This window comes from Cinclus cinclus, chromosome 3 (genome assembly GCF_963662255.1).
Source record: "Cinclus cinclus chromosome 3, bCinCin1.1, whole genome shotgun sequence".
Classification (NCBI taxonomy): Eukaryota; Metazoa; Chordata; class Aves; order Passeriformes; family Cinclidae; genus Cinclus; species Cinclus cinclus.
This window is the reverse complement of record NC_085048.1, coordinates 105,855,182-106,143,539: the sequence shown is the minus strand read 5'-3', so window position 1 is coordinate 106,143,539 and position 288,358 is coordinate 105,855,182. Positions and strand designations below refer to the sequence as shown.

The window sequence follows — 288,358 nt, the reverse complement described above, 5'->3', positions numbered from 1 at the left end:
GCCGGGGCAGGTGCGCAGCTCCCACCCGCCGGCACAGCCCGTCCCCGCCGCTCCGGGCGGCAGGCGCGGGCGGGGCGGGGCCGCGGGCCCGGCGCGGGGGCGGTGCTGCGCCCGCCCCGGCTCGGCTCGGCTCGGCTCGGCTGGGCTGGGCTCGGGTCAGCTCGGCTCGGCTCGGCTCGGCGGGCTGGCGGGCGGTGGCACCTGCGGCCGTGCCGTGCGGAGCCGAGCGGAGCCGCGGCCCGGATGTAGCCGGAACATGGCGCTGGGGGCGGCGTGACGGTGGCGGCCGAGGTAGGGGCGGCGGGGCTGGGGGCGCGGGGATCCGCCCGGGGGGTGCGGGCGGCGGCTGCTCCTGCCCGGGCGGACGCCCGCGGCGCTAACCGGACCCCGGCCGGCCGGGTGTCTGTGCGTCCTGGCAGCGCTCGGTGCCCGCAGAGCAGACAAAGGCACGGCCCGGGCATCCCCATCCGCACCTGTGCGGAGCGGGCAGAGCCGCGGGCGCTGCCAGGGGAGGCTGGCGCGGGGCTGCCGGGGGCTCACGGGCTCCTCTCCTAAGGGTTGCCGTAGGTGATTCCACTTGTGATAGCTTTCTGGGGTTTCTTACAACAACGGCTTTTATTTTATTTTTTTTTTTTCATTTTTTAAGCCATTTTGCTTTATGTCATTCTTCCCGCACCCCTCCCCAGAAGTTACTCCCAACTTTTCATGAACGTGATGTGCTTTTGGGTTTCCCCCAGGGAGCAGGTGTCCAGAGAGCCCTACACCGCTCCTGGAAATGCTCCTACATGAGCTTCTATACCTCTTATACCTCTGCTCCCTCTTATATTTTTTTTTCTTCTTCCTCTTTTTTTTTTTTTTTCATATAAGGGGTTAAAAATGCCTGCAGTCGACTTCACTCTTCTTTCAGTGTTCATGAGCCTCGGATCATCGTAGCTAAAGAAAATGAGCTGCATAGTGACTGCCGTGCTTGAATAATGCTCCAGCCTCAGACCAAGAGGTGTTTTTTTCATGGTATCGATCAGACCTTGAGAATTTTTTACCAACCCGCCAGCAGCACGCAGGCTGCCTTTTTTCCTCTTTGTTACGTACCAGCCCTCTGTTAACATAAAGAAACAATGGAATTTTTTTCCCCCAGAATTTTCACTGTTAGATCGAATGGGCTGTCACTGCCAGTAAGGGTAAAATTTCCACCAACTTGAGAGGGGCCAGCAGTGACACTCCTCTGCTAGTAGCCTTTCCCTTTCATTTTAGAATTTTTTATATGCTTTAGCGTTTGCAGAATGAAGGAAATGAGTTGGTACCTGTGTTGAGATAGATCTCGGTGATCCGCCCAGCCCAGACAGCACTTAAGGAATCATTGCTCCACGTTTATTGCCCTTTATTGTACCGTAGAACTTCCAATAGCACTGCTCAGGGCTGCTGCAGGGAGCCTTGCTGCCCTGCCCGCTGTGACAGCCGCTGCTGATGGCTGTGAGCATCGCTGCTACTGCCGGGCACAGACCTCTTGTCATGTGGAGGTGCTGGGGGATGGCTCATCCGCTGAGGAGGACATTTCAGAGGCGGCAAGTGGATGATGTAGTGCCAGTGCTGGGGCTCCCTGGCCGTCTGCCTCCCCAGGAGTGACACTGAGAGGCTGTAGAAACTCCTCTGTTTCAGTTCGAGGTTCACAAAACAGCCCTTTGCATTGCTCACTTTTTCCTGCCCATAGGTTGTTGTTTCTGCTACGTGGGGGTTACAAATATGCTGATTGCCCCATGGTGAGCAGCTGCTGTCCTGGTTTGCAGGTGACAGTGAGGGACCTGGCTGTGTGGGGCAGGGCACTGGTTTCGGAGCCGCTGCTGTGCCAGGTAAAGCTTTGGGAGTTACTTGTTGTGGTTTGCTTTATTGCCTATTTCTGTGCCTTAGTCGCATTTGTTTGGCTGGAGGTCCTTTAAGGTTGATGAAAGGTCTTTGTTCGGTGTGGAATTGTGCATTTATTATCAAATGTGTTAACTGGAGATAGATTGAGTAAAAACACTGTTTTAATCAAGGGAAAGACTCACCCTCATGTTGAGAGTGCTGAAGCTAAACTTTTTTCCTTTCTCCTTCTTCAAACATCTTTCCACATGGTTTGGATCCTGGTGAGACCATGATTCCTATTTGAGATTAATTTTCATCACATGGTTTGAGCCTGGTCTGCCATGGTCCCACCTCCCCGTTGTGCAGGAGCTCTGGGCACTGTTACCTCTGTCATGTTTTAGCCTCACTCTGAGGAAGTAAGAGCTCACCAGTCACGGTGTGTGTGCGTGTCGTGTTGTCAGCTGGAGTGACTGCTGAACTGTGCTTAACTGGGCAGCTTAGGAGTCATTCCACACCAGGAAGCAATGCCACAGAGAGACCCTGGCAGGCCTGTTGTGGAGAGCCCTGTTAGGAGCCATCAGCAAATTCCTTTGGCAACCCCCTGTGAAGCCAGACCTAGTAAATCCCATTGCTTAGTTGATTCCCCTGTTACTTTGGCCACCTCTATTTGCTTCCTAGTGGCTTTTCTGATTTGGTTTGGTATTTTTTTTCCTGGACATCTTCTTCCATCATGAATAGTCACATTTAAGTCAGTGTTTGATTTTCAGTGTGTTCTTAGCATCTCAATGGCAGATTCTAAGATGGAAGTATGTAGCAAGCAAAGTTCCTGTGAAATGTTTTGCTTCCTGATGATTATTTGCCGATGTAACAGATTTTGGCAACTCTTACTTTGAAAACTAATATTTGGGAAGTACAATGAATGATATGTAAGAAATTTGCTCCCCAGTGTCAACTCCTGCTGTCAGTCAGCTGAGAACAAACTTCTCATGGTGGTTAATCACAAGTCTGACTTTTGCCTTACCTCATCAGTGTCACTTCTGAACCCAGATTTGCTACTGAAGTAGGGAAGACGAACTGTTCTCGTTGACATCAGCTGGGGCACGTTTGGGTTTAAAGCTGAGTTCAAGGATAGCTCCAGCTCCTGTGGCAGAACCTCAAGAGATGCTTCTGGCACAGATATATCAGGGTATAGGTGTCAGCTGCTTCAGGATGTATGGAAAAAAGAACTGGAAAGATGAAGCGGAAGAGTACCTGCATCTCTCCTTCTTCTCTCTGATCACCCTCATATTTGACACCTAAATCCTTTTCCTGCTTTGAAGCTGCTCCAATTAAGAATCTGAAGTATTTGGCATCTACTTGTTCAAATACATAAACTGGCTCTGGTTTTACCTGTTTACTTTGAAAAGCTACAAACACAAGTCCGCCATGTGGCATGTGCCGAAACTGCCAACAGGTGTGTGTGGGTACAACAGCTGAAGGGGTTTAGAATCATAAATCTCAAACAAAACCTCTCTTTTAAATATCTCCTTGGGCTGTCCTACTCTTAGCATTAGCATTGCTGCCTTATGATGCTGTTTGGCCATCCTGGAGGCGTTTTTGGGACTTCTGTAATTTGCTCCTTGTTGAAGTCAGAGTTTGTTGGATCTGCTGCGGGGTTTGGCCAGGTTTCCCCAGGTTTTGGTGAAAGCTGAGAAAAACCTCTGTTGTCAGGATGGAATGGTATGTGATTGCAGCCAGGTGAAACTGTAAAAAATGATGGAGATTTCAAGTGGTTGATACCCTCACACCTGCAGGGCCTGCACTTTCTTCCATCTTCCAGCTATACTCTTTATTTTTACCATTAATTCTAGTCTCTTAAACACAGGGTCTTGCTACTCTCAATTTGAAGCCAGAAATGATGTTTTAAACAACTATTTGCTTAAAAAATGGATGCCATGACCAATAGAGCCTTGGTTTTGATGGCATCTTTCCCTTGTAGCTTATCCAGCATTTGATACAGGTTTGTGCCTCACTCAGTTGGGGCTTCATAGGGTATCCTCCTTCTTTCTAGATAAAAAGCTTGATATATTTAAGACAATTTTCCCCCATTAAATTTAGCTGTGATTGGTGGTGAGGTGTGCCAGAACACTGCCTGATGCACAGCTGCATTTGCTTTATTATCAGGGAAAAAGCTGAGAAGTGGAATGATTCAAAATCATTAACAACTGTGCACAAAACCCCAGTTAGTTCTAAGCCCGTTCAAAAGGCAATTCCCCCCACGCTCATTTAAAGCAAATTTCAGAGCACTTTAGTGGTGTTTAATGTTCAGGTAACTCTGATTAAGCCTTTCTTCCATTAGGCCACAGAGATTCACTGGGGACTTGGCTGTTAGTGAGGGTGTTTCAGCCTGCATGCCACTGAGTCCAGGAGGACTCAATGTTGCGTTTGGAGGTCTGTCCCTGTGACAAAGTAAACAAAGTACTTTCTGTGCAATTAAATGTTATTTTTTTTTTTCTCTCTCCTCCTGGAGAGGAACAACTCAGAGAGGAGGACTGTGGCCAAGACTTCTGGTCTAAGACCAGCCACAGTATTTCGTTCTGTTCTGGTTCAGCTGTGCCTGTTAAAAGCCCTGGCACAAAATTCCAGCTTTAAACCAAGTCTTGTGCTTTAGAGGGTTCAAAGATTATCCCTTTATGAGTGCTGCCTGTGAGTACAGTGATGTGAGAAGTGTGTGTTCCTATTGCGTTACGTGGAGCCAGACACCGCATACCAAGTCAGGTATTTTGCATATTTTCCAACTTTTTTTATGTCTTCTGGCCCATATGAGAATGCTGCCACTTTTGGAAGTTGCAGATCTAGAAGTACCAAGGTACTGTTTCAGATACAGAGCTTGAATATCTTTTGAAATCAAACCAGAAAAGCAGAAGTACATGATTCAAGTTTAGCTCTTCAGGGCTGCCGTCTCACATTTGCTGCCTTCCTTATCTCCTAAGCAAAACTTTTATTTAAACATGAGCTGTAGATACCAGTTAATATTTACACTTCATGAACCACCAAAACTGGGGTCCTGGAAGGGTTGGAGGCTGGTAGCAAGCCTTGTTTTCACCCTGTGGAGCTCAGGGCACAGGGTGCACCATTCCTGTTTGTGCATATGCCATGTGCTGGCATGGGCATGGCCAGAGTGCACCAGAGAGGGGCGGTGTGACTTGCTTAGAGGCACAAAGTGATGGAGAGTGGAAGTGAAGTCCTGTCTCCCATCATTTTCCTTCTGGGCTCTCCTGGCTTTGCTCTGCCGTTAGAGGTTGCCGCCAGCAAACAGCTCTGCCTGCAGCAGGACACGCTGCCCTGGTGTCACAGGGCTGGGAGTTCTGATTTTGCTGAACAAAGATGCTCTTCCAAAAATAGGTTAAGCCAAAGAACTTAGATGCCAAAAATAGCACTAGAAATTTTTTCCTTTTTCTGACTGTCCTTTTTTTTGACTGTGTTTTAGATTTATTGTTCTCTGCTGGAGGCAGCTAAAGAAATAAGAGATACTGCAGCTGTAGGCAAGTAGTGGAAGTAGACATACACAGTCACCTCTGATGGAGGAAAACCACATGTGTCATCTGTCCCTGCAGAAGTACACAAAAATGCAAAATAACAATGTAAACAAAAATGTGCAGTGTCACTAAACTGCTGTCTTAGCAGAAATGTTGTTTTTTTAGAAGTTAAGGTGCCCCACAAAGGGAAGGGTGGAGAGAATCCTGGTGACAAAGGGGAGGACAAAAGAAATGCCAGCAAACAGAAACTGGAATGAATAAATGCCGCAGGAATGATCCTGGTGATAGCCCCTATAAACCTTTTATTACTACACGCTCTGCTGTGTGTGAATAATTCACTCGTCCCAAACTGGTGGCAGTAAAATCTGCCCAGCACTTTTTCATAGAGATTGGTCAGGTTAGAGCTGTTAAAATTTAAGGCTTTTTTTTCTGGGGATTCTCCATAGAAAGTTTTGTATTACTGAGTTAAACTCCAGCTTTCCCATTCCCCAAGCTAGATGCATGCTCAGAGGACTGACCTAATGACTTGCACTGCAGCTATTTAAGGTGCTGGGCTGAGCCTGGAGCAGGGAGTCAGGAGGTATGGTGGCTCTAATCCTGGCTGTGCTGCTCACTGAGCCACCTCCAAGAAGTTATTTAACCTCTGTGCCACTGCTTCCCTCTGGGTAACAGTAGGGATTATGATAATTGCTTTTGAAAACCACCTTAGGTGTTCAGTTTTAATTTTGTCCGAAGGTGCAGAACTCTCCAGTTCTGAGCTGGAGAGGCTTGATCCATCCTAGGAGGCTTTTTGTACTTTACAGGATTGTGAAAACATTTCTTAATGTCATATTTTTTGTTTGGGCCATGTAAACAAATAAAAGATTTTTGATGCATCTTTTGCACACTAGTCACAGAAGGGCTCTTAAGATATAACTGAAGGACACAGCAATGAGGTATAGTTCAAAAGAGTTGTTACCAGATACTTCGTGAAGTGCAAGTAAACTGTCAGAATGTTTAAATTGTTTGCTTTTTCAACCAAATCCTGCCAAGGCCACAGAAAGCTGGGTTTGCATGTATTAAACTTGTCTCTCACTTGTGTATAAAGACCCCAAAGGCAACAGATTTGTAGCATAGCTCACTTGGATTTGGAGGGTATTTGGTTTTGTGTTTTACAGCAAAGGGTGATTTTCTAGGCTGAAGAAGTGGGAAGGTTTCCCTGAGAGTGAGATGAGAACAAAGTAAATGTGCCCTGAGCTGTGCCTCTATCCCAGATTTTGAAGCATGCAGGTGGTAAATGAATTTGTCTCTTTTGCATGCACTGAACTCCTTGTTTCCAAAGAACAGAACTTGTTCCTATTTAAGCTTTGTGTCCCAGGGAAAAAAAAAGGGCAGAGAATTCCATGGCTGAGCTGCAGCTGAGGGTGGAATGTTAAAGAAGTTTGTGGAGCATGATGCTGATAGTGGGGTGGCTGGTTGGGAGGCACCATCCATGACATGGGGTATGCCATGGGGTTTGGGGCAGCACTATTACTGGGGATTGATTTTATAGTGTGATAGTGGAAAGTGCTCTAGTGCCAAGGCAGTGACTGTAATCTAAGCCATTGGCTGCTGAGGAAACCTAGGAAATAAAGAGTGCTCCTGTTTTTATGCAGGAGCTTGAAATGAAGCAGCCAAAAGCCAGGGACTGTGTTGCATCTTCCCAGCGTGAGGGATATACGCCCCATCAGCATGTTTTGAGAAAGGCCTGACTGCCAAAATAGTTTTGTCTTGCTACAGTATTTGCAGGTGGTGATTGTCTTTTAAGTTCTGCTCTCTGTTCTGACATTTTTAGGACAGTAAATGAAGGATGAGAAGTAGAAACGCGAACAAATCAGACAAATCCTATGTATGGATGTCTGTTATTACAGTCGTGTGGCTGGATGGAAAGAGTCCTGTCCTGCTGGAAGTCAGGGAGGAGTTGGCAGTGAAGGAAAGCGGTTATTGCTAGTAGCTCTCCTGCCAAAATGGAGTATTGGTGATAAGGCTCAGTTTAAAGCAGATGGTGTAATCCATACCCTAAAGACTGCCTGGGGAAACATGTGCAAAACCATGTGCCTGAATGCCATGGAGGATTTATTCCTAGGGGTGAGGCAGAAGAAGCCTTCACTTGGGTGGAGATGAGAGTTGAGTCTTGGTTCTGGAGAGCACGGAAAGTCCTTTACTGAGGCTTTTATGAAGGACTCAAGCATGTCTCTTATTTTCTGTTATTAGAGATACAGTGCAGAAACTACTGAAAATGCAACATCCATCCCACATCTGTGCTTTCTTTACCCAGTCTCTTTGAGGACCAGCTCTTAGCACTGTCAGTAGTCACAGGGAGACTACATAGGGCTTTTTCAACTACTTAAGAAGTACAAGGCGTGAGGTGAATAATTTAAACACTGGTTCAGAGCATTGCTAGCTGAAAAGTGACTTACAGTCTCTTAACAGGCTAAATGCATGGTTTTTCTTCTTTTTGGGGAGAGGAGTGTGGAATATGTTGCCCATCAGCAGGGCTGCTCCCTTCCAAGACAAATGTTTGCTATAATGAATCATAGAATAGAATCATAGAATGACCTGGATTGGAAGGGACCTTAAAGATCATCTTGTTCCAACTCCCCTGCTGTGGGCAGGGATACCTTCCACTATCCCAGGCTGTTCAGAGCCCCATCCAGCCTGGTCTTTAACACCTTTGGGGATGGGGCATCCATAACTTCTCTGGGTAGCCTGTGCCAGTGCCTCACCACCTTCACAGGGAAGAATTTCTTCCTAACAGTTAATCTAAACCTACTCAGTTTGAAGTCATTCCCCTTGTCCTCTCACTCCATGCCTTTGTAAATAGTCTGTCTTCATCTTTTTTATAGGCTCCCTTCCTAGAAAAGGAAGGCGACCCTGTTGCCTTCTCTTCTCATGAACTTAAGTTAAAGCCAGGGCTTCTTTATTCTTGGGCAATCCAGTCTGAATTTGGACCTCATTAGTGCAATGAATCCCTGGCATTATGTGTGTAATGGGAAAAATCCTGGAATCTCTGTAGCTCACACTTATTATAAACTTCTGTCTGAAGAAACATTTTGACTTTTTCCCCAGCATCTGGTAGGACTTGGTCTACAGTTTTTTTTTTGTTTTTTTTTTTTTTTTTTTTGCACAATAGTCTGATGCTGCTTCTTAAGAGAGATCTTCAGCTGAGGATTAAAGGGGTTTTGTGTGGTTTTGTTCCATAATATTTGCCATTTTTATTCCTTTCCTGTTTACTTTGCTCTGGTATTGATCTGACTGTCCTGATTAGCTAGAAATTAAACTGCAGCTATTTTTCCATGGAAAATTTCCTTAATAGGAAAATTGGTGATAATTGCTAACTAATGCTTTTTAAAGACTTTTTTTTTTTAATGAAAGACTGTCAAGCTGTCAGTCAAGACAGGTATTGGATAATGCTCCATTCCCCTGGCAAGTTCCCTTTATTATATGAGGCATCTGTTTCATTCTGTAAATTTGAGCTGCTCAAAATTTGCCCTTTAATGTTTACTTTTTCTGTCCTTTCTCAGTATTACTCAAGTAGTCCTCTTGTAACTGTACAGCATGGTCAAATAGATGTAATAATCTCTGAAGAAAATAATTTGGAGGTGTGATTAGCTTTGTAGTATCATGGTTTTCCTTAAACTTTTAATAGTCTCTCACCCTGTCATTCCATGGTGCACCAACCTGTCCTTGCTGAAACCAGTAACCAGCTCTAAAAAGTGCTGTGCCTGCCTTTGTGATGAGCCTATTAAAGCCAGACAAGTGTAAAACTCTTTGAGTTGCATGAACATTTGTGGTCCTTATAGGCTATTTCTCAAGACTTTTGCCTATAACAAGGGCATTTAATTTTCTCTTTATTTCTTTTAAAGTAGATTTGGAGAGAAAATTGGAGGTTTTCTTGCATTACTCAGGTTCCAAAGGCCTGGGGTTTTCAGAGAAACAGGAGATTTATAATCAGTGCAGATATTGGACCTGCTGAGAGTAGCATGTCTCCAAAGTATTGGCTGCTCTTTCATGGTTGTGGATTTAAAGCACTATGAAGCAAAATTTATCTCGCCTCCAGTCACCACTGGCATTGCATGTAAGGTGCCACAAATGTACAAAAGTGGTTCAAAGCAGACCAGTCTTAATTCCCAGACCATTGCCCCACCTCCAGCAGTATTTGCAAGTTGAAAACCATTGCCTTTCGTGTACCAGGAGGTTCTGGAGTCATCATCTGTAGCAGGTTTTGCTGCTCAGGCTGGGCAGGGGATGGAAAGCTGCTCCAGCAGTGTTCCCATGCTGCTGGGAGAGGACATACAAGTGCTAGCACTGTGAAAGGACCAAGTACAGTATTTATTTTGATGTAGATAACAGTAAAAATTGCCCTGATGTCACAGCAAAGCCTTGCAGTCATTATGGGAAATAATGAGAAAAATAAAATTATAGAAATAACCATCTCCGTTGGCCCACAGATAAATCAAAGCTTAGCCCTTGATCTCTCATCGCTCACTAGCCCAGAACATAAATCCAAGGATTTATCATCAAGCCTAATGGGTCATAAAATCTGGGCTATTTTGGAGGCAGTTGCAGAGATTTGCAGCCCAGGCAGAGAGCGGCCTCTAAGCCACTGGGCCTTGTGTAACTGGGTAAATAGCAAGCTTCAAATAATGCTATAAAGCTATCAAATGTAATAACTAATGCAGCCAGGCGAGCATGTGGGGAGGGCAGCATGGCTGGTGACAAATTTGGCCATCGTGACATAAAAGCCCTCCTGTAGAAAGACCTTTTAGTAACAAGTTGAAGTCCTTTTTGCTTTACTGGACGCCAGGTACATGCATCTGGTTTGGTTCACATGTAGCACTTTTTTATTTTCTGCACATCAGTTCTTCCCTCACTGTGGGCCCAAGGGAGCGAGCAGCAAAAAGCAGAAACCAAGGAGGCACCGACACCTCTCTTACTTTGTCATCGCTTAAATATTTATGACAGCACTTCACAGCATGCTAGTAAATGCATGATAGCATATTATGTAAGAGCAATAAAATTTTAGAAGAAGACTTCACTACTGTCCTTTGCTAGTAAATCTTTGCTACTGTCTGTTGTGAGGCTGTGTAAAGGCCATGCCTTTTTTCCCCCAGTTATTTTAAGTGAAATGGGTAATATTTTACGTGGAAATGGGAATTTAGCTTTTACTGGCATTTGTAATCACATGTGTTTTAAAACTGCTCTCCATCTCTTATTCTGGGAAGTCCTTGATTCAGGTCAGGTTCCTGTAGAAGTTGATAGCTCTGAATTGGCACGTGAGCAGCAGCTCTTTGGTGTATGATGGGGAGCAGATCCCTCGGTGAGGGAGCCTGGGAGGAGAGGATTTGAGCTGTGAGTCTTTTGGGTTAATTAAGAGTTCAAAGTAGCTTGTACTTCTCCTAAAGAGTTGTAGAGTATTGATTCCCATTAGTGCTGTAGTGCTCCAGGGAAGGGGATTCTTGGGAAATTATACACGAAGTCAGTTGTGCCTGGACTGACCCGAGTTGGATTGAAGTTTGGGACGGGTGGCATAGCTTCTGGGAGAATTTGCTGCAGAAGGCTGACAGTGAAAACAGAAAGCTAATGTAGATTTGACTTTGGGACAGCTGAAAGATTTGACTGTGGGACAAATGAGAGTGTAACCCATCAAAGGAGGAGCCTGTCTACCTTAGCATAAATAGTCAAATTGATTTAAACAGAGGTGTGTATATTTGTGCTTTAATGAATGCAGGAGAGATTCCCCCCATACCTTTCTCTCTCAAAGACAGACATTTGAAACCTGTGGTAAGTTGTGTTTCAGAATGGTAGAAAACAAGGGTTAAAGATGATTTGTGCTTGGCATGAGTGCTGTTATCTGTCACGATGGCTTTCCTAGCAGCAGTGTATGTGTTTGGGAAGACATTTTGGGGATCTGCCAGTAAAAGCCAGCCTTGGAAGCAAACTGTGTGTGAGTGGCTGAGAAAACAAGCTGCTAGCACGAAAGATGAGCCAGCATGTAGCAGGCTCTGGGGTGGGTGGGATGCAGGTCCAAGGGCAGGGACTGAGGGCCCTGCAGGAACTGGGTACATTCTCTGCACAGCCACGGAGAGATCAAATGTTCAGCAGGTACTGGATTTATCTGATGTATGCACATGAGCGTTTACAAAAAACAAGTGCTCAATGATCAAGATTGTTATCTTAGCTTTTACCAAAGATGTTGTAAGGATGCCAAGTGGGAAAGTGAAACCTGCCAAAATCACAAAGTAGCACTAGAAGTTGCTGACTTTTAATTTTGAGCCTTTGCATATGCAGGCAGCTCTAATTATGTGTGCTGTTTCATACACATGACTGAGCAGCAGTTGTTTCTGCATTTATTATGTCTAAACCCACCACAAGTACCTGCTGGTGCAAGCTGGGAGTGCCTTGGCTAAGCAAGGTAGGAGTCCCCAGAGCCATGGGCTGTTCTTACAGGAAGGGCTTCTGGATCTATCAGTTAAGTCTTTGTTAAGTTTTATGCGTCTGAAGGCCATGTTGGAAGATGTGATGATGTTTTAGTTCTTCTGGTGCAGTTTGAAAAGCAGAAGTTGTGGTAGAGCTTGGTGCTTTGCTGGAGACACCCAGTGCATTATCATGTAATTCAGTATTGACCCCAGTTCTTCAAACATTTTTTTTGAATTTCAGACCTCAGGAGACTGCTGGATTGTGCCATGGGGGCCTGCAAATTCCCTCATATATTTGAGAAGGGTGGTGGGATGGACACATCTTGGGTGGTTTTGAGTTTGATCCATGAGATGAGCATTGATTCAATGTCTGGCTGGGTCTCAATTCACTTCTATAATGTACCTGGCAGTTCCAAAATTTCCTGAACTTTGCTCTCTCCCTCTTATATTTCTCTCTTCTGATGTTTTTTGAATTTTTCAGCTTTATATAGGCTCCTTTTCCTCCCCCTCTCACCACTTGCTGCTGCTTCTCCTCCGCCCTAGTTACTAAAATCTCTCTCCCATGCATCGTTGTTGTCAGCAGAGCTCTTCATCTGCGGGCTGAAAGCAGAACAGAGCACACTGGAGGAAGAAGAAATGACCCTGAACCCTCCTAAAGTTTTCAAGTGGCTGGAAATTGTTTGCTGATCAAAGGTGGCACACAGAAGTCTCTTCTCTCTGCTTCCTCCATCCTTTTTGTGGCAGCTTTCTCCCTATTCCCAGCTGGCAGGGTTCACCCCTCGGGCACTGCAGGGCCTCTGCTAGAATGAGAGTGGTTTTGCATTTCTAGATAAAAAGCACTTCTGAGTACCATGGTGTGTAAATCCCAGCTGCAGAATTCCTACAGTCAGGGTGGTAGGTGCTTTCCAGAAGATGGGAGCCCCTTTGGCAGGGAGAGCAAGGAATTTTGGAAAGAGGAGTGAAATAGAGGAGAAATGCCCAATGACAATGCTCAGCTGAACTGGCTGGTGAGAAAAAGTCATTTTGATTGCTGCAGTCATCAAACCATGACTTTGAGAAGTGTTATGAGAGCAACACTTACATGTAGAAAGTTTGTAGGTGTATGAAAAACAGATCCTCTCCCTCCCCCTGGAGATTCTGAAGCTGTAGCTGGACAAAGCCCCAAGCAACCTGCCCTGGTCATGATGCAACCCACGAGCACAGAGGCCCCTCCAGCCAGGGTGAGTCTGACATTGGTCTGTGTTTGGAGAGAGGATCAAAACAAACAAAAATACTTGGGTCATTGCCAAGTGGAAGTATTAGGAGTGACATGGCGAACTTGTTTTAATGTAATCTGGACTTAATCACTGGTTTAGACTGTACTGGAGGCTTTCAGCTCTGGTAGGGGGTTGATTAGATAAATGTATTTATTTTCCTGCTATTTATTTTCCATGGATGAACATACCGGCGTAACTTAAAAGCATGTAGCAAGGAAGAAACAAAGAAAAAGGGGACAAATTAAGTGACCGCTGCGAGATTAATTATTCTGTTGCATTTCAACTCTTATTTTTAAACCTACAACTTTGAAAGGGAATGTTCAAAATTATCTTTGCAATGACCATCTTTCCATCTAATTTAAAGTCATTCAGCTTTGCAAGAAGCAATTATGCTCCACACTAACAAATGAAAAGACATGGCAGCATCAGAAAAACTGATTATTCAAGCAATCTTTTTTACATAAAATAGCCAGCTAATCTCCCAGCTTCAGTCCTTGAGTGCTATTGCAAATACCCTCCTGAAAGAGAACTTCATTCTTGACACATTGGCAGTCTGCCTCTCATGCCTCTTGATGGCTCCCTGTGCAGTCAGTCATGGTTTGGGGGTTAAGAAATCCTTTTCTCTTTTATTTTCGTATTTCTTTTTGCACTCAGTGCGATTTTTTTCCTTGTGACCAATGAAAGGAAAGTGCAGGGAATAAGGGTTGTGTCCTGCTTAGAAAAATAAGGAAATCTCCAGACTTGCTGCTCTTCTGCTGCTCTGGACATCAGCCTTGAGGCCTTCTCAGGTTGTGGGGGAATCTAAATGTTTTGTAAGTCACTAACTAGTGCAGTGTTGCACTTGAAGTGGTTATTGTTAACCTAACTCTACTTATTATAGAAAAAGAAAAGGAAAATAAAAAGTCTTGCTTGCAGAAGAACTCTTAATGATAAATTGTTGTCAAACATCTTAAATCCTAATACCTGTGCCTTTCTCTTCTCGTCCTTCCACTGCTCCCTGGGAAAAACCAGGGTGGAGCAGATGTCAGTCATCTACCCCTTCTCCAAGTCCTTGATGAAGAAGTAAAACCAGGCCCAGTATAGAACACTGGGGGACACCATTAGTGACAGGCCTCCAACCTAGACCCTGTGCCACTGATTACCATCCTCTGGGTTCTGCCATTCAGTTCTCAGTCCACCTCACTGTCCACTCAAAGCCACCTTTAGCCTTACTGACTCTTCTATAAATTAAAAAAAATCCTCTTCTACAATAAAGCATTTCTAATTCCTGATTGCTCTTAATATTAAAAGCATCTACAGAAAAAAAAAGTCAGTGAGAGATGAGTATCCTGTGGTACCTTTAAGAGGAGTATGATGCTGATGTGTGGCTTTTATTTTTCCTGTTGGTCGAAGCAGGAGGTGGAGGTTGGTGGTTTCTTCCACTCTGCTCTAGGATCCACTTGGGGTAATAAATGTATTTATGCTTTCCAGCATGCTTTTACATATTCTTTCTTAAAGTGAGTATCTGCACATTTGCAGCTGTCTTTGCAGTAAGTGGAGTGTCTCAAATACTTGCTCCTGATTCTGTTAGCCCTAAACTGGTTTTGTCAATGTCTGCTTTTCTATGGCTGTTGGTGAGACATTTTTACGAGTATCCAGGACATCCTGTGCCCTCCCTCCTATCTTCCCATACCTGCACCCCTCTCTGTGACATCTGCACCCTTGCTTGGGAGTGCCCTGCTCTGTCATTTCATGCACTGATGGCACTGTGATCATCCATATTTCATTCTCCTCAGAATACCTGCCTGTTATTACCCTCTGTACAAGCATTGCAAGTCATGTACAAGGATCAACAACCTCGTCAATAGAAAAATTGCTGCTACAGCTTAACAAAGCTGCAACAAAGCCTCAGGGAGGTGCAGCCAGAGCCTGACCCTCTGCAGAGCTGGTGCTTTAGCATGTCTGAATCATCTGGTTATTTGCTTGTTTTATTCCCCCCTTTCTATCTCATAACATTTCTTAATTTTATATTTTTAGCCTAATTGTTGCAGAACATAAGGTTGGTGTTTATAGGGAGCTGTTCATGAGACTTTCAAGACTTCTTTCTTGATCTCAGAGTTATTTAAGCATTGTTGTGTTTGTGAAGTGAACATTGCTGTCCCTGCCGTGGGAGTGGCTTTGTGTTTCCCAGCACTGAATTTAAATTAACATTTTAAAAGCAATTTTGTCTGAGCAGCAATCTCCAATGTTAGAAAGTTCAGCCACTACAGCCACAGGCATCAACATGACTGCCCAGTCACTGGGAGTCACTGGGGTTTTCTGTTGCTGCTGCCTGTGCAGGAAGAGCAGAGGAGCTGGCAGATGGATCGCAGCCGCTGCTCATCCTGCTGAGCTGACACGTCTCTGCCGTGCTGCCTGGAATCGGGAATGACATTGCAACTCACAGGGGTTATGCTGGTACCATTAGCTCGCTCACCTCTCCAGCTCTGAGCTGTCTTTGACAGCTAGCTCTGTCCCTGCTCTGTGTTTCTGTATGATCACAGTGTTGGTAATCTTTTCCTTAAAAAGTTGTGTGGTAGCACTTCATCTGTAGCCTGTTGTAGCAAGAAGCTGCTTTTCGGCATTCCCGATCATCACTGGGGTTTTGGGTGGTCTACCATTTATCCAAAAATATTTATCTACTCAACCTTTGTCTGCTGTGCTATTTTTATATATCCATCTTCAGTGGGATTTGCCAAGGACTGTCTCTTTTCATAAATCTTGCTAAATTCTTATCTTTGAAATTGCAGAATTTTACAGCTTCTACCCCCAGAAGTAAAGCTTCCCTGAAATATGCTTTCTGATTTTCCTTCTTTCCTGCTCCTAACACTTCCCTGTATTAATTTGCATTTTCCAAGACAGACACTTGACCCCATTTTCCTTAGGGAATGCTGCCCTTCCTTGGCAAGTCTTGATCTGCTCCAGGAGCCTTCTTGAGTCCCTTTTGCTGTGAGCCTCTTCACTCATCTGTGTTTTGAGCATTTCAGAGAATTTTACTGTGGTGGATGAGCAAGAAACACAGAAAACAGCCCAAACCATACATCAGTCCTAAACTCTGCCTGCAGGCTCCTCTCCCTCCTTATGCTGCTGTTGCCTGGGTGGACTGTAGCTACCAAGTCTGTCCGTGGCATTTCCAAAGTGTGATGTATCCCAAAAGATGCAGAAGACTGTCCCAGGTTAACATTGTGGTTTTCTGAGGTTCATCTATTCAGAATATGTTTAAGCAAATGGAGTATTCATTATTCTAGATAAAATTAAGGGGGAGGAGGGAGTGGTTTCACATTTTGAAAGCAAACATTTAAAACAGATGCAGCCTGCTGGGAAGGATCACATTGAATTGCATGACTTTTAAAGAGAAAAGAACATCCATTTTACTCAAGTCCTCAGTATAAAAGATTAGGAGTTAAGAGACATTTTTTCACCCACTTTGAAAGTAAATGTATTTTAAATTTAATTCTTTGGTGCAGCTGCTGCTTTCTCTCTCTGGAAACCCATCCTTGTGCTTTGAGTGATGTAAAGATGTGGGCTGGGTGCTAATCCAGTTTAAGATTCCAAACTTCCTTTCCACTCTTGGGAGATTTTCCCACCTTCACCTTCTAGATAAATGTAGAACTGTCTTTTATTTTAACACGGCACTGGTTTAGTGGAGATTTGTTGGAAATTCATCATCTCAATGCAAGAAGAAGTATGAATGTGAAGGTTTCATATTATTTTGGAGTGGGTAAATCAATGTAAGATGGCATTAAATCAGCCGGTTTCTTTTTCCTCCGGTATAAATATGTAGTGCAGCCTGCATTTTAAAAAAATAGGCCAGGACAGCCCAGGACCTGTGAAAGAGTTCCATGGTCTGATGGTGCTGTTGGAGGAGCCAGGAGCTGTGGCAGGATGCTCCTGTTACTGCTCATCACTGATGGGTATTGTTGGACTTACTGCTCCAGTTACCACTCACTTGGGGCTGCAGAATCATCCTGCAGGATGGCTTAGTCTGAAGATACTGGTAAGTTAGGATTGCCAAAATTCAGAGGAATCTGGTGTTTCCTAAGCTCTGTTACCATCCATGGGCTGCAGAAGGAATTGCTGAGGGCACACTACACCAAGTATCAGCACTGAGAGAGTTTGGCTGAAGCAGCAGCAGGATTTTTCTGTCTCATTACCCTTGTTGTCCTGATTCAGTCTGCCCCATTGACTTCCCTCTCCTTACTCGAGGTAGAGCCTCCTCCTTTCCTGTTCCTCTTCTCCTGAAGAAAGGGAGTGTATTTTGTGGATTGAGTGTGCTGCTCTAGAACTCATTAATGCTGTCATACCATTCTGAATACATCAGGGCCCATAATACTCAGTCTGAAGCCATTATTCTCTAGAACTGATCTTCCTATCTTCATTTATTATTGTTGCTATTATTATTAATTTTATACAGCCAGCACTGAGCACTTTTCCAATAGTAACTTGTATTTAGTGACTTATTAAGGTTTATCCAAGTCACAGATTCCCAGCAGATGTTCTGAGCTTGTTTCTTATTAAAAAAACATCATCTAAATTCATATCAGGAATTAACACAGTTCTACAAATGACATTCATCCCTCTACAGAAGGACCAGCATTAATCCTGTGTGCTGCAGCAATGGTATTTCAAGCCTTGTTTGAGGGCTTTAGTGGGCTTAAGTCAGCCTTAGGCAAAGCACAAGCGTCTGCAATAGTTAGGACTAACACTGCCTACTTTGGGCACAGAGTTTAAATGTGTCAGAGGGGCTGTACCAGGACACGGGTTCCCTTTATTGCCAGGGAGAAGACAAAGTGCTGCCCAAAACCTTCCTGCATCACTTGGTACTGGAGTCAGTGGCTACAAAATCTTCACACAGCCCTGTTCCTAAACCATTTTGCCCTACTGCTGGCATCCCCATCTTTGCTGGGAGAGGGGTAAGGTCCCTGTTTCAGAGCTCTAAGGGAACCAGTGGGGTGCTGGCAGAACCAGCAGGATCTTTCTTTAGGGGCACTTCCAGCTTCTGTTGAAATTCAGTTCAGGTTGATCTGGTTCTTGTAGGGCTCTCTGGAAATCCCCACTGTAATACATTAATATATTTGCCTCCTTACTTGTTGTCATCAGCAGTCCATGCTGTTTGAGTTCCCAGAGCTCCCACAAAACCCGTTGTTCTGGGCCAGTGGGTTTGGAAAGCTTCCCTCTCTCCCTCTTCTCCCTCTCTCCCCTGCCTCTATAGGGCAGAGTGTGCCCTTGGCACAGAAATTGTGAAGTGAGGCTCCGAGTGCAAGAGGAATGTGACACACTCACTTCTCCAACATCCTGCTGCTCAGAAAAACATAAACCCAAAGCAGGTGTGTCATTAAATCATTTTGAATCATTGCAAACATTGCAGGAGTTCAGTACAAGCATCCATAGGTCTAAGCCACCTCCACAAAGTGCTTTGCATCTGTCATAAAATTTGGATGAACTACACTGGGTAAACTGTTTTACTGTTACCTGATAGCCACCTACCTTTTAGAGGTGAGGCTTACTGAGGGAAGATAGAAATAGATTTCAGTGCATTGCAGGAGCTCAGAGTGACTCTGATGTGGCTTCTTGGTCCTATAAATTTGCTGCCCAATGTAGGAAAATACCTCCCTTTAATTCAGAGACCAGGCAAAGGAAGCTGTCTTGGATCTGAGATGAAAGTATATGATTATTTAATCACTGGTTAGTTGGTGATAATGAACAAGTATTTTGCAAAATGAGCTCTTAAAGGGAGCCTCTAAACATAGATCCTGGTGTTGGAGCACAAAGTGTGGCCCTGCCATTCTCAAGAAAGGCTCATTGGATCACTGTTCTTTTGCAGCAAGGCATTCGTGGCAAACCTGCTGCCCAAATTTCCAAGCAATAGGTGTGCCAAGGCCAGGGGGAAGACAGAGCTCCAAGGGTTTCTTAACTCAAAACTGTCATTTCTAGTGCTTTGCTGAGCTTTTCCAGCAGGGATACAGTCCCCTTTAATTGCTGGACTTCTGAGAACAGCTTGACAGAAGAACAGCCAAACAATCTTTTTTTCTTTTGTTAGCTATTTTTATTTTACCTGGATCATTACTTATCAAAGAGCACTGCTACCACTTGAAATAAACACGTTTAAACATTAATAAGTAGCTTAAGAGGATGCTCTTTTTGATGATGTTTGGGAAAACATCGTCTGAATTTTGAAGGAGAAAAAATTCAGCACAAGTGTTTTTTCCCTTGTGTTTTAATATTCCTCAGCAATTACTTTGCAAGTGGGAAGGAGAATGGAAATTGCTGTGATCAACTGCCCTTAACCACTGCCTTGACAAAAGCCTGACTGAGCCAGCAGTGTGAGTGAGGTTTGTGAGAGTACCTGAGTCTGCACACTCTTCTTTGTTATCTCTTATAATCTCAGCTGCATTGAAAGCCTCATATAAAATCAAAACATCACACATTTCCAAATATCTCAGAAAACTGGCTTTCAGAAGGAAGAATTATTCCATTTCCTTGTGGCTGAGCAAGCTGCGGTATGTAAGTGCTGTTCTGTGTCCATGTGAGATGCTGGGTTGGTCATTCTACCAACCAATTCCACCAATTTCTGATGATTCTGGAAGTCAAGCCAGAAGGGACTGTTGAGTCATCCTTGTCCTCACCCTGGTGTTCCAGAGCTGCTCTGTTTCCACCTGCTCCTCTCAGCACAGGGCATGCTGTGTCTGACTGCACTTCCCTCTGCAGGAAGAGATCCAGGCTTCACATGGCATCGCCAAGAATTTAAGCGTTTTCTGCTCTATTTCATAGCTTGTTTGAGAGTTTAATGATTCATGCTGTAAAAATACTTTCCTTGTTGGCTTTTTCCCTGTCTTCAGCTTCCAGCCAGTGATTTCTTTGTTACTGCAGAGATAACAAAGCCTTTTTCTGACACTGTGTTTTCCTTTGTGAAGGGGTTTTACACTATAATCAAGTTACCTCTCAGACAAGCTGAACAGATTGAGCTCCACATTTCTCATTAAACGACATTTTTCTCCCATCAGTAATTTCTACTGCATCCTTTTCAGTTTTTAACATAGTTATGCCAAGGTTGACTCTAAAGCTGTTCCAGGATCCATCCCATCAGCTGTGACATGTAGGGGTGAAGTTGCCTCCTGGCTTGCAGGTGCTACATTTCCAGTTTACATGGCCCAAGTGGAAAATCCCCCATCACACAGGGAGGTTTATCTCTGGTCTCCTGGATATTTTTACGGAGGCATTTTGTTGCTGCCTGCTGTGGCCAGCTCTGTAGGTACCTCCACAATCCTTGTGGTGCCAAATAGTTTTGTGTTTTCATTGCTTTTTTTTTTTTTTAATTAAAAGAGGAAAAAAATTGACAGTGCAGAGCTGTTCCTGGAGAAAGATGAGTTACAAATTTAATAAACACAGGTAATCCTGTTCTTTCTTATTTGTTGGTTTTCTGGTTTAGCAGCTAAGCTAAAGTTCAATTAAGTGTCTCTAGCCTTGCTGCAGGGAGAGCTGGGGAACCATTTGTTATTTTAAATCTCTTTCCTTTTCAATTGTCAAATTCAATTAAGGGAGAATTTATGCTTTCATAAGACAAGGGCAGCAGCTATAAAAAACTCAACAACCTGAGTTGTTCCAGGATCTGTAGAGAGATTTCTTGCTTTCAGCAGAGCCATCTTCAGTTTTGGCAGTTAACTTCAGAGTTGTGGCAAATAAGTATTTGCTTATCTTAACATTTGGGCCATTTAATGTGTGTATTTTCATGCTTTGTAGCCAAGCTGCAACCACAGAGGGCAGAGCTCAGCAACATCCACCCGTAACCACTGCTTTTAGCCTGTTTGCAGAAAGTTTTGTTTGCACCATCTGCACCTTGCCCCAGAACTGTTGAAATCAAAAGTGACTTTTTCAGGGAACCCAGACATGTATGTAGGGGTTTTCTGGTTGGTTTTGTTTTAATTTCACTGCATCCCAGAAATATCACTTACTTTCTTCAAAAATCTTATTTCTGGGTATTCTCTTGGTTTTGGGATGGGGAAGAAAAGAGCTTATTGTGCATCAGAGGATGTTATATGTAAAGACTGTGGGGTGCTTCAGTTCCATGGGTCGTATGAAAGCCTGAGGTTGGTGTTCTCAAGGGGTTTGTCAATCAGTGGTGCAAAACCAGGTTGTAGATGTTGTTTGAGTTCATCTGGATCCACCTCCTAACCAAGGGCTCGGGCATTTGTGTTGAGTTCCTACATGTCCAATGCCTGGATTCAGAGAAGGAGACTTCTGGTATAAAATACTGTTCTCAAGCTGTCAGAATATTCTGATTTCTTTACAGCCCTTTGCAATAAACTTTGAGGTTTTCAATAGTCTCAGAGCAGATGCTTTCTTTTGCTGTCTTGTCCCCTCTCCCTTTGCAGCTAATGGTAAAAAGTATTTTAAAATACTGTTTCACATAAATCTTGGAGGCTGAGTGACTTAGAAGCCAGCTGGGAGGCTGAATGTGTCATCTCTGGAGTAAAACATAGATTTAGGGAGTTTTCATTTTTTTTTTTCCCCAATGCTGCCATTTCTGGTGGGCCAGCAGATGGAACTGCCCACGAGGCTGTATTTATCCCTGCAAAGCCAGCTGCTGCAAAATGCTGGGGTGAGGGTTGCTTTGACTCCTGTGCTTTGGAGAAGCTTGTTGTTATAATGAGAATAATGTCCCTCTGTTTGGCTTAGCAACATTCTATAAATCAGTATTTGTTCTCAAGCTTCTGTATAAATCCCACATAGTTAATTTAGGCCAAAGCTGCAAGTCTGTATTTGTTATGTGAAAAACAAAAAAGGATCAGAGCAATTTGGGGGGACAACTTGATTTCTGAGATACCACCTAGTAAGATATCTGGTGGCATCCTTGAAATTAAAGAGGTTTTCCTGCTGGTGTGGATGTGAGGCCATACCCTGCATTCTCCATAAAAGCACAAATGTGGTGATTACAGTGAGTGGCAATTGGCCTTTAGGCATTTTTCACTGATCCTGAGAAGTCTTGGAAAGGCAACAGCCAAAAAACATAGGGCCAAGAGCACCACAAGCCGAAAAACAGCCAGAACAATGTGAAAGCTTTTTGATATTCAGGATAAAGAAATCCAAAATGGTATTACCTGTGGGTTGACTGTGCAGGTAGAAGACCAAAACTAGGATGGTAATAATAATAATAATAATAATAAAGTCTTTTTGGAAGCTCAGGAAGGCAGAAGCAGGAGGAGTGTTAAGAGCTGTGTGAAGCCCACGGTGTCTGTGTGGGAGCTGCCAGCGCCACAGTGGGCGCTGGGTGGTGGCTGCTGCACAGGGACTCCATAAATCCTGTGGAAATGAATATTTCATAGAGAAATAAAGTGAATATATGTGTGTGTGTGTGTGTAAATGCTGTTTTTACCTCCTTGCTGCCCTGTAAATGGCTGGTAGCTGTCAGCCCAGGAGGGCTGGAGTAATTATGGCTTCACTGACTTGGCTGATAAAAAAATCTGTTCCATTGGGATGATCGTATACTTTCCTTAATGGGAGGCACTCGAAGTGTTAGCCCCATTTTTAGTATGCACCTACAGGAAAAAGGGACTTGCTTGGAATCCAGCTTTCCCCAAAAATGGAAAATTCTGAAAATGCTGCTTAGCTGTCTCTTCCTTGGCAGCCTGTGGACACACAGCATTCCATAAGAGCAGTCACTTTTCTTGGCATCTACCAGACTTTTTACCAGATGAACATCTTTGGTTTGGTTTTACCTTTACTTGTTTTGATTCTTTTTCAGATGAACTCCCAGAGGAGAACTCCAAACTTTTTGCATTGTTTCTATCAGTATTTCACAAGAAAAAGTTTCTGTTTCCACAGCAGTGCAAGGGAGACAGGTAGAAACCCAGGTGGAGCTGAAGCACAACATTATTTGTAGATGAATAGACCCATCCTCATTCTCTACGTGAGGGCTGACATTGGGGCTGAGCTGAGGCTGGTAACATCTGAAGTCTTCAGAAAATGCTTGTATATCAACTTCCCTTGTGTTATCTTGTTTCCAAGGGGCAATGTAATTTGTTCACAAATAGACTCTCTTATTTAGACAAATGACACCTTTTTAACACCATTTGTGTTAACTGGTTTTGACTGCACTGTGTTAATTACAACAGGGATGGGGACATCGTGATTGTAGAGAAATGTTCTCTAATTTGGGGACAACAGACAACAGTCTGTGCCCAGCTTCCCATTTGTTTTCCCTGTGTTCAAACATGGTACTCAAACTATTAACGTAATTTTGGGGTGGCTGTAATTATGTGAAAAACTGGGTGGAAAGGAGTCATGGCACAATACAAAAATAGCACCAGGGAGTGCAAACTTGTTTCTATACACAAAATAAGAGCAGAAGGAGGAGGGAGATGAGATGCCAGTGATGCTGCATCCTGGAGCCAGCATGGATGTCGAGTACAGGTGGGGACTGGGTAATTCCATCACGTACTGCAGTGGTCTTCATCTTCCCAGTGGAAATTTGTGAATTTCCAAATTGTTTAGAAACAGTTTGTCTGTTTCAGTTATCCAGGGAAGCATTGAAGGCTTTGAGGAAGACCCACCCAAGGTTCACCAGTCACGGCCTTTGGGGCACATCTCCCAGGCCGAAGCTTTGCTCCTCAGCAGGATCCTCTGTTTACCTTCACGTAATTCCATGGCTCTCATATCCTTCCCTCTGTGCTGAGTGGAAGAGGAGAGGAGAGCCATCTCCCAGGCCCCTCCTGAAGCTGAGAACACCCAGCCCTGTTGGAGAGAAGGAGCCCTCCCAGTGCACCTGATCCCAAGCCTGGTGGAAAGGGCGTTGCTGCCTGTATGCACAGGGACCAGGGTAAACAATGTGCATCAGGACATTGGTTTCTCAGAGCCTGACTGTATTATTCTTTGTTTTAAAATCTCTCTGGTGCTGCTGAATCAATAGGTCTCCAATGCCGAAAGACTGTATAATGCTGGCAGGGTAACAAAGCATGTTCTTCAGTGCAGAAATCTGGAATTTTGGCATCGCCAACATATTGAGGGTGTTGGAGCCTTCTTGCAATCTGTAAGAACTTCTTGGCTACAGAATTGCCTTTTAAAGTTTTTAGATACTTTTTCCACCGTTTTCTGGCTTAAAAGAATCACAGAATCATCAAGGTTGGAAGAGACCTTGGAGATCACCCAGCTAGTTCAAACATCCACCTACCACCACCAGACATATCCAGACACTTCTTGAACACTTCCACAGACTCTACAACATCCCTGTGCAAATTCTTCCAATGCCCAACCACTGTTCTAGGGAAAGCATTTTTTCTGATGTCTAATCTAAATCTCCCCTGGCACAATTTAAGGCTACTTCTCATCTTTTCTCTTCAGACATGGCAGGAGAGACCAATCTCCACTTGACTACAACCTCTGTTCAGGCAGCTGTAGAGAGCAGTGAGGTTCCCCCACCAAACATCCTCTTCCCCAGACTAAATAACCCCAGTTACCTCGACCCTTCATCACAAGACATATTCTCTAGACCCTTCTCTAGGGTTTCCATTCTCTGCATTCACTCCAGCACCTCAGTGTCCCTTTTTGAACGAGGGACCCAAAACTGAACATAGCATTCAAAATGTGACCTCCCAGTACTGAGTACAGGGGGACAGTCACTTCCCAGTCCTGTTGGCCATGCTGTTTTTGAGAGAGGCCAAGATTTCTTTGGCCTTCTTAGCCACCTGGGCTCATATCCAGCTGCCTGTCAGGCAGCACCCCCAGGTCCCTCTGTGCTGAGCAGCTCTCAAGCCATTCATCCCCAGCCCATAGTGCCACATGGGGTTGTTGTGATCCAGGTGCAGAAAGTAGACTTGGACTTGTTGAACCCTACACAGTTGTCCTCAGCCTTTTGATCCAGCCTGTTTAAACCTGCTTGATTTAGAGTTGTGGAGATCCCCCTGCCCAGCCTGACACCTTTCCCCACATCTTCAGATGTTATATTTGTCCTCCCCTGCAAGCTGTCTGCAGGTAATGTAGTGCAAAGGGTTCATTCACTGCTGCTCAGACAGAAATAGTGATCCTCTTACTTGCCCTGCACCCATGGCTTGAAACCATCTTACTAGACTGTATCATGGCACTTTAGAAAGTCAAATCTCTTTTTAGCCCGACTTCCTAAGGAGGCTTAAGTGCTCATGCTCTGTTTATATCCTCATCCCTTCCTTGGAGAACTTTTGAACCCGTGGGCCCAGATCAGCCAAATTTATCAGCTGAAGGTGTTGATGGGAGTAGGGCTGTGAGTTCTTTTTTTTTTTGATCTAGATAAAGTGGTGACAGTGAAAGAAAGCACTTGTGTGTCAGTTCTCGGCTGATCAGACGTGAATTCCATGGGAGGGGCTTGCAGGCACCCAGCCCCATGGCAGCCGTGGGAATTGCTGCTTTTGCAGAGCCACAGCAGGAGCAGCTCCTGCTGCAGAGGTGCCTTGGCAGTGCTGGGGCTCACCGGGCTCCCCCGTTCCTGTTTCTGTGGGGCTCAGCCATGTGAGAGGTGCTTTGGCTGTAAATATCTGCCTGTGGTGGATGGGACGTCACCACAGCAAAGGGGCTTGGCTTTTCTGCTGTGTTGCAGAATTTGGCAGTATTAGGGAGGAACAGAGCAAGACCTGCATTTTTGCCTTCTAAGCATCTGCAGAGATCATGAGGGTCATGATAATCTGGCTCCATTTTTTTTTTTTTTTTTTTTTTTTTTTTTTTTTTTTTTTTTTTTTGTTCTATGTCTTCAACTGAGGGGGAATCTCTGATTTTGGGGTTTCACAGTGGTTTTATACACTTCTTACCTGGGTGAAAATGTTGAATGAAGCCAAGCCACATGGGTCAGGCTCAAGAAAACAGATTAAAGCTACATCTAGTCATGCATGGGTGTATGTACATACATGTGTGTGCAGTTGTGTGCATGTATAGGTATATTTCTGTATTTGTGGGCACATGGGATGATGCACTGCGTGCTTCTGATGGCAGAGTGAGATTCAGAATGTGTAATTTCAAGACTGAGAATGCAGCGATAAAAGAAACCCCCCCGTGGAGTCTCATCTTGGGGGGTAGATAAGTAAGTTTGGCAGCTAAACGAGATCTTGTCACCATCCGAACCTGCGAACTTCTTCGGGCTTTGCGCCTTTTTCCTCAAGGCACGTGGATGATTCCCCGCGGTCTCACCTGACCCGAGTTCAAAACAAACACACACCCCCGGCTCGTATCTCATCTACACGGAGCTCTCAGCAGCAGCCTCAATGAGCTCAGTCCTTCCCAGGGAACAGGAGATCATCGCGGGAGAAGACTCGGATTCCCCCGCTGTGCATCTGTCAGGCAGCGCCCGCCGCGCAGGGAGGGTGGGGATTAAATCTGCCCTGGCAAGGGGGAATAGGGAGCTGCATCCCGGTACAGAGAGGAGCGTCCCGGTATAGAGAGGAGCATCCCGGTACAGAGAGGAGCATCCCGGTACAGAGAGGAGCATCCTGCTGCAGCCGCTGCCGCTCGGGCTCGCTTCGGGGAGCGCGCAGTTGTTCAGAGAAGAAGGATGTGCTATAGGCTGCCGAGGGTGCTAAATCTATTCCTACTCCGAAACAGATTGCATTTGAGACTGGAAGGTGAAATTGGAAATGGTTCTTAATCTCACATAGGTTTTGTTTTTTTTTTCCTTTGGTCTTAAAATTTGGAGTTTATAGCCATGCCTTACAGTTTCAGGGGGAATAAGCTCTGCTGTTTCAAGTCAGTGTTTGACATGACAAAAGTTGTCTGATGTCAGTGTATAATCATAAAAGTACTGCAGGAAAGATGTTGAAAAGACAAATCAATGTTTAATAAACAGGACTTCACATTTTGTTTCTAACTTCTAGGACATAGCTCTGAGCCTACTGTAAACAGTACTTTCTGGCAATTTAAATCACTACTTTACTCAAGAAGAACTAAAATACCCTAAAAGAAATGACATGTAATAGCAAAAAGCAAAACTGTCAAGTGCCTCCATTCTTCCTCTCTGTTCTTTTTAGTCTCTTGTATCTTTTGGGATCTTTGAGCAAAGAGTTGAGGTTCCCTACGTGTGCTTCTCTGATACCTTCTACCAACCTCTTTTATGATGGCCTCTCACTGCAGTAGTCAGGGGTATGTTGCATGACTCCAGCGAAATCTTTATCAGCAGTTTTGCCTTTTGTTATGTGCACATCGTATTGCATCTTTGGCTTCCAAAGTGTTTTCTTCCTTGCTGCAGGAATCTTGATTTCAACCTTCACTCTTCAATCTTCGTGAAATTAATTAAAAATCAAAAATTTCCAAAGTTAGATGTTTTTCTACTTGGAAAGCCTTTGAGGCTTGAATTTTCACTGTCTTGCTTTTTGTGCTGTACTGGTAGCCTTTTGGTCAGAAGGGTGTGAGTCTTCAATACTCTATTTTCCTACTGGCATGTATGCCAATCTTCAGTACTTTAATAAGCATTTTATTCACTCTGGGACATGTTGCACTGGATTTCTCATTCTTCTCATGCCGTTTGCTATTTTTGGCCTATTAACTCTGATAGGTGATTAAATTTAATTATATGAAGTTGAATTTGATTATTTAATGTTAATTAAACCACTCTGTGTTTTCATTCTTCTTGAGAAAGAATTACAATATTCCCTTTCTGGTGTAACCTACATTAGGAGAATGACTAGACTTTTTAAAGCTGAATAAGAGGGGTAGAGCTTATTGGTTTCTTCAGGGGAATGTTGGTATGGCCTGATGTTCAAGTTTGAGGTGGTGGAGACACTGGGTGGTGCTTTGCCATAATAACAACTTCTAAGTAAAGCTGATTTATCTCTTTTTTTCTTTCTTTTCTTTTTTTTTCCCTTCCCCCCCCCCCCCCCCCGTTTTTAAGAATAGCCTTCAAGCTTCAGGATTTCAGGAGTCTCTTTATATCTTGTTCAAATTCTCCCAGCGTCAGATCTTGTCCACAACTGTGGTATAAATCACAAATGAGATAGCATAGCCTGTTTGAACCAGAATTTTAAAATTACAGTCCATCTTATTTTAACTAGGGGCTTCAGAGCAGACTGTTAATAAATATCAACTTGAACATATTTAATTGGATGTAAAATATAATGTTGACCTGGATTTATTTTGAAAGGATTGAACAGTTAAGGGACTTAGATGTTCATCTGGGGTTTTTTATTTGATTTATGTATCTTCCTCTGTGGCATATTGTAGACAGTTCTTATGAGATATTTCAAACTCTTTAATTTAATTACTTTAAGCAAATCCTCATACCACAGCTGTATATAGCACAAGCTTTCTCAGTTATGTTTCTGGTACCACTTCTTGAGTTTATTCTGCTAAATGTTTCTCAGGGGCTTTCTCTAATACTTGCATAAAATTCACTGCTTTTCAAACATTGCTGCCATAAATTCTCACCCTAATGTATCCAAAGCAAACAAATAGGAAGATTAAATCGAATATTTTGTAGCTGGACAGGTATTACAGAGGTTGTCCCCTGAGCTGGTTCACACTGATTATAAATCTGTTCTGACTCCCCGATTTGCCCTCGGTGTGAGATAGCAAACGGCTGCATCGTGTCCCAGGTGATCCCGCTGGATTGATGTTGGCACTGGGGTGTCTCCTGTGTTTTGTCTGACTGACACGTGCAGCACAGCTCTGCTGCTCCTAAAGCAGTGCATCACAGCTAGGAAAATGAGAAGGCAATGTAAAATACATGACTGGCTGGTTTGTCAGTCAAATGGTTTCTAGAGGCCATGAATTATGCACAGTCATTTTTAATATTAATTCTATTGGCGTTTTATAAAGTGGCTCTAGCAGTGGCATTTTGAAAAGGTTCAAAATAGTTAGAACCTGCGGCAAAGGGCAGTTCCAAAAAAATTGCTACTTTTCCAAGAAAACCAAGGGCAAAATAAGCAACTTCTTGCCTCAGGGAAGAAAAGCAGACCTTGGTCCTGCAAACTTTGCTACTTGCTTTGCTTTGAGCTCAGGAATGGCCTCGTTAACCCTTGTAAGATCAAAGAGCTGGAATAAAGTTATTCCTGTGAGTGTAGGATCAGGGCTTAAGCCCCCCTCAGCATCAGACATGATCTGTGCCTCCACCTCTGGGCTTGTGATTTCCTGTGGAAATGCTCACATGAGGAGGGAAGGTGTCTCAAAAGTCTGAAATCAAGCCCAGGCTCCTGGGCTGGTGTGGACAAATCACTTCACCCTGCAGCTCAAGGGGGCTTGTGCCACTCAGTGTCTTTCTTGCTCTGCCTTTTCCTTGTAGGCAGTGAGTGCTCTGGGATAGGACTGCATGGTATGTGCAGCATATGCAGCTCTTCTCCGGGAGCAGAACCTGCAGTCTTTGTAGTTACTGGGAGGAGTTTGACTCTTTGGCATCCATTAAATGAAATTCAGACAAAGCCCCTCAGAAGAGTTAAATCAGCATAATTCCTTAAGTGGAGCGGGGCCGGTGGTGTTAAGATGCCTGGTTTAGAAATGTATTTTTTAAAATCCTCTGTAATACTAGCACATAACCAAGTAAAAGGTATTCTGGGCCAGATTTTGCAGTTACTTGAGCTTCAGTGATGTGTAAAGCATTGTGTCGACTCAAGATCTTTTTCCTGTCTGCACAAGTGGTATTTTTACCACCTGTTCAGAGTTTTTCCCTGTGTGTGGAAATATCATTGCTCAATGAATTTATTGTTGCTGATGGGCCTGAATCATCTGCATAACTCTGCGAGGCAGGATGCCAAGGAGTAACCCATGGGGCCTCATCCTGTGGGATACAGAGGGCTCCTGATACCCAGCACAGGGTCGCATGGGGATGGGTCTTGAACCTCCTGTTGGCCAACACCTTAGGGTCCATTGGGAATCTCTTGCTGGAGATTCCTCCTCTTTCTGCTGGCTTTGGCAGCAGGGAGGCATTCATCACCATTCCTGAGTCTGGGATTCTGAGCAACAAACTTGGGCAGGATGGACAGAGAAGGAAAGAAAAGCCTCAATTGTGCTTGCCCAGGTCTGTGCACACATCTCAGTGTTTGGAGGAGGCACTGGGGGACACAGGAGTGTTTAGAGGTGGTGGTGAGGAGACTCCTGAAGATGCTCTGTTAAATCCCTGCCTTGAATAAGACTTTGCAAATATCTGGGCCTGCTTCTTCCACCCCAGCTGTTTTTCATGTTCTCCAAAACAGTATTTTTGACAAATATGCCATGTCCTTTTTGTTAAAAAGACATATTTCAGCTTTCATCTGACACATGGTTTGATGATTCTTCTTGCCTCTCTTCACATCTTTTCCATAACTGTTTTTAATTGTTCCTAGCAGAATGGGTGAATTCCCTTCTCAGCCCTTCCTTCATGAGCTCCCAGGGGCCTTTGTCACGAGTTTTTCTTCCTTTACCAGCTCTGTCCTTGCTTGCAGGGTATCCTCCTTACTGAGTATTGGCCACCATGGGAGTTGTTCCTGTATTGAGAGGGGTAATATTTAGCAGCAAATAAAATATTTGCTGGTGGAAAGCTACAGCATCTGCAATCCTTGGTCGTGTTTATGATAGCAATTCTAATATCTTTGCCATAATAACAGTAATTTAAACAGGTGTTGTTGTCTGGAGGGTGATTAGGGATTGTTGAATTTTGCATTTCCCCAATACTCATCACAAGCTGCCCCTGAGTCCCATTCTGCTGGTATTTATAGAGCTCTGGCTGAGCAGCTCCTTTGAAGTCAGGGGAGCAAAGGGATGTGGAGCCCAGCATGGCTCCCTAGCCTTGGGCCCTGATGCTGGAGGTGGTCACAGGGGTTTAGGGTTTTTTCCTTCTGCAGAGGTTCCTTCACAGCTGCTCTTCCTGACAGCCTGATTTATGCCCTTGGATTTATGGAGCTCAACAAATGATTATAGAAGAACTGTGTGTTTTATTACACAGGGACCAATTTTCCCAAGCCAGAGGGCAAATCCTCTCTTCTCTACCTGTGCTCTGGTTGTGCAGCTGCTCTTTGATTGTGCACATCCTCTTTGATAGTCTGAAAGCTTCAGATTAAGAGATTCAAGGGTCCAAAGGAGTCATTTATCTTCCTTTGGAGCCCAGGAGTGCAGTGGGTGTTGCTGTGGTTTGCCACAGGCTGTGACCTTGCTGGGGGATGCACCAGGGTATGGGGGGGAGCGGGGTCCTATCCAGCAGAGCACAAGGGGAAGCAAATTTTTCAAAATGGGAACTGGAGGAATTTTGTTTTAATTTGCATTTGCTGGGTGTTTGGTCTCAAAGATCATTACAGAATGGAAGCTGAGCACTTACCTCAGTCTCCATGAGCTACTTGAGTAATCCAGGACCCACATAAGCACTGCCAGAGGTAATGACATCTGTGAGTTAAAAGCTTTGCCGACTTCTCCTCTCTCCTAAGCATTCCCTAGAAAGTAGGCTTGCACTGATGTTGCTGAGTGTGAGATCCTACCCACAGGAACTTCACTGGTGCTGTCCAGCTAGCCAGAGGAGAGCTGACTGGGGTCTGGGATCCTGTCACTTGGCAATAAAGAAATACAGATTCCCAGGTTTGAACCAAGCCTATCAAGCCTGGACCATTGCCAGCACCACAAAGTTGCTGTTTCCATGGAGGCAGCTGTGAAAGTAGATTTTTTGCTTTTAAAGGAAAGCAGAGGATGGGACAAAGCACATGTACTCTAATGGGGTGAATGTTCTTTACCAGAAAGGGAACACCTGTAATGGCTCTTACATAAATGAGATGTTCCTGAGGCCATGGATGGAGATAGGGTGTTACTGATCTCCTGCTTCCATGAGAAAAGAGAGGGGGGTAAAGAGCTGAGCCCAAAGGAATTTTCTGTATTTGTGAAAGAAGCTGAAGGGTCTGTGTCTAATTAACTCAATTCTGAGTGGTCAGGGTGCTGGGAGAAATACAGAGAGCAGACCCGCAGCACCTGCCACAGTAATTGTGCTGCCTTCATTCACTTCACCTCATGGCTGATCAGATCCTCCTCCCTTTAAGAGCCCTTTAAGAGCTCTTGGGCTGCCTTTCCTCTTTGATACTGAATCAAGTCAAAGCTGTTCAACTGCTTCAACTCCTCCTCACCTAGCCTCTCCTCCCTTACTCAATTTTCTATTGCATCTGTCCCCTCTGGCTCACACTCTCCTCCACTAGGAGCCACTCATTGATTTTTCTGTGCTGCTCTTGTCTTCCCAGAGAAATCCAACATGATTCCTGTGTTTGGGCTTCCTGCCCTGCCCTCACCGCTCCTGCATTTCCCACTTCAGGCCCCTCTCCCTCCCACCCTGTTGGCCTGTTCTGGTTTCCCTGTAGGGATTGTCTATTCCTTGCATCCTTATAACAGGCACATGCACCAGGGCTTTTTCTTCAGTGCTGGGAGCACCCTTCCATGCAATGTCTTGGCAAGGAAATGGAAATTGATGCTTTTGCTGGTTGGGGGATGTCACAGCACGGTGGAGAAGAGCCTGGTGCTGGTAAAGCACTGGAAAAAAGCTCTACAGTGCTGGCTCTGGAAAGGGATAATTCTGCTTTTCCCGTTTTCTAATTCAGCAGGATGGGTAGTGGTTAACACACAGAAGGCCTTTCCACAAAGATGAGGCACACCACAGAGCGGATGGAGCACGGGGCGAGAAGGAAGGCGGCAGCGGGAAGCAGATGGGCAGCACAGTGTGGGGCTTGCCTGGCATTTCCTGCTTTGCTGTAGGAAGCTCAGAAAGGAGTACAGTAGGATCAAAGAAAGAGGGAAAAAGATTGAAACCCATCAAGATTCAGAAGAGCAGAAGAAACAAATATATTGACCTAAATGCCCAGTGGTGACTCAGAAGCTTTAGGGAAATATATGTAAATAGTGCCATTAACAGCTTGAGGGCTGGGGGGAAAAGGGGCTGGGGGCAGCTGCTGACTTCTGAAGGAAAACGCAAAATAATGGAAATTGTTCCTTTGAGGGCCCACTCTCTTCTGCCCTCTGTTCTTCCCCACAGAGACTCGTTCCAAATGAGACTTTTAAGTTAATATTTTAACTTCTACCAAAGCCAATTCAAGCACTGCTGCCTTCCTTGGAGGAGAGTGTTTCTTAAAGCTAATTCAGAGAATAATTCGGTCTGAATCATCTCCACGTGATGCATCCATATGATGCAGAATGATTGCAGTTTCTGCCTGTGTTTCTCCCAGCTGAAAGCAAGATGACCTGCAGGTTTTGTTTTGGTGCATCTATAGGAAAATTTTGCTTTGCTGGCCTACTGTAATTTTTTTCCTTATTCTAGATTTTTAAAAATAAACAGAAGGGATTAACTGGAGTGGAAGGCTTAATTGACCTCTTTCAAACAAATCTCCTTAGAGAAGCTTGAATTAAACCCCCACTTTCATTCCTGCAATTTAACTGACTGGTGATACCTCATCTGTAAAACAATGTACTCTGATTAAGCCTTAATGTCTTGGACTTTTGAAAGCTGATTTTATACAGATACAGAATATGTAACACTGGTCCTAAAACCTTAAATTAAGTTAATAATTTATTAATATTCTATTCTGGCTGTGTTTTTATGTTTGTATTTTCTCTTTACTCTGCCCTTGTAACCATAGTTTATATAAATCTCGTGCCTAATCCTTGGAATGCCCAAGTTTGCCTCTCTACTCCCTTGCTATGCATTTACTGATTTCAGTTCATGATTACATTAAGGAAAATCCTTTTTATCTGCTCCCATAAGGAGTTTTCTGTTGAGGACAGTTCTTAGGTCTTGTATTATTTTGCAGCAAACATTGCAGGTCAAAAAGGGAGAGTGGGATCGATTTGGTTTTGATAACCTGAGGTGATAGTGTCGGTAAGGATAGAGTTGGCAATGAAGATGGGTTTGAGATGATGTTTGGAAGGCTATTTTGCATAATTAGGAAAGGAAGGAGTGGTGTGGAAAGGACAGGCAGGAGCTGATGGATTAGTCCTTTGGGAGCCAGCCTTTGCTCAACACATGGAGCAGAAGCATGGCAAAACTCAGAGCCCAGGGAAAAAGGGTGATGTGGAAGATCTGCAGGGAGTCCTGGCTCTGCTTGGAAAGTGGAAATAGAGAAGGAAGCTACTACTGAGTTCCCTTCAAGCTTTTCAGATTGAAGTATGCCTTTAGCCAAGAGAAAAAAAAAAACCTTGCAGTTTCTCCTCCCAGTCCATAATTCCCTCGCTCTGATTATTACCAAGTGTGGAAGCATTTGCCTTTGCACATGTGATGGGTGCCAGCAGCACTGGAAAGCTGTCATTGGAGGGGGGGAAAAGAGAAAAAAGTCTTTTCTTATGTTTGCTGGAGCAGAGCTCAGTGGAGCATTTCAGATGCTCGTGTTCAGATCATTGCCCTTCTCCTTTGCTTTTTCCTCTGAATTAGAAAAGTACCTATTAATAAACTGGTAGGCGAGCAGTGATTTTGCATGTTAAACAGTGTGATTGCTTCATCCCAGTGGGATTGTGCTCTCTCAGAGTTGGACAGCTGAAAAATACATACATTGGTAATTAAATTAGACTTTATTTACAAATATTGTCTCAGAGGTTTTCCAAGTCGGAAACTTTGATTCCTTTTCCTTTTCTGATGAGCATAAGCCTTACTGGATTTAGACCAGATAATGTGAAACTCAGTCTTTTTCCAGCTTTACAAAATCATGGCTTAGAAAATATTGATGAAGGGGAACTTTGGTTTCCATTGGGAAATGGGAGATAGTGGCAGCAAAGGAAAGGGAGGGAAGCGACATCTCCTCTGGCCTCTGTTGCAAAGAAAGGGAGCAGGAATTGGATGTCCTTAAATAAAGTCAGCTGTGTCTCCCCTCCCCTGCTCTTGGATGTGCTGCCACCACAGGGGGTTATTTTTCCAATTCTTCCCATTTTCAGTAGAAGGAAACAGAAAAAAGTGGCAGTTTCTTGGGTCAGAGTTCTCCCCCTGAAGCCAACAACAGTTGCATCTGGACTCAGATGATGCTCCAGAAACCCCAAGACTGAGATGACACAGCTCTGCAGTGAGGAAAAGAGAGATGAGCTTAGAAGATTAATTTTGGGGAGGTACGAAATACACAGGTACCCAGGTGTGCTCTGGGTATGATTTGTGACCCAGGTGCTCAGGAGTGAGATTTGCCCTAACCAGGCTGAGAGTGACTTTTCGACAGACCTCCTAGAATTCTGGAATTTCTTGTGAGTTTTGAAACTCCTTGCTAGTAAGTCAAACCCTGTGAAAGAAGTGTCACACCACCCTAGTAAATATATGTGGGTTTTTTTCATTTCTCTGTAGATACCCAGCTGCACATTTGATACTCTAAAAAATTAATCCATATCCTGAATGAACTGATGATTCAAAATGGTACCATGGGTAGTTACAGGCTGCATGGTGGCTCTAGTGCAGATCCAGCTTTTCCAGCCTGAGCCCCTGCTAGTGAGAGAGGAGCTCACATGGACTTTGCATTGATTTATTCATATCACATCTCCTACGTGGGCGAGCTGAGCCTTCAGCTTTTGGCATCATGAGCATTGGTTACTTGCAAGGACACGCCACAAGTAAGAAACACGGGGGAACAAGATGATGTTATTTCCATTTAAAACATTCAGCCTCAGTGATACAAAGAGAAAGAATACTTATAATAACACAGCTAATTTCTGTCGGAGTACTAAAAGGGAGTTTTATTGGAAAAGGTATTATACAGCCCACTGTGCTTTGCATAATCATTTTAAAAGCAGTTCAGGACATCTTCCTGCCTTTATCTTGAAGAAGGTAGAAATAATTTAGAAAGCCAGGGTTGTCAGTATGGCTGAGCTCAAGTCTGGGCACAGTTGCACCAAGGTGGGTGCACAGGGTGCAGATGCAAGGAGTGCAAAGACTGAATTACAGGGGTAGATGTAAAAAGATGTTCTGGTCATCCACTTGTGGTGCCTCAAACAATTTGAGTCTCATGGCTTTCTTAAAGTCACCTTTCTGAAACCTTTCTAGCCTCGTGAAGCAAACAGTGAGTCATCTCAGATGCCCAGCTGGAGCACACACAATTTTCAGATAGGCTGAAACAGAAAATTCCAGGGTATTTATTGAATCTTATGTCCAAAACTTGGAAAAATTGAAATTTTGGGGGTTAACTATATCTTAAATAGCTTTTGAGTTATATGTGATTCCCTATTTAAGTACAAGAGGGAAACAGTGAGAATTAAATGAGAGATTTTCTAGGACAACATATTTCATTAGAATAGAAGCTATCTTTTTGTCTGGTAAGAAAATACTTCCTTTAGGATCCAGGCTCCTTCTGCACATTTAATTTCCCTCTCAGTCAGTGACTCTGCAGTCCCTTTTTTCCCAAAGTGCTGACTCTGGCCCTGCCACTTGACATAACCACACATGTTCCCTTAATGCATTTTTTTTGCAGTCACTTTCCTGGCTCATCTTTTGATTTCCCAGTTGCATCAGCAGCTTTGTTGGAATCACTCTGTAACGAAGTGGGGAATGAATGAATTAATGAATTTCCCTGGCTCTGGAAACAGCAGTGAATGCAGTCAGAGTCAGCATGCAGAGATGTCCTTTTCTGTTAATTATTATCTTCTAATTGATGGTGTATTTTTGATGCTGACCCTTTGAGAAGGGTCTGCAATCTCAGGTCTAAATATGTTAAATTTAAATCTAGATACATGTATTTAAATATAAACAGAAGGGTTAGAGTCTGATGGGTCACTGGCACCATTTTATCAGGCAGGATGGGAGCCTTGGGAATCCCTGAGCTGTTGGTTGCTGAGAGATGATGGCCAACTTCTTCACCTCTGCAGAGCCTCTGCATCTTGCCCACAGTGGGAAATAAGATTTATCAGAAAGTACTTGGAGAAAATCTTGCCTTCTCTCCCAGACTCCTTGTTATGATGGTGTTTTCCCAATGAGACAGGCTTGAGAGCTGCTGTAAAATCAGTCAGTGCAGACTGGGGAGGGATGATGCCATGTTGTTCCAGCAGAAGTGTTTCTTCTGGGTGAGAAGTGGCTTTTTAACGTAATTGTCTGGAAGTTTGGGAGCTGAATCAGCTCATACACACAGATACAGGGAAGCTTCTCATGGTGTTCCTGGAGCAAGATCCCTGGGAGTCATCTTAGCTGCTCACTTACCTGGCAAAGTATTTTCCTTGTGTTTTTTTTTTTTGTTTGTTTGTTTGTTTGTTTTGTTTTGTTTTTTGTTGTTGTTTTTTTTTTCTTTTCCCTGAGAGGCTGGAAGTGTCTTTTTGAACCATTTCAGATGAAACCTCTCATCCTGGAGAGGGTCTGGAGAGGCCCTTTCCCGAAACAGTGTATGGATGGGCCCAGAAAAATGCAGATTCATGTGTGTGCATCCTTCCTCAGATGGAAGGGATGGGAGCCACTTTCTGTAGCAGCACCATCTCTTGGAAGGTGGCAGTGGTGGCCATCTGAGATTCAGTAACCTCTCCAGTTGCTCCAAGCCTTCCTGCAGTCAAAAACCATTTCTGTTGTTGGTATTTAAAAGGTGGAAAGCAATAGGAACCTCACAGTAGCATTCATCTTGCTGAATTTGCACTGAGATAAAACTATGTGGGTTCTTTCATTCAGTTTACTGTAGTGTTTCTTTGCTTTTCTGTGTCTGGTCTGAAAACTTTCCTATAGGCTTCAGAGATAAGGCATAAAGAGCCTCTGTTACCTCCCAGTTAGAGAGAAGGTGAGACCCATCATTTCCAAACTCCTGTCTGGAGGTGGCAAAACACAAAGTCTGCATGGCTAGGTTGCTTAGCTCTGAAAAAAATCATCTGTTGGGGAATTCCTCAGATGCAATTATTGATCATTGGGGATTATCTAGAGGGAGGAGGACTGAGCGGACATCACTTTATAAACATTCCACGTTCTGTATAAAGAGCTTACGGTAAACTTTCTGAAGAAGGTAATAAACAGTAAGCTCTGGAAACCCTTCAAGGGATCAGTTCTCATTTTTAATGTGGAAACAGAGTACAGCCTGACAGCAACTCAATAGGTAATAGGATAAGAATTGACTTTCAGACTAGCTTACCAGCACAATGCAGAGTGAAAAAAAATGACAAGAAAATATGTAAGGAATAAAAATTTAAGGTCGACTCTACACATTTGATTAATTGTAAACTGTGGAAATATTTTCCCTTCAGTTACAGTGATGCAGAATAAAACCAGATAGAAAGGTAGGAAACCCGCAGTGATAACAACAGGCATGATTTTTATCTTGCAGGCACTTGCTGTAGGCACATTTATCTGTAGATCTGTTTGTTTGCATTTTAAAGGTATTTTTCTATACCAAATAAACTGATCTTGCACCATTTCTTCACGAACATAGGCTAGAGCCTGTGTTTCATCCTAAAGAAATTCTTAAGAGAGGCTTGCCATTAATAATGTATGAATAATGGAGCATCTGTTGCTGTTGATCACTCATTGGAAAGCAACCTTTTCTAACAAATGTTATGGTAATAGAGCAATTCCTCAGAGCCAGCACAGCATGTACTGTTTTAGAAGTAAAATAAGAAGTGCAGTGAATGTTTTTGTAGGAAAATGAAGTGTGTTGAATGTAAACATACCAGTGAGGAGTTGTGACAGGAGGTGACTCCAGAGCCCCTGTGTCATTACCTTGTTCGGTGGTATGTGGTGCTGTCACAGGCATGTGTCCCTCTCCTGTCCCATTTGTACGTGTGACTGTGACATCTCTGGGAGCTGTAAAATCATCTCTGCTGGGACAGGCACCCCCCTGGGGACCCTTCTTGATGCATTTTTGGTTCGTTCATGGATGCATCCAGCTCTGGATGCAACCAGCTCAAGGTCAATTGGTTTCCAGACCCAGAAAACATTTTGCCTCCTCTTTTTTTGAAGTAAAAGCTGTCTTCTAAAAATTATCAGAATACATCCACAGTAATTACAGGTACTTGTGAGAAACTGCAGTGCTGTGAGAAGTCTTTCCTGGGAACTGTGGAAAAGCCCTGCTGTAGCCTACCATGCTTTAGTCACTGCTGAAGTCACACTGAAAATGTTGCACTTCAAGTGCTGTGTTCAGTTAAGGAACCTCACTTCAAAAAAGGTCATTGTTGGGGAAGGATCTGGAAAACATGTCCTAGGAGGAGTGGCTGAGGGACCTGGCGTGTTTGGGAGGATGTTATTGCTCCTACAGCTACCCAGGAGGAGTTTGTAGTGAGGTGGGGTTGGTCTCTTCTGCCTTAGCTGAAAGGACATGAGGAAGTGGCCTTAAGTTTTACCTGGGGAGCTTCAGATTAGATACTTGAAAAGAAGTTTTCACTGAAAGAGTGGTCAGGCATTGGAATAAGTTGCCCAGGGAGGTGCCCAAATTGATTTGAAGGTCTCTTCCAGCTTTGATTCTGTGATTCTGTACATTTGTAATGCTGGCTTTGCAGCTATCATGAAGTGTTGGGGAGGAAACTCAGTTTCAGGAAGTTAAAACGAAAGCTTTACATGCAAACCCAAGACATTTTAATGTCTCTTTTGCTGTGCTATAAGTCAGTGCCAATCCATCTCTTTTGCTGAGGCTTTGCCAGCAGACTCCACTGTGGATGTGGCCCAAAATGCAAAGAAGGTACAATTTGGTGCCCAGTTGTAAGAACAGTCTTTCAGGTGTTTTTCAAGCACTTTGCTAAGTCTTTTGATAAATACAGAATTTCATGTCTTTGTAGTTCATATCCTACAGTTACCCCAACCTATAGGAATGTCCATATTTACTAATACTCAGAACTACAGTTTCACTGTCCTTGTTTGACAAACCTGCAGGTTTGTCTGATCTTTCAGCTCACTTAGTCTTCTCTACTGATATATCATCCCTTTAATTCTGAATAGTATTTCCTTTACTATTTTTTTCTAATTGGAAACATAGAAGTAGAGTGCATCCATCCTTTAATATAGAGCAGTATAGAACTGTCTGAAAATAGTGCTAGTATCAACTCAGAAAAAAACAATTTACAACTGAAGTTCCAGCAGTAACTTGAGACTCAGGGTGTCTCATTTAATGGGTGCCTTATTTAATCTCCTCTCCCTGTGGATGTCCAGCATTTCCTACAAAGTTAATACCATTAATTATCTCAAGCTGAGCACCCAGAGGACCATTTGCTTCTGTAAATCTGGAATCTTTTCACTTGCTAGGGATAGAAATTATTTCGATTACCTCCAGGGCTTTGGGAGGGTGAGGGGGGTTTCCTCTTTAATCTGCCCAGAGCTGTTGCAGACTAATTCCCTGCACGAATCTCTGTCTCCACATTGCTATTTATGTGTGCATGTGTATGAGATAATAGAGAGTGACTGACTACAATATATGCATTTAAGCTACTCAGCTGAAAATTACTGAGCATTAAAATCCACTGGGAATCACAAGACTTCTAAATTAGGAAAGCACATGTCAGTCAGTGTGTGGAAAGGAGTCCTCATACAAGAGTAGCTTTCAGTAAGAAAAATGAGTATTGTTCCCTGGAGTACATCAATCCTAGTTTGGCCACTCTGTACCAGCTTTTACGGTTTCTCTGGAAGCAAACACTGGTTTTTGCTATTATTTTTTTCCTGTCTTTTGTTCCGTTGTGCATTTCTATTAGATATGTCTTATGGACCAGCTATCAAGAGAGACACACTGCTGTGCTGTGCCAACTGAAGGCATTTTCAACCATAAACAAGGTATTGTGGGATTGAAAAGAATCGTGGACAATAACAAGTCCTGGACTCCATGTAATTGTTTACATGTATTTTTATTATATTGTGCAGTGACACAGAAACTCTCAGAAACTGGCTGATTTGACCTAAGGTTGAAATGAGCAAAATGCTGCGGGGTAAATGAGGGACTTTGGGAAAGAGTCATTTTTGTTGGTCTAGTCCATCAGCACCTATCTTTCCATGATTAAGACATGTATTTTAATAGCAGTTAAATGACTTAGAAGTCTGTCCCATCTCAAAAAAATAGCAGATACCTTGAAAATCCAAGTTGAATCGTATTGATCATCAAGCTTCTCATTCTAAAACTCACATGGGCAGGCACTGAAAATAATACTTCTGTACTTTCATTGAACTGAAATGCGGTCACAGGTGATTAATTTCTATCAGTACATTATTTGTGTGCAGAAGAGCTTAGCAGAATGGTAAAAGACTCACAATATGAGCTGACTTGGTTTATTCAGGATTTGTAGGTAATTTTTGTTGCTGCTAGAGGGTCAGTGTTTAAAATCATCATTAGTAGAGTATGTGAGAGCGTTTTCCAAGTGTCATTTTATTGTTCCCAGACTGAAATCCTCAAATAATAATTAGGAACAGAGGGATGAGCAGGGATCATGAGAAATGGGGTCCCTCATTAGACAGGTGAGTCAGCCTAGTATGTTGTCCATTCCCATGGCAAAACAAAAACCTTGTATCTAAGGAAGTAATGAGATCCCTCTAAGTAACAGCAGTAACTGAATAAATAAATACAAGACATGACCACAGAACTCACCTACCTCTGGTTTGAGGTGCTCCGTAGGCAGCTGTCCCCTGCTTCTTGGGTGTCTCCCGTTTATTTCCATCCTATCCATCCCAAATGATACTCTGGGAGTTAGGAGAGTATTTAGGAATATTGTATGTGGAAAGTCCAACAGCATTTCTCCTTTTGTCACAGTAGTGTGTCAGGCCTGACCTGAAACCAGTGTGGTTTTTAAGAGTCTTTCCGTGAACTTTATTGTCTTCTCATTCAGTTCACTTTGCTTTTCCGGGCATAGCTTTTGGTTTTATCACCTGAAAAATAGGGTAGTGCTCTCTGTATTTTCAGTTAAAAATAGAGATAAATTCTTCTTAAAAATGTAGGCCTGAAGTCAGGGACATGCTTCTTTTGTTTGCAAAAGAAGCTCATGCTCTGATTGCAGCCAGCAGCAGACAGTCCCTACCAAGAAGCTCAGAACCATCCTTAAACAGAAAGGAAACACACAAAACTATTGCTGTTACTGTTTCTTACTAAAGAAAAAAACAAACCAAACCATTTTCCTCATTTTTAATAGTTTTATTAAATATAGTAAGGATATTAAATATATCTGAGGTGTATATATACACAGATATGTGTTGGTCTCCTACCAGGAGCAGGAACTTGCACCGGTGTGAGCTGAAGGAGAACCAACATCATTTTTACCTCTCACTCACAGAGGATCTCTCAGCGATTTGTGCTGCCATCAGTCCATCCCAGACATTTGCTTTCTTCTGGAGATTGAGTTTCAGCCCAGCTCACATTTGTCTGGAGCCCTGGCTCTGCAGGCTGCCTTGGCACGTTAATTTAATTTGTGCTTCTCAATTCATACTCTCTCATTTACGATCAAATATCGGGAAAGGTTACAATTAATCAGAGCGGGGGAACAGAAGCCGCCAAAGCTAATGATTTATTGCTGCATTTAGGTTGCTCTGGAGGGGAATAATTGAGGTCCTTGTGTTACAGAAAACTATTATTAGTAAGTAAAAATTATCAAAAGAAAGCGACCTGTGCCTATCCCCCCATTTTAAAATCTGTATCTGTCAGTTTTCTTAAAAATGAAGCATTTTATTAACATGCCTGCCTGTAACTGGGTTTTTTGGCCGTGTGGCTGACTTGGGAGAAAATGTGCCTTTGCACAGGACCTTTTCACAGCCCTTGCTGCTGCCCCCCAGTTTGGGCTCACAGATGATACTTAGCATGCATGAAGGCAATTTTTACAGGCTAATAACAGACCCATCTGCAAGGGAAAAGGGCTCTGCTGATGCTTGCTCAGCTGAGGAACCACAGGGAATCCCTGCAGAAAATACAGGCTCACAGGCTTAATGCAGTGTGCACTTCCTAATTGAAAATGAACTAATTGCTGGTTGTTTAAAAGCAAACACGTTGCTGGGCTGAGGCAGACACTGAATGCAGAGCACCTCCTGAGGGAATATTTTCAACCCAGCCCATGCTCGAGCATCAGTGAGGTGTGTGCAGGAAATCCTTGCAGGCTTGCCAGGGTGGCTCAGGGTCATGGTGAAGGCACATGATTTCCTGGGGTTAGTGGGTCACTTTATCTGGCTGCTGAAATACCACAGTAAAGAAGTAGGGCTTACATAGCTTTAGTACAGAGTCATTAAAAGTTCCATTTTAAAGTAAAAATTCCCATCTCACTTCATTATTCTAGGTATTAACTTCGTAAGGTTATTCTGTGTTTTTATGTGTGGCAGAATTTCATGGGCCTTTGCTCAGGGTTGCTTGGGGACATCTGGGATGGCAAGGGATGTAGTCACTGCTTAAGGGATGCACTTGAAAACTTTGATACTTTTCAAGATTACAAGACAGGAAAGGTCATTCCAACTTTTGTAGTCTTTAAAAAGACAAGCTGTTTGGAGGGGGAGCAAAAATTGGCTCTGACTTTTTATTGGGAACAGAAAACAGGGCAGAGATAAACAGAGTTCTCTCTTATTTTTTAGGTGCACTGGATTACTCTTAGGATATGATAAAAAATATAGAACAGCATTAACCTTAGGATTGAAGTAATTATTTTTTTCAGTTTATTCCTACTGCCTTGAATCTAACTTGCTGTAAATGCAAAAATTTGTTCTTGGAGAACAGTAACATAAATCTGGACTTTCAGCTTTTCAGTTCAACAGTCTTGGAGTGTCCCCTGATCTCACATCCAGGAGAGGGACAACTCAGGTAAACCCCAGGAACAAGCCAAACTTCAGAGAGTGAACAAACCTGTGACCTGTGTGTGAGGGTCACAACCCTCTATAGGGTGTGAGCTGGCAGGGCTTTAACTTTTTTGTGGGAAAGCTATTGCTGGAAATCCTTTCCAGAGCATGGACCACGATGGAGGAGTCTGAATGGGCTCACCTGGCACCCAGAATAGTACTGCCACCCTCATGCTCCAGTGTGGGACTGTAGGATACTTATTGCTTTGAAAAAACCCTTCATCTGTGACTGGGAAGCAGCACAATGATAGTGCAGTAGCTGACAGAATGGATTTATTTGCTGGTCCACATCACACACCTTTCATGGGCATCATCTCAGGAAATTTCCTCTGTGGGGATCTGATCTGTCCATGAAGAACATTGTTGAAATTTGGACCAGCCTGAGAGCCCATGGCACTGTGGTGCTCAGTGAATTACTTCTGTGCATAGAAAAGAGTGCAGTGCAAAGGAGCCAAGTCTGGCATAGATCTAGCAGGCAGGGTGTGCTGATTAGCATGTAATTCGATTTGTTAGGCACTACAGTAAACAACACTGAGAGCAAAAGCAGTGATTGCTCCTGATAGCACCCTCTCAGCATTACCTGGTGCCTGCAGCAGCCAGGTGGAGCTGTTTTACAGTTCCTCAGCAGAGTTGACACTGCCCCTTTCCTGGGCAGAGGCAAAGAAGAAGACAAATACTGCAGTTCTAGAAGAGTTTGGGTAACTATCTTCAGAGCACAGCTCACACATTTCTCCCACTGTCTCTGTTCCATCCCCATTCCCCAGTGGCACATCTGGGACCATCACTGCTGTGGGTTACTCAGGAGAAGAGTTGGTGCAGTTGTCTGATTTTCACCCCAGAACTGCATTTTCCTCTACTAAGTGTCATGTCCATACTTTCTTCCATCGTGGTTTTGGTTAAGAAACTGTCATCTCTAACTCTTGTGCCACGGTTGGGCTGTGGGTTGAGGAGCCCTTGGTATGGCAGTCTGGAGCTGAACAGGCTCAACTCCTGGCTCTCCCATTTAAGAGCAGACTTGCTTTAGGTGTCGTGCTGTCCTGCTTACTGAAGTCATTGTTTGCTGTCACTAAAGGACTGCCTCCTCCAGACCTCACATTTACAAGCACAAATTTAATGTGCTGCATCATTTCAGCACAAGAGTGAGTAAAGTTTCTCCATAGAAGTGCCCCACTGAAGCACTGCAGTGACGAGTTTTCTGTTTCCCCCCCAAAGCCAAGCCCGCTGCCATCAATGGTAGCTGTTGTTAGTACAGGTTCCCCCAGTCCCCTTGTGTCAAGCGTCACCTTGTGCCATGTGCCATTGGAATCAACCAGACTATCCCTTGGCAAAGCATGTGCAAGGAGAGGACAGACATCCTGGTTGTGCTCATCCCACCAAAATAGCAACAAATTACAAGGACAATACCTCTCATTTCCTCTCCTTCTGTGGGGGTGAGGACAGGAGGAGCTGCACAGAGAGGTGGCATTTGCTGAGAGCCCTGGCACAATCAGGGCTACATTGGAAGCTGTCGGGAAGAATTAAGTTAAGGGTGAGTGCTCTGGCATGGAGGTCGCACAGAGGCAGCTCTGCAGAGCTGCCCTGCAGCCTCCCACCTCTGTGTGCCTCTGATAAAGGCTGCCCTGTTGTTTGTGGGATGTTTTCCAAAGTAATCCCATTAGGAAATTGGAGGTTCTTATTAACTGTGAGAAGGTTGCTGTTTTGTGTGGAATAGGTTGGTGCCTGAATGAATTTCATGCATTTTGTGCTCTTGATACAAATTTCATAAGTCTTCTGCTACACACACATTATCCAGCATCCTGGAAAGCTCCATTATTTCTCTTCAAAGCACTTGGGTTATTCCTAAAATGGCTTTAGATGTCTTGGAGAATATGTATTCACTTACTGGGGATGTTTTCTGTTTCCACTCCTCATTAAATAAGCCCTTTATGTTTTGCATCATATCAGTAGAGCTATGGGAAAAACAAAATCATCTCTCCTTTTTTGAGATATGAGGACCAAGTACATCAGTGAGGACTGAATCAGGACACTTACAAGCCCAGAGCACAAGGTTTCACAGACTTGGCTGCCCCAAACCCTCATCCTCAGACAGCTGAAGAAAACAGGCAGCATCATTTCCATTCTTTGAGAGAAATGAGGGGAAATGAAGCTTCCCTGGGACTTCTGTGTATGTTACAGCTCTTTGGAGGGATTGTGCTGAGGGGAGGTTGGCTTGGCTTTACAGTGAAATGGAGGTAACTTGCTGGCTGGTGTCTTGTTGAGTGAATGTGCTGTTCATTTTAAAAAGCAATGTGCATTATGCCAGCCTATGTGCTTTTAGTCATCCAATGTTGTTTGGAGCTCTGGAGGACTTCAAGCATCCAGCAGATGCATTGGGATGCAAGTCCTGCAGGAAACCCTGGCACTGATTAGAGGAAAAAATACATGTCTAGAACTGATGGTTTAAAATGTTACTCCAATAGTCTCATGGATTCCCATCCCTGAGGGAGAATGAAATCAATGCAGTGCCATTGATCTGCAGCCAGCTGTGATTTGGGGAGCCCTGCAGATGAGCCCTGGTTGGGAGCTACTGCCTGACCTGCTGGCTGCTTCTCTTTGAGCCTGGAAAATGGGTAGTCTGTGAACACAGACCAACCATGATGACTTTGAAAGTGTGTCTGGGAGTGCCACAAGGTACCCAAATGCACCAAAGGAAAATAAAACAATTATAATGCTGGAAAGGGAAAAAAGCCACATAACAAAATGACTGTAGGAGGTTTTGGGAGAGGAAGGTGAGGAAGATAACAAAGTTAACAGTGCTAAAGGGAGACTGTCAAAAGAGCAGGAGGTTTTCAGAAGTTAAGAGTAGGGTAGAAAACCAGAGAGAGGTGTGTGGAAGATGAGACCTCTGAAGAGAGGCCAACAGGAGCAAGTCTTCTGTGTCTAAAAGAAATGTGTACAAAGGAGACAATCACCTACAAATATATGGGAGGAGGACTTAGAAAGCAGCCAGCAATCCATTTTCAAATAATGAACTTCATCTTTAGATAAACCAGTAAAAGGCAATGTGGGTGGAATAAATACCTGATTTATCACCGCATCTTTTCTTAGCTGCAGCAGCCACACAACCGTATTTTCTTCTCTGAGCTTCTCCTCTCTACCTCCTGAATGAAAGTCAGGGAAGCACCTTTATAGCTGTGATAGAAGAGCAGCTGCCAGCCTCCTCACCCTGCTGCTGTTTCAGACAGGTGCTCAAGTGCTTAGCCAGCCCTGCTTGAAATGGCCCAGAGAGTAAGGTGGAGGACTACTCTGAGACAGCAGAAAGTAGGCAGAGAACTTTTCCAGGACAGGACAGTGTGTCACTGAAAAGCAACAGGACCTCTGTTTCCCTGGGACTAGCAATTTTTGCTTGCCTTGCACAGCAGGTTTCTGGAGTCCTCCAGAAAGTCAGTACTGAACTTGCTTCAGTAGAACTGTTAGGCTGCACTTCGTGTTAAGGTGGGACCCACCAACCCCAAGGGTTAATGCAGGTTGTGAGTGTATTGGCTATTTCCTATGCCAGTAGAATAAGTAAATGACTTTATCCCTCTCAGTTTGTAGCTCGTGCCTCCTTCCACCTTTCCAATGAAACTTGTCTTACTCCAGCTAATCTATTAGCCTGTATTCCCTTGTGTGCTCTAAAACCCTCCTGCTGCCTTCTCCATGTTCTGCAGGAAGGCCAAAACAAACAGGAGGAAAGCTAATCAAGTCCGTTTTATCAGGAAATAACAGTAAAATTGACTAAAACATTCACTTTCTGTAGGACAAGAGCTATAACAATTAGCTTTACCAGGCAGCCAGGCCTGGTAAACCAGGTCAACCCAATGATGGAGAAGCTGGAAAGGTCACATTTCTTCCAACAGCCTTCAGCTTCTTGCTTGTGTAGGATTGGAAGGACACCTCTCTCTTCTTCACACCACCTGCACAGGGACCAGAAGAGCTGATGCTCCTTCCTGGACCTTAAAAGGAATAGGGCTGTGATGTAATGAATCCCACCTAAGTTTGCTGGCCAGGAGCCAGGGACTTCTGCTTGTCTGGGTGTCAGCCCACATGCTTTGGGCATGTGGCTCTCATGGTAAATGATTTCTCCCCTGAAGAAGTCAGGCCATGATATTTGTAAAGCTGATACCTGATGCTTTTTTTAAGCAGGACCCTCCATAAATGCAGATGAAGGCCCTGGACCACTTTAGAATTAGATCTGAGCTCTCTGTTTTCATCACTAAAATGGCACAGGAATAATTCCCCTTTGAATGCTGCTGTGTGAGACCTTGATCTGACCATGGCAGAGCCAGTCTCTCATCTGGGATAAGTTGTCTTTGCTTCAGGATCTGGGGTAGAGATTTAGGATGCAAAGCTGTGCCTGTATTTGCTCCCCCTTGTATCAGGGCACAGCTCACCATTTATCCCAGGTGTTATTCTCGGAGCCAAGCCACCCACTGCTGCTGGTATTGCACTGAGATTAGAGCTTCCATGGGGTGCAACTTGTAGCATGAGCAGAGAGAGGAATACAGAGTAGGACCTGGGGCTTTCTTTCCTGGGAATTTCCTTGTTTCACAGGGTATTATGAACATATGTAGTAAGAGACTGGGTTGACCAAGGAGGCCAGATAAGTGCTTGCCTTGCATAGATCTCAGTGTGTGAAGTTCATTGAGGTACTTGGCTAATGACATCTACTACAATTCCTTGTGAAGTAGAGAGAATGAGTGAGGGTTACAACAGGGTGTAAACATGTGGCTTTTTTTCTTTTCTTTCCTTTTTCCCTCTGACTTCTCCAGATCTTTCCACCATGTTCGGGAAAAAGAAGAAAAGGCTGGAAATTTCCGGGCCCTCCAACTTCGAGCACCGGGTCCACACTGGCTTCGACCACAGGGAGCAGAAGTTCACAGGGCTGCCCCAGCAGTGGCACAGCTTGCTGGCAGACACAGCCAACCGGCCCAAGCCCATGGTGGATCCCTCATGCATCACTCCCATCCAGTTGGCTCCTATGAAGGTACCGTGCTGAGTCCCTTGGAGCCCCTCAACCTGTCTTTAACTGCATGTCCCCTTAACGAAGCAATGTCAGCAGCATGTGGGTATTACATATCAGTTGTCCTGGGAGGCAGGCACGGCTGGGAGGGAGCTGCAAATCCAAACATTTAACAGCAGAGCTCCAAGGAAAAAAGGAATTCTGTGTATACAACTTGTGGGAGTGTCTCAGAAGAGTGTGAGTCACGGGTCTGGCAGGGGCCGAGATTTCACGCTCCCGGGCTGCAGAAGAAAAAGCCACAAGTCCCAGTGGAGGCCCAAAACGCTGCTCCTCTGCATCATAAAGCTCCTTGATAATTAATTTAAGAACAGTGCTTTAGGCAAAGGCTGTTTGGAGCAAGGGAGAGAGGGAAAAGTACACCAAAGGAAAGAAATTAAATTGCTTGTTCAGCTGGGCAAGGAGCTCAGGGAGGGATCTCATTGCCACCCGCTGCTGCCTGCAGGGGTAGGACGTGGGATGAAGTTGAGCTCCTCAGTGGGTGGGAGGAGGAGAAACAGCCCCAGGTCATGGCTTGGGAGGCTCAGACTGGATACCTGGGAAGAAAACTTGGCTTAGAGGGTAAGAGCAGGATTGCACAGGGAGCCATCAGGATTCTAGGCTCAGAATTCGGGTAGACCAGTTGACTCTGATTCTGCAGTTTCTCTGGGATTGCACATCCTGACATCCAAGTGAATCACACCTGTGTGGTGGTGGTATCTTAGCCACACACCTCTCCCTGCCATGCAGCTGCAGAATAAATTTAGGATTCATTTTCATGTGGATTTTTCTGCAGCAAGGGAAAATCAGATAATCCCGAGAGCATGGACTCCATAGTTATATTTGCTAAGTGCTCTTTGCTAAATTTACATTTACTGCCTGCTCCAGAAGGGCACTCATCACTTGCTGATCAGATCTGCTAGGTGCTGCTACAGGACAATGGGGATAAAACCAAGGTCTTTTTTTTTTCTCCTCTAATAAAATATCTTGCTGATAATAGTGGCCCAGAATAATGAGGAAAAAGGTAGGTAATCTTTTTCCTGCTGGTGGAGAAGAGCAGCTTTGTTCCACAGCCCTTCTTAACACCAAAAATATCTCTGGATGTTTTGACATGAATACATGAAGATGTTTTAAAATGGGGGGGAAAAAATGGAGTTTAGTATCTTGCAGAAACACCCTCTCTTTTGTACAGTTCAGTTCTGGAGCTATAAATTCATAAGCTTAAAAAGTTTTAAATTGCATTACTTTTCTCAGCATTATAAAGATTATATTACTCTGGGTCTTGGCCTGAAAATGCACGTGTGCAGAGCTGGGTTCATGTCCCACTGAAATAATACACAGTGAAGGATCCAGCCCCAAATGAGAAATTGCTTCATTTTGAAGTAGAGAAAATCACTTTTGGTTATTTCCTAGAAACTGTAAATTCTTGCTTTTCTGTCTGTGTATCCGGAGTCTACATTTGTGCACATGCCAGGGATGTGGTTTTCAGCTAAACTGTCTTGTGCCAGGAAAGGGCTAGGGCCAGGAGCCAAAATATGGGTCCCAATCCAAGCTCATTTTTCCAATGTAGCCTTGTGCCATGGTGGTCCTTTATGCCACCTGCATCCCACAGCATCTTCCCAGAATGTGTGTCCCAGGGACAGGATGCCTGCAACCTGGTGTGCTCATGGGGCTGAGCACAAAGCATCTGCAGAGACTTCCTCAGGAAGGAGTTTCTGAGAAGGTGGAAAATGTGAATTTGGAAGGAAGTTACCCCAGTCTGCAGCTGATTGTATGCCCAAAGGTATAGGTAGGTGGGGAAATGGGGTTAAGACTGAAGAATTCACAAAACTGTGCCTTTACCATCCTTTTTCTTTCCCTCTCTGAGACTCAGCTGGAGCTAATTGAAATGGTCCTCCATAACAGTGCTAGAAAGTTTTCATAACAACTAAGAGAGTCATCTTAGAGAGTCAAGAATAGCAACTGAGTCAGCTCAGTTGACTATCAACTGAGAATTGGCTTTTAATTCCATTGCAAGATACCACTTTACTGTATATTTATTAAGAATTAACATGCTTTGTTTGGATACAGCTTAATTTACAGAGAGAAACCAAATTGCAGTCACTTTAAAATTAAGAATATTTAATGTTGCTAGACTAGTTCAGCATAAACATTTAATTTAGACAAATTTTTAATGTGTGCACTTGCACCAGTACCTTTAGTGTTTAAAGGGTATTTGACACTGAGAATTTCATAACTTTGCTGAGAACTGAAGATGTAAAATGCACTTGCAGTTCATGAAGATAGGAACCAAAGGTTCTGAGATCTCATTATTGTTTAGAACTTTTGTCTTTTCCACACAACAGCTGATAGTTCAATTAATGCATTGACATGCAGCAGAAGAAGATTCACAGTTGTGCCCCGAGTCACAGGATTAAGCCAGGCTGAGGCATTTGGCCAGAGTTAGTTCATGCTGTGGTTTCAGGTCATACAGCAGCTCTGTAACTCTGTTCTTATGTGCTTTTAAATTTCTATTTAATTCCTTCAGTATTGACTGTCTCTGTGGTGTGAGGCAGAAGCGTTCCTCCTAATTGGTGCTCCTTCGTGACTGAAGAGTAGCACAGATCAGAGACAGACTTTGACAGCACCATTTCTTGGTTTTGAGACAGAACTGGTGTTTTCTTGCTTGCTTCACCCAGAGCTGAGGCAGACGAAGGGAAAGACCTTTTTTGAGTTCTGTAGGTTTTGCAGCTTTCTCAGTTAGTGCTGTTTGCTTGTTTCTCAGCCTGCAAGGCAGATCTGATGGTGCGTAGTGTATCCCTTTGTGTAGAACCAATAAATGATAGATACTCTAGCTGCTCCCTCTCTATTCAAAGGCAGCAGCAGCAGAGATGATGACGAGGCAGCGCCCTGGGCTCTCAAATATCCTGGGGGATGTCATCCCCCTGCCTCTGTTCTGGCTGGGATGAAAGGCTCATCGTGCTTTGGCAGGGGGGTGGTGGCGGCTTGTCATGGAGATATCAGCCTTTGAATCCAAACCTGAGCTGACTGTACAAATTCATTCATTTCAAAAACAACAAGAGATAATAATGGGATTCCCCTTCTCAGTGTGGCTGACCCAGATTTCAGCAGAGGACTGTGTATTTCAGGTGCAAGCACAAGTATAGCACAGCAGAAAACTTCATGAAAAATAGAACAGTGGTGATCTTGATAGGTTTGAGGAGTAAGGAAAAGGACAGGGTGAAAAAAGGCTGATTTTTCACTGAAAACATCCCTGCATGAAAAATGTGAATAGTCTGTGTCTGCCTGAATTTAAAACAGGCTTCATAAAGTCTGACATCCTGACGTCAGGCCTCTTGGTTCACTTGCTTCAGTACTTTGTAGTTTTTCCATGGGTACCTGGTGCTACTGGTTTGCTGTTTGTTCTCAGCACACAGTATGCTTGGCTTGTCTTTGCCTTTATGCTACACAGAAGCTCCAATTTGTTACCACCCTTTGATTTTTTGAAAGCTTCAGAATCCATAGCTAAGCAAATGCATCTCCACTCCATTCAGTATACCAGGGAAACAGACACCAGAACCTTTATTCTGGGGATTTTTGCCAAAAGAGCTCATCATTGGCTTTGTAAAGATGCTCCATTAACATTCTTGAATCCCTGCTGCTGTCAGTGGGAGCAGGAAGGCACTGAAGACTTGTTAAAATCCCTTCCCATGTTTCCTAGTGCAGGGAGCAGCTGAGCATCCTCACTTTTGCATCTCACATCTCACTTACTGGAGGAAAAATGTCCTTTGTTCTTGAAGAAATACCATACGAGGGTTATTCTTTAGTTGTCTGTGCTGCTTCATGTGTCAAGCCTCCACTGTTATGTTTTTGTTGGTGCTTTGGGTAGTTTCATCCACCCACATCTTCAGTAAGATCAAGGTTCCCAGCCTGACAGTGACACAGTGCTGAGTTTGTCCTTGAGAAAGGAGGGAGGCAGCTATCAGTGTTTGGGTGACTAAATATGTAGAGACTTACAGAAAACCTACCTGCTGGGACCTCCACATGACCTCCTCTCTTCTTTTGCAGTAATCTAGCCGTTCTCATGGGGAGAAATTTTACTTTTTCTGTATTTTCTCCCCCATTTCCTTCTCACTGCCCCGTAGTGTCTGCCATGCTCTGAGGTGAGCATTAGCACAGAGGGCTGAGACAGCGGGGTCAGTGTTCAGCAAAGGCAGAGCGAGATCCTCAGCTTGACATCAATGCTTTAAGGTCAGGAAAATGGCAGGAGCCTCTTCAGTGCCCTGGGGGATGGGCTGCATTCAGGGTAGAGATAATGTTTTCCTTTCCATCCCTTCACCAAAGTGCTCGTGGATGCCCCTCTTCTGGGCTGAGGTGCACATTAATTAGAGATGCACATGGACTGTACCATTAACCCGTGGCAGTTCATTTACCTGGTGTCCTGCAGCACATGGGTTTTTACAGAGCAGAGAATTTCTGTAGGGGACATACCACAGGGTTGCCAGCTTCTCTCCCAGTCTTTCATCCTCATATCTCAGTGGTCTAATTTATATGTGTTGTCTTAAAATTTTAGCTTTTTTCACTTTTGCCTCAGTCCTTGACCCCAATCCTGGTGAGTCAGCTTCAATTTTTAAAACTTTTCAAAGTTTTTACTGATGCATTTCAGCCTCTCTCCTACAAAGAAAAAAAAAATCAGAAAATTAGTTACTGGTTGTGGCCCTGTCATTAGCTCAGACATGAAAATCAAAGCTTTTGTTTACTCTGCATGAAGACAGAAAAAAAAATAAACACAAGTATTTATCTTCCCCATCCTGTTTGGCCTCTTAAAAATTTCCCAACAATGACATTCAAGCCTCGTTTAAGGTGACTTTTTTTTTCTACATTTACATGTGTCCTTGCTTAGATGGAGGATACTGTGCACAGTGATGCTGAGTGGTCAAAGACCTCAAAGAGGAGATGAATGAGAGTTCTTGTCTGGGCTTGAACAGTCAGAAATATCCAGATTTCATTAGAAAACCCCCATCCCTCTCCTCCCCATGTGGAATTGCACAGGGGAAACGCCTGACCAGGAAAAGGAGGATTTAGAAATAAAGAGCTGTTCAGAGGCATGGGAGAAGATGGACAAAGCAGTGTTGTCCTGACCTCTCTTCCTCACCCTCCCAAATTTTTGCTTCTCAACTCCTGCTGACACAGGAAGGCTGGAAGGCTGCTGACATCTCGTGGGCCTTCCTTGTAACCACATAATGAAAAGTCACACTTGGTTCTCAATTCCACATTTTGCAATGGCATGTTGAGTCTGGTGCTTGCTCAGCTGGGAGAGGGTGGAGGGGCTGTCTCCAAAAAGGGCAGGAGCCAGCAGCCTGCAGCATAGCACATCCTGGATGGAAGAAAAGGTTTTGCCACCAGGTGTGGTTGAGCAGCAGGACAGCAGCCGGGGGGGACTGTAGGATCTCAGCCTTTGGAAAGGAGAGGGTAAAATTTGATGGACAATGCTCTTTAGCCTGATCAGATTTCAATGTTAGCCCTACTCTGGAGGCAGGAGTCCCTTCCAGCCAAAGCTCTTCTGTGATTATCTTCATCTGCAAGTACTTATTGTCAGATTTGCAATTGTTCTGTAAGACAGCCCCACTTCCAATTTGTTTTGGTCACTGAACAGGAATGCATTTGCTTCTACATGCTTCTGGAAGAAAATACTACCCCACATTTACATGGAAGCTTTTCTTTCAAAGGGCTCATGCTTCACCCTTCAGTGCCATTTGTTTTTCTGTGTCTGTAAATGACGATGCTACTGGAGCTCTGTTCCTCCATGTAGATCTAGTACAAACGTGCCATCTAGTGTCCATGTCTAACTTAGTGTGAGAAGAGCCAAGTTGACACTTTTGTGTAATCTTACAGGAATTTAATTGCTGTACAGATAGAAATGAGCCACAGTATGAATCAGTGCAAGAAGTACACAGCTCAGAAGTTTTTTAGAATTTTATCACTAGGTTAATACGTTTTCTTATGTTATACATTCTACGTTGTACAGAGGAAACTTTTGGGTTTATTTCTGATTGTGTGATTTCAGAAGATTATAGGTTTTATGTAAGTCCTTAAGAAGAACACTTGCTGCCTGTGAAGTTGATTTCAACAATAGAGTCAGTGTTTAAAATCATCTGGACAATGCCCTCAATAAAAGGCTTTAAATTGGTCAGGTGGTTGGACTGAGTGATTGTTGCAGCTCCCTTCCAGCTAAAACAGTCTATTTCATTCCCTTCCATTCCATTCTATTCCATTGAATTCTAAAGGAAACATCTCTCCTCGTGATGCTTTAGCTGATACATTCTCAGTTCTTCTCTATAATTCTCAGTTTCTGGCTTCTTCATTACACTTTTGAGTTTCTGCCTTTCTGAACAGCAGAGTTCCTGCTCATCAGCTCTTTCATTTTCACACAGTTGTCTTCCATGCTGTTGAAGCATTTCATCCAGCCTGATTTTGACATTGTTTTTCTAGAGCAACCTTTGGAGAATCAAAAACATCATTATCATTTCAGACTGAGTCAAAACACAGGATATTCCTCAGTTTTTCAGTTCAGCTAATGTGCCAGAAAATGAATTATTCACATGCCTTTTTTGACCAAGATGTTGGTCCTTCATGACAGCCCCCCAGATTCAGCCAGGTACATTTGGAGTCTGTCTGCAGCTGGACTATGGATACCAACACCAGGGTTTACAAGCAGGACCTGGCCATCCTGGAGAAGCAGTGAGGTTGCCAGTAAAAGCACCCTCTCCTAGAACACAGAGTAAATACTGTAAGTGACAAAAAAAGTTTTTCACATTCCATCTTACTACTGTCCTTTAAATGTACTCAAATGAAGCAGGAACAATGCCTGCAGGAATGTGGTTTTCAGAGGTGGTCACTGTAGCTTACAGTGGGTGCAGGACTCTACTTTGCTCCACTTTAGACCATGAAGACAAGTTCAGCACTGCACTAAAGCCTTTAGTCCATCATTCTGCACCTCTGCCTTGGAGGTGTGGCACGTGGTTGCCTGCTGATCATGTCCCTCATTTGAAAGGTCCCTGACATCCCCAAAAGAACTTGTGCTGCCAATACTCTCCTCCTGCAGGCACTGGAGGCAGGCTCACACCTACACCTGCACAGTCCCTTTGAGCTCACTGAGTGCTTCCCTGAGGGAGTGTTGGAGTTTGCTGTCTGCAGTGAGGGGATCTAAGGAAGTTCTTCAGGAATCATTTATCATCTTAGCAAGCTTTGCCCATACAACAGTTGGCACTGATTTGAACTGGTCCACTTACATGACAAAGGAGTTACTTTATGTGGGACTGGAGCAATCACAGACGATAATACTGATCAATATAGATTACAGACTTCTATGGGTAAAAGTTGTCTCCAAGATGATTTAGTAGAAGAATGTTCTTAAATGCATCGGCACTGAGATTTTATGCAATATTAGTGTTGGAGGAATCTTGCCAGGGTAAGCTTTAGTCCTGTTATTGAGGGCTTACGTGGGTGAGCAGAACTTTGCAGTACATTCAAGACTGAAAGTGAACTTGGAGTTCACAGTCTACAGCTGCTGAAGCACACCAGCCTCCTTTAGAGCTCAAAACCCATGTTAACCTGTAGGTCTACACATTAAAGGGCCAAACTCTCATGCCAGCATTTCAGAAATTGAATCTGGTCTCCTCTGGGAATACCAGACTATGAATACTCTCCAGGTAAGCACTTTATAACCTGAAACAAGCCAGGAATTAGATCCTCACCAAGGACACTCATAATCAGGTTCTTTTTCTAACATGGAAGTTGGTCCTTGAAGACAAATCTGTAGAACACTCTTCCAGTAACTCCTCTGGCTGGCTTGCCTGTCCTGCAAAATGAGCCACACTCCTGGCTTGCTGCCTGGAGGTGGATGGCTCCATCACTGCTCCATGTGGCTGTTCTTATTTGTAGCTCCTTCTGGTTTGTTCAGCCCAGGTTTTTACTCTAAAGCCTTCCCTGTACTGACCGTACTCTCCCAGGAGCAGAGCTTGGGCCTGGGAAGGGGCAGGCAGGTGGAGGTGATGCTTTGGGGTCCTCCTGCAGCCTGTTCCATGGCCATGGTCCCCCAGAGCAAAGCATGGGAAACAAATGGTGAGCTGGAAGCAGTAAATGTTTTCCCCACTGAACGTTTGGAAAGGCTGGATGTTTTACCAGGATCAGTCACGTAGTCCAGCGAGCTCCTGCTTGACTCAGCTGAGAAAGCTGAACTGGGGAACATATGCTGGGAGATGCCTTGTTTCCATGGATTGGCCGAGCCTCCAGTGGTGCTGCTGAAGTCCCTCAGATCAAAAGCTGAATTAGAAAATTCTCTGCTCGTTTGGTCGGTGGTCGGCCGTGGGGAACACTAGGTGGCAGCAGGGAATCTCTGGAAGTTCCTATCCATGTGTGTCAAAGGCGAGCCCTGACAGCTGAAGTAACAGGAATCTGCTTGGGAATCCTGATGGCTTTTGCTTAAGGAAGATGCTTTAGCCCATGTAGTAACAGCTCTGTGGAGGGGATTTCCACCTAAAATTGATCCTGCAGAATCTGCAGTCCACATCAGCACTAGGGCAATGCTTGTTCTTTCCTTCTCATTCATCCATGCAGTGACAGTAGTTGTTCAGTCACTGCACATTCTGCACATCTCAGTGACAGATTTGTCCCTGGGTCTGCCAATGAACTTGGTTTGAGACCTTGTAGAAGTCCAGAACATAAACCAGACAGGTTACAGTGCCACTAAACCATGTGCCGTACAATAGAAGTCTTTAATGTCCCTTCCAATCCAAACCATTCTGTATTCTATAACTGTAACCAAACAGACACATTTATTCAGTCACAGAGTTTAGTTCAATAGTCATAGGATCAGAGGGAAAAAACTGTTGCCAAGCAGCTCACTTACCTGTGGAGCCAAAGCTCCAGGTATAAATGTGTTTTTTTCTGTCTCCTGCTCTGACATGATTAGATCTGGGCATTGGTGACTCTCTAGGAATTTGAAAGTGCTTTGCTGAGCTTTCTTTCTTGTCTTCCCCTTCATGCAGGATCCAATTACACCAGACAAGCACTGTGTATTACCAGGGAGCAACACTGACTTACTGCAGACTTTTAAATGCCTTTTCTGTTGTCTGTGGAATGAACTGTGTGAGCCAGAAAAAAAGAACATTTCAGATACAGATCTTTGGAGAGAGAAAAGTGAATGAAAGAGGAGTATTTAGGGTGAGCATTTCTGCTTTTTAATTGCTGAGATCCAACAGGCATTAGTAGTTAGCTATCAGGATGACACAGTTAAAAGGATAGCATAAGATTGTGAATTTTACTGAATTTTACAGTTTTGTCGTCTGAGCAGAACAGTAATTGGTATCTGTGTCCTAGTTTGCAGTTAATGATTCTCACTGAGCATACTGCTAGTGAAGCCTTATTGCCAAGCCTTATGCTTCCATGTGAAGCAGCACTTTCCAGGAGCATGGGATATATAAGTGTAGAAATCTGGTTTAAACACAGCAGTTTTAATGAACCACCCTGGGAAAATGCTCTAGAGCAGGAGGTGAGGTCTGACTCCCATCCCACACCCTAGACTGGGGGGAACAGCCCCATTTCTCCCTTACCAGCAGGATCTGTATTGCCCCTCTCCCTGACTTCCCACGCTGTCTGGCAGGGTTGGAGGAGGGAGGGAGTCTCTCAGTTTCAGGCAGATTAATTTATTAAGCGTGTCAGGACCAATCTGCCGCTGAGGACAGAGTGCACTTGGTGGCAATGCAGCCCAGCAAATCGAATCAAATCAAGATTATCCTAGAAATATTTGAGCAGTTTCTTGTACATGAAAGATTGTCCTGTTGGGCTGGGCTTCACCTCTGCTGCAGAGCATCATCTGAAATCTCCTGCCTCACTTTGTTCCCATCAAGAAGCTGTTTGATTTGCACTTCTCTTTTACAACAGGGAATAATTAAAATGTCAGCCGAGGAAGCTCTTCATGTCTTTTGTCTCACCTGCATTGTAAATTTGACCTAAGCATTAGATTTCTGTGCAGGAGCACTTTTTGCTTCATGTCCATGTTTGAAGATGAAAACCAGTCAGTGGGAGTCAGTCCTGCTTCCTTAGGACATTCCTCTGGCTGCATTTCCCATTTGATAGTGTCCTGAAAAGGAAAAGTAAGGTATTTCCTTGGAAGAAAGAATGCTGCAATTTACAGTGCAGATGAAATTGTTTCATGTTTTTCCTTTCCCAATACAAATTCCTGGATTCCCTGAAATCACAGAGTGAGCTTTCAGGAGAGGATAAAGAAGTCCAAAGTAGTCAGAGACTACTAGCAGTCAGATTAAAAAGTGTCCCTTGCATACGTGTGGCCAGGAATGCACTATTTTAGTGTTTTAGGGAGAACCTTGAAATGTTCAGACTGTTTTAAGGCCATGGAACTGAGTCATTTTTTGGCACATGGCTGGCTGCTGGATGATTTCTCCTGCTGTACCTTGATAATGCCTTCCCTGCCAGCATGGGCAGTGCTCTGCACACATCACCCTGCCCTTCCTCAGGGTGTTAATCCCAAATTTGCAGGGCTGAGATTGCAAGGACTGTCCCAGCCCTGAGCAGGGCTCATGGGCAACGAGCCCCATCGATCTGCAGTGCTGGGGACTGAGGCACTCAGCACTCACCAACATCTTCTTTTGCTCTCTGCCTCTGCCTGATGATTTATGGAGTAGGAAAGCAATTAACAACCCTCTGCCGTGGCTTGCACAGCACCAGGAGCTCCTCAAGCTGGCCCCACACACTCGAGAACAGAAATGTTGACTTTGTCTTCAAGCACCTGCTGTGTGTAAAGCTTCCTTTGCCGTGGCGGATCTCAGCCAAAAGTAATACAGTTCAAATTGCTTCTTCTAAATTAACAGACTGTCAAAATCCTCGTTTTAATTAAAAGCGGGAGATGACCCCGACCACCGTGGAGTGACCCAAGAGCCTCTGCCCTCCTGAGCAAGTGCCCCACTGTCAGAGCTGTCAGATGAAGGCAATTACTTCCTGAGCGTAAAATTCTATCACACTGGAATTGACTTAAATATTTCAGAAAGCTCAGTCAAACTGCAGCCAGAAAAATCTTTCACTGAGAAAAAAAAAAGCACTGGGATCATTAATTGGGTTAATGCTCCATCAACCTTGCATTTGTTAATGGGCATGTTTAGGGCACGAGGGGAGCCTCATCCAGGGAAATTTCATCTGAGCTACAAAGACGGTTTGTGCTGCAGTGTGACTTTGTGAATTACAGGCTGTCCCTCTCCTCAGCTTTTTTAATTGGGGCTGCTGGTTGAGAGCAGACTGCATTCCCTTTGTGCAGTGCCCTGTACCACAGTGGTCATTATGGTAAATGTATGGGTGAGTGAGACTGAGAGGGTGGGGCACTGGATTTCACACAACCCACCCTACAGCAGGGCTCCTCTCCCCGTGAAAATCCCACCCCAGCCCTTTTGTGGTCCTTACAATGAAATCTGTGATCATGGCATTGTGGCTTCGTTATAGAAAGGGTTCTTTTAAATGCCTGTCAGCCCTGGGAAGATTCACACAGTGTTGTGCCCCACCAGTTCCCAGCACCAATCACATGCAGATGTAGAATAAATACTGACTCTGTGCTCTAGAAACAGTGGCAGTGGGTGTCTCAGTGTCAGCACCATGTGGGACACCCACAGCTCCTGTGGAGTGGAGCAGTGGGTTCTCAAAGTTGAAGTTTTTGGGGAGCTGGTGAGGAAGTGTTGTTTAATTCTTGCAATTCCTCTTGCCTTTGTTGAGAAAAGTGGGGTTTTGTTTTCCTCACACTACCCTCACATAAAATCCTGGAAAAATAACAGTCTAGACTGCAGATATTAGAAGTAAAGATGACTGGCTGATGCACATTAATGATGATCATAATGATTGTGATGTGACTGCAGAGAGCTCTGCATTCATTTGGGATAGCCCCAAGTACCTGTAGGCTCCTCTTGCTATCCTACCTCCCTGCAGTTTCTCTGGGGAGTGTTTGCACCAAGTTCCCCTGGGCAGCAGAGTCAGTTCATACCTGGTTTAAGATGCATTTTTGACATGCCTTTTCCTGTGAAAGTGGAATGATGCCAGAACTAAAAGAGGCATCAGGATTGCCACCAGCCCTTGCTTCATCTCCTGTCACCTACCTCATGGCTGAGGATGAGGAGCTGTAGTGCAGAAGGCAATGTTCCCACGTCTCCCTCCAAGGGCATCAGCAGTCCAGGCACAAGCCAGCTCCCAAACTCAAATCTCAGAGGTACCAATGAGACACTTCAGTGCTTTTTATTAACTGCCCTTGGTTCTGTTATTTTTGTTTGGACAAGACCCTATGTAAGTCACTCCTGGAGCTGTGACATGTCTGCTCCTCTCTTGGTGTTACAAAAGTAAAAGTGGAGTTGTGTTTCTAGGAGAGAGGGATTTCTGTCATCTTCCCCAAATGTCCCCAGCTTTGCTTTGTGTTTTTTAGCTGGCCCCAAAGTCAGCCTTTTTGGAAAACTCTGGGGTGTTGCTTCTATAGGATTTCTCCCATGACTGCCATGAGATCCTGTGTGATGTGGAAACTACATCAGCTGTTGCTGACCAAATCTATACCTCAGTAAATCTTACTGAATTTGCTTTGCAGCTTCCTTGGGGGGAGAGAAATCCAATTCCACTAACACAGAGGCACTTGCAGATGATGTGGCTTTGAAAGGGGGAGAACAAGGTACCTGGTCCTGCTGATTTATCAGGCTTCTCAGGTCATTGATCTTTCTCTCTCCCTGCCATAAAATATTGATTTGACAAAACAGGAAAATTTTACATTGATGAACAGATTTTTTTCCAGTATTTGGACAAAACATTGCAATCTTTGGTGTGGTTTGATACAGTTGATACAGTTTTTTAGTTTAGTGGATCCACTCTATGCACTGCTGTGCTGAAACACAAAATTTCTGTGACTAATGTTTTTGAGGAATTTCATTTTGGCGGACATTTTGATTTTCCTTTCTAGCTCTGGATAAAAGAAAATTTTGAAGGGTCCTAAGTCCTATGAAATAGAAATGGTTTGGTTTTAGATTTCTCCACTCCTCTTCTTGAGGTGCTGTTTAACCCATCAGTAATACAGACACTTTTTCTTTCAAATTAAAACTTTAAAGTCGCATTTCATTTATTTGTTGTGTGCCTAAGAGATCTCTGTATGCATAAAAATTTTTATGCATATAAACTTGCACAGATCAGATGTGGTTTAAGTAGGCCTAGAATAATTAATTTTAACTTTTAATATTCTCTAACAGAATTTCAAGGTTACATATAAGAAGCATTTTTGTGTATTAAAAAAAAGGAAGAATTACTAGAATGTAGGTATTTCAGTGGTGTTTTATAACTAAATTTTATGTTAAAGTGGCTATATTTTAAGATGTCTAAAGAATTACCAGTGAATGTTATTATAATGAAACGTTGCTCTTGTTGTTATGGAAACCAACTTTTAAAACTGCTGTGCAGAGTGAGAAATTACACGGTGCCATTTTGGTGAGCCCTTTTTTATAGTTTTCCATTCTTTTGCTTTTGAAGAATTTTAAACAGCTGGCACTAGTGTTGTTAAGCATATTAGACTGCTCTCAAGCTGTACCTTTGTTTTGATCCAGTGGTTTGGAGCTCTGGTGACGTGAGCATCCCAGACATGGCACATCCTGCAGCACCCATTCAGGTCTGGAGTCTTCTGCCCTTCCAAAGGCTGAGTTGGATGAGTTTTACTTGGGGGGTTTGCATTTCTCTTTAATTTCTCTTATGAAGGGGAAAGGTCCTGTCTAAGAGCTGTTCCAAACAGGGATTTATAGATCTCCTAGAAAGGGATTAGAGCAACTCATGAGATGGGATCACAGGCTTTGGCACTTCATGGCAAGGGGCAGGTGACTCTTTGGTGCAGTTTGTTCCAGGGAGCAGAAACCCAAGATCCTGGCCTAGCTGAGTCATCCAATACCACTGCAATCTGCAGAATGCCTTCCCCAAGGAGGGAACTGTGGGATACCAAAACGATTACTTTTTCCTAATATAGTTTTGATGGGCAGAGTGAGAATTTATAGCTTTGGGAAGGAATTCATAATAGAAATTATATAAACTCTGAGGCTTCCAGGTGTAAACCAAGCTCTAAATTACAGGCTTCAGGAAGGGATGTTCTGACATACTTTCCTGTCTGTTGTGTATTCCTTGTGACTAACTCTGAGTAATAGCCACTTTGTAGACAGGCTGTAGATCAAAACTGGAACAGCTCCTATAGGACAGTACCGGAGGGTACAGAGTGATAAATTACCTCGTATCCTAGCCAGCATCATTTCTCACAATGTATCTGATGAGTTCCTGTCAAAAAAGCTCCTTTCCAGGCTAATCTGTGTGCCACAAATGCCCCAAAGTTCCCACTTAGGGGAAAGAGAGGATGCAGATATAGAAAATTTATTTAATCCTTTCTCATGAAGCTTCCCCATTCAGGTGTAATTAAGGATTCACTGGAATATGGAAGGATTGGGAGGATAACTCTGACACTGTCATTTGGAAAAGGAACTCTGAGTTTTGAATTTGTCCTCAAGTCAGTACTCCATGGAAAAAAGCCTTAAGTGCCCAGTGGAACCACTAAGGTGAAAGCATCAGTCCCAGCTCCTGGCTGAGCTCCTCAGGTACTGGGCCTTCAGCTGCCATCCCTTTTCCTCCCTGGCAGCACATTTACTTCTCCAGTCAGCCGTTGGAGACATGGGCAGGTCTTCATCTCTCACCTCCCATCTTCTTCCCTGAGCCTGCTCCTGGTGTCAGCCCTCAGGATGGCACCTCAGCCTTAAAATTTAGCCTCGCACACAAGGGAAATGATCCACCTCATCTTGGCCCTGGGCTGCTGCAAAAAGCAGGGATTTGCTTCATGTTTTTGCCTCTTTCCAGGACTTTTAAGAGACTCCGTCTATTTTGGGGTCACAGAATCACAGAATGTGTCAGTTTGGAAGGGACCACAGTGGGTCACGTGGTTCCACCTCTCTGCTCCAGCAGGGTTATCCCAGAGCACATGGTGCAGGATTTCAACCGGACAGTTCTTGAGTATCTCCAGTGAGGGAGGGTCCACAACCTCTCTGGGTGGTGTGTTCCATTGTCTGGTCACCTGCACAGTGAAGTCTTCATCCTCTAAGTGCTTTTACTTCTAGTAAGAGTAGATCAGATGCAGATCCTCTGACGCCTTTGGCAGCAGCTCTAAAACTCTTGTTACAGGGAAAGCTGGAGTTTTCCTTCTGAAGTGATGACAAGGATCAGGTTTTCTCTCCAAGTGCGTTCATATTTGTTTACGCTGGGAATAAAATGTGATGTCGTGAACACAGCTTCAAATACATTGAATGTCTTGCAACACAAAGAAAATAAATTACCAATACATCCATCATGTAGAATTCGATTTTTCTGACCATCTGTGCTTTATGCACCTTTGCTTAAGATAAAAAACTGATTTTCAGCTGTGCATAGGCTGTGCTTTTGCAGATGAGGGGAGAATCTAGTTAGGGGCAAAATCAGAGTTTAGATTGGCTGTTTATAAGATGACCTTTCCTTAAAACTCCTTTTTTTTTTTCACCCTGCACATCACAGAGGTTTAAAATCCTCATTGACTCCTGAAAACACAGCTCCAAGAGGACAAAGGATGATATATTCTTAACGAGTGTGTAAAGTATAGTAGTTATAATGACAATAAATGCAAGGTCGAATTAGGGCAAAACAGTTAATTACCCACTTCATTATTGTCAAGGTTAATACTATTTGAGCTCAGAAGCTGTTTTTCATCTCCTCCTGGAAACAAGGCAAGACAGCCTCTCTCCCAGACAGATCCATTATAGCTTATCACCGCAGGACAGGCTGCTGCAGAAGCACCATGAAGGATGTCTACTGTCACCAGGCTCCGGAGCAGGCACCTATCCTGTCCAGAGAGCAGTGGAAATTAAATGGGAGCTGCAGCTCCGGCCTTAACTCACAGAGACTGCGCCCCATTGATTTCATGGACGAGGAGAACGGTAGCGGAAAATTCCCTGGCACTCCTTCATGCGCGGGAATATTGATCCCCCCTAAATTGCACAGTGCGCTGGAAAATGTCCTTTAATAAACATGGAGTATCGACCATCGCCGAGCCTGCCTTTCCCTGGGGAGCCCTGTGGGAGCTGAGCCTGTGGAAGGGCTCGATCCTGGTTTTCCATGCGTGACAAGGTGTCGTACAGGTTTCCATTACATGATCTCAGCAGACAGAACAAAGGCCTCAGAAATCTTAGCCCATCAAGCTTGGCAAAGAATACTTTGCTTTTATCTGCATTGGCTGCAGCAGCTCTGAAAATTCCTTATGTTTGAAAATGCAAAGACTAGTAAGTGGTTAAAAAAATTCAGAAAACAATCTCTGTAAATATGTCTAGAATATAGAGAGACAGAATCCTCTATTCCTCACATATTTTTTCAATTTATAAAACCTTTAAAATTAGAAAACCTAGTCTAGTTCCTATGACACCAATTACCATTATATCTCTTTCCATTATAGCCCTTCTCTGTTATATTTTCTTTCAAGGTTTTTGTTTTGCTTTTTAAGTTTGAGCTCAAATTTCCCATCATTTGTGATTCCTGCCATTGTGTGTACATCCCATGAGGTTTTTCCCTCTGCTCACTTATACAGTACCCAGAGTCCACAATCCCAAACCAAGACCCTCATCATCAGTCCAGGTTTTCCACTGAAGTCATTCCTTGGAATCTGGGTACTCCTTGTGGGCCTGGCACTAACATTAGGCTTTCAGGTTTGGGAATTTGGCAGCTCCCAATCTCAGACTTCTTTCTGCAAATCCTTTGTGCTTCCCGGGAAAGCTGTGAGTGCTGGTGAGCCCCCAGCACACACTTTCTCTCTAGTAAATCACTTCAGGACAAATTAACATGCTACAATATATGTTTTATTCTTTATAACATCTTACTTGATTTAATTTTCTAATTTTGATGCTCATTCTTACAAAGCAATTACTTTTATTACTCCTTTACACCAATACCTTCTTTGGAATATTAATTTGTTTTTTCAGCCTAGTAAATGGTTCTGCCCACCACGGAGTTGCACAATGTACTTCAGAATTGTGTATAAACAACCTAAGTTCTATTCAGATAGCAAAAGACTTGACAATATAGATTATTTCACAGGGTCTTGGTGAAACACTTCCTAAATTTTCTTCTCCATGAACGCTATATTTTTTTTTTATAAGCATGGTGCTAGATATTTCCTTGAAAAAGATCAAGCTGGTGTAGGCTGTCTGATTTAGCCTGGAGGCATCTAACCAAATCTGTCCTTCCATATAAAGGGAATGCAAAATTTTAAAACAAGCCAAAGGAAATTGAAATGTTGTTGTTGTTGTTGTTGTTAGCAATAAATAAGTATCATAATTTTTCATAGTTGTTACTCATAGTAACAAAGCACTGACAATTCAGTAGAAAATGTGCCTCTGGAAGGTAAGTTTTATCCTCCTTTGTGCTGGCCATTTTCATTTTCTCATGGAAAATAATCTGAAGCCAATAGGAATTGCAGCCATCACACTTGCAAATCACTGTTTGCCAGTGATTCACCTTAAAATACTGGATAAAAGAAAGGAGGTTTAGTTCTTAATCCCCTCAACTTCATCCGTCAGGATGAGACAGCACACTGAGGTCCCAGGGCTATCCAAGACAGCTTCATCAGACTGGGGCTTCGGTGGCAAATGCCTTTTTTTTTTACCCATAATTTCCTATAAGATCATATTACTATTAGTACTATTTTTAAATCCTCATAATCAAAAAGGTTACTCCCACGCATGCACCTGTCTGCAGAAAATCCCCACACTGCAGGGATTTGTCACCAGTGAATTCCGTAACATATAAACACTTAGCTGCATTCTTCTAAATCTTCCTTCTGAAAGGGTCTGAAAGTCCTGCTTCCAGACAGCATATGCCTGGAGGAGCAAGGGGACAGCTCCTCTTCCCTGTAATGGAAGAGACCACTCTGCTCCAGGGACTCCCTGTGGCTCCGAGGCTCTTCTGTGCAGACCCATCACAGCTGCTCCAGGAAACCTCTCCTTTGTGAATGCCAGTCCCATGGAGAGTGTTAAATTGGCATTTTCCTCCTCGGCAGGCGTTTGCACAGGAAAGCGGGGTGGCAGTTGGGTATTTCAATCTTGTTTTCAATTATAAGCATTTCATTGTTCAATGTTTCTGGTTTATTATGTGATAATTAAATATGAATGATCATGCAGTCATCCTGCCAAAGAGGCTGTAGCAGAATGAAACCAATTCCTCTCATCCTGCTGAATGGATTTGGAGGTGAAAGGAGTGATCTATTTGATGTCCCTTATTTTTGCTGTCCTATTGTTTCAGTACCACTGGCTTCAAAATAGCAAACTAGGCAAGTAATTACGAACATAAATCAGAGCAGGGAGCAGCATGAGGTCAGGACTGCTTTGCTTTTCACCTGCCTTTTCTCAGCTGCCTTTTGCTGGGAGACAGAGGAGTACATTCCTGTTAATGTTGTGATCTTACCAGTGATCAAATGGGTTTTTTTTGGTTTTTTTTGACAAAGTTTGAACCCCTGAGTGCTTTCAAGCAGGGCAGCCTCACTATGCTTGGAACAAAGGAATGAGTGCAGAGCAAGTGGCCAGGCTGGATTTGTTAATGCCACGGCTGGTATCCAGTATTCCATATTCAGCACCTGATGTGCCTGCTTGGTTCCTGATAGACCTGTGTGCAACACAGGCTGCAGCCCAGAGAGGGAAATCTCCTTGGGGTGACCACAAAGACTCTGTTGAAAAGCTCAGTGAGTTAAAGAAGATGCAGCCAGAGATATTTAGCCAAAGTAAATCAGCAAAGCAAATGTGTTTTCAGTAGAGCCTGGCTGATTTATGGCCCTGGCCACCAATCTGTACATCTTATTCTTGTCGGGTATTTGTGAACGTGAAGTGGTGCTCAATGGCGGTCCCCAGGTGAAAAATGGATGCAGCCACATGTTACAGCCTTCAGGTGGTACTGGCTAGAAAATAAAATCTTTCTTGAAGGAGAACTGTAACCAAGCACTGTTTGCCTCCCATCCTACCAGGAGCACCAGTATTGTGGACAGAAATGAGGAGGGACGGGTAGGGGGATCTATGGAGGACTTTGTAATAGTGGGACACAAACGAGGCCAGCAGTTGGCATCCCTGATGGGTGTACCAGAGCCATGGTTGTGCACCGTGGCTTGCTGGATGCTGTGTGTTACAAGGAGATGGAGTTAAGCATTTTTTCCGCTTTCCCAAGTGTCTTTTATGCTAAGTTAACTAAGACGCAATCCTCAGTGGGATTCTGCTACTCAGGAACATACCATTTTGTAATAAAAGAAAAAACGAAGAAAATTCAGTGTCTGCTTAACTATATGCTACTTTTCATTTCAGTAGTTTGTTAAAATAACATATAGAAGTGACTGCTGAATGATTTTCGTTTAGCTTATCCATGCCCTGTAAATCAGATTCAGCCCAACAGTGTGGCTTGATGTAGACAACTGAATAATAACAAATCAGAAATAAGTAGTGGGTTTAAATGTCTGTTGTTGGCTGCTGGACACCCACCTCTGAAACTGGGCATTTTGAGAGTGTCTTGGGGTTGCATGCCAAATCCCAGCTTGTGATCTACACTGAATTTAAACATTTCTTCATGTCCTAGTGTAAGTATTTATTGAGGGTTTGTTTTTTTTTTAGCAATGAGATATGTGACTGAAGAACATAAGGCATTGCTACAGGTATTCCGGGGTGAATCAGACTTTTTTCCTTTTTGGTGTTTTTTTTTTTTCCGTGAAGTATTAAGCAAAAATCAGTGTTTAATCAAAGCACTTTTTTTATTCCCAGACTATTGTTCGAGGAAACAAGCCTCGAAAGGATACTTCAATCAATGGCCTGCTGGAGGAGTTTGACAATATCTCAGTGACACGATCCAATTCCCTGCGGAAGGAAAGTCCTCCCACCCACCACCAAGGAAATGCAAACCGTGTGCCAAGGCACCAGGAGGAAAATGGCTACATCACGTATTCTCAGTACTCCAGTGAGTCAGACACTACCACAGACTATGTTGTGGAGAAGTACCGAGACAAGACTGTGTATGGGGAGGAGTTGGACAGGTACTACAAGGGCAGCTACGCTGCCAAGCAGAACGGGCACATGATGAAGGTGACATCCCGGGACATCTATTACTCAGAAGTGTCACCCCTGCAGTCAGACCTCTCCAGGTTCCTCCCAGATTACCATGCACACCTGGAGACCAAGCCCAAACCGCTGGAATACGGCGGCCTAAAGCTGGAGTATCAGCGGATCCCCAGCGGATCCTCCCTGGATTACAGAGATTCCTTTCCTTACGCCCCATCCCGAGTGTCGGTGCAGGGCGAGTGCCCCAAGGAGAGGCTGGAATACAGTGACAGTGACTGGGGACACGGCCTGAGCAAGGATGACTATGATAAGAGGCCAAAGTCATCCTACGTGGACCCTGCGAGCCCTCAGCCAGCCATGAGGCAGAGATCCAGGTCAGGCTCCGGTCTGCAGGAGCCAGCCATGCCCTACGGAGCAAGCGCCTTCAAAGCCCACCAGCAAGGACATTCCTACAGCTCCTACACCTACCCCCGCCTGTCCGAAACTGCAGCAGGAATTCCCAAGGTAACCTGACCTTCCTGGGGACCGTGCTGCCAGGGCAGGGATCGGCCTCTCTGCAAGGGGAGTGCAAAAAGTAAAAATTAAGGTCAAGGAGCCATGCTTGGGCACACGATGCTAAATGTGGCTGGTAACGTCTGGAGAGATGTGTGCCTGCTCCTTGGCAGGTGTGGAAGCCCACCCACTTTACTTGGGCATATGAACATGGATGTCAGGGACCAGTGAGTTTAAGATACTTAGTAAAAGGCAAGTTTGGAGATGCCCATCTTCTGGGGATTTTATTTGAAATTCCCAATAAGCACAAGTTCTTTGGCAGTTTTTTGTAGCTTCAGGGCTTCATGCACCTGAGCAGATCTTAGCAGAAGGTGAGGCACTGCTCTGGTTTGTGTATCAGATACTTCTGTGTTTGAGTTGTTACTGTGCAAGGCTGAAACCTCTGTGCTTCAGTATTTATACTGTATTTATATTACAAGGTTTATTAGCTCTTCACTGCTCATTGTAGGGGCTTACTCCTTTCTGCTTTGTTTTTAAGCACTGAAATGAAATCAGAGGAGCTTGAGCTCACCTAAGGCATTTTAGATGTAGTTTTAAAAAAGGGTTGATGCGCAAGCAAGCATTTCAGCCATGTTATCTAAAGGCAGCTCCTCTACACAAATCTGTCCCTGCTCTGCTACATGAGGTGTATTACCTACACAAGCTTTCCAATCCTGCTTGCAACAGTTTGCTGTGACCGCTTGTTCGGTTTAGAGTGCTTTCCTCACACCTCTAGTCACATAACCATGATGACCTTCTTAAGCATCTAATATTCTGCAAGAGATGCCTTTTCAAAGTAGTTTGCACTGAACATCACTGAGTTCCCCTAGCAACGGGCACCAAGCGTTTTTCCAAGCCTGAGGTTGCTGTGACTTTCCACCTGCTGAGGTAGGTGACTGCCAGTGGTGAGATGCTTTCTACTCTCTAATGATACCTGAACAGTGCATTTAGTTGTGTGCTCTGAGAATATGGCTGTGTCCTGCTGCAGTCTCAGGTGTCTGCAGATGCATGATATCCCTGTGTTGGAGGTGTGCCTGTGTCATGCTTCCTTAGGTTTTGGCTGCTTTGCCATTACCATGGTGCAATGCCCCATGGTAAAAGGGAGAGTGATGCATTTTTCCTCCCTTTTTGCACTGAAGCACAAAGCCAGGCTTTGGAGCTTGAGGATAAATCAGGCTCCAAAGTGAGGAGTAGAAAAGTTACCAGGGGGGGAGTAGAAAAGTTACCAGGTCTCTCTAAGCACCTTTCCAAATCTCAGGGTGTGGTAGGAGGAGCATGTGTGGTAGTTAACTTAGCACCAGTGTGTCATTCAGTGTGGATACGGGAAGTTTGGAGGAAAATCTGGGATGGGTTAGCTGCCATTTCCTGTAGTGAAATCAGTTATTTTGTCAGAGTTTAGAAAGGAGAAGGACAAGTCCAGTAATTTAGAGACTCTGTAGCACCTGCTTCAGCCAGTTTTACACCAATCAATAGGGCAGAAGACAGAGGTGTTTATAACAGGATTCCAGCACTTTGAAAAATATCCCATTAAAATGCAGTAACAACTTTTATTTAAAAAAAAAAATATTCCTCTATGCAAGATTGTGAGCAAGCCCCATTGTGAGCTGTTCCTCAGAGCAAAACACTCCTACAGCTTTGGAGTATTGAAACTTGATGATTCACTGTTAAATGCAGCAGTTCAATTCCCGAACCTGTCTGCAGCTCCTGGGAGTGAATAGGAGTTTCTTGTCTTGGATGATTGTTGAAGAATCTTCTTTTCAAGGAGGCATAAGTAAAATAATGGTTCATCAAATGGGCTTACTAAATGCAAGTCAGATCTCAAGTCAGTTATTTTACAAATGAGATTTGTTTTGAAGTAAAATTAAAGGGGTGAAAAAGTGAGTGAAAAAGTCTGCAGGCACAAATGTGTGGTATCAAAATGCATTTAACAAGGATGTTCATTTTGGCTTGTAAATTTGAAGAGCAGATTTACCTCAGTATTATTCGCAGGTAAGAGATGTCAGATAAATCAGATGTCTGCCCTGCTTTATCATCAGGGATTTCAGAGTTGTTATGTCAGAAGACTTTCCCTGCCCTGGGCTTGGCCACTGCTGTTCATTGGAACCATGGAGGTGTAGGAAGCCAGAGGCTCAGATCTGGCTCCCTCTCCTGCATCACCCACCACTCTCCTGTCCTGCAGACTAACTCTAGGAGACCTGCATGGAATTGCAGAGTCAGCTGTGTTACCCTCATCACACAGAGTTGGTGTCTCACCTCAATATTATCTCACAGTATTTGAATTCATTGTGCCGGGTTGGCTTATTTTTGGCCAGTATGTACTGAATAGTTTTTTTTTACTCTCCTCTTCATCACAGGCAGCCCTCTTAACTTCTGGCACCAAGCCCTATTATTTCAAAGCGCCTTTCCCTGTCATTTTCCAGAAGAAGCTCTTTGTGACCCTCTCCTGTCCCTCTTTTAAGGGCCCATGATCTCTGCTCCCTCTTTGCTACCTCGTGCTGCTGTAATATAGCAGAGGTGTCTCTCACCATTGTCCTCTATGTCCCTCTGTACCACGGAGACACTTCCAGCAATGCAGGCAAAAGCAGGGCCTTTACTGTCAGAAACTCCCTCATTTTTTCTCCCATCTTCCCATTCATGTGCCAGCAGCTCTACGTGAGTGCTGCCTGCCACCTCTGTGTGGTGGAACAGGGAGTTTTGGGGATTTCCACCAGCAAAGCACCAGAGAGTAACCTTTGCCTTTGCAAGTCACGGAGGGGTGAGTCCATCCCACTGGGACTTGGGGATGTGGGCTCTGGGCACAGGGCTGTGGCTGCGTCCATGCTGCAGTCCCACTGCAGAGTGCATGGGGACACCTGCTCAGCTCGTGGGGAGGGGACCCCTCAGGAACACACGGATGTTCCCTCTGCTTGCAGCACATAACAGGCATCACTGTCAGCAGAGTGGGAGCTGAAATGAGCTTAGGCACAGCATTACATCCCTGTTTTAATGGCAAAAAGACCCGAGTGCTGATGTGGCCATGTGCAGATGTGGGAGATGCCACTGTGCCATGATGGATATCGTGTCACAGCTTCAGCTGCTCCTTTGAGCTGTTTTTGAATGAGCGCAAGACTGTTTTCTTCTTTGCTTTGTAGTATTTAAAGAATTTCTTTTCAGTAGGTGAGTGCAATCAGTAGCAGAAATAGAATTATTAGTGGGATAAAGTGCGTTTGATTTTGCCATGATGTGGAGCACTGCGTTAGGACACATGCTCAGAGGAGAGCTTCAGCTGATTTACTCATTATAGCTCCTGACTTTTTGTAACATTTCTTGGGATTCAGGAAGTGGGTTTGCATTGTACAGCAATGCTAACCTCTAAAAGCTTCTGCAAACTCTCATCAAGCACACGCACTGAACCCCTGAATTTTCAATCTAAAATTTCACTGCAGAGTATTCCTTTGCCAGTGTGTTAAGCCTAGGGCATACTAAGAAATACTAGGCATGGGTGAAGCCTCAAATAATTAATTGGCATGGATTTATCCAGCTTGAATTTCTAGACCAGGTTTTCCCCATCTCAGTGGTTATAAAGAAAATGGTGTATTTACAGGCAAAACCATAAATTATTTGTCCCTACATACACAGATATATAGGACAGGGTTAGATTGAGTTCCCCTCCCTCCACCAAACCATCTGAGCACTTTTCCACCTTAATTAGTTTGGCAGGTGCAATGTCCTTCATGAAATTCATGATGTCTCTGACTCCCTTCTATTTGATGGCTGTTCCTGCCTGATGGAGAAAGGGAAATGATGGCTGTAATCATGTAGATTTTTGCCTAAGCAATCCCAGCATCCTGGGAGGTGGCTGTACAACCTTGTTTGTGCTCGCTGGATGCTCCCAGTGGCGGGTGGCTGTGAGCCTCCATGGAAACAGACTACAGCTTTTCTGAGGGAAACCTCTGAGCAGCCCCTCTGGAGAGGCATTCCCTCTTGCCTGACATAAAATTGCACTGGAGGCTTTTCTGCCTGCACTGAGGCGACTCCAGCTCCAAACTCCTCCTCTCCATGCAGGGCCCGCGGTGATAAATTGATGCTGCGGCAGATTTTTCTTTTCTTTTTTTTTTTTTTTTTTGCAGTCTTAGCATAAAATGGTCAAATGATGTTCCACTGCAGAATTCAATTTCACAGTTCAGTTGGGTCCTTGATTACACTGCCAAATTCAGATTAATGTGCATTTAACTAACATGGATCAGGGACTCCTGGCCAGCAGCCAGCAGTAATAGTAGAAACTGTGAGCTGTGTAGAGTTTGCTGCTCTGTCCATCCCTGTGCACTGCCAGTGAAATTGATTGATTAAATGAACTCATTGCCATAATTATTTGTAATTGTGCTACATGATGAGCCTGTGTCAAACCACCCCCCTGCCCTGAGATGCTCCACACATCATCAGGAGTCATATATAGTACATGTGAAGATGGTCTTTTCCAGAGGAAAATAACATAATTTTGGGGTGGGTCTTTTTGTTCTACATTTTCTGGGGGCTTTTAGTTTGGATAGAAGCAAGCAAACTATTATGTTTGTAAATGCGAAGTATTTGTTAGCCTTCAATGTAAGAAGCTTAGAGAAGCTTAGAAAATATAAAAAATAGAAAGGAACTTACAAATGAACAAGGCTTCCCATTGGGATAGTTTCCTTTGCGATTTTCTCTGATTTCAGATGAAAATTAACAGTTTTGTGACATTGCAGTTAAGTAGTGCGTCGCTTTGGAAAATTATTCAAGAAACGGTGAATTGAATTAGGCTCCTCATTGAACTCACGTTCACTCAAACAGTCTCAAGCAGTCACTCAAACAACAGCTGGTAGCATGGCAAGACAGGAGAAGACAGGGATTTTAGGGTACCACCACGTCCACAATGAGAAGTTGGGTTATCCCTAAACTGCTGGAGAAAAACATAAGAAAAGGCTAAGAGCTGAGAATCTTAATCCAGGTACTGGTAAAACACAAATTGGAATTTGCCAGAGGGTAAATTTTGGCTGGATATGAGAAAGATGGATTCTTGGAGGAAATGGCCCAGGGAGCCTGCAGGGCACTGCGGATGCAGAGCAAATACACTTTTTTTGAGCATGGGTCGCTTCCAAGCCAGGCCATTTTGTGATTACAACAGCAAAGACTGTTGAATGTACAAACGGGTACCTGCACAGAAGAATGGAGCTGAGATACACAGAAGACATCCTGGACCTGCCCGGCCTCATGTGCTGAGGGCACTGCAGCCCTCAGGGGTCTGAAAATCCCTGCCCAGACTGGGGCAGCAGTGCCATGCTGAGCAGAACGGGTACGGTGTGGGAGCATGGTGTGCCAGCTCTGCTGGGACCTCCAGGGCTGCTGGAAACCACTGAGTGGAGGGGCAGGGAGAAAGGTGCTGTTCCCTCAGCCTCACTTTCCACATTTGTGTTGCAGGTGGATTATGACCGAGCACAGCTGGTCGTCAGCCCACCGCTCTCTGGGTCGGACACCTACCCCCGGGGCCCAGTCAAGCTACCTCAGAGTCAGAGCAAAGTCAGCTACTCCAGCAGCAGCTACCAGTACCCTCTGGTCTACCACAAAGCACCCCACTATCACCAGCCGCCTCTCCAGCCCGGCTCTCCCTACATTTCCACCGCCTCCTACCCCAGCTCCCCAAGTATCACGTCAAGTGCTTATCCTCCCCCCAGCTGGGGCTCCTCCTCGGACCAGCAGCCCTCCAGGGTGTCCCACGAACAGTTCCGAGCTGCCCTGCAGCTCGTGGTCAGCCCCGGAGACCCCCGGGAGTACTTGGACAACTTCATTAAGATTGGGGAGGGCTCCACGGGCATCGTGTGCATCGCCACCGAGAAGCACACGGGGAAGCAGGTGGCTGTGAAGAAAATGGACCTCAGGAAACAGCAGAGAAGGGAGCTGCTCTTCAACGAGGTACGTGGCTTTGGGTGGTGCCTCAGTTTTTTTAGGCAGTAAGTTCAACAGCAAACATGGGCCAAATGCCACCATCAAGAGGCAAATGAATCTTTCTGAAAGAGGTGATGAGTCCCACACACATCTGTGCTTGTATAAATATTGTATAGCCATACCAGTTTCAAGTGAGCTGTTTCTTCTCCTGGCTTGAAACCTGTAATGCTGTCACAGGAAACAGCTAAGAAATGTATCAGCTGGTCCATGCGGTGTATCAGGTGCTCAGACATAGCCCAGCTGCCTTTTTCCCTCTGTCTCCTGACACAGTCTATTCTTCCAAGAGGGAGGATCCAAACTAACCAGACCACTCCAGACCGCGAGTGCTGTGTTTCTGGCAGACACATGCTTTTTGTTTCCTCCCTCCTTCCTCTCCTAACCATCAACACTCCCTTTGCTTTCTTGATGGTTACTAAGCTAAAAGCTGGCAGTCCCTTTTTTATGGAACTGTCTGTGTTAATTCCCACATCTCCTTTCCTGAGTGGTTGCAGCCAGTTCAAAGCCCACAGCTGCTTATGGGAGACTCTTTTCCCCATGTATATGATTTTAAATTTCAGAACACTGGTTTTCATTTGCCATTTTTTTCTCCCAGTTTGTTTGGGGCTTGAGAGTACCTTCTGCAACTTGAAGAGTTTCTCCTTTTTTTAACTTCTTACTCCCTCAAAGCATCTGGTGGGGTGTGTTCACTGCTCCCTTTTTAAGATCACTTGTAAACATCCTGAGCAATACCAAAAACACTATAGGATCCCAAGGAAATCTCCTGTGAGAATGAACCTTTTAATTCTAACTTGTGTTTCCTATACAGTGTAAGTGTGTCTTCCCTTGGCACATGAGAGATTGATTCCTTTAAACCTTTTAAAAACTTCACATTTTTTAATTACAATATTGAACAACAAACTTTACCTGGTTCTTCTTTATCCACTGCAAGACTGTCCTGGTTATTTGGGCTTGGCTTTGCCTCTGCTGGAGGCTGTGGTGGCTCTAACAGAGCATCTCTTGAACAGTAACATCTTGAAGCGGGCCCTACATGCTGAGCAGGACCAAGCTGCTTCCCTGACATGCTCCAGTCACTCGTGTCCTCTGAAAATCTCTTGTCATTAGTGATGAAATCCCTCTGTCTGTGATGAAGCCTTGCCTGGCTGTTCTCTCTCCTGGTTGCAATTCTAACACCCCTCAGTACCCTGTGGTCATGGACACTGTCTTGGCTGGGCTGCCCTTACTGTGGTGCCCAGCTTGTGGGGTTTGAGTCATCCCCTGTATCACAGGCAGTGAGAGACTGCAGAGACTGGTGTCTCCAGAGATTTTGGGGTGCATTTGTGCAGGGGAAGGGGCAGGTCTGGCCTTACCCTGACAAGGCAGTGCCCTGCTCCACGCGCCTCTAAGGGCCAGTATCCCAGCCTGGCATGGTATACCAGTCCCTGGCACACTGGGGACAAGGCTTCACACCTTCCCATGGAGCCCCAGTCCAGCCCAGAGTGGTCAAGTGACTGCAAGTCCCACCCAGGGGAAGGGCCCAGGAAGGCCAAGGGGTATTTAAGCCAAACATGAGGCAAGCTTGTTTTGACCCCACTTTTTCTTGGACTTTCTGATCTGTCCTGGAACCCAGTGGTTGGTGGCTGTATGTGTCCCTTTCTATGTATTTTCTATCTTTTTCTCTCTCTCCTTCTTCTAATTTCCTCTTCTCAGAAGTTTTGAGTAACTTAAAATTGAACTTAAAATTGAATTAAAAGCTTAGAGTTTGCCAAGTAGAATGGGCTTTGAGAAGTGTTTTACATGGATTCAGTGTTACACAAAACCTTTTACCAAAGTTCTCTGATTTTTAAGTTCCCGGTAAAGTTTTTTGTTGTTTGACCTCTTGAGAATTACCTGTTGGTATTTCTCCCATGTGTCTAAATCCAGAGTACACAAAAACCAGTAAGCCTTTTAAAAATCTCTTTGAGTGAGTTTTCTGGGGCCTTAACTCCACAATTCTGTTGAAAATCTGTGCAAAGTATCATTTACTGTGTGATAAAAATGACTCTGATGTGCTGAGCTATTTATCAGGTAAAAAAAAATCCTGTTGTACTGAAAGCAATTGGCAATAAAAAAACAATTAAATAAACAGTCCTGTTCCTGCTGACTGTAATAAAACAATTATCTACTGTTTATCACCTAGAGAGTCTTTCTTCCTCCTGATGCATTTGTGATGACTGATATTTTTATGTAAATATATTGATTTTGTTTATGCACTGGCATAAAGATTAGGGAGGATGTGATTCATCGCAGAACCTTCCCTCAGCACCAGTGAAAAAGAAGGTCAAAACAAGTATCAGATAAAGCTTGTGGCATTTCCAGCTCATCCCTTTGTGCCTCTGCAGGTTGTGATCATGAGGGATTACCACCACGAGAACGTGGTGGACATGTACAACAGTTACCTGGTCGGGGATGAGCTCTGGGTCGTGATGGAGTTCCTGGAGGGCGGCGCTCTGACAGACATCGTCACTCACACCAGGTGGGCTGGGGGGGTTTGTGTACAAAACACTGAGAGGAAAACAGAAAATGCACAAAATATACATGCAATATACATGGGGAATATATATCCGTGTATTTTATATCTACATATAATTAAACGTACATAGCATGCTGGCTTTAGCATCATCAATGAGCTGGAATTGCAGATGAACTCCTGTGAACGCCAGAATTTGCTAAATCAAAGGGAAAAAAATACTCGAGAGGGCCTGCTAGTAGATGGGGATTTGCTAACACTTTAGGAATTAGTTTAGCAGCAGCACAAATTTTATCCATTACTTCCTAAAATGGCAAAAAAGAAAAAAATTGTTATTTTCCCTGTTTGGTGATCTGTATTTCTGGGTCTACTGTCATAACCACATCTGTTCTAAGGGTAATTTCTCTTCACAAAGGTTATCTGCAAACCAAGCCTAAAACATAAGGGGAAAAGTATTTTTGTATCAGAATATTTGTGCTTATGATGGAGCACATTCCCATATTGCAGTTAATATCACACCTTTAAAGTAGGAAATTAGCCAGCACAAGAGCTGCAGTGTATGGAATTGCTCTGCCTCTTCTGAGGGGAGACATTAGATTTTACAGCCCTCTTTACATCTGCTCTTGGCTTATCTGCTTCTGATTAACTGGATAAATTGAGATAGGGAAGAGGGATTCTTTATTTAATTTCTTCCTCTTGAACAAAAGAAAATTAAAATTTCCACACCAAACCAGTGGGAAAGTATTTAGGGGAGCAAGAACAAAAGCAAGGAATTATACATTTAAAAAACTGTGTTCTCTTCTAGTTTAATGATGCTCTCAGATCCTACCAGGAGTTACAACATAGGTGTTTTATTTTTTAGTGTTATCTTAGCTTATGTGCTGAAATAAATCACAACATTGCAAGTATTTGCCAAACCATTAAAAGCTCTATCTTAGATGCTTCTGACAGAAGTTTAGCAGCAAACAGATGTTCCCAGGACACCACTTCTTAAGAACTGTCATCTATTTTTTAACTCAAAGTAATATTTTCTTAATCTTCTGGGTGTTGTTTTTAATTCTGTTTTTTTGTTGTTGGTGCTTTTTGTGGTTTTTTTTGTTTGTTTTTTGTTTTTGTTTGTTTGTTTTTACACTGCATGATCTTCCCTCAAAAATTTTGCTAAAATACTGCAAATGGCACTCAAATTAAAGCAGAAATCTCCACAGGTATTCTTCTGCTCCTGGAAAAGAGATGCTGGGGACATCAGTGGCACCAGGGTGCACAGCCCATCCCAGGCATTGCACTGTAGCTGAGAGAATGACCCCGGAGTGGGGTTTTTCAGCTGTGCACAGTAATGAGGACCCTTATTTATTTTTCTGCTGAAATACCCAGAATATTTTTACAGAAGGCATAAAAGTGTTCTCAAAGAACTACAACCCAGGGCCTGATGTTTTGCCTACACAATTAAGGGTGTTTTTTTCTCGTATTTATTCCACATGTATTTCCATCCCAGTAGTGATGCCTGCTTGGTAAGCAGTGAGCTTACTGTAAATAAGGCATTGCTGTGATTTCTCAGAGGGAAACAGGCTACAGCACATGGCACGCTCAGTTTTTGTAGTGCTGCAGGGAGACTAACCCAGACCTCTCTTCAGGGCTGATCCCCACACCTCATTCCCCTTTTTTTTTGTCAGAAATAGGACCAGAGATTGGCCTCCCAGAGCCAGTGTCTAACAGATCTCCTGTACAGTGGTGTGAGTGGGAACCTGTGCCTCTCCACATGCCTTTTCCCCATGTTCCTCAGCACTGAGCTGTTTTTCCCCTTGCTCTTGCAGGATGAACGAGGAGCAGATCGCCACAGTCTGTTTGTCTGTGCTGAGAGCTCTGTCCTACCTGCACAACCAGGGCGTCATCCACCGTGACATCAAGAGCGACTCCATCCTGCTCACCAGCGACGGCAGGGTGAGCCCCCAGGGCTGCCAGGACAATACCCCTGCACAAAGTGACACTGCCTGGAAAATCAACTCATCCAGGCAGGGGGAAGAATGGGGTGTGACCCACAAATAACTTGTTAGAGGGTGTGAATAACTTATGAGAGAGCTGAATCCAAAAAACACACAGGCCTGGCCTCACTGGTGATTGGCATCTGTGCTTCAGGCAGAGTCCCTGGGGAGGGATTGGAGCCTCAAAGGCTGTGGCTGAGGAAACTAAGCAAGTAAGGGTGATGATCAGGTGATGGGAGACCTCGCTTTGGGCTGCACCATTCCTGTCCTGATGCCTTTCAAAAAACACTTCCTTTTTACTATACTTAGTTATCATTTACTTAGAAGTTTCTGTACATGTGCTGTGCTTCCCCAAGCCGGCTGGGAGGCCAACATCAATCTATGCAAATAGGAAATAATCTGCATTACTGCTGAAACCCTGCCCAGATGGTAAGAGTAGCTTTCACACTTCCAAGATGCTTGATAAAACCCGTCCCACAGTTCCATTTATGTTACTTGCTCTGTCTTTGTGTTGTTAATGAGCAGGGGAGAAGGTGACAGAATGCTGCACGATTTACTCAGTAAACAAAACATAGTTTGCACACAAAAAAAGTAAATGTTGCTCCACTGGCCTTACAGGCCTGTCTAAGGCAAGACCTGGAGGGTTGGACTGAGCCCAAGAGCTTTGGTTTGGAACCAGATCCAGACCTTCCCCTTCAAAAAGTAAAGCTCTTGGCTTCCCAGGCCTGGTCTGACCCCATAGCCAAAGGCTCACCTGTCTAATCTGATGCCCACTTCACCAAGGGAGAGGGATTTTCTTACTGCAGTCCCAGGCTGCTCCTGCTAATCCTGTCAAGGAAAGAAAACCCCACGTGTGTAGGAGTTTTCCAGTTGTGATTTCAGTTCATGTTGCTGAAATAACATCTGATCTGCGCTCAGGGTCTGCATACAGTGCCTCATTATACTCATTACTCCAGTCCTTATTATCTGCATTGCAGATTTCTTCATGGCTGTGTTGTGCAATTATCTTTTTTTAGAAAATCGTCGTCTTTTATGTACTCGAATGAGCAATAGATATGCAAAACCCCTTGTGCTCCTACAAAAGAAGATTGGGCTCTGCTTCCAAAATATGCATTATTTCTTCCATTCTTCATCCTGTAAACTGAAAAACACATTTAGTGTGGAGAACTTGGCTATTATTAGCTTTGTTTTAGAAATACCAACAATCATTTCATAATTCTGTTAAAAATAATGCCCGTAACTTTAAAAAAAAAGTAATGTCTGTACTGAATCCAAAAGAAAACAGGTGACTGCTGACAATAAGTTGACACAATGCAGGGATTTATGCAGCTTCCCACTCCACTTGTCCTGGGGCTGTTTGGGCTCATTTTGTGTCTCCAGACATGGAACACTTGATGGGATACACAGCCTGTGGACCTTGCACATGGGTCACCATATAACTGTGCAGTGAAGGTCAGGAATATGTCCAGGAAAATCCCTTTGAGAGCTTCCAGACCTCCAAATAAGTACTTGGAGGGTTAAAAAAAAAAAAATCCAGCTGTAAGGAACAAGCTGTTTCTGGAAGGGGGTGATGCCACCAAGCCTCAGACCAGCTTATTGTAGTTGGAGGTTGGAGGAGTTTTCACCTTGGCATTGTACAGCGACAGGGAGGGGGAGGTGATAATTTTTCATAATTTTTGTTGTTAAAAAAAAACTGTCTTAAAAGTATGAGCCAGGCACATGATGCAGCAAGAGCTGCTCTCCGGAGTGCTTGTGTATCCCATTATTTCTATTTCAGGTCACTGTCACAGCTACTCAAGGACAGTACTAATTCCCGAGTTCCCATGCAAAGAAAACAGGTTAACTCTTTGGCAAGGAGTCTTGTGTCCTTCCCTGCCTTCTCCAGCTTAGCTCTCCTTCTGCGTAAAGATGGCAGCTTCTTCAGTGATAGTCCATGGTGTGAGGTCCTGGGCCTGACAAACCATTGGAAGGGGTTTTATTTTCTGTGGGTGTCAAAAAGGAATGGGGTGAATGTCACTTGTTTCCCACATTTTCTGGCACACTCAAGAGATTGTACAAACTGGTACAAACCACAGGAGGGGTGTGTGTCACTTGGAATATGTGTATTACTGGATATCACATGCATAACTACAAACACAGGGGTTCTGTTTGGAAAGTTTTGTTTTCCTTCTATTTTTGAGTGTTATAAGCCATTTATCACCTCCACATCCTTTGCTGGTGGAGAGGCAATGGGCTGTGACAGATGATATCAGGAATGAACACCATTGCCACTGTCCTACATCTCCCCTTCACTCAAATGAGCTGTGTGTTCCCCAGGCTGTGCTCCCATCTCCAGACACTCCTCCAGAGCTGGGTTGTGTCCTGTCCTGGGAAAATGCTGCAGTTCCATCCCTGTGCCTGCAGCTGCAGCTGCAGGTGTATCTTAGAGGAGTTTGTCCTGTTATTCAAAGAGGGGCTTTTACTTCTTCTTTTCACAGATTAAACTGTCCGACTTTGGGTTCTGTGCCCAAGTGTCAAAGGAGGTCCCCAGGAGGAAGTCCCTGGTTGGGACACCGTATTGGATGGCACCAGAGGTGATATCCCGCCTGCCTTACGGCACTGAGGTGAGCACAGCAGGCACTGCCAGAGGGACTATCCCAGGAGGAGTTATCCCAAGCACCCAAGTGAGTACAGCAGGCACTACTGGAGGGGATATCCCAAACCTGTGGAGCTCTGTCAGCGCTGTGGAGTTCAGAAGCATTTGCACAGCTATGCTAAATAGCAGAAATTACGTTTGCCCTGTAGTGCTGCATTGTTCCTGATTTTAAAAGTATTTCCCCGAAATGAAGTTATTAAATAACAACTCCATGTAGCAGTCTTAGAAGTGTAATGCTTTTATGTATTTTGGCTTGGGGTGCTGTGTTGAAGGAAACTGGCCTCATTTGCACATTGTGAAAGGCCCTTTGCTGCTCTTTAATATCAAGCCTGTGGGCTGGAGCTGCAGTCACAGGCGTGCATACCTACATATGCCAAACCAGCAGCTACCTCACATGATCCTCCTGCACATCCCAGTCCCATCAATATTTGCACAGGACCAATCTGCTTTCATCCAGCTAAAGCCTGCCACTGCCTTCTCTGGAGGAGTGCCAGTGGGATCACGGGTCCTGCAGGGTCCCAAACCCGGTGCCAGCTGGGTGGGTGGCATTGTCCAGGATTGGTCTTCACATGGAGACCAAATCACTGCAGTAATTGCTGTCATCAGTTCAGAGACAGGGGTAGGAAAAGCACTTCCGTGGGAGCTGTTTCAGGCGCTGCCAGATGTTGTGCGAAAGGCAATGCACACATTTTTACTGGAACGCTTCAGAGGAACCCAGCAAGGTGGGCAAGGAAAGCCCACCCGGCAACTCTGCGGTGCCATACCCCATCCGTTAGGCAGCTGTGAGTCACGGCACTCCTGCCCTGGCAGCCTGGGAAGAGCAATCCCCTGGGCCGCGTTCAGCTGTGACCGTGACTCACAGCTCCCCAGCAGGGACGCGGCTGCCTCTGCAGGACAGAGCTGCTGCTGGAGAGCGCAGTGAGGAGCAGCTGCAGAGCTCGACCCTGCCAGCAAACAGAGCCAGAGACACGGCTGTGTCTACACACAGGTATGCAGATACATACCGATAGAGAATATAGATATCTAGAAATGCAGATATACACAGGGAAGGGGAGATGAGCTGAGCAGGAGCTGCTTCATCCTCACGCTGCTCTGGCACAGCACAGTAAGAGCACCCTGCAGGCACTGCTCTCCACCCAGGATCTGTGCTGTTGTAGAAGACATTCCAGAGAAAATAGCATCAACTATTAATAGCCCATCAATAGCTTAGAGGGATTATAAAGTGACTGAACTTTGGGCTGCATTAAGTTTCCCCACCAGAAGGGAAAGGGGGGGAAAAAAAGGGATTAAAGCTAAAGGATAGCGTTGGCAAAAGAGCAAAAGCAGAACGAACTGGCCCTGGTTGTATTTGGGCTGGCAAATGATAGGAATTACAGTCAACAGAGGATTGGGATTCTGGAGCAGCTCTGCAGCAGGCCAGGACTAAGAAAAAAAAATTTTTTTTTGAGCTGGAGCTGAATCACTTTCCAAAGGTCTTAGATAATGTGCTACCTGTGCTGGCTGTAAACATGCCTGTGTGTAGTGAGTGCTTGCATTTGCCTTGGGGTCTTGAATAGAGTTTCCGTAGCATTTAAGCTTCAGGGAAATAGAGTAAGTGATTTTAGAGCAGCTGAAGTGTACCCTGCTCTCCAGCAGCTGCAGAGCCAGCCTAGGGTTGGCATTCAGTGGCTGCAAATCAGTGCAGCTGGAATGCAGGGCACCAGAACACAGCCTCTCCAAGGCATGGAGCTTCTAGTGGGCAGCACCTAAACCAGCTACAGACCTGGGTTTGTAAGCCCCCGGTAATCTGTTTTGTCAAGGCACTCACTGCTCAGAAGAAAAGCTATAGTTGCCTGGTTAAAAGAGAAAGATGGATGGTGCTGGCTCTCCAGGCTGCTGGCTTGGGCTGGCAGCAGGCAGCTGCATAAGCCAGCTCTGGGGTTTGTACAGTACCCAGTGCTGAGCCTGGTGCCCACCCTGCACTGCCAGCAGTGCTCAGGAGCCCTGTGTGTGTTCCAGGTGGACATCTGGTCCCTGGGCATCATGGTGATCGAGATGATCGATGGGGAACCCCCGTACTTCAACGAGCCGCCGCTGCAGGCCATGCGCCGCATCCGGGACAACCTCCCACCCCGCGTGAAGGATGTGCACAAGGTCAGCCTTCCCTTGGGGTCAGAGCTTTGCACAGCCCCAACTTCAGTAATGCTCTAGGCACACCCCTGCATGCCCAGCTATAACTTATATCTCTAAGGGGCCACCTTGAGCAGTGGGTCCTACACAGGACTCCTGTCGGGTAGAAGTGAGGCCAAAGTCCAGTCACAGCCTTGTCTGTGCCTGAGCCTGGCATTGCTTTTGCAGCCAGTGAAGGCAAAGGGAGCTGGGCACAGCCTCATGCTCCCTGTGCTTCCCACCCTGCCCGAGGACCAGAGCAGCTCAGCTCATCGGCCCTGCTGTGGGTGGGTTGGTACATCCGTGTGAGGTGCCAAAGCCTTTGGGCACCTCCCTGTTTGGGTGTTTCCATCAGACCTGAGCCCTCAGCCTGCCTTAATGCTGTTCTGCACCCCAGTGATACCCAGATACTTCAAGCATCAGTGGCACAGCAAAGACCCACAGCCCTTCAGCTCAGCACAGCTGTTGCAATAGGGAAGATCAGTGTCCCTTGTCTTCCCAAGGAAACAGCATGCACAGAGCCAGCATAGCTGGAAGTGGGTGTTTTTGTCCACCCCTAATGCCAGTGTGGTGTTCCAGGTCTCCTCGGTGCTCCGGGGCTTCCTGGACTCGATGCTGGTGCGGGAGCCCTCGCAGAGAGCCACAGCACAGGAACTGCTGAGACACCCCTTTCTCAAACTGGCTGGGCCTCCCTCCTGCATCGTGCCCCTCATGAGGCAGCACAGGCATCGCTGAAGCTTTTCGGGAAGAGGTCAGTGCAGAGCCTGGCTTACGGCATGTGGGATCCGCAGGCAGGGAAGAGGAGAGCCTTGTGAAGGAAAGCAGCCCTGTGGAAACACTGTGGTGTATAGACAACCCCAAAGGCCAGGCAGTGCTCTCTGTGCTCCCACTGTGCCAGGGAGCGATCCCAGCCACGCTTCGCCAGGTTTTGATGCTCCCAACACTGTTGTCTGCTGGGCCATCCGGACAGAAGGCACCAAATGCCAACAACTGAAAGGTAATTTAGCAGAGGAGAGCACAGCCAGAGCGAAACACCTGAACTTTACTGCAGGCTACAGCACTTCTGTTTTAGAAGAACACTTTTCTGACAAAGCAAAGCACTTTTTATCTCGGTCAGAGCAGCGCAATGTATTTTGCAACAAGTTTGTAATTTTCTGTACAGTACGTTTTGATAACTTGCAGTACTTTGTCATGTAACTGTTGTGTTAGTTGAAGTTATAAGTGTAACTTAGTGAGAATTCGAGAACATGAAGTTTCCTACTTTAACCCGTTTGAAAACAAGAGGGAAAAGAAAAAAAAGAAACCACAACCACCTTTAGGAAGTTGTAAGGTTTTGTAGATTTCCCATGGGATGAGGAGGGGGCTCGTCCTCCTCTCCTGGCAGCTGGAAGAGCTGAGGACAGCTGACGCTGGCAGGAGCACCTGGCTTGGGGCACTTGGTGACAGTGGCAGCTCCAGCTCTGCTGAGGGCCAGCCGTGGTCGGGGTGTCCCTTTTCCCCCTCCCAGCCTTGGCCCAAGGGGCCTCCCAGACTGGGCTCATCCCTCATTTTTTATGCCACCACAAGGCCAGTTCTGTCACACAGAAGCCTCCACGCTTTCTGTCACACTCTGGTAGTGGAGAGGGAGGGCAGAAGCTCCTCCTCCCACCCCAGAGGGATCCCCAGAAGTCAGGCAGAGCCGTGGGATGAGAGGGGATGAGATGGGATGCGCTGCCAGGCGTTTGCCGTAGAGGAGACGTCATGCTGCTGTCTAGACCTTTTTGAATGTTGATGCAACAGTTGACTACTGCGGTACAATTTTGTGTTATTTGTTGGATGACTTTGCATGTTAACTGTAGGCTTAAATAGATTTGCCTTTAAATTTTTAGAAGTGCTTCATAATTAATTTTATTTATTAACAATTAGTTGTTTTTAATTATGTATAATACAAAAGCCATGTTTTTCAAGTTTGTTTTTTTTTCTTACTGACCTCATTTTATGGTATCTTTAAGAACCACAAAGCCAACTTTGTGAAAACACAGTTTCTTTCTTATAATGGAATTTCATAGTTAATAAATTGTTATTTATTGTAGTAAATTATAACCAAACATCTAAACCTGGTAGGAGCTGTTGTTTAAAGATCTTCCTCTGGGAGAAAAAGAGTTGCCAATAGTAAAGAAGCTCCTTTAGTTCTGCCCTTAGAGAATATTTGGAGGGAGAGAAGCAATTTAAAAAAAGAAAAAAGGAGATAAGGATGATCTGGAACATGGAATAGATGTTCTTACATCAGTGTCTTATCCCCACTGCTCTCTCTCCCTACCCCTGTTTGCACATTTGAAGAAGACACTGAAGAAAATGTGTTTGGCTCCTGCCGCCCTCCAGCTCCTGGAGCCCACCCAGCTGGGAGCACCCCCAGCCTCCCAGGGCTCTCTTTTGTAGTCTTGACAACTCAGGAAACCAGGCTGCACCAGTCCAGGCAACGGCACAACTTAATACTCGCCACAAAATTACCTTTTTTAACCATCTTTGAATAAAAAAAAGGGGTGGGTGGGACTTTTTTCTTCAATATTCAGCACATTTTAGGCTGTACAAGTGAAGAATTTTCTGCAACTTTCTTATTATTAGATACTTTAAACAGTGTTCATCAAGTTTACTGAGAGTTTTGTCGATTTCAAAGGGGTTTTTTTGTGAACACCAGCTACTGGTGAGACAAATGCACATGCAAGTTAAATAAATTAATTAATAAACACTTCTAAGTTTCAGTGTGGGTTTTTCTTTCCCCATACCTTATTTCTACTTTATACATTTGACTCAGCTCCCCTGTACTAGACCAGATAACAAAAAAAAAAAAAAACAAAAAAAAGTGTTTTTATACATATATAAAGATAGACATGTGTACAATACACATACATTGCCCCTGCCTCAGTGCTCTGGGATCAGGCAGGGAGGGACATTCCCTGTGAGTGCCCCGACAGGATCAGGGCAGGACGGATTGAAAACCCTTCACAGAGGCCACCATAAAATCAGCCATTTCTCCATCTTAACTCCACACAGATGTTTGAGAGCATCTCCCTGGTACAGCAGGCAGGTCTTGCTCGGGTGGTGCAGCAGGAGAAGCCACACCCAGGCTGGTGGCCTAAAACCCACCAGCAGCTTTCCTTGGGCAAGGCACAGCCTGGGGCTAGTGTCCCCAGCCCTGCCTCTCCTGCACCAGGCTCAGCCATGCCCCACTTCCTACTGCCTTCAGCAGCTGCATGGGAAGCCTCTGAACTTCCCCCTCTTCCAAGGGAGGAAAAGCCAGCCAGGGGGGAATGTCCTCTGAGTGATGAGGATGGCTCCAGTTGGGTGCAACTTCTTCCATCTTTCCTGCAGCCCCCGTGCCAGAACAGCCTATCCAGGAGACAAATGGCTGTGGAGGGCCTCCTCTGGCACCTGCACCCCAGCTCTTGGCTTCCTTTTTGTACTTCATTATTCTTTGGGATGTCACAGTGGCAGATGTGCCCAGCTGATGGGAGCTGGCTGGAAGAACCTTTCTGGCCCCAGGGCAGACAAGGGTGAGGCAGGACAAAGCTCCTCTCTATTAATGATGAACCTTTAATCCTTTTATTCACCCTCCTGCTACCTCTGGCTTTTTCTAACCGCCTCTGAAAGAACCTTTTCTTTTTTAATTATCAGCTTATTGTAGGCCGTGGCACTTGATCAGTCAAAAGCTCACCCAGGACCCTTTCACTGGAGTTCTAAAGGAAAAGGGCCACAATTTAAAGCCACAGTCATCATTAGTGCCATAATTTTGCCTTTTGCATCCAGATGAGAAAACAGAAAGCTGAGCATAGCATAGGAATGAGACCAGGAATAAGGCAGGACTACAGGAAGGCTTAGGCTGCATCCACCTCCATCAAAAAACCCATAAATTTCAGGGGAGACTACAGCATTGAAGAACAGTTAAGTTTCTTCTCTTGCCTTTTTTCAACATTGAAATTACCGTTTTTCTTTGAGTTTTAAGGTGAAAGAAAACAATCGAGCCTCTGTTTGAATTAAGGCAGTTTAAGAAGAATGAAGTGTTTTCCATGCCCTAAACTAACACAAGGCCTGGACTAACTCCTGAGGTTACACCAGAGCCAAGGGGAGTCAAAGGATTCAGTGGGGACTGGACAGTACTGGAATAAAACACATCACTGCCCACACAACACAGGAAAAACACCCAAGAGATAGAAAAATATTAGGGACAACCAACAAATCACAGAACACTGAACCACCACGTCTTCACCAAGCCATTTGCAGCAAAACTACTGCTGCAATAAATCCTACACGTGACATCCACTCAGATGATGTATTTGTGTTCCAATTCCATTGGTATCATGGAGTGATACAAAGCATTACATCATTTCACACTAAGACAGCAAATCAAGCATTATATATGTACATGTTTTAATTAATTTTAAAAATCATCTACATTTAAGGATAGATTTCAAGGGTTCCCTTATATTTTTTTCTGTTACATTAGATTATACCTGAATAATCTGCATAGTAACTTTAACATTACTGTTTTCTTTTTTCTTTTTTTTTTTTTTGGGTGTGAAAATTACCAGTTGCAGGTAGCAATGTAACATCTCAACCACAATCACAATACGTGCAGGATGCTCAGCCAGAAGCATTTCTCAGTTGACTTGCAGTAGCACGGCACTTTATATCTTGTGTATCAATACTTTTTTTCTTTTTTTTTTTTTGAAGTTTAATTCAGATGTGGCTCAAGAAGCAAAAACAAACTTTCTTCACTCAGTCTCAAGTGTGAGGTCAGCTCCACAGCTGTGATCTGCTCCACTGGAGTTACTGTCCTTGAACTTTATTTTTCCCCCAAAGCACACCTGCATTTGCCTCCATGCTTTTCTTAACATGAGTGCAAACTTCAGAATGTGTTTTGAGTTCCTTCATTCAGAGGGCCTGAATGAACCCTGTGCAATGGCTCTGCCTCCCAGCCCTGCTTCCTGCGTGGACATAAATGCGGAGGGCTGAATCCTCCAAAGGTGATGCAGGGGGAGGTAAGAATCACTTGAGATGGGAAAAAGGGAAAATAATTAATAAAACAAGAAAGCTAATTGTAAATTCCCAGTGTGAAACTCCAACATGTGAAGCATTTCTGTTTCCAGATGATCAGCCCAGCTGCTTAAAGAAGGTATTCAAACCACCTACAGACACCTCAGACACCGAGCCTCCTTACAGAATGTTAAAGCCAAGCCTTAGCCTGTCTCCATGAAATACTCGGGATTAGGTGCTGTGAATACCACCCCTTGCGCCCCCAGAACCTTTCCTCGCCCACAGAAAAAAGTGCTTTTGCTTTTTCTACCTGACAAATGCTCGGGTTCCTCAGTGCTGCTCCCTATCCCATGTGCTTGTACTGAGATCTGTCCCGAGGGATCTGCACCTGGCTGGCTGTCAGCTTGTGGTGGATGTGGTAAATGCCGAGGGTGATCACGATAACCAGCCCCAGGATCAACCCCAGGATCAGGGGCAAGGTTTCTTCCAGCTGCTCCCTCTGGTCCACCGGGCACTTGTGTTCTGTAGGGGAAGAAAGAGGGGAAAGAAGGACGTGACTGAGACGCTGCTGAGCTGAGGGGGCTCCCCGTTCACGACGGAGCCCCGGGGAGAAAATAGATTGCTTCGGAGCAAAGTGAAATCAGTCACAGCGCAGGGATGGGCTGAGTCTATCAAACCAGCCCACACACTGGAAAAACACTTTTATGCCCATAAACTCAGCCCTCTCTGCCACACATGGATGGCCTTGCTGGGAACGGGGCAGTCAAAGCCCGAGTTTTCAGAGTGACTGAAGAGCTGCTTTGTTTACTCAGTTTGAGAGGCCTTAGCATCAGCAAGTCTTTAATTCTGCCCCAGACTCACCCCGCCCATCATCCCCCCTCTATCTGCAAGACTGGCAGAGGCCCAACAGCATTGCTGCCCCCTCTCCATGAGTTCCCCACAGCCACGGCACCAGCCCTGGCAGAGCACACACGTGGGTGTCTGTGTCAAAGAGCTCCCCAAGTTGTCCATCAGATACGGCAAAGGAGAAGCAGAAGCAACATGAGCCCTGACGGTGTTTTTGTCTCCGGCTGATGAGTCTCTGCCACAGCCTAATAAACCACTAGAAAATACTGATACAATGGGAAAATATTTTCTATTGAGCTTGGAAAGGCCACTAAGGTCAGGAAACATGATATGCAGGTAATCCTGGCTCAGCTCCCTTACACTTCCAGAGTCTATTGCTGGCCTGAGTGACAGGATCGTGATACACTTTTCTCCCCTGCAGGATTGTTGCTTCTCCATGCTGATGGACGCGCAGAGCACCCATGCTGCTGAGATGGGGCTGCCAGGCTAAAAAGAAGAAAAATGCCAGGTCTGGGAGCAGGGTGGGGAACAGGTAGGTGATACAGGAAGGACAATTCTCTGGTTCAAGTTCTTCATTGTGTTATGAGTGTGCTGAAAACAATGACAACTTCAAGGAAAAAAATAAAAAGGTGAAAATAGAAAGGCTGTGTGTTAGATGAGCAAATACAAAAGGCACCACAAATTCTTCCCCTTACTAAAGACTGTCCAGATGGGTTTCCCAGGCAGCTGATTGCAGAGATCTTCAATAACCACAAAGAGCAAATGCTGCACAAATCTAACAGCATGTGGCAAAGAGCAGGAAAAACCCAGAGACCCCCAGGCAGGAGGTGACAGCAGGGACCCATCTCCAGCAGTGCCAGCACCTCCAGGAGCTTCACAGCATCCTGGAGTGCAGCCTCCTCCCAGCGATGCCATCAGGAAACATTTCAAGCTGTAAATGAGGTGAAACAAAAAAAAAAAAAAAGCTAAAAAAAAAAGTGAAATGTAGTCTAACACAGAAGAACGTCCTTTTCAGTTCCAGTTGCTCACTGTTTCACCAGAGGAGTGATTAATCACCAGGACTGTGGTACAGGCAATTCAGCAATTGCTGCAATGCAGGGGTTTTGTTTGTTTGTAGTGGAGAATGGGGGAAAAAAATCCTGATTATTACTTAGCTTCCAAAATTTGTTTTCTAGTGCTCTGTGGAATTGTTCCCAGTTTAGGATGCTAAGGCCTGAGCAATTCACAGGGACTCCCAGGCTGAGCTGACTGCAGGAAAAGCCATTCATGGGGCAGAGCTGTGGGGCCAGGGCTGCTCTGACCCCTCTCCCCACAACCACAAAGCAGCACTGGTCCCATGGGAAGGATCCAAGCTCCTGTGCACCCCCCACATGGCTGCAGACAGGGTGTGCTGAGGTGCCAATGAGCAGATCACTGTGGCTGGACACACATTTTTTGCTTGGAAATATTTTTTTTTTTGGCTTAGCTTAAACCCTAGAGAAAATGGAAAGAAAGCTGCTGGAAACCCATCTGAGAGGATTCCCCTGGTCTCAAACACACCAGGTTTTCCTTGCACCTTTCCCTAAACAAGAATTCTCCAGCATTTGCAGAATGGGCTGGATGTGTGCGGCTGCAGCCAGTAGAGAAGGCAAAGCTAAAAGCATCAGTGCAGAAAACAGACCCAGTTCTAAAGCACCCACTTGGATAATCTGAATTCCACCAAATTTTTCAAAAGCAAACTGGCTGCAGGGCACAAAACACACCAGAGGATGTGGCCAGAGATCCATGGTCCACAGAAAGCCACGACCGTGTTTAAGTGTCTGTGTCACAACTCAAAAAGGTGTAAACTCCTGCAAGCAACCAAGGAAGAGAGTTCTTTATCCTGACCTGACACACATTTTTAAGAGGATTAAAATAAAATAAACATACATATATAAAGCCAACAGGAAGGGGGGGAAAAAAAAGGCAGAGCTGTCAGTCTCTAGCAGCACATCCCCAAACCCAGCTGGACCCACTGCACCTCCCCAGGCAGAGCAGCTGCTGCTACCCTACCCCCACCTTCTCCTCATCAGAAACATTCATTTTCTTCTTTTGGAGCAGACCACCAAATCCTAGGCTCCTTGGAGACTGTAGGGAGAATGGGGGGACCCAGCATGGAGGCACTGGAAAGTGCTAAGGACAAACATATCAGCAGAAGTGAGGCTCTCTGTGTGCTGACTACTAGGAGGATGAATTCTCTATTTTAACATTATATTAATGTTGAACCTCTCCATTTTATGACAAATAAAAATACTTCTACATTTATAACAATGTATTTTAACATTTATGCAGCATTTTTCACTCCCAAGAATTCAAAGCAAAGGCACTGAGGTCCACAACAGAACAGGGAGGCAGGCAGGCAGCAGGTATCATTCCTGCTCCATCAGCACTGGAAGAGGCAGAGGGGCAACAGGAGGGAAGAAGGGTTTGCACAAAGTCCATGGCAGACAGATTTGGACATTCAACTCCCTCAAGTATTGGTAGGTTGATGCTTGACAAATGAAGAACCACTGGACTGGTAACAGCTATGATTTCAAAATTAATGACCCTGCAGGAAAACAGCCCTTCTGTCAATTTTCCCCCAGTATTTCACTCCAGGTTGCAGGGACCTCAGCATTTCCCAGATTACTGGGGTTCACCCTCACTACAGGGAAGCAAAAAGATCCCTGGAAAGAAAGAGAAACCTCAGGCAATGCTGGGAGCTTTGCTGCGTCCCAAACACTGCAGGGTCACCCCTTTGCCAGGGTGGTGTCACCTCCAGTCCCTGCCCCGTGGAACACCCACTCCAGACGGATACGAAGGAGGTGTTTAGGTGCATTCCTCACTGTTCCTTTGTGCTGTGCCTCCTCCCAGGCTCACGTACTGCCACGGTTTCTATGGTGAGTGCTCGTCCAATTCCAGTACCAGGCTGTGAAACCACCTAAGAGCCCATTTTCCTCTTCCAGAATCCTTCTGCAGAGCAAGCACGGCAAAAAACCCAGCAAAATGCACAGCACCCTCCTGCAGGTACGAGCACGAGCCTGAGCATCAGCACAGGGATCGTCCAAAGGGATGGAAAAACAGCCCAGCTGTGTCTGGCAGGGCAAGATTTTTGAGATGGGCAGCTAAAATTAATTTAAAAAAAGAAAAACCAGGTGCTTTTTATAAAGTGTCTGCATACCTTGGTGAAAAGACCTTTGAGAAAATGTGGCCCTCAAATGGGAGGTCTCAGCTCCCTCTGAGCCACCCCAGGATCCCAGCCCCTAATTCTCAGCTGTTTTATCCCTTTGTATTAATATTTTTCATCATATTGCTTTATATTCAATTTTTTAGATATAAAAATCAAAAGAGCTGACAGTTTTCATCAGTTTAAATCTTCTCACATCATCTTGATCCAGCTCTCATTTTACCCATCTTCTAAGCTGAAAAATGTATATGCACTTCCCCTATTTAAAAAAAATAATTAGTAAACTCTGAATAATAAAAAAAAAATCTGCTGCTTCTGTATTGAAAAATAAAAATATAAATAAATAAATGTGGATTTGTGAAAGTTGGAAGCGGCATCTAAAAAAATTTAGAAAAACAACAACAAGAACAACAAAAAGACCTCTAGCACATTAATTTGAATTTAAGCATTCAAAAAAACCAAACGAACAACAAAAAAAAAAAAAAAAAACCAAACAAAAAAAAAAAAAAAAAAAAAAAAAAAAAAAAAAAAAAAACAGAAACAATCCAATCATTCCCTACAAGCTTTTTAACCTACCCCTGCAAGGACAGCATCAGGACTAATGAAGAAACCTTTCCCCCATTTCTTTGTGGGGAAATAAAGGGCCCCAACCCTCCTGCATCTTGGCGATTCTTCTGCACTAGCAAGTCTCTTTCTCTACTCTAAAATACTTTAAAATGTTTTGTAGCTTGTTCATAATTAATAGGCATTTCACCTAATGGGAAATTAATGAAGCAAAAAGGAGAAGGCTAATTACTGTAATCTGAGATTGGCTGTGATTCTCAGACCCCACAAAGGATCCTGTTCTGCCACGCGTGTGCCGAGGACGAGCTCGGCCAGTGGGAACGTGCTGCTGGGAGAGCAGCAGAGCCCTGGCTGGAGCTCCCTTGATAAATCACCTCCCAGGACCTCTGACCACCCTCTCCAGGTGCTCTCTGCTGGTTAACTTCCAGTGGAATTCAGCAAAAAGGAGTGTCATTGAATAAGGAGAGCAACAACAGAAAACCCCATTGATCTTGACAAAGAGAGGAGTCATGCAGTCCTCTGGAGGAGGAATTCCCTCTGTGTGTTTAAAGATTGCTAAACCAACATCACCTCTTTGTGTGCTGGAGAAAAAAGCCCCACCAAACTACAGTAACAAAACAAAAAACAAAACAGAAACAAATTTTCTGCCTGAGAGGAATGAGTGTATCATGAAAACAGAAGGTAGATTCCTTTGGCAATGAACCCCAAGTTTGGTTGTTTTAACTGGGAGCCCTTGGACTTCACAAGTTTGGTATCACAGAGACACAAACTTGCATATTTTAAACACCCTGAGGTTCTCAACCTCCAAGGTCTCCCCAGCCCAACCCTGAGATCAGGAATCCTGGATCCACAGGAGGAAAGAGAGGGTAAAGCTATGCCAACAAAAAAACAAAACAAGAAAAAAAAATATATAACAAACTATTAAGTTCTACCTTTTTCTCCCTGTAGATCTAAGAAAAATGTGGTAGTACTTGGATTAAAAAAAAAAAAAAAAGCCCCGCCCACAGATAAAACCTACTCAGTAATATTCTGCTCTTGCCATGAGTAATTCAGCCAGGCAGAGCTCTGCCAGAGCCAGCACATGCAACAGCACGAATTTACTACATCGGTGAGAGGATGCAAGTTGTGAGTGCAACTACTCAGCTCTGCAGTCAGTGCTGAGCATTTGTGGTGTTCCAAGAAATTTCCCACATGCAAAATAATAAAGCGTCAGGTTTTTAATGCTAGGCTTGAATACCACCATTTTCTAACTCATTATTAAAAGAGTTGGTTATTACACATTTCATTTGCAGCTACTTACAACAAAAGGTTCAACTCATTTTAGTGCTAAGGCAGCACTATGAAATGGGACTGCTCTTACCTAATCCAGGTGAGTATGATTACACTGCCTTATTCAGCCTGATGGGAAAGCCAAGGGGGAGCCAGGGAGGAGGAGCACCATGGGTTCCTTGGGATAAAGGAAACTAAAACTGCAGAAATCCTGTCCCACAGCAGCGTTGCTGCAGACTCCGGTGCAACCCTTTGTTACAAACTGCATATTTTAACTCAGATTTTCTTTTATCCACTATAGATATTAAAGAATGCCAGAAGGGGAACAGCATCCCAGTTGTTTGGTGCTGTAAGAGCCTCACTGAAGTCCATTATTCTTCCTTCACCCTTACAATGAGCATTAATCAAACTGAAGATAGGAACTTGCACCCCCAGTGTCTCCTACCGCTGCAGCCCCAAGCTTCCTCAGGGTGCAGAAGCCCTAAGAAACCCCTGGGGCTGTGCTGGAGCATTTTTGTGCTACAGGGGAGACACCTGAACCTTGCAGGGCTCCCCAGAGATGCTGCACTGGGGCTTGTTGGCAATCTGACTCTACAAGTCCTTACAGAAGCCAATGTACAAACAATGATAGTCCATGTTTTGGCATCTGGGCTGAGTTTGTAAAGCCTTTTGGGGGACCACAGAGGCAAGGAATGGGTTGAAGGGACTGCAGGGAGCACCGGTAACAGGCTGCAGGGAGGGAAAGATTGCTCTGGAAAAGGTGGGACCCAAATTCCTTCAGTACATTGCAACATCCCCAAAGGTCATGGCAGCATCAGCACCTCGGGGATGCGGACACGCCTTTGCCTGCTTCTTACCTTCACTGAAGACGAAATCCGCGGGGATGTCGAAGGGCTGGAGCCGCACTTCGGACAGCAGGAGCTGCACAGACTTCTGATGGTCGCTGGAGATGAGGGAGATGGTCTGCTGTGCCTGGCACTCGTAGGAGCGTCCAGCGGGCGTCACCAGGGCCGAGAGCCGATGCGAGCTGGCCGTGTACTTCCCGGCTGGCCAGGGGACACACGCAGGTCAGGCCCTGGCCCCAGGACCAAGGGCCCTTCACAAACCAAGGCAATGAACCGAACCTGCGGGCGACGCGGCCGGGGCGCAATGCGGCAGCAGCGGCCCTGCTGCTCCTGGAATGTCCTCCCAGGGTGAGACCCTGCTTTGTGTGACACCCCACACAGCAAGGGCAGCTCCCACACCGGGACTGTCTCCTGCAAGCGGGAACACGCGGCTCCAGCGCACAGAACTGCGCCACAAAGGGCAGAGCTGGTTCTCCTGCCACCAACTTCATTCCTGTCACAGTGCCTAGAGTCCACAAAATCATAGATACGGTTCTCATTCATAGAGACTCAGGGTTCAGCCCAGGACTGTGGTTGTACTCCCTACATTTGGGAAACAACCATTTCTGTGGCAGCAGATGGGCTCCGAATCCAGGTGGGAAGGAGCAGTCACACCACAAAACAAGAGAGGCCATAAAGCCCTTCCTGAAACTACAACGTGACCTTTTCACCTAAGTATAAATTATGAGAAAATATTTTCCCGTTGCACCAAGCTTGTTTCGCAAGCAAAGGCCAAATGCGGCTGAGCCGGGTGGAATGAGGGATATCTTCCACCTCCTGCTCTTCTGCAGCTCTTTGTTCCCCTCCAGCAGCTCAAAAAGGTAATCAGGGCTTTGAACGGGCAGGGGCTGATGAGGCACAGCCAGCTCCGTGTTTTGGGGACTCAAGCAGTGAACACCAGGAAAAACAGCCCCCAAACCAGCATGTCTTATAGCAACAACTCTAAACACCCTATTCACTGGAGCTGGAAAAAAATCCTGAGGGAGGACGATTTACAAATGACAATACTTAATTTTTCAATTCAAGACAACACATTTCTGAGCCAAAATGAAATAAAAAATAAAAGAAAGCCAAGAGAAAGGAAACCCAGTGAGAAAAGAGGAGGCTGCTGGGTGCAGAGGTGCATAGGGGTATGATACTAACGTCAATCTCAGTTATTTTGGGAAACTGCTGCTTTCACACCTATTCAACCATCATCAGGATTAACCTCAAAAAAATTTCCCCACAGGAAAGGAGACAAGCTTTTCCAGCCCAGGCGGCTCCCTGCCCCACCCCCTCGGCCCTGGGTCCCACAGGACAACCCGGGCAGCGCAGCAAACGGGCAGAGCTGGGCTCTCCTCCCACGGCAACCCCGGTGACTAAAAACAAGTGAAAAACAAAGAAAACAAAACAAAACAAAAAACCAAAAAAATACCAACAAAAAACCCAGGAAGAAATACAATATGCGGTTTAAACGCGGTAGCTGGTCCCGGCTTTGTCGGGAGGGTTTGGGGTTTCCTTTTTCCCATAAGCTACATTTAGCGAGTAGCCCGCGGGGCGCTCCCCTCCCAGCCCGGCCCCGTTCTCGCCTGCCCGCCGGGATCTGCCTTAAACCCGAGCCCGGGCGCTTACGGCTGACAGCATCCTTGAAGTAGGTGCGCTCGGAGCTGTCGTAGGTGAACTGGATCCGGCTGAGCCTCCAGGACGCCTCCGTCCCCCTGGACGTATTGTGCCCTTCCTGCCGAGACAGGGCCGGTCAGGACCCCGCGGAGCTGCCGCGCCCCCGCCCCAGCTCCCGGCGTGCGGGGAGCCCGTACCTTCAGGAAGGAGAGTTTGAGGGTGTATGCTTGGTCCAGCCAGGAGAGCTCCAGCTCCGACTCGTTCGTGCCGCACTTGCCCTTCATCTCGGCGCCCCGCGGCAGCGGGATATCGGCTTGCTCCGTGATCAGCTGCAAGCGGGGAGCGGGGCTCAGCGGGGCAACCCCCGAGTCCCCCCGGGCACACACGGGGCTCCCCGCTGCCCCCGCTGAAAATCCTCGGAGGGGATAAAGGACTTTCCGAAAGTACCGGCAGGTGTGTACGTGTGTGTGCCCCCTGCCATCCCCGGTCCTGCTTCAGCCCCGGACCCACCGGGCTACCCCCGGCCCCCACTCACATCCACATAATTGCTGGCCCACACATCGTAGGGGACGATGAACTTGGCGGCGAATTCGGCCATGAGACACGTCGTCCGATTTTCCCGCACCACGAAGATGTCCTTCTCGGGGTTAGGGGAGAGCCCGGAGAGGTTTTCAACTTCTTGTTCGGCAGCCAGGCGAGCCGCGGCGTCTGGGGGCACAGTGGGGCTGAGCGCCGGCAGCCCCGAGCTCTGCCGCTCACCTTAACAACCCCCTCACCACCCCCGAGCCCGCTGGACCAAGCTACTCTATCGCGACGGGGCGTCCCTGTCGCGACAAAGCGGGTGGAGGAGATGTGGCAGCCGGTGGCGGTGATGCGGGACCGGTGCCGTGTCAGCGCCAGCGACTGCCTCGTCGCGACAGGGCTCTCTGTCCGTGACTCCCCAACCAGATACTCACGCAAGATGAAAAGCAGCCCCGGGAGAAGCCCCCCGGCCATCCTCCCTGCTCGGTCCCGGCGTGGCCGCAGCTGCTGCAGCTCTTCCTCCAAGAGGTCCGCTCCGGAGAAAAGGAAAAAAAAAATTGAAAATAAAAAGGAGGGGGAAAAAAAAAAAAAAAAAAGGCGGCACACCTCCTTTCTTAGGAGCCGCACAGGCTGCAAAAGCACTCTGCTGCGGAACGGCGGGGAGGAGGGACGGGGAAAGTGTGTGGGTGTGCGGGGAGGAGGAGCAGGAGGGCAGATGCCGGCGGAGCTGATGGAGCGCCCACGCCGAGGGACGGGGCATACGCGCAGCCGGGCGGGGAGGAGGGAAGAAGGGATTTCCCCCCTCCGGCGCCAAGGCCCCGCCGCACCCGCGGAAGGGCGGCCGGGGATCCCCGCGGGGACCTCGGGACGGCTGGAGCGGAGCTGGGCTCGCCCCGAGCGCTCTCCGCTCCGCTGGCAGGGCCGGCGCTGGGAGCGAGGCCGGGACCCCCTCGCCCCGGGATTGCGCCGCCTGTCCCTGCCGAAGAGGCCGGCGGCCTGGAAGAGGGGATGCCTATTCCAGTGCCGGCTGCTCACGGAGCGTCGCTAATTTCGGTGGAGTCGAACAGCTGCTCCGCGTGTTAGTTTAGGAAGAAACGCGCCGCTATTTTTGTGTGGCAAGGCCAGAAGCAAGCCCGCATCCTTCTGTGAACGGCCATCGACACACCTGAGGTCTAAGATGTGACAAACCACAACCAAGCGCAAAACGCAACAGCTCCCAGAGGGTGTTTTAAAAGTGAAACAACACCGCCCGCGGGGGGTTGTTTTTTTGGGGGGGGGGGGGGGGAGAACAGGCAGGAGGTCGCGCCTGGGAAGTGGGACAGGTGCCGGCTGAGCTCAGGGCTTTGTCCCTGGCCGGATCAAAGGTGCGAGACCGCGGAGCCAGGCGCTGAGCGGAGGGAGAGCACGGAGGGCAGCCCGCGCCCTGCCCTGCCCTGCCCGCTGTGGGGCCCCTCAACTCCCCGCTAAAGCAGCGCCTTCGCTCTCTCGCTCTCAGCCCGGGGCAGGGACGGCGCTGGCCCCCCGTGCTGTCGGCAGTGGAGCGGCGGGAGGAGCGGGCGATCCCGGCCCGGAGCTCCCGGCTGCACTGCCGCTTCGTGAGGTGGAAGCGCGGCCGACTCGTGTGCTGCTCCCTTGCTCCGGGTGATGCGACGTTGAAATATTTCTTCATGCCTCTCACCGGGACCTTTTTTTTTTTTTTCTTTCTTTGAGCTTTAACGCAGTGCCACTCTCGCCCCGAGACCAGAAGCACATCCAAATATTTACAGTGATACCAGTCCCAGGAGCAGCGGGGTTGAGGAGCCCGACACGGAGGATTTTTTTTTTTTTTTTTTTTAGTAAAAAGCCAAAGGGACAGCAGTGATATGGAGTGATGGCTTTACTGGATCCACTACCAATTCACATTTCTAGTTTAGGAAAAGGCTTCTGGAGGAAAAGGTCCAAGGTTTTGCAAAGCTAGATATTGCAAGGTGAGTTTTGACTGTGGGCAGCTGCCCTTTCTCTGCCAGGGCACACAGCTGCAGAGTGGGGATTTCTTGCTGGGAAATGGCTTTTTTAAACAGGAAAAACGGACACTAAAGGAACATACTGATTTTTTTGTAACTATAATGTTGAAATTCCTTTTCTGCTTTCTGTACATATTAAATATATTCTGACCATTTCCTCTCTCTTTCCTGTTTCATGATAAAAAGCCAATCCTGCACACCTCCAAATAGAGCCAGACCTGTGTTGGTTGTGACACAGGATTAACCTACAGACAATAATTTCAGGGGACTATATAAAGGAAAAAAATACAATCTTCTATAAAATATAACCTTTGACTCTAATAAGCTGTATTTCTGTGATGATTTTAGTGCCTGGCTTCCTCAGGTCCTACATTGATGAACTCAGTGTTTAACTACCCTTTATTTCCTTCTCTAGTCCACTATTTAATTTCCAGTCTTTTTGAGGTTTCTAGGTGGCTTTTAAGCCCCGGAATACACAATGCTGAGAAGCTGCCACTGCATCCAGCCTGTGCAGGAGGGTCCAGGGAGCAGCTGGGAGAGAGCAGCTGTGCTGGAGGTGAGGGCAAGGCTGTCCCACAGCACAGAACTGTGCTCCCCCAGCTGCACAGCACATCAACAAAACCTTCAGCTCCAGTGACAATTGCCACTTCCAGACTGCAGCATTGCGTTCATCCTGCTCTGTGGCAAAAAAAGGGAAAGGCCAAAGACTCCCGAGCACTGAGCAACCCCCAAAACACAGAGCAGAAAGGTCTCGCCTGAGTAAGCCAGTGCAGCATCAGCCACACTGAAATGCTGTGACCAGGAACAACTTATGGTCTCAGACTAGGCCACCTAAAACCAGCCCTTCCACCTGCCCTTACCCTCAGCTCTGGAGACTGCCTGAGCATCTCTGAAGGCTGAATCCCCCTTGCTACCCACAATTACCAGACATAACAACACTTACCAGCCACCTCAAAGGGAGAACACAGCACAGTGACAGCCAGGCTGCAGCTCTGGAACCACAACTGACACATGCAGCAGGAACTGGGCTTTAGATCCAATTGTGTTTGCCACCTGCAGCTGGTTTCACAGGTAACACCTGGATTCCACAAGGAAATTAGCCCCTGAGGAGTATTTTGGGTTTCTGGTGATGCAGTTTAACTGCACTCAGCTGGTGCAGGGGTTAAATAGGCCCCCACCTGGAAACAGTCAAGTTAATGACCAACCCCCAAATCACTGGAAGTGAAAGAATAGCAGGCTGCCTGTGGAGGCCCGGGTGTCATGACCCTCCCCATCGCAGCTGAGCTGAATTTATCTGAAGCGATTCAGAAAGGGAAAATCTGCCACTTCCCTCTATGAAATTTTACAGAAGTGGAATTTATCACCCCAGCAGGGAATGACATTTTAAACTGCTTTAACTCAGTATCAATGTTCAAATTGATTAGCCTATTTCATCTCAATGGAAATTCTCACCTCATTACATTAGCGGCCAAACTTCAAATAATTTTTGAATCAAATACTGCTCAAACAGTATTTCAAAACACTTAGCTGACAAAATTCATCACTTAATTTCAAATTACTGCCTGCATTTTATGCGAAGTTGTCAGTGGATGAAATACGTCTCAGTTGTGGGGAGCTGAGCCTGGCAGCTGAGGTTTCCTACTCGGCAGTTTCACAGAAGAGCATTTTTCTGTCTGAATTGATGGATGTCTTGCTCCTGGCTGAGCAGGGAGCACAGACTCAGAGGCTGTGGACAGTATTTTCTCTCCTCCCAAAGCCTGCATTTTTCCCTGAGGGATGAGATGCTCACCAAGGTTTGATCTTCCTCAGGGAGGGCCATGGGGCTGAATGCAAGCCCTCCATTCCCACTGGTTTTTCTGACAGGTAGGGCAGGGCTTTCCAGCCAGCCTCTAACTGAGCCTAAGATGTTTCACCATCCTGTTCTCTCCGTAGCTGGTCTGCAATTTGCTACTCCTTACAGGCTAAAAACCACTGCAGTAGGCAACAGTGTAAAATTCCAGCTCACGGCACTTTCTCCACCAGCTGTGTTTTAGATGACATTTTTAATTAAAAGAAAAATCATAATAAAACTCCTGTCCAGCATGCTCTGAAAACACTTCTGCTCCCAGCTCCATCCAGCACTTTACAGAGCTGCTCTCAGTACACGACTTGTCTTTTAAAATATTATGGATCATAAAGGACCAGGAGCTACATCCATAGGCCGTGGCATCAAAATGGGAATTCTGAATACGCATCACAAGTCTGCTTAAACGCCTGAACATTCACTGACCTCTGTCTCAGTTGCTGCTACACTGCACTCAGATTGCTGCATTTCCAGGTCGTGCTGCTACACTCCACTGGGGCAGTTCTTTAATGCTGCACAATGCTTCTACCACTTATATAAATTAATAATAATAATTTAAAAAAAGACTCCTTTGACTAAATAAGCTGTGATAGAAATACATTTACACTCCACACATTTTTACAGGAAATACAACTGGCTAAAAAATCTTCAATTAATACCACCACCCCGCAATTCACTGCAGTCAAAACTAAACTATTTGAATTTTTAAGGTTTTTATTAGAGAAGTTGAAAGTTTCATCTCAGGACTGACAATAACATAATTATCTCTCTTCATTTATTTTGTTTATAGGAATATGTAGAATTTGTTTGTACAAGCATATACAACAAAGTAATTGGTGCTTAGTACATTGAAATCAGAAATCTGATTTGTTCTAAACTACCAGTTTTCCATGCAGTCATCTTTGAATTGGCAGCATGGACAAATTCCAAGCTGAATGCTTACATGCAATGTTTTGCAATATAACTACAGCAAGCTCTAGAAACATGCAAATTAACACATTAGCAAATTGTTTTTATATCTAATGGACATAAAAAGGTTATTCCTGATATGAAATTCTGAAAATCTGCATAAATACTTCTGTGTAAAATTAAATTAGTTATGTACTTCTCTTTTACTACAAGTATTAAGAATGCCCACATAATTAATATACACACATATATATAGAGAGACCTTGTAATGCTAAAAGTCTTTGTAATTAATCAAACAATATTCTGTGCCATACATTTACTCAGTATTTACCAGCTAGTAGCATGACTGTGGTCATATAGTAGGCATTACAGCCTTAGTAGCATTTGTATCACATGCAAACATACTCTTAGCATTTCTGTTTACTAGTTTTATCACGTAGCAACATGTATGTGATTTTCTACAATGCTGTGTTTCCCAAGTGTATAAATACTTTTTACATTTTCACAGTTACAAACTTTTTGCCAAAAGCCATTTAAACAATCTTTTAAGTTACAATGAACTGTAGTATCCGGGATCTGCAGCAACAGGATCAAAATGCAATTTCTGTACAAGCAATCTAGGATGTAAACTTTTCTTAAAGTGCCTAATACGTAATTCCTTAGAGCACTGATCAGTTTTGGCACGAATACACTGTATTTCCCTCAGGTTATCCACTGCAGTAACTTCTACAGGATACTGGCTCCTCTCAGAATTGACAGAGTTGATATGGCACTTGTGAATGATATCATTAGGCTGCAGAAATACCCTGTCAAGTTACTGCTGCAGCTGATGAACTTGGCCGATGACTTTGTACATGTTGTACTTCTGAATATATGCAGTTACCTTTCAACTTCCTGCTGTCTGCTGCCTGAAAAAAAAACCCACTTGAGATACAATTTAAAATCACCCAAACTCAACTCCTTACTATCCTAATTATTACTTGGCATAAGGTCCAGTTCAGTGGGCTCAGGGACATCAGCTGCTGAGCCATGTGACAAGGTGTGGCATGGTGGGGTCTGGCAGCGCGGGGGTTTCTGCACAGCACATCACTCATGAGAACACAAATGGGAAATAACTCGACTCAAACTACTGCTTTGTTGACATCTGAGATGATGTTAAAGTTATCTCCTGTGTTTCGAGGCTCTGACTGTGTGATTCTGATGCAGGCAAGGTGCCTGGTGAGATACAGAAAGGAAAACAGGACAGGGTTTAAAAGACTATCTTAATCTTCGTGTCAGGGTTTTTCTGAACAAAGGAAATTCTTATGGAAATCCAACAAAGGAAATTCAGTGCCCAGTGTTAAAAAAAGAAAAAATGCAAACCTTAAGATTTGGTGGTCCGTAGCTACACTTGACAAGAACAAAAAAAATACAAAACAAACCCCTGCCAAAACCAAACCAAAACAAATGCCCACTCTTCAACCTCAGCAAGGTTATTTTGAATTTTGCTCTCATTTGAAGGATGCTGTGCTCTCCAACTTCAATTTGCTTGTTGAGGCTTTAAACCACTGTTGCTGGCCTGCGGTCCATCTCTGCTTCCAGCTTCACCATCTGCTGCATCTCCTTTGCCTGCAATCCAAAATAACCGCAAGAAGCGTTGCATTAGACCTTTTGCTCCCAGTGAAGCACGTTTCACATGAGTGTCTGAGTGAAACACAGGAAAAACACACTGAAGAGATAGGTAACAACATTATTTTTACATCCCTCCTCCCCCTACCCCATGTCACTCTGTTTTCAAAATCGGATGTAATCCTTTTATTTACAAATTCTTAGGAAATATTTTATTCTATTCTGGGAGTCATGGGTTGACTTTCTAAAAAAAGCATGTGATAAAATGCAGAAGCCTCAGTTTTGGGGAAGAAGTTAGGCAGATGCCAATTTAATGTTTCTCCAGCCAGGAAATGTCTGGGAATGTATTATTACTGCTGTTGCAAGAGAACTGCAATGTGTTAATGCCTGAAATTCATCTGCAATCTGGACTTGTTTCTTTCATAAAGGAAAGACAAAAATTAATCAGTGTAATATGTCCCTTGTAATGGGCAAGATTTAAGTTGTATTTTCTAAATATTTCTAAAAATAGTTGTGTGGGTTTATTTTTTGTTTTGTTTTTTTGGTTGTTTTTTCTTTCCTAACCTGGAGATCCTTATGATTACAGAGGGGATATTTTTCAGCTCAGAATTAGAATACGGCTATGTGCTCCATGGGATTACACACCCTGAACCCTGAATCCACCTGAAACTTTATCTAAATTCATTGTGCAAAATCCAGCAGTGAATACATGCCAGACCTCACTATAAACTCTTCTTGCCTTGGGCTCTGCAGGCAGAGTTACAGCTGTGTGTGTAAATGGTGGCTGGCCTGGAAATCCCCTCTCAGAGGGCACTTTTTAAATTCCCTTCCTCTCTCTCAGAAGAACACACAGCCAGACTCTCTCCTCCTGTTATCATGTTTTGGTTCAAAACTCTGCAGTTTAAAGGAACTGAGAGTCAGCATCTCCATTTTCTCTGGGGGTTCTCAATCTGGGAAGTTATTTAAATCCATGCCCCAAGGACCCTGAATGAATTGATCCAGAGGGCAATCTAACGTGTCTATACAATCACACTCAGAAGCATTAGGACAAGTTTTAGGTAGAGACAGTCCAAGAAGCTATTTTCTTTGGTGTAATTGCTGTATATCCATCATGCAGGGAATAATGGTTGGGGGATTTGATTTATATAAACTATGTTCCCCTAGAAGTTGTAAAAGTTACTTTGACAGGGATTTTTGTTATACAAGCTGCTACTTAAGAAGTCACTTATTCTGGATGTGCAAACACACATTTACATACGTGAAAATGGGCAGATGTAGGTCTAAAGTAATGAGGGCGCACCTCTATCCCTTTCAAGGTAAATGTGGATTTATGCAGATGTGACATACCTGCCTTCTTGAAAAATCTAGCCCTGCACTTGCTTAATCATCCTCATCATCTTCTTGGGGAAAAAAGTAATTATGGTAACAGCAAAGCAACCATCATAAATATGATTTAAAATTGACATTCTCCATTTAAATGACTTAAAAGCTTGAAAGTAATGAAGAAACAATTTTAACATGAATATATGGAAACAATAAATAAATCAACATGGACAGCCTCTTCTGAAATGTTGGCTGGATTTTGCCTGTGTGTGAAATGAAACATCCAAATAAAACAAAACCCTGTGTTTTTTTCTTAGTGACTCATACATTTCACGTTTCAGGCTTGTGACTTGACTACAGGCACAGAGTGTCCTATAAATATTCTGTGTCCCAGTGTATTGTGTACAGAATTCTTTTAGAGAACCTGGCTTCAAAGACCACATTAGCATCTAGCAGAGGAGCAGGATCTCATTTGTGCTGTTCTGAGGCTGGGTCAGAGAGTGTGTTCCGATGTGAACACACCGGCACAACAGGACAAGGCCTCTGGAACCTACAGTGGATCCAAGGAGTCAGGGTCAGCCAAGGGACTCTGCTTTCAGGGTGCTCTCTACTGAGATCTCACACAAGCTAGGGAACACATTCAGTAAAAGAAGAACATTTTTTTTTTCCCCTAGGCTGAGATTTTCTTTTCATAATTATGTGTCCATAAATACATGTTGTTACAGTGGGTGCTGTCAGTAGTGCAAGATGTTATCAGTTCAAGGGAGTAATTCAGGTCAGGCAGCGCTGTACAAGGAGATGTTTCAGCCCAATGCAGCTCCTTCCCTCGGAAAAATGGGTTAACAGAGATTTCTTGGAGTAACGATTATTTAGGAAGCCACAGCAGCACAGCCACATCATAAAGTGTAATTGCCAGAGCTTGTAACATGTTGGAATTTGAAGTGAATTTTAAAGTGCTCATCCACAGCACTAGGAAGCTATTTCCAGCCATCTATTCTATACTTGGCTATTCTTAGTGTGGAATTACTTATTTTATTACCATACTAAGATATGTGGATACCCTTTGTCTGACTATCAGCATTAGAAGTTAATAATACGTGTGTTAACACTAAAATACTTTTCTTAGATCAATAGACACTCTTACAGACACAATTTAGAACTCTAAGCAGATCTTCCAGTAACAGCAGCTAGTGTACAAGTTAATCTCTAAATATTTCCTCTGCACATCACTGTTCATATTCATCTGAATTTCAGATGCTAAAGCACAAAATACTGTTAATATTGTGCCAGGCTCAAATATCTGTGTGCAAACAGGATTAACACTGTGCTCACTATGTCAATGGCACTTCCCAATGGTTGCATTTACAAGGAGGGCTCCAATGATAATGATCTAATTTAGAAGGAAAGTACACTGAAATAATAGTTTGCTTATTATACGTCCATCCTACCTTGTGTTTGAGACACTGCATGACAGGATTTCAAAAGCTGTTTGTACAAAAATAAAAATGTCAAAATCGAGTAGTACAACAAGAAGCAAATTAAATGAATGAAAAACTGAAGTGAGATTGAAAAATTAACGCAGGAAAAACATACATAAAACAAAACAAATTTAAATTCATAACAGTTTGTACTGAAAGCTGTTTCCACCCATAATTCTACTCTTCTCCATAGTACATTTGTATGAAAATTTTCTTGCCTTGTTTGATCAGGAAAAAAAAGTGTTTCAAAATCCTCAGTAAACTAATACCACCTGCATCCAACTAACTTTCATACATCAGTGTATATAGCAGTGATACCAGAGCCAGCTGGGGGTTGCACTGATGCACTTTTGGGCCTACAAGGAAATGGTCCAAACAGAATGTATGGAAATATATGCTCTGATGGATCAAATTAGAGTGAGTTAGAAAGCTGGTAAGGACAGCCCCTGTGGCAGAGGCCACCACATGCCCACACAGAAGTGATGACCAGCACACGGAGGAGCATATTCCATTGAATAACTGATGATTTATCTGACTTAAATGGCAAATGAGCAAGCTCAAGTAGGCTGTTGCCATCCTTCAGCTGTAGAGCTATAAGCCCAGGTGAGGATGTATCTAATTGCTCAGAGAGGTGACCCTTCAGTGACTCACCCTCATCCCAGCTCCCTTATACAGAACATGGTTATCACATTATGGTCAAAAGCACAACCAGAATTATTCTTTCCTCCCCTTATGTATTTTAAAAAATGGATCCGATAATACCATAGCTCTGGATCAAGCCCATCATTTTTTTTGTCAGCTATCACAATGACACTACAGATCTTCCATAGCCCAGTTTCCTCCCCCAAGTCCTGTCTTCCCCAGATCCTGCCTCCCTGCCTTCAGATACTGCTCAGGAGCAGACTGACTGACAGATGCATTCATGCTGGATGTTGGAGGTGGCATCTACAACAACCGTGTGAAGGATCAGAGTGGGACCGTGGCTGTTACCCAGGAGGAGGTGGAGCGATCAGCAGCGCCCTGGTGGCTGGGGCTTGGTGGCAGCAGCCACCTGCGAGTGCTGCTACTCCCTGGAAGTTACCCAGGCCTTTCAGCTTTGGGACTCTCTCCTGACAGTGGAAATACTTTACTTGCCTGTACCATTCCCTTCCCTATCTCCCTGAAAAATGGCTTTAATTTGTATTATGGTGTCTTCCAGAGAGCTCAAGTTCTGAACATTTACCAAACAAGGAAGTGAGAACATAACCCTTAATAATAATGTGTATTAAATGGAAAGTAGTGGGTATCAAATTCTCCCCTTCTCTCTCACCTCACTGAACTGCTGGGTATATTCCCCTCGCAGTTTACATTTTTAAGTGCAGTACTGCAAGTCCATGCAATTATTCCAGCTCTTCTGGCTCAACCTTTCAACAAGGGAACTGCTCAAAAATAGTGCTGCTTCCACCAGAAATAAGATTAGAATTTTCCTTTCCTTGCCAAGTAGCTTTTCAATTAAAAAAAAAAAAGAGGGGGACTTAGAAACTAGCAGAAAATAATAAGGTATTTTAATTAGGAAAGGGTGTACTAGTACAGATAAAACTCCCCATGCTACTGTACATCTCTAGAATTCAGTCCAAACTCACTGTCTCTCGGAGTTCAGAGATGGTCTGGGCACGTTTCACCTCTAATTTTTCAATCAGTACTAGAAATATTAGTTCCAAAACGAAGGAAACCGATTTGCTTGAGTTGCTTTTGGGGAGTAATTAAAATGGATATGCTGGGTCCTTAATGACTGTCATATCTGGCTAACGAGTATCAGTGTAGCTGAACAGCTGAAAGGGCACTCTGGCTGAGCAGTTCAGATCCCACAGGCTCAGCTCAAACAAATCTGGTGCTGTATCATCATTTAAGTCATCTCACCTCTTCATTTTGACTCCCAAAGTAGGTAGGTGACCATGAACAAGTCCCCATTTTGGTAAAGACTTGCATTCAAAAGGATTCTACTCAGCCTGACTCTGGTTACTGTTTTCTCTAGCTTGCTTTTCTCCTAAGCCTTTAAAACAAGATACCTGCTCATTCTGCTTCTCCAAGACTTCTAAGTGCTCAAGTTGAACTTTTTTCAACTGATCCATTTCCTTTGACTGCTTCATTGCCAGCTGTGATTGAAAGAAAATAATGGGGGCAGAATATAACACATTATTAACAAGTAAAATAGAAACTTGCTTGAAAGATACACACATATATGCTGTCTTGCCCCATTTAGGTGGCATAAAACATCACAGGAGGCCTAGTATATCACTCAATCTTAATAAAAGCTTAATATTATTATATTTTTAATTAATATATATAATTAATAGATGCATATTATACATATTGCATGCAATACATAGACTTGGCAAACACACAGGAATGAACAATAATTTTGTTAATTCAAAATAGCTTAATCTTGCATGGATGTCAGATCTTTTATTCTACAAGCTTGTGCAATAAAGCAAAGACAAAAATCTACTAGAGCTGGATTCTCAACACAGAGGAATGAAAAAGAACATCCAAAAACAGTGCCCAGTGATTTGTCAAGGTTATATTTACCCTTTTTCTCTCTTCCAGGAACTTTTTTGTGTTGCTGCTGTTCAGTTCTCTGACTCGCCTAAAAAAATGCAAACGTTCTCCATGAAGACTCATTGGAAAAAAAGAAGTCTAAAAGCTACAACTGAGAGAATCACAAAATCTTAAGGTGTATTTTGTTTTCTGATTATCTATACCAGGTGAGACTAATGACAAATTGTACACTCCTCTGGTTACAAAACTTTACACTTGGAGATTTCCAAGTATATTGGCAGTACAATTGAAGACTTGACTGTTGTGAATGAAGTTTGCTTTTTCCTTACTCAAGACTGGTGGTTAAAATTTCAAAAAGAATTGTTTAATTAATTTGTGCATCCCTTGCTGCACTCTACTGTCAGTTTTGGTATATAAAAAATGCTGTGTGTCTTAAGAGTGGTAATGGAAAAAAAATCATCTGGCAATCATAAGTTACAATTATCAATACTGCAAGCTTCTTAAAGCTGTTATTTATGCAAAAAATATAAATATACAATTAATACATTGTACACTTACAATTAAATGTCTCTTCCTAAGATTTCTGCCATGACAGAGAACAAAAATAGTCCAAACAGTTGAATCAGCCCACAAACCAGAACTGCTTTCAGATCTGGGAACAGATTTATCTTGGAGTCATTAGTGAGGTCTGACACAACAAAGCAAATGGTTACCAAGGGCTCTGACAACTCATCCTCCTGATGAGCTGGGAGTGTGCAGCACTCATGGGACTTGGTTCCGCAGGAACAGGTTCAGGCTTTGGGATCAAAATAACCCAGTGCCAAGGAGGGGATGTAAAAAAGGAAAGAATGAGCCAGATGGCAATGCCAAAGTGAAGGGGAAACCCCAAAGGCTTTTAAGACATCATCGTGCAGATTCTGCTTTTTCTCCCTTCTCAGTCAGGCCCTCATTTCACTGAAAAAGCAAAAAAAATATAATGATCTTGAAGTACAATAATTAAAATTTAATAGTGTGATTGGACTTACTCTAGTCAGTTAAAGATGATCAGGGCATCAGTTTTTAAAAGGAAAAATATGAGAAAATCACCATTTTCTTCTAAAATGGTAATCTAAAAATATAACCAGCACAATTCTTTAGACCTTGTTTCCATACATAGGAAGGAGTGTGGTTTTAATATAATTATTCCATTACTTCCCCTGTCAGCCTTTGACAGCATTCTTCCCTTGTCAGTAATGGATACTCACCTCTCTCTTTCAGCTTTGTTTTTGATAGATTTGTCTTGGCTAATGGCTTTGCTGTTCTCCATGGATATTTTAGCCTGGTTGGCACGCATCTCCTTGCTTTCCCTGGGCAAAATCAAACACAGTCATTAATGCCCAAGATGCAGCTGTTATGGAGGTTGGGTTCCCATACACTGTGGCTACTTTTTCCTTGAAGTATTAAGGAAGAGGAAGGAGCAAACAACATTAAAATTCTCTTCCTTTGGGTAGAATTTACACAGTTTGAGCAGGCATCCAGAAATCTCCATTTATTCTGGAGAATATAATCTGAAAGACCAGTTCAAAGCATTTTTACACTTTGAATATTGTAAAAGGGTATAAAATATTCCCTTTTCTCCCCATTATATGAGCTGTCCTATTATAAGCTACTATCAGCCGTTTAGAAAATGCAATTTGTCTTTTACAACTGCCTAAAAAATTTACAAATCATGCCCTCAGCAGGTAAAAGCAATATCAACAGTAATATTTACTAGTTGTAGCATGAGCTGGCAGGCTTTTAAAAATATCTGATTCGGGCCTGTGGGCCTGAAGAGCATGGTTTAGGCCATGGTCAGGGTTATGTTTGGTTTCTACTTCTGGCTCAGTGAACCTTTCAGCCTTTCTTGTGAATCAAGAGAGCTTTTTAAAAAAATTTATTGAAGAACTGTGGTGCCATTTTTTTCCCCCTTCCAAGAGTTCATAAAGTTAAACATCTCCTGGATACAGATTTAAAAGCAGTGGTATCACAGCAAAAGTTAGTCTGGGTTCTAAAAAGATGATGTCTGGAGGCCACATTTCATTCCAACAATCCTTTCTCCAAACAAAAGCTTTTATTTTCTACACTGAAATTGAAGTGATTTTCCAGCACACTGTCTTACAAGGAGTGCTGAAATAATTCATTTTGATTGCTGTGCTGAAGGATATGAAAAAAAATAGTGTAGGTGTTCAAACTGACTTAGCCTGTTTGCATCACATACAACTTCAGAGTGAAAAAAGTTAAGAGGATTAGAGGACAGCTGTGCATCATTGATGATTTAGAAATGAGGCATCAGCCATGGAGGTGGCTGAAAGGGCCAACACATCACACTGTCTCCAGCAAAAACTCCCTCCCTCCCATAAGCAGTGGTGATTCCTGGAACTGGAAGAAATGGATAAACCAGGATGGTAAAGAAGAAAAAAAAAAAAACACAAAAAGAAAAAAGAAAAAAGAAAAAAGAAAAAAAAGATTCTGAAAAATGTGGCACTGCAAGACTTAGCTGCAGATTCCCTTCTGAGTCATAATGACTGCACCTCTGAAATTTATACAAACATGTCTTTTGAAGGGATACTTAACTTTAAGCATGTAAGTCTATCACGGGAATTTATATATATATATATTTAGATGTCATCAAAGTGCATTAGCATGGCATTTCCTGACACCAGTATTGTATGAATAAATATTAATCTCTTCTATTAAAAAAAACCCACCACACAATTTCTCTCTCTCTCTCTCAGGCTATTTTATCTGGAGTACATAACGCTTGTGAATAACAGCCTCGTGTCCCCAATTTCTGAACTGCTGCAGGACCACCACGTGCAGATCAACCAAGGTAACTCAGTCTGGGGAGGCAGGGGCCTCAGCACCCCTGGAGCTCAATAAGCTTCTGTTTTTTAGTAGTATCTGCTGCCTTCTGCTTTGTTTTTAAATGAGCCCAAAGCACAGACAGAAATTGCTTTTTGTACTGCACATGGAGGGAAAGCACCTTTCCTACAGCAAGCAACTGCATCATTTTAGATTATTGATCTCTGCTACCAGTCCTGTGCTCTCTGTGGTGATATCCAACTCATTACCCAGCTCAGAGAGAGGGAAGTGCTGAGCACAGCCTGCTGAGAGCCTGCTCCACTCCCACACTGCCCTCACACAGATCCTGTTTTTCCTATGGATATTGTCTCCTGGCCTCTAGAAATAAATATATGTCCACCTACACACAATATATTACATTAAAAAGTTTACAAATTAACAAGTGTGATGTCTCATTGGGTCATTATTATCCACGTTTCAATATTTCACAGTCCAAGTTCTTCTGAATTATTCATAGATTCAGACACAGTTTTAAATTTGTTTTTAACAGGAAAGTCCCCTGTCTGCACATAATTCCTCAAAAAAGCAGAAACACTCTAAACTGCAATGAATAAAGCAGAAAGAATATTGAAAGTTGTTACTCCTGGGACTACTGAGCAAAGAGAGTTCTTGGTATTTATCAGGATGTAAATTTTCAGATCTGGTTCTTAGTAGCTTTAAGCACAGAGCAATAGATGGATTGAACACAAATGATTTCTAAGAAGGAAGAATCCATTGCTAACAATGTAAGAATCATATACAAGAAATTACAGAGGGGTGTTTAAACAACATACAGATACAGAAATTCTAAACCCAAAGACTAAAACAATGAGAGAAAAAAGCTTTTTTTAAAAAATAAGTTTTGTCTTAGTGTGTGTGTATATATATATATATATATATATATATATATATTAGTGGCCTGAAATGACAGCTTCTAGCAAATTTAAGAGAATGTGGAAATATGTATGGAAAAAAAAAAATTACTTTTACAGGCCATATATTAGTAAATTATCTATCCAGCATTCTGATTAATTCCAAGTAGGATAGGAAAAAAAAAGGACTCAAAACAAAAGAAAGTGACATGATTTCCTGGGCTGATGCAGCCAAGTATGACTTAGAGGTACAGATTCAAGGACTGCACCTTCCTCTGGCTAATAATTTTTGAATGATGAATTTTTAAAATAATTTTTGGACTTCATATTTCACTGGGTATGTTTTGCAAGACAGCTTGAATAGGTGGGCTAACACAGAGATGAACATAAATATGAGCTCACTACAAGCCTTTTGCTGGGACAATTCTCTGTTGGATGAAAAGTTTGCAGCTCCCAGCATGTGTTCTCTCTGATGCAAAGATAAGCTGCTTTTTCACTCAGGAATTTTAAAAAATAATTTTAATTCCTTTTTCAAATGTGATCTATTTATTTCTTCCGCCCATGCTTTATATGTGAAAGGTGCTGAAGACAATTACATATGGCTCTACATATGAATATATGTTATGTGTACACTCGTATTTCATGTCCATATGCTTTTAGTCTGCTTTGAATAACAGAACATAGGATAAAAAAATGGTTCCTCTACTTACCACCATTTTTAGCATTGTGACTATACTGTGCATTTAATTTTAATTGATTTCAAATAGGCAGGATGGTTAATTACAAAAGCATTAGTGTCATGTAGCATCTTCTGTGTGATTATAGCAGGATATTGCATGAAGATCACATCAGCCTAATGTAGCGTATTCTTTTGACCTCACTTCTCATGGATCTTTCTTACAGCCACCAGTGCTACAATCATGAGTCCACAGCTGACAGCAACTCCAAATGATATTTCCATATTTGATACTTCTCAGTTTTCATCCTTTGAATTGAAGCTCCTCAGTAAAGTCATCACAGACTACCAATGCTTCATCACCCCTGCTGCCTTTAAGGAGGTTCAGATGATCTAAATGAGCTAAGAACTCCATTCCTACATCCACCTGTTGGAGATTAGGACTTTTCCCTTTTTTTTGTCTTTCTCTCAGGGAATTTTGTCTTATTTGTTGCTAAGAGACAATAAGGACTGGTACTTAAGAGAAACAAAATAAATGGCTGAGGTGAGGGAAGAAGGCAGGTAGCTGAGGGGCTTTCTGACTTTCTTTTGGAGGGGCAGAGATACCCGAGATTTTGGCCGGGAGATGAGGGGCTGGGCTCGGCTCCTCTCTCTCTCGGGATCCAAGGGGAGACAGGCTGCGGTTGCCACCACTGCGGGGTTCTGTCTCCTGCCATATTCTCCTACTGCGAATGAGCTCTGCGTGTAAGAGCAGCTGCTGCACTGGGACCTCATTAACACCCGATCTCACGGGAAAGGACCCTCACCATCTGATGGGGTGCCTCAGGGGAAGACCCCGGACCCTGAGCGCCTTCCCCTCTCAGGGAGCCTCTCCCGGGGTTTGGGCGCCGGGCGGCCGCTGCCCAGCCCCACCGTTCTTCTGCCACCGCTCCAGGGGTGTTTTTCATTACGCTGTAACCCCACACCCCTGCCTGCCAGGACACCCCCACGGCTCCTGCTAGAGCTGCAGAGTTTCTGCTACATTTCCTCTGCCACTCCGGGGCCTGCTCGCCCCCGCCATTCCAGCAGTTCCCTTCCCTCCCCAGCCCGCCCGCCATGGCCGCCTGAGGGAGACGTGGCCGCGCCACAGCGCCCCCTGCAGGCGCGGGGGAATCACCGCCCCCGCCCTGCCCGGCCGGGAGCCGGCAGCGCCCCCTGCCGGCTGCGGCCGGAACTGCAGCGCAGGGAAAGCGCCCGGGGCCGGGAGCGGCTGGGACTGGGGGTCTGCTCCGGCTGTGCTGCTGCTGCTGCTGCTGGGGCTGGGGCTGTCTGTGTGCCTTGTTACACACACTGTGAAAGAACTGCTATTGCTTTCCCCAGATCTCTGCCTGACAGCCCCGTAATTTCAGAGTCATAATAATTCAGAGGGAAGGGGGTCACATTTTCCATTCCAAAGGAAGTTCCTGCCTTCCTTGGCAGACACCTCTCTTTCAAACCAGGACACTACCTAAACCTTGTATGGTTGCTTCTTTTACTTCTACCTTGCATTCAGCCCAGCACCTTTGGCAGTAGTACAGGAGCTGTCAATGCAAAAAAAACTAAAGCATTACACAGAGCAGACCTAAACCAAACACTCATTATCAGGCAGCACTGCCCTGCTCACCTGTCATGGGAAAATTTCAGCTGCTGGGTTTGTTGCTCATGAGCATTAATGAGCAGTTTCTTCAGTAGTTCACACTGTTGGTTCAAGTGCAAGTCGCGGATTTCTTGCTCCTCGGCACTGTGCGTGTTGATCATCTCAGACCACTCCTTGGTGTGCTGAGCCACAATCTCTTTGACCTGTATGGACGTAACACTGGCTTTGTTAGAGGCTCCCTGAAAGAGCAACTCCTCCTGCTGCTGAAGGTGATATAAAGACAATCGTAAAACAGGTTCTAAAGAACACAGTTAAATTGTGAAAAATGAAGTTGCACAAATAAAGTTGCTTCAGAGATAGCAAAGCCACTGAGGACACTGCTGAGTGGTAAAAAAACAAATGTAAAGCAACCCCTACTATTAAGACACTTTTATCTAAAGTGCCCTGAGCAGACTGGCTGAATAAATAGGTTTTCACTGTATTAACATTGTTTTAAAACTTTCTCTAACAGGGAGCAAATAATAATACAGTTTCACACTTTTGTTGCCAAGAAAAATGCATATATTGAAAGTACTGAACTTAACAATGGAAAAAACTAGTGAGCGGGATTTCTCTGAGGGCTTAAAGATAGCCTTTGATTTTGTGGGGACAGTTTCCCAAACATAGAGCATTTACAGAGAAATCATGTATTTAGTACAACTTGAATCTGAAGATGGGCTACGCATCTTTTTTTTTGTATTCATTAAGTCAGCAGGGAGTCTGACAAGTATTCTTCTCTTGCTTATCTCCCAAGCCTCACAAGAATAATGAGATTAAAGTTTTGGAATGTTCCCAAGAGACAGCATTAAGAAGCCTAAACCACCAAAGTTATTATTATAATATATCACGCTCATTGATTTTGAAAAGAAGCTAATAGAAAGATATGTTTTATCAACCTTTAATGATTATCTTTGGATATTTTGACATGCTATCCTGCTTTTCCATAAATGGTATACAAAATGTGCCTCCCAATAAATCCACTTTCATGTAATCATTTCAACTACAACCAATAACATCTGGGTCATCTTCTAGGAAAGCAAATTTGATACTTTTTAACAAAAATTGCCACCATTTTGCTTAGAAAGTGAGAGAATGGTGAGAGAATGAAAGTGAGAGAATTATGCATAATGAAGAACAGATTGTCTTGAACGCAGTGGTGAAGGTGAAAAAAAGTGGAGATTTTATCAGCCCCATTCTCCATTCTGCCCTGAAGAAGCTCCTCTGAAGAGCCTCTTACCTAAAGCTCATGGCACCCAGTAAAGAGGGAATCTAATGAAATAAAGAAGTGTGTAATTCTGGAATAGATCAAGATGACTACTATTACCTGAAAGCCAAGTTTGCACTTAACTATAGCTAAATAGTGGTCTCATATCAAAACAGGTACAAGCAGCTGATCGAGAGCAACCCAGAAGTTTCTACAGAAAACAACAAAATACTTTTGAGGCAGAAGTTGATATTACTAACACAGGCCAAATCCATCAGGATGCTTAAGAGTCAGTGTGCCTCCAGTAAAGTGAGCCATGCTTCTTTTTGTGCATGTGGGGAAGTGTACTACTGAGCCCAGAGCCTGTCAACCATGAAATGGTATGAAGGATGTGGTGCAGTTTGTGGGAGTAGTATTTTTAATAAGGTGTTCATAAGTACTGCCTTCAGAGCCTGAAAAACAAAGAGACTGTGCCCTCAGAAAACTACAGTCACAGTGTTAGAAATTATTAATATTTCAAAAAGACAAGCGCTCTTATGCTGTTATGTGGCCCAGGGAGCAGAAGGCCAACTGTTCATCAGCACCACAGGCATTCCAGGAAACAAAGGGTTTGCTTTTATTTAAGGCCTCCTTACACTGCAAAGAAATGGCAAAATGAACTTTGCACGAAAAAAGAAACATGACAATAAAATAGTGAAATAAATATTGGAAGCCATGGTGTAAGTAAGTATTTTGTAACTTAATTGCAAAGACTTTGCAAAGCCCAAACAAACACAGAGGAATAAAGACTCAAGGGCTCATTACAAATGAATAATGTGATAATTGTTTTTAAATGGTCAATGTTATAAATCATAGAGGAACCTGAAAGCAGGAATTCTGAATACCAGGTACACTGATACCACAGGATCATATAATATCTCATAGAATTACTGAGTCCAGCTCCCAAAGAAAAACCCTGCAAAGTGACAGTGTGGTAATACTTAAATATAGTATTTAATCTAAGAAGGAAGAAATAATCAGAAAAACACCCTGCCTGTGTTTGTGGACACATCTATGATGCACTGCTAATTCCAGAACCAGCAGGCAATCTAAGAAGCAGATACACCTCCTTGTAAAACAAGCTTTCCTCTAGGGATGTGAAAGAGAAACTTTCTTTTATTACATCTACACCAAGGCAGAAGTCTCATTTCAGGTACAGCAAGATATAACCTGACGAGAAGGATGTAAGGGATGTGCCAAACACCAGTTGCAAGACTTTAAATACCCAATTTCACTCAGATTCCAAAGTACTTAGAACTCATGGCCATTAAATAATCTGAAATCCAATTTTGCTGCAGATCTGTGATACGCTTCAAAATTTGTCTGTAGTAAATTCAAAGAACACCCCTGCTTTTCTCCAATTTGTAAGCAGCATAGTTGAAATGACGATTTAATTTTTACTGGGCTGTGCTCTTGTCCTACTTTTTGCTATTAAGGTAGTGTTGCTTGTGCTAAAGCATAGGAAAAATAATCATTAGCTTACTTCTCTCTTTCCTGTTCTGCAGACTGAGTTTGCAAGGTTGTCCTTTCATCTGTTCCTACACTGGGCCTAAGAGACTAATTAAAATCCTGATAAGGACCTTCTTTTGCACAGCATATACGCAAGAAGTCTGTTTAGCCACTAAGTTCAAGCAGAAATGATCTTTGAAGTAATCTTTCCTTTTTTGTTTTTTTCTTTTCATCCTATGCCCGCTTGATATTGGTACCTACTTTCCTAATGCAGACAAGTAATTGCGTTTGCTCGGTTAATTGTGTGTGAAGTACATGCTGGGACATTCAGATTTAATTTCAATATTTTATGTCAAACTTGGGCTGGATATTTCCTCATGACAGGAGGAGTTTTGTAGATGAAAAGGTCTGTTTGGTGCTAAAGGCGTGTACAGGCACATTGTGGCACAGAGCTGTACTGGAGAACATGAGCTGTAATTAAAGATGAATTATGTTCCAATCTGATATCAAAATTAGTGGGCCAAATGCTGAGAAATTATGAACAACTGTTAATTAATCAAACTCCCACTATATCAGTGTAATGCATTCAGCATCTCAGAATTTAATCTAATTTAATTGCACCTACCTTCATCTAAGATAAGAGTTAATTTCCCTATGGTCTTGAGCACCGTTTTCCAACCCCTTGCTTGCAAACCTTTAAATGATCTCCAGGAATAACTCAAGGTCCCACACACAGCAGTTGAAACAAAAGAGGTTGGTAAATAATCTGGACAATTTTGATGGAAATACAGTGAGCAGGACATTGAAAATCATTAAAGGAATCCTCAGAGGGGGATGACTTGCTGAGGAGTTCTTTGGGAATTATCCAATAATCAGAAACTTGGAATTTCAAGTCTTATATTGAAGTCTAACATTTCAAATCCAGTATTTAAGTCTCCTTTCAAAATGTCATCCTAAAACCTGACATGGGATTGGACAAAAAAAATCAATCTTTTTTACCAGGTTTGGATTAAATTAAAGAGAACCAGTTTGAAAGCAGGAAAAGGAACAGGGCTCAGGAACTGAATATATTTGTGGAAAGGGAGAACATGAGTTAGATTTATTGGATTTGGAAGATTAACGAACATTTGGATGTTCCTTGCGTACAAATGACACCTAACTCCAGACTATGAGTGACACAGGTGAGAGAGAGATCAGAGAAAATAAATTTCTGTGTAATGCAATTTCAAATGAGTTTTGGAGCTTATGTCTGGATGACTGGGAGCCAGTGCTCCTCAGAGAGTTTGTTTCACTATGAGAGGAATGATGTTTTTTAAGTTGACAAATTAGCTTTTATTTAAGGAAAAGGTTCTGGACTTTTCATAGGGGAAGACCATAGGGAGATAAGAGAGTACTTTAGGTTTTATTCCTGGGGGCTTTGCTATATCTACAACTGAGAGGGCAGCAACGAGAAACCAAACCTTGTTTAGAAAATTAAGATCTACCCATGAAATAATAAAACAAGAGAATAAAGTTCAAAGAAGGCAAGATAAAAACTAACTTATTCAAGCCTCAAAGATGTGACTGTGTTTGTGTGTATTTTCTATTCCTGTCTGATTCTTTTCACAGGTTTCAGCTTTTACTGGGGTCAGTCTCCTGTACTGTCTACTCTCCAGATGATTTTTTGCATGGATGAGCCTTCTGGTGTCCCTGCCACCCTCTAGTCTGGATAGCTTTCAAAAACATGTCAACAAGTCCTGGATGAGACTTCCAAAGGAAATAGAAAGTCAGTGAACACAGTAGTGGACACTGTGTCACAGTAGAAGAACACTGTGTTCAGTGTACTTCTGAACACAGAAGTACAGAGGAAACAGCTCTGAGCATGTGAGCCATGAGCTTGAGAACAGCTTTTCCAAATTAGCTGAGATCGAGTCCCAGGGCACTTTTACTCCCCAGGACCTTAGAGAAAACAAAGCAACAAAGCAATGGGAAAAAAACAAAAAAACACTACAAAAAACAAGGCATTTGTTTCCAGAGAAACTTGGCTCCTCATTCCATAAAAAACAGATTACCAAGGCCACGGCAACAATGATGGAAAAAGAAATAGAAACTTCTTTATGTATGTATTTTGGGAATGTATTTAGCATCTAAATTTCATATAAAACATATTCTCTTTGTTTAACTGGAGTGAACACAAATGACCAGTTTAACTTCACGAGGCATGCATATGGGGCTTTTTTCAAAAATTTCAAAACAGCAGGAAATTGATGTTGCTTTAAATTTTTTTTAAGGAACACTTTTAGACACTCAATTACTCCCATTCTTTTCAACATGTTATTATTGCTGAAAATTATTCATATGCTTCCAAGAAAATTAACTACCACTTGGGTCTCAAAATCTCTCTTTCATAAGTTGCATGCATTAAAATTGGCTGTTCACTTACCTTAGATTTGTGATCTGATGTTAGTGTCTGAATTTTAATTTCTGTTTCTTTCTTCAATTCAACACAATTACTTCCTCTAAATAAAAAAAAAGAAAAATTTGCAAATGTGTGCCACAAGTTAAACATCTCCCCATTCAGTCAGCACTTGTTAATTAAAATGTTAATCAAAGTTGAAGTGCTGCACCGTACTGGAATGAAATTATTTCTTCTGGCAATCCATTCACAACTTACAAAATATTGTTGGATTAATGATCAGTCAATTCAAATACTACATGATTAATTCTAGATGGGCCCAGCAATTATTCTGTTGCTGAGGATGTGTCAGGCATCTCCATTTATGATACTTGGTTCCCTTTCCAGGCTTAAAATACCTTGCCAAGAAAAACCAGTTTCTGCCTGAAAATTTATAGACCTTGTGCCTTGCCATGATTTTAGACTCTTCTTTTAAAAGTAATTTTGTTACTTATATTTAGTTTGAGGGAGAGAAAATGCTGTCATTTGAATAATTACCTCACAGGGTGATTTGGGTGTACTAAATTTGAACACCTGTAGAAAGTGTAGGTGCCCCTCTGTGAGAATAAGTGAATGGGCTGCAAAGGAGAGGAGTGGAATAAATATCTTGAGAGAAGTCTGTTTGGACACCACTGTACTATTTCTGTGTTGGATTATCCACTGGTGTAAAGTGATGCAGCTCCACTGCCTGGACAGAGACACATTCATTTATCAGCTGCAGCAGGCCCTAATAAGAATGGTCATTGCTTGACTCAGTAATATTAATCCATGTTTGCTCCAGAAAAGGAGATTTATGAAACTTTTATCAAGTTTAAATGCTATTTTCATATCAAAGTGCTGCTAAACTTATGGAAATTAGCAGAAAATTTTATCATCAAACAGTACCAGGAAAGCCCTTACTGAAAATAGTGTGTCATGTTTTCCTAAGGGCCACTGGTCATTTATTTTCTACCCAGAGCAAGGGAATTTTTATAGACATTTCTAACACTGATTTGACACTTTGAAAGAAATCTAAAGTCATAGAGAGAAGTTCTGACCACTGTTAACTCTTCCTGAAAAAACCCAACAGCTGAAAGAGAAGTGTCTCTGATCACACTGTGATCAGGGTGTGGCTGTAATGGAATATTTGATTTGTTGATCAGTACGAAGGACATTGATTCTTAGGTGTAAATCAGACATACTTCATCCCAAAACAACCTCATTTGTTCAATCACTGGACTCCTCAGAATCCCAGATATCCAAACTGCCAGCTGATCCCTTCCCTGGAGATGCAGCTTTCATCATATCCCAAGGCAATTGCCAGCCAGTTTGGACACTGGACAAAATGGGAATTACCCCCTGCTGCAGTGGCAGAGCCCACGGTTGAACCATGGAGTCACAGCTGGGAACAAATACACAGAGACAGCCCAATCCAGGGTCACCTACCAAGCTCATACACACAGATACACTTGGATTTCTGGACAGTTCCAATAAATCAGAAGGATCTTTACGTGCCCTGACTCCAATTCAGAGTGGGACCACAACTATACTTATCCCCATATGCCTCTCTGAGATTTGAAAGCATTTCAAGTGTATGACAGAAATAGCACAGGGAGCAAAATCCTGTCCATCTGTCAGTGAATTAGCATGTGATTAAAAAATCCTGCTCTGCTGAACAATATGCAGTTGGCATTTGTCACACCATGTGGCAGAAACGGACCACAAAAAAAAGCCCACCACAAGATCAGAAGAGAAAGTTGCCTTTACACCTATCAATAGCCTTTTAATCAGGAAAAAAAATCTGACAATTTCAATATGAATGCCTTGAAAACCTGTTTTACAAGTTCTCTTACTACTTTTATTCCTTGCAAATCCTCCAGAATGATAGCCAGGGAATGGAGCATGTCCTGTACTCACTGAACCGAGGACTCTGGATTAATCAGATCATTTAGGTTCAATAAAATTTTTAAGTACCACCCAACATGTTCACTTTTAAGTATGTCCTTGAATACTCTGCATAGCTGGGGGGGGGGGAAGGGAGGGCCTTAAATATTAAAAATATTTAGCCCTTAAAATATTTTGCTATGGCGTCAAAGAGAGTTTCCACAGAAAGTCTGTCAGATACTAATTTTGACTTGGCTGTTAATTAGATGCACACAGTTAGTCTTGTAAAACTGAAAGAGCCATTAGGTGACTGAGTCCTCTGGAGCCCATGGAAAGTATAGAATTGTGGTAAAGAGCAATATTTGGCTTTGCATTGTAGCTGCTTCTGGAGTGGTCATTTCCAATTTTATTTTTAACTCATAATATGAAATTATCATGAAGGCTTTGGTGTCTATGCAAGAAGCGTAATAAAATTAAGAAAAGATGCTGCAAATAGCCAATGAAGTGACCTCAAACTGTGAATCACATTATGGTTTTCTTTGATACTTGTCCCATTTTGGGGTGATTTGGACAGCATTGTTATCCAGACTTTCCCATATTAATTGCACAGAGATAGCCATTTCCACTTTTAACTTCCTGACACATCTTCCTTGGCTGTTTTGTCTGGACAGACAGAAGCACTAGTTCCTTCTCAAGCCAATGGGAATATTGAGATTCTTGAATACCAAAGCACAGGGTAACCTTTCCTCCCCCACAATAATTATGGTGCAATACCCTGAGTTCACTTTTGTGCTACTGTAGTAAATACCCTGACTGTAATCAAAAATCCAGCTGTTTCTGCTGTGTTATGTTCAATGAAATGGAATCGATGCCACATTAAATTAATCAATCCTGCAGTTGTCCCTTCTCTGCTTGGAGAAGTAGTAATTTTCTGGAAGAAACTCCCTAGATTATACATATTTGTGTGCTTACAGTTCTCCTGTCTTGAAGAAAAATAGTACAGCATGAACTGTGAGCTTTCAATAATTTAGTGAGAAGAATTCTCCTTACCTTGTTTACTTCTGACAGTTCTGTTTCTGTTCCTTTGCCAGTTTACAACATGCACACTCAAAAACCCACCACCATACTAAATAATTTTTAGAAAAAGTGTTCTTGGAAGAATCCAGTGCCAAACAGGCATTTATATTCAGTATTCAGTGAGTGAGTTGCTGCCAGCTGTTATTGCCAGATGACAACAATATGAAATTAAGAGCAACTATTAGCATAGCTTAATGTGGAACTAAAGTAATTCTTGCTGTCTCAATGAAATTCCAGCGGCACAGTGAAAGGTGGAGAGGAGAAACTGCTGCCAGATGAGCAGCAAGGCAACAGCAGGTCCTGCAACTTAATTCTAAATTAGAATGAGACATTCTGTTAAACTCATCAGCATCTTCCAGGAATCTTTCTGGGACAAATAGGAGATTCACACAGATAATATCCCAGGCCATCAGCTCGTGCAAAGGAAAACAGCTCCATTCCAGTCAAAGGAGTAAGACTCATTTATCCCCGTTAAGGATCTGTAAGTTTTTTTGACAAAAAGAAACTCCATCTCAACAGCACAGCAAAAGTCTATTATTTTCAAACATTCAGGATTTAAAAGCCAGCTTTTCCCCTATAATCAAAACATTGCTACTTTCTGGTCACTAGAGCTGTTGAGGACCTTAGTGAACACAACAGTGACATTCCCTGAGGAGTGCAGTGAAACCAGACCAGACCACAGAAATAAAAATTTGAGGCAAATCCTTTGTTTTTACTTTTAAAATTCTGATAGCAGAAGACTAGAGGAAGGCAGAGTGAGTCCAACATTTAATGCCCATTGCTAGAGCTCATTCTCTGTATGATGTATGATGCTGGTTCAAGCTGCAATACCCTTTTAATGAATGCTTTATTCCAGACCATAAAAGCATAAGATATCAAATCTATTTTAAGTCTAAAGAAAAATAATTTAAAATAATGTCTTACCCCTTCTTCTTGATTGCCTTCTCTAACATTTTCTCATATGATACCTTTTCTTTATCATATTGGGCCACTATTTTGTCAATTTGTGTGCAGTGCAACTTCTGCATGGCGCTGTGCTCCTGGAAAACAGTAGGACCTTACCATTAGGTTTCTGGATTTTTGATGTTAAATTTTCTTACAATGTAAAAAAAAAAAAAAATCAGTGTACAAACAGACAATTTTGACGATGGAATTTAATCTGGTCTAACCACGTGGTATTAAACATTCCAGATATTCCACCACAAGCACTAAAACACTTTTTCTTTGTTTGAAAAATTAAAAACTGCATGAACCTTACAAATATGGTACATTTTAAAACAAACCAATGATGGGGGGAAAATAGTCAAATAGAAAATAGAAAATAGTTGGAATAAATGTCCATTTAAATACAATTCTGAAGATCCAGCCCATGATCCCCAGTGACAGCAGCACTCTCACCATTAAGAAATCCCACCTTGTGGCAGACATTTCCTTTAGGAAGTGTAAGCAAGCTATGCAATATAACTTAACTTTATATTTTCCTTTATCAGAACAGCAACTCATAATGATGCAAATATTTGACCAGCATGGAGAGCAGCAAATAATGAATTTACACTGCAGTAGGAAAAATGGTTCTTTCATTTATGTTATTTTATAAATACCCAATTGCCCTGCATTTTATCTAATCATGGCAAAAAGACCGTCATTAATTAAAAATGTTTTGTCCAGGACTTTATCTCTATTTTTTATAGCTCTTTTTGCATCTTTTCCACACTTGCTATTCTACTGCTCTTTATTATTATTTTCTATACACCTTTGCCTTATCACTGTTTCTTCCTCTAAAAATGCTAATTAAATACTTTTACACTCACTTTTACCAAAACATTAATACAAATGCTGCAATGCTTTCAAAAATCTAGCACTGGGCTGTACCCCAGCACTCCAACATCTGCCAAGCACATCCCCTGGGAACACATAAAGCTTCCAAAAGTTGTATTCAGTGTTGGGGACTGAATTTGTTGCTCCACAGAGGATTTAAAGGGAAACAAATAGAGTCTGTCAATATTAAAACATGCCAGCCTCACCAGGGGGTGTTTACACTGACTAACCAGGCAGGGAAAAATAGAGACAGTGAAAAGAATGACTCCAGCTTGACACCATCAGCCAGCCACAGGTGAAGTGACTGAGAGCATCTCTCAAACTACCCACACCCCTCTGAATGTGCAGAACCCTCCAATTCTTGACATAAAAGACTAAGAACAAACTCAGCAAAGCATGAGATTTCTGCCCAAACTTCTGTCAAAATTCTAAGAAATATGGGTGGTTTTTTGGTAGCATTTTCTGTTTTCAAATGCAAAATTTCAGTTGCTAGTATGTTCTAGGCTGATTCAGAATAAGTTTGCAGGTAAAAGTCTCCTCAGGTAGGTTCTCATGTTTTCCTCAAGCCCACTAAATCTGTACACCTTCCACATGAATATATTCACAAATTACATGTCATTACAAATTGAGGCCACAGTTCTGCCAGTGTTCTCAGAGATCACCTAATTGGTATACAAAGACACAAATCACAGCAAGATAATCCACAAGAAAATAATAAAGAGTCATATACTTTTCCTTTGGGATCAGTGAGTGTATATGTGCAGAAATCACAGTTGAGTCCATTAAAGGGAAGAGGAAATAAATTCCCATTATACAAACTGTCACTCCCGTCCAGTATCTCCCCAGAGCAACACAAATACTGTGCACAACTGAAAACTGAGGTCTGGAGGATTCCCAGTACAGAATACAAGGATGAGGAAGTAAAAAGAAGGAACTAACATTTGCAGTTCAAAAATCCATTTTGTAAAACTTTATTTGTATACAGTCCCATCGTCTTTTGTACTCCTGTGTGAAATGGAGACTTTTTAAATGTTCTTTTTTACTAGGCTTTAATTCAAACAATACATATTTTCAGTGTCAATAGGAATGCGCAGGAGATTAATTTGGGGATTTAGAGTAATTATATAATTCTGGTTACTCTCTAGAACCATATTAAATTACTCAAGAGACACTTGTGACCATCCCTGTTGTGTCTGCAACTGCTAGAACTGTATACCACAATCCTCTAGAACAAATCAAGGTAATTCCCCACTACCCTCTTCTTCTTTCTAGCCCAAAAAGCACAGAAACTACCCGACAGCTCTGAAAAATATTAAATGAAGTAGGGGTCCATGAAAGCAGGCTGCTAAAAAGTGAAATTGGTTGACTGAGATATGTCCTGTTCTTTGCCCACCTGCCTGTGATGCCATCCCAGATATTCACCTAAAAATTACTCACTATATAACTTGATCAAGAAGAGATATAAACTAAAGGTCATCATTCAGACACATCAGCTGTTCTGTAGTTGAATATAAGATATGAATATTAATTCATACTGGGAGAGTAAAGTTACTTCAGGGAATGTAGGCAGGAAATACTCTACCTCAAAAGCAGCCAAATGCAGGTGTTCTTATGCATTGTTTAAAGAAAAGCATTTCTGCACAGTATGCAGAAGTGACTGGACATTTTCCTTTAAAATTATAAAAAGCACAGGTAACCAGGGGTAAGATTCGAGAAGTTACTCCTAACAAGGAAATTTTTTTTAAATGGTGACAATTACATGAATTTGCCACTGTTTTTCGAAAGTCAAACAAAAGGAATACTACAGCAGCAGCAGCTGATAGCTTCCTTTTGGACTGAGGTTTGGATCATGTTCTTTGCTCCCAAGAGCAATTATCTGCTCTTCAGCAATCCCAACAGAGGCATTTCTGGAGAATGCTATCAGAGCTGCTGGAGACAAAATAGCTGAAATGCTGAACAGAAGTAATGAAATGGAAGATAACATCAAAGAACAACACCAACAGAGTGTTGTGTGCTAGGAATCCCGGCACCACTTAATTTTTCTTTGCTATAATGCATTTTCCAAAGCTAATTTCAGATGGAAAAGCATTAGACTTTTCTTTCCTTAAGCAACATGAACAATTTCCTTCTGCTTATTTACTCCTTCACATATCTGGAGTGTCTATGGTTAAATGAGAGTCAGCCTATTTCTGATGCTTTTAGGTTCAGTCTGTTTCAAACACAGGCTTCCTGAGGCTGATCATGGATAACCAGCTGCAGAGCTCTCCTGCTCCATCCCAGATGATAAAATGCACTAAGAACAGTGATGAGCACACCAAGCAGTGCCCCGAGATCACTGTTCAGCCAGCATGGCTGCACTTCCCTGCTCAGACTCTCTCTGAATTCCAGGAGCTACCCTTGCTGGAGCCTTTATCCAGGCATGCCCTAGGCCAGCACTTTGTTGTTAGGACGAGCTCACACTCTGTACTTAGGAGCAGCAGGACACAGGCTGGCTCAGACATGAAGTAGCTGTGCCTGAGCTAATGCTGAGAGCCCTTCTGAGTGCGGAGTGCTTTTATATTATGGCTGGCAATTTTTCCTCAGATTAGAGGAAGCAAGTGCAAAAAATGGATATTTTTTTTTAATATTAGCAAGCACAGTCTTGGCTTAGATATCTGGTGGGTCACGTGCTTGAGGGAGAGAGACCCCTGAATATATCTGTTTTCTACATAACCACAGGACCATTTCTACAGCAAATTTCTGACTGTTGGCCAATGAAATGACAAAATAGTGTTTAAAAATTAGAAGGTCCCAAAAAGATCAGCCCTATGAAGGTCTAGAAACTGTTGATGTCAAAAGGTGTTGGACATTTTCTTTGACCATGGGCATTGTACATACCACAAAAATGCAGAAATCACTAATTTCCCCTCTTGCACAATCAGTAAGGAGGCTGAAATGTAACTATTTAATTTCCTTATATGGCTTTCAATACTAAGAACCCCCAAAAGTGCCAATTATTGAAAGCAATTTCTCCATGCTTTGTTGTACAGAGAATCCCATGCCCAAACAACAGCCATGAAAATAAACACAAAGACAGGTATTAGAAATGCCCAGGCAACCATATGCCATCAGATCTGTAGTGGAATTTGTAAGCAAAGAGAGTAAGGGAGCAGCTGCCCCAAAAGCCCAGAATGGATTTGCATGTTTGCCAAAATTCAGAACTTGAGATATTTTCTTCACTTATTATAACTCTTTCTATAACAAGAGCAATGGTTTTCTAATGAAAGAGGGCAGGGCAAAATTAGCTGTGATTTTCTACCATGAAGTATATTTGTGGTAGTGATACACATAATTGTGCTATCACTGCCAAGAAGAAGCTGACTATAAAGTGGTTAACACAGATATAAATGAGGAGGACCAGGGCTCCTCAGCTCTCAGCTACACATCCCAGTTTTCTCTGGTGATTTTGAAGTTTCTCCAGCACCTGTCTTCAGTGCAGCACCACCTCCCATCATTACTGCCTTGTTTTTCCACACTACCTGTCAGTAAGTTGTTCAAGAGGGAGCAAGACAAAATCATCACCTGAAAAAAGTGAGCCTTGGATGTTTATATGGGTCAAAAAAATGTGCACCCAGTCTCAGGCAGACATAAAAAGCGTTGCCAAAGGGAACATGTGCTCACTGCAGCATATTTCAGTACATTTAAAATACGTATGCCTTTCTTGGGAGTCCAACTACCATTCCTTAGTCTTCCCCTATAATTTAATTAGGAACTGCCTGTGCTAGTGAGCAATTGTTTTCAAATAAGTTCAGAGATCTCTTAATGATCATACCTTGGCGTGTTTCTTCTTTAAGGCATTCAGCTCTTTCTGCTGTTTTTTTAAATGCTTTATATAAGCCTGGAATAAAGAGAAGCTGGATCAATTTTTCTGTGACCATATTGACTTCAACCAGGTAAAATCCTGGCTACTTAAAACAAAAAATTAGGAGCATGTCCTGAAAAGCTTGTGTCAATACTTACCTTCATTTGCTTTAAATCTTCTATCTTCACTTGAGGAATAAGGTCTATACCTGGGAAGGCATTGATACAGTTTATCTAAAACTTCATACATACTAATATATCTCCTATTTAAAATTTGAGTTTTACCATAGCAACCAACATTTAACTTGACAATTAATTAATTTATGTTTTTCACCACATAAAAAAATAATCACAGGTTGATGAGAAAATTATTTGTCAAGATATATCAAAGATACAGTAATTTCCTTTTCCCATGCACTCATCAATCAATTACTTTGTGGAAAAAGAATTGAATTAATGAGTGTATTTTAATCTCTTACAATTCTGGACTGAAGTGTCAAAATACAGTGATCTAAGAATTGAAAAAAGCTCCTTTTCACAAACAATCAAACCATTTATAAATATTAAAACAACTTCAGAATTTCAGAATTTTGGCTGGAGATTGCTCTGGCCCCACTTCTTCCAATGGGGATGTTTCTTGGGTAGGGTTCTATGTGACTACAAAACTGAGGCTCGGTGTGCTTCTCCTCGGGTTAAAACACAGGAAGGAAAATTAACTTGCAGCCTGTGTGGTAACAAAAATAAAATTTGCATTTTGCTTAATATCGGGATATGGGAAAAGGAGCAGAACTGTGCCCCAAGACTAAATGGGAGTTAAAAAATTGAGGAGAAAAAGGAAACCAAAAGAAGTGAAAATTCTAATGAAATTTCAATCACAAAAGACTAACAGTACTATGTAGATGAATGAAAATGTTTCAATCACTTTAACTGCAATGCAAACAAAACTTGATCTCATTTAATGTTTATTCTTTAATAAATGCTTTGTGACATATTAAGGGCTTTTTAAGAACTACTAAGCACATCCTGTATGTAAGTGTTAATAAAAATGTCAATACAATGCCATGAGAGTTGTAATTTTTAGGTTTTTCTGAGGTTTCACACAGAAATGTTTGCCTGTGTATAAATACACTGTAAATATATTTAGTTAATTGCTCTTAATGTCTGTGGATGGTAATGTTTCCTTTGCCTTGAAAAGGACTTTCTGGCTTTTAAGGTGAATTTAACTGGAAAATGCTCAGACACTGTAAAAGGAAAAAAAAGAGAGGGGGAGGAGAGATAGGCAATCTCCTTAGGGAATATGAATTTTTTCTTTTCTCAGAAGCATAAGACTCAAGTATATGGTATCAATATTAGTCTAGCAAATGAGACAGGAGTAGATGTAGGCACAGATAGAGGCTGAAGTTTTCAAAAACACAAGTGATTTAACTCTTACTGAAAATCTGAGACCAAAAAAACAACAAAATTCTTGTGCATTTGAAAGCCTTCCTCATTTTACTGCACAAGTAATTTCTAATAACAAGATGAGTTGTATGTTTTAACAGTGGTAGAATTATTCAGATCTTAGTTAATCATAGAGATAAGAAATACAAAATAAGGATATGGGATATAAACATGGGATATAACATGGGATATAAAAAGGAGCAGCTCTTTTTTAACATGCAAGTGAAAAATTGCAGTCAGGAAAGTGTTAAATACTAAAACCTCAGATTAAGAGCAGGCCTGCATCAGGCAGCTGGATTTCTAAAGAGACTTCCTCAGGATTTTAGTTTAAAGCACTTACTACATAGAACCACTACATAGAACATTCCCTTAGTCGTCCAGGTCTGACTCCTTGGTCATCAGGAATCTCTTGTCAACCTCAAAAAATTTCATGCTAAATTAATGCACAATAAAACTAACACTTTTGTATCTTGGTCATGATACATGAAATATGAAAACACCTCACTGCAGAAACTGATCTGGGGTTTACACCAGGGAGGAACTTTTCAGAATTCAGGTGTCAGAGACAACCTGAAGCTTTGATTCATTGCCAAAAGTGACTCCAGAGAAATGGAATTTGGGTTCTCAAGGGATCCCTTCACAAGTGTGTACTCAGCCACATGTGCTTAAATTTGAGAAGAGCCCTCTGTGCTCCTTTTCCCTTCTGTCAATATCTTTGGGCCAAGGCAGGTGAGGGAGTGAACCACATTCTAATTCTTGTGGCCCATTAACAGAAAGTCTTTCATTCAGCTGAACAAATTTATTTTCTCACTTAATCTTCCTTACCTGTGATGATATGGGAGAAATAAATAATCCCATCTGACTGTATAAAATGACTTTGTAAAATGAATGGTGATGAGTTAGGAAAGAACACTTACTCACTTATAAATGAGCACATTCTTTTACAATAAATATGCCATTTCCATAATCACTATTCAGAGCAAAGCTACACTATGAAAACATTTCTAATTGTTGGGAAATCTCTACAGAATCCAGTGAATTCTAAATACCTTTAATTACTTAAATCTGCAACCCTGCCAAGGGATTTGTGAGGGGAGAAAAAAAGCAGAAGAGTTTCTGTATGCCAGATAATAGTCACTCCTATTGGCACTCCTCAAGGAATCTTTACTAGTAAACTATTCCCAGAGCCATGCAGGTTATGTGTATAATACACACACATATATTTAAAAAAATACGTAGCTCTATACTAGCTGTAGGTATACAGCTACACAAAGAGGTCACTTTGCGAAATAAAGCTGCATTACTTTTATACAGTTATTTTAGTAATACACAAAATTCATTTGCAATTAGACAAAGACAACTCCCAGTGGCAAAGTGATAAGAACGAATATAACTCCAAAATTAAACTTGATCAATGAGTGTTTCTCTGTAACTTTCTGAATCACTTCAGAACAGAGAGAGTGATTTTTGTGTACCTTTCTTAGCATCAGTCCCAGACCCAAAGCCTGCAGTGGTGCTTGGTCGAAGCTCAGAGCTGCTCTGAGGTGTAACATTGGCTTTGGGATTATTGACTTTTCCTTTTCTGTCATTCTTTGAAGTGTCATTTGGTACATCAGCTATATCACTCTGAAAGAAACATCACAATAAATTGATTGTTCTTTTACCAGTAGTGTAAAAAGTTGGGAAAATTTCTGAACTGGCTTACTTTAAACATAATAAAATTGCAACATCTTTTCAAACACTATAGTAAAGCATTTGTAACCTATTTCAAATAGCTGGTTACTAAAATACCACTCCGCCCCCATTCTTTAAAATCTCTCCCTCTAAAGGACGTATTAATGTGATGCATGAAAAGCCAGTGAGTATTTCAGTAAATTACATAAGCCAGACAAAGAAGTTTATATTTGAAAATGAGAAATGATGCACTGATTGGAGAAGGACAAGTTTACTTTAAATAAAGAATACATCATGGACATAAGTGGGTTGTGTTTGTTATTGATTCTACTTACAGTTTCAATACCCATAGCTCTCATTTGGTCTGCTCTTTTTTCTGTGATGGATAAAAATTTCTTTGGATCTGATAAAGCATCCACGATATCTGTAAGAAAAAAAAAATCAACTTTTTGTGAGCTTTGGAGGTATCTGGAAATCAGTGGTTTACAAAAACTTTATTCTATCTATGAGACATGGCTAGCAACGAGAGTCCAGCTTTCTCTGGTGAGTTTGGCAGAACTGGAAGTGCTTATTTCCACAGCACCTGGAACGTGGAACAATTCCTAAAGCACCAAGGTTTGGTATTAATCCAGGTACCTTACTTAGGAAAAACCCAGTGACTCTGTCAGACTGCTCTAACTTCTTCCCAATTAATGACTGTAGATTTTGAGACCAGGATGTGATCTCCTGAGCCACAAAGCACTACCTTTGTCCCTTGGCTGAGGGGTGCTGACTGACTTGGGACTGCAGGGAATTGCAGAAAATGCCATTGTATTTCCTAGCTAAAGAGAAGATTCAGGTGGATTAAAGCAATCAGGCAAATCTATTGTCAGTAGCTTTTGTGATATTCCATGTCTGGGACAAGAGAGGCTGTGAAACGGCTTTTCTATGAATGACCAACATCTGAATCTTGCACATGACACAGTACCACCAGTGTTATCACAGCCCTGGGTACCAGAGAGATTTTTGAATCTGCTTTCCATATGCAGTGATAAATGTGCAAGCACAGGTTTACAGGATGACAAAGTCCCAATAATTTTTCACCTGCATATCAAATAATCTCTTTCTGTGCTTAACTCCAACGGTCAAAAAAAAGTAAAATATCCAACCCATCAAAAGGTTTGGCAAGAAATGTCTTGCTCAAAGTAAGGGCTGGGCTGTATTATCTCCCTCCCAATCAGAGTTGTTCTGTGGAATGTTCCTCTGAATTCACAGCACAGACAGGTCTCCAATTCCCACAAAAGTTGTATTAAACACTTAGCATTACCCTTGAGATTTGTTTATCTACACAAATAGGTCATCTCCAGCAACTGCTGTGACCCACTGATGTCTTCTGAAACTTATTTCACATACACAAAAGCCACGTAGGATTTATTTTTAGCCACAGCAATGGATTGTGGCTCAGCACCCACTGTTTCTCCTCTCTCTGCCTCATTAAGGATGTCTTTTTTGTCCTTGGCACACACTTTTCAATGAAAACTCAGGGCTACCCTGCCAGCATGATGCGTCATTTGAAAACTGAACCTGATTATCACGAGCTTCTAGGTAAAAATGACTAATGTGTTTGGGAGAGCAGAACCTCTGTGGATTGTGTAAGGAACCACACAAGCACATCACCAAAGGCTCAGCACTTCTGAGGGGGAGGTGATTCATCCCTGCCTCTCACATTGTCATTTGTCCTCTGCTTATGCTCCCCTTTCTCCCCAGAGAGGTGAGCTGGCAGTGGGGAGCAGCATTTTGTGGGAGAACTGCAATTAAATATAAAACTCTGAGAATCAGAGGAAGAGTACATTATAGAGGGCACCAACCACTAAGCTAAGCAGCCAGACTTACTCACTACAAGTTTCTACAATAGAAGCTTCTCTTTGGTGAAGGCTGCTTCATTTGCATCAATCTGTGACATTATTTTGGTTTTACTGGGAATAGAGGGGCTGACGCAAATAAGCCACGAGAAATTACAAAGCTATAAAATAAAAAAAGAAAAACATGCATCTTTTAAACCCTACAATGCATCGCCCGTTCTAGTTATTATTCAGGACACAATTTAAAATCTTACTCACACAGGCTAAAAAAACAAAAAAGAAAAAAGAAAGTAGGCAGCTACTGACTTGAGCTCTACCTTCCTACAGGTTTGCTAAAACAACCATGGAGATCCTAATGATAGCTCATAAAACAATGAGAAGTTCACTGCAGATGATAAGTAATTAAAAACCACATGCCAGCAGAATACTAATGATTCCACTTGAATGTCAGAAGTTATTTCCCAGTAGTTCATCATGCTGCTGTTCTATATCAATGAGGAAAATACATGAGACACATCCAGCCTATCTGAGAAGGGAGAGAAGAGCTATAATTGAACTCATTTAGTTCCTGTTAACATGGAGTTTGTTTTTGCCACTGCTGCCACTAAACTACAACAACCATTCCTCCCTTTCTAGTAGCATTTTACTGTAACAATATTGTTACTTAGGGGTAGCAGTATTTTCCTATCTTTATCAAATAAACCATCTACAGCACTGCTGACAGTGTAGAACAGAATTTGCAAATTCTAAACTGGTGTTGAAATTCTCTTTGAAAAACAAGTCTTTCATGTCTGTACGTGCAGAATGCAGTTTAAAAAATAACATAAATCTTTCCTCCTTATTGGTCCAGCAGACTTAGCAGCTCAAGCCACATCAAACTCAGTGCTAAGTCTAAATCCTATTCTTAGAAAAAGTCTGGTATCATAAAACATCAATCCCAAATCAGAAGCACGTCCTTAGTTGAGAAAATACTTTACTGAGTCATTTACTGTCAAAAGCTTCAGCTCAGGTAAGAATTAAAAGACACATTTAAACATGTCTTTTAGATTGATGGTTCAATTACCCTTGAGAATCTCAAGTTTAAGCAGAAGCTTACATTTCTCTTGAGACAAAGTTCCTGCAGTTAAATAGTGGGGATGAAATATGATGCATAATGGCATGGTGGTGCTCCAAGGCCTGTGGCAAAACTCCAGCTGACTTGCCAGAAACCAGGATTTCACATGTGAACAACACAAATGGTTCTGTAACACTTTATTTCTATGAGATATTGTTACTGAAGTCTCAGCCTGTTAATTTTTTAAAGTCTGGATAAGCACCAGCAAACACAGACTTGAAGATATGTTAGGTCAACCTTCCTTTCCTCCACTTTCTACTATGGAAATCACACTCAGAGAAGTACAGCCATTCTTTGCATGGTGGCAGGTTTGAAATAGGTTTTGTGAAGAGAAAAAAAATGGTTTGATGAATAATCTTTCACCAGTAACCCCTAAGGTAATTGCTGCAGAGTCAGAGCACCAACATTTCATGCAATTCCTATTTTACAGTTTTAAATGGTTTATGCATTGTCCAATGTACAAGCAAATTTCATCTGGGGTGAAGAAACCCTTCCCCTCAGTGGGAAATCAGGCATTACACTGATTTTAGTCGTGTAATGACTATTCTCAGCTCTTTGTTCCCACACACACATGACAATTTGCCACTGCTCAGCATAAATGACCACAGCTCTGCTAACCTGATCATGGAAATGGCTCACATTAAAATAACTTTCCTAAGAACCCAAAATCAATTAAAAACCACACTAAAAACATGTAAAACTGGGAGAGAAAAATGCAGAGGTTCTGGATGCTGAATTATTCACTGGCCATTTCTAAAAATATGGCAATATTCCCAAGAATATAGAATTGGTTATATTTGGAAAAAAAATGTTTCTTTTGTAAAGCATGTATTTTTTATACTTATAGGCCAACAAGTATAGATAAAGTACATACTAACCTTACAGATATTTATGTCAGACAATGTGCACTAAAAAACCCCTCTTTCTAAATAGTCAGCATAGAAAAACAAATTTGAGCTAAATAGTAGTAGCTTATTTTCCACATTATTTTGTCATTTAGTAGATATTTGCTTTTATCATTAACACTGAGGCAAGAACTTGGTCAAAAAGCAGACTTCTTAACTCAATATCCAGAGATTCCAAGGAGTTAAGATACTGAATCTTCCCAGCACTGTGTGTGTGCTTTGTCTGGCACAGTGACACTGAAGCACTTCAGGACTTGCAAACCAACACTCGAGAGCCACAGCACACTGAGATAAAGGCTTATCTCACCTCCAAAACCATCAGGCACATATGTTTTAAGCACAATGTTGCAGAAAACCGTGGGAAGAGAGAGTGGTTTGTTGCCCTCATTCCGAAGGGAAATGTGTCTGTAACCTGCTTGCAGCCCATCCAGAGGCAGGATCCTCTGACCAATCAGCTTATTATTGTCATCATACACTGCTATTCTCAGGACAGCAAGATCAGGGAGGATAACCTGGAAAACCATAAAACGCAGACATTCAATGACACTGAAACAGTGGCTCCCTCCCCACCTCCCCTGTGTGAACTTTGGATGCCAGAAACTGTCATCACTGTAAGATCAGGTCATTCCCTGCAAACCCCAGTTTTCAAAACTAATCTTTCCTAGAAAAACTTTTTTCATCCTAAATAACAGGTAAATCCTGCAGCTGACAATTGCACCAGCTGAATATTTTGTATGTTTATTTTTCATTACTGAAGACTGGTGACAGTGATAAGAAGGCAGGTAAATACTGCATGGGAAACGACAGATACAGCAGCAATCAAAGGGCAGGTAGTGCTGGATCAGGAGGAATTATGACAGAAAGATGGGATTTGGGATGCATCCAAAAGGGCAGGGAGAGTGCAGGCACAGGCTGATGGGGATGTCTGAGCTGCTGAAATGCTGTGCTGACAGCAGAGGTGGGTGTGCTGCACTCAGGACATGGGGGTTCAAGGCATGCTCGGGGGGCAGGGATGCTGCAGCCTCCTGCATCTGTCAGTCCCCACCTGGGCTGACCAGGACAGGAACAAAGAGATCCCCTGTGCTCCCTGGAGCAGAGGTGATGCCTCTGCGCATGGAGCAGTGAGGAGGAGGCAGACTGACAGGTGCAGCTCCTCTGCCAGCCCACCTCAACCATACACCAGGAAAGATTTCCCACTCCTTCCCTACCTGGTGCTATTCACCAGTGCCTGTAGGATAAAAGGGAAGACCTCAGTAAACTGTGTCTGCCTTCTCCCTTAGACTTTCCCCCTGCCACTTCCATTTTCAGTCTTGGGGGGCACAAAATAAAGGCTGCTTTTGGTCTCTGAACCCATGTGAGCAGCTCATGAATATCCTGCTCTACTCAACTACAGTTTAGTACTCCCAGCACAGGCCACCACCAGCAATTATTCCCTCCTCCCCTTAGACAACAGAGGGACAACACAGAACCCAGGTTAGAATGACTGAAACTTTATTTTAATTAAAATAAAAACAAGGAAACATGACAGAGGAACAATCAAACACGGTACCTGAGAACAACTGTGTAGGGTTAAGCATCAGCCTGAGAAGAACACTGTAACTCAAACAGGGCAGGAAAGACCTCTCCCCTACAGGTCATAGATTGGCACATCTTTCATTGCATGATGGTCTTTGACACAGTTTTGCCAGAGAATAGAAGTGGGGACTAAGTTTATTTTTCCCTCTCCATTAATTTGTTCTGTGGCACCCTTGTAGGCACTTCCACACTCTCATGATGTCTTAGCACTGTGCACCCTGTGCCTTTAGTATCTCCAGCTAGAAGAATCCTTCCTGCTATGTTTCTGCCACTCACCTGCTTGATCTTCAGTGTATGTTGATTACATTGCTAAGCTATGATAATGGCCTGAGGTGAAGAAAAATAATCTCTTGTCTAACCTAAGAGTTCAAGAGAACATGTGACTATGGGATTGCCCCCTGAAGAGTAGTAATGGGAAATGTTGGCCTCAGCCTCTGTACCCATGTCCTAAGACACAGGTTGCACAGGGGTGCACCCTGGAATTTATGGCCCTTTTGATGTAAGAAATCACACAGCAGCAGATGCCGGTCATACGGCCAGCAAGCCACGGGCAGCAGAATTGGTTGTACATAAGCATCTTCCCTGTGCCTCCTCACACACAGAGACTTGAAGTCCCATTCTTTCCAGAATATGAGTTCAGAAAAAACTCTTGCATCAACTAAATTTCTATTAAAAACTGGCTGTGCTGTTAGGAAAGCAGATTAAGTGTGGAATATATGCAAGTGTGAAGAGTTATCACCACTCGGCGAAGTCTGAACTTTGGCATAAAAGTTTAAACTTTGGAATAAAAGAGCAACAATTTTGCATGACGACAAAACAGGTGTAAATGAAACAGATGTTATCAAAGACAGCACTGTAAAACATGCAGTCTGGATGAAACTCCAGGCAACAGCAGAAGAATTAAATAAATAAGTAAATAAATAAATAAATAAATAAATAAATAAATATGTGTGTGTATCATATATATATAAAGACTGAGAGATAAAATTTGAGCACGGACAAATGGCCTCTCTCTTTAAATCCCCCATGCCAAGAAAAAAAGGGTTGCTTTTCTTTTGGTATTGAAAAAAAAAAAGAAAAAGTTACATGATGCACATGGACTACTGAAGGAGGGAGCTGGCAACACGCCTGAGGAACACAGCACCCTTTCAACTTTTCCATGTAATGACATTGACCTTAGCTTTGGATGCAGCATCTCACCTGCCCTCTGGGCTGAAGGAACAGTGCAAGATAGCAGCCACTGCCAGGGCAGGGAAGAAGAAATCTCCAAGGAATGATGGTGTCCACCAGCGGGGCTCATTCTGAGCAGACTGCATACCTTGAACACAGGCATGGTCACGGAGGTGGCTACCTCCAAGTGGGAGGAGGAAGCAAAGGGGAGGGAAAAGCCAAATGGAAACAAAAACAACAACAAAAAAAATCATGTGATAGCTACAGAGGTTATCCGTTAGAAAAACAAAACCAAAGCAAAATTTAAAAAGTAAACCAAAACAAACCAAAACCAAGCAGCCTCCTGAAAGCTGATTTCAGCTTTACATTGTTTACTGCAGTAAACGGGAGCCCTACAAACCCTTTTCCATGGGAGCAGCACTCATCCATCTGTGTTAGCAGTCAGGCTGAAGCAGGGAGGGCTGGCTCAGGAGGGCAGGGAAGCTCATGGGCACAAGCACAGCACAAACTGTGCTTTGCAGAGATCCCACATCCTACCTTCCTGAAGACAAAGGACTCCTCATTGTAAACAGGGTTCAGGCCGTTGTTCATCACCATGCGCGTGCGGAACTCCTTGCGGATCGTGTCCGTGGGCAGCCCGTACATATCCACCTCCACGTACGTCCCAATCTTCTTGTCCGACAAGAACTGGCCAGATATCACCTGCAACACAATAACAGAGTAAGGAAAAGCAATACAAAGTAAGGGTATCAGAAACAGTGGTCATTTTTTAACTGACATCACTCTGAAAAATGGTTTATAGCTGACGGATGTGTTTAGTTCCTCATATGACGACGGTCTATTTCAAACTGCACCTCTTTAGAAAAGCTTTTGTGATCAGATATATAAATATAACCTTCACCTGAAATGACTGTGCTATGGTATTACCAGTTGTCAGTCATCCCAACCAGCCAGGGTCTCACAGATGCACTCATTGTATGGAACTGAATGGAACAACCAGAGTTGGCACTGCTATTCCACCACTTCAAACATTCTGATCAGAAGCACTCTTTTTTATGATATATCTTGACCACAAGAGGTGAAAGGAAGCTATTGCTCTGCTTTCACTTAGGTAAAGGTTGAAAATAATCATGTGTCAGTCTGACTCCATATTACGTGTCTGGGAAGTGCAGGATGCTTAAAAAGTGAAAAAAAAAAACTAAAGAACCCACATAATTCTGCTGTATCATTATGTAGAAGATTTGTTGCCATTTCACTCCAAGTCAAGATTAATTCAGCCACACCAGGTGATCAGTCCAGGGAAAATTTTTATTTCATCAAGATGATCTATTACTTAAAAACACAGTTAATTTTTTCATTACTACAATCAAGGAGGGAAGGAAAAAACTGAAACATGATTTCACAGACCTAAGCTCATTCCAAACTCTTTTGTTTCCATGACCTAACATCCTTGCAGAGAACACTCCGGATAATAGCTCTGAAAAGTTATGTGGATAAGGGGTATCATTGCTGGCTTTTGCTCCTCTCAACTCCTTAATTACAAAAATTTGTAATGGAATGGAATTTTATACTAGTTTTAGTTACAAAAGAAAAGCAACTGTCAAAACACATGACCTAGGAACTACCTGATCTCACTTCCTTCTTGGAGGGACGTGCTTTTATTACTGTTTAAGAAAAAGAACATTAATACAACATGTTTATTCTTCTGGAGGTGCAAATGGAACTTAGTTCAGCTTCTAGAATGCATGAGGAATGCTTGGCCATGGACAGTGTGAGATTTAAATGCAGCACATGGAAAATGCTAAATGAAAGCCGAAGTCTTTTGCTCAAAAAACAGGTTTTACAATCGTCAGCCTCCTTCCAGAACTTGGTACCTTAACCATGCTTTAGACCTACAACAGGAGTTTTATGGACTTCATTACTCACAGATAACTCCAAAGTAAGGGTCTGCCTCACAGCAACCATTTTTCTCTCTTTGTTTTGAAAATATCCTGTCCATGTGTGCCCAGATTCCTCCCTGCTCTGTGGTGACAAGTGATGTTGTGTAATTTCATATTGTACATGGGAATGAACTTCACTCCTTGATCCATTTGTGTGGACTCATGTATTTCAAAGAGACCATGAAGGCTGTTAGAATATGACAATGTGTAATAACATAATTTCTAATTCTATCATATTCCACTCAGATCAAGTAAGCAAAGGGATCTTAGCCAGCAATATTTAAAAAAATAAAACCATAAGAAAGGAAACAATTTGCTGAAATCTACCCAACCCAAGGACATTTACTGTATATATCCTATTTCTGGTGATTTTAAAGGTGATTTTGGATGTGATGCCAGCTGTCTGTTGCAGTTTTACCTGTACTGAACACGTTGCAGCAATAACACCATCTACAGGAGTTTCAGAGAATGGGTCAAACGTCCTGTCTGGTCGTCGCATGAAATCTGGCTTTAGCAGATACCTCATTACAAGGAAAAAAAAAAAAAAGGAGAAAATTATCCTTGATTGGAAATTTAAATTGTATTAAATACATGTGAAATGGATGTTCTGCCTTTAAACAATGAGCTCTCCTACAGCACTGAAAAATACAGACTCATTCCAGCCGCAAGTGTGAGGAAGTAAAATAAAGTATTATGGCTGTCTGGAATACACATAAATATTACTTTTCATTTTGAATTACCAGCTACTAAGAGATAAAATCAATCTGGTATTTTAAGATAAAAATAAATGCAATATAATCAAGGGCATTTCAAAACAACTGAAAAATACAGTTTAAATATACAGTGAGTTACCATATAATAAAACACAGATGGTCTCATTCGTTTTAATACTTTAACACTTTGGAAAAGCACAGAGGGATTTTTCAATTTTATTTTTCCAAATGAAGCAGTTCCTTAGAGTTCAAGACTCACACACTAAATTTCAGCCTGAAGCTAATTTTTTCATTGTGGTTATGAAACCTTGGGGGAAACAACTGATGTCAGTGCTGACAGATTGTTAATTATAGCAGCATGAAAGGTACCACCACATTAACACTCACAGTACCTCCCCGAGGACCTCACACTGGATCAACATATCAATGAAGCCAATATGTGCTCTGATGCACGAAAACCCAAGGATTCAGCCATCAAAATGAAACAGCAGTTGATCACTGCAGCAAGGCTGCACATTACATTCTCTTCCACTGAATAAAATGGGGAACTAGAAAAATCTTGCTAATTCTGCAACCCTGACAGACAAAGCTGCTAGAAGATTAATTTTTATCCACCCTTAGTCCCTCTAGTGAATCACTGGTACACAATATTATAAAGGCCTAGACTAAATTCAGAGACTAAAAGAATGCTAGAAAAATTCCAGTGGAAAGAATGTCAGTGTTTTCACCCATTTTTTTAATAACATGGTTTTTGTTTGAAAGTAACATTACTCCTTTTTCTTCCATTAAAAATGTTAGAAAAGTGATTTCTTAATATTTCGTTGATTTAAGGTAGGTTGGGACAGAAGGGAAGTAACTATCCTTAGCCTCTGTTTCCAGCCCACTGAAATAAAAAATGCTCTTGAAATGATCTTGTTTTATCAGCATGAGAGTTGCAAGTCTGAGAGAAGAGGAGTACAGGCAGAAGGAAGATATTCAGTCTTTCATTTCCTTTCTGTCACTGAAACACCACCACATTTACAATGCAGATCAAAATATTACCACAAATTACTGCTACATTATTATAAAAAAAAAAACCTGATGTAAGAATCCAGGAATTTAGTTGATAATTTTGCCTGTCCTTCAGAGAATTTGGCAAAAGTAAGCAGGTACTCTTTTACTAAGCTGGTGGGTCCAACAAGAAAGGAACCAAACTGCCATAAGAAAGCTTTGGTTTTCTTCTGTTCCTGTTATTTTCATTGAAATTACAGAGACTGCACCTCTGTCAATGCCAAGAGGCTCTTTTGGAATGCTTACAACTGCAATAAAGGCATGGAATGGTCAAGCACTCTGTGCCTATTCTGCAAATGAGGAATTTTACCAAGCTCCACCTATTCACGTTTTCTTTCTGAATATCTGCAGTAGTAAAAGAGTAGTTCCTTCCCAGGAAGAGTTTGCAGATTCTAATGAGTTTCTGGACTGTTGTTTCCTGTGATTCATCATTAAGCTTCTCATTTTTTCTTGGTGCTAATGATCAGTCTATCCTATTAAGGTCTATGCTCAACATTTGAGAAAAATCTATCAGCATCACTTGAACATCCTTTGTCATGCAAAAATCATGAGCAAGAACTTAGATGAAACACTTCATTTTTCTCTGTGAAATCTGTGCTCCAATTAAGAGTACACAGATTAAAAATATGTTCCCAATGTATTCAGATTCCACTTGTCCAAGTAAATTTGGCAGTACTGTGAACTGTGCAATGAATCTCTGTTCTGAAGCTATCTTCAAAGAAAGGCTGAGAACAGAAGGTAGAGATGTATTTCAATAACTGTTTACAATATTAATGATCTTCATAAATGAACACAAAGCCTCTTAGATCTCACTTAAAAACTGGGCATAATTAAAAGCATATTCATTAGAATACCTCCTTACGGGGGATAAGTTCTCCCTGAACTCTGTTAACTTCTACTCTTCACCTAGCATCCCATTTTCCTTTTGTAACACGCGATTAATGGTAACAAAATTTTATTAAAACCTTAGCAAGGACTCTGATACACAGTGACAACAGTTTAAACCATATCACTCACCCGCATGATCCATTGTACTCAAATTTTCCTTGATTCAACTGCATTGCTAAATCTGCCAAGAGAGAAAATTTACTAACTTTCCTGCTGAATAATGCAAATCATGAATTAGATCAGAAAATAAGACTGGTTTTCCAGAATAAGTTTAAATAAAAATTTAATTTAATGCATATAAAACCCACATCTAAGAAATAAAAGGAAGCAATGGGAAAACTTCATATTTTTTCACAGGAGTAACAGCTTTACCAAGCTGTTTACCAAGCACACTGAAGTCCATGCTGTGCTTAGGAAACAGTCCTTCCCTGAATTCAAACACACTTGGCAGGCAGGGAAGTAACAACTGTGGACATTTTAAGTGCCTGGGATGGGATTTCTACCATCTAACTTTTGGCTTCTACAGCACAGATATCTTCATTTCTGCAGACCACTTTGAATAACAGGGGGATACTGGAGCTTTAACAGTGAAAATAACCTCAGAATAAAAAATATACTAGAGGAGATGTCCTTGAAGAATGCATTCTGTCACAATGACAACTACCTCTGATGAAGCTGTTTGTAGCCTGATGTTTTAAAGAAGGTGAGGTGCATATCCCACTGATTTTCTGAGAAATTAGTTGAATAAAATACCACACAAAGAAACCACAAAGATCACAGCAGCATTGCTTAGTTTCAACATCTAAAAGCATGTGAGTTTTAGTGAGTGCATTGTTACAGCACTTGCATAGAAAGACATATCATAAACATGTAACAACCTCCCTCTCATCCAACCCTCTCCAGAACTTTGTAAAAAATGAAATGTTTTCCTGCAGGTTTCTACTTACACAAGAATATAATCTCCTGGTTTAGCAACAAAACAGGTATTTCTCTTGTCCAGCTATACCTTCAAAGTGAACAAAATCTATTCTGTTGGTGCTCTGATATACAAAATCCAAGACTGTCATATGCCTATACCAGTTATTACTGGAGTTACTGGGCAGCTGTAACTTTTACTTCTTCAATCATCTTCATCTTGGTAGCACAGCTGGATCACAGAAGAGGAATACAGGAAAGCTGGTCACTTCCACTTAGATAATTAAAGGGGCTGGGAAGGACATGCAGTGGGCATGCCAGAGGCAGTGCTGGGAGCAGAGTCAGGCTTGTATTTCTGCTCCAGCCTCCATGTCATGACCAGTGGAGTGCCTCTACAAGCAGCATATTCCAGTGTATCCCTTCTCCTGCTTCCTCAGCTGGTGAAACTGGAGCACAGCTTTGCAGGACGGAACTCAGGGGATGACCATGAGAAGTGTGTGCAGTACCAAAGACACTGTTCAGGAAGGGGGAAGCAAGCACAAAAGCACTGCCACAGCCAGAAAATGACAAAGGGAAATAGGTCTGTTATAAATATGGCTGAAGACATTCCTAGATAAATTTAAAAACCCAGTCAAAACAACAAAAAGCCTGCCCTGCTATACTCACACCTTCACTGAACAGGAACAACTCATCTCCTGTCAGATCACCCTGTGGAAAGGCATTGCCATTCCCTGGCATCATTCTCTCAGCTGGGATCTCAGACCCCATCCTCTGCTGCTGAGCACATGACTCCTAACATTTCACAATAACAGGTCTAGAAATGACTTTGTTACACAGACATTACTTTTTACCATCTTAATCTGTGCACTCCATCTTTGCGTTGCAGACATGCACCCAACCGTGCCAGCGCTGTGTTGTGTGAAAGCACTGATTTCCCTGTAATTAACACTTTTTATTAATAAAAACCATTTCTGTGAGAAAATTAGGTTCTCCATTATTTTTCCATAAAAGAGGACTGAATTTTCCTTCTGTGCATGGCTTTCTTTATTGCTCCTTGTCTTACGCATCTGTAATTCCACCCCGCTGTATTATTTAGCCATATGTCTGTTTCCTCAAAATATGCCAGAAGCAAATCCATGGCATCTGTTTGAGAGTTACTGCCCAAGCCATTCTTTAGGATTGAGGTTCACTGGTCGTTGCTGCCTACCTGGGGTCTGATAGTTCAGTGAGACCATCTGGCAGCCAGCGTTCCAGAAAATTTGAGGCATGTAATTACTGGAATCCACACGGCCTCCCTTTGGGTATATCCGACTCATTTGTCGTTTATTGTAGCTATGGAATTCATCAAGGAAAATGAAACAAAAACATCATAGAAATGTAGAGTCACGTCCTGGTATCTTCAGTACTTCAACATCAAAACATACTTCTTATGTTAATCTCACTATTTCTCCTTCTACAAGGTATTTCCCATTTTCCTTTGTAGACCTGCAACACTAAATCTAGAAAGGTGCACTGGTTTATTTTAGGATTGGTAGAGAAGTGGGATGAGGAGGTGAAAGGATACTTTACAAACTCAATGGCATGAGTCTTCAAATACCCTAGTCCGACTGATTCATTGAAAGAGGACATGTTGTGGTGAATATTACGTTCTAGAAAGAAAAGACAAGACATTTTACAACATCTCTGTAATGACAAATCACAACTCTAAATCATGCACTATAACAGCAGGACACAGCAATATTTGGTCTCTTCCCCCATTATCTATTACTCATGGAATCAAATTATAGTGGTAAGAAATTTCATAGAATCATATTACAGCGGTGAGAAATTTCATAGTATTTCTGACTGGCTTTTCTGTTTCACTTCTTGGGAAATCAACAAAATTTTCACTTTTTATTCAGGGCAATGTTGTTATTCAGAGCCTGTGCTGTGTGGTAGATAAGGAAAAATCAACATGATAAATAGTCTGGTATGCAGTATCAGCTCACTGCTGACCACTGTGACAGTCATGCTCACCTTACCGCAGAGAGAGATGAACTAAAAAAGCATTTCAGTTGTAAAGGCCCATGGAATAGAACCTCAACAGTTTCATATTCTCCCAGTAATTTAGTGACTCCATGTGGATGACTAATGGAATAACAAGCTAACTTTACATTCAAGGAAACAGGTCTACAAACATACTGATGGTGGTCATTAAACTATAAGAATCTTACACCTTTATTTCTAAATTCAGGAAATGTAAAGATTAAAAAACTACCTAGGTTAAGCAAATACTTGTATTTCATTCAACCTTTTATGTTACCTTCTGCTACATCGAAACCTTGAAATTTTACAGGTTGAGCATAGTTGACCATTGTTGATAAATATGGATGTATATTGGTTGTGGCACCTACATATTTGTAAGATGCCATCCATGCTTGTTCATCTTCCACAGTTACTAAACCCTGAAAACACATTAAAAAGAGCAATCACCATTTCTGTGTGCAAACACTGCTGTTGGGTTTTTCAAAGGTGGAACAAAATTATAGCCAAATCTGCAGAAAGTTAAAGACAGTGCAAATTAATACAAGAAAAGTGGAAGTTTAGTGTTACAAGTTAAAATTAATTTTCTTGCTGATATAAGACTCTCAGTGTTACAGGATGCACGCAAGAGGACTGATGATAGAAAAGCTCCTAAGGGGTGGGTAAATATTACATTAAGTTAGTAGATAACACTGGGATAAAAGATAAATATTCCAACAGCCTGAACAATGCTGGGAGATAATGATCCATCTTTGTCAAATACATTCCAAAACTGTGATTTATTATGCATTTTCTGATAGAAATTCTGTATACTTGGCACTCAGTAGAACTTCCTCAACATCAAAACACAAATAAATTCCACTGTTAATCTTTCCTAACAGAAGCAAACCAAAATATAGGAACCACAGCCTTCACTGGACAAACAGATGTCACAAGACCAACTAGAGACACAGTACCAAGTTTATATTCTTATCCACTTCAACCAAATAAAAACCTGTATTCATCACCTATATAAATATGCACTTTATTTGTAACAGAACATAGAGTTTTGTACAAGCACCTCATCTGCTAGAAATTCACATCAGGAAGCACTTATTAATTGGCTCTACCTGTCCAACATTGGCCTTTCCCCAAACCAGTCTGAAACACATTCTTTTCACTGAATAAAAAAAGAAAAAAAAATCCCTGTCAAGCTAAGAAACCCTCTGCAAATTCATCATGTTTCTCCCACACACACATTTTTGGTTGTTCTCCTGCCAGTGAACCAGTGGCCAAAAAATCTGACTGTAGGCTGACAAGTGATCTGCTGGGAAGTATGAATTGCATTCAAACATTCAAAGATATTCAAACAGTGCTGCTTTTTATTTTCAGGCCGCAGCTTGTGTTTGTCAGAAGTGCTCCCTCATTACTGACTCAGGAGAACATCAGTAAGGGGAAGCACTACCAAGCCCTTTCTGGGCTTGGGGAAAATGCAGTTCACAGAACCTACACTACTGCAACTCATTTACTCCCTGAGATGGGACAGTAAGGGGAAAGTGAATTTGCCAGCATTAGGCACCTCTGCCTGCCAGGCAGTGCAGACACATCTCAGAGAATGAAAACCATGTGAAGTGGAATCATTTATACCTTGGTAGAAGATTATTATAGTCACAAGGAACACAGGAATTAGTCACAAGGAATTTTCTGACTGCATAGAATTAATGAGTTAGCAGAATGAGTCCAGGTACACATTGTTGTATGTGCATTTTAGACTGAATTAAACTTCCAGCAGCCCGTGAAATCAAACTGACACCATATTTTAATGCTCATCATCAGGGCTCAACCCAACTGCTTTTGATCTGATCCCAAAATATGCCAAACAGAACATCCCTGTGTTAGTAGAAAACAGGCTTTTTTTGTTTGTTTTGGGTTTATTTGTTTGTTTGTGGGGGTTTCTGTGGGTTTTGTTTGTTTGATTTTTGCGTTTTTGTTTGTTTTTGTTACTAGGTCAATAGCTGTTAATAGAGCCTAAGTCAAATTCAGGGAAAATTTATTCAATGAAACCAGTTCTTTTCAGTGTCTTGACTTTTGAAAGGCCATTAACTCAGGAAGAACTGACCACTCATCTTCTAAAATCTAAGGTTCTTTAAAGGGCCTCCTGTTGACTGCTCAGAGCAGCTAATCACATCCATCTTGATCCATCCACACCTACAACTAAAGGAACCACAGTGAAAAGGGAGTCAAAGGGATTATGATGCTTCAGTGCTCCGGCAATGGTACCAGCACATACAGCTCTATGACTGTATTAGTGACACTTTGACTCAAAGACAGTGTCCCAAGACAATGTAGTAGCCATTGATTTTATCTTAATCTCTTGCAGATCCTTAATTTTTAGAGTAGGGCTATACTCCATACTGTTCATAACTTTAAATCTATGAGTTAAGAAAGGAGTAAGGATGGAATGTTTCTTAAAGTCTACAGAAACAAAGGAATGGTTACAACAGCACATGACCCTTTTAGGGGATAGAGAAGACAAGGGGGAAAAGTTGATCTCTATGTTATTTACACCTCCCCATCCCTCAAGAAAAGAAGCAGAACCCACTTAGAAAACAACACAGACTGAAACAAAGTGGGGTTGTGAACAGGAGCAGCTTGAATGAGAGAAGAGGAGGAGGAGAGTGGAAGGAGGTGGGAAGAGTCTTACAGAAGGGATTCCTGGGAGAAGATAAATGCAGAAGTCCCATGGGAAAGCAAAAGGAAGAAAGAGAGAGGAAAACAAAGTGCAGTCAGGGTAAGGGCAGAGGAAAAAATAAAGCAGGGATGATACATCTCAACACCATTCAGAGAACTGATTTCCCAGTGCATGACATTGGAGACAGAGATCAGATACTTCTAAGCAGGCAAAGGTCATGCACTCCTGTCTGTCCCCAAATCTTCTGATAGCCCTGACCCCAGTATAAAAGTTTAGCAGAAGAAGCCCTGGAGGAGTAAAGGAGGTAGAGTCACTTTGAAAAATAAGTGCAGTGAAACTGAGCATAAAATTGTTAAACCACTGAGAATGCATGGTAAGTAATATGCATGTTATATATAAATCAATAAAAAAAAACTACATTACATCCTGTGTCACCTTTTTATTGTTTTCTTGATCAGAATCTTCAACAGCCTAAGGGGAGAAAAATATATATATATTACCCAAAGAAAAAGCAATAGGAAACACTCACAGTAAGGAGGAAAATTCCTCAAAAATTTCATGCGTTTAGCAAAACGTAAACCTTTCTCCACCTTCCTGCATGGCTTATCTGTCCCATTCACTTTCAAAAATTTGCAGTCCATTCCAAATCTTGGTACGCAGGACCCAAAAATCAGCCATGGGAATAGGATGAAGGATGGCAGACAGTTAAGCCTAAACTGGAGCTATCAACAGATGCTAGGGACAGGAAACTTCAGAGAAGAATGAAAGAATAACACACCCAGATAAAGATACCACATTAAAGATCATCTGATCTGGATGTGCAAACTGCCAGGCTCTGAAAACTGAGAGTTGAGAGTGCTGTAAACTGTGCATGAACGTCCACATTGGAGAAGGCCTGTCTCAAGACATTATTTGCAATGGAGCAGTGTGGTGTCTGCCTTCAGTTAAAAGCTACCAGTACCGAGAATCTTAGATAAATATTGTCTTGGCACTGAATGTACATTTCTACAGAATAAAGATCGAGTCACTGGTCAGCAAAGAAGCAGAGGAGTTACCCAAGGATGTGCTGAGGATGAGTGACTAATCTGGAAACAAAATAAAACAAAACAAATCCTCAAAACAACAACAAAAACCCACCCAACCAAAACACCCCAAAATATTTAGATAGTTAAGGACCAGCTGAGTTAGTAAATGAAACTGTCCCAAAGCAAAGAAGTGAAATGATACTTCAGTGGGAGAATCCATAAAAGTCCTGAAGAAGCAAAGATGCTGACTTGAAGAGATACACAGAAGGCAGGTCTGATGTCTCTGGTAGTGCTACAGACATACTGCTACTTTCCACACTTACACCTCTGTCTGGAGAAAGATCCAAAGGAAACCACGCAGGAGGGAACAAGTGGCCAAAATACTTGAGTATTTGGACAGAGGAACAGGATCTGATAAGGTACTTCAGCCCTCACATGTGGGCTTTTCTTTGGAGCAAGCAGCACTAATGCCTTCAGTGCCAGAGCAGCTTAGTTCTGAATTCCAATATTCTGTATCTAATTACCATCAACTATACCATATTCAAGTTACTGAGCACAGACTGATAAACTGTAATTGTCAGGTATGACTGAAATAAAGAGAACTCTTTCCCTGTCTCCCAACTGGGTGCCTGATAGAGCCCCCCAGCTGCACCACCCCACTGGGAATTATTGTCCTGTTTTGCCTTCACTGCCGGAGGTGGAAGAGAGAATCTACTCTAAGGGTTGACCATGAAAAATTATGCAGGAAAACCCTGCAGTGAAGACACAGAATGCAGCCCTGCAAAAATACTGCTTAGCAAGGAATCTGATGTTCCACCTCTTATTAGGATTCTGCACCTGAGATGCAATGTAAAATATCAGAGGCAGAAGCAGGAAACTGCTGCCTTTAATTAGTATTTCTGCTTAAATTCTCTACTTGTGTACTGTTCCCTACATACTGATTCTGTTATTTAATGAGTGTATCCTACCTGAACAAGAGGAGAGTATTTTTGGCTACATAGCTTTGTGTTCTCATGAACTTAAAGGTAAGGGGCACCTGGTGAAGATCTCATGTTTTAATCTTCTGAGAAGTGCTCTGATGTTTCCACAAAGCAGAGAGCCCTTTGCAACAACCTCCTTGGAAAGTTTTCAAAAAAATATATATGAAAGAAGTGATCCCACCTTTTTGACACTGATGGCAACAGCTTCTTTTTGACTGTAATCATCTACAGTAAGGTCACTTCCAAATTTGTACTCAGGATGAGCTTCTTCTTCCTGGTCAGCTGCACAGAAAACAAAAGGAATCAGTGCAAAAATCACAACAACTGCTATTTTCTTTGCAAGGCATGAAACAAATGACAGTTGAATGCACAGGTTTGGGTTGGCATTTTTTAAAAAACAGGAATAAAATCCAGGGTACTAAATTTCTAAGAGTTAGTTAATTGTTTCCAAGTGCAGTAAATTACAGCTAAAGCCTGATCCCAAGATGGTTAGTAAGAGAAATTTTATTTGCTGTATTTTTTAAGTAATCAGTATTTTGCTTAGCAAAGGTGTTAAGAAAAAAAAAAAAGACAATAGCCTTGGGAAAAAACAAGAACTGATGACAGAGATCTTCACTTAAAGATCTAAGAAGATGCCAGTGGCCAGGCATTTTGAGTGCACTGTCAAACTCCTTGTCTGCCCCCACTACAGGAACTGTTCTCATTTGATTTAAGGTGATTTGCCATTACAACATACAGTACTTGAAGCTAAAAAGTAAAGGAAAAAAAAGTAAAATATATGACAGGACCAGCTAGTAGGCTGAAGCTGGGACATTCACTATGACACAGGTCACAGCCCAGTCCTTTGGTTCAGATACTTGCAGGCAGTAGATGATTTACATTTTCTGAAGGTAGACATTTGAAACAGGGTGAATCACAACCTAAATATATGTTTTTTCCTCTGCTGGCCACATCACTAGCTCAGAGTTGGACATTTACTCTGAGGATAACAGATTTGCAAGAAAAATCCAACCCCTCATTTTATCCTTACAAAATATAATGCAATAATCCCCTCTGATGTTGACACAAGTGTTAAACATAGTGACAATAGGTGTTTTCAAAGCAAAGATCACAACTTCTTAGTCTCTCTCTCACAGACAGAATGAAAATCTGACTTGGTTGGTGCTCTAATAAAACTTCTGAACAGTAAATGGAAGTTAACATGCCTGGGATGTGGTGAAAAGGCTGAGGTCTGTACAAATGGCACTGCACTGAGCCCAGACCTGCTGCTGCTGCCACGGACCACAGGCATGTGGGTTAGTGACATCCAGCCCACTAATCTACCACAGGTAATGTCTGAGAGTCCTTCTCCATGAAATCCTCACCACTTTCTATTTCCTCCTCATTATCATCCTCCAGGATATTTACAGGAGCAGCAGTTTCCCCAGACTCCATCATCTTTTTCAGAGCATCAAGCTGTTCTGTGAATATGAAAAAAAATAAAATTAAATTAGTCATGACTTGAACAGGTTGTTACACAAAGAAATACAAGAGAACCATCACAAATGATTCTCCGATCCTCAGATCTACTTCTATTTAATGAATCCTCTGTCTTTTCAGTTGGTAATAAAATTTTACAAAGTAGCATCAATAAACACAGCCTGTTGTTAGATCTGCAAAGTGGTCAGTAAGGGTTGTGTCCAAAACTCACTGAAGTTAAGGAAAGTATTTCACAGAAGCACAGAATCAATTAGGTTGGAAAAGGCCTCAGAGATTGAATCCAACCTCTGATTGAACCACCACCTTTGTCAATCAGAGTGGTTGAGTGCTTCGTCCAGCCTTTCCTTAAACACCTCCAGGGACAGCGATTCCACCACCTCCCTGGGCAGCCCATTCCAATGTCTAATCACCCTTTTTGTGAAGAAATTCCCCCTAAATTTCAAAGGTCTTTGAAGCAAGCATATTACTTCCTCACAGAATAAACAGACAGCTGTCTCTTCAGTGCTTGATCCATGCAAAGTGCTTGGATTTTCAATTGCGTTTTCATGTGCATTTCAGCTAGACAGGAGGAGCACAGCCATGTATGACTGAAGCCAACACAAGGCCTGGGTGCTTATCTTTGAATGGAGAAGGACCAGGGTTTATCATTACAGCCATACTGGAAACTAATATAGCAACATTATTGTTACTGAGAGAAGATAAATATCAGAACTGGCAACAACAGCAAGAAGAGCAATCTGAAACTCCATTTCATTTCATGCTTATCCTGGAAAAACACAGCAATGCAAACAGACTGGTGTAGGCAGAATTTATAAGAGATTCTATCTGCCTTATATTTCAGCTCAACCAGCAGCCTGATAAAAGTCCCAGGATTACATTTCTGGGTCTGTCTGTGCCTGTGCAGCATGCTGATATCAAGGCCCAGACTGGCACTCACGTGAAACACAAGGGCAAACCAAATGTTATTTACATATAATACATATTCTTCCAACACCAAAGTACAAACAATCTGGAAACTTTAGTAACAAAGTCTGTTTGTAGAGATCTGGGCTTTTGTTTATTTAATATTTGACAAACATTACTTACTCTTTTCTACTTCAGGTTTCAGCCTTTTATTCTTTATGAGAATCTTTCTTTTGAGGTCATTAGGGGATGGTAAGGCTTTACCTTGTTCAAGCTGTAAAACAATTCAGAGAAAATGCTTAATAATAACAACAGCTATCTGTATCCCTGTTTGGGATTTGGATTTTAGGACAGCAATACCAAGGGGCAGTGAGCAACCAGTGCCACCTCAGGCACAACTCCAGAAGGTTGTGTGACTGCAGCAACAGAGTTTCCTCTGCTTCTTCCCTATCCCAGGGGGAAGCTGTGCTCAGGTAAAGCTGCTGGATGAAGCCAGCACTCCGTTCTCCAGCCTGTGCCACTCTCAGCTGCACTGCTCTCAACATTTTCCTATCTCTCCTGCCTAGCAGGGCGTGTGGATGTTCAGAGGAATTCCTGTTTTCCCTCCCTCTCTCCCTGTGGTTCACACAGCACGAGCCACAGCTTAGCCCATTATCACCTGATCTCTAAATAAGTCACCTTTTATGGTCCCCTTGAGCTGCAGTAACCCAAGTGAGGCAGCCCATACACACTTGGAGAGTGGAAATGGAAGGGCACTGGGGAATGTAAAACTAACCAGCCCTCAGCTAGGTTATGGGAACTGGTTTTGCCAATAGGGTCATAAATTCAATATTTGTCAAAGGCAAAGGGGAAGTTTCACATACACACACAAGGAAGCATTAATAAAAGGTTTGTTCCAGTTAGGGAAAAAGAAAAAATATTATTCAGAAAAGAGAAAAAGTATGAAATCCTCTGATTTAAGCCCCATCACGTAACTGAGGCTAAGAAACAGATTTGGCTAAGGTAATTAGCACCCTCTCTACCTCAGGCTTGCCAAGAATATTATTCAGGGAGTTGCTGGTATAATCACAGAACATGCTGAGTTGGAAGGGACACACAAGGATCATCGAGTCAGCTCTGAATGGCCCATACAGAGATTGAACTCACAACTTGGCATTCTTAGTACCATAACAGACTGGGTTTTTCAGTGAAGCCTAAATGATGCAGAAATAGAAGGTATTTCCATAGATATTGGCAATTCTTAGAAGAACTATTCAGATATTCTTATCTCTTAATCCAAATCTGAGCTAGAGAGAAGCAGCACTCCGGGTGAACAAACAAAAGAACAAAGCGTCGTGAATTGAAACCAAATAAAAGCAGCAGAGATGACAAGTAACAATCCAGAAAAACAAAACCAAACCAAAACAAACAAAAAAAACCCAGAAACCGTATCAACCCAACCCCAAGAGAACGGGTGGAAAGCTCGTGGGAGGGTAGCCAGCCCTGGCTGGCTCAGGCAGGGGGTTTCAAGAGAACACATTTGAAGCACTGACAGCACTGGGGCTGTAACTCCGCTAGATGTCAGTGCTGCAGAGCTCATTGATGCCAGGCTTCATTCCCAGACAATGCCATACTTAGATGCCAGTTTGGACAAATATTTGCTTTTACTTTAAACCAAATCTGCTTCAGCCAAACGCCATGTCTCTCCTAAATCTGCCTCCCTCAGTCACTAGCCCAGGTTATCAGGATCCAAAACTTGCAAAGGACACAAGTTCCAAGCTCCTACAGCCACCTCTGCAGCGCTTGCCTTGTGAGCAGCTGGGAACTGAATTCATCCACAAGGAGGAAAGGACACAAAATGCAGAAAGCTCAGCAGTGCTAAAAGGCAGGCAGCTGAGACTAAATACTGGGCCCTGAGGTAGAGGCGTGGCAGACTTTGGCCAGCTCTGTTTTAGGCTTCCCAGAGAGCCCCTGGAAGCTTTTTGAGAGGGATGTGGGAGCATGCTACCAGCATCACAGGGAGACACTGCAGATTTAATACTTTGGGATGCACTTTTGAGGGCAAACACGTGACATTCACCAAGCCCTGTGTGCTGCTGCCCCTGCAACATGCAGGGAAAGTCAGGAAAAGCAAAGCTCTAGGGATGCTAATGCCAGGAGTGCCCCTTGCCAGGGCCACTGAAAGGAGAGTCTTCTGGCCGTGCTCCCCCACAGCACCACAGAGCATCTGCAGGCTTTGGGTGAGTGCTGGCACACAGTGAGCTCATTGTAAGGAGCAAGGAAGGGCTGGAGGAGGAGTAGCAAGCGCTGTGTAACAAGTGTTAAGTCCCAAATACCATGTTTGTGAAGGAGTATCTGTTATCTCCTGCCATGCAGGAGAGTGAAGTGCATGCAGATTACAGGGCACTCAGTCCAAATGAGCCTGCAGGAAACTCTTGGTGCTTAATTTAATTCTTAATGCAGTAGTGGGGCCACCTAGACTGCAGGACGTTACCTGAAGCATGAAATATGCAATGTGCAGCTGAAAGAAGAGGTTTCTTCATCTGAGACCATGCAATTTATAACTAATTGTTTTAACTAACTGTTTTTAAACAGTGACTGGCAATTTCAGAATGAGCTATGAACTACAAAGACAACGCATGTGTTCTATTTTATGTAGGTGCTGATATTTTGTCACACATCAAGGGGGGGAGGAAGGGGGGGGGGATTTCCTCAGGCTGTTTGCCAGAGCCCCGTACAGAGAGATTAAACAAATCAGATAAAGACAAGTTTGTACCAAAGAGCGCAGCCACCCAAAAACACTAGTCATTTCTGAAAGCACAGGACTGGCAATGAACAGCATTAAAGGTGATATGATCTCAGTCTATCATCTCTTTTAAATGAAACTAATACCAAAGAAAGAAAGAAAAAAAAAAAAAGAGAGTGGCAAAAAGCAACATACTGGATGTGTTTCTAGAGGCTGCTTCAACAGGAGATCTCCAAAAAGATCTTCACAGTATTTTGACATCTTGTACTGTTGATATTTGCTGGAAAAGATTGTCAGTTGATTTTTAAATATAAAAAATAAATCACTATCACTCAGCACAAAAGAATAATACTAAGTAAAGTAGACATCCCAAATTATATGCTGCCCACTTTGTTTCAACTGAGAAGTATTAGTTTACTGTAATTATACTGTCAATAAAAGTCCATTATTTGACACAGATGAATTTAACAAGATCCAAAAAGTAGAATAACTCAATCTCTCACAGCTAATGGAACATCCAAATACATTTCACAGCTTTTTCACAGATAAAAATATTGCCATTATTAAGTTACATAAAGATGGATTAGTATATTAATGGTATATTAAGTGACATTCAGTATGCCTGCATACCCCCCCCCCCCCCCCCCCCCCCCCCCCAGTTTTCAAGTATCATATCATAGTATTTTAAACTATATCATCTCTCTCAATGCACAATTAAAGAATTATAAATGGGCACTACATACCTGCAGTGATTTTCAAACGAAAGAATGACAGGGTACTCTGATGTAACAAATGCTGTTTCCTTAATGGCCTGAATTACATCCTATAAAAAAGCAACAATAGGATACAGGCTAGAACGGATCAAATTAAAAACATAATAAAAGGGGTTATTTTATTATCCACCCTGCCCTGAGAAACACAAAGCTGTCTCAAACACGCAAATGAAGACAGAAGGAGAAAAAAACCCTGTGGTCTTGATGCCCCACAACAACGTCCCTGCCGCAGGATGGCACCTTCACCCACAGCCATTGATGGATCTGCTGCTATCACCTGTTGCCAGGGAGAGTCCCTGCTCCCAGAGAAACTCCTGCATCTTCAGGCCTTTTCCACAGCTAAGGAACTTCTCAGACAAAAAAAAAGAAGATATTTATTCTGTGATGCAAAGAGCCCCAGGATGTGAAGAAGTGGGGCAAAAGTAGCAATCCTGCTTCCTGCAGTTTCTGTGGAACGGCAGATGGAGCACAGGAGTGGGTGACACAAGTCAGAAATGAGCCCCAAAGTCTGGGCCAGAAATCTTGCCCATGTTAGTCCACCACACAGGAGCAGCATTCCAGTGCTAAGGAGGGGAGGGTGCCCTGTTGGATTCTTATCCATGGCTACTCCTAGGTTTGCTCCCAGGTGTAGAGGCCAGGCATTTACCTTGAAAAGAATGTCTGTGCACATTGCTTTTCCATGGGTTATTATTGGTTCTTGATCTTCACCTTTGCCATCCCAACAGTCCAGCTCCACACACCTAAAGACCCAAGAAAAACAAACCTAGAGTTTTATTACAGGTGAGCTACCTGGGATATGTTTTAGCAGTGATGGTCAGAGCAGTAAGTTGCAAATCAGTTTCAGGCATTGCACAACTCTTTCTAAACTATACAAATGTTTTTCAGACTTTTATAACTTTGGATATACCACCTTAATTATGGCATGCATGAGTCAATATATTCTCATCTGGACAATAATGTCTTTAGCACTGTGCTGCTCTTCTTATTCTAGTAAGTCAAGAAATTCAGCAGAAAATCATGAATTTCCTGTTTCTCATTAAGATATAAACTTCATAATTATTAAGCAGAAAGCCCTCTGAAGTTCTTCAGCTGTCATTTTGAGATCAAACTTCTGTTAACTTTTTTACAAACTCTCTCCTTATTATCAATTTCTACATTCCTCTGCCTGGAATTACTTTCGTAAGAAAAATAAGATTCTTAAACAAACAAATGTGCTTTCATTTGCCACACTAACATATTTATACATTCAATTGTACAATATATCAACACCAAGGTACATTATGTAGTATTTTCAGTTTAAAGTAATAGATTCACAAATATGCATTATCTCCTGCTTCCAACCTGCATCCAGCCAAAAGCACTTGTCTGTACATCTCCACTGAAGACTTGCCACCAAACTGCCTGCCTGTTAAATATGTATTGTGAGAGGAGCTGATGAAATAATGAGCCAGAGGATGGTCCATCTCTTGATATAATTCCAAACGGTCTAAGAAAACTGGGGCATTTTCATCTGACATCAAGTATCTGCAAAACCCATCACTGGATATGACACCTGGAAGGAAGGAGAAGGCATGGTAAATTATTGCCAGAAATTTAGAGTCCACAGGAGTCAAACCATCTCACAGAGCAGGAATTCTAGCACAGAACCTGTTATTTACACAGGTTCCTGCAAGCAAGCAGCTCTGCCCTTCCTCTGCTCCAGGCTGCCCAGCAGCTTGTGCAAAATGTGCCATTATGTTCCCAGATAACCAAATTAAAAATCAGGTACCCACCAGTTCAACACCTGAGGTGCACCACTCACCATCATCAGAATTAAAGCAGCATAAGGAGGTGAAGATGACAAATAAGTAGTGACATCTCCTCAGAACAGTCCCTACAATTTTGATCTCTGGGACTTTCTAAGTCAGGGATTGTGAGCTTGCATGGACCAGGCTTCTAATGGCCCTTTCCTCCTCTCTTTCATATTTAGTCCTGTGCTACATCACTGTCAACCAGCTCGTGCAGAAACTGTTCCCCACTGACAGAAATATGGGGGGGGGGGGGGGGAATGTGTACCTGAAAATCTTTGCATTGGTTCATTTACAAAACATTAGGAAAATCCAAAATACCTTCCAGTTTACTGTTTGAAATACACATTCATATCTTTGTAAATGAAAACAGAAATCTACAATGCACATGGGACATACAGGAATTCAGAATACAGAATGCATAACACTTCTCTCTTATCTGTCTGCTGGTCTATGTTTCAATAGAGTATAAAAAAATACAAATCAAGAGGTAATTTTTAATGAAACTGAATTAGAAATAATCAGTATGCAATACCAGTCTTAAACAGGCCAAGTGTCTGAAAAATTAAAATTATCTGTGATTGGGAAGAAGGGATTAATCACAAAGAGCTGCTGCAGGGACTAATTTTGACATTGTTTTCTCTGAAGTAATTTATGAACACTCAGCTATTGTTAAGGCAAGGTTACAGCAGTTCAATTTTTATTTTCTTTAAGTCTATTTTTCTCTTATACAGAGAAGTGGAGTGATCCTAGTTTCCATTCTACTCCTAACTTTCTGAGAAAAGTCCTCCACTGGAGCTAAAATTTTCTGTGCCTGGTGTCAGCCAGAGGTGAACTGCTCCAGAATGTTTTACTCAAGTTCTCTCAGCTGATCCTGAGAGAAAGAAGGTGGCAAAAGGGAATTTTTGACTTGAAGAATGGTTTTATTTTGTTATCACCACATACTTCAAAGCAGCAGCACAGCATCTCTCAGATGATACATGCTCCTGGTGCATCATCTTGTGGAAAAATGTCACAGCTGGATGGATGTTCCAAACAGAACACAGCTGAGACCTCAGCAAGTTAACAGAGCTCTGTGTGTTCAACAACTCAGACTGCATTTTTGACTTGCACTCACCAGGTGGAAGAACTGGGGTTTGTATTGTTCCTGAGCAGACTATGGTTACTGAACTGCCCAGCATTAACTTGTTCAGCTTTACTTACTCCTGTCACTGAAATGAGACTGAGGAAGCCAGCTGCTTATTGCTACTGCCTTTTGTACATCAGCCTTACTTCTTAAACCACATGATTTAGCAAAAAAGAAAAAAAGGATTGTCCTCAACTGTTTTGCTCAACAACAAAGTTTTATCTAAGAAGGGGAAAGAAGCTGAAGAGAACAGCCACTGCTGAGATCTCTGGAGGAACCGTCAGAGGGACTTCTGAGTGGTTATTGTGGTTATTCTCCTTAACCCCATCCCTGCAAAAGGTTTTTCACTTTTATTTAAAACATGCTAGAAATAAAAATCAATCAAAGAAGCTAAATAATTATCCAATTGAATTTTTTCCCCCATTTTTAGATTTATTTCTACCTTCAGAAAATATGTTTTTACACCTTCCATCCTGAACAGGTGCAGTCACATTAGCACAACTTCCTCATATTGAAAAATATTTAAAATACATTAGCACCAAGAATCAAAGACAAGTGTATTTTAAAAATATAAATAAAATGGTATAGAGCTGACAAAAATCAGTTAATACTTTGAGAATTTAGTGCATTTACAGAGTGAGGGAAAGCCTCAGACTTTCCTGGGACAGGCTTAGATGCTGCATCCTTCTGTTGCCTGCTTTGCACATCCCTCAGCCCCAGGGGTTGCAGTTGGGTGTACAAGTACTTCTACTTTGATGCATGAGCCTAAATGTCTGTGAAAGAGGATTCTTGTTAGCATGGGCTTTGCAAAGCTGCAGTCTCCTCTGTGCTTGTCACAACAGCAACCCAGCAGAAAGGGCAAGGAGCACAGGTAGGGAAAGAAATGTTTTCCATTTCTGCAGTTGATCCCAACACAGCTGCTGCAGCAAAATGGGTAAAAACTGGGAACTAAGTTCAGCCACTGACATCTCCCACACTCTCACAGCAGCTCGGGATATGAGCAGTCCAAGGATGGCTTGCAGGTACTTCCTGCAACCTTGCTTGGAGAGAACATTTTTCAGATCACTCACATAAAATGCCCTGTTCTGAGCCAGGCTGCTGCCCTCAAGCGTTAGAGAGAATATATTATAAGAAGGTGGATGAAAATAGCAATTTCTTTTTTATTTTTGCACCATATCTGTACGTTGCAGAGCTATGCAGTCTCTCTGAGACCTTGACCACAACTACTTGCACATTGCCTTGTTGCTGGAAGGAGTCTCTGCTGTTCTGTATTTACTCAATCCCAGCCTCTCCTTTTTTCCATAAGGATTTGTAGACACACTCTAACCTGGATCAGGGTAATAATCCTTCTAAAAAAAAATAAATCTGATTTTGAGAGGGAGGTATTTTTTTTCAGCACAGCAGTTTCCTGGTCCAGTACCCTACACAAGTGCTTGTCCCCAGACCACAGGGACTGTTAAACTCCCTTTTAAAAGTCTGAATGCTTCAGAACAAATTCCCCAAATGCCTAAACCCAGTGAATACTGAATTTCCTTCCCCATTTACCTTTCCTCTTCAAGTCTTCATCTGGCTCATATGTCTCAATTATCTGCATTGCTCTTTTTGTGTCATAAAAGGGAAATAAAATTTCATTGAGTCGCGGATCTCGTTGATGCTAAGGTTAGAAAACAATGAAATTCAGCAAAACAATATAGTACATGGCTTTCATCCAAGAGTATTTCATTACTGCAGATGAGAAAGAAAGAAGTGGACATTTAAGAAGAAAAAAGAAAGCAGCCCTAAAATTTACAGACTATTCAACAGCAACTTCAGCACTAGGTAGAAAATGAATTTCATCTTCCATAAGAAACCTAGGCAGTTTGATCACAAAAATATCTTTAAAAAAGAAAAATCCAATGCAATCATACAACTGGTCTTACTCTTGCTTATTCATGAAAATAATGACTGCACATGGGATCTGTGCAAATGAGATGCTGAAAATAAAGAGCTAAACATCCTTTTGCAAATTCTCTCTCTAATCCTCTTTTTTTTTTTTTTGCCAAGTGACTGGTGGTAGTGTAATCACCTCTGCAAAAATGCAAGTCTTACACAATATCTACAGCTAAAGTAAAAAAGTAAAATAAAGTTATACTATAAATACAGAATTTGAAATATGAGTTTAGAAATATGCAAGTACTGGATGATTATTTGTGAATCATGGCAATCATGGAATCATGGAAACATTGTGTTTATTTTAACTATTCAAAACCAGCATAGGTTCTTAGAAGAAATATGTACAAGAATTTCACAGCATCATCTCTTCAATTTACAATGATTTACAATATTAGAATTTCATAATATATGTTTAGGTACAATTTAGCAGTGATTTCTAGTAGAATAATAAAATTCAGAAATCTTATGTTTTCACTTCATAGTGTGGTATATAACTTTGTTTTTTTTTTCTCCATGCTGGATTAGAGCTGCACACTGTGTGCCTGATTCTCCATTAAAAGAAAATTAAAACCAGAATTGACAGAGTAGTGGCGTGTAAGCAGATGCAACAAAACAAAGAAATAAATATGACTGTGAAAACACTCTTTTACCCCAGAAGGTGCACAGTTTCCAAGCTTTAGTTTCAGCAGAAATCAGAGATGTAACAGGCCACCCCCATACTGGCAATCAATAATTTGGAGTGGACAGGATGGTGTTGACATGGCTTACACAGCACTATCAGCATTTGCTGTAATTCCTTATGTGGAAATTTTTCACTTTTTTTTTTCCTCATGAGAGAAGTAGTATCCAATCCAATCTCTTTTCTTACAACAAATCCATTGGTGCATGTGCTTAATTAACTCCAAGAAATTACAACCAATGCCAATTCAATCATGCAATTAAGGAGGGATTTTTCAAGTAATGCTACTGGCAGTCTGCAGCATCTAAACACAGCAAGTTTGTTCAGGCCAGATGGGCTGGGATGCCCCAGTAAAACTCAGATGACACACAACATGAGAGCAGATGGATGCAGGACATGACTCGCTCAGCAACACACACCAACACCACCACAACACTGGCATGCAACAGTTCCACAATGACAAGGCTTTATACCATTACTGACAATACACCACCTCAAAAAATTGTAAGAAATAGTAGGGAAGGTTCTTCACTCAGGAAAAGGGTCGTTCCCCACTCCCTTTCTTCTACAGTTAGTAATGAGCAAACAGAAGAAAATAAATGGGATAAAGCAAAAAGTCTCCTTTTGAGAAAAAGTCCAAGAGCAATCAGAAGGAGCTTAGAGCAAGATATTCTTCCAGCAGCAATGATCATTGCTCATTATTAATTCTCCATTGGAACAAAAGTGTATTGTTACATTCACTTTGTTTTAAAAAATAAAGTTGGCAACATATAAAGATATGCTTTTAAAAAGTGATAATGTTCTCTAGTGTTTCATGGGGAAATACTCTACACCATGGAGCTTGGTGGCACAGGGAACTTGTGACACAAAAGCAGACCAAATTTTAAAGTGTGAAATTTCATCTCAAAATATAACATGCCCCAGGACTAATTCTGTATGTGCAACAAAGCTGTGTTTGATTGTTCTGGTTACCCTACCAAGGCATGCTTACACCAGGCATTCCCAACCACATGAGGGTGAACTGACCAAAAACAAAAAATGGGGAGAAAAGATGCCCAGAGGGTTCTGCAAAGAGAGTAAATCTCATTCAGCCTCCCCAGGCTGCCTCCAGCACCTTGGAGTGGATATAAACTGAGATATGCAGCAGTTGAAATTGTGCTAAAATCAGTTCTGCCTCTTGAATTTGCGCTGTGAGTGGTGAGAAGGTCCTTCTGGGGAGACGAACAGCTGGGGGATGGAAAGAGTTAATGGGAAGGAGAGAGGAAGAGGAAGCAAGTGGAAGAGAGAAAGGGAGGAAGAGCAAGGAACTGAAAATAGGAAAAGACCTCCACATTCCTCCTTCCCCAAAGAATGGGTGAGTCCTAGTCAGACTACTGAATATTCCATTTTCACTATTACTAGACTTTTTATTTTATTGATGTAAATGAACTGCAGGAGCAAAGCTCAATGGTAGTGATTTCAGTCCCTTTTCTACTATATTTATTTTTTTTTTTCCCAAAATCTAACTTTAAACATAGGAGATCTAGCACAAAATACTCAGTGCATGACAACAATTAAGTTTCTAAAAACTTCCCAGAAGCTTTAACATTGAAGCACAATTAAATCATCTGCCAGCCAGCAGCATTTAAAAGTCAAATAGAGACAGGAGTCTGGAAAAACTCCAGGAAAGCTGTACACTCTCATACCCAGTACTAGATTCTCATGCTCTCTTAAAAACCCATAACACTTAGAGGTTCTGCAGCATGCCTTGGAGGTTACTTCAAAATAATTTAAGTTAAAGAGGCTCATGAAGAGTTGTTCTGCCAAGTAACTCCCCTCTCTTATGTAATGATAATAACCTTTTTACATTTGCCAGCATTAGACACCACTGCTAATTGCAGTGTTGGCCATCTGCCAAGGGGACAGAAATGATCCCTTCAGGAGGCAAATTCTGGGTAATTTTGTGCCTTTTCAAATTATGACTGAAACTTTAAACTTTGAAGACTAAAAAACCTCCATCACAGACCAAAGGCATTGGTTTCAGTCACCAGAGTAGATGCCCTACTCTAGAAAAAAACCACTTGAGTAACTTTTTCCAGCTCTGGTCCCCAACTAAAGGGCCATCCACAAGATTTTCAATTGCAAAATGCATTTTGTCAACATGAATGTAATAAAAAAGATGAGTTTTCCCCAATACTACCTATAAAATAAGGTTTCTAGTTCTGTTAAAAGAACTGCTAAAGCAACGCAAAATTGAGAGCACATTCAATCTTAATTTTTCAATCAGTTACTAGAGATAGGGGGTTCTTAAAAAGGCTGGCAGCTTTTCTTCAGAAGTTAAGGTTTCAAGGCACTACACTAAACTAAAACAATTAGTGATCAATCTTTAAATAATGATAAAATAGTAATTTACCTGAAAATGAAGAGTGACACTAAAAAAAATCAGAAGCTAACATGGTTTAAGGTGGGGATAGGGCTGTGTGCTTCAAGCAGTAAAATGCATCTAGCATTACAGGTAAACTGGGGGCTGAGGTGCTTTAAAGGGATAATTTATAATTTAAATCACAACACTATCCTTTCTCTCTCCAATGCAGAAGCAAAAATGACAAGCCTTAGCTCTGAACTCAGCCTTGCAAACATTTAGACACTGAATTGTGTATATAGCTGTGATAAAATAATGTCTCACAGCAGCCAATAGATATGAAGTAAGGCCCCAAGTATGTAACCCTAATCATGTAATCAAGTTGTTAATCTTCTCTCTGTCTTCTTTTTGAATACCCTTTCTACGAGTAATTCAGGTTTAGTGAAGAGTAAGGCACACATTCCATGCTGAAAAATAAAATTATATTCTAAATTTGATATATAGGGAACTTACAGCTTGGATCTTCATATTGAAGTATCCAATAAATAAACATATATATATATATATATATATATATATATACACACACACACACACATATAAAATTGAACTATAACTAGTAAAACAATTTGAGATGGAGAGACTTTTTTTGGTAATGCACCTAAAAATGTCACATAGTGAGGTTGGCAGCTTCCCATGTTCAGGATGACAATAATCTACTGGTACAAAACCAAGTAGGATGTGTCTGTTTTCCATTGGCGTGTTTTTGTGAAATCCACACACTGCATTTATTGCTGGAATTCAAAATGCGGGTAACTTACTGTGCTTCAGGAATAAAAAAGATTCACTGTTTATTGAACTACTTCACACACTCGTGATGGTTTTAAGAAATACTAAATACTTCTGCCAACAACTGTATTCTGGAAATACAGCAATAAAAATATTTCCTCCTATTCTGCACACATGGTATTTTAAAAATCATATACAAACTCTTAAAATATCCTCTTAGCTCTTAGATTTGTAACAGATTGAAGTAATACTGCTGAGGAGAATCAAATCCCTGTTTATAAACGCCTACTTCACTTTTTCTACTGCTCTAGAAGGACTAGCAGATACACTTAGCTGGGCCCTACAGGTAAAATAATTGCCTGCAATCAAATACTGGGCGTCTTTTAGTGGAAACTGCATCAAATGTAACAACATATAAAAAGTATAAAACACACAGAACACACACCATAACACAGCAACAATACTCAACAGATGCAACTGCAAAGCCAACATGTAGAAAGCACAACACCACACATGGCTGGAGCTGATTTTTGCACCTGGATGTAACCACAATGGAAAGATCAGCGGATCAGAAGTGTAGCAAATAATGGCGTGGTGCATGCAATGGAAAGATTGGAAGAAGCAAGCCACTGCAGACAGACTTGTATGGTAGTTAATGTATGAAAAAGCTTACTTCATTTAGAAAGCTCACTAATTGGTCTACCGTTAAATAATCAGTTTTGTCTCCATTGCTGAAAAGGAATTTATTAGAGAATGTAAGTTTTTATACACGATGCTACAGTAGGTATGATTTACATGTTGACATTGTTGGCACTTTTAAAACCACCTACTCTTTTCTACTTGAAAGTAGCTCTATAATCTCAAAATGAACAGTCACAGAAAACATACTAACTGTCTATGCTTGGCACAGGATACCTCCCACAACATATCTTCCTATCACTGAACAAACATTACTTCATAAAACAACATGTAAGTCCTCCAGCTGAGAATAAACTTGGTGAAGAGACTTTTAAAACTTCTAATTTCTTACTTAATTTAATTAGTTCACATACTGTGTTAATCACCTAAAGGAGCAAGTTAAAAATTACAGTAGTTAGTAAAGACAATGGAAAAAAAAGTTCCAGGTGCTTCCTTTAACTCATGTAAAAGTTGCTCTAAAATACAGAGTCAACTTTTACATTAACAGTCTGAGAAAGGGAGGAAGGGGTAAAACATAGAATGAAACTTGTTCTAAAGTACTGCTGATTCTACTAGGATTCAAGGATAGATAAATTTTACAGTGTTCTGTCACTATTAGTTATGGACTAAAAATACAGCAAAATGTCTTTAAAGCAAGAGTATATTAAATTTGAACTTACATCTTCTTAAAGAGGTCCTCTATGTCAGTTCGGGGACATATCTTTTGGGTGAGCTCATAAAATTTCTCATAAGTAAAAGCTGCAGGCTCAATTTCATCATTCTGCAACAAAATGCAAAGGTACATTTATCCAGACAAGAGAGCTTATGTGCTCTTTCCCCAAGAGAATATTTTATATCAGATAAAAGCAACTGAGAACTGGTTTAGCTCCTTCCCAAGTATAAAATTACCTGGTTTCTTTTGTACTCTCTCAAAATAATTCTAAATTCATCTTTATCATAGACCTGTTTGATGTGCTTGTATTCTAACCTCACAGTAACAATAATTCTACATAAACACAGAGCTGGAAAACAATCTATTTTTCTTCTGAAGCTAAAAAAAAACAAACCCAAACCCAAAAAGTTTAAGCCATCACCTTTCTGGGGCTGCTGGCAGGGGGTCCCACTGCAAGTGGGACAGATCTGGAGAGCAGCTCTCCAAAGGAGGTGAGCAAAGAGCAGGAGAAGTCCAAGAAATTCAACAAAAAATGTATTGCATGCGTATTTTGTGCTTCTATACTTTGCATAAAAAGAACAAAAGGGACTTCTGACAGAAAATAAGGGAAATATCCTCTAAGAGGTTTAAGGACCTCTGTGTCATACAGATTTAATTACATTTTGGCTCTAGCAAACAACCTCCAGTCATTAGTAAGTAACACACAATAGGCACGCTTTTTGTTATGCAAACGACTTAGATTACAGCTACAAACGTCAATGAGTCATCACTTTATTAGTATACAAAAACAGTTATTCAAAGCCATTAAATACCTTTCCACTGGGAAGACCTAATTCCTTAAGTGCCTGAAAGATCACTTTTTCTGTTTTACCTGATGCAAAGGTTCGGGTTATGCTAAAACAAAAAACAGCAGAGAGAGAGGGAAAAAAAACAAAACAAAACAAAACAAACAAACAAACAAAAAAAACAAACAAAAAAGAGAGAAATGTTAGTCACTTTTTAAACAATCAGTTCTCTCTCTTGTTTTTACTGCCAACATTTTCTTCTGGCTTCAACTGATGAATGTAAGCAGCTTCCAAGAAATAGTGCAGTTGAAGAAGTGCTCTAAGCACCACAGAGCAGCGCTGCTCTGCTACAAGCCTTTAGGAATTACATCAAAATAATGAACTGCAAACAGAACAAAAGAGGGCTTTCCCCCCACCCAGTACGCTGGGATACAGCACTAGGCGAAACATTCCTTTGTTTGCTCCTTCAAGCTGTGTGCTGTTATAAATGCCTGTTTAGAAAGCAGCAGATTTTCCGAGGGAGGAGACTCCTATCTCCGGCCATTCCCGGTTGTGGCGACTTCCATGCCAGGCATTAAACTGCCTCCATTAAGGTACGAGTAGGCTGCTCCCAAAGGCAGCTTCCCTCCTCTTTCCTTTCCAAGCAGCTGCTGTTCTCAAGAGACTCCCACCACATGGCGAACCCCATTCCCTGCTGCAGTGCTCACGTCTCCCTCTGGCTGCTCCCTCAGCCCACAGCCATTGACAATATCCTGTCCCAGTCATGCTACACACAAATCCCTTAGGTAAGCCTCACATCCTGCTCCTTCCCAAAGCATGACCCCACAAAAATATAGCTATTTGGTATGATTAATATGAGAGTGGTCTATTTCTGTTTCCATTTGAGGTGAGACTGAATAATCTCTGGGTCTAGAAAGGGGGATCCAAACCTGACAGCTCTCCTGCCTTCTGTTTAGGGCTTGAGCTAAAATGCTGTGACTCACAACCCCTTGATTTTGGTGTCTTAGTCTGGAGAGAGAAACAGAACTCTGTATCCAACATACATTTCTAACAAAAGATGTACATCGGGAAACACTCTATGGCTGCTGATAAGAATGTGTTGCTCTTTATCATCAAGCGAGATAAACATTTGCTGAGACTTTTAGTTAATCTCATGCATAATAAATAATTTCACATGGCAAGAGACGTGAAACAAATTGTTGCTGCTATTTGTTGCCATAGCAATTCACGGTGTTTTATTCTCCAAAACACTCTAAACTGCCTATGTAAATATTTTTATACTAATAAAATTAAGATCAGGAAGTGAAAATATCTAAATAATAAAAAAATATTTTAACAAAACTTAGCCATGTTTTTCTTCTTACTGAGTGCTTACAACAGTTAGATTTTTATGTCCCTATTTAGGCATCTAAGTTAGCTGTTTGATTTTCCAAAGCTGATAAGTACCAAGATATTTTCACTAAAATATAGACCAAATTTAACTTTAGGCACTTGTTTCTTAAAAAAAGTCCTCAGGCATCTATTTTTTCTGCTAATTCTAAACCACACAGTAATGTTTGCTCTACAATTTACAACCTATTTCCATCCCTGTAAATTTCTATGTCTTTTGTAATGAATTGGACTCCAATAATAAATGTCCTGTAAAACATGTAATATCGGTGTAAGTAATTAATCAGATGTGTGCCAAGATTCCATGGCTGCAGGGAACTTATTTTTGATGCCAAATGTATTTTTTTTATTTCACAAAAGCTGACAGCAAACATAGCAGTAATTTGTAATGAGAGCAGCAGTGTAGGGAAGATTGCATGAATCAAAAAAATTGTAAAAATACAGTGTGACACATTCATTTTGCTAAGGCTATTGCAAATAAAACTGCTTTTCCTTCAATCAGAAGAGACTTCATTCTGGCAGATTTACATTCATCTTCACACCTACAGGTGTTTACTCCTCATGTTCCACCTGGAGTGGTTTGGGGCTTATGGTAACATGCCAATATACATCCTCACAAATATTTAAAATACTTCCCAACTCTGGAACTGAGGGATAGGACTCTCTCGTGCTTGTTGATGCATTAAATGACTTGGTTACGTCAGACTTTCACCACTTTCCAACCATTACCTCAAAAATCAAGCCAGCACAACATGTGGAAATCAATCTACTACTGTGGCTCCACTGAACTGATCAGTTTGGCTTGACTTGATCTAACTTTGATTTCCAAACAACACTGAAGCATTGAAACAGATTTCTTCCAGACACTCTGGAGTAACTGATATGAAAGACACTTTAAAAAATTCTACTTTCAAATTAACTTAATTAAACTACTGAAAAACAGATTTAAGCTTTATTTGTCACAGTTTAGTTTTTTTCTATTTTTACTATGTTTTTTCATACTTAGAACCTAAATTTGCTTGAATCCTTTTAAATGTAGCTATACAAAGGGAGAAGCATAGACTGAGCAAAGCTATTTTCTAGCCGGGCTCTAGATGAGCAGATACAACTCTCTCACAAAGAAAATCTATTTTCTGCCAGCAGAAAGTTGAAGAAACCAAGTAGATTTTTTTTCTTATCAAACACTGATCTGTTTACTTATCTGTTACAGTAGTGTACAAATCTGAATATACAAAATATCTTACAAATGCTGTCTTTTCAGGAGGTGTAAATGTAATTCTAGACTCAGACTGCTAAAATCTATTCAAGTCCAAAAGGCAAAACTGTTACTCTCCTAAGGTTTTCACACTGCTAAGTGCCAGAATTTCTCTCCCAAACACAGTACATCTATAGCAACAGATCTATGCCCAGAATACATTAAAATCCAAAAGTAGCTTCAGAAAAATCTTTGAGACTTCACAATTCCCAACTGTACAGCCAAGGAGTCATGAATATTTATAGCATTTATCACCAACAGCCCGAGGAGTGTCACCTTCTCAAGGCTCATCATTCCCTATGGGGAATGTGATAGTTGCAAAATTTGTTTCAAACTTGGGAAGAAATGCAAGGAGGTCTGATTCTGCAGGTGAGATTGTTCTTTTTTCCCTTGGTGTTTTACTGCACTTCTGTGTAAAAATGAAATACAGGTGGATCTTGTGATACACATTCCTACAGCTCAACAAACCTGCTGGGTTTTTTTTCCTGAGAGAGAAACATTCCCATCTGTATCCCCAGAGCTACAGCAATTGCTACAGGAGCCCCTGGCAGCAGGAGGAGGAGGAGGAAGCAGGACTGAATAAATAACAGTGGATTCAAAACAAGTGAAAGGGAAAGATCAGACGGAGGGGAAGCACCAGTGGTTTAAACCAGTGAAAGAGGTACTGGGGGGAAGCCTGGGTAACAAATGTGAAACTTTGGTGCCCCTTGCAAGCAGAGCCATTCAGCTCACATTTCACAGTGCTTCCTGGCTTGCCTTCCTCAGACACACATCCGTCTCCTTAAGCACCTCCCTCCTCCTGCCTCCTCTTGATCTCTCCACTTCTTTTCTCTGCATTAAGGGTTCATGGAAGAAAGGGAGAAGCAGTGAAATGCCCCCCATCCCAGGCTGACCCTTGGGTGTCTGTGTCCCACTCCAGGGTCAGCAGCTCCTGCTGGATCAGGCCAAACCCATGACCTTGCCATCCTACCTCAGAGCCCTGATTCCCCCTCTTTTCCAATGCAGCTCTGCAGAGCAGATTGATTTTTTTCTGTCCTCCATTCATGTTTCTCTTCTCACTGACACCTCTCCTCATCCTTTAAGTGGGTGACGCAGCACTTCCAGTGATGAGCCCTAAAAATTTACCCACACCAAGATTGCACATTCCTTGGAGTATCCAGATGCAAAGGAGACTGAGTTTCATGGAATAGTAGATCCCTTATGAATTTATAAGCAACCTGCTTTTACAATAAATTAAACTGCTAGGGACTGATTTATATTAACCTGTAAATAGTGCAAATTCAAATGTTAAGATTTAATATACTGGACCCAGTGAACTGGATTTTTAAGCATCAGACAGTCTGCATATAAAAATCAGTATGCTGAAGCATAGAGAATTTATGCCTCACTAAACATGATGTAAAATAATAAAAGGCAGAAAGAGTTTCAGACAAGCTAGCACGCTATAAATTCATACCATGGAATAGGGTACTGTGTTCAAACACAGGCATAAAGCTGTAAAGTCCTGAATATTGATTTGTCCCTGAGGTATTGTTCCCTCATCGTTACCCTCCAGCTGATGATATTCCTCATGGGACTTCTGCATGGGAGGTGCTTCATGGCAGCTGAGCTTGAGAAATAAGCAGGGACTTGGCCATGTGAGAACTGGAAGATTAATATACTGAAACAGCTGTAACACTGTCAAGATGTCACCTGAGCCATGAAGCTAAAGAAACCTGGAAAGCAGCATGTTTTTGTCTTTTTGGAGATTCTATAGGTGCAAAATCCTCTTTTCCTCTTTGAAAAAAAAAATATTGTGTGAGGCTTATCTTACAAAGTCCTCCCTCTTGCTCCCTTCTGCTAGTTTCTCTTTATGAAAAAACAGCATGCCCCAAAAATATGGTTTGCATGTACTTTATGAAGAGAAAAGCAGCTCAAGGTATGAGCAAGAATGAAGTTCTAGAGCAGGAGGGGGGAGAATTATTACCTAGCCAGAGGACCGAAAACCAGTAACTTGTAATAGTTAATAGCTGCACAGAAAGAAAGATGCTGTTCTGGCTTTGCTGTTTCTGACAACAAGAAACTCAACAATTCATTTACCATGTGGACAAAACCAAATATTATCCTGGGGATTCCTATAAAAGCAGAAGCATTTTTGGCAGACACATACATGTCTCTTTTACAAGGAGCTACAGTTTAAAAGTAGCTTTTTGTCCTCTACTTGACTGGCCTGCAAGCTTTTATGGTTCTTTTTAAAAAGTATTTTATCAAATTTTACAACTAGCGAACCCATCTCAGGCTTTGAGAAATGTTAGACTGAGAAACCTGATGCTCTTAGCTCTAAGTGACTTTGAAAACTGTTAGGAGAATCATATCTTCATTACAATGGACTGCAAAAAAAAAATAAATTACTAGGCTGATAAGAAATCCTGCCTAGCTTAACAAGGAGGGCAGATAAGAATATCTAGTTCTGTACTTACTCTTAAACATGTTTTAGTAATAAAATGAATATTATATTCCATTATTAAACTGCAGAATTTTATTAAAATTACAGAACTAGGAACTGAAAAAACCTAGAGCTCCCCAACTGTGCTTACCTCCGAACTGGAATTTTCCCATTTGTGTTTGTTAGAAAGGCCAGCTTCATCCAGCTGAAATTAGGAATGAAATATTTTTAAAATACTATTTATTAAAATTGGGCTCTAGATACTTATGTTTAACTTATTGCCATGTCAGCTAAATGACTACAAACGAATAATTGTTCTGCAATACAAACATTTTTCTGTAACCTTTTAGTGCTTGAGGCAGAGCAGTTCTTTAGCTGTAAAGGCAAAAAGCAGCTCAAAAAATCAGTACAGCAATTAATATGAGTGTAAAGATGAGAAAGTCTCATAGGGTTTTGCTTGCATATGCATCAAGGAAAAAACAAACCAGCCAATAATTAAAACATACACTACAATAAATCAAATGAACAGTTATAAATTCTCCTGTAATTTCTCCTGGGCAGGTGCCAGATATAGCCTTGAGACACCTTTGTTCTCAAGAAAAGACAAACTCCTAACTCATTTAACACCATTTTCTTTATGACACTGTTTTGTAAAATGTTGAACTATGGAAAACAGGGGTTTTTTTCAATTCCAACAAGGAAAATACAAGAACAGAAAAATAAAGGAGAAAGGGGAGGAAAGAAAGTAACTTACTGTTTCTTGAGACATGTCATTGGACTGACATTGTTAGCTCTAAAATTATGTATGATGGATCCAAGCCCTTCTACCCATTGCTGAAAAACACCAAAACACCAAAACACCAAATTAGGAAAACTGAACAGGGAAAAAGTAGGCAAGTTTTTCTTAGGGGAAGGCTCCTCCCTGAAGCCATGGATAAAGTTAATAACCCGTGCTGAGGAAAAAACTACCCACGTCACAGCCCGGAGCATAGAAAAGTACTGCCACATTTCATCCATTTGACCCATTACTATTTCATCCTCCACTAGGCAAAGGGACTGTGCTTTCCATATTTCCAAATCCTGCATGTAGTATCATCAGTGCTAATAAACCAGTTTATTGCTAGCCAAGGCAAGTGATCCACTGACTGATTCATTAAGGCCTCTATTTATATCCTATATGAACTTTTGCCTCCCTTTTGGTGGTCAGGGGTGATGTCAGCTGCTACTGAGCACCATTATCCAATGTGTGAGGACATATTTTGCTGGTCCAGTTTCGAAAAGGAACGGAATAAAATATTAATAAGCTAGAGCAAACCACAGGGAGGCACAACAGCTGCTCAGCAACACCAACCTCATCTAACACCCTGTTTCACATCCAAGTCTTGCTTGTTTGCTTGTTTTTATCCTTAAAATGCACAACATTCCAAATAATCACTGGGATGACTTCCAGCCAACAGCAGCATTACAGCACTTGTTTATGTTATTCCTCTTTTAGGGAATCCATTTTTCTGCTGTAGCCTGCACCCTGACTTTGCAGAGTTGTAGAGAAGCAGCTTAAGGCTTAGACCCTGACATGGACACTCATTGATTTCAGCAAGAATCCTGGCAGGAAAAAGCCATGGGAAGAGGGAAAAAATGGCAGTGCTACAAGCCAAGTTCGATCTCAATTATGCCATTGTAACACTAGGATTACTCAACTAATCATTTACACTGGTGGAATTGAGATGGGATTTGGTCTACTGCTAAACATTAACCTTGTGAATAAAGGAGCTTTTTGCTTCTGGCCAAATGCTGTGCATGCAGCTTGAGCTGACTTGGGCAAGATCCAGAATATGACACTTATAAATAGATGCAGATGAGTGTATTTTTCTTTTCATGAATGAGTGCTGTACATCTGCAAGACAGATGAAAAAAAATCAATATTTATATTGGAGGAACACTAACCTCTTTGGGAAATGGCATATTGTAACCTGCAGGCAGCAAATCCCCAGGGACTAAAACAAGGTCTAAGGTGCCAATTCAACAGATAAACAACACACCTAAGGAGACCCCTGTACTCAGGAAATATTAAATCTGTTTTGCTTTAGGAAAAGTAGTCACTTTTCAAGATATGTGTTAATATTTAAGTGTTCTTTTTAAAGCTATCTTTTAAATAAGTACTGCAAAAAATACGCATTTAAATAGATCAAGTGTGTATCTGAGAATAATTTGAAAAACAGAGCTATGACTTATGAAAAAAAGGTAGTATTTGGGGTTTTCTTAGCTGTGTTCTAGGGCCTGAAAACAACACCCCAGTAGGAGTCTGCCTACTCCCATCTCTCTTTTTCCATTCATAGTCACAGGCTGAAGGGACTGCTTAGGAAGATAAAGAAAGCAAGGTTCATGGGGCAATATAATATTATTTATTAGACTTTATGTAACTAGAAGTCATTGGCAGATTTAGGAAATGCCTATCTTTTCCTACAAATGTTCCCTCATCTCAGACGATAAAGGAATGGTGCTTGAGGTAATTCCAGGGTAAATGCCTGAACAAATCTTACATAGACTTCAATTTCCTAGAACTGTTGAAATTCAGCTATCATTAACTATCTCCATTTGGGGTTTATGGTTTGTTAGGGTTTGGGGTTTTTTTGGTTTGATTTTGCATTTGGGGGGGTTTTGGCTTGTTTGGTTGGGTATTTGTTTTTGTTTAAATCAATTGAATGTAACATTCCTCCTACATTAACACTGTCACAGATACATAAACATTTGTTCTCATATGATGTGCATTGGTCTGCACCCCGTCAAAACTCCTCAGCATCCCAGCACTGACCCAACCACTTTGTTTGCATATTCACTGCAAACAAAAATCTCTTGCAAAATTAAATTACACCAAATGCATGTTGTGAAAAAGCTGCAGGCTTTCTCCCATTTTTTTCTGCCAATAAACCAGCACTGGTGCAGTACTGACCATACCAGCATTTCATTTGGAACTAAGCACCTACAGATCCATTCTGATTTGAAGGCAATGGACTATGACTACACCAGATACAACATTTAGAAGTAAGGCTGGCCAGCACTCAGCTCTGGAGTAACTTCATCTAGAAGATGAAGCTCGTCTAGAAGAGCTGCCAAACAGGAGCACTGCTGGAAAAACACTCAAGTGAAGAGAGAAATCAATACACTAAGCACTTCCAAAGTGATTTTTTGCAGGAGTTATCTTGATGGTTCCCACTTCAGAGGTCTCCCTAACCTTTTTTCAGTATTAATGCCCTTCCCTGACAGAGATGCTTAATCAGGAATTACACTCTCTTGGAACAAAAGAGCACAAATCTACAGTCAAACACTGGTGAGCCACAAAAGCATCATATTTCTGCTGGCAGCAAGCAAAGGAGGGACTCCAGAGTCTCTGTCCAGCTCCAAGTCATCTTTATATTGGCGTAATGTGCCCTGGGCAGGATGTGGCAGTTCCAGAGCCACGTCTGCCCATCTGTTCCATGCTGCAGCACAGCATCTGGCTGCCTGCCCTTTGCTTTGGGGCTAGAGCAGGTTCTGCAGAATTTCATCAGATGCTGCCCACCGTTATCAGCTGGCCCCACAATAACCAGGCATACAACAAAAAAACCAAATTCAACAACACATTCAACACAGTCAGACTTTTTGTACCTCTGAGCCAGAATAGTCTCAAATTAATACTGTCTTCATAATTGCTTTTAAGGTGCTATGATCCAGTGCACAGATACACACAAAATTCAGTGTCAAGCTGGCAATATATTGCTTTCCTGACAAGAAACCATTCGCAGATTTAATGTACACTTGTCTGATGACCTTGCAGGAGGGATGAAAGAAGGGCTCAGGTTTTTCTCAGCTAACACACAGACAAATAGAGCAGCAGTCTTGCTTGTATTCTGCGACAGCACTTCTTATTTTACAGATGAAGCTCAAAGACCTGTACATCTATGTAAGTAATGGGGATAAAGATCCTCAGTTCTCTTCTTTCATTTTCAAATCACTATCTGTGCAAAGGAAGAAAATCCTATAACAAGTGGAATGATGAAATGAGGTAGGTATATAGGAAACACCTTGGTCTTAGAAAAAAATGTTTTTGATAGAAATCAGGGTACATTGGGTTCTTACTGATGCTAGTGCTGAATATTTTCCAGTTTTCAAAATATGGTTCAGTACCTTTTATCTGTTGAGGCAACTTCTGAATGGCTCCCTATATACAAATATTATTTCAGATTCACATAGAGGAATCTGGACTCTGATATCTAGTCTTAAAAAATCAACAGTCATGAAAAGAAACAAAACCAAACACATGTACCTTAAGCTCAGACCCCCTTAGGCTGACATAAGAGGCCAAAATCTATACTGCAGGCTGGAACAAGCACTGTGTTCTTTTTCTCTGACAAGATCAAACACTGTCAAACGTCTTCAGAAGGAGAAGGGGCAAGAAAAATCAATCAAAGAAGCACTCTCTTAGCTTTTGCTGTTGGACTGAAATGCTTCTGAGGCACTTAGTGACCCTGTGTTAGCTGAGGTTCACCGATGAAACATGGACAGAACTACAGGGTGCACAAATAAGTTTGGCCTTTCAGCTCTATTTTAGCCATCAACCTTTCATTTAGGCAGGGTTAAAAAGGACAAGAATTATGAAAGGTTAAAAATCACCATAGTCTACAGGTCATGAAATTCTAGACAAGGCCATGCATGGCTTATTGACCGTTGGGGTCAGTATTTCCCAAACCTCTTGAGATTTTACCTTCCTTTTTCCAGAGCAGTCTCTCCAGAATTGCACTCCACTTATTACAGGCCTCAGGAAAGACAGGGAGGCAAGGAGGCATTTTCCTCTGATTTTGGTATTCAGTGTCTGGCTGCCAAGGGCTCCATAGCTTGAATGAAGGCTCAGGAAGCCCACTGAGAATTGCTTCCCACCTCTCCCCAAGACAGACGTGGGCTGGCAGGAATCTCTGGCACTTGCCCTCAGCCAGCAGATGTCCCCATTCTCTCAATGCAAACATCTCAAAATTCCTCTCTGCTCCAAGAAAACCACCCTTCCTCTCACTCCAGGCAGCCACAGACCTGAGGAGTGACACGGCCAAACCTCGCCTGCCCTGACCAACCGCAGCACTGATTTTTGCAGGATACGACTGTGAAAATACTGCAAGCATTTTCACAAAGATAAAAGGGATCCTTCTGACTTTCAAGTATTCCATCAAGAAAGCAGAAGCTCACACAGCTCTGTGCTGGGAGCTGCCCAATGTGTCCAGACTACCACACTTCAAAAAATCTTCCTATCCTGGAGTGGCTTTTCCAGCATTGGATGGACCTACTCTGTGAGGAGCTGTAAGAATCACTTTGGTTGCTCTTGTATGCAAACTAAGAGAAACACAGTGGAGCTTTCACAGTGTAATCAGCCTCCTGGCTATGGAGAACCAGGGCTAAAGTTGTCAATTTACTGATAATTCCACAGTGGCATAGCCAAGAATGTACGTGAAAAGGCAGAAAAGTACATTCAAAGCACCAATAGTTAACTGCAGGCTGGGATATGAAGATTTCTCTAGAGAACATGGAAAATAACACTGGGCACAGGTAAGGCATGGTCATATATTTAAGGTAGTCATGATAAAGAAATGGTTATCACATGGGCTATGAGACATAAGCCACATATTTCTATAGTGGGACACAGAGAACAGCAGGAGGGTTCTAGAGATCTGTTCAAGAGAGTTTTGCAGGTTCCTTGAACAGTTTTGCTTTGAAACATCAGAACAAACCAAAGCTTTGGGAAAACAGAACTTTTCTGTAGAATATTTGTGGAATATTCCCATGGGAATCTTCTGCTACTTTCTATTTGCCCTCTTAACCATATGATTTAGGCAAATGTTTAATAGTTTGTTTTGGGGAAAAAAAAAATCAGGGTTAATCAGGCTGGGCTGGATGAGCAACCTGGTCTAGTGGAAGGTTACCCTGCCCATGGCAGGGGAGTTGGAACTGGATGGTCTTTAGGGTCCCTTTCAACCCAAACTGTTCTACAATACAGAATTTTTTTTTTGTAAAGCGAAGAGTTTCATTAGGAAACACAAACAAAAGCAATCAAACTGAAGTCCTTCATCTTACCAGAACCATTTTAAACTGGAAAAAAAAAAATCTCTTTCCATCTGAGAAGCTGAGAAGTTTAAGAATGTCAAAATGAAATGCCTTCAAATGCAGTTGACTTCTATGCTGTGAATACTGTCAGCTGTGTGATAAAGCCTGCATTTACATTTATGTTGTTTATCAGTGTGTAATTAAGCATTTTAGCACATCCTGATCATTCTGGTGCCTCACAGGTTAAGCCATCAAAGTGTGAATCACTGTCTCAATAACACATTGGTAGAGTACACCCTGTTTTCTATCAAATCCAACTAAAGGTGTAAAACCAGTGTAAAAGGTTGCTCCACTCTCCTGTCTCCCCCATGGCTGTTCCCATCCTGGATGCACTGCCAGAGTGGGAGCTCACTAGTGGGAGCTTTGCACCTAAACATGATTTTAACATTAACGCTTTTCCTTGAATTGATTTAGGAGTGTTCGCTGAACTCCTCTGCCAGCAGGGCATGGGGAACAGTACTTTCAAGCAGAAGGGCAAAACCTTTGAGGTGGAGTGATGGTCCTTTCCAAGAAAACAGCTGGAGCTGGGAAAGAACAACCACCAGGGCAAATTCACCCTTGATAAGCACCAATATTAAGTAATGTTAAAGAAGCTGAGTTAGGTTAATCTTTTAAGCTAAACTCCTTAATGGATTGCCAGAGTGGATGAGCAAAGAAGACAAGAAGTCCAGATTTTGGGTTGCTGAAGTACAACAGCTTTACTGAACTAATGCCAGCATTGGATAGGCAGCCGAAATGCCCAAGGGCTGAGAGGCCTCACATCAGCACTAGATCACTTCTGCTCCAAGGAAATTCACCCCCAAATACTCACTGGCCTTGTCAACTGTCCTAGACTGAGGAAAACAGATTATCCAATTTCTAGGGCACAGAAAGTCCATCTGGGAAGTAAAAAAGAAAAACACACATATGCTCTCATCTCCAGTATATGTGCATATATGTCTATGTCTGTTAATTTTAGCTCAGGATAATTTATATAACCTGATTTAATCAGGATTCCAAACATCAGGTTTTAGATTCCACCTTTTACAGGCACTCTCTACTACCACAGTGGAGCTGCTCTAGGAGTGGACCACAACAGCTGCTTGCAATCAGAGACAGAGTACACCCTATTTTGTGGCGGTTTTAAGAGTGGAAATGAAAACCAATTTCTCAGCTGAAAACACCAATAAAATTTAAGTAGACAGAATGTAAATACCAGAGTTGGAGCTTGGAGACAAGTGGAGAGATAATAAACACACTCTTGTTGTTGGAGTAGCTATACTTGGAGCTCAGCAATGGCTGGGCCAGCGCGGCTGAGCACTAGGGACACACGGAGGCTGCCCTGGGGCACAGGTGATGACAGATGACAAAAGCCAGCCAGGAATGGACTCGGATGGGAGGGTCCAGCACTGCCCACAGCAGGCACCAGCCCACCTGCCACAGCTGGGGACTGTCCCACTCTGCCCCCTGCGCCAGTGACCTGGTAGAACCTGCTTCCCAGTGGTACCTCTCCTTGAATGGATAGACTGAAGAAACCAGGAATTTCCACCAATTTTCTTTGTCACAATTAGTTAGTCACATTTTAACCCAGCCTTCAGTAACAATTGCTTCTTTTCCAATTGTGAATTATCACCTCCAGAAACCTTTCTGTGCAGAAAGGTTCTGAGCTTTTGTGCTTCAATCTGCCACTCAAATCTCTCATTTTAAAGTATCCCAATCAGGTACAGACAAATGCCCTGTTCCTCACAGCAACAGGGGGACAGCAGAAACCACAGGTTTCTTACACCTTTTTTTCCAACCCTCACACATATCTGCGGAGCTTAAGCTTCAGTCTTTGCCCCTTCTCCTCCAAACTCTTGCCTCTATCATTTCAGAGAAGGGGCTTATATCTGAACATGGATGAATTTGAGGCCTATTTTAAACTGCAGTTAGCAGCTGCACAGCTACTTAATGCCATGCAAAGTCTTGTTTCTTCTAGAGGGGATTTACTGTGTCCCTCAAGGAAGATGCTTTCTCCTGAACAAAACACGAATAATTAAACAGGAACACTTCTATGTGCAGATAACTTCTAGAAAATTCTATTTAAGCACAGAAGTGCAGTAGCAAGTTGATGTATTTACCATATACCAAAGGTCAACAGAGTACAGGCCAAATTCCCCAGAGAAGGCAACTTAGAAAGCTCTACATTGATTTTCTTTGCCTGATCTACTTTATGCTCTCCCTCATGCCTCAAACATATCATATCAGATGAGGTGGATCATCACTGCTGACAGTTCTGGATATATATTTTGGTGGAAAGGCTCCAAAATGCAGAACTCTGACATCCATGGGCCTCTCAAAGCCTGCCCACTGCAGCGTGATGCACCATTTCTGTAAGGCTTGGTTATTAATGAGCACTAGATCTTTTCGACAGCATAATTTGCTCATCTCTTGTGACAGCCTCTGTAATGGACCAAAATTCTCACAAACCAATTAGTCTAATACAGGTTATTGAGGTCTAAAGTGGCTGAGAAACTTAAATGAAGTTGTTTTCAGAATAAATCAAAGACAGGGTTAAGTATGAAAGTGAATTCTGCCAACATCTCCTTTGCTTTGCTTCTTTTCCAAATGCTTTCAAAACATAACTCTGACATGTTATTTCCCTTAAAGCCTGCTGAAAATACACACAGTAAAATCAATTTAGTGTACCCATGTAAATTATACCAGTATTTCTCCTGTAAAGGACTTTACGCAGCATTGCCAGTGTTTCCAAAGGTATGAATCCAAAGCAATGAAAAATAAACCAGGTCTGGCAAGGCATTTAGTGATGTTGCATTCAGCAAACAGTTTCAAAGGAGGGGATTTACCAGGTGTGTGATACTGATCACTATTTAATATTTATCTCACAGGCAGAACAGATTATAATCCTAAATACCCTAAATATATAGAGACAGAAAAGCAAAACAAGGAGTTTGTATTTTAAAACCCCATGAATGTCTGGATCTCAGCTAGCAGTGTAGTATCAGCACTCTGATTAGTTTACTCAGAGCAGTTTACAGCTGAGTACCAGGGCAGGTGGGGCCCAGGAGTTGCATGTGAACTGCAATCTCAAGCTCTCAGGAAAGATGACGTGTAAAAAAGCACCATTGTTTCCTTAAGACTGTTCCATGTCAACGGGAAACAGAAAAGAACCTGGGTACACTGGGATCCCCATAACTGCAGAGAATTTTCTTTCCTGCTTTTGTCTTTCCAAGTAATATGAACTACATGATACAATTAGGTTATCAGAACAGAATTCTGAAGGGCTGAATTCCACCCACCAGGAAAATGGCAATAATTGCACTTTCCTTCAGCATTTCTGTCACAGACCCACCACACCATCATCACCTTGTCTGCTGAACCAGAGACACTGAACAGCTCAGGGAATGCTCTGTCCTATATATAATGTTCTCAGTGTCTAACTTTGATAAATCACTGTGCCTGCACAGGCTGATAAAATCACTATTTCCTCCCACCATGGCACACAGACATATTACAGAATACTCAGTATGGATGTTGGCTGTCCTTTGGAAGAGTGAGACAGCTGACATTAAACCAGGTATTTCAGTCAGCCATGCAGGCAAACTTAGGAAAAACAACTGAGCACTGCTGATGAGCTCTTAACTCCCACACACTGTTTAATTGTGAAATACCTTGGCTATTTCTGTGTTTTCTGCTACCATGAAAGTGAAGCTGATGTTCACCAGATCTGTGCCACTGCAAACACACACTATCCGTCCTTCCAACTCATTTTCTGATTTTCCAACAGCCTCAAGTGCAGTTAGTATTTTGGGATCCTGTGAAACAGAATAAATAACTTGTTACATTTGCAACACTTCTGTTAGCAAGGCACTATGGCAAAAATGCATTTTCACCTCCTTGTGCATTTACACGTTTAGACCTTTGCCAGTCATCTTAAATGAGTGCTTTCACCTTAGAAACATTGTGTGCAAACCTGAAAAAACAATGTATTCTAATAGTTAGAAACATGATTGTGAGAACTCATATTTTCACCTCGAAAAATAAAAATTAATCACTCCAAGGACCGGAAGCAGAGGAACAGTACTAATCTCTAAGTTAATTATCCCAATCTAGTTAAGTCCATAGTTCCTGAGAGTCATGATCTCTGTGACTTCTTGGCTGTTTCTTAGCGACGTGTCACACAAGCGGTTGTCTCTGCTGCTGGAGATTTAATGGGTATTTTTTTTTTTAAAGACAGAGCTGAAGTTTGAAGCACATTGGTGTGGATGTCAGCACATGAAGCATGGGGCTGTCCACATCGCCACATCTCATTACCCTTCTCTGTGGGGCAGAAATCTCAGTCTAAGGATTCCCAAGAGAACTTCTAAGAGATAGTTTCCTACAGTCATCATAAAACCACTTAAAATGTGAAAGTGGAAATGCAGGGTTCACAACAAATCTTCTAAACTGAAGGCCTAGTGGAAGGAGAGCCACAGTTCAGTGCAGAAAATCCTGCATATTCCTTCTGAATACTACTGAGGATATTTCCCAAGTTTTGGGGTTCTCCAGAACTCCTAGCTAGTACTTCTGCTGATACTGTTTAAAAAGGCAGACTGTGACAAGCTGCCCTCTGTGACTACCTATATGCATAAAGAGGGATGCAAACAAATCTTTGTACATTTTATGCCAATGGAATAAGAAGATAAAATAAATTCAAACAGATAGGAACAAAATACGGAAAATTAATCTTTTTTTTTTTCAGATCCCTAAAACAAGAATCACAAGAAACTGTTACAAGATAATTAAAAACTCCTGATATGTGCTCTTAATGCCTATTCAGCTTTCAGTGCATCATGAATCCTGTAGTACATCAGAAAGACCAGATGACTGAACCCTCCCACTGCAATCATAACAGATCACTTCAAAACTTCAAATTTTAGTCTATGATTGCAAAATAAAAGCTGTGTTACTGGCATTATTTAAAGAAATTAATGCCATCCTGCACTTCACCTTCAGTATAAATATCTTTTGTTTAAATGAAGACTATAATGTAACTGTAGAGTACCTTTGGTACAGCTCCAAAACGAACACTGTTGATCAGGGAGCATTCTAATACCTGTCCCTCCTGAAACGACAAAAAGGGTACAAGTTCAAAAGTCTGTTGAGACATGGTTCCATTGGGAATTTCAGCAAAAATAAACAGGGAATTTTCTTGGCAAGCACTGTTAATAAACACTAAGCAGTGTATTTCCCTTTAATGTAAGTTAATATAAGTTAATTCCCTCTTAATGTTTCACTTCTGTCAATTCTAAAAGAATAGGATGAAGACTAGTTTTGTAAATAAACTAACACAGTGTTTTAGATTTTTAAAAACCAGAATATAGATCAACAGCAATAACATATACCATACATTCCTGATGTAATTGTAATATACCTTTCCTTCACTTTTCCAGCTCAGAAAAAAGCCAAATTCATCCACTTGGAAGAGACAGTTGCTTTCAAAGACAAAAGATTCCTATAGAAAAGAAAATACAGACCATCATTTTAGTCAGTTTGACAAAAATAAAATATTTAGCATTTGAAAATAAAGGATCATTCTGTTTCTTCCCAAAGACTCTCCTGCAGAATTTGCTGTTCCCCAAAAAAACAGAAACAAGGGAGGCAGGCTTTTGAAAAAGAGATCCCTTTTAATGATTTGTCTTATTGTTGATGCTTGAGGCACTGGAATGCATATAATTAATATTTTCCTACCTCATTGCAACTAAATTAAGGCATTCTATTTATTAGAAGCAGTGATTCTTACCTAATAAAAAAATCTTAATGAAACGGAGCTTCAAAAAAATCACTGAAAATTAAACACTTACAGGTAAAAAAAAACATATAAGTTGCCAATGTTACCTTCGGGATTAAATGGGCACATTACCTTTTAACATTCAGAATTTGGGAAGCACTTTTCTGTTGGACTATGGCAGTGAACATGCTGTGAGTGCTTTGCAGCCAGAGTATCTGACAAACAGAGCTTGAAGGACATTGATTGGTAGAAGAAATCAGGAAAGAGCGGCATTCCAAAGAGACTAGGCAAGGCAAAAGATCAGATGAGCTGAATTTAAAAAGGAATTTCATCCACACACCTCCAGCCTCAATTAGAGCATCATAAATTAAGCTTAAATGCAGGAAAAACACGTGCAGAATCAATCACTTCTTCAAGAAAAAGAGGATCCAGAGCTTCCTGACTTCCTTAATTGAATAGCAAGGAAAATTTGTGAGAAGAGTCCTCTGTGAGGAAACAAACCAGGCTCCCAGCTGTGCCACAGAAAAAAACTGGAATAAACTGCAGCATCACTTGGAGCAGAAGAGGATCACAGGATGGAGAAACAGGGTTTTGCTCCACTGGGGGAAACCAGGACCCCTTTTCTGTGGGGTTTTGGGGGCAGCAAATTCAGCTGCAAGGAGCAAGAGCTTGGTACCAGCTCCTCACCCCACGTGTGCCCACAATTGTGGAGTGTCCCAGAAGTGCGTGCTGAGAACAGAAAGATTATGCCTGATGCTGTCCCTGTCACCACATCCAATGCCCAGGTGCCCACTGAGTACCTCTGATATCACACCAAAATCTGAGCACTTAAAACTCATTCCTGTATCTGCCCCATTCTCTGTTTCTTATTGAAGGTTCAACAGAATGAACACAGCTATGCCCCCTCACTTAGCTCCTCACAGGCTGTTTCTGGAGCAGTGTTTGCTAAAGGAGAATGAAGCTTTTCTGAGCTGCCTTTTGAAGGAATTCCATGTCCACCAGTATGTATTTCATTTATCTGGCCCCAAATCTGGAAATACAGGGTGAACTAACTATTCCTATCTTGGCATGCCTTGTGATAAAAAATAGCTTTTACTTACATTTCAAAAGATAAGAAATTACTAAAATCCCTAAAGGCACTTACCTTCAACTTATAGAGATTTCCTGTTCAAATAAGATTAAAAATAGACCCTGATAAAATTATTCCTACCAGCATACCAATGCTGAGTATAAGGTAAACTTCTCAGCATTTTATTTCAACTTCCTGTGTAAAATGCCCTGTTTTGCATTCCTTTAATAAATGTGGATTAAAGCATAGTTGAGAGCAGGATCACAGTAATCATATTTCAGATAGAGTGCAGATTGATTTTCGAAAGTAGATAAAACCACTCCAGTTCTCAAATGATGCATTTGAATCAGAATATGGATGTTCTGTGGTCTCTTACTTTCCCTTGTAATAGGCAGGTCCTCATTTTATACATATTTTTTTAAAAGCAATATTCTCCCTCCCTCTATTTTATATATAGTACAAAAAAATTGAAGGATTCACTTCGTTTAATAATGTGCTTTACAAATCTGCAAAGATGAGAGTTTCATACACATCACAGATATTTTGATCCAATTCTCCCTTTCTCTTCCTCAGGGCTTATGTCAAATCAGAGGGATTACATATATTTTAGAGTTATTTCTTTTAAAGGCAAAAAGAAAAAAGGAAACCAAACCAAACCAAAACAAAAACAAAAAACCACAAAACAACAACAACAAAAAAAACCCAAACAAACAAACACAAAAACCTCCAACAAAACAAACAAAAAAACCTATATAGCAATAAATATGTTAGTATTGTCTCCCAACAGACATTTCTGAGGGTATTACCAGAAAAAATTCAAGTTTCTTTGTGTACAGTGAAAGCAAAACATGAAATATTCTAGAACTTTTGCATATATGAAAGAGAATAGCAAATGAAAGGCAACTGGCCTCTTACCTCTTCATATCTATCAAACACAGCTCCATCTTGCATAAAAGAGGGAACTGGCTTCTGCCAGTTAAATTCATAAGGTTTTGCCATGATTACAGAAGAGAAACCTGAAATGGAATGGAAAAGCACAGTTCAATTACTGTCCTTTAAAAGGCGTATTACAAAGGCCAAGCAGGAAAAAAAGTGACTTTTAGCTTTTCCTTTCACACAGAAGTACTAAAAAGTCACAGTGCATTTCCAAATCAAGAGCTTTCCTCCTAGGAGCATTTTGTTTCATATATTTTAAATGGAAAATGCTTGTAAAATGTGTGTATGAATATAATTATTTGAAAAACACTTGCACTGGAATTTATAGAGTACAATGAGGCTGGGATTAACTTAGCTCTAGATGACAGAATACCACAACCTGTAATGTGGATAAATGCTTCTTTTTTTACTGGAAAACATCAGATGCTACACAGAGAGATTGTATTTTTTCTTAGCATCCTAAACACATTTTTAGTTTCAAGTTTAATTTCTGTTAAATAAATTCCTGGGTATTTTCAGCCATATTTTATCCATAACTCAAGATTTTAATAATAGATATGTCAAAATTCATGGGGAAAAATACTGTTTAGAGATACAGGCCATTGAATAAAACTATGTAGCTGTATTGTGAACTTCTGCAAGAAGTGAACAAAATTGTTAATTTAAAATAAAACTCAGAAGTCATATTGTATGGACGTTACAATAAAGACAGCAAATTATCCAGTAACATTTCCAATGCCTTCGAGGTTGCACCGGAAGAAAATGGGGCAGAAAATGCCATAACTAAATGCTCTGAAATGCTGAAGTTCATTTCACCTGAAGTGGTTGCTCCTGCTTTCTAATGCCATCTAGGACACACAGCATCCTGATAATTCCTTTATGCACTGAAACACAAAGAGTGGGAACACTCTTGGCAGCAGCAAGGCCAGATAAGCCTGAGTGCTGGATGTCAGGGAATCCTGCTGTGAGATGGGACATGGAGGGTGACAACAGGACACAGCCACACCGCTGACCTCACCCTGTGCTGCTCGTCCCAGCCCTGCACTGGCAGCTGGGCACGTTCAGCCGCTCCTGACTGTCCCCAGAGGCAGCACAGGAGTTAAGTGTGACCAGCTCTGCTCTGGGTCTGCTGCAGAGCAGGCACAAGGCCTGGGAAAATTTGTCCAAGTGAGAAGAATAAAGAGTCTACATAAAACTCCAGGGAGAGCATGACAGCCTGGAATATCCATGCAGATTCCATGTCTTTTTGAATTTTAAACCCAGAATAAATGCAAGTGCTTAAAAGAGTTTAAGAACTTTGTAGTATGCCCCTTGTCTGTCTTGTTTTCATTCACATAAAACATCTTCTAACAAGAAAAAGAATGAGAATAAAACAACTGTTAAAAGACTCTGTCCAACATTTGCTTCAAGAACAGTTATCTTGATAATTTTCTATTGAAAAATAATCCTAAAACATGCAAAGCATATTTTCATGTTAACTCATCTCCTGCCCTTTTTTGGTCATTGATACAGAAATCAAAAATACAGTTTGAAAGTTACACATAAATATCACCATTAAGTGTTCATTTTCATTGAAAACTGGATGAAAATTCAAAATAATAGAACTCTATTCTCTAATCTTAAAAAACCCCTAAATTATATTTAAACTATTAATCTGTACATTTTTTCTCCCAATGAAGAAATGCTTTGAAGAAAATAGACCATCTGTATCTAACACCTTATCAAAAGCCCTCTTTTCTTTTTTCCAGTCCTGTGCATTTGGCCCTTTCCAAATATAAACAAGGAATATCATGTCATTCATGAGGATTATGAGATCCTTTCAAGGAACATGCCAAATTATTATTTTTTTATTTTTTTAAAATACATATAATTCTCATGTCTCTTTAGTTTAGATCAGCCTGGAGCTTCTTTTCCCTCATCTCATGAAGGAAGCTGGATAACAGGACAGCCATCCCATTGCAGTAGCATGATGGGGTCATGTTCTGTGCAACTCATGAACTTCACACAGTAGCTCAGAATAATCACAATAAATTGGAAACTTAGTGGTTGTTCTTGGGGCAAAGGAAACTTAAAACATACACACCTGAAGTGATAACCACTAGTTCTTGGCATGGTGGCTGTTCCCTTATCTATTTAAATGTCTTTTATTATTAGAATGGTCTCGAGAAGGAAAGTTCCTGCAAATACAACAGGTAGTTCATGCAGCAATAAATTCTCCCATCCTTCTGGGAAAAGGTGACACCTTCTGTGCTAAAACATCAGAAATGTGGTGGCACTTTCACAGCTGTGAAGAATACTCCTCCACAGTCCCAAGCCTATACAAATTGCTTTTACCCTTTTATACTGGTGCTGAATCCCACACAAACCCAGATTTAAAAACCTACAAATTCTGCAACTGCTCTGAACCCCCAGATAAGGCACATCCTAATGCTCCTTCCAGCATCTAGCACTTTGAAACCTGGATGCAAAGAGCACTTCAGCACACAGGTAACTCTCAGTAAGACTCATTACCTTAACAATACACACATGTACTTGGTTAGCTGGGTTGAGCTCATCATCCAGTCACAGAAATACAGCTCTGTAAATCCCTTTCACAGGGGTCTTCTCCTTATCTGGGTACTCACACAGACTGATGAACTTGTTACTTCATCGCTGAGACATTAAACAGAAGGAGCTCCTCAGTTTGTGCTGCAATGCACATTTCCCAAACCTTGCAGTCAGCCTGAGCCCTCTCCACTTTTCCAGCTGCCTTTCTGAAGTCAGGGGTCTGGACCAGAACAAAGTAACCCAGCACCACCCCCTGTCACAGGAACCAGGATTACAGCCTTCCATCTTATTTGCGTGACCTCGCATTTAGAGGCAAGAAAACGCCTGGTTGCTCGTAATTCATCAAGCAATCACGTTCTGTCTCAGGGACTCCAGCTCGTTGTTATTTACCACCTTACCAACCTCTTCTCTAGCTCTGCTCTTGCAGGTCACTTCAGTTTACAGATGAACTGAGCCAGATGAAGTGTGAGGGAAAGACAGCTTGAGTACATGCAGCAAGGAGTTGGAGGAATTGTAACAAACAACATTTTTAAGCCTTATGCTTTGGCAGCTGTGCAGAGGGTGAAGAAAATTCTCTCTGCCTGTAGAAAAACTCTTCTCAGACTCTCACATTTCTTACACTCATCTCAAAAATCTATTTTTTTTCTTAACCCTGTTAGCTTTTAAGATCACTAAAATAAAAATATTCTCCTGACCCTCTTTGGACCTCTGTTAATCTTCATCAATTTTTAGCAGACTGAAGAGAGTGAAAAACAAAATCAATCCCAACCAGCAAACCGGAACAAACATGACATTGTAGCATTCATATGGCTGCAAATATATGCATGTATATATCCTCACTATGATGAGAATCAAGAATTATCCTCTTTAGAGAAATTTAATAACAATGAAATGTGTGAAGATTCAACTGGGAGACATAGAAGGTTAGGGAATTAAATTTAAAAGCAGTGAAATTTTAATTTGAAAACTTTTATACCACCTTTAAAAACTGAAATAAAATCTTACTGACTTAAGAGTTCTCAAAGTATAACAACTCGTCTGAATACATACATTTTGTGAGGTACTCCTAACAAAAGCAGAAAGAATATTCATATAAATACACCTCAGGACTTAATTAATGTCTACAAGGGAGAGGCAGGTGAAGTGCAGTAGTTAAATGCCTCTTGCAACATCTCCCTTTCTTTCAACACTGATTTATGCCTGAAGGCATGATGTGGATCCCCTGAAATTCACCTGGAGTACCCAAAGAATGAGGACACAAAAGTAACCCTATCCAGAAGAGCATTAATTAACACAAAAGTCTTCCTCTCTTGTAAGCTTGGCTGTGCTAAGCTAAATCTGAGGCGTGTGGACTATTAATCTTGGGTTTTTTCATTCTTTTAACAAAAGAAGGACAAGGTGTGGTTGAACAGGAGGAGGAAAGGATTTTGTTAATATGAAGGAGACAAATGTTTGGGGAAAGAGGTGATATTCTAAACTAATCCACAGGGCTGGCTAGCATGATGGATAGGATACTCCTTGGATCCCATAAACATCCTGTCAATGTTGAGACACTGCTGGAAAGGACAGCAGAGTTCCTCAGAGCTGAACCCCCCCAGTTTCAAACATAATTTCCGCAGTTTGCTTAGCCCCAAGTGTTGTAACAGGACTTTTAATTTTTTCTTTTTAACCATTATTATTTTTGCCTCTGGAATGAGTCCCTATCTGCTGAGTGAGAGGTGAGGAAGCTCCACACTCTGTGTTTGCCATTTCACCACTTACCTCTTGGAATTACACCCCCTAAACTTGCCCAAGTTACTGTCTGTCTGGGTTTCAAGTAGAGCACCCACCCAACACTACGCTGAGTTTGGTAATCTTGCCCAGGAGTATATGTTTTTCTTACAGATACAAGGAAGCAATTAAAAAAAAAAAAATTCCCATTCCCAGTTACCCCAGGACATCCCCCCCACCTTGAAGTACGTGTAACCTTCACCATCACTCTTGTTTGGTAAACAAGATTCTTCATTACAAAGACAACCAGATCTAGATCAGCAGACTACTCTGACTTTTGGTGAGTTTTTTATGGAGTTCATCCAGTCCAGCAAGTCTCCCTGCAGAGCTCTGGACTAGAGTAAAAATTCAGCTGTCCATGACCAAACAGGAAGTACAGCTCTGAAATTCTTATTAAAAAGCCCCTCTCATTTTATAATGAGGCACTGAAGTACTTTCATATTCAAATACTACAAACATTTCTAGAAACTTGAAGAAAAGTCAGATCTTCATATATTTACTCCTCAAAGTCAAAGTAATTTGGTCATAAAGGTACTGACATTAACATCAGCAAAATGCAGAGACAGGGTATTTTTTAAACATGAAACCTTGGTTTCAACTCCAGAACTTAAAATTCAGAGTAAGTTCTAAGAAAATAAAAGAAAATAAAATATAGTGTGAATCCTATGTAAAAAGTAACAGGGAGAGCCACACTGCTGAATTTCTGCAGTGCCCACACTATACTATAAAACAATTCCAAGATTTCACAGCTCTCCAGGCTGTTCCACATTCAAATTTTGCTGGATTGTTTCGTTTTTTGGGTTTGTTTTTTTTAACCTTTTTAAAAAGAGTAATTTTTCAGCAGGCTATTTTTAAATGCATTATTCTCACAGCTAATGCAAGCAACTTAAAACAGTTCTCCCCAAAACAAGGTCCAGGAACAACAACAGACATACAACAGGCGCCTGAGCACGCATGGTCTCGCACCCGTCTCAATTTCCGTTTTGTCTCATTTTCCATTTCATTTTAATTGCTGGAATGCACTGGCATGCAGGGGCAGCTGAGGGGTTAGACCACAACAAGAAGAGGCCTGTTCTGAGCTGATCTTTTGAGCATTTTCTCCTGTTCCGTGAGGCTGCCCAGTGAAGAGCTCAGAAATGAGTACCTGCTCCTGGTCCTGCCCTCAGGTCCCAAATGTGCCTCAGTCATCACCTCTGATGGCAGCCACTGTTTCTAACAAGTAGAATTTCTAGGATAAAACACAGGACTCAAACATCACCTCCCAGCTTCCTGACATTTTTTCCTTTTTGTCCTAATTGCTTCCTAGTTTGTTCATATCTAGAGTTTTCTGCAGCCTTCCTATTAATGAAAACTGTCATTTTTTTGACATAAGTGCTTACCACCCACCCTTTTTTGGGGGGGGGGAGAGCATTTGCCTTTATGAGAAGTGAATGGTGTATAAAGAGACACGCTGGTTTTGTAAATAAACTTATTCTGGTATATTTCCAACAGTATAACAAAGCTATATTCTGAAAATTAGAAGTACATTTAAATCAAGCCACTATGGAAAGCTTCTCAGACAATTCACTCAGGTCTAATTCCTCACAAACTTCTAAATAACAGACATTTATAGGCCCAAGAAGGCAAATTATTTCTCTGCTCAGCAGCAATACAGAGCCACTGGAGCAGAGTTTCCCTTTTGAATTGATCACCAAAGTCATCTGGACTCATCACGCATCTTTGACAGGATTGGGATCAGTCCACTGTAAACCAGCTTTATTAGTTTCACTTGCTGACCAAAATGAGCCTTCAGATAGGTATCACTTGAAATGCCCAGAAAAAACAAAAATAATGTGGCAATTGCAACTGCAAAGCGTTCAAAAATAAAAAGGTAACATTTTACTCATTTTCAAAAGAACGCCTAAAGCAGTAAGAAAATCTATACACATTCCTAGAAAAAGGTATGACTTGAATAGTGAGCTAAAATGCAGAGCTATCATAACTGGACATTGCTAACAACCCAAGTGTTAAAAAATAATAAACCAGACATACAAAACTACAAACTTCATGGAATAAGTAAAGTTGTTTTTATTATCCTTTCTTTCTGGTAATAGGAAATTTGGTGTTCATATTTTTGATTTTGTAACAGCAAAGGTGAGGGGAAAAGGGAAAGATCTCCCCAAGGGATTATTTCAGGAGGGAAAATGCTCATAATGCTGTGAATTGTACAGAGGATTTAGCAATCCATCTCATCAAAAGAGAGTAAATGACAACTGATTTTCATTTGCACATATTATTCACTATGCATATAACATTTGTTTTAGATCTAAGTGAACTGCATTTCATAATGTGAGCATGCGATGAGGAACCACTCCATAGAACCTTCCTTGTTTTGTCTCATTCCAATAACACCAAACATACAAAATATTAAGTTGTCTAGAAATGTGGAAGATGTTACATTTTTATCTTTAGTCAAGCAGAAGTCTTAGAGGTGTTCAAGATTTATTTAGTATAATATCAAGTGTCCCATTTCCTGGAAGCCATCTCATCCCCAGGTAGTACTAGAGAGTAAATTGGACTTTGATGAAAACAATGGTTTGTGTAATCTCTGCCAAGATCCTTTCTGAATTGCTATAGCATGTGACAGATGTATACAAAGTGTCTGGATTTAACCAGCAGTGACTTTTATTAAGTTTAATTACTTCACTCTGTGGCTTTCAATAGAAGGCAGTGTAAAAAACAAAGGCTACCTCATGGAATAATAAAACAAACAAACCAACCAACCAACATACAGCACTTGCAAAACATCTCAAGTATTTCCTGATTTACTGAAGCCCAGACTCTCTCTTTACAGTTTTGTAAACTCTGACACCTCATATCATTACAGCAACAAACCCTAAAATAATGGGTTTTGTCAGATTTATTAAAAAAACAAGTTTCAATATGGTATTTGGACAATTAATTTCTACTTAATTTCTACTGTTGTTTAATCTGCTGCTGACAGGTAACGCATCTTAAGTCAGTGAGTAATGATTCTCACTTTTAGGTACACCTGTACAAAGTGTTTATGCAAATTATTTTAATTAAAACCATGGGCCATTTTGACATTTAGAACTTCAGTTTCTTATTTTTAGCTTCATTCTGGAGCTTTGTGCTCTAAAAGATCTCAAGCAGAAGCAGTTCCTGCACTTTAATGTGATAGGAAGACAGGAATAAATGTTTGAAATTAAAATTCTAAAAAGAGTTCATGTGGGAGTAGAGATAAACACCCAACAACCTTAAGTGAGCATCAATCAATTTACAAATGCAAGAGTTAGGTATCCAAGGACATAAAACAACTGCAAGATTCTAAGACTGAATTATTAACTACAAATACCATGAAAACAAACTTCCAAACTGCATTAATATCAGCAGTCTTTCCTTTTTAAGTGCAAGGAAAAGTTTTGGAAACAACACAACATAGTACCTCAAACAAAAATAAAACAAACTACAACTATCAGCTGCTCTCTCTGTGACCACATCCTGAGGACACAGTTGTCTGTTTCCAAACACTGACACAGGCCCGGACTTTGTATTAATAAAATGCAAGGAAAGGTCAAGTTCATATTTTTGTAATAACTTCTAAATCCCTGTGTGTTTGAAATAATCCCTCCTATGATCAGGTACTTTAGTTCAAACCAAACTTTATTAAAGTTTAGACATGATTTATTAGGATCTTTTTCAAAATATACAGATATATTAAAAACTAATAAGCTGTGAGGAACATAGATGTTACTTTAAAATCTAAAATTAGGAAAGTGACATTAAAATTTGCTGGTTTTCTGGATGATTTCTGAGAAAACAAGAGTCACCCACATTGCTGGCTTAAAATTTCAGACAAAGCTAAGGTGATATTTGACAATTGTTCCAGCAGTCTAAAACACAATATCAAAAAGCTTTGTGTGTTATTTGACAGTTGGCAGTCTGTTAAAAGTAGGTATTTGTTGGAAATTTATAGTAATTACAAATTTCTTGGTACCCTTGTACAAAGGCTAAGAACTACGGTCACCATAAAAATGCACAATAAGATTGTCATTGTGCAGTTTAACCCATTACGTCAGTAATATTTTGGTATCTATCTCAGAAGATGCAATGCTGCTCAGATTCCATCTCAGCATCCACTTTCCACCCTAGAGACCGTGGGTTTTGCATTCCCTTCTTTAAACTGGAGAAGATAATATGGAATGAAAAGCAACATAGACCTGACGTCTGTACTTCATCAGTGCCTTTCCCTTTCCCTTTCCCTTTCCTTTTCCCTTTCCTTTTCCCTTTCCCTTTCCCTTTCCCTTCCCCCTGTTTGTTTGTTTTCATTTCCCTTTATCATCACCCTTGAGTCACGTCTCAAAGGTAGGGGAATGCAGGCAGGGAATTATCAGCTGGTTGGAATGGAAATTATCCACTGTCCTTCTGCCCAGGCCAGCAGTAAATCTAAACCCTGGGTAGGAGAGATTTCCAGGTGCAGCTTTTTTTCCTGCTCACTTCTGTGACAGGCCCATGCTCAAGTAAGCACAGCAGCAGAGCTGTAAGCTTGCCCTTGATGAAGTGTGGCTGGAGCAGACTGCAGCTCCCCATGGAGATTTTAGTTGGCTGGTTTCATTTTATATTTCTGCCAAGATTTCAAGTTCACATCACAGAAAAAAAAATCTCCCAGACAGTATCAGGAAAAGAAACTATATGGGGCTCACAGCATGTACTTCAACACTCCTGTGCAAAAAGCAGATCTGGGAATCTGAATGACATTTAATGGATGGGGAAAAAGTAATAACAACTGCCTGGCCTAAAAACTGTTGTAGAGGTTCAACTTGTCCATTTTTCTCACCCCCAGTCACTGCCTGTGGTATGTAACACCAACACTCATTATCAATTGCTCAGGAAAAACACATCCCCTTTGGGATAGGTAGGAGTCGAAGGATCCAGGCTGCTATTGGGGGTGAGCCAAACAGCTCTGGAGTCCTGGATGGACATTTTGCTATTTTCTATTTTCCAATTCCTCCCTCTAAAGAATGAGGCTACCAAGACTTATCTTAATTACAGAATTAATGATGCTAAGTAGCCCTTTTATCACCGATAACACCCAGTGCTAACTCATTAACAAAGTGGGCATTTTGCTGAAGATGAGATTGCCCTGGTTCTAAACACAGTGAATCACAACTAAGCAAGGTTGAAAATAAACTGCTGTCCATAATTTGGAAATCCAGAAGCTCTCTTTCTGGCAGGATAAATATGGACAACCATGTTGGAGATACACCAGGTTGTCACTTATTCATATCTTTAATTTCGTGGAGAAGCAAGAGAAAAAACAGCTTCTGAACTTTTAGTTATTATTCTTTCATTATGGTAGGTAGGTGGCAGAGTAAGCATTTGTTGTCGATTTGTTTCAGCCACATTTCTTTTTAAATGGTTGCTGTGCCACTGCCCAGAATATCTGAAAACAATAGGAAAGATTGTGCAGAAAATGTGACCAAGGATAAAGACAAAATATCCCCAATCCTTTAGCTGTTAAGCTATAGTTAACCACAAGCAGAAAATGGGAATGCATAAAACACAGAATCACAGTCTCTTTCACTAATCCCTGCCTCAGAGAACCCATGCAATCTGCATATTCATTTCTACTAATCAAATATTAAAACAACTCTCTTGACATTGTGCTGTTTCCTGTCTCTGCAGTCACTATGGAACTGACAGCTGTTGTCTCCTTGGGGTAAAGGGAGGCTTCGTGAGCCTACTCAGAACTTTATCTGATAAAACAGTTCAGAGTGCTAATACAGTCATTATTGAGGCATTCAGCTGTTTACATTACTCCAGAACAGCACCCCTCAAATGTCACTCTGAATATTAATGTGTGGCTTGTTGAAGAAATGATGTAAAACCAGGCATGTCAGCTATTAAAGAGGGGGGTGGGAGAGTGCTCCAAGCCAGCAACCTCTCCAAATCTTCCTGCTCAATGCATTTAGGCTTGTTCAACTATTCATTATATATATATATATATATATATACATATATATATATATATATATATATATATATGAAATTTCTGAAGGAAAGGCATCTCAATTTTTGATTGCTCCAAGTGGATGATTTGACAGAGTATTCCTAAAGGGGTAAAAATAAAAGTGTTGGTATGTAACCTATTTGTCCACTATGGAGACAGAAAGGAGAGCCAGCCTGCCAGTCGGGAGTGCTGGTATGGCCTGCTGGCCCACACAGCCAGCCATTTGGAACACTTCTTTGACAGCTCCTAGTAAACAACAAGATCTACAGCATGCTGAGAAATCCCCTTTATTCAGATTTTTCTGGACCACGTGGTGACACCAGAATCAAGGGACTCAATTTCTCTGAATTCCTAACTTGAAGATGTAATTTGAATGAGATTGGAAACGAGAGGGGGAGCTGATACCTCTCCTCCTCCTCCTCCTCCTCATCATCATCATCATCACTGTTCTTTCTTGCCACCTGCTGCTGTGACCCCCCACTTCTGCTGAGGAGAAAAGTGACGCAGCACAAGCAGAGGATGGCTCTGCCCTCACAGGTACATGGGGAACACACCCACATAGGCAGGGAGATAAGCAGTACTTTCTCCTCTCTGCCTGGAAAAGTGAGAGCCTGCATACCATGAGGACATTCCTGACTCCAATCAATCATCAGGGAGGACAGAAGTGAAATGCATGTCTGGGGAAGAGCATAAGAATTGAAAAGAGGAGGAAGGAACTAACAATAGGAAAAGATACAGGAAGCAAGAGTGGGGTGTATGGCACTGATGTGGGCTGAGACAGCATGATGAAGTTCCCAAGCAGACCAACACAGCTAAAATCCAAAGAGAAAAGGGCCATGTTTTCATCATACTAGAACAAACCAGCAGATAAGTTTGGGAAAGCTGAAATGGAAATTATTTGGGATAGCACAGGCAAGACTATTTTTAGAGATTGTTCCAAGTATGAAGCTGGCTTACTGCAATATGGCTGGAAAGGAAGAAACTAGGTAGAATATACACTAAGAAAGACCGACAAAACAAAATGCTGGTGTCTGTGTGTGAGGGTGAAAAAGAGAGAAGTGGCAAGAATGCTGCCAACATTCCAGGCAAGGGCAGAGAGGGGTCATTTATTGTGGTAGCTCAGGAGTGGATGGCAGGGCTCCTGGAGGCAAGGAGTTCAGTACTGCCCCATGCTGCAGACAGACCAACAGATGAACAGGGAGGAAGCCTGGAAAGAACTGATTCTAGCCATGAGGGTGGAGGCCAAAGAAAGAGCAGTATGTTTGGAAGCCATCAAATGCAGTGGGAATCAAGAGACATAACTAGTTACATCATAAAAATTGATAAAGGGACCCTTGTAGAGACAAAGAGAAAATGTTTTGCCATTTGCACTGGCTGGATGAACTGAAGTGCTCTCAAGTGGTGCTTAACTACGGCTGCTACCATCCACTCTGGCCTCCTACAGCTCAGTAACAAGTGGCACACAGGCTCAGGAAAGGCAAGGCCCATCAAAATAAAGAGCAGAATCACACCAAAAGCACAGAAGACACCGTAGAAAGTAAAGGTAGCATTTTTACATGTCCAAAAACCAGCTTTGTCTTCATCACTGTTAAGCATTTCCAGTGAAATAATTACCATTGCAATGAATAAGAACTTGAGCCCAGCAGGCTTTTCCCATAAAAAAAAATTGGTCAGATAGTTCAGACTGATTTTTTTTCCTGTCACATACCTATTAAATTCTTCAGACTGTTTAATGTGATAAAAATGTCTAGACTGGTTTTTGACTGAAAGCTTAAGGAAGAGTGTTCTTTGCCCTTGGCTAGTAAACCCCTTGTAAGCACAGTAATGTGAACGCTGTCCTTCTGCAGCCCACACTTTCTGCATACATCCATAAATCCATTGCAGGCATCTTCAAAAATCTTGAGATTTGAGACACAGCTCAGGGAAATGTGAAGCATATAGGTACAATATAGTATACATGTAAATATAGTATTTATTTGCAAGGAAAAATCTGCAGTATAGAATCAAAGCATAGGCATTGCTGAGGCGAAGAAGATGACAACACCTATCACAACCCAGTTAACAACCCCTCCCCAAAAAATAATAAAAAAATATTTTGTTGAAATTGATGAAGAGCAAACCACTTTGCTGAAGCAGGCAGTAGAGTTTAGGTAAGGAATCCCAATGGGCACATTAGGAAAAGCATTGCCACATGAGTCAGTGCATTCAATGCTTTGTGGTCCCAAGCTGCCCTCAGACTTCAGCAGCTGTTTATTTTTGTGTAACAAAACTTCTAACATAATTATAATCACTCTAAACTTAGATGTGAGCACAGAATTTATACTAAAAATACCTTTGGCAGAGAAATTAACCAGCACAACTGGTTCACACCCTCCAGCCCTTTCTTCTTAGGGGCTCTAAACCTGCATCTGTGGAGTGGGCTGTGGTCAAGAAACAGGTGCATCTAATTCCTGTCAGCATGTGCAACTTGCATGCTGGAAAATCAGCTGCATACCATGGAAAAAGCCTGAGAAGAAACATTATCCCTGGACATCACTCATCATGGCCAATTCCCATAGGAAATAAAACTTGCCAAAAGAATTAATGGACATGATGTGACAGGAACATCACTCTGGCCTGGCCACAGCTGGATGTTAAATCATGTATTAAAGACCCACTTCCCACCTTCCTGTACCCTATTTGTTCCCAAAGCAGTCCTAACATCCTGAGGATAATTTTTTGTTTAAAATGCTCCTAATCCCCCTCCAATACCCTAATTAACTCTTGTTCTTTGTGATTGGATGATGAAGTACACTGCCAATCATGGGAGTTGAAAAAGAATCAACAGGTCACACTGCAGGAAAACAATTCGGGGCTTGGGAATATCTATGGGAAGGCTGTTCCAAGGGAGGAAAATGGCAGGTTTTCCACATAAAAAAAACATGGCCAAAAGCATTTGTACAGTAGAGGTATGGACCCACCATTGAGCATTTCTGGTTTCCATTCTCCTTAAGATACCATTTTTCCTGAGCAAGTAAGAATATTCCCTTCTGTTAAAAGCTAGAAAGTGGTTTTTCAGCATCACCAGGGAAGGTGATTTTATTAGCTTTGGAGCACTTGGATACTACAGAACTACACTATACAGTGCAGAACAGACCAAGCAAGATGTCGCTGTCTAAAATGAATCTCCTGTGAAATTACTATGTGTACAAATTCAAAGTTTGCACCAGGGAGGTTGCACACTGTGGGTTTGTTATTTGCTTGCTTGCTTAAATATGAATATAATAGGATTTAGTTCAATAAATCTTTCCTTTTGTCAGCACACTCTCCTGCAGTTTTGGTTTCTGTACAGTCCATGTCAGAGGGTGCTTTGCACAGTCATGGCACAGATGAATTAAATCCCTTCTTTGCTCCATATATGCTTGTCTTCTTTGGGCATCTGAATGAAATGGCACATGGAGGGAAAAGGGACTAGGTCAAGGTGGTGTTTCTCTGGAAAGCCCCTTGCCTTCCCCAGAAGCACTGAGAGTGGCCTGCAAGTTTTTCAAGCTGAGCAGCTGACAGCAGTCTCCTGAAGGCAGGCAATGGACTGTGCTTACTGAGATATCAGGTTGTTGGCACAGCTTTTTTGGATGGGAGATAAAAGCAGTGCAGGGAACAGGGAGGATATTGCTTCTCCTGAAGCAGAAGTGGCTGGCATGAAAACAGAAATAACAGATTTCATAGTTACAGCTTTCCCTTCTTAGGTTGTATTTCTACTGTTTTCTCAAAAATGTCAACAGCATGGGCTCATTAAGGGTTAATCAATAATACTGTTCATTGTTGTATGCAAATTAACAAGCATAAAGACTTACTGAGCCCACCCCCTGAGTGTTCTTGATTAACCACAATAAGGGCACAGATTAGCTCTGAAAACAGGCAGGGTAGTAGACACCAGTGTCCTCAAGTTGTTACCAGTGTATGCTGGAGATGATCCCTTATCAGGGCAACCAGAGAAAACTCTCTGCAGAAACCCCATGCAAACGCAGCACACAGCTGCTTGCTCAGAGTGCCAGCAAAACTGAGCCCCTTCGGAGACATCACGGGCAAGAAGCAGAACCAATCCAACTCTCTCTCACTGAAAAGAACAGTCCTAACCCCTCGCTTCTGCTTCCTTCTCATCCCATTCCTGAGTGATCCCATCTCAACCTGGTCACAGCTGTACACGGGTGGAAAGCTCTTGTTATTTTCTGCTGGTTTTGTGCGGTGATCAGGTCACACAGGAGTCACGTCAAGACCAGCACAAGGACAGGCTGGCAGCACAGACAGAGCCAAGAGCAGTGAATTTCAAGTGGCAGCAAATTGCATCTCACACGTTGATGGGAAAGACCACTAGGATTGTGAAAACTAGCTGACTTTGAGAATAGTTTCTCTCACCTTTGATACTCTGAAGCCCATTTTGCCAGGACTCTTGATCTAACCTCCCAAACCTAAAGCAAATTTGTCACTGCTTAAATTTCACAACTTAAATTTCACAACATACTGAAAACTTGGCTTTAAGACCTGGTTACAATGCCATTCAGGAACTTGCTTAATGTAATGTTAAAAAGCAAATCCACAGCAAACAGATACCATAGCTAGTAAGCTGAAATATTTCCAAGAGCCTACTTATTTATTTCTTTATTAATAAATCCTATTATTTATTAAGAAATTGAACACAAAGCAACAGCAGAACTATTAAGCAGAATGAAGATGGAAAAAAAATTACTCTTTGCTTTTGAAGCTGTGGTTAAACAACCACCTGATCTTAAGTTCAGGATGGCAATACTTGAAAATCAGGTTGAATACAAGATCCTGCAGGTGCTGGATGTGATAAGCAGGGAAACCCTGCTTTTTCATTGGAAAATCCAAATTCACACACAAGATAAGGAGGAATAAGTTACTCAGGCAAACCTATTACTGTGGCAGAACTATCAGATCTAGGAAACAAAGGCTGCTCTTTTCAAGCTGTGTAATGGACAGTACCCCATTACAATTAAAGAAATCAAACTTCCTTTTGCTTTCAGACCTACTCCTGACAGGCACAAGATAACATTATCTCCATCCAAACCTGCCTTTCTCAGCTGTGGCTGTGTTTTGGAGCAGAAGTACGAAACCAGGAAAGAAACCACGTTGATACACCAAGATAAAAACTACCTGATCCAAAGCTAATACGAGCTCCAGTCATGCTCCCTGAACCCCTCTGACTGTATGTGCCACAAACGGAACTTGAGCTCCATCAGGCAATTCCATCAGCAATAGTACACTGCAGAACAAAGTCACACACTCTGCAATCATACCTGCAGCTGCAGTCAAGGCATGCCCACACAGACCTGCTTTACCAGTGTACTCAATATTGTTTACAAAAACATTCTTAAAAATCATCTACATGCTACATCTTCAACTTTTCAGTCAAAGTTTTAAACAAGAAAACAAAAAAAAAAGTATAAAAATTAAGGGGTTTTTTGTTTGGTTTGTTTTTCATATATGGGTATTAAGAGGCTTCTCTTTCTTTCCTGCATAAAAGTACAGAGAATTCTTGGAGAACGTGACACTTCAATCCACCATTCTGTTCACTCACAGAAATCCTCTGGCATTAATTAAGTGATGTTTCCAGTTGGAATGAGGCAGTCCCTGAGTGCCAACACTGGTCAAAGACCAGGTGTATGTGAGACACAAGCTGGTAGCAGGGAATCAGCAGCTCAGGAATGGTTTATTCAAGCCTTCAGCAGGCACATTTACACTGTACAGATGTGCGAGCCAGTTCTGAGCTGGCTGTGCTTTACCAGCTTTTTGGGGTGTCAGAACCACCTCACTGCTGGCAGATTTAGTCAGCTCCTCAGCCACACACAGCTCCCTGCTACTAAAGCCAGGCTGCTCCCAGCTCACTTATAGTGCTTGCAGGGATCCTGGGAATTTCTACCCATTATGCTATGTAGGGCAGCCATACCTTCTGCTGCTGCACTCGTGTCAACACTGCTTTGCAGTGCATTTACAGCCACCCAAAACATGTTCGCTGAAAGCCTTAAAATATCACCAAGCAATCAGAGATTATTTTACTCTGCAGTAATATTCTCCAAGACTCTCCACTAACGCTTGAATTTCTTCAGAAGAACAGCCTGCAGATACGGAAACCTACATAAATCACTCTGTATGAGCAGTGTTGCTCTAACACTGATTATGTGTTGTGAAAATAAGTACCTGCTCCTGTGTAACATAGCAAGACACTGAAAGCACAGCTCTCTAATAGATTTCTGTCTTCCAACTATAAGCCCCTCCAGGCAGGTGCACTGCAAGGTGAGATTACTACAGCCAAAGCATGGGTGAAATCCAAACCCTAGGTTTGTACTCCAGTCTTTAAAATTGAAAGTTTTCTTCAATAAATCCATTGTTTAAGGATTAAATTGAAACAGAAATTCAGAAAACTGAAGCAAATTGAACCAGGAAAAGTAAGTATTTTTTCCCACTGATTCTAAATCTGTGCTCAGCTTACACACCACTGCTCAGGAAAGACCCAAGAGAACCCCAAAAACATTTGCAAGAATTTGAAAGCAATGCTTCAATGTAAACAATCCACTGGCTGGAGTCAAGTGACCCATCTCAAGAACACCTTGAATGGCTCGTCAAATCTATTTAGTTGCTCCTTTTGGATGCTCCTTGAGCAGTCAGTGTGCACAACACCAGGGAGCCCTGGCTGCAGGAAGGGTTCAAAGCAGTAGCAGGAGCAGCCATTTCTCATCAGTATAATGTACTCAGAGGCACCTTGCCTGTCTCAAGTGATACAAACCATCTGAAGCACCAGCAGAATTGTGTCTTATTCATCTTCTGCTGGAGAAGGAGGAAAAAAAAGAGGTGCTTGCCAAACATTTGAGATGGCTGCAGAATGATTCCCATAGAAGATGGTTTATGGGTTAAAAAGGAAAAAAAAATATTAAAATAAAGATCTCATCAGGACAGAGGGATGCTGGATCCAGAATCACTAACCTGGGGAGTCTTTGGGTTAAGATTAGCTGGTATAATTTGTCTGTCTGTGAGCATTTTGTTCAACTGTTAATTATACACCGTTTCTTAAGGTCTTTGCATGGTTTCAATATAAATACTTTAAAAATCATGTTTTGGTGCCAAACCCAAGTATGATGAGCGAACAATTAAAAAAGATGACAGAAACTACAAGCCCAGAGGACATACAGCTTGATGAAGAACTAGGTGAATGGTCTACCTTATGATCTTTCTTCCAGGGTAGTCCCACCTGCTTAATTAACTAGAATTTATGTTTATTAGCAAGCCTTTCTAAATTGCATTGCCTGTTTTGTGTAGGATGAATGTAATAGAATGTTACCTCAAAACATACAGAACTTAGAGATTCAATTTCTGCTAAATACAATCTTGGGGGCTATTTTCTTGCATATAACCAATAGTCAAGAGCATGCAATGGGTATAGATATTGCTAATAGCAACATTAACCACTTAAATAGACAGAAAACCAGAGGAACAGTGAGGAATACAGGTGGAATCAACTGAAAGTGAGAACACTTAAGGAAGGTTTCTGTGCATTGTGTAAAACATTAGAACAGAAAGCAGAGAGAAAAATTAAAGGCAACTTGTTTCATTTTCTACTCTGAATTAAAAAAAATTATTCTGCTTCACATCAGTACATAGTGACAAAATCTGTGCTTAAGTCTTATGTTATTTATTGAAAAAACATTTAATAGATTTCTGATGGGCAGACAACAGCAGAAAGGGGTAAAGCAAAACAAAACCCAAAACCAAACTGAAGAGCAAATATTAGACAGTATTAATGACTGCATAGACATTTTGTCCACTGAAATCTTATAATAAATGGTACTGTTTTACATTTTCACAGACTCCTAATCTTATTTTTCTTTAAGATATGCTGATATAGAGTTAATCAACTTCTTGAAGTTAAAATTTTTGTATACATCTGGAGGGACCAATGATCTTGAATTTAAAGAGCACTATTTGATATTTTCAGCTTAATTTCCAGCACACTGTATATATATTCAACTATTCTTTTATCAAAAAAACAGAGAAAAAAAATCATTAAGAGGTAGAAGGGGAAAACTCCTCTTTACATCTCTTTGAGATTAAAAAATCAAATTCTAGTACAGTGATACACTTAGCTGTACACAGCATTGTTCATCAGGTGGTTGGAAAGCTCCTGAGAAAAACGGACTCCTCTCACAGACAAGGAAAAGGCTATGAATGATAGAAAACAGAGATGACCTAAGAGAATAATTACATTTCTCAGTCTGCAGATGAGCAGTGGTATTAATTTTATATATCAAAGGTCAATTTTCACCAGAACATCTTATCTGACCTTGCACAACAACTGCATTTGTGCTTTAACATCCTAACTTGGTGGGATGGAAGAGTTTGCTCAGCTGAATGGACACATCTACTCCAAGCCCAGGTTTGAAAGCCAGGGACACTCCACAGGTGCAGGGGGATATAATGATAAAAAGTTCAGTGATGGTCCAGAAGCACCTGTGAGACTCAGCTAGCTCACACCCTTCTGTGACCTCCAGAGAATTATTTAAATGTTTCAATCTTTAAATACGCTTGCAATCCAGTCCAAATAAGGCGTGAAGTCAAAGCATAGGTTGGTCCCTCAAAGTCTGGTTCTGCTGAAGGCATTTTCTCTCTGGGCGCACAATTCTACCTGCATCTCCCAGTCCACTCCTCTGAACATCACAAATGCTCACTCATCATTTTCCTGTGATTTTTGACTAGTTTATAAGGTCAACTTCCTGACAGTCACAGAGTCACACACTGCCACAGCATGTATCAAATTATTCCAGGGCAGCCTTGAAGCTCATTCCGAGTATAACACATGCATTTTTGCTTCTTGTCATCACAGGATTTATCCCAAACTATTTTGAGATAGCAAAGCCTCTAACAGATTTCCATTACCACACAAGCTAATGATGAAATAAACACTCTGCTTCTACTTCATTTTGTTGCTCCTCAATCAGGGCTGGTAACATTTCTAGCAGTCATTGCTAATAGTCAAGCCAAAGTAAAATTCATCACCTCATCATGTAGGATCTGCAAGATTTTCAGTTCATTTGAAGGTTTTTTGTCCTTATTCCATGCCTTGAATAAGCTTGGATCCAAAACCATTTTCCTGAGGTACATTCCAAATATTCACAAAATAAATGCTGCAGAGGAATCTGTAATTTATAATAAGACTTAAACTTTGCTTAGTTTTGTAATTCCCTCTATTAAATCACTTTTATTAGACACTCTTAGAGTGAGTGGTTTACCAGAATGGTCATTTTTGGGAGAATATGGCTTCAGTCACATTAAAGACACCAAGACTCATATTTGCAGTGATCCCTCAACATAAGGGAAACAATACAAATAGATTGGCCAGACTAAAAATGACAGATTAAAATCAATATGAAGATGACATCTAGTATAGTGACACATCAAAGTTGCTGTCAGCTGCAGAAGATGTGACTAGTGGTAAACTCCACTTAAGAATGAATACTGGCTTCATTTTAATCTGATTTTTTTCAGCTGTGCTCTACGTGCTTGGAAATACTAACAAGCATTGCTTTGGCTACTAGATAAGGCCTTGCCTTTTGGGTAGCTTTACTTCAAATTACTTCTCTCCATAAAATGAGCAGGCTGTTCTGAATTCAATATTTAGTGACTAAAAGATCCAAAAGTAACCAGAAGATTTAATCTTCTGATGCGCTGTCAGTCTCATTCAAAATAACCTGTGCCTGAACAGAAGGTTTTGAGATTTTAAATATATGTGCACACACACACATGTACAAAAAGTTTGTGTATATATATATATAAATACATATAAATATATATATATATAAAATGTGGCTCTTTCAATGCACAGAGACTGCTTTGAGATACCTCATTGTTAGCTAAACAGATTTGAATTTTTGTGCAAAATTTAATTGCTTCTAGAGGATTCAAAGGTTACAAGTCTTGTGCAGAGGGACATAGATGTTAGCTTTAATAAATGACTGAAAGAGTAAATCCCAATAAGTCAGTAAGTGGCTGATTCCAGGCAGTTTTGAATGTTAATGTGCTGTAACTTCAACACTTTTTATTAAATTAAATCTTGACACTAGCTTCATGAAAGATGTCTATAAAAGGTCTGTGCATCTTTACAGATAAAGACCCCAAACAAACCAAAACCCAAAAACCCACCAAAAAAATCTTAAATACAAGACAATCACCAAAAAACCCAAACCCAACATTAGGTCTTTGAACTTCAGGAGTCTCTTAAAAGTCAGGCCCTGGAAGGGTCAAATCCATTCCCCTTTGATAGATGTGACAAATTTTCACCTTTATTGCTCCAGAGGAAACCAGCTCTGCAGGCAACCTACTCCAAGGTTTGGCTGTCCTTTGCCCTGGAAAAGATTTTCCAACTCTAAATATCCTTTACTTCAAAGATTTCCATATTTCTTACCCCAGATACCACAGCACATGGATTTTCCCTTTTCTCTTCACAGAAACCTATCAAATATTTAAAAGCCACGCTTAAGCCACGCTTATGATCAGTTTTCCAATGATCAGTTCTGGATCTGTCTAAAAGTTACTCAACTGATAAAATGATCTGATATAAAAGATGATTAATGGGAGACCAGGTGGTGCAGGGACCACACTTTCCCTGAGGTTCTGTGCCCAGCACTGGATCCTCCAAACCCTTCCCAGCATTTTGTGACCATAAGCAATTAGAAAGCACACAAATACCAGTAATTGCCATTCTTTCAGAAGTCATGGAGAGGACTATAGTAAAAAAAAACAATTCAAAGCAAAACCACATGAGGTATGACTTAGCTTTAGTGCTGGATTTGCATTAAACCCTGTATCAATTTCTTGAGGACGCCTAAAGAAGTTACCTTCCCTTTAGTCTCTTTGAAAATTCAGCAATAGATATTAATTTAAGATTTCTGGCAAGTTCAGTGGTTTAAATGACTTTTTTTCCCCCCCCTGAAATGCAAGCAATAACTCAAAATACTGACTTCCAGTATGACCTATAATCAGGAATTCAGATGTGCAGACTCAGACAAATGACAAAACCTTCATGATGTGGCAGATAAAATACCAGCCCACATTGACCCAGTGGGTAGAAGTGATCCTGAAAGCATCCCAGCTTATGCTCCTTGGCTGGCAGTACTTTGCTTAAAGAACAAGCCATTAAAAGTTTGAAAGAAAAGTAGTAAATATTTTTGCTACATAGTTTCCAGTTTACACAATTCTGAAATGCTTCTCCTCTTTAAATTTATTCTAATTTGAAATTAATTATTACAAAAATAAGGATGCCCAGTAAACAGGAACACAAATCTTTAAAGGCTGCAAAATAAATTGGATTTTATCTAAGTGCCAGACTACTGCTTTTGGCTGCTTAAAATAGAAAACAAATGAAGGAGCAAAGCACTTTTCTGCACAATCCTTATTACCATGTTTAAGTCACTGAAACAAATTATAGTACTTGCATGAGATTTACTGGCTAAAATTTTCAATCCAGCTTCTTTTAAATCTGGATTTAAAAGATGCAAGGACTGAAGGAAGAATGAGAGTAACATGAGCTTTCTGAGACAGATTTACATGCTGTCCCATCTGAAAAAAAAGATGTGAGTAGCAAGGTCCAACAGTAATATCAATTCCGTGGTCTACCAACACTTATAAAGGGTTAACAACCCTGACAACAGCTAGCTTCACTCTGTGCCTTGGAAGAGGGTGTCTTCTGGTATTTATGAGATTGATGCTGTTGAAATAAATCAAAATGGAGTCTCAATCCATGATTTTGGAAAGACACAGCAAAAGGAATCTCTGCTGAGCAATGGGACATGTACAACACACTGATCCTCAGAACTTACATACTTTTGTTCTGTGATTGCCATTTTATAGGGAGAAAACGTTATTGTCTAACTATCAAGCATCATGAAAATGAAATCAATTTTCTCAGTTGGAAATTGTGATCCCTCTGGCCACTGAAACACTGTAGTAAGATGAGGGACAGGCAATCAACAACACATAATTAGAAGATCTACAACTTCCTCTTTATTGTCAAGGCTTATATAAATAAGATGTAGACACTACCCCTCCTATCTGAGGATTAAAATAATGTTTTGTTTTTTAATGGTATCTATGCAGCTAAAGAATGCAGCTACCATTAAAGGAATCTTCAATGACATCAGCATGTTTCAATTAATAGAACTAGCTGGTTAATACCTGCCAGTACTTATGTCTATATTTAGATTTATTTGATAGTTGCAGTAAAATTAACGAGTGAACGCACACTGAGCGTGTTTCCAGGATTTGGACCCAGCTACTGAGGAGAAACAAAACCTTGCTAAATTCCTTTTCCTGTTAGCTTAAATCTGGCCACATACCAAAACTTGTTGGGATTTAAATAATTTACACTTAGCCAGTCAAAATGTTCCTGTACCCTACATACAAACTCTTTCACAAGAATTTCAATGGGAAATTAACATATACTACTCCTGCCTCTGGCAGCAACAAACATTTCAGAGTAAGCACAAGGCAAAGCTGAAAATTACAGTAGGAGGCAATCACACTCATTTGCCAATGAAACCGAGAATTCTACAGTCCTTTTTTAAGTGTAATGAATTTGCAAATATTAAGATTCATGTGATCACTTCACCTCAGCTTAATTACTCTCCCAAGAGAATATCATATGCATAGGCAGTGCCAGCTGTAATCCCTGATTCACAGTTTAAACACTTATGCAAGATCATCTTCTGCGAGAGAAGAGGAAAACCCGCATTACAGACGGCAAAATTATAGGAAGCAGGGAAGGTGACGACTCTAGGTTTGCCAACCCTGGAATTACACTGAATGGCTTTTAACTTGAACTCCTTCTGGAGCACAGCCAAGGATCTGGTATCAAGGGATGCTTTAGAGCAACATATTCTGCATGCAAAAGTGCCAAGAGAATATGTTAGGGAAATTAAATCATTCTGTTCCACTACTCAGCACTCATGGAAGCCCAAGCAGAGGCTGGTAATTAGCTAATTTACATGAACTCTGTGCTGAAGAGTATTTAAAAGAATTCCAGCAGTATAATCTTGAAGGGGCAAGACAGCCTGGCCTGAATGCCTCGTTGGCCTGCACATCCTTCATCCCTCTGTCTGAGGCAAGACAAGTCAATTTTAGCTACACGAGGATGGGCAGTTGGATTCCTGAAAATAGCTACCATCTCTGCAATTTGACAGTTAAATATGTAATTTCCTCACAAAGAGTCTAATCACTATCCCATTTAAGTGGCCTGCAAAAGCTGGTTCAAGACAAGCAATGAATGTAACTCTCACCTCAATATCCCTGTAGGAACACAGGCATTATTCCTGGGTTTATCCAGCTATCTTTGAGACTGTGACCAGCAGAAGCACCAGGGCAGGCAAAGGTTTTGGTGCCACAGAGCAGCAAAGAGGCTCTATGGATGCTGTGACAGGATTTCCTATGAGTGGTAGATGTTATCTCTACAGATTTTCAGATAGTGGAGGGCAGGGTTTTATTTTGAAATACAACTGCCTTTCCCATACATGATGTTTTATCTTCCCAAACTCCAATTCTGCGGTTTTAAGCCATCTCATTCCAAGGTTTGCAATGGTAAAAACATGGTAACTTAGGTACAATGAACCATATTTAACATAGAGAACAAATTATTGTTCTAAAAGCATATTCCTCTGCTTTTACACCACTAATGATCTGCTCATGGCTCTGAAATCACTATGGTACATTATCTGTCTATCATCTCATGAGTTTTGAAAAGGAAACATGCATTTGAGGATTAATACCCATTCTGATGATACAGCTTCATATCCTGCTAATGAAACACCGGCCCAAAAGCTGTTTTCAAAGCTCCACGGATATTATATCTAATCTGCTATGCAAACATCTATCTTGGAACCCTGACAACAAGGAACTAATTTTTAGTGCTTTCATAACATTAGTAAGTTGGAAAAAAATAAAAAAAATCTTATGCATCAACAGGATCCTCCTCTTTATGGAAATTAAATGCCAAAAGTAAATATGGAATTCCCTCACATCACCCTGTTGTTTTCTTCAGTTTTCCCATAGAGTTTAAAAAAAAAAATGTACTGCAGAAGGAAAAAAGTTATATATTTCTACCAGTTTTTAAGGTTCCAGATTTCATGGATGAGGTTCACTGATACAACTAGTACAGCACTTTAGGTGAGAAAAGTTTACAGTTATTAATCACCCAGTAAGTAAATGAGAAGAGCTGAAAAGAAAGCAGACAAGCTTTGGACACAGAGCCATGGTTCAGGACTGGAACAGAAATGGCAAAGCTGAAGCTAGAGAGATTTTTTTTCCCCTTGATCTTCTGATCTTTCTGACAATATTTGGAGCTATCCCTCACAGCTCCAGGGAAGAAAGAAGCAATTTTCCAGAGCATAAAAAACTGATGTACAGAAGAACGTTCTGGCTTAAGTGCTGTAACTCTTCTGTGATGTACCACCAATCCAACTTGATGGAAACTAATTTCCAATCATTATTAAGCATCACTAGATAAGGCAGCTCTTCCCAAGCTTTGTGTTTATAAGCCCCTGGTGCACCTTCCAACCCCAAAGATCTCCTTCCCCTGTAAGAGACAGAGACCTTTCTGTCTGTATAACATGGAACACCTTCAAGGCCCTTAACGTGGAAAGAATTATAGCAACTTTTTTATTAACTTTGGGGTTTTTTTCCCATGCAGAAACAAAACATTCATTTTTATAAACTGAAGAACACACACATATACCAGGATGTTTTATGCTGCTACATCAAAATGCAAATAAAACAACACAATTAAAACCACTCCTTTCTTAAGAGTATGCAAAGAACTGGCAGCTTTTTAGTCTTTGCTACTGTCTGTGACATAGGCAATACAAAAATCTCAGACCAACTAATTTAATCAATCCTAAAAGTGAAAACTCCCGCAGCGAATAAGCAGTGTTATGGTGGCACACAGAGTCAATTAAAGAAAAAAAAAATAAACCCAAAGCTTCAAAGTATCAGATAGCAACTTACAGGGCCCTGTTCTAAAACGATGGGATGGCTGCAGAGCGTGGGAAAAATGCTTGTGTGTTGGTTGCACCTGCAGGACTCTGCATGCAGACGTTCATGCTGAGGGTAAACAAGGAGTCAGCCATGCAGCTATTTGCAGACTGTGCACTTCCAAACATCCACTTCCACGCAGAAATGGCAGGCTTGAAGAACACAGCATTCATGTCCCTGCAGTGAAAAACTGAAATGATGAGCCTCATACTGAGACATTCACCAGTAAAAGTCTCAGCCTTTATTCCTAGACCAATTATTCCTGCCAACCAAGATGTGACAGTTGCAGATTCATGGCAAGTGGTTTGATGTTCTTTTTTACTTTGTGCTTTATGCATCTGCCTTTCCAGTTTTGGGGAAGAGATAAAAAAGTTCTTAAGACCAGGAAGCAGCATTGAAGGATTTGCTAAGTATGACTTGGGCACAGGGTTCTCTTTCTTTTCTGCTTTTTCTGCCAGCTGCTCCCAACAGTGTGTGGGGGTCTCCCATTAGTGAACAGTCCACAGGTGGAGACCTGTACCTATAAAAGGCTCTTTCATTGCCAAAACCAGTGGCACAATGGGCAAAGAGAAGGGGTGTCAGGTCATCAAAAGATAAGGAGGCAGAACAGACAACTGACTTTTTTTTTAATAGCAAAATATAAAACCCCCCAGCAATATTAAAAAAGATGTTATGCACTGCTGCAAGCTTATGGATTCTTATCTCTGTGTTTGTCAGGCCATTACTTTATATTTGGTTAAGTAAACTTTGTATTTGGTCAAGTAAACTCAGCATACCAAAACATTGCCAAACATGGTTAGATAGTAACAGAACCCAGTCAAAAGGCATTGTTTGAAGGGAGAAATTTAGATGGATAGGAGGATACTTGCACATAACACATCAATCAATTATGCAACCATCTGCATGACTCAGTAGATATGAAAGATTATTCTCCTGAAGGAATGTGCTTAAAAGCATATGGAACAATAATATTTCTCAGTAACTTCTCTCTACTCTGAATTTTCTCTGTCCATTTAACAAACACAAAGGTGCTTCAACAGTGTTATGGATTACAGAACATTTCATTAAACCTTAATCTTTCATAGGAAACAGCAAGAACAAGATCACAGCCTGCAGTTGTTACACCCAGGCTTCACTTCCCACACTGAGATAACTCCTGATATATGTCTATGAAACTTGCTAACCTGCTATGCCCAGACCTGCAAAAAGACTGTATTGCTTCATAGGACATAATCCCATAACAAATATCCCCCTTTTTTGAAATCCAGTAATACACAACAGCTGCCACCCTCCAGGTAATCATCAAGCCCTTAGAACAGCATTACTGTAGAACAGTCACACAGGGGCAGATTACAGACACAGGGGCAGATTTTCAAAATGGCTCAATATTGCAGGCTTCAAAAGAATTTCACTCCTTTTCAGGCTCGTGATGAAGTGTGTCAACTTTCAAGTGCTCAGCACCCAGGGAGAACAAACAGTCCTGTTTGTATCACTTGTACAGCAATTGGCCATTTCTCTGAGGACATTATCAAAAGCTGTTCCAGCTTTGTTCTTTACAAGGCGTTGCTGCCTAATGGCACCAAACATTTCCTGCAAAATAAAGATAGGCTTACTTAGCTTTTCAAAATAATCAATTTGCAAAACTGGGGCAGGGAACATGTGGAATGTATTAACTTGTCCTGATTCTCAGGAGGAGCTGTCAGTTGGTTTGTATCAGAGTAGGCCATTCTCTTGCTGCGAAAGCTTTGCATTTCAGGAATTCAGAAACTGGCCTGGGGGAAAAATAAGTCCTTTTCTGCTGAACTCAGACATAAAAGGATCCAAGCTCAGAGGTGCTTTGCCACTTTGCTTTCTTTAAAAAAAAAAAAAGTTCTCTGAAACATGAGTACATTTTGATAATGTCATAAAAGCGAGTTTCCATAGTCTGGCGCTCCCCTCTACACAAAATTTGCTTCTGTTACAATTATACTTAAGAAACAAGAGCCAAGTTTGCTGACTGAAGTACATTAGATGCTCCAGAAAAGACTGTTTTCTGCTTAATAATCACCTGACAAAATCAGGGAAAGCAGAGACCTGACATTGTTTACCATCGTTGCTGTTATTCCTGACTGTTCCTCAATAGATGTGAGCTCCTTTCTACAGGCAGCTGCTTCTATAGAGGCAACAAGTGCTTTAGTAATAAAACTGAATTCAACTTATGCATAAAAATCTTAAAACTTTTCCCCTCCATTTATCTTGCTTTGAAAAAGTCTTTATTCCCCCATTAGTCTGTCAAATTCAAGTAGTGATTCTTGACTTCTATTTTGGTAAACATCTTTATAAAAACCCCCTTAAACATTGAATAGCAAAACCACAGTTGTGGAACTGAAACACACACTAGGTAATAACAGGGAACCAGCAGTGCTTGCAGAGCCTGCTTCCCAGTCAGGAATTGATAGCTGACATTTTCCATAGCTAAAAAGCTATGGAATTTCAGTGGCATTGAGGCACCTTCAGGTCTCCTAATCCCTACCATTGCAAAAGCCCTGCTCAAAAATACAATACCTTCATTATTAACACATTCAGGTCTTTGGGCAGAAATCTCTCTGCACTGGAGGTAGAGTTTTAGTCTCTATAAACTGCAAGTAATGGTAACAATTTTCAAATTCCTAAGGGTCAAATTTTAGCTTTCAATTATGCCTCTGTTAGTCTTTTGTGTTTTCTTGCTTTGCCACTTCTCCACTGTCTTTCTTCTACTATTCTTCATGGCAGCTCGTACATTTCAGAAAACTCAGCAGAGCTGCAACTTATTCTAGTTTTAATACTAATCCATTACAAATAAAATCACAAGGAAACCTGGGTATCATCCTTAGGACAACTGAGAGCAGACAGAAAATGCCAGGGTTTACTGAAGTAATACAAGAATGCTTAAAATGTGCAGATGAGAAGAGCAATAGGAGCTCCAACAGATGGTGTATGAGGCAGTACTGAAATCATCCCTTACACCACACTGAAAGCATGACTTCAGCTCACATTCAGCACAAATCACAAGCAAACTGCAATCCGTTGAGAAAATGAGCTTCACTGCTCTGTGAGTTTACAAAAATGCAAGGACTTGACTTCTCCACTACATTATAGCCTTGTTTTCTAGCAAACTGCACTCAGATGTTGCTCCTCTTACATCGTTAATCTCCATGGGAACCTTAGAACAACTGTTGGTCTGAAATAGGTTCTGTCATCCCAGATCAACTCAAAAGTAGTCCAGCAGAAGATCTTATATCTCTTTTTTTTGGCTGTACATTCTTACCAGCACAGCTGAAGAGTTACAATTCCTGCAGCAGCTCTGAAATAGAGCTTTCATTCCTAACAATCAGGACATATATAAAGTGAACTATTTTTCCAGCTGAGGCTGAGATACAGAGATTCAAAGATTACCTACTTCTAGAGTAAGATACAGACTTGGGAAAAAAAACAAAACAAAACAAAACAAAACAAAAATCCCAAATGATGTGTCTATATGGAATTTTACAAGATTATTAAAACTAGGAGATCAAGCTCCCAAAAATCCTCTAGATCTCTGCACAGCATTATCCCCTTACAAGAAGGGAGCAGGGCAAAGCCAAGAGATTTTTCTAAAGGCATTTATTAAAACTTGCTTTTGAGAGGAACTGTCTATTTTAAGTGTCTGTTTCAAGTGGTGTGCAACCAGATGGGTCATGTTGGGTTTTTCTTTCTCCTTGTCCACACCAGTGAAGCCACTCTCTGTGATTATTGTCCCCAGCTTCGGGTCAGGAAAGTTCCTCAGAGATATTCTACCCAGCTAACAGGTCCTCTGCAAACAAGTTTTGTGCTGAGTTAAACTGACTCAGAGATTCACTAAGTGTCAGGAAAGCTGTTTTCATGGCAAGGAGCCCTGTGCACAAATTGGTTCTACAAGGAAAACATGCTGCCTGGATGCCTACAAATGTATAGTATGTTATACAGATATATAAATAATTTGGCTTCTTGTAGACAAAAACTAAGAAAGTAATCTGGAAAAAGGGAATTTGAGACATGGACAGTTGTCACACTGCACTAAAGCTGGCTTTTTTGAATGCAATTCAGTCATTGCTATGAATTTCTAGAGCTAATTAACAAATTGCCGTATAAATTTTTCTGAGATGCAAGAAATAAAGAGGCAAAATAAAACTGGGGGGGGAAATAAAATAGTATATGAAGATTTGTACTTACTCATTTTCAACAGTATTGAAAAGAGTTGCCTCCACTTACCGCTGCAAGTACTTTAGATATTTCCAGAAAAATTATAATTAAAAAAAACAAACAAGAAATCTTCAATTTCTCAGGTCTGATCTTCCCATCTTTAACTCTTACAAGTCATTCTATGATCACAGTTTATTTATATTCTGGCAGAAACCTTCTTCTATTGCATATTTGTCCACTTTCAAAGCTAATAAAGTCCTGGGGCTCTCTGTATGGATGGGTTATTTTATCTACTTCTGTCATATCACAGGAGAGAAATTTCTTAGCATGGGGTTGTTGACAGTCTCATCAACTTCAGTAACACTGCTGATGGCAAATATCACCCAGGCACACTACTGAGTCTGGAGTTTTTTTTTTGATTGCTTGTTTTACCTCAGCAGGATTTAGATGTGTGCTAGGCAGAACTGGCTGAATTTGGCTGGGGAATTATTGATACCATCTACACTGAATTAAGGAGTTCATTTGTTAATGAGTAAGCTGCTAAGTGAAGCTCCAGAGGTCCACAGTGCACACAGGTCCTAAGGGGATAAAAATACACCCCTGGATTGGGACCTTCAGGCAGTACCTGACATATTCAAAGCCAAACACTCTGATTTTTGACCCTTCTCCAAACAACAAGCAGAATTAACAAGGCAGCTGCACTGTGGCATCCTTGTTACTGAAGTCTTGGGAAAGATAGGCAAATTCATCTGTATCTAAAGCCTGAATGATTGTCAGCTTTATAAGCATGCAGCGCAGAAGGCTCTCACCCTTCTCTCACTGTGGGGGAACAAAATACACTCCCGTGTCTTTGTGCTCAGTGTTTATTACAGGGATAGAGTCAACATGATGCCAACAAGCAGAGCCTGTCTAATACAACAAGAGAGGAAAACAAATGCTTGACAGCCACATCTTTAGCTCCTACTGTGAGTTCTTTGTAGTTAGGTGTGTACTGTGCCTTACACTCACTTGCTAAACATGCAACAGCACCTGCACAGTTTGGATTATTGCCTCAAAAAGAAAGGAAGCAACAAACACTGGATTTAAGCTATTAAAGAAGCACAGTCAAAGACTCTTCTAGCAATGGTAGCCATGAGGTGAGACCCAGGGGACCATACCTGATCAGACCAAGCATGCAACTACACTGTTCTCAGAATATTCTTCTGCAGTTCACTTCTCAGGGGCTTTCAGCCATAGGGAGTCTTTTGGTGTTAAATGGCTTTTCTGATGAGTTTTCATTGTATCATCACCTTACTAAATCCATAAGAACAAGCTCTAAACAAGAGGAAACCAAGCTGACAGATATCCGATCTAATCTGTTAACTCTGACTAAAATTCCACCCCTGGAACCCAGGCATGGGTGTCCAAGGAGATGTCAGCAGGATTGCTGCCTACGCCAGTCTCTGTGTAAGCTCTTCCAGGTCTCCATTTTCATGATGGCCTCAGAACTATGGAATCACAGCGCAACATGAGAATACAAAACCTTTAAACCACAAGAATGACTCAGTAAATTAGCTTAGAGCTAAAGCAATAAATTGCTGCTTATGGGAGATTTTTCTCACTAATTCTGAAAGCCTGGCCCACCTTCCTTTTCTCTGGCTCCTGCCTCTGAGAGTAAGAAGTTAAGAAGCCCTAATAATCCTGCTGCTCGCATGAAGGGGAAATTGCTTGGTTCTTTCTCCCACAGAGGCTTTTATGAAACATTCAGACTTCACCAGTTCAGCAAACAGAATACAAAACACTGCCTGCAGCAGAGAACATCAAGGTATGAAATACTTTAAGAGGAAAATGAAAGGGCAAGTAATTACTTTCCTTTTTTTTTTTAACTGATACTAAGTTTCACAAAGGGCACCCTCAAGTTTATGTAAAAGACAATGTGTCCTGGTTGCTTCTCTTATTCTTCTCCACAACAGTGTCTCCTTCTGGTCTTACAACAATTAACTCTAACAAACAGAAGCAGCAGGGAGAAAAAGGAAAGAAAGAAATCCACAAAAGACAGCTGAACTTCCAAGCATTTATGAAACAGATTGAGGACCAAAAGAGGCAACATCTGACAAAGGTGACATATTGTCCTTGCAAGGCAAAAGCTCAGGCTGTACCAGCAGCCTGACGTTGCAAAGCAGTTCATGCTGAAGCACCAGCAAGTATTAAAACATGGAGTTTATTAATTGCTGTAAAGTCACTGTGTCATTTTGTTATACAAAAAGCACCAGACACAACAACAGCTGAAATGTTTTAGAAATTGCTTATTGAATATGAGCTCTCATTCCCAGTATTTCCAGCAAGTTCCTGTGTTAAACAGATCTCATCCACTGTGTAACCTCTAATACCTGTTATTTCAAGGACCTCAAGTGCAGCTTTTAGTTTCAGGATTGCTGTGAGAAAAATTGGACTCAAAGAGAGGATCAAACAAGCTTCCAAACTATATGTAAAATATGGAAAGCCGGCAAGGCTATCATAAGGTTGAATTACAGAAAGCAAATGCAATTGATGAAGATAAGCCTTCTTAGGTCACAGAATCTTGTTACAGGTCAAGCAGTGAACTCCAGTGCAGAAGTTTGGATTGATTTTAAATTAATGCTTATTTATACTTCTTAAAGAGCACCTTAAAACTAAGTCCAAACACAAACTAATCATTTTTTGGCATTTTGAAGCTTAAATAATTGGAGACTCATTTTCTTTTAGGATACATAGACACACACATAAGCATCCATATGCACGAAACCAGCACTGCAGCTCTGTAACATTGCAAATGCTTTTTGAACTTCAGAACAGCCTGGATATTATTGTTCTGCCATAGCCAAATACTTCATTATCCACTTGATTTTTGAGCAGCATGTATTCTCCTTGCTCTGATATGAATGCCAAAAATTACTTGTGTTGCTCTTTGTCAGTTGCCATGCTATTGTCAACTATTTCACCCTTTGGGAATACAAAATCCAGCAATTTCTCAAGCTTACATTAGTAAATTCTGCCCAGCAATAACTTTATTTTCAGGAAAATAGTAATATTTTTCAAGTGTTCTAATAACTGGTTATTACTAGTAACAAGCAGATTTAGTTTAGGGATAATCAGTGACACCTGAATGACAAGCGAGGACAAAGGGGAAAGCCAAGATACAGCAATACTCTGGATATATCCATGGAGAATATGGAGCTGAGAATGTGAGATGAGAGAATGGAAGTTGTTTGGCCTGGAGCTAAACCCATTTTATGGGTGACAAAGGCAATTCCATGTAATCCCTGTACAAGGTAGTACTCCCTTCTCCCTCGCTGCTTTCTATGTGTAGATTTTTCTGCATAGATTGCAGAGAAAAAGACTGAAACATTCTCAACTGCCCTCTATGAGACTCACTTGGATAATCCAGAGCTCTCCGTGATACAGGCCCATGAGACGACAGCTTTTAGGCAGACTGGCCACTCAGTAATGATTGTGACACAGTTCATCACCGAACCTCACCCTCATTTCTCCAGGAGAATTCAACAGATTAGACACCTACAACACACAGAGAGGAGTTAAGGAGCAAGACATCCAGAGGTGTACCACAAGGATTTGCTTATGGGAGTAGTTACTTTCTATTTGGCTTGAAAAAATGGGTTCTCTGGATGAAAAACAAGAACTTTGAAGCGTGGGTCACTGATTCCAGCATTTGTTATCAGTCTGCAGGCTTTGCGGATTTCATTGGTTGCCAATGTTGCATGACACTTGTCCATGGCAACAGAGTTCAGAATTCAGCCATGAAGAAGTCTCCCATTTAGTGAGAACACAAACTAGATGGAGCATTTCACTGATCTTTTTGTTGGCCTGGATTTACTATGACAATTACTGAGGTTGGCATGGGCCAAACCAGAGCTAGGCAAGTCCAAAAGGCTTTGGTAAGCTGCACTTTGGGAGTGCATCTGAAATCCAAGAGGTACTTCACTGTACAGAAGCAGTTTCTAACTGCTCCTCCCCAGAGTTCCTCTTCACAAGCTGGTAATTTATATATCATGACCCCTGACTGTTCCCTCACAAACCAAGCAGGCCCTAATTGTGGAAATAATGCCACTATCTCCAAATTTACCAAATAACAGTTGCCCAGCAGCAACAGCCCATGCCCCACACGCTTCAGTTGCTCCCCACTGTTCCCCAAGCTTTCTCCTCAGTTATAAAAGTGGTTCTTTTGGGTCTTGGCTGTCTTAAGCCATTGGATCAGGTAACAAAGACTTCAGTGACACTCGCAACTCCCTGACCTCCCCTCCTCCAACACCAGCAAGTTGTTCCTGTCTCTGCAATAGACAGGATACTCCAGCAGTGACTACACCACAGTACAAAAAATGTATCTTTGCCTTTGTTCTTAAGGACAAAATTGGCTCCTGATGAGGTTCACAGCCTGACGTTTGCACAGAAAGCAGTGCAAATGGTGATAGGCTGACATTATAAAACATTGTAAGACAATACAGCTGTGAAACACATCAGACCTACAAATTACATGCTGAAGTAAGTATCTTTGATACTCTTAAAATGTTTTATCACACTAATTACAGGATAATATATGAAGTGATATCCCTATATATGTCTGTGCACACACAATTAATTGAAAGCCATACAATAGTGGAGCATTGAGAGAGGGAGTGGCTCCATTTGCACCACATTTGCAAATGCTACTCAACTGATTTCTAGTTAATGAGCGAGTAACTTACAAAGGAGCTCTGGACTGCGAGGATAAACAATAGTCTAATTAGACTGATGTGCTGGGAAACTCTTTCTTCTGTGAAGGAACAAAACAAGATGGTCAGTATGAGACCTGATGTTATCTGCTAGATCTCGCTATTGCAAAAACACCCCTCCCATAGTCCACAAAAGTACAGTATCCAGACAAACACTTCAGAACAGGATTTGGTTATACCTCTGCTAAATCCTTCATGGGAAATATTTTGCACAGAGAAGGACTGGCTGTAGCTGGGAGTGTTGGAAGCTCTGGATGAAGCATCCCATTCCCCAGTGCACCACGCCAGGACAGCTTTTAACATTCACAAAGCATCCTGAATGATTAATAATCATCACAAAGGAGCAGCTGAACAGTGCTGCCACATTTATATCTTCCCAGAATAAATGCTAGCTGATTTTAATTGTGTTTCATGTCTTCCTTAGATGAACAACATAATCTTGGGAAGATTTCACTCCAGAATGAGTAGCAGACAAGCTCCAGTAGCACAGGAATACTATCACAGGAGTACAGCATGAGAGCTACAATATGCAAGGATAATGATCCCCCTGAACATCCATTCTTAAAGTTTCTAAACATCCCACCTGCTACGTGGGCAGGCTTTACCCTATTGCAGCTCAGATGTTTAGCAAGCACATGTTAGTACCACTGTCAGGCCATATGCCATTCTGTCTGGCATTGTACCAAAACAAAGCCAAAGTTATTCCACATCCCAAAGAACTCATGGGAAGTGCTGCCAGAGATACACACAGCTAAACTGAGGGCTCCTTGGAAGCAGCGAGGAAATACTTCCTGCACAAGAGCCTGAAAACTGCTTTGCTTACAGAAAAGAGAATTTATATGAGGCACTGAAGAAGGATAATAAGGAAGCTGGTCAGATGTTGTGGTGGCATCTTTCACTCTGAGGCCACAAAAAGAATATGCAGGTCTTGAATGGAGAAAGGAAAAAATGAACAACAAAGGGTTGGGCCCTGGACTGGTCAGGGGTGAGAGTATGTTACTTATTAGCAAGAGAAACAGAACAAGGACAACAGGAATCATGGTGAAGATCCCTGACAGTACAAAAGGAAACATGATGTTTGATGTACAAGGAGCCAGGAGAGACAGACTAAAACCCATGAAACCATTTCAATTTGGTGAAGTAAGACTGCAATTATGAATGCAAATTTGCTATGGTAACAAGAACATAACAATTAGATGTGCACACAGACAAGAAGACTTCTCCAGCAAATGTTACCCATCTGCCATGCAACCCCCTCACGCAGCACTGTTCAGTCTGTGACCCAAAGAGAGCTGAGTAACTAATAAAATTGTCACTTAGAGAAGTGTCCTGGGAATGCTCACAGCAGTTACAGTAAATCATGGGCAAGAGGAAAGTAGCAGAGAAGTTTGGGGGAGACCAAGGACAAAGAAGGTACTGAAGTCCAAGAGTGCACAAAAGGTGAAGACAGCTGTTTGCTGTGTGTGTGAGTTTAAGAGAAAACTGGAGATTAAATATCACCAAGTGCACCAACAGCAGATGAAGCTGTGAGATAAGAGGGAAAAAATAACCTTCAAAGGGCTAATTAAAATAGCAATTCTGAAAATTAAGGCATAAAACTCTTTATTCATGTAATGACAGACAACCCACTAGAGCTGAGTTTGTAGGCGTATGACAGCCATACCATGTCAGCAGAAGGAGCTGCAACACCGTGTCGCTCTTTTTCTTGCCCTTAGATAAGACAACACTTCCCATGACTAGCACAGGTTAAATCCCTGCCAGCTTGCTGCCAACCATCTGCCAGGATCAGCCAAGCTAGGCAAACACAAACTCAACCTGATTCAACAACCTCATAGAGGGGCTGCTCACATTCTCCATGCTTTGCATTCTGCATTACATTCTAACACCACCTGAACTTTTTTCACAGAAGCACAGACAAAACTTTCATATTGTTTTCTGTGTTCTTGTTTTAAAAATGGAATTAGTTATCAGAAGCCTGTTGATCTCTGGAAACAAGCAATACTTTGAGATAAGGGCTAAGGAACACTAGTGATGTATAAAAAAGATCTGCAGAGACAACTGGTATCACTCATTGCCATAAGGAAATCTATAAATGGACTTCACCAACACAAGCCCTACCTCATATCCAGACTCCAAACAAAGCTGGACAACTCTAATAACTCCAGGTGGAACTATGAATTTTACTTGAAACTTTTCTGTAAACAGGAAAAAACTAAACTCTGGTCCTGCATAAAATGGATTCCTATATTAGGCAACATGCAGTGAGCCTGTCAAGCATAAGAACAGCTTCATTTGTCAGGAATCTAAGAACTGTTCTGGGACAGGTTTTGACATTTCATTCCTCTCTGAACATCCTCTGAAGAAGCACGTTCAGGCTTATATGAAGTTAAGGCACAAAAATGGAATAGCTTCTACTTGTTCACTGAAGAAAGACCCCAGCAATATTCCTGTGAGAACAAGCAACAAAAGGAACATTTTATATAAACTTTAATTCTTTTTTCCTCCCATAACTTTACAAGTCATCTCCAGTCACCATTTTACAAGGAAAGAACTGGAACCTCCAACACAAGACTGCAAAACTTTTTGGAGCAAGACCACACACATGATGAAGAGACATTATCAGAGCTATTTTTCAGAGACCTGGAAAAGAGCCTGTGTTCAAAAGCTTAATGGCTAGTCTCAGCAGTCAGCCTGATGAAAGATATCATCTGCTTTTACCAGTCTTGCTTCTTAACTTTAAAAAAATATATATATTAGTATTATTATATATATATATGTAAGCAGCTGATTGGCAACATTTACTAACAACTCACAAGACGTGGCACTGAGGCCTAAGTCTATCACATGGTGCTAAGTGGAGTCCAAGGCCTCCTTAAGCTATCAAATGGATTGTCAAACGGGAATTCTGTGCATACTTACAGGATAATACAAAGTATATGATTAATTTTTTCAACAATAACAGGTTTGAAGTACAGGGTGAGTTTCAGTTTGCAGTCACAGAAATGAGCATACAATCACATAGCTGGCCTGCTGCACATCAGGCAATCCATTTCTCTTATTTTTTGTGAAGCTGAGCTTTAAACCATGTTGTGCAATTTATAAATCACCACACTGAAACCTGCTAATTACACCATGCATGCCAGGACTCAACTAATTTCCAGACACAATGGAAACCACAGAATGGTTCTTGGGCCCTTCAGACTATCAAGATATATTCTAATTATTTGCTACTTGATAGTAATATATAGCTAGATGTAAATTACAACATGGAAGAGTTTAAGCCCTTTGTTATTTAAAACAATTTTACATATTATCTTTTCCAAATCAGCACCATAGCAAAGCCACAAATGGCACCAACAATCATGCTGATCACAGGGAATTTAGGAAAAAAAAAAAAAAAAAAAAAAAAAAACTACACAAACTACCAGTTCCAGACACTGCTTCCAGTGTGGCAGCTGAGTAACAGAGGGGATGACACAGCACAGGATCCATCCTCACTCCCAGCTGAGCATGGACTGTAATCCAGCTACCCACCCCTGACAGGCACAAAATAAATCCCCTCTTGCCACTGCTGTACCAAGGACAAGATATACACACCTTTGCTTTGATTCTACTTGTCTACCTCTAACCTAAAGCTGAAGCCAAGTTAAAAATCCATGATGAGCAAATGCACAGCTGCCCGTGAAATGTCCTGCTCCCACCACAGCCTCTGCACCTGTGCACTCAGTGACCCTTGCTCCCGGAGCCTGCAGAGCAAAGAGACCACAACAAAAGGGCTCTCCCCACACACAGATGACACGTGAATGGCACTGTGAGAGTACTGCCAGGAAAAGGAACCCTGGAGGGAGGGGATAGCAAACATTTTCTGTTTGTTTCTAAAAACTCAAACATTCAATTTCTATAACAGGACACAATAAAAAAATAATGGAGCAGAATTTAGACCTAGCAACTGCCAAAGCCAACAATACAGAATCTCTCTGGTGCCCAGTGTGGGAAGTCAGCTGTACAGTATGCTAAAACTTGAAATATTTTATTCTTGTTTTAGCAAAAAAAAAAAAAAAAAAAAAAAAGTGACTGGAAGCACTGCAGTAGAATTCCAGGCAAAGCAGTAATTTCTGCCTTAATACAAGATCTGCTAGACCATTTGGAAGACAATTAAGGAGGCCAGCATCCACCTGGGGATGCAGCAAAGAGGAAGACAGAAGACCAATACTGTTGTTCTTTTCTTGGGAAGTTGTCTCGGTAGGTTTTAGACCACAAAGTGCTTCTGGCCAAATCACGTGGATCAATTTGTCCTAATTCTGGAGGCAGGAAGAAGACACATTCTTAGAGACATTCCTAAAAATACCACAGCAAAAAAAAAGTAGGGAAAATGCGGGGGCTGTCCATCCAAGTGCAAACACCTGCATTAGGGCCTTCAAACCATATACATGGATCACACAAGAAAAACAGAAATTGCACAAGGACTACAATTTAAGGTGACAATTGCGATTTCCCAGTGGAAAACTAATTTAAAATTGTCTTTATTTTATTTTAACAGGGAAAAAATTCCAACCAAACTCTGCCTCTTTCCTTCTTTTTACTTATGGGTCCAGTGATGAGGGTTAAGGTTTGGATTAACAAGCAGAAACATGAGCACAGCTGAGGGAATAACAAACTTAGAAAGCTAAGAAAACTTTATACCCAGAGGAATACAACAGGGACCTGCATCCTCACATTTCTATTTCATGCAGGCCAGAACATTTTTCTTTTTCTTCACTGCTGCCTTATGTGTGCTTTAATTGCATCATGCTAACAAGCAGTTGACATTTTACAACGTGTTGGAACAAGGGATTAATGTTTTAAGGGATGTAAAGGATGTGATTTCAAGCTGCTTTTGGTAAGGAACATTGTTGTCAACAGAGGGCTGTAAGAGGACCAGTAAAAGCCATGTCCAGATTGATGTGGGGAAGAGAGTATTCCAAATTCTGAGATTCTGTATCTGATACTATTTTGATTGTGTGTTGAAATGACAGAGTTAAACATCACTCCTCTTTCCCACAACACTCAATCTTTTATATTATTTCCTCTGTTAAAGTTGGAATATTAATATTCCAAACCCACAAAGTCATTTCATGGAAAAAAAAAATGTAAAAATCAACATATACCCTTACCCCAGCCACAAAGATGTGCAGAATGCTCTAACAGAAGCCTATGGTTGCCACAGAAAACAAACAAAAGCTTTCTGTAAAAAAGGCTGCAGTAGGAATAGAGGGAAGCAGTAACTGCTTCATTCACCCTGGTGGAATCCACTGCTTCTGAGGCATCACTGGTTCCTTCCCTGGCGACTCAGGAGAGATAAAAACCTTCCACTGCAGAGCAGGAACACTGAAATCACTGCACCAAAACAATCAGCCAAAATCAGGGGATTAAAACTGGACTGTTCACTCTCTTCTCCACACTCAGAAGGTGCTACTAGGGAGGTCCTCAGACCTTTTCAATGCTCTCAAGCACAAGCAGGCTTCAAGGGATATCCTTCCCAGAGTGCCACACAAAGGAAGGAGGGAAAGTGGCAAAACACATGGGGATTTCCTGCAAATGGACCCAAGTTTTGTGCTCAAAAGGTAGAAAAGACATACATGGCATAGAAATTATGTGCTAAAACCTAGCTAGCCTGCAATCAGTGAAAATATAATGGAAATACAAACTAGAAATTAATTTCTATTTGATGAGGGATGCATGCTCTGAGTAGCACAATTCAGTGAAGGACTGCAAAGAAAAAAAATAGCAAGGAGAAATAGCATGTGATGATTCCCAAAACTTTCACCTTGTGTTCTTAAGGATTAAACCTGAAACCTGAAAAAGGTGGCCCCAATATGGCAATAGAATAATTTATGAAGTTTTTTTGTAGGGGAGTTTGGTAGTATAAAAAGGTGATGGCAACATAATAAAGTCAAGGCAAAATAATATAGTCTTAATAAAATAAGTCACATATTTTGCATTTAGTGTCTGTTATTTCCTTTTTCTTGACAAAACTCTGATCAAAATGGATTTTCTCCTCCATATCTTTTTCTACCACTGATATAAACAAAAAAAAAGTGAGTGACTCTCATTACAGCTCACTTGGAGCATGATAAAGGATTTTGGAGAGTTGCAAGTGTCCTTTTTTGTCCTTTAAAACCACTTAGGTGATGATTTAAGTCAACTTGAATTTTGTTGCTGGGCCTGTGGCTGAAGGGTCAGCAGTGCCAGGAGAATTCACACTTGTGCATGTACAGGCACGTAGTGCTGTCCTATTTAAATTTTCATGTTAACTCTGTTGGTCCAAGATGCATCTGTAGCAACACAAGACTCATGGAACTCACAGAACTTTCTGCTGTTTCCCATTTTCAAAAGCATTCTTGTTGGAGCTTATACATGATACATGAACTTTAAATATTTTCACATAATTTGAATGGTAATGGTTTCAGCACTGGAAACTTTTCAGCCAGAGAAAAGTTAATGAACACATACTAATATTTGTGATCTCACTATGGTTATGTGATCCTGGTTAGAACTGAATAAAAACATATACAGACATTTAACATAGGACTGGATTTAAAGAAATTCTGATCTTAAAAGTATCAAGTTAAGCATTTCCAGTGTAAACAACAAAAGCTGTGGTGACATTTTCAGTTTGATGCACTTAAAGATGTAATAGGCAATAATACTAAATAAGTAAAGAATAATGTATAAAAGAAATATGCAAATTTGCAGAAAAAAGCATGTACCTTTATCCAAACGGCTGAATAATATGAGTAAACAGTAGAAATTTGGATTTCATTTAATAAGACAATTTTGGCAAAGATTTTAATGCATCACTTAAATTGTATAATCAATTTCAGTGTATAAATTAAGTCTCACACAAATTTTATGCTAACTCTGTTTCATTTTGTAAAGCTTTCTAATAAAATGTCACATAAAACTTCACGGATCATTCTTATTTACAGTGATTTTCTGTGAAGTTTTATATTAAAGATTATCCAACTTAATTTTTAAAAAAGATAGATTTTCAACTACTTCTTTTTAACTGACACTGGAGTAAAAAAAAACCAAAAAAATATCAGTCCAAAGCATCCTGCATTGAAATTATGTTGTCAGTTCTCAAAACAAAGCCTTATACAAGAATTTTACTTAGGACTTCTAGCAGGACCACTTGGAGATTGTGTAAAGTTGCACCCCAATAAAGAAAGGCCTTGATCTTTTCACCTTGCACGTATTTAATCCTGTGATTGTGCTAATGTCAGTGAGGCTTGCCATGGAAAAATTGTAAGGCATACTTTTATACTTTTCAAAGTAAATTTGCTACCATTCTGATGAAAAAAAGTCTCCACTGGAAACATCAATCGACAGCAGCAATTTGGGGTTTTATTTTACTTATAAAAATACAGGCATTAGTCTGTATTGGCACTTTATAACCTCCTTGAAACCTAAATTTCCTAAAGCTACAAATAAATTCCTTCCAAAAAGAAAGATGCATTTCTTGAGACATTCTTAGAATTCCCCATGATCATTACTGAACAGAGGGACTATTCATGGTGATCTTATCACTTACTCCCACATATTATATCTAGTCAAAAGTCTGCTCCAGTGCAGGCAGGTGGAATGCAAGTGATTTCATCTGGCCTGCATTTGGCCCTCTCGGACCTAATTACAGGGCTGGGTGGAATGAGCTCAGGGAAAACACATGAAATAATTTACAGTACCATTATTCTGTGGTCTGAGAGCATCACAAAGCCAGTTGCATCAGTTTGCTTGTTTAAAGCCAACCAAATCCCTCTCTGATCTCTTACGTACGGCAAAAATTAAGAATACAGAAAAAGAAAGTAATGAATTCGTATTTGTCACTGTTTACAACAGATGGATCAGGAGAGCTTTAAAACCACAGCTGAGCTGCGGAATCACAACCAGCTTTTTAGAACTGAGCTCTGAGCTTCTACTGGCATGCTAAACTGCTCAGCAGGAAATAGTCAATACTTGCTCACTCTCTGCTTTCCCTGGGACTCCACAAGACTCCAGTGACAACTTGCATTCCTGCTTTTTCTAGGCTGAAATTTCTCCCAAGGATACCATTTTGTTTTGAAGAATGTTCCTTATGAATCAGACAATGAGTATGATTTTGAAATTGATGTTAATTCTATCATGAATTTAGGAAGAACTAGGATTTAATCCAAAGAATGTAATCATATGCTATTTAACATTATCTGTAATGTAAACTGTGATGTGAAATATAGTCCGCCTGTAGAAAGAACCAGAAAATTATCTAGCAGCTTCCTGGATCACCATATTTCCTAAATTTGTTTGCTATAATCTTGTGCTCAGTTTTTGTTAATTCCCCACAAAAGAACTTTTTATTAGAAAAAAAATAATAAAATTAAAAAACATGAAAGTCTAATAGGTTGTTTCACCATGCAAAACCAGGCACATTCCTATGTATAAATTTTCCCCAGTAATATATCTGGCTGATGTCAGGTGGTCAAAATGATAGTCTGGAAGTAGGAGTGACAGGAAATTACACAAAAAATTGATTTTTTTGACACTTCAAAGACAGAACTTGTTGACTCGAAGCATCTGATCATGAATATACTGACCCACATGCAAAGAGGCAGAGAGCACAACTCTCCTACCTATATTGGGGAAATGAAAGATGCTTTTAAAGAGCTTTGAAAGAGGAGAAAATGGAATTACACACAGGACTAGACCTGAGAATCCATATCAGATATCCAGGGCTTCTTGGTCAAGAAGCACAAGACTTCACATAGGCATCTGAGATTGCCAATGTAATTAGGTTCAGCAGCAGATTTAATCCCAGAGCTATCCCTGGCTGTACAGTGGAGCCTGTCTGGATTTACAGACTCCATGGGAGTCTTCACTACACCACAGACCTAAATGTATTTATGTAATTTACAGTGGAAGTTCCTCACAGAAGAACTCCTTACTCTTGGGATATCTCTTCCCATTCACACAAAGAAATCTCTGGGGTTTGTTTCCAGTAAATTTTAAACAGGGAATTTTGAAGAGGGGATGCTTTACCAGATTTTTGTTGCAGCTACATGCTTTGGATGTAAAATTTCTGTTCTTGGCGTTTATTAAAACGTCCTTTAATACCTCATAACTTTTCTGTAGGTATTTGAACTATTCTGCTCATTTTAAGAGGACTGTGAGTCACAGGAACAAGTTGTCTGGGGAAGCTGTGGCTGCCCCATCCCTGGAAGTGTTTAAGGCCAGGTTGGATTGAGCTCTGATTAACCTGATCTAGTGGAAGGTTTCCCTGCCCATGGCAGGGGGGGTGGAACAAGATGATCTTTAAGGTCCCTTCCCACCCAGGCAACTCTATGTTTCATTTAAGTTTATAAGTTAAAAAAAAAAAAAAAGAAAAAGAAAAACCAGTATTTCATTACATTTGACAGCTTTTCTGACAGTCTGTGCAGTTTTATGGAAATTTTTTTTCAGTCATGAAGAGTAAGAATTTACAGAAAACAAGCCTCTTAAATCCTTCAGTATTCCAATCTTCTACACGGTAATAGGCTACAGCATAAGTCTGTGGCAAAGAAAGAAAACAAATCCTCTGCCAAAAAGTCAGAACCTGTTACGTGTATAATCAATTAAAAAGATAATGCAAGCTATTATCTTACATGTAAGACATCCCCCAGCTGCACTTTCAAATTAAAATGGTGCTTTATGTGAATCACTTTGTGTTAGGCTAGTTTTGCCTTTATTTGTGTATGTGTACCCATCCTATTTGCAGTGCTACAAAACAGAACTGAATAAACAAATGGTTCACAACTGATTAATGCAACTCAACTGGTAAATGGTTTATTTCATTTATGTTGCGAAAGGAAAATGTCTCACACGTGCTCCAACTGCACTCACCATAATGTAACATAAATCATCCAGGCAGCCTCTAAGTCAGTGAACCTTTGCTTTTCATCAATTTGCCATCCCCACCAGCAGCTCCGTGCCATCCATTCATATCACCCATTTCTCCATTCAATCAGCAGCCTTCCACCCCTCTACACAGAGCTTTTTGACTTTATGTCCCTGCAAGATCATGATTTAACGCTTCTCCCTTAATTAGAAAGGCTGTTAATTCAGGAGGATATCACTGACTTAGAATCTGATGCTTTTTAAATAAACCAATAACAATTCCATTGTTACAGCTTCAATCTATCCAGCTGCTGGCTCATTTTTATGATTTTATTGCATTTTTTTTTCCAATGTCTTGTGCTGTTCTTGCATGCTACTGTATGAGTGAAAGAAAATTCCACTGTCTGTCACTCCCATAAATGTTCTCCGGTTAAAAATAAATCAGACAAATAAATAACAAAAATAAAACTGACCAAGAGTGCAGCTTCACGCAGTGGAACTGCTCATAAAGGATGTGCTGACAGGTCATAAGTGACTGAATGCATAAAGAAGACCTTAAAAATAATGTTAACCACTGTGAAGGTAAAAAATCTGTATTTCACTGGGAGTTTTCTTTTCTGCCATGTTTCAATTTCAGCATATTAATGCTAGTCCAGGAGTGCATGAAACAACCTTTGAGATAACTCAGATATTCTGAAGGATGCAAAAAGAGTCTGATAACAAGGAAAGTGTCATTAATGTTAAAATATTTGCTCAAAGAAGTTACGAGATTCCTTTGCTGCTTTCATTTCTCAAAATAGGTTTTTCCATCCTGAGACCTAACCTGCAGTGGAAGATTGATTTACCTTATCTCTATCAGTTTTGCATCATTGAGATACAAAGAACATATCCTGTAGTAGAGTAGATAAATCAATTTTTACTAAGACGGCTGCTTTCACCCTTGGGCCTGTACTGTTTCAATTGCATTAGCCGGTAAAGTAAATAAACATGTTACAATATTAACTGGCAAAATCAGAATCAACACACATGAATTCAGGTGAGAGTTGAAGCGTAACTATCAAAACCTATCAGAAACTAAATTTGAAAGAATATTTCTTATCCAAACAAGCCTTAAATTGCACAAAGCAATGTATTGAACCATTAATTATATACATTTGTGCTTGTTTGTTGACGCCAGTGTTGAGCCACTTCAAACACCACTCCTGTTGCTGTGTTTGGGATGGACGTGACACACCCACAGCAAGGGCACAGCTCTGATAGTGCTGCTCTCCCTGTGGGAAACCAATTCCAAAACCTGAATTGCTGGGCACAACAAAATCATTAAGCCAAAACGACTTGTCCTGAGCAGAGAGGAAAGGAAAGAAGCCAAAATCATTGCTCTTTGCCTCACAAAGATCTAGCACTTCAAGCCATGCATGAAGCACCGTTCAGGCTGTAGCACCTTGGCCACTCTCACCAAGGAACTCCACCTGTGGATCCAGTGCCAGCCACTGCTCTGAGACTGACCCTTGGAAACAGAGGGCATTCCTTATCCATGATATCCACCCTCCTGGCATGCTGCTAGCCCTGGCTGCCCACCTGGGAATGATTGCAAGCACATGCCATTCTACCACACTAACCCTCTCCCTCTACATCTCTCTACTCATTTTTAAGCAAGTCAATAGCGCTTTAACCAGGCACAGTCTTTGCATTTAAGACAGGCTAAGCCATGCCTAAAATCTGCAAGCAAAGTGCTAAATTCAAGACAGATAAATAAGTGATAAATACTGCAATAAATCGCAGCATTATGTGAATAAGCAGCCGTGTCTACATCATCACAACATCATTGTGACACTGGATCACCACTGCCTGTTGTTCCTGAGCACCACCTAACCTAGAAACCAAATTATCCAGTGCTGCCTCTGCAGTTGTTTTCCATTTTGCTGATCCAAGGGGGAAAAAAATAATAGAAAACAGAAGAGAAAACATACAGCCAAAATATGACAAAGATAAGTTACTTGCCTTCTAATTTTGCCAAAATCTTCTAGGAAATGAAATCAGAATTCCCTTGTGCTGCATCGCAAACGGAAATGCCACACTCCGAGAGCACTAAATGAAAGTTCCACTGCAGCTGAGCAGGACAATAAAAGCATTGTGACAGTCTCAGTGCCCCACCAAACAGACTCTTTTGCAGTTATCCTTTAAGCAGAGACAAGCCAAAAGGAATAATAATATTAATTCTGCTTGACATACATTTCCTACCAGACAACAGACTACTGTGGAAGAATGCCTGGTGACAGATTTTATAGACAAACACAGAACAGCCCTGCCCAGCAGACCACCCAGATCATTGAACACTACTCTAGTGCATGTTCCCTGAAAACACTTGAAGATCAGATCCGTTCTGGAAGTGAAGTATTTTAAATACCAGGCAGTAAATAATCCTAATCATAGTCCTCACATATTGGGCCCAATCTATAAAATTTTGTGTTTGTCTACGCAGGATCTGGGCCTTGGGCTGATATTAAAGTAAGAACAAGAATCACTATGAGCTCACTGATGCACAAACACTCAGTACTCATTAGTGTGCACTATGGAGCAGTGGGACCTGTATCCACCACTCCTGTTCCCTGCCTTTTGTTTGTTTGGTTGTTTTTTTTTGCTGTAGCTATCCAGTACTGGCAGCAGACCCTTGGTACAGCACGTGCCACAACTTCCTTCCAACACTAGTCATGCAGCCATCCCAATTCTGACGTAGGTCCAGTCACTCCTGTGTTTAGCATATAGATGGAGTAAGCAAAATGGCCTTAAAAGTCATCAGCAGGCTCCACCTCCCCCTCTGGCAGAAGCAGTACTTGAATATGCCAAATGTAGAAAATGAAAATCCACAGGAAGTGACAGTAAAGTTGATTAATTTTTAAGTTGTTGAGCTTTTTTATTTTTTTGTCTTCGAGAAATAGAAAATAATTTGAAAACAATCCTAAGTTTATAGCAGAAGTGGGAAACTATCTGCAAACACAGTCTAATCAATTTTTCTCCTTATGTGGATATATCCTGGAGCAATGCACACATTCCCAAATCTCAAGATCCCTAACACAATAAAGCATGAGAGCACTCAGAAGAATACAAGAAAATAAACATTTATTTTTACTAATCTTAAAATATCATGTCCACAAATGATGCTTTTTAGGGATGGAACATAGAGAAAAGCTTCTAACAACGCATTTAGTTTTATATTTACAAGAGTTAATTCTGTAAAGCTCAGCTGATAAGCTCCTGTTAATTATAATACTTTCTGTGCATGCTTTTCATCTGAAGTTCTGGAAGCACTTGCAAAATCTTAATTAGGTCTCAAAACACTACTGTGAAGAAAGCAAATTTTCCTTGCACAGAAGACAAGGTACAGACAGCTTATGTGATTTGCCAAAGGTCACCAAAGGGCTCTGGTGCTAAAGGGCACTCAGCAGATAACAGCAGAGCGTTCCCTCCCACACCTCACCCCAGGTCACATCTCAGAACCACCACATCACTTATTCCTGTCCCTCACACAAAGGATTTGCAGTCACAGATTGCACAGCAGGCCACAGAGGCTGAAGGGTTTTTCCCATGGAAGGGGCTCTTCCAGCTTGGGGCGGTTGTGTGAATTCCTCTTCTTTTAACCCAGCTGGTCTACACAGACACAATTGTTCATTCAAGCCAAAGCAAACCCTGGTTGCTATAATTAAATGTTGTGCCTGGAAGGCTGAAATATCATATGGTATCAAAGGTTTAAAATCTCATTTTCAACCCTGCCTGATTACTTAAACTACCACTATAAAACTATAATGGATAAAATTTCACCTGAAGCTGATTAAATCTTTACTGATGTAATGGAAGAGTAGCAAACAATCAATTTACATTTTTCTGTGAATATTTACCTCTACTGAAGCTTTTGGTTCTGCACTGGAGCATTTTGCCTGCCAACTTCCTCTAACTTATGCCCAAGACTTCAATCTCTCTCTGCCAATTGTCTGTTTCAACAAATCATAAACACTGAAATATGCTTTCATTTGTTTAAAATGAAAACAGCAATTCAATTGGAAAGTATTCATGATGGCTGCAATACAAAAGTGAGGTGAGAAGATGACTAAGTTGCAAAATAAAAGCTCTATCTCATAAAAAAATCACCAGAAGTAATGCCAAACATGACTGATTATTTTAATTGCCAGCTAAAATATATTCAGCTTTTTACACAGACTTATATTAATGTGTCAAACAGAACAGCTGATGAATACATACTGTGTGCCTGTAAGTAGAATCAGATCCACTCAGACACCGAAAAATCTCCTCTTTCCATGAGGATGATGAGCGCACACAGCACAAAACCCTGGTGCTCACCAAGAGCAGGTTCTGGTGACAGCACACCTGGGATGGAACCTCTCCTGAAATGCTGGCATTCACCTGATCCTGACTCAAAGCTCAGCCGTGGGGGCAGAGGGTGGAGGTGAAAATCAGTTTCCCACTGTCAATTTATGCTCAACCACCTTTACCTAAACCAAAACAAATAATGAGAAAACCTTATCAGTGAGGTACTGCTGCTGAAACCAGAGTACCCAGGATATCACTCACTCATTAGGCTGAGAGAAGTTACATTTTTGAGCAGGGAACAGACCACTATCAAATTATTCCATCTCCTTTCACGTTTGGTCATAATTTCAGGTACTTCTTTAATCACTCCTTTACAATACAGGATACATTTTTATTCATTTTGGGTATCATTCTGCTGTTTCACACTAATGATCAATTCAAAGCTCTTACATTTGGAGCTATCATTTACTACTCAAACAGTACTTGGTGACATGCAGAGAGAGACTAAAGGGTTGTCAAACAAAATGACACACAATTTTTAAAAGTTAGTAAAGCAGTAAAAGCTTTAAGATTAAAAATACCCAAACAACCAGCCTTGCAAATAGTATTTGAAAGGTATGAATGTGGGCATAATCAACACTACTAGAAAAAAAAGAAAAAACAAATCTCTAAAGAAAACATGCTTTTACCACAGGCCTTCAATAAGTCTGATGTGCAGTGCTTCTACTGATAAAAGGCTGAAGTAGCCCCTTTGGTATGCAATAAAAGCTGAGTTAAAATGTTTCTGACACAGGTCCCATTGAGATGAAAACACTGAGGAGAAAGCAAAGACCTGGTTCCAAACTAAAACAAATAAAACCAAGGTCACCCCAGTACTTTGACATACCAAGAGCAAGAAATCTGCAGTTGTGACACCACCATCCCTCTGCTACTTTGGAGAAAGGACCACCACCAGCCCCCTAAAATAAGCTGCATTCCAGATTATACTTCCCTTGAAATTAGTTCGAAATGTCTCAATTTGTGCTTAGAGATAAGCATAACTGAAAAACAATCACAATACTAAGAATATATGAGTGTGTTTTGGCCCCAAAGGGCACTGCAAATTGGAGGAAAAAAAGAGCTCCAGTCTTCTAGCCCTCAGGCATGGGAACAGCTCTCACAAGACTTTCTGGACACATAATTCAAAACTCAGTCAATACTTGGAAAACTTACAGAATTCACTAATTCCCTGAAACCCCTGGGACAGCCAGTCAGAACCCTTTGTTTACAGCTATTCAGATTGCAAGAAAGCTGAAGATGAGCTGCATTAATTTTATATCATGTCATTTAATTAAATCGTTCTGGCTATCCAGAACCCAATTTTCTCTTCATAAGATGAGTCTTTAGTAGATGGCTGTAAATAGAACATAGATTCACTTCCATATAAAGGATCCAAATATACTACCCTTCACTAGTGGGAAAAATCAGAAAACCCCATGGTAACTAACAACTCATCTGATCTTTCATGAACTTGGCATACACATTTTAGCAAAACAGGGTGTCAGTAACAGCTGGAAAAGCAACACCTTGCGAAGAACTTCTGCTCCTGCTCTGTAACCATGGAAGAGTCCAAGGGAAAACGGAACTGGCAAAAGAGAAACTGGGACAAGTGAAGACCTTGGGGGCTTGGGAGTTTTGTTGTTGTTTTTACAGGGGATTTCAAGCTTCATGGTTTCTCTTCATTATTGTAATTACAGGGTTTTTTTGTCTCAGGTCTTTATATCCAATTCAAGCTGTACATTGGACTTGCATTGATCAAAGAGTTATGCACACCCTGGGTCATGTTAGGCAGCAAATCCAGTGGCCTGTCTGTGTCCAGGTTACTCCTTCTGTCACATGCAAGTCATCACCATTCCCAAAATACTGCTCATACTCATTTTCTTTAATAAGAATAAATTTTAGCAGTGAAGTGCAAAAGAAGATGCCATTTGCCTTAGAAGACAAAATAGCAAAAGATAATTCTATTCACCTTTCATAACATATTCAAGATAACATTTAAGCTAAAAAGCAGAAAGCTTAAAATATACTGCTTCCAAAAACTATTCTACACAACAAAAAAGGGAAGGCTGGTTTCATTTCCAGGCATTGCCTGTTAATGGTTTGAGAACTAAATACCTATTGTGAAATTCTAGCAACTAAGTGACTCAACTGTTAAAATATTGTGACATCATTCAATAATTTGATTGTTTGTAGTGAGAACTGTTGGATACTTAATGGTCCTGAACATATGGGACTTGCTTGACCAGGGACCTTCTCAAAATCTCACAAATTAATCATGAGGGAAGACCCAAGAATTAGGAACTTCTGACAAATCTCATGTCTCAACTTCTAAAGCCCAAGACATAGAAGAATTATTATTCTGCTGCCAAGCCATTTCAGCAGGAACACGAGAAAAAACAATGTTTGAGTTTTATTCTTGTATAGTATGAGGGGAAAAAAAAGCACTTTTTTTTTTTAGCAACAGATTTATTTAACAGCCAATCAAGCAAAAGCCAGTCTTAGGTAAGTTAAAATATTTTGTGTGAGGAATCACTGCAAGTAGTTAACTTTTACAGAGCATGAATTGTGTGTGCAACACAAGGACTCCTAGTGTGTCTGAGTATTCAGCAGCAGCTTTGGAGGGCAAAGTATTGCCCATGCCCTGTGTCTGGCCAATATAATAGTCCTTGCATCAATGCTTTGAAACACTTAAAGATTTTTACTCCTTCATGAAAACCAAACCCACTCACTCGAGAGGAAAAAAAATGAAAAAAGCATGAAGAAAAGGGATTTAAATCAGTTTAAAATCTGATACTTCTGGTGCTCATTTAAGACAGGTTCAGCAAAGGTAATTTTTATCATTATCAAACTAAGCTTTGGTAAAATCTGGTAGGTAAGCCTTCTTAGAGTGGCACATTGATAATTTTCAGTGAAGGCTGCTCCTGTCTTTTCCATACACAAAATGTAATAGGGAATCACAAAGACCATCTTGCCCTCTGCAAGATCCTTCACATAAGCTAAGGTCTAGAGCTGCTGCTGCTGCTCCTGCTACAGCCTCATGTGAAAACCAAAGCTGGCAGCTCAGCCCTCGGAAGCCAGTTGGTTTCCTCCTGCTGCAGGCACTGTGCCAGCCAGAGGCAGGATCCACGCTCTCTTCTCAGGCCTGTGGCAATGTGGGGCTGTGGAGCAGGAAAATTTGAGATGAAGGGTACACAGGGAAAGGTGTGTGGTATGGAGGTGAAGGAGGTAGAGAGCACAAAGAGAAGGCTATACCTCAGGTTGGAGCTCATGGAGGGTGGGGAAGATAAAGATGAGTAGTTATGGGAACATGGTGCAAAAATGAAAGTTAAAGAAAGGGAGACATGACTCATTTCAGGAGTCAGTTGATGCACATGGAAAGCAGGAAGGGTAGAACAGCCAGTTTCCAAAATCAGCAAGGATAAGCAACAGGCACAGCTAGGACCATTAGGATCCCAGCAGCAGAGCTTCCCATTCCCTCACCTTCACTCATCTCTTCTCTGTAATAGGAAGCCTGCTCTGTAAAGCAAGCTGTCACCTCAAAAGAGAGCGACATGATTCACTGGAGCAGGCAGTGTGCACTTGAGCAAACAGAGTCATTCCAGACCACATAGCCCAGACATAAAACCTCCTACTGCTCCCATCTTCACACCCTGTCTCAGCAGAGGGGAAGATCTACCTGACAGGAGAAGTATCACAAGGAGAAAGGATGGCACAGGGACCAACACTACCAAAGCAAAGGTGAATATGAGCCTTCCCCTTACACTTCCAACCACGTGGGAAATGCCCTACCAAACTCTTCCTATCTTCATTTTGCATGGGAGAGCAAGAAATCCAGATTACATCCTTGTTTCTACCGGCAAGTTGTCACAGCTTTCAGGAAAGGCCTTGATCTCTTATTGTGTGTCCGTGTTACCTCATTAGCATTTTGTTATTACACACTCTGATCTACTTTCTTTCTCTGCTACTCATCTTTTTTACTCTTCACTCCTCAAAACAACAAATATTGACCATACTACCTTCAAATGTTAATAAACTGCTGAAAACCAGCAGCCAGCACTAACTGACCTAAATTCATTTTCTCTTTGTATCGTTTCTTCCTCACTCAATCTTTTCTAACTTTGACACAGATTATTAATATGGCTGGTTTAAAGTTTTCCACTCAAAACTGAGATTTTACAGAAAACATGCATTTGATTACATTAAATTTTGCCTGACCTCCATTTTCTTCAGTGATTCGGTTTATCATTATCAGACTGATATTATCACCCCACCTTTTTTTCTGAAGGGAAAACAAGTTGTGCTGAGCTGTAATTTCATACATTTCTGGGTGAAGACTCTCCATCTTGTGCCTGTCTACTTGGCACCTCAAACACTGCATCCGTCCATGCGAAAGATTTTCTCAAGTCTATCACCACAGCTGTTTCCCAGTCCAGCTTACTGAGACACGCTGCAAAAATGCACGTGCATAAAAGTAATATAAAATGCAGTAAATTACACTAAAACAGAAAATACCAGCTTCACTAGTCCTCAAGTTGTTTCCTAAAATCCAAAGACAAATGCTTAAGGAAATCTGTCAAATGTTTTATTTCTAAAAACAAGCAAAACACAGATTATTTTATTGGCTTATCTCACTCAGTGGAATTCCCAGGAGTGATGCAACTTTGGTTTCATGGATGCACTAGACTGACAGCTGTCAAAAAACTCAGTTAAATTAGAAGAGTTTTACACAGAAGTATATTTTAATATATTTTAACCTATTGCCCACCAATTCAGAGATAAGGTCATGAGGAAGGGTTTTATGACAAGTACAAAGCCAAACAAGGATTTTGTCAATGAGTTTACTACACACCACTTTATTATGCAAAAAAAAAAAAAAGAAAAAAAAAAGAAAATTCTTCCTTCCCCTCAGATCCTTTGACAGAAAACAGATGATTTCATTCACTGAGACTTGCAAAGAAATTCAATGAGGGCAGCATTCCAGACTGCCTTCCGGACACAACATGACATCCTCATCACCTCCAGAGGAAAAGACACGCCAGTGCTGAAATTCCTACTGGAACATGTGCTCCCTCTTCACTTGGAAAAATCCCACAAACCAAAGAGCCTCAGCTGCTGTGTGATACCACATGCCAAAACAGAGAATAAAGTCTTTGACATCATTCAACCTCCAACAGGAGGAACTCTTTATACAACCACAAGCAGAAGTTTGAAGTAGCAACATTTCTTAAAATGACACTTGAACTCCTCAAAGGTCTTTTCTTCCCATTTTCCCCATTGATGCTTTTTCTACATGAGATGCAGAACACCCATTCCCACCCCATCCCTAATGGCTATGCTCAGAAGAAAAGGTGCCACTATAAATCTAGTTCAAGTTCTTACAGGCAAAGCACCAGCATAAAACACTGTGATCTGAGTGAAAAGGACATGCTTACATTTTGAGTTAGTCTGGACAGTACTAAAGAGACAGAATTTATAACCTAATCCCTTTTGGAGACTTACAACAAAAGCAGATTGATGTAATGCCCTGTTTTTTCTCAAGGACCATCTCATACAGCAAAGATCAAATGAGATGAAAAAGTTGCCTTACAGAATAAGTATCAGCAAATATTGAAGCACTGGAAATAAAGTGGATTAGAACATGCCCCTATAAAAAGGAGATCTGGGGTTTAATCTCTCTGATCTGACAATGTCTGGCTATCCACCCTTGAACAATAAACTTATCCTTTGTGTTCCACCATCTGTAAAACAGGGATAGTGCCACCTCATGGGACTGGTTTGAGCTTTAATTAATTACTGCTCACAAAGGACTTCAGCTTCCTCAGTTATAAGGCACTATTATAACTACCATCCATAACTCTTGTAAGATACAGTCCTTAGCAGGCAATCCCATTAAAAAATACCAGACTATGCCAGGTATGTAAAACCTGTGAGGGTGCACAAACATACAAAAGCTGGTGCAAATTATTCAAATTATCTCAGGCTCTGTGACAAAGGAACCTCTTTTAATTGCCCACAAAGATAAAGTGTTTGCATCTAAATGCTCCAGTAAATCTAACAGAAATATTCTTGTGTTAAGCACTGGACAAAATTTTTGGAGCTCTCAATACTTCTGAAAAATCCCTTGCCTAAAAAACAGATACAAGCAGAAGAGTCAAAATATTTTCACCTCTAGATGAAAGAGGGTAACAGCAATAAAATAACAGAGAAGTCAGTTCTCTGCAGAAGGAGAAAGTGGTTGTGTAAAAAGTGCTTCTCTTTTGGGATGGCCATCCTTTTCCTCCATAAAAGGATTCTGGTGATAGAGGGGAAGGCAATACAGCTGCCCCCATATTACCTCTAATCAACCTTTGGGACTTGATTTTCACATGAAAATCATACAGCCCTTACTTGTTCCAATTTCATGAAACAATGAACTATTGTTTCATGAAATCAAATATGCATTGCATATGCATGAAATATCCCTATGCATCGATACTTCAATTATTCCATTTTACAATCCCATCTCTATATTCCCCTCCAGATGATACTAATATGGACACGCAGCAGTGCACTAAAAACCTCAGTACACAATGCTTTATTTCGTAAATTCTCCCAATTCTGACAGTCTCTGAAGTTTCAGAAAAAACAAATGAGAAAGTTAGACAAAAACCCCTCCAATATTATTATTCAGCATTATATTTCAAGAGAAAGCAAAGTGCTTTGAGTTCAGCTTTTTTATTATCAGCACAGTCTGCCTTCAATACAAAAATACAACTGAAAATACTAGCAGTGATCATCAGCAATTCATTCCTTTCCATTTATAGTTAAATGCTGCACCCTCTCAATATGCAAATAACTGCTTTTCTACTTCAAATCTCAAATACTAAAGACTGAAAAATCAGTTAGCTTTTAAATTGCTTTTTAGAAACCAGTGAGATTTACCAAAACTGATGAGGATTCTCATTGATTTCACTTTGCTCACAGGTATGTGATGATCAACAAACACCAAGACAAAGCTTCTTGCTGAGAAGCTATGTTTTCATCCATTCTTGTCAGAGGAACAAGAGAAAATCCTCTGTCTAGAGCAGGCTATGGATACAGGCATGAAAAGCTCATAAACACTTGTACCACATTCTCATGGGAGTCAGGAGGCTGCAAGAATATCAGCAAATCACCTGCAACTCTGCAACTGGGGGTTACTGCAGTCATTTACAATGGACTGATGAATAAGCAGGAACGACATTTCACTGTCAGACAAACAGGGCTTGCACAAGTTTAATGCCAATATGAGAAAACAAATCAAAGTTTATTAGCTAATGAACAGGTTGGCCCACTCCTTCTATCCAGTTAGGATGTTACATCTGGAGAAGTGGCCAATTAGATGGGTAAACAACAAGGTGGTTGGGCTCAGCAGTTCCCAGAAAAGACCAAGGGTCCTGGCAACAAACAGCAAGCAGAGCACGAGCCAGCAGCGTGCTCTGGCAGGAGAGAGCAGCAGCAGCAGCAGCCTGGCCACAGCTAAAGGGCATGGCAGGGGTTTTACCTCCTTGTGCTCACTGCTCCTTAGGCCACACCTGGCACAGCACTCAGGGAAGGCTTGGACCAACTGCAGCAAGCCCAGGACAAGCCACGAGATTGCCAGGGATGACAGTGCTTTCCCTGTGGGCAGAGACTTCAGGAGCAGGGCTCGTCTGCCTTGGGGAAAGGGTGGCTTATGGGGACACCCAACAGCAGCTCCAGCAGTACCCATGGTGGTGTTAGAGGAGATGGAGCAGGCTCTCCACATGGTGCAAGGTGGTAGGAGGAGCGGAAAACACGCAGCCTTCAATTCTCTGCTCCCGTGCCAGTGTTGCACTCTAAAAACAAGGGATAAAGCCGAGGCCATGGGAGGGTGAGGAAGATGGGATGGAGATCATGGAAGATGGGCTGTGGATCCTGAACACAGACCAGCACTCAAAGAGTGGAGCAGAACAGAGGCCTGTTCCCACCCATCTGAGGCTGAAAGGCTTCAGCAGACCCACCACAATAAGCTGACAGCTGCCTGCAGAGCAGCAGGATGGAGAGAAAAGAAAGCTTCCTTCAGTATCAGCAAACTGTTTGAGAGGCATAACATTTGTGCTGTCTTCTATTTATGACAATTTTATATAATAAAAAGAAGGCATTAATTTTTGAGACTTAAAATAAAATTTAATCTACAAAGGTCAATAAGCAGTGCATGATTACAAACTATATAAAGGCCAGAAAGACTATTGTGTTATTGCTGAGACTTGGTTCTTATTCTGTAACCTTTAAAATTACTTTCTGTTTAATCTGAGTAATCACAACCTTTCTCATCAAAAAACTGAGATCAATACTTAATCCATTAGGACCACGACAGACACCTCTCTCTCCCCTTCATTGTTACAGTATTTATGTAGGCCATAGATGAGTGAGAATAGTCTCAGATGACATTTTGATGTCTGAAGATAAAGACCAAATGGATATTTTTGCAGGCACTGTCATTGGGGAACAAAGCTGTGTTAGTATGGTTTTCAGTTAAAATTTTATCTGCTTGTCTAGAAAAAACTAAATGAAAGAGACTTTTCCAATGATTATAGCATTAAAATAAACACCTACTATTCCCATTTGATGAACCACAAGGTGTTAATTTACATAATGATGAACAAAATTCAGTAACAGATCATGTACTGCATCACCTCAATGTAAGTAACTTATTTTAGCACACTTGACAATTGCAAAAGAAATTACTAGAACTAAAATAATACAAGGGAAAAATGATTCTGTGTAAATCTTGGACAACACACATGTGGTAACTGTAAAAATGAAGAACTACAAATCCCCTTAACTGCAGAGTTAGCTTCACAGAGGAAATGAGAGGTAGAACAGGACTTTAATGCAGCTGGAATGTCTCCCCTCTACCTCAGCTCTGCCCGAGCTGAGTTATCTGTCTGGCTCTCTAATCAATGCACTATGTCACACCTCCAAAGGACAAGTCATAATGTCCTAGGGTATTTGTCTGAAACAAGGCAGATGAATCATTCCCCCAAAGATGCCTTATTCTCTCCTGTGAGAAACAAGACAAAACAACAGCTTAAATAGATGAGTTGTTTTAGGCAGCCAAAGCCAGGCAAGATAAATCCTACCTGTAGAGCTAGACAACATTATCTCCTAAAACTATATCTACACTTCTCTGGGCACATAAACATTGCCATTTATGTGCCCCTTCTTCTGGACAGCAACTTAATACTTTGGTTCTGCTTAACTCATGCACCAACCAGCTTCTAGTTTTATGACACCTTCTGCAAACATTTTCTCTCCCATTTCTCTCTTACAGCTCCTGATGTTTTTTATGGTTCCTTTGGGCTTTAAAATTGTGGAAATCTTGCTTAGAATATACTCCTTAAGCTGAAAAGATTCTAAAAAACATCAGAAACATCCACTGCTTGTAAGTTTACTTACAAAATTAAAAATTTCTGCATCCAAAAAGAAGAAATGTGAGCTTTTCTTTATGAATGTTAATTAACTTGTTCTAGCAAAGTTTCATCTCATTTCCCCAGTGTAATAAATTATAAAATCATTAGAAATACTGCATTTTACTGGAAGGGAAATACAATACAAAATACCATCAGTTCAGCAATGAGCAACTGAGAATGTCACTAATCATAAAAAGCTTAGTATCAGTCACAGCTCTTTTCTAAGTAGTTCAAAATTGTGGGGAGAGAAATACAGAAGGCTCAGGAGAGTGGAGTATTAGGACCTTTTTACCCTCTTATTATTATGTTCCCTTAATGTACCATTCTTCAATTCAACCAAAAGTAGAGATGAAAAGACAATTTCTAAAGTCAAATGAAAATAAAACCAGCAAACAGTATAAGGTCTTGAATTACTTCAAAATCACCATGTAAGTTAACTACAGAAATTAACTCATTTTATGAGCATTTTATGACTATAAGTGATCAGAACATTGGCAGCTGGTGTTACCCAGTGAATACCAGGAAAATGTAATTATATGAGAGCGCAGCTAGAATAAATATCTTCCCTCAAAAGTAGGAGAAAGCAAAAGAATGGATGTATGTCTGGTGAAAACTAGAAATTTTGCTGAAATTTAAGTCATCTCAAGATATGGGCTAATATTTTTTGCTTTAAGGGAAGGCTGAAAAGTACAGACATGAAATATATTCCTTAATAAGAAAATACTTATAATATTAATATTATCATTATTGTTCTAAACTAAGAAGTTTGTAATTTTGTACTACATTTACCAATGTGACTTGACCTTAAAAAGGCTGTTAAGCACTTTAGGTGTAAGAAGAGACCTGCTTGGGTATTGCAGCAGCCAAGTGTGAGCACCCAAGGACTTACAACAATATTAGATATAAATAAGAGAACAATTCAATACTCTCAAGCTGCTACCTGCCTGGTCACACAGCATTTCCTCAAGCTTTCCTGCCCTTAAGCATGTACAAAACAGCTGAAGCAACCTTCCTTTTCTCTGGGTGGAGGCTCTCAAGGAAAGTATTTCAAAAATGCCTTTTGCTGGTCCCACTGCACAGCTGCTGTCCTGACACCAAGGGCAGCTTGATTAACCAAAGGCAGATTTGCCTGGGCTTTGCACAGAGCTTCCTCCTTATGAGCAGGCACAAAAGTACATCCCATATATCAGAGTACATGAGAAGAACCTGGAAAATGCTGATCTTCATAGGTGTATTACTAATCATGTCAAATGAGCCCCTTTTCTTACAAAAAAAACAAACAAAAAAAAAGGGGGCTGAGTTCAGAACTGAGTGAGAAATTCGGTATCTGGTTTTTCATCTCTATTTTTGCAGCAGGAATTACTGATTTTAGCAGATCTTCTAATTTTTGCAGCAGATAATCTAATCTATACTGGAGATGTAGCTCACTTCACTAAAAGAAAGTACTATTTCAAGTGAAGGAACAGAACAAGATGGCTTTGTTTACTGTGCTCTGCAAAACTTCAGCTGTGTAACTTCAGCTCTGTCCTAAAGCCTCCCTTTCATCCAGAGGAACACAAAAGTCAAACAAGGTACGTTCTGCAGTTCTCAATCAACTTCCTCAGCAGTGCCTGAGCTGAGTTAATCACTGGGAAGGTACAGCTGAATGACCTGAACCACAGAACAAACTCTCCCTGCCTCTAGAAAAGCCTTTTGTTGCAAGTTGGGGAGGTTATCAGCAAAGACTGCGCCAGCTCTTCCTCCTCTACAATGGTAATGACCACTTGGTGACTGCAGTTACAGTTCATATTTCTTTTGTATTTCTTACTTATGTAAACTATGATACATCAGTTTATCACTGAATTTCCACCTTAACGTAGCATATTTTTAAAACGTGTGGCAGAATTTGAATTCTAAAAATCAAAGTTTAAAAAACAAAGTGATACAAAACCAAAATCAAGCCATCCCTTCACAGCAGGAAAGGGAGGCGTAAAGAAAAATAATCCATCATACATTTCATTTTACATTAAACAGCAAAACACAGAGTCAGTGGAGTAAAGATGAGAGAAGATGGAGATTGCAGTAGTCCTTTTAAAAGGTATGACTTAAAAGCTTTTTCAGACTTATTCAATTTTTTAATTTAGCTCATAGTTAAAAGAAGAGATAAAAATTGCTGCATACTCCTTCATTTCCCAAATGTTCCTCATTGACTAACAGAAGGTTTATCTCTATTTTCATAAACACAGGCTCCTTAACAAAGCCCAAAAGTGAGACTGACAACAGTTTTCCACACACTGAGCTTATTAAATTCTGATTCAGCAAAAGCAGACACAGGAATAAATTCAGGAAAGCTGTTATTCACACTGCCATTAATGAAAACAGTCCCACAAATAATACTTCTTGACATTTAACAAATCAAATCCTCTCCCTGTAAAATCATCCATTGAACAAAATAAAATTAAAGGCCTATTTTTAAAACCTCTGAGGGCAATGAAATACTTTAGGTTTTGATGTTAGCGAGACTAATTAGTATTTATTTATTTTAAAAAACAATAAACTGCTGTGAACTCTAATCTGGGAAAAAACAGTGCTTTTCTCGAAGGGCAGAAAACTAAACATTCATCAACTTGAGTTGAAGTAACTCCACTATAAAAGAAATGTATTGAGAAAGATCTCTTTGTCCTCTTCCTATAGCCTACAGATAAGGAAAATGCAGGAATACGGCTGGGCAAGCTTGAACAATGCCCTAATAAATATTCATACAGCATTTGTGCTGCAGTACATATGGCTGGATATGGCTGTCACAAACCTTGACCTCTGTTCTCTTTTAAACCTTAAATTGACAGTAAAGGTGTTTATAGTGTACATTACTACATTTAACAAATCAAAAAGATAATCGCTTATTAGCATGCTATCAGAAAAGTTTGGGTTTTTTTACTCAGAAAGCATGAAAACAGCTGATGTATCCAAGAGAAATATCTTAGTACAAAGAAATCTGAAGCAAATCTTAGCAAGGCAAACAAATAAATACAATAAAATATACAAATAAACCTCTGTGGTTGTCTAATAAATATTAAGCATGTCTCAGAGGTCTGTATTTTCATTATTATACAAGTTTATATGTTTAAAAGTAGTAATTTTAAATAATCCTATTATTTAAACCTTAATTGAGCTGGGCTATATAAGACAGCATCTGAATAATGCAAACCAGTCACTATTCATACTTACAAGGCACAATTTTTCCATGAATCACCTCTGCTGAGTTCCCAAACTAAAATAGAAAACTGTATCTCATTAACACTGGCAAACTTCCATGCCTTCTCAACTTTCCACAATTTAAACTACCAATATGGAAAGAAAAAACAAAAAACCCCATATAATAAACTAAAATTAATCTTCAGTTTCGCAGTAAAAAATACTACAGCTCATGACCAAAACACTATCCTTTAAAGCCTGTACTAAAATTTACTGGAAAAGTGAAAGATCAAAACTGTTCTTTACATAAAGCTGTGTGGTAGCACCAGGATAAGAGGTTTAATACTTGCTAACACCTCAAAGCATATTCCTGTGCTGGAATATGCTGCTCCCTCCCATATCCATTTTCTCCTCTTTCTCTTTGTTTCAGCTATTAAACAGAAAAACTACTCACAAATCATTACAAATGCATGGGCAGAATAGACAAAATTACCACCTCCTTGCACTGAGCTATTTCTCACCCCATCTTCTGGCATCTGGGGCAACCTAGCTATAAAAAAAAATTTCTCACATTTTCCTCAGGCAATACATCTCTATCCCAGCCTTTTGTTTTCAATTTGCTACCAAAAATTTTCCCCAAACTTGATTCAGTTCAATTGCTTTCCCAATTCTACACCCCAATGGAGTAGGAAGGGGAATAACACAAAGAAATAGGACAAAACATGCACCACACTAAGGCAGCAGGACACTGTATTTTTAAGAGCTAATTTAATTAATCTCACCCCCCAGTATCTGGTGTCTTCAACTTCCATCCAAACTGTTATTCTAGCAAGGAGGAATTTCCTTACATTTAGATGCAGTGTAAAAGTAATGTTATTTTTATCATGACTTTTCATGGAGCTTTACGTGACCTGGACAAAACATCAGAAACAAGAACATTACTGATCTGAAAGCAAGTAACAAAACAAATCCAAGAAAATTCCTTTTACTGTGCTCTCCCTATTCCTCCCTCAGTAAGCCATTTAATTTTATTATTTCATTCTTCTATTTTTTTAAAACATACTTCTCTCTCCTAGGACTTGGTAACCTTTAAACAGATCTCCACCACAAGTGAAATGGGAACACGCCTGACTGACTATTCAAGAGAAAAAGTGGAGCTATAATTTACAGAGCACTGTCTAATGCACAAAGTAAACTGGGGAAAGACAAAAAATACCTTTGTTTATTTTGTGGTCGCCTTCTGATAAATATACAGGGCAAAGCTGAAAGCTACCAGTTGGAAGGTGACTTACAGTGTGTTAAATGTTACTGAGGAGAAATAAAAGGTTTCATCACTTTGGTCTGAAACATGACTGGCTTCCTAGGTTGTGTAGTTTTCCAGAAAACCATGGCTAGATCATGTCTGTCTCAGCCCCTCCAGCCAGTGAGGCTGTGCATGGAATCCACACCACACCTTCTGACCAGGATACTTCTCCAAAGTCACGTGGCAATTCCTGAAAAACCAAGGTGTTTTATAAAAAATGTCAATGCCAGTAAGTTTTCGCTCAAGCTCGATTTTCATGTGCCTAACCCCCAATTTCCCACGGAAGGAAACCTGCCCAGTGTCCTCCGGCACCCACAAAATGCTTCAGTGATGCCTCTCAGTCTAGGACAGGCGCATCCTGGCCCCCAGCTGGATTCAGCAGCTCCAAAAGGGAGAGCTCCCCTCAGTCCCTGAACATGGAGAACTCGATCTTGAAACTATTAAAAATAGAAATTGGAATTATTGCATTAAATTCTCCTCAGACTACTTTTATTCTAAAATGGAACAGCTACTTGTTTTCTGTTTGGATATTTTGGTGGGTTTTTCTTTTTTGTTCCTTGTTGCCTAAAGATTGGATTTTCCTGTATTCCAGAAGGGTGCATGCATATAACTATATACAAGTCCCCATGTTTAATTATTATTTTATGTTTTTTATACCTTTATTTTATAAATAATTTTGAATATGTTATTTACAGTTACATATTCTATATACCCATATGAATGGGTGCTGTTTGCAGGTAAGACATACACAGAGATGATACAGGTAGATAAAACAAAATGTTTTGTATAGTTTTCCCTCTCCCTCCTAGAATGAAGCATTTGTAATTCATCTGGGCAACATACTACTTACCCAACTTAAGGCAGTAGGGCAGGAAATCAAACCAAGGTGGGAGTTATTTACTTTTTAGAACCTTTTTTTTCAATGTATAGCATGTATTTCATTGTTGAGGTTTTTCTGAGATAGAGTGGCATTAGGAAAAAAGAAAATATTGTAGCCACATATACTCTAGAACATTTTGTTGGGTTTTTTATTGGTTTAAGTATTACAGACACTTGTGTGGAAGAGTTGGCATTTTTGCTTGTATCCACAAGCACAAAGGTGAATGTCAGTCCAATAGATGCATTTACTTAAAAATAAGTAAATACCAAGAACATAAGGCTTCTTTCTCATTGACTGCCTTTACTGTGCACACTGGATTAACGTGGAGCACATTTGTATGGTTAGAGCTTTTACTTTCCTTAAGCCATAAGCAAAGAAATAGCATGAGAAAGGATTTTTAGACAAAGCCTTAGTGACTGCAGATCAGCAGCCAGGTAGGAAGCAGCAATGAGAGCTGAGCCAATGAACCAAAGTTTTACCAGACTTCCACCCTTCTCTCCCCTTCTGTAGGCAAAGCTGGTTGATACACACTACAATTAACTGAAAGAACATTTTGATTTGTATTTTAAAATCTAAAAAAAAATAAAAAATCAAAAAAAGAAGAAAAGAAGAAAAAATATTGAGTTCTAAAATGGTTCAGCTTTATTTCCTCTACCAGTTTTATGAATCTTTTTGCCACCTCCTGGTTGTCTTTTTGTACTTTCACAAAATAAAACCAAATCCAGCTATTACAGCGCAGCTGTGGGAAATATTCCACTGCCACTGAGATAAAGAGCCTCCCTGAGTTCATTCTGCAGGTTTGCCTCTGGCACATTGCGTGGTCTGTCTGCCTCCGAGGCTCAGTCTCTCTTTCTGAGATAATAGCCTGACATTTCACTGCACTTTACTCCCTTTGATCCCAAGATACAGCATTTGCTGTATTTGTCTTTGAAAATAAGGCCTGAATAATAAATTCCTGAAAATTACGTTCAAATCATGGCTAATCTGCAATCAGCTCCTTGGAACTACTTTGAGGTAAATAATCCCCAGCCTTCATACTACCCAAATACAGAGGTATTTGACGCAGCTGCCATCACCCCTTGCCTTCACTCTGCCAAACTCTCATCTCTTCCCCACCTTCTCTCAGGACCACCTTCTCTTTGCCTCCCTTGTAGTTCCTGATTCCTGGCTGCTGTGTGGAAGTGACCCTTCAGCACTGACCTGCTTTTCCTTTGATTGATAGGGAGCCTGCCAGGGGCAGCTGCCTGCAGGCTAATGGTACTGGGCTAGAGATTTGCCGATTTTTGGTACTCAAGTTACTCGTGTCTCAGTTCTTATGTTGCACAAGTGCAAGGGAGGCTCTCCTTTGCTGTAAAAGAAACCATCAGTTATGTCACAACCTCTGGAAAGCCAAATCACTTCATCTTTGCTGGCAGGAATACAGCTGTAGCAGCATGAAAAGGGAAGAAAAATGTCTTTTCCCAAGGAAAGTGACTTTTCTGCATCACACCACTAATGCTGTTTTCCTCAGGATAAAGAATGAAGCACAGACTTTGGATAGCAGTATAAAATTGAATAGTGTTTTTTCCAGGCACAGAAAGCTCCTTCCTGCCCGAGGTGACAGCAGCCTCTGGACCATGAGCCAAGTGGGAATAGTGCCCTTCCTGCAGCTGAGACAGTGTGAGCCCAGCAGCATCACACTCTGAATCACACCACTGATGACAACGTGATACACAACACAAAACCGAGGGGTTTAGCAGTCCCATACACAATCTAAGCTCCCATCATTTTATTTATTTGTATTTCTTTAATAAAATTAACATTAAAATGCTTTCATGGAGAAGTCAATTCCTTGGGTGGTCATGCATAAAACTCACAAATTCAGGCATGTATAATTTCACTCTCTCCTACATTGTACTACAATATCCATGGATAAGGGAACACTACCAAGATAAGAAAAAAATCCATCCTTTACTTAGTATCCATACTGAGACTACCTTAAATTGTCTTGTATTAAAACATTTATTCAAGTCATTCAGCTGCCCTGCTCAGTGTTAGGTTTTGACATATCACAGCTCTCATTTGACAGCAAATCAAATGCAAGCTACTTCTTTTCCCTGAAGATGTGTTGCTCAAGAGAGGATTTTATTCTGTAGCCTGTAAGTGCCCTAGAATTGATATGTATATGTTAATGGAACAGTATATAAAGTCACCTCAAAGGCAATTGCTTTAAAATTGTAAACCCCTACAGATGGGATGTAGGATGACAAGTTAATTTAAAATTAGATATAGTGCACATCTGATAATTGAGAGAAGTGGGAGGAGGGGGAAGAAGGTTACATATTTGAAAAGGTGAATCCCTCCTTTATGAGAGGAGGAGAGGAAGGAAATCCACAACCACACTAACAAGGATTTCCAAACAGCTGCACAGGCTGGGGATGGGTGTTTTGATGTCTGCTATTGCTGCAGACTATTTCAACCTATGACAATTACCACTTGTGGGATGCCACTACTGTGCAGGATGAAACATAGTAACAAAGGGAAATTGGAGATTTAGCTTTCAATTGTCAGACATGAGCACTACTTTGAGGAACAACTCAAAGTACAGCTAGAAACAGAGACAATGAGCAGAAAACACAGACACTGATGCTTCTATTTTAATAACAGTTCTAATTGGTGACATTCAATTATTAATAGTCAGCTCCATGTTTCTGTTGTGCCAGGAGCACTTGAGGGACTCTGAAGATAAGAGCTGCCATCCTGCCCTTGGAAGTACTTTGTCTTAAAAATTCCTTGGGAAAATGCCTGTGAAATCTCTCTCACACACAGTGTGAGCATCATGCAAGTGAGGATATAAACCAAATAAACCAAACCCTGTAGGGTACAGCAATACGCACAGGTGGGCCCCGTTCCCAGCTCCCGAGGCTCCAGCATTTTGCCTGTTGATTTACAAGACACCCATGTCCATTCTGAGACCTGACATGAGAATTGCAACTGCAGATGTGTACATACACATATTAAAGCACAAACACTGAGAAAGCAAATATGCAAACTGGACAGGACATCCCTAGGGATCTTTAATGACTGAAGGAAAAGCAGAAACAGCAGTTAATCTCAACTCTAAAACAAAGTAATGAAAAAATACCATAAAAACTATACATGCAGCTCACAGAAAACAACAAGCAACTCTGACTCAGCATGGCTGAAATAAAATCTAAATCATATCTCTGTACTGCCCTTTTCCCACTTTTACAGAAGAGTCAGCCTAAAAGCACAAGGATGTAAAAATGCTCTAGTTTGGCAAAATAAATCACATTCCATAAGAGACCTATTATTAGCTTTGTCACTGTTCCATTTGTCTTCAATGTCTTTTCTAATAAAACCTAGAAGAATGAAGGGCAATATAACTATTTCTAAATCTCTATGTAAACAAAAAAAGGAATGTGCCTGTTTATTTTTTAGTACAGAACTAAACATCACATCAATGATAAATTATTTAGGGAGCAGGCTGTGCTCATGCTGACCTTACCTGCCACTGACGGAGAATTTTCCATCCACACCAAACTGGGAAAAGCTTACATGACACAAAGTTGATTTTTATAGTATCAGACAAATTTACATGTCTTTCTAAATGAAAAGGATGCAACAAACCTTATGGCCAGCCTCCAAGAGGTTTTTGTCTTCTCCTGCATTATAAGGGAGAACTTTTAAGTGCTGCCAAATGAAGCTTTTAAGAAATCATACTTTGGAACTACTGAAATACTGTGGAAACCATCAGCCACTGAATCACACTCCCTTTATGCTAACAACTGAGCAGCCACAGCTCCTTCTGTTAGATAAGCCTAAACTACACATTTTCTTCCATATTAGCCAAATATTATTTGGTAAAACTTTCCAGCTTTTCCTCTCTGATTACTAAATATCCTTCAGCCTCACAATATTCAAGGAGCCTCTGTGGAAAAAGCATATCCTATTCTTTGATGCTGCTGTAGAAGAAAAGGGAAACTGAGGTAAGAAGAGAGAGATGTTTGTACCTCTCAGCAAAGAAAGAAAGGGCAAAGGGAATGGTAGGAGCATCACAGTAACCCCCAGGACCCTTATCCACACACAAAACTCAGATGCACATCTGAGATGCTGTGGACTTGAGGAAAAAACAGATCATGGCACACTAACACATTTATATGTATTTATATACACTCTCACACCATGTAAAATCTTTCTTCCTATGATCTACATAAAGAGAGTCTTTGCAGACCAGCATTTAATCCTTCCATCAGTAAGGATACACAAGTTTCACTTCCAGCCCTTCTTTACCTGTCATACTCACACATATATGCACCTGAACTTGAGACAACCCACTCAGAGATTTCAGAGCTCTCCATTTTAGGTTTGAAGTGTCCTGGTTTGAGTTATTTTCAAGAAACATTAATTATTAGCACAAAAAAAAATTAAAAAACATATTTCCTTCTTCTGTACAAAATGGTACATGCCATGGTTAGATTTTTCATCCCAATCACTTGTATGTTGAATATCAGCACAAAACTCAAAATAAAGGGGTATAAGATACAAGGGTTCCCCTTTCACACCCTTTAGCTGTCATGAAAAATGCTGTTTCTATGGTACTTTTCTGGGTGTGGAATGTCTCTTTTTATGTCTCCAGAAACAAAATATTTTCAAACATACATAGTGCTTTGGACTTTTGAAGGAACTCTGTGTTTTGCTGACCTTTAATTTAGTTCTGAAGGCTGACTGTTGTGGTCCAACACGTCTACCCCAGCGACTCCAGAAGATGTGTATCTACACACTGTTCTACCCTGCTATTCAGCAATTCTGCAGGAAAGCTTTAATTCACTGTCCCCTGGGTGTGGTCTGCAACATCTCCCATAATTCAAAAAGTAAATTAATACAGTATGGGAAAGCACCTCACTGCAAAAGGGCTAAACAACTATCATGTAACAGCAGTGGACAGCATATGGTAAAAAAAGGAAAGAAGAATCCATTTGTGATGGAAAGCACATTATCCATGACAAGGCCAAGAACTACTTCCAGTAGCATCAGTCCAGTGGTAACCTATAATTACCTTTTAATTCATTTTAACTTCCACAGCCAGTAGGCAGAGCTGGTGAAATCCTGGCATCCCAAACTAGAAGAGCAATGCTTCCATTTACATTAAAAGAAGATCAGAAATTTCATCTGTTGTCACAGTAGCAAAAAGAAGGGACCACATGATTTGCTTGGTTCAACAGGGTGTAGAAATTCTAACTTGCTTCACTTTGTATTGGAACTCATTAGAGAAGCCACAGGGGAGGAACTTCTCTTTGTCCTTCTGCACATGCATGGAAAGGGAAAAAACCTCCTTTGCCACCTTAGAAGAAGACATAAAACAGGTTTCTCAATCACTGGTGTTTTCTGTTACAGGGCAAATTAAGGGTTTTCTTAAACAAAAGCAGGTTATAAATATTTCTTCTCATACAAGCCAAATGGAGAAGAGAACAGCAAGACTATCTGCAGCCATCCTAAATCCAAGGTAAGATCTTGAGACACTTTTCTTAATATCTTTCAAGAAATGGAAATATTAATTTGGCGTGTTAGAGTCACACACCCCCCCTGCCCATTACCACAGTACTGTGTTCTACCACAGTTTTCATATTTGTTTGCTGATTGATAAACAAAACTTTGCCACTTTTTGAAATTACTCAGTACAACTGGAGTGGGAATGGCAACGGCAACAATTGCCTGGTTAAAGAACTAGCTACTTGTTAAGAAAATCATCACTGTTATTGACCAGCACCACTTTTCTGATGCTCTGCTTTCCTATATCAGTACAAGATATGAACATGAGACACTCAACACCAAAATCAAGCATTTCAACCACAACCTGTCACAAGGAGCTGCAAGACTTTGTGAAAGAAACCTGATCATATCAACAGTTACCAATTAAGTTAATAAATTGAAGTGACTCATGGGAAAGAAAGGTGAAAAGAAAAACAACAAGCAAAGAAAAACCCTCAAAACCATCACAATGGAAACTTATACAGCTTCTTTCTTGGAGCCTGTTAATGCAACTAGAAAAACTGGTCCCACTGATGTTAGCAGGCTATACAGCAAACTCATGATCTTTATATTTTACATCAGGGGAAACTCAAGTGATATAAAATGTTATTAGTGCCTGTGAAGTGTCCTGGCTGAAAAGCTGTCCAGGGATTAGAATAATTAAAAACTATTCAGGCTCTGCCCCTTAAATCTGATTCTACTCCAATAAAACCATTCAATTTTTTCCTTCAACTGTGAGAAGGATTTGGCCTTAAATTACAATACTCTGATAGCTAAATTTACAGAATTAGCAATACCCTGAAAATGTAAAACCGCAGAGAGAAAAGAGAGCTCATAAAAAATAAACCTTATGGGATTGTCAATTAAGATATTTTAGCTCCCCAACTTAAAATAAATGGAAAATATGCCATATGAACCTCTGTAGATATTCAATCATTTTATTTTTATTATATTGAGACCCATAATTGTACCTGGAAGGAAGGAAAAACTGGATCACTTTGTCCCCATTGGTCTAGAAGCACAAGTACCATCAGGAGACATACCTGACTCTCTGGCAGAGTGAGCAGTGATGAGACCTGCATTAGCAAAGCTTCAGATGGAAAAAAAAAATAATTAGGACAGTCATAAAAATTTCAGAGGATTCAATTGTTCACACAGCTATGGAATAAAATTCTCACTATTCTGAACATTTAACGAAACCATAGCCGAGTAAGGAACGCAGTGTGCACCTAATCAAATATAAATACTGCCATGTACTTCACTACATATGTTGAATAAAACTACTTTTGGACCCTAATTTTACCTTCTGTTGTGTGCCACATATTCCAGACTTAGGGTTTGTTCTGGAAAACATGTTTTGGACTGTACCATGAAGTCTGCAGTAGGCTATGAAAAACAGAATCCTCCATGGAATCACATGTGTATGAGTTCTACCAGGTAAGTTTGATAAATTTGCCTTTATCCCTTCCTCACAACATTTGCATAGAAATAATCTCCTAGGTAAAAACTGCTTGACTGGAGTTAATGACCCCTCACTGAATGGAGGTGTTTAAGTTGAAGAAGAGTAATTTACCTGTGGAGAGAACTTGTATATAAAAAATAAAAACAGCTGAGACAGAGTCTTTGCACTTAGTATTAACCATTTATCACAACTGACAATGGAAAAATAAAGAAATGCCAAAAGAGAAATGATTATTCCATGGAGGATGAAACCAAGACTGAAGTTTAAAGTCTACCAACAGCCTGCTCCTGTCCTCTTTATTTACACGTGTGGTCAACTGCACCAGAACACACTCAATACAGAAATGTTTGTGCAAGAAAGGCCTTGCTGGCAATGCTGCTTGAAAAATTGTCCTAAAGGAACATTTCTGTGAGAGACATTTTATGAAGGCAGTCTTGCTATAGCCCTAATCACTGCAAGCAGCAAAACAACACCTCCAGTAAATCAGAAGCAGCAGCTTTCCTAGTGCAGCCCATAGAATCAGGGTAAGCAAATTTCTAATAGCCTCCTATTTCAGTGCCAGGCTTGTCAATATTCCCCATTTACAACTGCTCTAAAAGGAGTAATAAACCATCTGCATCTCTGTTTAAGTAAAGCTTACAGAAAACACTTCACTGGAAAAGGGACAATAGTTTCAAGCAAAGAATGCAATGAAAAATATTTCTACACTTTAAAAACCCTGTGAGATGAATGAATCTGAGCTTTTATTTCATTGCCTTTTATATCTTCTCAAAATACCTTACAAACCCCACATAGAGCCAGACCTCAAAGTGGAGCTGACACAGTGCAGCAAACATTTTGTTTACCAGAGACATTTATAATTCAATTTGCAGACATTTGCAAATGTTAGCTTTCAGACTGCTCTCCTAATGGGTTCTTTAACAACTCAAGAGATGCACAGGAGCTGTGGATGTATTAGGATAATCACTCTCAGGAGTAAATCATTCCATCTAGCCTTTTAGTAACGTTTTAGCCTCAAAATGACAAACAGAAAAAGCCATTTCAAGCAAGACAGACTCCTAGTTCCAAAGAAATCTCTCTGGTGGATATGTTACACAAGTAAGAAAACCCAGTATCCAATAATTTCTAACTAATTGTATCCTGAAGATTTGTTGTGACATTTGGAAAACCTCTGGATGGTTTAGTTACTCTGATATTTGGTGTTGAGTGCAGATATGCAATATCCCTCAAAGGAAACAATGGATTTTCTTCCTTTTTTTGGCAGGTAAAAAGTAAAATTTAAATTTAATTTGCAGTAAAATTTTCATTTTGAAGAGGGTTTTTAAATAACTCTTCATATTTCCTACCAAGTTATTAGTTTAAATTACTTCAGCAATCTAGCAAAAGAATCAGTCTGTTAGAATTGTTGTCAAATTCCAAATACAACTTGCGGACAACTCCAAATGTCAACACATGCTACACACCAGGCAACCATGGGATCATTAAAAAAAAAAAAACTCCTTCAGTGTGAAGAGGAACAAAATGCTTTTAAAAAGAATTCTTCATAAAAACCCTCAAAAATCCTGACTGAAACCCACCCAACATTGCAAGATCCTCAAGCAAGTAAGAGAGTTCAGGTACAAACTTCCAAACCTAGAGAGAAGGCAGATAACTTTTTTCACCTTTATGTAAAGTGTCAAAATGTAATATTAATTCTTTCCATTCTCAGAAAATCTAAAGAGGACTACCAAGCTATTAAACCTTCTGGAGGATCATTTGTGGTATGAGTTATTAGCATAATTGGGGGCACACTTTATTCTGACCTTTGCAAAACTTTCATTTCCCAAATGTGATAGATACAAAGTGCTTTTATAATGCCAATAACGATTATTTCCTATGGGAAACTGCCAATTATAAGTTGGTGAAAAATGCTATATCAGATGTACATTGAGAAAATGAACACACCTACCAACAGTCAGACTAATTAAAGCCATTCTTCAAATATTAATAAAGATTTTCCCTTCCATGAAATACAACCTGTACATTTTAGTCCAGCTCTATCCTTGTCAGGTCATTCTTTCAACAATAATAAATGTTTGATTTGTGGTTAAATACAGCATTTCTGCTGTATTTTTTCCCCTGGCAGTAAATCAACATGTGGGAAGCTGTTTTAACTTTTAACATTTGACTCAAAATCACATTGTTTATATCAAGTCACATCAATTGCTAGCAAAAGTACTCAAGATAAGGAAACAAACTTCATGTTCTGGTCACAATTCTTAAAGAGAAAAAAAAAAAAGCCACATCAAAGATAAGCAATAAGCTGTCAAAGAGCTTGGGGTTTAGGTTTATAATATTGACTCCAGCACCTTCTGCTGCGGCCACAGATACAACAGGCAGTGGCTTCAATGGCATCATCTCTTGCTCTAGTGTCACCTGCTGTCTTGTGTCACCTGCTGCCAGCTCGTGTGAACTGCCAGGAAAAGAAGGGACAGGGAAGGCACAGCCAAGCCAAAGCTGCTGAACACACTTACTGGCAGAGGACATGACAACCACTCTCCCAGCAATACACCATCACTTTCACAGCAAATTCAGCGCAAATTAACACAGGAAAGAGGAGTATTAAAACTGATTCCAGATTATATGTGACACCAGAAGAGCATCCATGTCGATGCATCAGTGATAAACAGAGGAAAGCCTCTGATTTCCTTCAAAATATGCACCTGGAAATGGCCTCAAACTGCTTAACATTTTAAAAGGGTAAACTTTCCAGTTTGCCAACTGTGTGTAAGTACAACTTAAAAAGAAAAAAGATTCTATGAAATCCAGGCAACAAATTCTTAAATTAAGACATGAAGAAAAGGGCCAAAGGAAAAATAATTTTAAATCACAGAAGTTTATTTGTCAGATTTTTCAGAACATCTAGCTAGTTGCTTACTACATCCTTGGCACAAAAGCAGACCATAAAGGCCTGCAGAGAAAAAGGAATCCTGCTAGTTCTCAGGCAGACAGAAAAGACTTGTAGACAGACTTGTATGGCCAAATGTTCACAATCAGGAGCTGGACACACTTATGTGAACATCTGATATAATGAGGTAATTGAAACCTCCACTTTACAAGGGAGGAATCTGATCGTCAGGGCATTTATAAAAACACCCACTGCAAACCAAGGATAAATGGTCGAAGTCTTCCAAGTGTACAAAAATGTACAAATGCCCAAGAAACAGGTGCTGCAGATCTTGAAAAAAGCAGTTTTTACATCAACACAAGAAATACTTGCAGTATCTACAGTAGTTGCAGAGACATCCTCCAGCTGTTAACCCAGACTGCAAAAGATCTCATAATGATCATGTTTATGATCCAAATTCTCTGTCTGGTACAGATCAAAGAGCAAAAAGTGCAGTTATGAAATCTAAGTAGATTTGCTTGCTACTTTTCATTCTAATGTTTAACAAGTCTTACTAATTTTGAGAGGAAGAAACAACAGTTAAAACATAAGCAACTGAAAAGTGGCATGCGTGTTGTTAAGCAATAAACATTTCCTATTTATCTGTCTTTCCTCTTTGGGTACAGAAAATAACTTAGACAGCAGTCTCATCACTCCACATACTGTACCTTTCAAAACTTGGCACAGCACCTCTTACACATTGTGTTTCAGATCAAACAGCTCAATACATGCTTCAGAGATCTGGCAGCAGTTCTTTTGGGAGTTATTTCCTACTTTTTTGGCTTATGCAACCTGTCAAGCTTGGAAAATTTACACTTAGTAGATCCCAAATATGTACATAGAGAAAGAGGAAATCATAATAACCACAATTATAAATGAAGGTTTGAATGTCAATTTGATTTGCCACACGTATTTCCATTGCCTCCACGAAATCATTCTGATGTGGAAGAGCACATGCCACCTTCTCAGCCTGCAGTTTTTACAGGTACTGTGATCAAAAGGGATTTGTTTGGGTAAGCAGCTGCAGTGGGACACACATATACACACACACTCCCTGGTCTCTACTGCAATACTCCCTTCAAGAGCAAAATTACAACAGATAAGAAATGAACAGCAGAACAAAAGCAAGCTCTGAGAGAGCCAGAAGATACTGAGAAGTTTTGCCTTTGATTAGCATCTGTTTACAGATTTATTTTTTTTTACATTCAACCAAACATTGCTCCTCCATATCAGACCACAAAAGCAGCTACAGCAAACATCCCTCTGAATTTTTCCATAATTTCACAATTTAAAGTAGTCAAAAATAATGGAAGAAAAATCCTTTCAAAATACAATGCATTCTTTGGCAATAACTTAGCAATTTTCCTTTTCGGCTTTGCCAGAAAACAGTAAGGGTTAAAGATGAATGCACTATTCATGTGACATAAGAAGACACATCAGTTTAAAAGTGAGCATCCAACAGGCCAGTAATCTTGCTGTATCAATAGTAGGTCTTGGCAGACAGTTTCAACAGGGGAAGAGAGTTAGAAAAGAATAAAATATTTTGTCCAAACTCAGCTGTGCATGACCTCTTGCTTTCTTTCCCACCACGTAGGTATTTCCTGTATCTGACAGTTTTATTATGACATTTCCCACTTTTGCTACCTTGCTTCCTTTATCTTGCAGCTCTCCCCATACTTTTCAGACCATCCTGCTTATTTTTTCACTCTTCATTTCTCTCATAATTGGCCCCTGTTGAAGACAGTGGCAAAAAATCCCACGGATCCATCTGCAGTGGCATCCCTCGGGAATATGTGAATGTCACTCACCATCTCTGCCACCACTGCCCTCCAGCTTTGGGTAGGTTGAAAAACAAGAAAGGGAAGAGTTTCTTTACTTCACTCCCTTCTACTCCACTCTCTGTTTCCAGACACACTCCTGCTGGTTAACTACAGCAGATTCTTGTGCTCTGCTTTGCTCCTGGATCCAATAAAATCCAAGAAAACAACCAGATAAAAGAAAAGAAGGGGGAGAGGGGAAGCCATAAAGAGCCCCAATACATCCTAGACAGCTGAACCTGCACAGAACAAAAGGGTTTGCAAGAACCTCACTTCCTTCAGGTTTTACTGAGGCCAAACAGTACATGGTGCCACTTTGTGTCTCTCATTTTCTGACCTGTTCTTCCCATACTCTGCACTTTTGGATACAATATCAGGTCTTCACATATTTTAGAAGAAGAAGATTTAACTTCAGGCATTGATGAAATAGAAATTTTGAATAAAACAACGCCATGACTTAGTTCTTTACATAAACTTTTCAAAAAACAGCAAATAATCTTTCCTTTCTGGGGAATGGCAGATAAATCTTTCAGGGGTCAGTTTTACAAAGTAGTCACTAAAAGAAAAGTACAGACAAAGAAAACAACCTTTCTCAGCCTAAGACAACTCCTGTCGTAAACAACTAAAATTTACAGGAGCCAAGGGTTGTTTCCTCCCTTTTTCTGCATTAGAATGTCTGATGATTCAGGCGTGGTTTCAGACAGACCTACCACAGACCAGTTTGAGGCAGCAGTCTGGTAAACTTTGGAATCCTCTCCAGAAATCCACCAGTCACTCATTCTTTCACCATTAACTTTTGCTCTGGCAGAAAAAAATGAAAACTGACTCATATTAAAAAAAAAATATATATATCACAGAATTATGGAAAACGTTTGGTTGGAAACAGCCTTTAAATGTCATCTAATCCTGCAATGAGCATGGACATCTTCAACTAGACCAGGTTACTCAGAGACCAACCCAGCCCAACCCTGAATGCTTCCAGGCATGGGGCACCCACAGTCTAACTGGGAAACCTGTTCCAGTTTTTCACCATCCTCATCACAAAAAAAATTCTTCCTTACATCTCACCTAAATATACCCAGTTTCAGTTCAAGGCCATTACCCCTTGTCCTGTCACAAAGCCTACTAAAAAGTGTCTTCATCTTGTTATCACTTGCTTTTTAGCTCCAAGAGCTCTGCCTCCTCACTAAACCAGCAATCTTTCTCAGGCTGAGACCTTTGTCACTACATACATTTTCTACCACTTCCATGCTCACCTCTCTCACATAAATGTCCCCACAATGCTGGATTTTGCTGCAATTAAACAGAACGGTCTTCCAAAGGAGAGCATGAAGACAACAACGTGATCACAAGCAGCAGGGAATATTTGGAAAACAATACTTCATCTGGATGCAGTAAGATTCATTTATTTTTCTTTTGCTTCTCTATTTTTGTTTTATACTGTTGACTCCAAGTTTTAATGACCAAAGATATTTTAAGCATTCCTGACCTAGAAATGTGCTAAGAATAAGAGAACTTTATTATAAAGAAAACATTGGCCATCTTAAGGGAAACTCAGTGTACACCCCACCTTAGTAAGCTATGCATGTTGCTTATGAACAGCAGGTAAGTTTTCAGACCTAAAGGAACTCAATTTCCAGAAGACACAGATAACATGGATAAATAATCAGATAGGCTGTAGGATTCAATGGACCTAATTAAAAGAACAGTTGGGGGTTTCATGGCTAAAATGGATGCAAAAAATCCAGCTCAAGTAGAAAGTACCCCCACAAAATATATTAATTGTTGCGTTTTCAGGGGCAGGAAGAAGATATCCAGTGGAGGCACAGCCTAAAGTTAAGAGTGAAATCCTCTTTATTTTGACAACAGCAATCTGAGCAAATGGCTTTGCTCTCTAACAAAAAGGGCAACTTTTCTTTATTCTCGCCCATATAAACTTCCGTCTGGGACCAGTTGCCATGATCCTTATAATGACCAGGCAGCAAATACTTCGGGACTAAAACTCATCCTAAATTATGCTTAGTAGGTGTGAGAGTTCCACCCTGGCACAAGAAAAACAAGTGCAATATATTTCTGTGATTGCAGCAGGTAGATTACACAGAGAGAATTAATCAAACTTGGCCAAGGAATGCTGCTCTTAGCTCCCCAACTCAGAGATACAGTGACACACAAGTACCCACAGGAGCACAGGTAATTTAATCAAAAATGCAAATGCCAAATATTTAGACTCTGTCCTTCACAAAAATGTCTGCAGTTCTGTGAATGTATCACAGAGATCTTATTTCACCTCCATGAAAATTAACTATGAAGTGTTGATGAATAAAATCAATGAGCTGTGATGAACACTGCATTGTTTTAAATTATTATTCCAATCAGGAATGCCCAGTGAACATCATGCCCGGTTTTACATTACAAACTTGAACAGGGATTCAGCCCTCCCTCCTTTCAACAGTGTTGGAAACCCTCTATTTAAACGACCTTCTTTGGCTAGCTTTCTCTTCAGCTCAACCTCTTTCAGACTAGGAGAGGGGTCAAAGTTCCTGCAGCTCCTGATTATTCAATAACATGACTAATGCTCTCCTAAGGGGAACATGATTGCAGGTAAATGATGTGTTATGATAAAGGCACCATCTCCCATTTGCACAGCCCTGTCCTCCCACCCACCACTATGTAAACAGAATAAACCTTTAAGGATGCACTGCCTGACCTCATCTCCTGAAGAAACACTGCCTGGAATCACACTGTAATGAAACACAGGAGAGCACAGAATGGTCCCATTTAATCTTTAACAATGTGATATTTTAACCGGCTTCTACCCAGTAAACCTCTCCCAGGCATCCTCAATGCAACCAATATTAACTGCAGCATGCTGTTCACAGACCCTAAAACTAGCTGTACAAATTGTGCCTGCCTGGGGCTATTTTGTTTTGTTATTGAGCCAAGTTCTCTTCATATTTATTTGATCTAAAAATTCAGAAGTTCTGAAATTTGCAGTTCGTTTTTTCACAAAGTTTTTGAAGTCTTTGACTTTCAGGATGGTGTGTAAAGCCTATGGCATATCCTTCTTCATGCTATGTTCAAATGGTTAAAGAGAAGATCCAGTGGAAAATGAAAAGCAACATCCCTAACTTCCTTTACTAACTCCAAAGGGGCTTCTTCCTCTAATATTTACTCTTATTTTGAAAACATCAAATGTAACAGACACTCTAGCTAAACTCATTCATCTCCTAGTCCTTTATTAATGTTAACAAATGAACCAATAATTCTGCCATTAATGGGAAGTCATTCTAAGTCACTTACTAGTAAGATTTCTGCTGCTGCACCTGGATAAGAAGTCAGCCCTATATGTAGACCATTGCTCTACAAAGATATTTACAGAAGTTTCTACTTTCCAAGAAGGTTATTTCTGGGCAATGTAGGCTTATTTTTTTCTTTTTAAATTATTTTAAACTGTACTTGTGCCCACAGAAGAATTATTTTTATCAGTTACAAATAAACAAACCAACTGTGACAGAACACCAGGTCACAGTGCAACAGATTCCCAAATGCTTGTGGCATACACAACATGGATAAGCCAACAATCCAGGAGTGAAAAACAAGGAGAACAAATCTGTTTTAGTCACTAATGCCAAGGTAGGATAGGTAGAGCACTGCCTACAACCTTTGTACCATTACTTCTAATTCTACAATACCAGATATAAACCACAGCCACATCTTTTGGTGTCAAAGACCTTTTCTGCAATGAAATTTTCCTACTAAAGATCCCTTTAGAGCAGATCCATCAGCAACTGGAATCCTCATCTGAGATTTTTCACATGATCTCATGTCAGACGACATCAGAGAATTCTCATATGAATTTAAGTGTGGTTTTAGATGAACAACAAAAAGCAAATCCACCATCTCATCATTATCACTCCCAAAAATTTCAGTAAGAAGAGTAGTGCATGAGGTCTGTGCCCTGCTCTGCACCTGTGCAGTAGGGCAGGAATCAAAGAACTCATCTAAGATAAGCTTGAGGTCTCAGTCAGGATTACGATTAGAAACTAACATTTGCCACAACAACTTTTTTGAGCCTGCTCAAGGCCTGGATTGCTAAAGCAACTGGAATTTTGTGCCTGGTGCTTCTAGAGGAAAAGTAGTTTTCACACAGCAGAAGCCAATAGGGTAAGAATCCTTTATGCCAGTGGGATGGATAAAACTTTACTCAGCTTAGGAAGAGAACATAAATTGGTATGCGAGTGACCCATCCCTGAGTACTTTAAAAAAACCTAAAAAACTTGTTCTCCACAAATATAAGGTGTGAAGAATCTGCTGGAACACAGAGACACCAGAACTTAAATGGACTTTGCAGCTGTTTAGGAATGGTTATCACTGGAGTTTATTTGGCCTGAGGGGGGGACACACAAAAGAACAATTTCTACACATCCATACTTTCCAGGATGTTAGACTTCAAAAAGATGAGGCCTCTGAGAACTTTGAGTACCGTCATCTGCCTGTGTCTGATCAAACTCACACATACACACTTCCTTAATGTCAGGATATCTGGTTTCAGGAGAGTGCACCATCCTCTGAATTTGCAGTTATAACCTAAATTTCTACTAAGTTCTCTCTTCTCAAGAACCCCAACTGCTGCTTTCCCAGGACACATTTTTCATTCTACTGATATGAACAGAGCAGCAGTGCAACAGTAAACCATATTTTAAACATGAAGTAGATAATCTAGTAAAAAACAGAATTAAAATGCTAAAAGAACAAAAAAAAACATACCTTTAGAAAATCAGAAATTTTTCCATAGAAATTCACATTGTAGAAAATGTCTTCCTTTCCCTTAAAAAAAAAAAAAAGAAAGAAAATCCTTAACTGTGCATATTCATATTTAATTACCTAATAAAATCACAGTAAACTACTTGAAGATCTTCTTTTCTGCCCAGAAATAATTTGTCCTTATGGATCAGAATATTTACACCATAGCAAACAAATACTGAATGCTCAGTGAATTTTTGTTTGAAGTTCAATTTATTTTGAAATTCCTGTTATTTAAGCAGAAGCATCATAGCTGCAGGTCATACAAACACACTGTACCCATTCTTCCAAGCATTTAAAACTAGAAAGCAACACAATGGAGACCAAGGATGGATCAGCATGTCAGGAGCAGGGAAAATAAAGTATTTTTTTTTGAGACATATAATCAGGTGTCTTTATCATCCCAGCTTTGGGTAAAATGTAAATTATGCCATTGTTATTAGTGCTAGAATGTATATCCTCCATTGCTTTTGTCAGCAGTTTGGAAAGATGAGAGCATCCACTTTTGTCTTTCCCCATCTTTGGAGGGGAAGGGGCAGCACAAGGCCATCCAACACTTCTATGCCTCTGAGCAGTACAAGTGGGCAGGGCTGCTTTGGTGGTGTTACTTTTCACCCCTCTTTTTTTTCAAATGCACAAACACAATTGATTTACACCTGTAAGACATGTGAGACCTTAAAATGGATATGAGCACAACAGCCCCTCAAGCAAGCAAAGCAGCAGGTTTACACAAACAAGAATGAAAATTACAAAAGAGTGCACAAAAATGAAATAAAATCCCAACTCAGATTAGAAATCCGTGTTTTATAAGAGACAATATTTTATAAAAAAAAAGTGTCTTCAGAATTATTGAAAATAATATGAAATTGACTGTTGCTTTTTCAAATGAATTTCTATCAAGAGCTCCTACACATTAGATCAGAGGCTGTAGTTTTCTCTCTTCCATCAAGCTTCATCTTTCTTCTTTTATAGAAAAAATAAATTGAAGCCTAAAGTTGAGAACATCTCAGTATGCACTAGGTGCATGGGCAGAATTAAATTTAACCTGGTGCTCTTCAGCTTTACGAGGTTTAAGTTTTATAAAAGAAAAAAAAAGAAAGAAGGAAAAAAAAAAAAGAAAGAAGGAAAAAAAAAAAAGAAGGAAAAAAAAAAAGAAAGAAGGAAAAAAAAAAGAAAGAAGAAAAAAAAAAGAAAGAAGGAAAAAAAAAAAAGAAAGAAGGAAAAAAAAAAATCTCAGTATTAGAAACAGATTGTAGAAAACAAAGTGTCTCAGCCAAGGGAAGCCAGAGCATGTTGTGGGTCTAGCATTTGCTTTGAGAACTCATGGTACATAAAACACCCTGAGAATGAGACCAGAGGGACAGAGAACCACAGCAATCACAATTACAGCAATAAAGGCAGTTAAAGAATATAGTTTCCTCTTCTGTTGAATCCTCCCAAAGTTGCCAAAAACGTCTATTAAAACAGAAGTTGTTCCAAATCATAAATAGCAATGCTGAGAGGATGATGGCTGCATACTTTGTTCTCATTAAATATTGACAGCACACTCTTCTAGTAAGAGACTACACAGTTAGGGGTTTTTATTTTTTTTTTTAATGCCTCAAACTCTCTCATTTTTCTGGTGCACTTTCAAACTGACCTCAGCAGCTCATAATTACATGACAAGATATCACTGGGTCTCCAGGACTCCACAGCTTCACACAAAAACATCCTTACACTTACTTCTGGGTCAGCTAGAGCCAACTTTATGCTAAAATAAACTCCTGTTCAAAACACATCCCTGCTGAGAAAACAAAGACATGACAAGGATGTTTTCAAGTACAGAAATTACTCTGTTAGTCTGCAGCAAGAGATACACCTCAGACATTTTTGCTCTCTTGCAGATTGCAGTCAGATTTCCACAGGGTTACATCAGTGTCGGATCCAGCCCAGCTCCACTGGAATCAGGAACATCCCACCATCCCTAATGCACATACCAGAAACAGAACCTGCTTCCCAACTGGTTTTAATCATCTACAGCTTTCTGGGCAGAATTGCCACTGGGCCCTGAAATTTCTCATGTTCCATGTAAACACATGAGTACAATCTCATAAATTTAATGAAGAAAATCAGTTTCTTTTTAGTTATGCAAATACCAAAAATCTCTTTTCACCAGTTAAGTATTTCTTCAGAAGCTTGTTTGTGTCCAAAATCTCCAGTGGCCCTTTCAGCAAGACTGTAAATTCTTTGAAGGAAACACTTAGAGCCAGAGTGAAGCCTCACTTACAGAAACACTGAGCCATTTGTAGTTCCCAGTAACAGGACAGCTGATGGAGGAATGGACAGTGGCTGTAGCCTCAGGTTTGCCCTTCATTCCAGAGCTGGGTGTAAAGGCTAAAATACAAAAACCCTACAATTTTCATTTTCTCATTTTTGAAAGAGAAATAATTCAAAATATTTTTTAAAAAAGCAAATAAACTGGTCCTAAGTACCTTCATGTCTGTTTTGTTTTGGTTTTTTTTTTTTTTTTGTAAAGGATCTTTGATTTGATGTCCCTTGCTTTCTGAACACCTGACCAGATATCACAGGATTTCAGCTGTACCTGAGCACCAAGGCAGGTGTAGAGGCATCAAATTCTGATGTGCTCAGTGTTCATTCTGGCCACTACTGTTCAGTAAAGGACAATGTGTTTCTTCACTTGTCACCTGGCCTTTCCTGTCACCTCAAATACACCCCATGGATTTCCCCTCTCTTCATGACTTAACCCCCTTATAACCTACCAAGAGAGCATGTACTTTTGCAAAAGAACCAGTTAAATCATAATAATCCTTCAAAAGGATGGATGACTTTCCTCAAGACTCTGGGCTTGTCAACAGATTTTTTTTTTATTTTCAAGAAAGTTTTTATCCATAGGGATCCATCATTCAAGGTTCTGTTTCACCTGTCACTCTGAAGTGAGTGAGAGAATGACCTGATAGGAGCACACTTCTGCAAGTCTATGACTTTCCCATTGATGGACATTTGGTTAAGATAATCACCTCCTTCAGCTACCCAGTGTATTACTTTAGAATTCCAATAAGGACCTTTTGCCTCATTCTAATTGGAAGTGAAGCACAAGTACCCAATTTAGAAAAGACCATTAGAGTCTTAATTTAAACATGACAATTTTAGTCTGTCAATATACTGAAATGATCATTACCTACCAAACCTTCACTCATTTTGTGTTGAAAAGGAACTTCAACTATAGCTCATTAGTTAATTTTAGACACAAAACTGTTAAAACTGTTAACATTTTTCAGACATTAATTGCTTGCATATCCCTAATCTGGATGTGTAGTTTCTACAAAGGTTCTTTCTTTCTTTGTATTTTTTTCCAGGATCTAGGAGTAAAGGAAAAAAAAAAAAACAAAAACAAAAAAACCCCACAAAATAATAATAAAAAAAAAAAAAAACACAAAAAAACCCCCAAAACACAAAGCAACAGAAGAGGCAAACACACAAAGCAAAAGGAAAACCTGAAAAATTCCCTGTCATTCTTGCACTTGGGGGCAGGAAACCACACTGAGTGAAGTGGTGCCAGCACTCTGCCTCCCACCAGCTCCTGCCTTCCACGGGCCAGGCTGCTCCAGCAAGGGCCTTGCTGCCACATCGCTCACTCTCCTGTGAGGCTTCTGAGAAAGCCCAGCTCCTTCCTGGAGAGGAGCCTTGCCAGGGACATCAGTCTGTTGCTGCTGACACACTCCATACATAATTTGGTGGCTTCCTGCTCGAGGCATTACATAATTTGAGCCTCTGGCATATCTTTCTGGAACATTTTGTGTACTCACCCACAGGATCAGCAGCATCTTCAGCTACCAGATAGCTGTGCACCTTTTCTGCACTGATTCTGACCTGGATGGCACTGACTACAGGCACAGATGGCCGTTTATCCAAAGTAAATAAAAACTTGACAGTATGACTCCCAAGGCAGACAAAAGAAGCAGGAAACCACACAGTTAAACACAATTAATGGTCATAGGAATACCACGATGGAAATCACTTTCATAAACCACAGAATTCTACCAAGAGCAATTGCATTCAGCTTCACTAAGTCAGGAACTTATTAATCAGAGAGAGCACACCACCTCCTACTACTACCACATACAACCCATCCTTAAAGTCCTAAATCTGCCTCCAGCCATGAAATCCTGAGTCGAGAGAGTTCTTGATTTGGGATCAATGTGCATATAACTAAATTGAAAGATAAAATCACTCCCCGATGTTTGCTGAGCAAAATTCAGGATACTGCCCTCCTGAAACAGGCAGGCTATTTTCACAGAGATGTCAAGTACTTGGAGCCCAGAGATTCCATTACACGAAAAGCATATCAATTGATCATAAAGTGCACCCTCCAAAATGATGTGTAGATAATAGAATCTTTTAGACCTTTTTCTACAGAAAATTAGTTATATTTATATGATAAACCCCACATAATTTAAGCCAAGCAATAAACAACAGCAGCACTTGTGCAATAGAGAGCACTTATTACAAACTCTTACCAGTATGCAAATGTAATAGCACCAAGAAACACAATCTGCAATTTGACTCAGAGAATTTCAGCGTGTCTTGGATGTAATTATATTCTATCCTACAGCTCCTGCAGGGAATTTTACCTATGGTTTAGGAAAGTTTTTTGTTTTTTTGGGGGGAGGGAAAAAAGATGTCCTCAATTTTTAGTTGCCTAGAGTAATTCTCTGGAACCAAAATCATCATGCTGCAATTTAAGAGGTTTTCAATCTATGAAATTATTCACTGCTGATGACAGCATTAACAATCCAAGACTTCATATACAGCATTACAAAGAATCCAGGTCAGTTATGGGTAAATGCTTTTTAGTCGGCTCGGGCCAATGAAATTTAGTATTATCATAAAAATTTGCACTCCAGCCAAAAGTAAAGTTGAAGGGTACCTCACTTAAGATCAAACAGAAGAGAGAGGAAGGAGCAGGCCTAGACTCCAACATGGAAAGTGGACAGCCAGTGCAGCAGGTGACAAGATGGGAAGAGGATGGATACTCCTTTCAGGCCAGAAAGCCAGCAGCTGCCAGCACTTCATATCACTAAGATAAAATTTGATGTCTCCAGGCAAAGTTCAGCATCATCACATAAATCCTACTGCAGCTTAATCATTCTTTTTGGGATGTACTCTGTGTTCCAGAAACTGGGAGCCTGCTCCTTGCCAATCTCGCTCTAAAATGTAGGCCAGCAGCTCTAACATTACATGTTGTGCTCTATGCTTTTTTATCCCAATCCTCCACAACAGCAAGAGAAAGGGATTAAGCAGCATTATTTTCCCCCCTGAATATTTACTGAGATAATTACATACCAAGCTATAATACAAGATTATTTTGCACCATGCAAAATAACACGGAACATTATTTTATGGAAACCTCTTGGTCCCATCACTCTTGGGAGATTACATGGCTGATCATGCTGGGCATGTTCCTCCAGAAAAGTTTAACAGCAAACTCTTCCAAATGTACCAAATAGATGCACTCATCTTCCTCACACAATCTTTTTTTTTTTTTTTTTTTTGGCAATCATATTTTTTTAATTATTTCATAAAACATTATTAATGACTAAAGCCATCTGTGTTTCTACAGAACACTCCTTTCCATCCTTTCTCTCCTTCCTACTGGGCTGCACAGTGAAGAGTTTTTTTACTTACAACCGCTTTTATGCCAGCAGATGTTACGCCACACAAAACCACTTTGCTGCAAGTTCAAGAAGAAAGTGGTGGGAAGAAGTTTACATAACCAGACATCATCAACAAAAGCAAGAGAGCCTGGCAAACCTCAGGCCGTAGTCATTTAATTCACACAAATCTCTCTTCTCCTTTCTCACTCTGCTTTCCAATTTATTTTAATTCCATAGGAGGATCTGACTGGTAGTCACTCCATAATGCACTGCAAGGTTTAAATGCCAGCAGCTTTTCTTGTCTTGACAAAATATACAGAGCTGAAATTTAATTACAACCAGCTCAGACGCACTTTTGTTTTGCTTCTACCCACCTGGAACACATAGCCCGTTTAAAGTAAACATGTTTAGTCACTGGATAATATGAAGTATAAAAGAAAAGTTACACTGTAATAAACAGAGATACATTTCAAAACAATTTTGATTTCTTATCGCTGTACCTGGCTGCAACCAGCTAGCGGAAAGTGGCATTACTGTGATGGAAATAGTGTGGTATTTCAATGCAAGAAAGTAAACATATTCTCTCAGATACTAGCACAGGAGTTGAAATACACCCAAGAAAACCATTTGCATTATCGGTGTGCATTATTTTGCCCTAACGTTTTGACACTGAGTTTAAACATTAAGCTGGGAGTACAATGCCTCTTTTTTAAACTAATGAATTTTCTTGGGGCAAAATCTGATATGGCCAGCCAGATTTCCTGAAAGCTAGTTTCTCAAAAGTGTGGGGGGGGGGGGGGGGAAGAAAAAAAAAAAAGATGCATCAATTTAATTTTGATTTGTCCAGTAAACAGATCAAAGCATTGCAGTTCTGCAGAGGAGGTTTACAAAGCCTCTTTGTGCAAACATCCTGGGCCTGATGCTGCCAGCTGCACTGAAGCAAATCTCATCTGATGTCAGCCAGTGCTGGTTGTGCTACATTGTCCAATGCAAAAATTTACACTTTAAAGAGAAGCCAAAATCTTTGAAGTCCCACTTGATCAAAAATTATTAAAACATGGAGCTTGAATTTTTAGGCTGATCTTAACCACATGCAATTGGAAATGTTTCACGCTTCTGTTGCTTATATACCAAAAAACTGTGTTCACCTCTAGGCTCCTCCTATTCCAGAGCAATCAATTCTTTGGGTGAAGGAGCATTTTTAACAAATATGTACAATGCCTAAAAGAGAATTTCCAGAACCACTATTAGATCACTGAGAGCTGCAAGGCTGCAAAGTGTAAATAATTTTTAGCATAGCTGAAACATCTTTCCAGATCTATGCTTTGTAAGATCGCAGTTTCTGCCCAGCCCCTTCTATTCCTTTTCCCATCCAACTGTGCAGTTGAGCTTCTTCAGGGTTTGTTGTTTGGTGCCTTTTCACAGAACACAGAGAAAGAGGGAAGAAAAAGAAATTTAAAAACCCACATAAATTAGTTTTTAGATGTTTAGTAGTAGGCCTGATATCTGCAGCTACTTCGATTATTTGCAAAAGAAATTTTATTTTTTTTTTATCCATATGGTTTTCACTTGAGTGTCCCTTTAACTCAGCTTTGCTGATTCAGACTACGTCCATACCATTGCCAAAGCAATTTTTAAAAAAAGGTGTTCCTGAGTTATTTTCTGACTTAAAAGATACACAGGCAAACCTCAAACTTAGGAACAACACCAAGAAGCACATTGTCATTTCTGCTGCAAGACTGCTGTGAATGTCCATATCCAAAAAATTGCTTGATAAATATCCTATAACACTGTGCTATCCGATAAGACTGTGCTTCTAAAACTGAAACTTTGCTCTTTCTAGGCTACAAATCAAAACTGGATCTGTTGCATAACAAAGGTACTAAAGATAATGGCCTCTAATACTGCATGGCATGTGAGTGTGAGCAGTGTAAGCAATGCCTTGCTCCATACATTAATCTGCCCCCCAGGAGTTTGTCCTGGTAGAGCATGTCCCTGATTTTCTATGTTTGATTTCCAAGTCAAGGTCAAGAAGTAATTTACCAGGATCCCTGTTGCTAACATACATGAGCTGCAAACTTTGGGAAAGTCATCTTGCCACACTTAAAAAGGCCTCAACAACTGGTATATAAAGAGATTAAATAGTCTGGAAAGCTACTTTATACCCTTAGGCACTTCAGCACATTGAACTGAACAACATGGATGCCTTTTCTTTTTAACCTGCATATATCAGTTTTGTACACATATTCTTATTTAAGATGCCATATTGCAGTGTATTGTCTCATCTGAAGTATCAGCAAATGGGCACCAAGCAGATCAAATAAAAAAATAATAAAAACTGCATTGGAATAAATGCCATAAAATAAATAATGCAAGGATAGTCCCTGCCCCAGAAACCTTGCAATTTAGGCCATGAACATAGAATCCTTAAGGGATCATACCAAACCTACCTCACATTCCTGAGCTGACATTTACATTGTGCTTTACTTCAGTTCATACTTTCAGGGCTGGAACTATGCACTTGTTCTGATGTGCATTGCTGGAATCTGCTCTGGATCTTGTGGTTCACAAGACAGTGAGCCTTGATGTCAGGCATTATCGTGATATTTAAGATAGATATTGAAAAGTACCTAATCAGAACACTGTGGGTGAGGGTGTGTGCCGTACTGTATTTAACCCAAGTCCCGCTTTAGAACAAAGACATCTAATTTTTAAAGTGTGACCAGCTATGCCCATACCAAAAAGACAAGGAGAGAGGGAAAGGGGAGTAGGTGGTGGAATTACCAAAACAGCACCAAGCAACAAATAGCTTTCTGTCTGGGCCCCTCTCCTCCTGTTTCACAAAGGGTTACCTGTCCTAACCCAGGAATATCACCATTCCTCCTGCAGGATCAAAGTGTCCTAACAGCCACTCCTTGCTCTGCTGAAATTGACCTAAACATTAGTTTTGAAATTATATCTGTCTCAACATGGTCATCTAAAATTCCACCACTACCCCTCCATCCTTAAAAAGTGAAAGCTTTTGGTATCTGAACTTATAACTTAAGCCAACCGTGTGGATGTACACTTTGCTTTGGAAGGGATAAACAGAGCTCCATTGGATGTGTAGACCATAGGGAATAAATAAAGTTTGGAAATTAAGTTCTAAAATTAACTATTTCACCTGCAAAAACTACTGATTTAATTAATCTCCAGCTCTGAAGAGCTGGGTTTGTGCACTTGCAGTGTGCTCTACCCAGGTCAGGTTTTTTTCCTCATATATGGCAAATCCCCTTGCCAAGTCCTGACACTATTTGGATTCTCATTACCTTTCTTTTGTCAGGTCAAATTTCAAGATTAAAAAAAAATGAAAAGAAAAAATACCAAAACCACACACTGCAACAATAAAAGAGAAGCTATTATCTATCAGACAGAATAACTTTTTTCCCATTATTTTCCTTTTGAAAGGGGAAAGGAATGAAGCATTAAGTGGACTAACACCATTTCAGCCTATGAATCATCCCTGATAAACTGCAGATGCACAAACCCAGTCACAACAGCATCACAGTAAGAGTGAATAGATAAATTTCAACAACCATCCAAAAGGCCCCTTAGATTAGGCAAGATGATATTGAATTGAATTTTGAGATGCAAGGCTCAAATCGACTCAGGTTACTTGCTTGCAACATCCACGTGCTGTCAATAGACAGTGCTGAAAAGGAAGAGCCAAATCTTGTTAAAATTATGTTTCAGTCACTAAGAGAAGTGCTAATTACCAGCTGGACTGAAGACCATGGAGATAAGCAAAACATTCCCTTCCAAAGCCCTTTAGAGAACATCCTTTAATTTCTAAAACCCAAGATGTGACGATAGCAGGAAGAGACGGAAGGAAGAAAAGGATTCATCCACTTTCAATCATGTTTAAATATTACTTCCTTTAAATGATTTAAAATTAACTGAGAAGCATTATCTTTTCATCAACTACTACAAAAAGAAAGGCAGCCAGAAATTTATTTGTGTAATTAATGTGAAATTCATGTATACAGAAGCACTTTTTAACTGAAGCTGTAAGTTAGCTTTTCAATAACTAGAGGATTTCAGGTAATGGTTTGTGAAATCAAGAAATATCATCAGAAAAGTGGTTATAATTTAAATTACCGATCAATTTTAAAGAGATGTAGCTCACCTGAAAAAATACAGTAAGTCAACAATTTTGAAATTTTTACATATCTAGTTTTATAGCTCCTAAAAAGAAAAGCAAAAAACAAACACATAACCGACACCTTACTCTGATATTTACTTCCACAAATGCTTTGAAGAAATGCTTCCACAGATCTTTCAAATGAACCAAGTGAAACAACAAGATCCATGTTTTGGTTAAAACTTCAAATTATTCATGAAAATCATCATGAGTGTTTCAATGCTGCTCAAGGTTCAGGCTATTCTTTTAGATGTAACCCTTTATTGAGGGAATACAACTCCCTAACAGGAGGTTGTAACCAGGTGAGGAATGACCTGTTCTTCCAGGAAACAAGTGGCAGGACAAGGGGGCATGATCTCAGGCGGCACCAGTGGAGGTTTAGGCACAGCAAGGCTGATTGAACATTGCAGTGGGCTGCCCAGGGAGGTGGTGGAGTCACCATCCCTGCAGGTGTTTAAGGAAAGCCTGGATGGGGCACTCAGTGCCATGGTAATGTTGTATTATAGATTGGATTCAATGATTTCAGAGATCTTTTCCAACCCAACTTTTCTGTGAAAATTAAATAATTCAAAACTATGCCCGCTAAAAGACTAGGGGGAAAAAAAGGTCACATATCCTGTAGTATTACTGTCTTCTGTAAAGAACACAATTGCACTTAAAAACAAGAATGAAAATACCCAGCAAACATTCTGACACTAAAGTACAGTGGGATGGAGCCAATTCCTTAAAACCAAATAATGTAAATCTTAACACAGCAATGCAATTTCCTCTGCCATTTCTACCTGAGAGGAGCAAAAACTGTTTTCCAGTTTTCAAAAGTCTCGAAGTATTGCCACATTGCTCAGCACCCAAATCATGGAAAAACCACTCCCGGAATCAATAATTTGATGATCCAAAATTACCTGAAAAACTACCTGTATGTTTTCCCACATAATTTCAGATCAATTCAATTGATGCTTTTAATGTGTCAGATATCTGAGAGCTGCACTTAGATCTTTGTTTTCACAATATTATTATTCAGTCGTTCTACTGTGGGGAGGTGGTTGTTACAGATTGAAGTGAGCAGCGTCTTTTCAAGGGTAAATTAAAAATTAAAGCAGGATGAGATCAGGGAAGATTACCAGGCACTGTTTATTAACTAAGCCTAACTAAATCAAAGTTATATAAATCAGAGCATGCGTTTCTTGGCAGATTGATTCAGTTTTGAAAACTGAAGTGCTACAGACTTCATTAAAAAAAAAAAAAGGCAATAAATTTCACCTTTTTTTTTTTCCAGAAGTAATCTATTTCATGCCAATTCACAGCTGCTTCTGTAAAGTATTGCTTTCACCTCATGTGTTTTAAAATACAATAAGCATTTACAGAATAAATACATGCACTTGTATAGCAAAGAATTATTGCAAACATGCACTTTTGATTTCCCCACATCTGGAAATGCAGTTAGGTTACGTGAGATTTTTAGTTCATCATGGGAAAGCTGTAATAAACTAACACAAAGGAATCCACACAAAACAAACAAACAAAAAAATCATTACAAATAAGAACAAAGTTTCTTAAGCCCTAAAAAAAGAGAAAAAAACCTCAAAAATATATTCCCAAAACTCTGAATAAATCAACTGGTAGGCCATCACTTTAGCCAAAACCCAACATATAATCTTTTTGTCTGAGACTACAGTCCAAAGATCTAGCACTGAAAATGAAGATGCAGTGGAGAATATTAAGGTTTTTTAACATGATTTGGACTACCAGATAAAGATCTAAACAAGCCATGATTCTTCTATCCACACAGGGACCACAATTCTGCAGTACAAACTTCATTAGTAAGAATTCTTTCAAATTAACTCAACCAGACCAGCAGAGCTGAAGATTTATCCCTTCCATACCCAGCAAACAGAAACTTGCAATAGGAACAAGACTCAGCATTTCTTCACAGCAATGGTCACTCAGTTGTCTAGAGAGATAAAAGCAAAATGCAGAGGATTGATCCTGCTGTTACCCTCTCCTATCCCTCCAAGCCTCTGTGCACCTTCACTCCCTGCTGGATCCAGATATCTGTGATTGCCATTATCAGCTGAGGAGTGCCTTTGGGGGTTCTCTCTCCCAAGCACACAATCCATACATCCATCCTCAGAAGCACCTACACAGGTTATCAACTATCCTATCAGCTCTCCCAGTGAAGTACCACATGCTTCTTCCAAGGTGTCATTCTTCATCAATTCCACAGGACAGAGATAGTATTACTCCCATAAAAGCAGTGCAAATTCTTCTGTTACCTGATGCAAAGACTAATTTAAGACATTTTCTTGTATAAAGACACACAGATAAAATGGCACACCAACTACTTTTATATGGCTCTTTTAGTTAAGTTCACGGTCTCATTAGGATATCTCAAAGGAGACCATTTTATCAACATCTGTTTACCAGGCTTGGCACATATGCCAATTCCAGCACTTTCTCAGTTTGTAAGGAACAGCAAACAAAAAATTAAAAGCCTGCAGAGCAAAACATACACAATACTTTAGGACGCATCCAAGTAGACAGGAGTCTGCTCGATAAAAGTAAAATTATACCAGTCATGTGTGAATGCACCTGGGCCACGGTCTTCTTAGAAGTTATTTATCTTCCAGGCCACCTGGTACAGTCACAGGTCATCAAAAAGCTAGTCTGTGTTTCATAGCCAAAACCAAGAGTATCAGCAAAAAGAACAGCCAGACTCTGTTACACACTGCCAGATTTGAAGGGCTTGGGGAAAAAGGAAATGAATCTCTGTATCAGTTCAGTCGCAGCAGAGAGACTGCAGGACCTTCGCCTGGGCAAACGCAGATACACAGAGGGGGCCGCTCCTGCCAGCCCCAGACCGAGCGGAGGAGGCCACCAGGGTCCCCGAGCCCCAGCTGCTGTGCCTGGGGGAATGTGGCACCGGCAGCCCCCGGGACACCGAGCCGCAGCTGAGCCTCTTCCCACCCGGGCTGCCCTATTTGAGCCCTCTGTTGTCGCAGGTCACATCACCCCCCGCCCCGCGAAGCCCCCACCTTCTCCTCCAGCCCGGGGATTCTCCAATCAAAGCAGATAAGCGCATCATGTGAGGGATGGCAGACACGCTGAGGGGAATTTCCGAGAGCTCCACAGCACCTGCAACATCCACGGATACAGGAGATTTCCAGTGTGAAAACGACAAGCCAAGCAGGGGTGCCAAAGTATCCACCTTACCTGCAACTCACAGCTCCAGACTGCAGCAGCTCACTTGCAATCTGCTCTGATATACCTGCAACCACATTCCATCTTCCCTTATCATTTAATGTATTACAACTATTCCTAAGCATATTTTGCTAGGGAAGCAGTACACAACACAGGCTGAAAGACCAGAAAGCAGTAATTACTCGGTCTATTCTTTGCTGATGTCAGACATGCAGTACAGCTCTCCAAATCCACCAGAGCACCCAATTAATCTGCACTAATCCTCAAGAACTGTATCTGAAAAACAAATAGTGAAATCAAATCATCCAACAGCCTCTGCCTGCCTTGCAGTCACCACACCATGCTACCCAACCTCTCCTTTAACAGATCTGTGCTTCCTTCTCATCTCTGCAAACAAACCTACAGAGAACTCATCAGTCTCTCTCTCCCTGGCTTCTTCAGAAACCCTTTTCTTTCCAACATCATGATCCTTCATAAAAAAAATTATAACAATTTGGTTGGGTTCAATAGATTAAGTTAGCCTTGCCAAAGAAACCACTCCATGGCTTTATTTCCTACTTCCCAATAAGTCACTCATATTCCATTTCAACTCACACTTTACCAGGAAGAATTCTGTAGGAATTATCCTAATCTGTGTGTATTTCAAAACAAACAGGCTCTCACTGCAGCTATCAACTCCTTTCTTCCTTCTGTTTCCTTTTAGCAGCAGCAGTCTGATGGTAGAGATGGAGCCAAGCACCCTGGATCAGCACAGAGCCTCGGCTGAGAGGAGAGTACAGAACATCCATATGAACAACAAGTACAGCACATGCAGCAACATCAACAGTGGACCATCCCCAAAAAAGAAAACCAAAAGGCAAATGTGAGAAACATGGCAATTTTAGGCATGGAAAATTAATCTGTTCAAGGAGTAGAAGAACAGGAACAGAAAAACTTGTAGAGTTTTGGGATGGTCCACAAGATCAAGGAGTTAAAAAATGCCACTTTGGTATGAGAAGTTTTTTCATCTGACCTATCTCGTTCAAATCCACAGCTTACATCTCAGAGAACTCTCTTATTACTTGTTATTTTCCACATCATCAGTGTTCATAGGCTCATGGACACTCTAGATCATTGGAATCCAAGAGATGCTCCTTATTAACCTTTGAAGTCTTTATTCTCTTTTGCCCCCTTTATTAGTCACTAACCTCCCGACTGATGACTTTCAGTCTGCAGGAGTGCATGTGCTCAGGCTGAATGTAGAAATCGTTAGAAACGGAAATTTATCTGTAATTTCAAGAATAAAGAGCCTGGTCTTTAATACCTGTTTCATACCCATTTCCTCCTTATTAAAGTGCACACAAACATTTCTGAAGCTGAATATATACTCTCTCTTAGCCAGCATATTGCTAGACCAACTGCAGACATAAATTACTTTTATATAACTATTTGATAGCTCAATTACATTTATAAATTTTTTATCTTCATAATTTCAGATGGTGTTGCACATAAAAACAACAGAGTACAAACACCAAGACTATATTAAGACTTTTCCAGTAAATGGTCTATTGGTACAACCTCTGAGAAGGAACAATGAAGAGGATTTAATTTGAACAGTCCCTTTTATATCCAGCTTCTGTAATGTTAAATATCTGCTCAAGGTCTTCTAGGTTGCAAGGTTGACTCACAAAGGAAGTTAAAATTTGAGAGCTCCAAAGTCAACTGAACAGAACCAGTTTCTTTCAGAATTGAGAGGGCAAAGGCACGTTGTTACTTCAGCAACACCAATTTCAACCACTCTGCAAACAGACCTTACAATAGAGCACATTCCAAACTGGCTGTCTCACCTCGTTTGCCTAAAGCTCCCAGGTGTGATGCTGGGGAAAGAACAGGCTCTTATTTTGAGGAAAGATCAAACAAGGGACTTTTAGCTCTCCAAATGTAGGGACTCATGGTGGTACAATTATACATCCTGTATAAAATGGAAAGCCAGGCCCTAATTTGGGATGTATGACAGCTGCCAAGCAACTTCTTAACCTGCACTTTAATCCCTGGCTATTGCATAAAGAAAGGTGAGAGAGCCACTATGAGGAATTAGAAGCACTTATGGAACATAGAATAGATTTTTTATCAGGCAGTGCAGAGCAATTGCATCAAGTCAGGTTATGGATTCACCTGCAAGGTGGTCGTGAAACAAGGGAGGACAAGGGATGCTCCATGCTGTATCCATGGTCTGCCTGTCCCACGACCAGCTATCAGCCACAGGTGGGACAGGATCATGAGTGGTCTTAACAGCACTGACCGGCAAAGGAAGAGAACAGAAATCATCACCAAGAGATCCACGTAGCAGCCCCTTCTGCCACAGAAACCTACAGCATGCAAAAGGCAAGTAGCCTTTGAAGCTGGATACCTTGTACTTCTCCCTTTTCATGAGCAGATATACTAACTACATTAACCTAAGCTTTTAGTGACACCTGCACTGCTCCCCAGGAACAGGCTCTCTCCCACAGGAAGACTGACTAGTGCTTCTCAGAACTCTGAAGTTGAAAGGAAACATAACCATTCACAAATACTATTTATCCAAAACTAGTAACAAGGGAAACTGGATACTATGACTTCATATTAAGCCAGGAGGCTCTTCAAAGGACAGGAAGAGGAAGGTTTTGTCTCATTCTTCTCCAAAAATCAAAATTCTTTTGCTGTTGCACAGGTACATCTTTAGAAAATACTTCTTTCAGTGGCTGATAACGTAGAATTACTTGTAAGGCAAACCAACAGAAGAAGCCACAGCACTTCACTACCTCGTACAAGCTGATATTGGTCTTCAAAAGGAGGGAATGCAAGTACTGATTTTCCTTCAAGATCCCTGCAGGAAAACATCATCAACCCATCACCCAGAAGTCTGCCGGGGAGGAATCTCTAAAGCCACAGTTGTGCTGCACCATCTATTTCTGTGACTCGCAGAAGCCGCTTGGGAGCATCTTGCCCTGAAAATTGCAGATTCCTGGTGTTAGCACTCCAAGGACAGAGAGGGAAGGGTTGTTCTGATGCTTTTTCCCATGTTGTGGCACCCTATTCCAGGCACTCAGATACATTAACATGTCTTTCTGGAACAAGGAACTTACTTCTAGGCCTAACTAATTCATTCCAGGATGGCTGGGAATCTGTCTTTTCCCACAGTTTCACAAGCCTCTTTAGCCATATTTACTAAACTTCCAGAAAGCACTACCATCATAAGAAGATGGGGAGGACCAACAAGATAGATTTTCATTAACTTAGTGTTCACAGGGCAAGACATAAACAAAGCAGGATGGCTAATGCCAAAGCACAGTACCATTGGTATTTATACCATTCATATCCCATATATTCGAACCCTCTACAGGTAAGCTCTTTGGAATATAAAGTCCAAAAATCACATTCTTTTTTGCAGAAGCAGGAGGTCCACAAAACCTGCTCCCAGGAAGTCCTGCTGAATAAAATTTATCTGAGCCTTTGATGCATGCACATAGGTAATTTTGATGTGGTGCTACATACAAATCTTTCATAAGAGTAAGATGTCCTAAACAGTATAATCAAAAAAACTTTTGAAGAGTTAAGAGGCTGGATCATAAACACCTCCACTGTGTGCAACTTCTGCAGACATCAAGGAGTCTTCCCCAAACCAGATGCATTACATACCTTGCAAAATTAGTAAATGTACTCAAGCCATCAATTTTGCAATTTTTGAAGTAGCACAATGCATCTATTTATTAGAGAATGGAACTAAGCCCAGGCTGCTGATTAGCCATCCTACAAATAATGCTTATGCAACCCTTCGTAATGATTTCCACTAACAACCAACCAGAGATTTTATGACTTAAAAAATTTAGCTTCTAAACCAATTTACAACACTTCCCAAAATCTAATGGGACAGATGACTGAAACTACAGAGGAAGCCAGCCTTCTCCGAAATCAATGAGGTACATACACAATTTTCATAAGTAGCCTCTCTTAGGTAAGGTGCCTGCATTAAGTTTTGGTTCTCATTTCTAAAGTCCTCATAAGTACTCCTCTGTCCCTTCCTCCCTTTCCTCCAGAAAAGGGATTAATTTAATTTTAAGGAAAATATTAAAACAGCAGTTTCAGACTTCCAGCTCTGGCAAGTTACAAAGAGGAAGGAATAGCAATTGAGCTGTTAAAACCACCAATGAAAGCAAACCACCAAACAATAAGAAAAGCCCACAAAAAATGACAAGATAAAAAATGAAACAGAAATACAAAATAAGTAAATTTGGTAAGCACAAAACATATCCCTACGTGTCTTCAGCACAGTATACCTAAGCCTGGTGAAAATGAAGCCATCAGCTCCTACACAGCTGTAACAAATACTTGACAGACTTCCAGCACACCCCAAGTACACCAGCATAGCCAGATATTACTGGAGCAAATGCCCAAAGGCTACAACAGAAGTCAGCAGTGTATATCAAGCCCAAACAACTCAACACTGTTTTTGAAAAGGTGAAAACAACATAATATTTTGTGTGAAATATAACAAAGAAGTATTTCCTCTGTCAGTAAGGGAAATTCAAATGACTTCTCTTTCCTGCCCCTTTTGGTCTTTCTTCCCCTTCAAGGTTCTGTCTCCCCTGCATTCTAAGAAAAAGCAGAGTATAGGTTATGCATAAAACCATGACAGAAAGCACTAATTCAGAACAAAGCTCCTGTGTGTGGGTGCATGTCTTTAAAATAAAAGGCATTGTAACTCTACCAAGTGAATATTCACAGCCAGCAATCAAATCAGATCCTCACATTTTATTTTGACAGCCACACAGTTATATTTTCACCAGGGGTTTGACTTTCCTATCAATACCTAGTTTTTAGTGCTATCATCAAGAGATGAATCAAAACTGGCATGTGTAGGCACACTGGTACTAATGGTTGTTGAAGAGAATTGTCATCCTAGAATTCTGTAATTTATTTTTAATTACTTCATGAAGTAGCCAGTTGCAGGGAAGAATAAACCTCTTATCTCATATTTAGGAACTGTCTCTGTACAATACAAAATTTCTTGGCTGTACATAATAATTATTTTGTGGCATGTGGCACTATTAGGTACCCTTGATCTGGTGAAAGTACTGGCAAGTACTATGGCCATAGAACTTCCAGAAGTTGGAGAGATTAACCTGGAGTAGTAATCAGCCTGGTGACACTGTACATGTAAACTTCAGAATACAACCCTGAACACAAACATGTTATGAAAGAATCTGCTCCATCCTCTCGCAGCATCCCAAATGCGATGTTTTCCCAAGGACCCTCATTAACACCAATTATTAAACTTAAAACTCCATGGTGCAACAGCAAGCAAAGTTTGAGAAACACAAATATTATTTACGTATTAATAGAGGATGATGCACACTTTACTGAAGATCTATACCATGTTAGACTTTGACTCCATGTAGGCCCTACCATGCACCTTTCCTACAGATGCATCCCCATGGACACTTTAACATTATATAAACTCCCCTGAGATAATGATTATCCTATAACTTTCTAAAATCATCCCCCTTTGAGAAAGTATTACCTAACAAACACACATTAAATACCTCACAAGTGCATTAGATCCCTGGGTTTTACCAGACACCAGCATAAAAGAACATTTGCAATTTATTTTGAGATAGTAAAAAAAAAAAAAAAAAAAAAGACGACAAGGCTGGATAACAGTAACTGGAAAGGATAAACAGGATTAAGTAACAGGTGTCTGACTGCACATAATTCAAAGTTGTGTATGAGATACAGTGCACAGCCTTGGAATGGCTATGGAATGGAAATGGAAACATTGCTTTTGCACCATGCTTTGAAAATTACCACTAAGTGATTTAAAAACGTCTTGTAAATTATAACCACACAGACAGAGGCAACAGGAGCACTTGTATCCCCAGAGACCAGAGACCTTTGGATATATATATGAAAGAAAACAATCTTCAAAGGTGAGCCTGCCTTCCTCCCAGGGGAAAAAAAGAAAAAAGAAAAAAAAAAAAAGAAAAAATTAATAGAAGTGGGAAAAAGGGAAGGAAAAAAAAAACCCACTGCAAGAAAGTTATACTTAACTACACAGAAACATTTGTCACACCGCCCAGCACTGACAAAATCCGGATACGCTCAGAAACTACAGCAGCGAGGATGAGGGGACGACTCCAGCCGCCAGGCGCACACACAGAGGGAACCATCCACACACACGGATCCACACATGGAGCCTGACATGGAGCACACGGACACGCGTGTGTGCAGACACTCGTGAACGAGGCACGCAGACATCCGTGTGTGTGCACAGCCCTACATGTGTGTCACACACGGGCGGGTATGGCAGGCAGGCACACCTACATGGCACACACCCGTGTGTGACAGCCCCACACGGATGTGAGGGACCCACACAGGTGACAGCCCCACACGTTTGTGGCAGCCCCACACGTCCGGCAGCCCCACACGTTTGTGGCAGCCCCACACGTTTGTGGCAGCCCCACACGTTTGTGGCAGCCCCACACGTCCGGCAGTCCCACACGTTTGTGGCAGCCCCACACGTCCGGCAGTCCCACACGTCCGGCAGTCCCACACGTTTGTGGCAGCCCCACACGCTCGCGCCCGTCCCTCGCGGCCGGGGGAGCCCAAGGTTACGGCCCGGCGCGGGGGGGGCCCGGGCAGCGCCGCTCCCCGACAAGGGCGCGAAGCCACGGACAGAGCCGCGGCCACCCCCCGTCCCCCCCGCCTCAACGGTGGCCGCTCCCGCCGCCCTTACCTCAGGCGCCGAGGCTGCTGTTGCTGCTGCTTCCTCCTCCTCCTCCTCCTCACGCTGTGCCAGTGTCTGTGTCCGTGTGTGTGCGCGACCCGCCCGCCCCACAGCGGCTCCTCCTTCCCCCCTCCCTTCCCTTCCCCTCCCTCCTCCCCCGCCGCCGCGCCCGCCTCAACCCCCGCAGCGCCGAGAGACGCGGCAGGGACGGGGGAAACCCCAGGGCGGCCGCCGCCTGTGCTGGGCGGGCCGGGCCGGGCCGGGCCGGGCAGCCGCCGCCGCCGGCTCCCCCCGCCGCCGCGCAGGGCTGCGGGCAGCGCATGGCAAGTGGGCGGCGGGGCCGCGGGTGCGGAGCTCCGCCCGCACGGCCCCGGGAGCGGAGGCTCCGCGGCGCTGCCCGGCACCCGCAGGTACCGCACACGTGCCCCCGGAGGATGCCTCCGCCGGCGCGCCTCTGTCTATACGCGTATTGGAAGAGGGCAAGGAGGAAATCCCCCTTCCCCCGTGTGCTCCCGGGCTCCCGCCAGGCCTGCTTCTTCCCATGCAGCCGATGGGAGAAGGGATGTTGCGGAGGCCGCTGAAGGGTTTCCGAAGTCTCGCAGTTTTCTATTCAGAATTACGGTTGGATTACTTGAGGTTTATTTGGAGTGAGTCTTGAAGGAGCTCAGCGCACAGGCAGCACGGGCGCTCTGGAGCGCGGGATTCCCTCTCGATATCCCCCGGCCAGCCCTTTCACAGCTCATGACTGTCTACAAACCACTGCCATGGACTGCCCTTGTGCCCTCCCTGTGCTCCCCCGTTTCTGTCACCGTGTGCCCAGTCTCAGATTTCCCCGTCTCCTCATGATTTCACGACAAATGTTTTCCCCCGCGTCAAGAACAAAAACGTAGAACAAAAACCAAACAAATTGCTGAGTTTTATAGGCAAAGCAGGTTCCCAGTCCCTGCTCACCTGCAGCCCACCCTCTTGGACTTTTCTTAATGAGTTTGACGTGTGAGACGGCTCTGAGAACTGGTTTCGGGAGAGGCAGCAAGTTACAGATAAGAAGTTGTCTAGGATGAGTTGAGGAAACGATGGAAGAAAGTCTGAAATAGTTACGCTAAGCACAAAAAGGGTGTAACATTGCCATTAACTACTCGAGCGAGTAATACAGTAGCCAAGATCTCCGGCTATGTTATCCCATAACATCAACCGCACAAAT

General features: G+C 41.4%; 3 protein-coding genes across 3 annotated transcripts; 1 reads left to right on the top strand and 2 right to left on the bottom strand.

The window, feature by feature from the left end:
• Positions 1-48,447: 48,447 nt before the first annotated feature.
• PAK5 (p21 (RAC1) activated kinase 5) lies at positions 48,448-85,286 on the top strand. Its single transcript, XM_062489437.1, has 8 exons — positions 48,448-48,662; positions 68,525-69,322; positions 74,780-75,271; positions 77,662-77,795; positions 79,601-79,727; positions 82,246-82,371; positions 84,402-84,536; positions 85,131-85,286. Exons 1-8 carry the CDS (start codon positions 48,459-48,461, stop codon positions 85,284-85,286), a joined length of 2,172 nt encoding a protein of 723 aa, XP_062345421.1. The 5' UTR covers positions 48,448-48,458.
• A 4,621-nt stretch (positions 85,287-89,907) lies between these two features.
• LAMP5 (lysosomal associated membrane protein family member 5) lies at positions 89,908-98,906 on the bottom strand. Its single transcript, XM_062489438.1, has 6 exons — positions 98,867-98,906; positions 98,446-98,618; positions 98,108-98,239; positions 97,923-98,028; positions 96,285-96,473; positions 89,908-90,086 (listed from the first exon to the last, which is right to left on the bottom strand). Exons 1-6 carry the CDS (start codon positions 98,904-98,906, stop codon positions 89,908-89,910), a joined length of 819 nt encoding a protein of 272 aa, XP_062345422.1.
• Positions 98,907-103,122: 4,216 nt separating this feature from the next.
• On the bottom strand, positions 103,123-287,192 carry PLCB4 (phospholipase C beta 4). The gene is made up of 39 exons (XM_062490623.1): positions 287,167-287,192; positions 267,348-267,407; positions 187,441-187,541; positions 185,100-185,180; positions 184,731-184,790; positions 183,358-183,501; positions 174,336-174,415; positions 173,733-173,786; positions 168,540-168,621; positions 167,735-167,835; positions 167,050-167,107; positions 162,181-162,289; positions 159,064-159,274; positions 158,369-158,462; positions 157,693-157,772; positions 157,145-157,229; positions 154,408-154,498; positions 153,207-153,302; positions 152,024-152,124; positions 150,273-150,308; positions 147,447-147,588; positions 146,709-146,793; positions 146,352-146,476; positions 144,359-144,410; positions 141,997-142,099; positions 140,176-140,340; positions 137,201-137,405; positions 133,369-133,457; positions 132,835-132,985; positions 130,079-130,128; positions 129,891-129,956; positions 125,186-125,301; positions 121,310-121,385; positions 116,184-116,359; positions 111,379-111,480; positions 110,165-110,222; positions 109,645-109,731; positions 107,567-107,603; positions 103,123-104,795 (listed from the first exon to the last, which is right to left on the bottom strand). Exons 3-39 carry the CDS (start codon positions 187,522-187,524, stop codon positions 104,707-104,709), a joined length of 3,621 nt encoding a protein of 1,206 aa, XP_062346607.1. The 5' UTR covers positions 187,525-187,541; positions 267,348-267,407; positions 287,167-287,192; the 3' UTR covers positions 103,123-104,706.
• Between the last annotated feature and the right edge of the window lie 1,166 nt (positions 287,193-288,358).

Bases quoted from the DNA above. Each gene is read 5' to 3' on its own strand.
- PAK5 (XM_062489437.1), top strand. From the start codon at position 48,459: ATGTTCGGGAAAAAGAAGAAAAGGCTGGAAATTTCCGGGCCCTCCAAC. The intron at 48,663-68,524 runs GTACCGTGCTGA...TTTTATTCCCAG, and splicing joins TCCAGTTGGCTCCTATGAAG to ACTATTGTTCGAGGAAACAA. The intron at 69,323-74,779 runs GTAACCTGACCT...TTTGTGTTGCAG, and splicing joins CTGCAGCAGGAATTCCCAAG to GTGGATTATGACCGAGCACA.
- LAMP5 (XM_062489438.1), bottom strand. From the start codon at position 98,906: ATGGCCGGGGGGCTTCTCCCGGGGCTGCTTTTCATCTTGC. The intron at 98,619-98,866 runs GTGAGTATCTGG...CTGTGCCCCCAG, and splicing joins GGGGCTGCTTTTCATCTTGC to ACGCCGCGGCTCGCCTGGCT. The intron at 98,029-98,107 runs GTACGGGCTCCC...CTGTCTCGGCAG, and splicing joins TCAAACTCTCCTTCCTGAAG to GAAGGGCACAATACGTCCAG.
- PLCB4 (XM_062490623.1), bottom strand. From the start codon at position 187,524: ATGGCAAAACCTTATGAATTTAACTGGCAGAAGCCAGTTCCCTCTTTT. The intron at 153,303-154,407 runs GTAAGTAATGTT...TCATATTCACAG, and splicing joins GAAACCTGAAGTAGAAAAGA to AACAGCTTGATGCTCTGAAA. The intron at 116,360-121,309 runs GTAAGTGAACAG...ACGTCCATACAG, and splicing joins CATCAGATCACAAATCTAAG to GTCAAAGAGATTGTGGCTCA.